Source organism: Macrotis lagotis, chromosome 6, assembly GCF_037893015.1.
Source record: "Macrotis lagotis isolate mMagLag1 chromosome 6, bilby.v1.9.chrom.fasta, whole genome shotgun sequence".
Classification (NCBI taxonomy): domain Eukaryota; kingdom Metazoa; phylum Chordata; class Mammalia; order Peramelemorphia; family Peramelidae; genus Macrotis; species Macrotis lagotis.
Window position 1 is genome coordinate 222,239,180 of NC_133663.1, and position 288,358 is coordinate 222,527,537.

General features: G+C 36.7%; 1 protein-coding gene across 6 annotated transcripts; it reads right to left on the minus strand.

Moving 5' to 3' along the window:
* Positions 1-15,103: 15,103 nt before the first annotated feature.
* On the minus strand, positions 15,104-138,332 carry RAI2 (retinoic acid induced 2). 6 transcript variants are annotated; one of them, XM_074192338.1, is made up of 3 exons: positions 138,210-138,332; positions 89,377-97,973; positions 15,104-18,177 (listed from the first exon to the last, which is right to left on the minus strand). In XM_074192338.1, exons 2-3 carry the CDS (start codon positions 89,437-89,439, stop codon positions 16,381-16,383), a joined length of 1,860 nt encoding a protein of 619 aa, XP_074048439.1. In that variant the 5' UTR covers positions 89,440-97,973; positions 138,210-138,332; the 3' UTR covers positions 15,104-16,380. The 6 variants fall into 6 exon arrangements, with proteins under 6 accessions (XP_074048439.1, XP_074048442.1, XP_074048440.1 ...); XM_074192341.1 differs by lacking the exon at positions 89,377-97,973; XM_074192339.1 differs by lacking the exon at positions 89,377-97,973 and having other exon boundaries at positions 15,104-21,482.
* Between the last annotated feature and the right edge of the window lie 150,026 nt (positions 138,333-288,358).

Consider the following 288,358-nt stretch of genomic DNA (forward strand, 5'->3'; position numbering starts at 1 on the left):
AGTTTGCTCCATACACATACATTCAACAGTCGTCTTTGTTCTAAGAGTACCCAGCATCTGGCTTAAAAATAAAACAATTTTAACCTTTGCTCTCATTACAGTCATGACTCAAACATCCTTAACCAAAATGAATTTTTTCCCCAAATATTCCCATATTTTCCTTTTCCTGGCATACTTATCTAACACACTCGTTTCCTTAAATTAGAACTTGAAACTGTAAATATCCTAAGAATTTCCCATTCTTCTTACCTAAATATCCCCTCTAATACAAAAACTAAGGAAACTTAATTCACTATCTTAGCATGTGGCTGATAGCAGGTGTCAGAGCCAGACACCTAACCCATCTCTGGCTATTAGATCTAATTTACCGAAAACTTTCCAGGACATTAAAGGAAATTTCCTTTATGAGTATTGAATGTCAGTGTCCAGGCAGAGCCCACATGGGTAAGTCAAATGTCTTAGGCCAGATTTATTCTTCCAGGTGAGATATTATCCAAATGTCATTTTGGGGGAAATCAAGTCAAAGGGATCCAACCTCAGCCATACTGAGAAGCTGCCTCTTCAGCTGCCTATCCCTGTCACCTGACATCCTTGGCCCACTGGCTTCCTTGGCTCCAAGAACATGACATTTACCCAGTAGCATTTCTTTTTGTTGACCATCAGGGTATCTTGACATAAGAGAAAATTAAAAGTCCTGTGATCTAAAATAGTTGTTTTACCTAATTAAAACTTCCAGTGAATACAATTCACTAAATTCCAATTATAATCTTAATGGAGCCCCAATTAATGAAACCTCTACCTCAATTATCCTTCCTGGGTCTTTGCCTAAAACCTGGTATTTAACTATGACTGGCCCTACAGGCCTGTCTCCTACCTCTTACTGGAGACATCCCTTTGTCTGAAATCATATCTACTCCATCTCTATGTAAAGATGACATATCAGATTCCGCTTGGCTAGAAAAACCTCCTTCTAGTCTGTTGTATCTTACAACAAATAAATGCCTCCTTTGTCCAGAAGAATGCACAGAGAAATATCAAATTATCTTGTGTTTATCTTTCCTATGTTATATAGTGCTTTTACTTAAAAGCAAACAACCCCTGCTTTGGAATATACATATACAGATCCAAAATAGTCCCAATTCACATACGTAGCTAGAATCTTCTATCCATAAACCTGTTTACCTACTATCCATCCTCAACATACAAATGGGTATTTTTCCCAAGGCAATTGGGTTAAGTGACCTGTCCAAGGTCACACAGCTAAGCAATCACTAAATATCTGAGGCCTGACCTGAACCCAGGTCTCCTGACTCTGGGGCCGGTGTTCTATCCATTGAGCAACCTAGCTGCCCCCTAACATACAAAATTCTTTAAAACCATTAAAACATCTTAGGTAGCCTTAAATTTCCAACATGTGTTATTCATTTCATTATAACAAAACAGCAATAAAAGTAATAGAGTAACACACAAATTACTAGATTGTACAAAGCAATCCTTCCATTATTATATTATTCATGAACCCACAGATCTATCCCAGAAAGGGTCATACTTTTTCATATTTTCCTTATTGCCCTTCAAAGCAATCACCTTAATCCCAGGCTTTAACATTACAGTATTTAACATTCACAATAGATAGCTAAATACTGCAAATATAATCTCCTTGCGGTTACAAAAGAATATCACATAACTGACAAAAACATCTTAATCATCAATAAGTTACTTTACAGTAGGGCCCACAATTGCAATTTGTTTAGAGCCCCACCATAAGCTGCCTGTAGTTACCAAGAGAAGTCCACATTCTTGATTGACTTCTTCAAAATTAAAAAATCTCATTTCCCTTAGAACAAGAGCAAAATGAATATCCCATGTTCTTTACACTTTTGTCTCTTTACCCAAATTCTCAGAATCTAATCTCATACATGACACATTTAAAACCCCAATGTAATTATAATTCAACTAACTTCCCAACAGTTTAGTTTGATAAAAACTTTAGAGTACCTTATACAGAGAATCCAGCACTCACATTCCAAAAGCTCTATCCAAAATAAAAACATAATTGTTAGTATTATTAAACTTAACATTGAAACCAATTAGAGCTTTCCCCCAAAAGAAATCAGTAAACATCCCTGATAACCTAGGTATTTCTCTTCTTAGTAACACAATACCACTTTTCTTTAACCCAAAGGTGTTACAATAGAGTTTAAAATCCCAAACCATATAACTCCTTGCAAAAGTTACATTAGTGTTAAAATAGTTTAATCCCAAACTAATTTAACAATCTAGGTAACTTAATTCCTCCCATTCTGTACAAACTTTGTCAGAATGTTACAACACTAGTATCCCTGTTTTTAAAACCCTCAGCTTGCTTTCTAAAACTCTAAAAACTTTAAAAACAATGCGAATCATCACTCAGGCCACATGGCCAGCAGATATTCATTAAATGTGATTTCCTTTCAATAAAGGAGTCTCTTAACCCCTGGATATTAGATTTTTTTCCCCCAATGACATATCCCACCTGTGGAGGGATCTTTCCCTTTAAGGCTTAAGCACTTGAGCTCTCCTGTCTCTCCCCCCCTCCCTCCACAGGTGGGTGGGGCACTTAGGTAGACTCAGTCTAGGGTTCAATTCTTAACAATATGGTGGATGGGATCAAGACCACCACGTGTCCGACCCACCACCCCTTCCCCCAACCCAGGGAGAAAGCATGGGATCTTTCCCAGATGCTCGTAAGGATGAAAAAAAAAATCTTCCCTCCTAGAACTTCTCAATTCTTTCCTTCTCTTAAACTCTTCTAAACTCTCCCCAAACCACAGCTTTTTCTCTTTACGAATCCCCCTCCCTTCTCTTCACTCTGCACACCTTGCACAGCCACTAGTGGCTCAGTGAGGGAAGGGCTGATTTCCACGTGGGGGCCACTGCACACTACTTCCTTCTCCCCCACCTTCTAAAACTCCTGAGCCCAACTCCCAGCTAACCCTCTTTTAAAACTTCAGCTGGGTCCTCAGACCCTAAAAGAGACACTTACACAAGACAAAACATAGAAAAAATATACACACTCCCGCGGGAACATCAAACTCACTCACATAGCATTGGATTCAATCGGCTTCCTTAATTTAGAAAGCATTTCTTTTTCTCCCCTCTCCAGACTTTCCCTTTCCCCTTGGGCCCCCACTGTTGGCCTCCTCTCTAGGAGCAGCCAGAAGATACCACCTATGTTTTTTTAAAAATCTTTTTCTAACTTGTTTAGAAATAATTAGCATCCCCAATTATCCAGCATGCTGCATATTCCACCTCCTCTTTATTTAAAGGTACTTTATGGTTCACTGTTCATCAGACTCAAACCTTGGCCCCCCGACAGACTGTCTTTGGATGCGGATTTGTGGTCATTCAGAATAGTATCTGATGAACTTACTTTTTCTTTATCCTGGACAGCATCCTCGCTGTCCCAGCTAGCTCATTTCCTACCCAAAGACCTTTCCTTGGGTATTGGATGGGGTGGGGGGTCTCTTCCTTCCCTCCCTGAGGTGCCTTTTCAACCCTTGGCCTCCCATCTAGGTCTTCCTTTCTTGGAATTGTCTAGAATCAGCCTTGAAAGATAAAAACCAAAGTTTCCCTTCCTTTCTGGGTCGTTTCCACAATTTTCCATCACTCTTCCTGTCAATGGCAGGGTTTCAGGTCCATTCAGAGATCCACCTGAAGGAACCCCAGAAATGAACCGAGGATCTGTCTTGAAATCAAGCTTTGAGCACTCCTTCCCCCAGTCTCTTCTTGGGCTTCCTTGAGGAGTTCTGAAGATCCTGGCATGAACCCCCAAATTGTTATAAATGAATGAAAAGAAAAACCTGCTAGAGTGAGAGAAAATTGTACTTTATACATCTTACAAGATACAGGTACCTCACTCCTAGGTGTGAAGCACGAATTTGTCTTCAAAGTCAGGTAATTTATGGTCTTCAGAAACTCTTTCCCCTCCCTCTTGGATGTTCATAGGTCTCAGAGTTTGAGTTACAATCTAAGAGGTCCACCCATTTCATGGCATGCCCCTAATTTGATCCCCCACATCATCTGAGGCATGATATGCTAATGAACCCAAATCATCACAGGGGGTGTGTGGGTTAATATTCAATTACCTAATTGCACAAACTCAATAGCATTAGGTCAAGATCTCTAGGTCACTCTTGACAGGTTGAGACCTGGTTTGGGGTTTGGTATCCCTGGAATGGGATTAGGAAGACTCTTCCAGTCTGGTGATTCCCTAAAGGCTCCCCTCCACACCCTGTGAAGACCAAAACCCTACATTTCTCCCACTTGCTTTACCCCTGATCTTATTGGAAGGATTCCTAGCTTATCCCCATTACAAATAATGTTTGTACTTGGTTATCATTTTAAGAAAAGTTCTATTTATTTCTGTGCCATTTTTTAAAGCAGGAATAGGTTTTGAAGTTTGTCAAAAACTTTTTATACATCTAATAAAATAATATACATCTAATAAAATAATCATCTGAATTTTATTGTTTTTTATTTATATGGTCAATTATGCTTATTGTTTTCCTAAAATTGAATCAACTCTGCATTCCTGATAAAAATCCAGCCTGGTAATAGGGTATGATCCTTGTGACATATTGCTTTAATTTCCTTGCTAATGTTCTATTTAATATTTTGCATCAGCATTCATTAGGGAAATTGAGCTATTGTTTTCTTCCTCTGCTTGACTTTCTTGATTTAGTTTCCAAGCCCATGTTTGTGTCTAAAAAGGAATTTGCTAGGACTCTTTCCTTTTCAAATAAAGTTTATTTTTTCAAAAAGTTTATTAATTTTTTTCTTAATGTTTAGTAGAATTCGTATCTGTCCTGGTTTTATTTTTCCTTAGGGAATTCATTTAGAACTTATTTGATTTCTTTTTAAGATAGGTTTATTTATATATTCTATTTCTGTTTCTGTTACCCTGGACAACTTATATTTTTATAAATATTCATCCATTTTATTTAAATTGTCAGTTTTATTGACAGAAAATGGAGCAAAAGGGCTCCTAATAACTGTTTTTTTTCTTTTCATTGTTGTGAATTAACATGCTTCATTTTTGATATTGGTAATTTAGTTTACTTATTTTTTAAAAATCAAAATAGTCAGTTTTTAAGCTAGTTTGATGTTTCACATTCCCCACAAAAACCCTATCACCTTCAAGTTTTACTTAGTAGTGCATTGGTTTCTTACTTTTTTTTTTAACTTTCAATTTCACTAACTTCTCCTTTGATTTGCAGAATTTCTATTTTGATGTTTGGAGTTTTTCTGTTTATTTAGCTTCTTAAGTTTTTTTCAGATTCATACGCAGTTTGCTGATCTGTTCTTTCTCTCTTTTATTGATGTAGGCATTTAGAAATATAAATATCCCCCTAAGTACAGCTTTAGTTGTGTCTCACAGATTTTAGAATGTTGTCTTATTGTTATTCTAAGTTTTAAGACATTGCTTTGTTAATGTTTAATACCTCCTTTATAAAGCTATTGATTCTATTTTCATAACTTCCTTGCATAACTCCCATTTCTTTTCCCATTTTTCCTTTAACATCTTATTTTGCTTAAAAAGGTGGTTTTTTAAAAGTTCTTCAACCTCTTCTAATAATTTTTGTTGGGCTTGTATACAATTTTTTTTCTTTGAGGTTTTGCTTAGAAATATTTTCAAGTGGGTGTGTTTGTGTCTTTCACTTCCCTTCTCACTATAATAACTCCTTATGGTGAGGGTTTTTGTTTGTTGCTATTGTTGTTTGCTTTTTCTTATAGCCTACTTCTTGACTTTAGATTTTATATTTGGATTTGCCTCTGCTCAGTTCTGAAGGAGATGATTGGCTTGAGCTTCTCTTTTTTTATGTCCTTTTGCTATTTTCACAGCTCACTGTCTGTGGTCAGCAAGTTTTTAGTGCTTCCTATATGATATGATTTGGGGAGAGATTTGTTCACTATCCTTCTGGTTTGAGCTCAGCAAAATCCTGAATCCAGGTTTGTGTTGACTTGTATGTGGCAGAATATCAGTAGCAGATGCTATACTAAATTACTATTACTCTTTCTGGGAAATTCTGTAGGTTCAGAGGGACCGAACAACTTGACTCCTTTTTGTCTTGACATCTTGCCCTGGGTGTTCCAGTGCAGCCTCTGTGTAGTGCTAATGTTTAAAATCAAGTCCTCCCTCTGCTTGGGCTTATAGTCAACTTGCCCAGAACATGTAACAAATACAATGAATGACAAAAGTAAACTTAAAGAGTCCAGAACAAGAAAAGCTATTAAGATGAATCATTTCGCCTACTAAAATCCTAACCTGATGCTTCATCTTGTCATGGAAATGACCCGGAGTTCTCAAGAGGAGTATAAACCATTGAATGCTCTACCCATTTATAATAGGCCTGGAGATAAGCTGTATTTAAGGTTAGATTTGGAGAGGGTCATTACCAGTAGGAGGATAGATGGTTTGGCCAAAAACTGTCTATTGACTAAATTATATTCAATTAAAAAAATCTGTTAAGTGCTAGATTTTGGGCATACAAACACCAACAAAAAATCCCTCTCTTTAAAGAGTTTACATTTTATCAAGAAAATTCAATATTGCACAGATAAGTTGATTCATCTCAGAGAAGGTAGGAAAGTATTAATGTTCAGGCTTCACAGAGAAGGTATGAGTATAATAATGTTCTATATATCTTTTGTACACTTGAGGGAGTTCCCTATATCAATAAAATGATGGGTCTAGATGTTATTCCTTGTCACCAACTTACCTAAGTGTGATAAGTCTTCATACTAATTATTGCTGAAAATATTGAATTATATGTCACATTCTCCAATGATAAAAGAGATTAGCTAGTTTTGAAATGTGTTGGATTACCTAAGAATCACCTGTTTATTTATAAAGGCTTGATGTGTACTTTTTATAAGTAATCCAGTTCTATTTTAAACTAATTCCCTTAAATATCACTACTAGGTAACAGATTGTTGGTCTGATTCCAAGTTATAGATGTCCAAATGTTAATTTAAATTCTATTCCTTGAAAAATGTTCAGCAATCTAGACTTCTTATTCTTTAGTCAATCCATCAGACTTTCCTTTAGTCTGATTTACTGACAGTGAACTGTATACTTCATTATATTTATTGTGTCTGTTGTCAAGAGAGAAAGTTTTTCTTCACTCAAACTCTCAGTAATGGCACATTGGTTCCTCTTTGACTGTTTGAAGTACGAAGTTAGTTGTGGGTGATAGTTTATGTCTCAGAGACTGTTGTTGACTATTTAGGGATAATGTCACTAATTCCCTTTGCTCTTATTTTCATTGCCCTCACTAATTCTGGAGATGAAGCTTGGTGTTGTTCGATCTTGTCCAACTCTTCATGACCATCTTCCTTATCTGATCAGAACTGGTGGTGAGAAAATAGGAGACTCAGGAAAAAAAAAAGAAAATAGAAGACTCAGGATATAAGGATCAACATCCTGCTTCCTACTTGAGAATTCCCATTATTAGCGGATTCCTTTAAAATGGCAAAAAAATCCATGATTTTGTCATTGTAAGTTAGTCAACAAGCATTTATTAAGCGCTTATGCTTTGCCAGACATTGTGCTAAGCACTGGAGATACAAAGAAAGGCAATAACATGGTCCCTGCTCTCAGGGAGCTCACACTCTAATAGGGGAGACAACATGCAAACAGCTATGTAAATACAAGATATATACAGTATAAGTGGGAGGTAATCCTAGAGGAAAGGCACTAGCAGTGGAGAGGACCGAGAAAGGCCTCTTGCAGAAAGTAGGTTTGAGTTAAGTCCTGAAAGATAAGCTAGGAGGCAAAAGAGAGAAGGGAGAATATCCCAGCCAAAAGGGACAACCAGTGAAAAGGCATGGAATTGGCAATGGAGTAATGCACATCTTAGTGCATGTTTAACTATCATCTATCTATCTATCTATCTATCTATCTATCTATCTATCTATCTATCTATCTATCTAATTATTCAGTTATTTATTATTTTGTTTATCTTGGTGTCTATTTATTTACAATACTATAGTAGGAAAAAAACCACCTTGTAACCAAACACCTATTTATAAAACTTAGCAGATTTAGTTTGATTGGCATAGCCCATATGAAACATCTATCCAATTCAATGAACTTGCCAAGTTTGTATTCCACTGGACAAGCTTCAAGAAATCAGGGTCATCTTTCCTTGAAGAGGAAACATTGGAGTAGGGGTTTCATCTCTCCATGTGACCAAAAAAACCCTCAAAAGAACTCAGGTCCCAACTTATAATAATATTCCTTCTGCCCTGTTTCAAGCAATTGTTGATGTTTTCCATATAAAATGAATTGGTTACAAGGCTAGGTACAAAATCAGTGTTCATTATAATCTAGGTTTGTTGATAACTTCTTAGAGTTTCTAGAACAAAATATGACTGTACTCAGTTCTCTGCAGATGTCTTTTCCTCCACAGATACTATGTCTCATCTTAATTAATTCTAAATCTTCAGAGAAATTCAGAAGAGTTGAAGTTGTTTTCAATAGGGAAGGAAAGGAAGATGCTCTCTTATAAGACAATGAAGTGCCAATAGCAGTGCCTGAAAACTGGCATCATGCACAAGGTTTAAATTCTCTTGAGAAATTATAATATTGACTGCTATTTTGTTTGGCGTCAAGCACAGTCTCATTTCCCTAACAACATCACCAGCCTTTCTGCCTGAAGTGTAGTGCTAGGAGCTGGCTTGCCAGTTTTGCTGAATATACCTCTAATATCTTCAAAGACAAGAGAATTATTTAATATTCCCTGATCCTTTGTCCCAGCAGCTGTGAGCCCTTCCCCTTCTTTTGTTTTTATAACAATTTCCATTTTAGATTTTCTTTCTGGTAAGAAAATAAATGCTTTTTGAATGACCCAGACAGTCTGCCCTCTTCCTTCTTTTTAAAAAGCCAAAGACAACATGAAAATATTTTTGCTATTGCTTTTATTCTTAAAACTTTTTTTTGAGAGAGGAAAGAGTTATTTCTAAAGCAGATCTTCATCTGCTTTTGACAAAAGAGTAAGTCTGAGATCATATCTGGGTATATAGTACATAGCTGTGTTGAAATAGCCTCAAGTTTTGGCTTATGTAGTGAAACCTCAATAATTTGACTTCATTAATTTGTAATCAGGGACAATCTGAACAGGGACTTGGCTCAAGATTCCTTTGCTAAGCAAACTCTTTCTTCACAGTGTAAACAGACTGAAAGGGGGAATGCTTAAAATGCTTAAGAACAAACTTTTAAGCTTTAAATAAATCACTTACATTTAAACAATTGGTTTGCTAGCTTAAATAATTTTTGAAATTTTATTTATAGATCTTTGAAGCTGAAAGAATTAAAAATGAGTTTCACCCAGTGGGCAATGGAGAAAGAGGGACATGGTATGGATGAGTAGGCTGCAGACATTTTGCCAACAAAGAATTAGGATGGAGAAGTAGGATTGAGGAAATTGTCTAAGAAATGTTTAAGGGATATAGACAAGCTGTCTGTATTCTCCATTGACATTTTCTTGGTTTCATGAGAAAGTAAGGAAGGCCCCTAACTGATGAGTCCCCTGTGACAAACTTATGGTAGAACATGAACAAACACTGAACCTGGGCAGGTCACAATCTGTATCACCGGAAAAAATACTCATGTCATTGAGTTGGGAGAGTCACTGGAGCACTGGAGAGGGCCAAAAGGAACCTGAGAACTCAGTCTAATCCTATTCATTTTAATGGTTAGGAAACTGATGCCCAGAGATGTAAAGAAAATGTCCAAGGTGATATGGATTGTGGGAGAAGGGCATTTCAAATACTGAACACCATGTTATTTCATGGTGTATCATGCTGGCCCTTTATTAGTTAATGCTTGGAATGAAACCTCTGGTGTGGTGGTGGAGACATCTGTGGAAGGCTGTATTTGGACCTAGAAGACTTTAGTTTGAACTGTGGTTCTGTCACTGGGCAAGTATGTACCTCTCTGATTCAGTTTACTCATCTGTAATGAGGGGATTGGTCTAATTTAAGTTAACCTGGGTTCCACAGAAATGGTCTATAGATAGATTTCAAAAAGTCTATGAATGTGAATGAGGGAAACATTACATCTTTATTTCATTCTAATAGCTTTCTTTTATAATCCTGTATATTTTATTTTATGCAACATTACTCAGAGAAGGTGTCCATAGGCTTCACTAGACTGCCCAAAGGGTTCATAATACAAAATAAAAAGTAAGAGCTTGTAGTCTAAATGATTTCTAAAGTCCTTTTCAGTGTTAAAATTCATTAAAGGTGATTCTGGTTAACTGAATTTTCCTAACTTATTGAGGGCAGATTTATGTTAAAACTTCTGTCCTCTGAGACTTTTTTCTTTGATTTTTTTTGATTCCTAGTTCTAGAAAGGATCTTAGTCCAATTCCCTTATTTTTCCATATGCAGAAACTGAGGCCCAGAGAGGTAAAGATATTATTGTTCAGTCATTTCAGACATGTCTGACTCTTTGTGACCCCATTTGGAGTTTTCTTGGCAAAGATACTGGAGTAGTTTGCCATTTCCTTCTCCAGCTCATTTTCCAGATGAAGAACCTAGGCAAACAAGGTTAAATGACTAGCTCAGGGTTATACAAGCTAATGATTGTCTCAGGCCTAATTCGAATTCACAAAGAAGTCTTTCTTATTTCAAGCCAAGTGTTTTATCTATTGGGCCACCTAGTATTGTCCCTAGGTCATCCTATAGATAGCAGAGCTGGGATTCAGACCCAAATACCAAAATCCAATTCTTTGTCCACTACAACAGTCTAAACTTGGGCATTGCAGGCCTTTTAGTTTTATGTCTTCAATACCATCAAATTAGTTGTTTTAAGGGTATTAATAAATGGTATAGACTGGTAAGTGATAAAAATTAATTTATTTACAATTACTCTACAATGCAGACTTTTCACTATTAAACTGGCCTTTCATACCATGAACTCAAATGAACAAGGCTTTACTGTAATAACCACCATAGTCCCTTAGTTTTGGGGCAGCATAGACTGCTATAGAGTCATGAAGACTTGAGTTCAAATTTGACCTCATACTCGTATTAACTGTGTGAATGTAAGTCACTTAACCCTATTTGCCTCATAAATAGCAAACTACCGTAGTACCTTTGCCAAGAAATCCCTCAAAAGAGGCAGAGTCAAACAAGACAAAAAAACAACTAAACAACATAACCCTTTAAGTTTGCAAACTTGTTTTTTAACAGTTGGACAAAGCACATATTCCCATTCCCTAGAAAGCTCTGGGTCTCAGTTTTCTTTGTAAAGCATGGGTCATTTAATTTAATGTTGACTAAGAACCCTTCCAGAATTATAAGTCTATGATATCCTGAGCTAGTAAGAGAGGAAATTGTCTTCCTAGGATAGAAATAGATTCTCTTACCCTTAACTATTTGATCTATTATTTTTTCTGCTATGGATTACAATTGACAAGGGAGTTTTTTCCACCAGATGTCTGCTAGAGATGTATCTTTCCAATTCCGTAAGTGATAATAATTTTGTCTTGAAGTGAAGGGTAAGGAGAAAGAGTGGGAGGGGGCATTTTTAACTTCATTATTTAAGAACAAAAGCTAGTATTTATATAGTGATTTAAGGTTCAAAGCATTTGACATTTTCTTATTTCATGATCATTAATAACCTGTATTTAATATCTTTTTAATATAAAAGTTTTCTTTAGTAATCCCATGTTTTTTATGTTATGCATTTAAAACATTAGTCAAAGACAACATCCACAGGCTTCACTAGATTGCCAAAAGATATTACAGAAAATTTTTTTTTAAGAAATCTTAGGTGATCAAGGTGATTTCTAAGGCCCCTTTCAATGCTGAAATCCTTCTAAAGATGATTTTAATTAATTTAATTTTCCTATTTTATTGAGGGCAGGTTGAAATAGGGACTATTATTATTCCAATTTTACATATAGAGAAATTCAGGCAGAGTTAAGTAGTGTCACACAGCTGATAAATATCTTTGGCAATATTTGAATTCATGTCTCTCTTGACTTTAGGTATCTCTATCAGTCTTTAGAAATATTGTGAATGAATGATCATCATCATTCAATTGTCCCAATGTGATCAAGATCTCTCCAATTTTTTTTTCTTTTTTTTTTCCATAGTCCATCTAGGTTTTACTATATGTGGTTCAAATCCTGCCTATCAAAATGTATGCTGCCAATTAATCATTTTCCTTCTTCACAATTTCAGAATAAAAGTTAATATCATCCACTGTGCATTAATTGGGGGAGGCAATGCTTGAATTTTCCAGAGACTAATTCCATCTCTCAAAAAAACTGGTGAGGTGATGAAAGTCATGTCAGAGAAGGATGGGTAGAAGTTGACTAGAGTTGAAAAGTCTAAGAAGAAAAGATGTGGAACTTGATTGGGACCTTCAAATTATCAGAAGGTTTTTATGTTGTAGGAAGTATTAGACTTGACCCCAGCAGATAGAATTAGGTGTAATAAGTATAGGTCATCAGGTGACAGGTTTTGTCTCAGAAGAAAAAAAACCACAACAGAACTTAATTTGACCTGTTCAAAAGTGGAATGAACTACTTCAAAAAGTTCCTTATAACTGAAGCTCTTCAAGAAGAAACACCACTCACAATTAAATAGAAATGATTTTTGAAATATATATATATGGTTTGACCCAACTGAATTTTGAATTTTTGAATTTTCCTTTAATGGCTAATTTCTAATGGCTTGGAAATTTTAATTGTGTTGCAGGTCAATTTTTTCAAAGTTTTTTTTGGGGGGGGCAGGATGTGTGAAAAAGGGAATAATTCACAAAGCACAAAGAAAAACTACAAAAACAAATATAAAACTCCAACTGTGCCATTTCACATTCTGAAGGAGGATGGAATGCTGAGGACTCATTGAACTAAAAAGTCAAATGGAATCATTAAGTGGAGAGTGGAGAGTTTGTGGGTCAGTCTCCTACAAAGAACTTGAAATTCAAAACTCAGTAGTCTGATTAGTGAATCTGTCCAGATTTCAATTTTATGTATGCTTTGATAGTACCTTAATCCTCTCCCAAACCTTGTAAGTATTTAAAGAACAAAATTGTTAATTGAAATAATTTTATTTTGAGTTACTTTTGGACCCAAGCAAGATGAAGGAGGTTGGGGCTCAGCATTATGAGCAAAATGCCAAAGTCAGCTACACTTTGGTCATCAGGAAACTCAAACTGACCACTAGTTTGTACCTTTTCTTTGTTGAAAGAAATTGGTAGTAAGGGAGATTTCTTTTATAATAAGATTAAGGAAAGGAAAAGGTTAGTTAGACCTTGCTGAGACAAGTATTCCTCCTCCCTTCATAGCTTCTTTTTTAGCTTCAATATTGAAACATAGAGGTGACAGATTTATGACTTTTGACAAAGTTTCTGGGTACATCAATTATTTGCAGGCATGAAATGCCTACCAGCTGAAAAAAAATTGTCAATTGTGAAATGACTGGCGGAGTGATGGTAAAGAGGAATGGAAGTTTATAGAACCCCACTATCACTTTAGTGACAGCCAATCCCTCCCACAGAGTCCATTTTCCTAGGAGATTCTAGCCTGCAATTGCAACCTTCAGCAGCAGTATCATGTTTGTATTGGGTACCTTAACAACTAATAATATGCCCAGGGCAGCTAGATGATCTGGGGGCAGGAAGAATCATTTCTCTGAGTTCAAATCTAGTCCCAGTCACTTGCTAACTGTGACCCTAGGCAAGTCATTTAATCCTATTTGCCTCAGTTTCCTTATCTGTAAAGTGAGCTGGAGAAGGAAATGGCAAACCATGTCAGTATCTTTTCCAAGAAAACCTCAAAAAAGATCATGAAGAGTTGCACACAACTAAAACAACTGAACAACAAAAATGTGTTGGACAGCATGCTGAGTACTGAAATCATGAAATCAAGAATAAGGTCAATCTTCAAGGGACTTAGAAGAAATCTTCAAAGGGAGACAGGCTGTGTCAACCTGATAGATCAAGCACCTTACTTTGTATTCCCACAGAGGATCTACCAGGGTCCTTGACAAAGAGAAAGTCTGAAGTAGAGAGAAGAGGGGAGATGGTGACTCTAGCAGTTTGTAACCTGCCTTCCCCACAACTTTCTAGCAAAGATGCCTCCCCTCAAGCTGGTTACTCTTGCTTCCTCCCAGAGGTTGGTAGCCGTCATTGGCCAGTTAAGAGATAGTCTGCCTCTGTCTGTTGGGGTGGGGTTATCTCCATCATTTTTTTAGTGGGGGTGGGTGGGGGATGTGAGGGGGCAACACATCATGTTGCTTCAGGTCTAGTTCTAGTTTGTTTTCCTTTGACCCTGTAATCTGAAGAGAAAGAAGCCTGAACTTTTTTATCTACAGCAAAAGGAAACCCCTGGAGGGAAACCTTGTGACTAATTACTCCTCTAACACTTTTGTATGTACTTATACTCAAAGGGGTCTTTAAACAGTAGCCTGGAGGCTGGATTATTATTATTTTTCCTCTTCCTGAAGCCAGGAGAGCTAAGAACCTTCTCAACACATCAAGAATGCTGAGGGAGGGGGATGGAGGGAGAAGAGCTTTCATAGAGCAGAAACAACCATAAACCCACTCTTCTCTCCAGGAACATGCATTAGGAAATTAAAATCTGTCCCCAAGCACAACATTTTTGTCTCTTTTGGAATCGGAACAAAGACTGGCAGCTCAGAATAAAAACCAAATCAAACCAAAAAAAAAAAAAAACCTTCAAGAAACCTAAGCAGAGTACAGAAATGGGAAACGCTTGCACTTTAAAAGCAGAAAAGATGAAATCTGGCTTCATGATAGCAGATAGGAAGCAGTTATTTAATCATTTTCCATTAAGTTGCTCTTAAAAAAACGGAATGTTTAAAAAAAAGCAAGCAATGCATAAGACTAAAATGATGCAGTTAAAAATGAAACCCTATATGTGGAAGGCCTGGTAATAAAAACCTCTATCTATATCAGTTCCTTTTTTTGCTGTTCCTGTTCATACTAACAGTGGGAAACTCATGAATTACAATAGATGAACACGTTTTAAGCTTAAAAGCAGACATGCAATAAGTAACCCCCCCCCCCCCCCCCCCCCGGCACAGTTTCAGACACAATGTGTCAGTTGCCACCCATCAGGTTTATTTTAAGTTCACATTCCCACTTGCTAGCTAGTGTGGGTGGCTTTTACATTGGCAGGTGACAGTATTTCAATGTTGCTTTTCCTCCTGTGGGCATCCATCAAGTAATAGTTAAACTAACAAAGAACAATGCTTTCTGCCCCATAAATCTTGATACAAGCTAGGGAAAATGAGGAGAATTCTCCTTACCCATTTGGCAACCAACTTATTTCTTGCATGACCTATCTTGTAGGTCATCTTGCATGACCAACCCAAGAAGCCTTTACAACATAAGGGGTTGTATCAGTCAGACCTGTGTAAGTAGCACCTTTGAATGTCTGGTGCTTTTAAAGATTAAGGACCCAGGACCACTGATCTAGAATTAAAGTCCATCTTAATCCAACTGCATTTTAAAAATGAGGAAATGGAGACTCAGGGAGGTGAAATGTTGCCCAAGGTCACAAAGATAGTGCCAGAGGGAGAGTGTAAACCCAGGCTTTTTTACTTTAAAGCCAGGGTTGACTTCCATCATATGACCTTGCCTCCCTAATATTACTTCTTCTCTTTGAAACATTTTCCTCTGTTTGTTTCTAAGGAAAATTCAGCTAGAATCCATAGAATTTTAGGATTTAGAACCCTCTCAATTTACAGATAAGGAAAGAGAGGCCCCAAAGGGGTGAAGGGGCTTGCTTCTGATCATGTGTAGTATGTCTGGTGGTTCCCTTGATGGTGCTATTGGGTAATAGAATTTTTCTCAGTCTCTTGGAACCTAACAGTTTAGACTTATAACCCAGATAAATGCTTCACAGTTTACAGACTTTGGGCCAAACCTACCCAGTTAATCAAAGCAAACTTACAAATGACAGAATGCTGCAACCAATTAGCACATACAAACATTTATTTTGAAATATTCATCCTACCCATTATTAGGAATTACATCATCAAAGCACTTTATGGCAGTGAAAATAGCTTTTACCCCCTCTGATTCATCCGTTATTCCATTAAAGCTGCAAAAATGTGCAATCCATTGGAAAAATAGGTTGCTTTTATTTACTCTTTCAGGAAAAGTTGAAAATTAAAAAAAAAGTCAAACCAGCTTACAGGGAATCAATCTAGAGCTGATCCTCTCCTCCCACCTCCCCACTACCCGGAAAAAATAACTTACAAAGATAGTTTAAGTTTTAAATGCATTTTTAAATCAAGTGCATTTCCCTCCCCCCATAATATTATAATCTTAATTTTTTTTTAAAAAGCCATAATTTACTTTCTTGGAAAAAAGGCAGCCAGCCGTTGCTTTTTGATTGGAAGAATGTGTATTTCCTGGGAGTTCATTTTCTTTAACTTTACACTCCGGTTTTTGATGGGTTTCCTAAGGGATTCTGCATTTTCCCTGGACTCTGCCTGGCCCTTGACATCATAACACTGTAGCACAGAATCCTGGGGAAGGTCTCTCTTGAAGGAAAAGTTTTTGGTGGACACCCCCGAGAGGCCTTTGATCTTGCCACAGAAAATCGTGGGCACTGCATCCTTGACGGAGACGATGACTTTGGCGGTCTGTGACGTGCTCACGATCTCAATGTTGTTCCCAGTCTTGGGCTCGCAGCCCGGGCGGCTGCTCTGGTCCACCAGCCACTTGGGCGGCTGCCTCAGGAGCTCGGAGGAGCCGGAGCAGCCGGAGCCGCCGGAGCCGCCGGAGCCTCCGGAGCCTCCGGAGCCGCCGCGGCTGTCTTTGAGGAGGCTTTCGTGGGGCTTGGGTTGGGAGAAAGGGATGGCGGTGCCTGCCAGTTTCTCCATTAAGGGAAGGGCTGAGCTGTCCATGGCTGAACTGGGACACCCGACTGCCTCCGGGAGAGGTCCAGAAGCTCCTGCCTTCCGCGAGGAAGAGAGGGATAGGTCCAGCGCGCTGTCTTCGGGGTGCGGCGGGGGGCTGGCCTCGCTTGCTTTAAGCAAGGGCATGGACTTCATGGAAAGGTCCAGGGCCTCGTTCTCGTTGCCCATTTTGATCACCGTGTGGCGGCTGAGTTGGGAAAATTCCCTCTGCTGGAGAAAACTGAAAGGCTTGATCTCTTCCTTCTCCAGAGGGGTCTGAGTTCCCTTACAGGAATACATCCCGAAGGAGGGAGGCTTGGGGAAGTCGGGGCTGAGTTTGGATTCAGAACTGTGGGGTACGGCGATAGGAATGGGGATGGGAATAGGAACTGGCACTGGCAAGGGCACAATCACAGGGTATGGCACCAGGAGCGTGGCAGGGGGGACCAGAGGAGACAGCGGCGAGCTAAAAGCCGGGGGAGGTGGCACGGTCGCATAATCTGGAGGGGGCTGACAAGGGGAAGAGCCCAAAGTCCCCTGGGAAGGAAACAAGTCCTGGAGAACAGCAGCAAACCCCGGTGTCTGAAATACTGGGGGCAGTACAGGCTCTTGGGGTTGACTGGGGGGTTTCTGATCTAGCAGCTGGGGCTGTCCCACAGGGGCAGAAGCTCCTTGGAAAAGATTGTTGTGAATGGGATTGGCAGGACAGGGAGCGCTCTGAGGCAAGACCAGCGGAGAATTTAAATGTTGGAACACATGCTGCTCCAGGAGAACAGGCAGAGGCACCGGACCTTGGGTAGTCATGACATAGGGGGTGTTGTTGTTGGGACTGATCTGAGGTGTGGTGCTTCCTGCCACTTGCAGATGTATGGGCAGGACCACTGGGCTGTCCCCTAAGCAAATTGGCTGCAGTACCGTCGCTGCGACTTTCAGGGCTACCCCGCTTTGTGATTCTGCTGGAGGGGTCAGGATGGAAGGGGCTGGAACAGTCACCAGTGGCGAAAGTGCTTTTTTCATCAAGTCTGTTGAGTTGATATTCCATGCCTCAGCAGTGATCAACTGGGCCACCCCATTTTCCAGTTTGTTATTGGCCAAGGAGGGAGGAGAGCTGGTAACATCCATGGGTAGGTTTTGGGGATCCTTGTATAATTCCTCCATTTTATGGGATTCGTGAGGTTTCACAGAATGAGAGTTTACATCGCTGTTTCTAGAATCCCCGTTGTTCTTGGTCCACCAACATAACTTGGCCTGAAACACAGAAATAGATTTTAAGCATGGTATAAATCTCCATTAAAATAATATTCGCGACTGCTTTAAAAATTTCTAACACAACCCCTCCCCCAAACAAAACAAAACCAAAAAACCCAATCACCCATCCTTTTAAATGTTTCCATATTTTAGTTGACTGCAGCCAGATTATCTATATATGTAAACATTACTGATATCTCTTTTAATATATACAAATATACACAATCATCTGTGGGTGGAGGACACTAGTGAATTTAACAGATTATTGAACTATAAACACAGATGATTTAATGACTAAACTACTAAAGTCAAGTCAATGAAAAAATTAGAGCTTGGAATCTTTTGAATTCCCCAGGCTGGGACTCAGCTTCTCTGTTTAACCTCTTCAAGTCAAGTCCAGTCGAGTCAAGAAGAGTCTTCTACTTAGCAGGTATTAGGTTAAGGGCTAGGAATACAAAAACAGGGGAAATAATAAAAAATAATAGCTAACATTCATATAATGCTTACTGTGGGTCAGCCATTGAGCTATACACAGGGGTTCAAAGTAAATCTCTATCCTCAAGGAGTTCACAGTCTAATGGTGGGACAACAAAAGAGATACAGGATAAATGGAAGGTCAGCTCAGAGGTAAGGCATAGCTTTAAAAGGGAGTGGGGGGATGGGACAGCTAGGTGGTGCAGTGGATAGAACACTACTCTGGAGTCAGAAGGGCCTGAGTTCGAATTTGACCTCAGGCAATAATTGCATAGCTGTGTGACCTTGGGCAAGCCACAACCCCATTGCTTTAAATAAATTAAAAAAAAAATTTTAAAGGGATTGGGAAGGGCTTTTTGCAGCAGAAGGTAAGATTTTTAACAACTTAAAAAAAACCTCAACAAACCCTGAAATATAAAACCCCAAAGTTTTATTCTATGTAACTAGATAATCCAGTAACGAGATGTTAAGATCACTCTTATTTATCCTCAGAAAGACAGCAATGTCTAGCTTTTTTGAAAAATCAGGGGGGAAAGTTGATCCAAATCCTCTCTGGAGAGGGAGGGAAGGGGGTCTGGGCATTGAAAAGTATTTAAAAAAATTTTTTTATATCAATGAGTCTAAGCACCTGGGATGGCAATGCCTGAAACAAGTGATTTTGTCATTGTGTGCGTGTGTGTGTGTGTGTCTGTGTGTGTGTGTGTGTGTGTGTGTAATGGCATATTTCATCAGTTTTTCTTCCCAAGAATAAGAAATCTTTCCCCATAGTCTATCAGGCCAATAATGAGAAACAGATCTCTTATAAAGATGTAAAGAATATAAATCATAGCTGGCTTACATTTTCTCTAATTAGCTAATCTGTCACCTGATTTTTCTCAAATTTTAACCTGACCTGAGAAGGCAGAGAAGAAGGAAGAAGAACTTTTCCAGAGGAAGTGATTTTAAGGCTTGCAGAATTGTGGCACTTTTTGAAAACATGTGTCCCTAATTCACTAGGAGTTCTCAGGACCAGGATGACCCTGTGCTAATGTGTCTTTGAATTTTACTTTGTATACAAGGAAACAAGCACATATAGTTCCTAAAGTAAGGACTGTAGCCTGTGATACCAATTGCTATGGCAACTTGTCCATATTTAGCATTGTTACCATGGAGAAGGCAGGGACCATGTCTAACTCTGGGATCTGTACAGTGCCTAGAGCCCTTGTTGATACTTAATAAAAGTTAAATAGTGACAGCATCAGTCTACATCTTCATCTGGAGAAATCCATATAAGACTTCTCCAATTCAAATTCTCTGCCTATCTGTCATGATTCTCACATGCAAAGAAATTATCTTGCCCCATTTCCACTGAAATTAGCAGCATCAGTTCCCAGCAAAATATGCATTGATCTTACAAATAAACCAACCCAAGTCTAGAGACAGAGAAGGAAATTAAAAAAGGTATTCTCTAAGGAAGAAACTTTTTTTAAATCTCTTTAGTGGAAGAACCCACAGGGAAGGGGAGTGGGGCTCAAGGGTACTGTCTAACTGTTTCTGGAGAGAAACAGGCAATTTTGGCACCCGGCAGCTGTCCATGCACATAACCAGGATTCCTGAGAAGACAATAGGGCCTGCCTAAATTGATGATCTCTCCAGGAGGAAGCAAGATTAGCTAGTGGAAGTAGTAATAATAATAATAACAACAATGACAATAGTCAGGAAGATAATAACAAAACCAACAATAATAGTATTTAATAAAGTACTTTGAGGTGTGCAAAGCACTTTACATAGGTTATCTCATTTTATGCTCAAAATAGCCCTATGAGGTGGATGTTAACATTGATTCCATTTTACAGGTGAGGAACTGATAAAGCTTAAGTCTGAGGTAAGATTTTAATTTAGGTTTTCCTAAATTCAAGTCCAATATTTTAACCACGGTCTAGCAATTGGTTTATCTCTGTCCAGGAGTGTTAGATTATTTTGTTTACCTGTCTCATTTCTTCTGCAAGATTATAATCTTGAGAATAGAAAATTTATAATTTAGTAAGGGAGAAAGAAAATACTAACAATTCTTATTTAATGCCTTTCACACAAGGATCTAATAGGTTTTCAACTAGGCTATTGATCTAGACCAATGGTTCCAATGTGCAGGGTCTATAGCCTAACCATTTTCAAATTTGGTGGTCCAGGCCCAACTAAGGGAGGGGTGTGTGTGTGTGTGTGTGTGTGTTGGGAGTTGATAGAACTAATGGTTATTTATTAAATGCCTTTTCAGTGCTGATAAATTTGCATGAAACATAGTTTATAGTCTAGGGTGGCTATGAGAACACAGGTTTCCTTTATCAACTCAAAAATTTAGTACTGGGTTTCATTTTCCTAACTTGCCTCCTCTGCTGTCTTCACCACCCTGTACCTTAGCTTTAAAGTAAATTTTCTTAAAGGGGTAAGTGGTGATGAGAGTGACATGTAAGCTCAAATGTAGGTGACTTGGACAGTCATCTACAGCTGGAAGGGATGAGGAAAGATCAGAAGTAAAGAGGACAGGGAGCAACATATAGGAAGATTCATTCAGGTAGACAACTATAGTTTTTCATCTAGGAAACAGGAATAATATTTATAATACCTCCCTCCTAAGTTCCTGACCTGGTTAGATGGTACATAAGATGGAGTGCCCTGAGTTCAATATTGATCACAGGTCCTTACTGGCAGGTTACTTATCCTGAGACTCATTCCCTCATCTGTTGTTGTTCAGTCACTTCAGTAGTATACAACAATCCACTTGAGATTTTCTTGGCAAAGACAATGGAGTCGTTTGGTATTTTCTTCTCTAAATCATCTTACAGATGAAGAATCTGAGGCAAACAAAGTTAAATGACTTGCTGAGTAACATAGCTAGAAAGTGTCTGAGGCTGGATTTTAACTCATATCTTCCTGACACTAGGGCTTAGACTCTATCCACTAAGTCTAAAAGTATACTATTTTTTAATTGTATTATTCCCCCAAAAAGTCCTATTCTAACTCAATCTTTCCTACAGCACCTATGAAGGAAGAATAGTTTCACTGGTTTGGTTAAGTAAAGATTCTAATAATAATTCTAAATCTATAAAAAGATTCTAATAATTCTAAAATCTTGCCTTGAGAGCCCTCCTCTCCCTTCCATGAGCTCCTCTTCCCCACTTTTTTGTCCTAAATCCTGGCCTTCAACCTACTACTTCATCATTCCCTAGCCCAGGTCACCTGCCCAATAAAAGGCAGAAAAACAGTCTTCTACCAAGCTGGGTGCATTGGAACCTCCTAGTCCACAGGCTAAGATGGTCCCTCTAGGAGACGGCACGGGCAGTCATAAAGCTACAGTGACAGCGACAGAATAAAACTTAGCAAATGAAATTAGGGTTAAAAGGGCAAGTCGGGCTGTCCCTGGAGGATGAGCTAAGACTGCTAAGTAATGATTGGGGAGGAGGCTGGGGCTCATTCCCAAGAGCTCTGAAGCAAAGCTATTCATTAACTCTAGGCAGAGGCCCTGCAAAACCTCTTCAAATCAAATAGGCGTCAAAAGAGAACCATTAACTAATGAACAGTTGCACCTTGTCAAGAAAAGGAGGTGCTAATTTGTTTCCTTGGTGGCAGAGAGTGGGTTATTTTGAGAGTATTTTTTTCCTTTTTTGAAATGGGATTAAATGAGGTCATCCCTCAACTCTCTCTCTCTCTCTCTCTCTCTCTCTCTCTCTCTCTCTCTCTCTCTCCCCCCCCCCCCTTCTGCTTTTAAAGTTACAACTAGGTAGATGAAGTCAATAATGTGTCAATCGAGATAGGAAGTTCTACCTTTATCTCTGATTTATTTGTTTGGAAATAATCTCAGGTTGACCTTGATCGTCTATAGCCATTACCCAGTCTGCCCTTTTCATCATCATTCCTCACTTGCTTCCCCCCCGCCACATCTATTCCCTTTCTTCTTGCTCCCATCATCTACAACTCTTCCTGCAGAGCAAAGATATCTGGGGTGGTTGATGTTTATGGAGTTCGTTGTGAATATTATGTAGTGTCTAGAGCCAGGCCTCTGGTTCCTATTCTCCCAATCCTGAATTCACATCTGGTCAGTTTTGGCTACTTCTCCCCTGATGGTTCCTAGGGATAATCCTGAATCAATTAATCAATCAGTAAACATTTATTGAACACTTATTTTGTACCAGATACTTTGTTAAATTCTGGGAGTACAAAAGAGAGGCAAGGGTGGGGGGGGCAAACAGGCAAGAGGGACAAACAAGAGATTGAGTGTCCCATTACTGGAACAGTCAGTGTCATTGGATTTAAGAGTATGTGTTGGGGATTAAGGGTTAAGAAGACTGAGAAGGGGGCCACTAGGGGGTGCAGTGGATAGAGCACTGGCCCTTGAGTCAGGAGTACCTGAGTTCAAATTTGAACTCAGACACTTGATAATTACCCTAGTTGTGTGGCCTTTGGGCAAGCCACTCGATTCCATTGCCTTGCAAAAACTTAAAAAAAAAGACTGGGAAGGTAAAAGGGGCAGGGTCATTATAAAGGGATCTGAATGACAAACAGTAATTTTTTATTTGCTCCTGGAGGGCAATAGGAAGCTGCATTCAGGTACTAAAGTGATCTTCTTAATAGGCAAATGAGATAATGTCACACACTCTGTCTCCCTTTTCTTCCAATCCTCAAAGCCTTCTAAATAACTAGGGGAAGAATAGTTGCAGTTGCCTTCATGATATTTAAAGCCATTTCCTAAGAAAGGGAGATAGAGAATTAGGTTAAGGAACCATAATATGTAAAGATGGAAATCTTTTGAGTGAATCAGAACATTAATAATACTAAAAACCAGAAAATATAGTATAATGCTGAATTTGAACTCAGGAAGATAACTCTTCCTGACATCAAGCTAGCATTCTATAAAGAATTGATAGATTGTTTGTCCTTCATTTTTTTATATTTAATTTATTTGCTTTTGAATTTTAAATTTTCCCCCAATCTCACTCCCCCCCCACTCCCCCCCCCACAGAAGGCAGTTTGATAGTCTTTATTTTGTTTCTATGCTATACACTGATCAAAATTTGAATGGGTTGAGAGGGAAATTATATGCTTAAGGAAAAAATAAAGTAGAGGAGATAGCAAAATTACATAATAACTTTTTTAAAAAATTTAAGGTAATAGTCTTTGTGAATATTATGTTGTTCAAACTCTGCAATTCTTTCTCTGGATACAGATGGTATTCTCCATTGCAGATATCCCAATATTGTCCCTGATTGTTTCACTGATGAAATGAGAAAGTCCATTAAACCCACATTGCTGTTATGGTACACAATGTTCTTCTGGTTCTGTTCATCTTGCTCAGCATCAGTTCATGCAACTCCTTCCAGGTTTCTCTGAATTACCATCCCTCCTGGTTTTATAATAGACCAATAGTGTTCTATAATGTACATTTACCACATTTTGTTCAGCCATTCTTCAACTGATGGACATTTACTCAATTTCCAATTCTTTGCCAAAACATATTTTTATCTTTTTTTCATGATCTCTTCAGGGTATAGACCCAGTCCAGTAGTGGTATTGCTGGATCAAAGCATATGCACATTTTTATTGCCCATTGGAAATAATTCCAAATTGCTCTCCAGAAAGGTTGGATCAATTCACACAGCTCCACTAACAATGCATTAGTGTGCCAGATTTCCCACATCCCTTCCAACACTGTCCTTTCTGGTCATATTGGCTAGTCTGAGAAGTGTGAGGTGGTTCCTCAGAGATGCTTTAATTTGTATTTCTCTAATCAGTAAAGATTCAGAGCAATTTTTCATATGACTATGGATTACTTTGATTTCCTCATCTGTAAATTGCCTCTGTAAATTGCCTCCTTTGTCCTTCATTTTTGAAGAAGACCATGACATCCGGGAGGTGAAGAATAGATAGAATACTGGATCTGGAGTCATGAAGACTTGAGTTGCTACCAGTTATTTGGTAGCTGGTGACCCTGGGCAAGTTATTTAACTTCTGTCTGTTATGACTTTCTTAAGTCTAAAATGGGAATAATAATAATAATAATGATAATAATAATAACAATAACAATAATGAAAGTAATATCTACCTTCCAGGGTTGTTATGTGATTGAAATGAGCTAATATTTTCAAAATCACTTTTCAAACCTTAAAGTACTATTCAAATGATAACTATTCTTAAGTTTATGATTATATAAATTGTCATAGATGGAAAACTTCTTGACTGTATTCACAGTTTTTAGTATAGTGCCTGGCACATTGTGAATGCTTTAATAAATATTTGCTATACTGAATTTATGAAGTTAATTTTTACACAATTTGTATCAGTGTACCCACATCTTTCTGAGTTTTCCATTTTGTCCTAGGTTGTTTTCTCATATAGATCTATCTATATTTCTGCATGACTCCCTTGGTTGCCATTTCTAATGGTCATATAAAGCTCCATTTAGCCACAGCATAATTCTGACGTGATTCTCCTGGGAAACTTTCAGAGTTTTCAAGTATTTGATTTTGGCCCCATGAATAAGGTCTGTCATTGAAGGGAGTAAAATGTTGTCTGAGGTTTTAGCTCTCAGGGAGTTGCAGGGAAAGTAGAAGGGGGTTTGTGTTTAGAATTTTTTCAGTGAGATTTACAAATTTGATACCTGGGCAATCAATCATTCAAGATTTTATTAAAAACTTAGCATGTGCTAGATACTGGAGATTCAAAGAATTATCAAAAAAGAGTTCCTACCTGCAAGGAACTCATTTTTCTATTGTGTAAATAACTAGGTACATACTAGATATATAACAGAGTAGGTAGAAGGTAACCTAAGAAAGGAAGGTATAAGTATCTGGTATAGGGGGAACCTGAAAAGATATCCTTTTTTAGAAAATGGGACCTGAATTGAATCCCAAAGGAAGCCAGGAAAACTGAGAGGCAGAGATGAAGAGGGAGAACATTATAGCTGGTGCAAAAGACAGAGAAAAGAGAAGGAATATAATGTCCAAAAAAACCAGCAAAAGAAGCCCCAAATTCTTTCAAATGAAAGGGTTGGACTGGATGAATTCTGAGGTCCTTTTCTAAGCTAGATCTCTGATCTTAATATTAGCCACTATCATTTAGTCTTGATTACTCCCATGATTTTTGGTTTTTTGCTTTTTTTAGTGTTAAATCAATAATACCAGGCTGATTGGATAAATCCAATAGAAATACTTGAATCATAAGGGGGGCAGGTGGGTGACAAGGCAGATAGTGATGGGAAGAAAGACCTAAGTTCAAATCCAGCCTTAAACAATTACTAGTTTTATGACCCTGGGAAAGTCATTTACCCTCTGACTTTAATTTTCCTCATCTATAAAGTAGGGAAAATAGTAGCACCTACCTCCTGGAGTTGTTGTAAGAATCAAATGAAATAGTATTAGTATAGCACTTAACACAGTACTGAACATAGTAGGCACTTAATAAATGCTTATTCCTTCCCTACACCCCCCCTCCATTTTTTTGTGCATTTAAAAAAGAGTACTACATGAAATAATGACTCTTAGTTTCTTTCTTAGAGATACACTGAATATTTTGAAAACAAATTCTATTTAGGTAAAAATGTTTTCTTTTTCTCCTTCTAAAGACTATAATAACAATTGATTACTTACCCAGCAATTACATTTTCTGAGCTTTTACCATCAGCACAACATCTTGTATTGAAGTTTAGAACATTATTATGCCATTAAAAAATTCCTAACTTGGTTAGAATCCATAGACTAAATAAAGAACATCTTGGGATTGGAAGGGTGTGCCCAGGGTCACACAGCTAGTAAATAACTGGTGGCAAAGTTTCAACTCAGGTCTTCATGACTCCAGATCCGCTATTCTATCTATTCGTCACCTCCCTGATATCATGGTCTTCTTCAACACCTGTAATTCTGTACTTCATTAAGAAGAAACAAGGCAGCCAAATCTATTATGAGAAATAATTCCTCAAAATTCTATCTATTGGTGTTTACAAATATAATTTAACCTTTTTGATGATAAACAATAAATCAATTGTTAAAAATGTTTTAAGCTACTTGTCAGGCAAGGTTCTAAGGGCTGGAAATACAAAAAGGATAAACAATAATCCTTGCCCTCAAGGAGCTTACAATGTAATGAAGAAGACAGCATACAAACAAATATATAGAAATTAAGGCATATTAAAGGACAAATAGGAAATAATTACCAGATAGAAGAGATTAGAATTAAGAGGAATTAGGGAAGACTTCCTGTATAAATTGGGATTTAAATTTTACCAAATATTGGTTCCAATTCTATATGAAGTATTTGAAAAAATAGGTAAAGAAGAAGGTCTGCCAAAACCAGGATACCAAAACCAGGAAGAGTCAAAACAGAGAAAGAAAATTATAGACCAATTTCCCTAATAAATGTGGATGCAAAAATTTAAAATAAAATTTTAGCAAAGAGATTACAGCAAGTTATCACTGGGGTAATAAAGTTATGATCAAGCAGAATTTATACCAGGAAAATTATCAACATAATTGACCATATCAATAACAAACCTAATAGAGATCACATGATTAACTCAATAGATGATGAAAAAGCTTTTGATAAAATACAGAATCCATTCCTACTAAAAACAGCAGGATAGCCCAACTCATCAACCTGATTTGGACCTAACAGACAGTTGAAAACCTTTGTTTGTACCATGGAGACTTAACATTAATGCTCTATTTTTTAATTTTTAATTTTTTCAATTAAATGAACAGATAATTTTCAACATTCATATTTTTGTAAATTTTTGAGTTCCACATTTTCCTCCTTATCTCCCTTCCCTTCCCCTCCCACAAGGGCAAGTAATCTTATATAGGTTATACATGTATAATCATGTTTAATATATTTCCATATTTTCAAAATGGACTTGTGAAAGAAAAATTAGAACTAAAGGGGAAAAACCATGAGAAAAAACATCAAATAAGTTTTAAAAAGTGAAAAATAGTATGCTTTGGTCTGCATTCAGATATTATAGTTTTTTCTCTGGATGTGGATAACATTTTCCATTACAAATTTTTTTAGTATTGTCCTTGATCACAATGAACTGCCTAGAGAAGCTAAATCCATCGTGGTTGAACATCACCCAATGTTGCTTTTATAAAGTAAAAAAAAATATGCTTCAATTTATATTCAGACACCATCAGTTCTTTTCTCTGGGGCTAAACAGCACTCTTTATTCTAAGTCCTTTGTTGTTGCCTAGGGTAACAACACTGTTGAGAAAAGCTAAGTCATTCACAGGTGATCATCCTACAATATTGCTATTACTTTGCACACAGTATATTTAGCATTGCATCTGCTCATGTGACTCTTTCCAGGTTTTACTGAGAACACCCTGCTAATTATTTCTTATAGCAGAATAGTAGTCCATCATAATCACATTCCACAACTGGTTCAGTCATTCTGCAACTGATGGTTATCCCCTCAATTTCCAATTTCTTGTCACCAGAAAAAGAGCTGCTATAAATATCTTTAATACATAGAGGTCCTTTTCCATTCTGTTTTTCATCTGTTTGGGAAAAATAGACCTAAAGGCAATACTAGGTCAAAGGTATAATGCTCCATTTCTTGAAAGGAGAAGGGAGGATGGGTGGAGGATATGATGATACATAAGGTCCTTAATTCATTAACCTATTTGTGTTCACTTCCCAACAAAGCTATATTCAACTTGATGAAGGTCTTAATCAGGTAAGCTCCATACTCTGGACCAGAAAAAAAAACAAAAGATCTTATCCTCAGTTTTTAGAATCTTGGCTTAATTCAATTCAATTCACAGGAATCTACTGAACCTACACCTACTTACTTGAGGTTTAGTATTGTTCTTAGCTTCCCAATGGAATATGGGTTAACTGTAAAATTGTTCAGTCTGATTTCTTATGACCCCTTTTTGGGTTTTCTTGGAAAAGATTTTGGAAGGGTTTACCATTTCTTTCTCAAGCTTATTTTACAGATGAAGAAACTGAGGCAAACAGGGTTAAGTGATTTTCCCAGGGTCACACTACTAGTGTCTGAACTCAGCAGGATGAGTCTTCCTGACTCCAGGCCAGGCACTCTAACTATGGAACCACTTACCTGTCCACCTGCAAGATTATATTTATTATATATATGATATAATGATAACAATAATATATTATATGATAATAATAGCCAGAGTACTGCTCTCTCATTTGAGAAAATGTTGTGTTTACTTATTTATTAAGTATTTAAGTTAATTATTTTTACTTATTTATTTTACTTACATTTATTTAATACAAGGATGAAAGGCAGTCTCTTTTTTCAAGAAACATACATTTATGAGAGAACAGACTCAAAGGGGAGCTAGAAGAGGGTGGGGCACAATGGCATGGTATGGCCATAGACAAGAATGGTGTGGAGGCCTTCTTTCTGGCAAAATAAGGAAAACACTCATCTATCCAAGGTAGGGTCCCAGGGCTTCCTGTGGGGAGGGTGGGGAAAGGATGATGACTAAGTAGAGCTGATGAAAGGATAGTGGTCCCTGATTCAGGATCCAGGTTTTGCTCCTCCCATTTCACCCTATCTCCATTCTCCTCCACACCCAGTCCTACCCAGCTTCTTGGTCATCATTATAACTCAGCAATGGAGAATTTAACATATGCAAGTCAATGGATGAGAGATGCTGAGAGCATTTCCACTTACTTACAAGTAACTAAAATCCAAGCTGGACCTTAATGAGAACCTGTGTGAGAACAGTGAGTTTAAACAGACTGCAACATTTGGAACTATACTTCAAAAATACAAACTGTACATGCCTTTTGACTCAAGAATAACCAGAGATCAGAATAAGAGGAAAACAAACCCCATTCACAAAAGTATTTATCTTAATTATTTGTGGTGGCAAAAAGGGAAACTAAAGGGGATGCCACTTAATTTGGGAACTGCTGAACAGAATATGGTATATACAAATATTAAGGAATGCTTTTTAAGGCATACCTTCAAAGAAACTTGTCTGAACTGATACAAGATAAAGTGAGGAAAAGAATAATTTATGTAAAAACAATAGCATTGTAAAAATGTACACGTGTAAAATGACTTAAGACTCTAATTCTGTCCATTGTTTCACTTAGTTGAAGGTAACATCTTCAAGAAAAGGGGAAATTCTCCCCATCCCTTCCCTACCCCACCCCTCCCAATCCCATTGATAGCTCAGTCAACTCTGTTTTCCAGGTAAATCCTTTCTGTTGCTCACATAAATCCAAAGTTCAATACAGTGCCATATATAATGCATCGTGACATTATTGAGATCGGGAGCAACATCAAAAATGGCAGGAAGAGGATGTCAAATTGCATACTACTGGTTTTGAAGGAACCATGGCAAGACAAGGAAGGGCAGGGGAATAAAGTAAAGTAAAAATTCACTCCTCTGGATTTAAAAAAATATACTCTCTTCCTTTCTCTATTGAATCATATTATACAACACAAAACACAAGGATGTGCTGCTACATTTCATGACCCAATCCAGTTTTTTCACATTCCTACTTCATGAGAGAACCAACATATCTGATACTATTCTAAGGAGAACAAGGAAGTTAAGGGATCCCCAATACATTGACAATTTAGAATTTTCCCAAAGTTTCTATACACATTTCAATTTCAATAATTATGTTTGTAGATATGCTTCAAACAATTTGTAAAGGGCACTTAAATACATATTTATTAAGGTCAATAGCTGTTCACAATAACAGGGTAGACAAGACCTTGTGGTATGGTTAACAGGATCAAAAATCCTCTTCAATGTGAGAAGATGCAACTTGTTCTTAAATGCTATTTACAGATCTTAATTACTTTCTGGAGATCCTGAGAGTAAAGAATACTTTGTACAGAATGAGTGGTCACTGAATATTCATGAAGAAATGCATGAATGAAAGGGGGGTAATTTATAATTTACTATCCACAGCCTGATATTTAATATGAACTTTAAAAACATGTTAACTTAATGAAAACACTCCCTATGTACATATGAAGTCATGCAGCCAAATTAACACAATTCATTCCCTGGACCATAAAGTCAATTTTTTTCTCACTTTCAACCAGGATTGAATTATCTAGTAGAACCTAGATAATTTGTACCCCACTCATTCCTTTATAACTTGTATTCATAACAGTATTCTTCTGATAAATATGTCACATATATAATTCTGATATATGTATATATGTATATAATATATAATATTTCTCAAGACATAATGAAGATGATTGAGACTGACCTCTGTTTGTAGACAGAAAGGATAGGAATTTTTTAGGGGGTCTGGTGAGGGAAACGTTGTTTCTTGTGATTTTATTATTTGCCTAGTTCTTTTGATTAATATTTTATTTGTTTTCCAATTATATACAATAGTATTTTCTACCTATCATTTTTGTAAGGTTTTGAATTTTACAATTTCCCCCTCCCCTCCCTTCTCTCCCCCCATTACCCACAGAAGGCAATCTGATAATCTTTACATTGTTTCCATGCTATATGTTGATCAAAACTGAATGAATTGAGAGAGAAATCAAACCCCTGAGGAGAAAATAAAATATTAGAGATAGCAAAATTATGTAGTACATAAGACACTTTAAAAAACCCTGGAGGTAATAGCTTTGGTCTTTGTTTAAACTCCACAGTTCTTTCTCTGAATACAGATGGTATTCTCTGTCGAAGGTACTCTAAAATTGTCCCTGATTATTGCATTGATGGAATGAGCAAGTCCATTAAGGTTGATCATCACCCCCATGTTGCTCTTAGGGTATATAGTGTTCTTCTGGTTCTACTCATCTCACTCAACATCAGTTCATATAAGTCTTTCCAGACTTGCCTGGTTCTTATCTCAGATAAGTCAACCTTCCCTTGAAAGCCCTTTCCCTGTTATACTCCTCTCTTGGGATCCACCTTCTCTCCTTACTCTACAGGCCCAATTGGGGTGACTGTCCACAATACATCAAGGGTACTGGGAATCTGTTCCACATGAAACACTTGAGATTGCCTGCCAATCTTCCCATAAGCAGTTTCTCCTCATACCTCCTACCCCCATCAAATAAATTTAGTTAGTTTTATTTCTGATATTGCCAAAGTGTTAAGTCTATAGATAACTCTTACCTATTCATTTAGACAGGTGTAGCAAGGTCAAGGCAGGTTGCATAATAAATAGAGGCCTGGAATCAGGAAGACTCATTTTCCTGAGTCTCAGACACTTATTGGCTGTGTGATTCTGGGCAAGTCATTTAATCCTGTTTGTCTCAGTTTTCTCATCTGTAAAAATGAGTTGAGAAGGAAATGGCAAACTACTCTAGAATCTTTGACAAGAAAACCCCAAATGGAGTCATGAAGAGTTGGTCATGACTGAACAATATCAGCAAGATCTCTACTGAAGTTATAAAACATGGTTTCTTTAAAAATTATTTAATCAAAATTAAAAAAAATAAACAACCAAATTCTAACAAGCCACTCAGATTGTACTTCCCTTACCCTATGTCATGCTGGATAGTGTTATTCTTTTTTTTTTTTAAACTTAGAGTGTTGTTCTTTGAGTCGAGAAGATCTCAACTTAAATTTTGTCTTTAATTTTAACTAGCTGTGGGTCCCTCAGGCAAATCACCTCATCTCCCTAGACCTCAGTTTCCTTTTCCAAAAGTGAGTGGGGTAGACTCAATGAATGGTCCAATTTAGTGCTACAGCTATGAATGCTTTCCCCATTTACATTGTTATTGAGGTGTGAGTGTAGAAAGATTTCAGTTTATAAAATAAAGGTGACTGAATTATTAGAACAAAATCAAACCTGAAAAGACATGTATGCCTTGAAGTCTGAAAGGGCATACAGGAATATTTGTGAACAATAACCATATTGGTTTACCCACATGGAAAAAAAATCACTTGCATATTTAATAACTTAGCATTACACACAAATACTTCTGGTACATTAACCATCCATTTTTAAAATTTAATTAAAATTAAATAATAAACATATATATGTAAAGTACATAGGGTATGGCCTTTGACCCAATTTATTTGGAAACTAAGATGATATCATAGATAATAATAACAGCTAATGTTTTAAGGTTTGTGAAGAGTTTTATATATCCTCTTTTGAGCCTTTAACAACCATGGGAGGTAAGTTTTATTATCATCATTTTATAGATGAATTGAGTTAAAAATGACTTGTCCAGGGTCACATATCTAGTAGAATCTGAAACAGAATTCAAACTCAAGGTCTGAATAGTATTGAATAGTATTCTATTACACCATTTAGTTACTTATAGTTGTTCAGTTGTTTAGTTGTGTTTGACTCTCCTGACCTATGGATTTGTCCATGAGATTTTCTTGGCAAAAATATTAAAGTGGTTTGCCATTTCCTTTTTCTGTGTGTCCCCATTTTACAGATGAAGAACTAAGACAAATAAAAGTTAAGTGACTTGGCCAAAGTCACACAGATAGTAAATGTCTGAGGTCGGATTTGAACTTAGGTCATCCTGATTCCAGGCCTCCTTCTCTATCCAGTGACTACCAAGCTGCATATATGCACACCCTTAAAATTTACCCAACAAATGGGGGATACAGAATGTATCAGAGTGCGTGCTAGAGGGGTAGAGATTACTCTGTTCTGAAGTAGTCAGAACAAAAAAAATGACTCATCTGTAGAGCTGAAAACCTTAATTTGAGCTTTTAAGAGTTTCTTGTGTCATTACTTGGAAGCTTGTTCCTTCTTCCTCCTTTATACCCACATAAAAGAGATCTAGGCCTTTCCTAAAACATTTTGTTCTTAAACACTAATCACTGAGAACTTGGAAATACCCTTTGTGTTTTGTGTTGGCCAAAAATGTCAGCAGAAACAGTCTGCAGAATTACTGATATTGAAATTTAAATTTACTAAGACTATACTGGAAATTAAAGGAAGCATAATAAACAAAAGAAAGACTGAGCTTATAATGAAAATAAGTGAATAAAACAGATTTTTTTTGATTTGGGGTCTAACAAGTGAAATGAAGCAGAAAGATTCTGTTTATATTAAGGATTTGGAAATTTGGGAGAATTCGCCTCTAGATACTGTTGTTTTTCAAGTTAATATTACTCACCATCATTTTGTATTTTGGCATAAAAAATCAATATATGATTTTGTTTGAAGACTTTTGGTTTGCTTGCAAGTTAAATATTAGAACAGTTGCTCATGTTTAGAAAATGAATTGGGGATGCTTATTTTGCTCATAGACTATTTCCTGCCAAGGAGGGACAATGAGTGCTATCCAGTGGACAATGGAGAAACCTGGAAGCCAGGAGACCCTGGGTTCAGTCCTTTCTGGTCAATTAACAGCTGTACCTCAGGTACAAATAATAGGACAAATGTGTCCGACTTTTTCACTCAAGTAAATCTGTCCCTATCTGAACCTTAAGAAAGGCATTTAATTTTCTTAGGAATTCAATATAACAATAATAATAGCAAAATAATAGACATTGTATGGCCCTTTAAAATGTGCAAAGCACCTTAATTGAAACTCAACCTTAGATTTTTCCTCTGCAAAATGAAATTGTCTGACCTCTCTCCTTTACCAAGTTGTCATGTAAACCTAAGAACAGGAGTGTACTTGGAAAAATATGGAACAGATCAAAATGTAGGCTTATATAGGAGAAAAGAGGTGAACTTTTAGCAAGAAAGCAACCCAGAGGTACCCGCCAGCAATCAAACCCTGGACTTTTGTTCAGTATCTTGACCATGTTCAACTCATGTCAACAAGAATGTATTAAGCACCTACTATATGTACTAAGCCCCCCCCCCAAGTTCCCTGCTCTCAAGTTTTTACAGTTGTTTGCACATTGTTTCCTGTGAAATATAAATATATATTATATATATAATATATTTTAAATATCTAAATACAATTAAATTCATACAACTATATAATTCATTATAAAATAAGTAAAAGATAATCAAATTACTCAATGTTGGAGGGGTAGAAGAGGAGAGAGAAAAATGTGGAACTCAAAAGTTTCCAAAAAATAATGTTGAAAATTCTTTACATGTAATTGAAAAAAAAGAAAAATAGAATACAAATACTATAAATATGACATAAAAGCATACAAAATAAATACATATACTATATGAATTTATAACAGATAAAATATAAAAATATACCTACACGTAATGATGCATATATGCATATGTATATATGTGTATACATAGGTAACACATATATATGTAAAACAAAATAATAATTTCAATGGGTACTAGGCACTAGGTTTAAGGAGGAGTGGAAAAACCTTCTTCCATAGGGTGAGATGGGCAAGCAAATGGTACAGTAGATAGAGTGCCAAATCTGGAGTCAGGAAGACCTGAGTTCAAATCCAACTTCAACACTTGTTAGCTGGGTGACCCTAGGCAAGTCACTTCAGCCTGTTTGCTTCAGTTCCTTCATTTGTAAAATGAGTTGAAGAAGGAAATGGCAAACTATCTGGCATCTATGCAAAGAAAACCCAAATGGGATCTTGAAGAGTTGAACATGACTGAACTACAACAAGGTGAGACTTCACTGTCTCCCCTGATATGATAACTAAAATTTAGGAGGGAGTCTATTACAGTGGAAAGACCACATCTCTAGGGGTGGAGGAGCTGGGTTCAGATACCTCCTCTGACAACTGTTACCTGTCTGACCTGCTTAACTCCCCAAAGCTTCGATTTCCTCTTCTTAAAAAATGGGCAGACAATTAGTCTCAGATTACTTCTAGTTCCAGATTTATAACTTTCTTTATCTCTTCAAATTGCCTCTTGTCACCTATCTATTCATGCTCCAGGGTTGCTTCCCTCTGTTGGGAAAAATTATTCAATACCTAAATTAATCTTTAGCCTTTAGAGAACTTCATATTAATGAAAAATTTGCCTCTGAATGTGCATCTCTCAGATAGGAAGACAATGCTCCAATGCAGCACCAGCGGGGTGTGCATAATTAAGCTGCTTTCACTGTGGGGATGATGGGAGACAGCATGGGGGCTGAGCCCAGACAGAGGCTTTGGGGAGTCAGGAGAAGCAGGCTGCAGCCCCAGCCCTGCCACTGTGCAGACCTCCAGCAAGCCAGTCACTCCACTTTGAGTGTCTGCCTCCTCATCTGTGAAATGAATAGCAGCAGACTGGATCTCGGTTTGCCCCTATCTGAATGAAGCAAATTTCCTCCCAGCTGCAGAGTATGGCAGAATGGAAAGAAATCTTGAAAAGAAAACAACGATATCGGAAGTGCTGAGGAGGGCACAAACACATAGGGCAGTTTTGTTATGATCTTGTGAAATAATATTGAATACATGTACAGTAACAACAGTTAGCATTTATGTAGAGATTTCAGATTTGTTTAGTGTTTTACAAATATTTTTTCATTTGATCTTCACAACAACTCTGGGAAGTAGGTAATGTTATTATCCCCATTTTAGAGAGAGAGAAGGAAACTGAGGTAAATAGTAGTTAAGTGACTTGCCCAGGGTCACACTCTAAGAATCAAGGCTCCAATTGAAAGGAATATCCAGGTTTTTACAAGAGTGGGTTTATACAGGGGCGACTAGGTGGCAAAGTGGATAGAGCACCAACCCTGGAGTCAGGAGTACCTGAGTTCAAATCTGACCTCAGACACTTAATAATTGCCTAGCTGTGTGACCCTGGGCAAGTCACTTCATGCCTTGCAAAAACTAAAAAAAAAAAGAGTGGGTTATACAATCAAAAATGTCTATGTGTATGTGGGCTGTGTGACTATTTCATTGATGACTATTAGACTAGATACAGTCTGTTTATTTCTTTAAATGGGATTTTTAAGTACTTATATCAAAGCAATCTAAAAATGTTTAACTTCATTCAGACAAAAAAATATACCCATAATCTACTGGTCTTATTGGTTTACATGTCTTTTTTCAAAACAATTAATTTATTTATTTTTGAATTTTACAAATTTTCCTCTAATCTCACTTCCCTCCCTTATCCCCATAGAAAGCAGTCATGTACTCTTTATGGCATGTTTCCATGCCATACTTGATCTAAGTTGAATGCATTGAGAGAGATATCATATCCTTAAGGGAAAAAAATAAAATATAAGAGACAGCAAAATTAAATACAAACTTTTTTAAAATTAAAGGTAATAGTCTTTGTTCAAGGTTTACATGTCTTAATTGAACATCTTTTTTTTAATTTTCTAGAAACCTTGTTGTTTCTACCATTAGAACTTAAACTTCATTAATGCAGGGAATGCTTCACTTTTTGCCTTAGTATTCTGGGTACCTAGTATACAGTGTTTAATACTGCCTGTGGACTGATCACTCACTTTATGGGCTTGATATGGGGATCCTTTTTGTAAACCTTAAAGTGCTATATAAATTGAATTGTAATTATTATCTCATCTTCATGAAGAACAAATACCCATAAAGTTGTCAAGTAAAAGCCTTAAACCAAACTATATTGCTTAGAAGAACAAACATTAAGGGGTCACAGGCACCAAACAGATTTTTTTTAACTGCAGAAGATAACTAGTTAATCCTAACTGCATTGAAGAATTGTTTTTCATTTCACAGAGAGTTCAACTAGTGGACCTCAAGGTTACAAAATGTTTGAAAGAAGAGGGAATCCTTTCTATGATCAGGTTTCTAGCCTGAACAGAAGATTGGGTTTTGTTTGTTTGGTTTTGTTTTGTTAACCTTCATAGAATGGTATCATTAAAAAGGAGGGCATCTGTTTCATTCCTATCAATTTAGAGAAGTTACTTCTCTGTGGTTCAAGGTTACATAGCTAGTTACTCCCTGAGTGGAGATTAGAACCTGTGTTTCTTGATCACCGATCCTCTAGTCTCTTCAAATATTCAGCAATTCCTTCTTTACTTCCTTTGTTTCAAATGACATCAAAGTAAAATCCTTTCCTAACAAAATAGAGAGATAGCTTCAGTTTCTAATTTCTAGGTTTTAGAACATTCAATAAGGGAAAATATTAACTGTGGAAAATCTGAATCTCCTTTTTTTGTGAAACTAATAAATTCATAGAAAATTAATAACCAAATCCTCTCTCTGATGGTAATCTCCTTTCCACGGTCTTTCCATCTCCTTCTCTACTTCATTCCTCCTAAACCTATTCTCCCTCCTCAATGGGACTCTAATCTTTCCATACCTCCCTTCTTTCCTTTCTTCAGTTTGGATCCCATTGTTGCTAGGTTTAACTATGTGCCCTTACTTTGGAGCCCTTAACCCTGCTCTTCACACCCCACTGACCTTCAACTTGAACCCACTTTCTTTGCTTACACTCCTGAGCTACTGAATGTTCTTGAAAGAAGACATGCAATTCTGTCAGTTGGGTTTACAGATTCATGTCATCTAATCCCATTTGGGTCTTCAGTGATCCTTTTAGTCTTCTCCGATTGAGTCACATGTCTGCTTCTTTGCAATGACTGGTCTAAAGCTTCTGCTCTCTCCTTAAGCACTCAGTGCCATTCCACTGATGACCTTGAAGATGATCTTGCCTCTGATTTTTCCTAAGAAAAGTAAGGTCACTCATTGAGAGTTCCCTCATTTCCCTTTGTCTGCACCTTAAATCCTTTTTATATCTTCACTGGTTCTTTCTTTTTTCATTCCAATCTCTGAACAAGAGTCTGTCCTCTACCTGTGCCCTTACCCACCTTTCCTCCTCTGCTCCATTAATTGCTTTCACCTTTTGTCTCATTTTCAATCTCTGACTTTCTACTAATCTTTCCCTGATGCCAACAAACAAGCTGAGATCTCTCTTACATTAGAAAAATCATTTGCCTTCTCTTCAAAATATCACTCTACATCACTCCTCCCTCTCATTGCCAAATGCCTACAAAGATTCCTTTTTAATTCTCTTTCCTTCCCAACCGCACATTGCTCAGCCTCTTTGCAGTGCACTTCTTGACAATAACCACTAGATTGGAACATCCCTTGGAGCTCTCTTAAATACTTAATAGAATGACCTTTTCTCAGGTCCTGCCTCTTCTTGACCTTAATGGAGCTTAGGATATCAGTGACTAACCTCTCTTCCAGATACTCTCTCTTCATTCGGTTTTCATGACATTGTTCTTTCCTGGTTCTCCCATCCATCTTCTCACAGGCCCCCAACCCTACTATTTCCATCTTCTGTTATCTTTGCCATTTTCACAGCTTCTTTCTGATAACTGACTGAAGCGCTGTGTATTTACCTTCATAATTACTATCACTCAACTGACAAAACCCTTGGGTGTCACAAAAAAGAGGTGGTCCCTGTGAGATTTGACATGCCATTCTCAGATCCACCACTTTCTAAGTGGGTAATGGGCAAGTTTTCTTCTTTGAAATACCTATACTGTCACGTTAGTCAAATCTGACATTCTCTAGCACATTTGCCAACTCACATACAAACATACAGCTTGGCGGGCTCTTTTTTGTTTCAAGTATGCTACTACCTGGGTGATAAATAGGAGACAGTGTAGCCTACTGTGAGACAGCATATTTGATCTCAAGTTGAAGTATGGAAATTTGACTTATTAAACATGACATACAAACCAAGAAAATAAGCCCAGGAATGTAATTATGGAAGAAAAGTGCTCAAGCCTGTCTTTGCCAGCTTCCCTCCATCTCATATAGAGCCTAGTGGCAACCTGCTTCTTCAGGCTTTGTAATTCAAAGTGAGAAGTTTTGAAAATCTACACAATTATCACCAAACTTCTTACAAGTGCCTGGCTTAGATGTCTCAATACATGCTTTGCAGCTCTTGATAGGACACAGCTCTTTTATTTTTGAATCAAGATAGAAAAAAATATGTTTTGTTTCCCCTTGTGTGTGTGGTTTTTTTGGTTAAGGTCTTGTACTTCAGGCCTTAACTCCCAAGGTCGTCAGAAAATTTATTTTTGCAAATTTAATCTTGGATTTGCATCAAAGATGCTACATGTAAAATAGAGTTATCAATCCCAAGTGACTTCCTAAAAGTTCCTGTTAACATAATTACCTCATATAGTGAGAGGCTTCTATATCTGGCATCACTGGAGACCAAGGGGCCATGGGAGAAGGGAGGGGTCATGCACAGATGCTCTATTCTCATCAGTTCCATGAAGCAGTTATTCCCTTATTTTATAAATCCCTGAGACCCTGCAAGTTCACTTGAGTCACAATCCCAGATCCTGAAGAAAATTAAATTGTGATGTTTGAATGTGTGAAATTCAGAGCAGTAGCTAAGAAAGTGGTGCCTAATCCACAGTCTTCTAGGATAGAAGGGAGGCAAAGGGGAGAATGCTGGTTTTATAATTGGAGGACTTGAGTTCAAACCTCAGCTGCATTATTAGATCACCTCATCTCAATTTTCTCATATGTAAAATGAGATTAGGTTATTTGACCTCTGAAGTCCTTTCTAGACCTAAATAATAATAGTAATAATAAAAATAACAATATTTATATAGTACTTTAATGTTTACAAAACACTTTTCATTTATTATCTCAGTTAATCCTCTCAACAACTCAACAAGATGGATTCTATTCTCATCTCCATTTAGGGATAAGAAAACTGAGGCACAGAGATATGTCTATGGACATACAGCTAATAAGTGTCTGAGGCAGAATTAAGACACAGGTCTTCCTGACTCTTATGTCCAACATTCTCTTCTATAACCATCTATCTGTGTCTTAATATCTCAATGATCTTATATCTTATTCATCTTTGTTGGTCAGTAATTTTCAGTCATGTAGAACTGCTCTTGACCCCATTTGGGTTTTTTTTTTTTTTTGGCAACGGTACTAGAGTGGTTTGCCATTTCCTTCTTCAGTTCATTTTACAAATGAGGAAACCGAGGCAAACAGGATTAAGTGACTTGTCCAGAATCTTCCAGCTAGTAAATGTTGGAGGCCAGATTTGAACTTGGGAAGAGGAATCTTCCTGACTTCAGATCCAGAACTCAATCCACTGAGTCATCCAATTGCATATGTCTTAAGAAAGGAAAAAACTGGGGTGGCTAGGTGGCACTGTGGATAGAGCACTGGTCCTGGAATCAGGAGTACCTGAGTTCAAATCTGACCTTAGACACTTAGCTGTGTGACCTTGGGCAAGTAACTTAACCCCATTGTCTTGCAAAAAAAACAAAAAAAAAAGGAAAGAAAAAAAGAGTAGTTAGGAAGAAAAAAGAAATCAAAGGAAGGAGATACTTCAGGTTAATTTATTTTTGTCTTCTACAAAAGTTGAAGAAGGACAAAGAGGATAAGAGTGGGAAGAAAAGGTAAAAGAACTCAGGATGTTTTTCTGAGAAGAAAATGACTAAGGGAAGGCTCCATCAGAGGGATGGAGACAGGGAAAATTTGTTGTGAGAATTGGTTTCACATAGAATGAGTCTAGTTGCCCAGTAGGAGATTAAATTTTAGGCATCCCAATTATTCAATTGCAATAGACCCAAGAGACATATTTGCAGTGATTCAAATGCCAGGAAGTAAGGAGTTTAACAAGAACTTCAGATCAGTAAAGAAATTGGATTTATTTTAAAGATTAGATCAGGATGGGGGAAAAAAGATTAGCTCTGAAGAATAGCTTTGTGATAATTTCCTCATTAGCAGGGAAAGGCCAAAGACTTTTTTCATTTGATTCAGGAATGAGATTGTCTATAGGAAACATTCTGACCTGACCTGATGAAAATGATATTGCAATGTACTTCCAATTTCTAGAAAGACAAGAAGTTCAGGAACTGTATTTTGGAACTTGGTAAAATAAGGATGAAGCACAAATGCAGTAAAGGCAGTAATTATCTATATCAATCTTTTCACTTAGGGGCAAAGAAGGGTTATAGTTGGCATGGAGGACAGTTAGAATAGAAAAGGGTTTTAGGTGTGGATAAAAAAAAGAACCTGGGATCATTCCCTATAAAACGGACTTGTGTGTGTATATTTTTTTTTGGTGAAAAAGGGGACATCACTGCACAATGCTCCTCCTTATCCCTCTATCCAGAGCATGCCATAATGATAAAAGAGGCCTTCACAGTTAGACTTGATACCTCTGGCAGAGGAAAGGAGATAGGAAATGCTAACTTTAGAAGAAGCAGTTTTGTCTGAAGTTTAGAGAGAAGTAAAAGAGAGTTATAATGTTCAGAGAAACAAATGGTAGGAAAGACCAAAGAAGATGGAACAACAGTTCCACTTTAGCTGAAACCTGAGTCTCAGGCAGAGGGGGTATTCAAGAAGAGGGAAAGAACATTGAACCTGACATGATAGTGTAAGGCAGATAAAGATACTGAAAAGAGAGATTAGATCCTTGTTTGGTGAATTACCAGAACATTGTTCCAGAAACCCTATTTCTCTATCAATTCCAACCCTTTTTTCTTTTCCTGCAGCAAACTCTGAAATGTTTATAAACAACAAAATTTCAAAATTTATATGATTGCAAAGTTATGATTAGAGAGAGGGATAGAATCTTGAATGTGGAATCAGAAATACAAATTTGGAATTTGAATCCAAACTCAGATACCAGCTCTGAGACCTGGGCACATCACTTACCTGCTTTCAGCCTCAGTTTTTTTTTTTTGTCTGTAAAATGGGGATAATAGCATTTATCTCACTGGGTTGTTTTGAAGATCCAAGGAAATAACAAAGTCTATTGCAAACCTTAAAGCATTATATAAATACTAGTGATGATGATGATGGTTCCATGAGGAAAGGAGAACTCAAAGAGGAAAGAAGAGCCTGGATAGTTTAAGATCAAATACAAAAATGGGAGCGGTATAGCTTAAAACAGAGGAACTTTTTTTTTAATTAAAATACTTCATTCCTGTTTCATTTGATAGCACAGGGTAAAGAGACCTGGAATAAGAAGACCTGGGTTGTGAGAATCAACTACCCAGCAAAACCAAACATCCTCTTTCAGGGGAAAAGATGGACTTTCAATGAAACAGGGGACTTTCAAACTTTCCTACTGAAACATCTGGAGCTGAACAGAAAGTTTCCAAGTACAGGACTCTAGTGAACCATAGAGGGAGTGGAAGAGAAGGACAAACTTTCCTTAATGATACTGAACTGTTTGTATTCCTGCACGGGAAGAAGGTATTGATAACTCATATGAACTTTCTCATTTATAAGAGCTGTTAGAAGGAGCATATATGTGACAGGATATAGGAAGGAGTGGAATATAATGGTATAATATAGTAAAAAGGAGTCAATAGGTGATAAAGGAAAGTAATGGGAGGAAGGAAAAGGAGATGAAGAAGAAGCTAAGGAATTTCACATAAGAGTCAAGAAAAAGCTTTTTCAATGAAGTGGAAAGGGAGAAGGCAAGGGGGAATTGAGTGAGCCTTCATTCTCATCAGAAATGGCTCAGAGCGGAAATAACATACACACTTAATGAGGTGAGGAAATCTATCTTACCATAGATAAAAATAAGAAGAAAGGGACCGGGATAAGGAGGAATGGGGGGAGAGAAGGGTGATAGAATAGCTGATAGAATAGGTACATATTACTATTGTATATAATTGGAAAACAAATAAAGTGTTAAAAATGAAAAAAAGTAAACAAAAATAGAAACTGAAAAAAAAGAAAACATGGGTTTGAAGCTCACCTCTACTTTTTGTCAGCTGTGTGACCCTAGACAAGTTATGTCTTGCTCTGGACTTCAGTTTTCTCATCTGTAAAATGAAGAGGACTAGATGATTTCTATGGTCCCCTCAAGTTCTAAATCCAATATTCTAACATAGCACAAAATGTCATATGTAACACATGGGGCTCTGATAGGAAAGGACATGTCTGTAATTTTGGAATAAAGAAACAAAATTTTAAGGGAAACTTGTTGCACATGAAGGTTCTGGGCTTTTTTCACTGATCAATAGGGAATAAAATATGAATTGTTTTAGGATCACACACTTCTTATTTCTAATTATAGGATTTATTGACAACATATCAACAGAAGAAAAGAATACAAAGATACATGAACAGAAGAATGTATTGACAAATGTTTAACAACCAGTTCTTGGGGTGAGGTGGGTTGGCGGTGTGGGGGGACTATACCAATGACACACTTTAAAGTTTAATCTGAATTATTCACATTTTCTGCATCACTTTCTTAAGTCTAGACAATCAGTTAGCAAAGGATTAAATCAAAACCTGATTTGTAGAATTAACAGATTTTGGAGGGGTAAATGCTCATATCTCTTCTGCTCTGATAAAAACTGAACCCAGAATACCATTGCATCTATTAATACATTCTGCCAGCTGACTGTTCTGGGTCCCTAAGAAGCAAAGTATCATGGAAGCATGATATCTCCAGGAAAACCAGATCCATCTGAACTATAGGCTAGGTCAGGGGGTAAGAATAGTAGTAGCATTGTTTTTGACTCAATGGACAAAGGGCCTGGGAACCTTTCTCACAAGAATAATTTAAAGTAGACCTTAGGAACCTTTAAATACACCAGTCATGAATAAGTACAGTAGATGATATACACAATGGTTGGTAGAGTTCCTGTGGTGTTGGATGGATCTATCAATTATTTTAACTGTTTCTGTTTACCTTTTCTATCTTCCCCAGTATGGTCAGATCACATCACAATCATACTGAGGAAGAACTTTTGCTTCCAATTTATATTCTTCCTATAAATTCCCTGGTTCCAATGTCTTCCATGACTAAAAGGGCAAGGAGGAGAAAGGTATAGGCAGGAGTGTCAGCTGAAACAGTCAAAAAGGAAATAACACAGTTCTCTGTAAGATAGAAGTTAGATGCAAAAGGAGATAGGAGAACTTTAGGGCACAGAGGGACAGTGAAAACAAGATGATAACAGGAAGAAGATATTTTCCATTCATATCTCCCTATTCTATATATTACTATTTCACTAGTAAATAAACAAACCAGGAATCCTTTGAAGTCTGACCCCAAAATAGCATATCACAAGTAGTTGGAAAGGGGGATCAGAAGGTGCTGACTATGACAAAACTACCTGAAAATGTGAAATACTGGCAACACTGGACCAGTATCTCCAGTCCCATTTCTACCCCCAATTTACTGTGATACCTCTGGATGGTAGATGGTATAAGTAGAAAATCAAGGGATGGGACTAGTGTATGTGCATATGAATTTATGTTATTCAGAACCATCCTGGGCGGTAGTTGCTATTATGCTATTATTGTCTCCTTTTACAGTTGAGGGATAAGACAAACAGAGATCTTGACTAGAATAACAAAGTAGTATCTGAAGCCATGCTTGAATTTAGGTCTTCCTGATGCCAAGTTCAGTTCTCTGTCTACTATAGCACACAGCTATCTCTAAAGTTGGGAACTAGTGATATGAAGTTAGACAAATGGAATTGTACTTTCCTATTCACAGAGCAGAAAATCTTTGGAGTATACATATGAATACTTAAAGATTGCCCTAGAATAGGAGAAGATGTATAAAGCTATATTGTTTTAAATATATTTCTTCCTTTTTATTGAGTCTATCTATACATATGAATAAAAATGCTATTTGTGGTTAAAATGTTCATATGACATGGTTATAGGAGTCAGATATATCAAATAGATTTAAGAGTAGGTAGAGTTTCCCCATGGGATAGAGACTGGGGATTTTTCTGATGGAAAAATCTACACTAACCACATCCCTAAGAGATAAATTAATCTAGTCAATAGGAGGTCTATAGGTTCTCCAGGAACAATGTAAAGCATTCCCTGGAGCTCCCTTTGAAGTTGAACTAATCAACAATGTGAACAAGGACTTCTTAAGTGTCTTCCTGATCCTTTTGCTAACCAGAATCAGGTTAGTGGTTAGCAGCGCCATCTGGTGGCTAGATATTTAAGAAATCTGAAAGCTAAGTTTGAAGTATAATTATAAAAGTAAATTGGGGAGGAGAACTAATAAAACGTGTGACTATACTTGCTTTCCCATCCTTCCCTTTGAAAAAGTAAAGGGGGAAAATTCAATAATATGGTTACTTTTCTGAGTATCTTTCTTGAATGTTGTTGGAATGGAATTTGAACTGTTGTCATTTATCCTTTTTTTAAAATTTATTTTATTTAAGGCAATGGGATTAAGTGACTTGCCCAAGGTCACACAGCTAGGTAATTATTAAGTGTCTGAAACTGGCTTTGAACTCAGGTCCTCCTGACTCCAGGGTTGGTTTTTTTTTTATCTACTGTACCACCTAGCTGCCTCCTCATCCTTCTTTGTTGAAGACCAGTGACATCATGGGGTGATTGACCTATATATATAAACTGACACTCCATCTCAAAGAAAGGTGATGGGGCTTTTAGTAACCAATGTGTAACTTATGAGGACTAATCTCTAGAATCAGTCTTGAAGAATGCTTACTTAGAGACACATGCTTACAATCTGGAACAGACTTATTTAAGTAGGAGATGTAGGCCAGTGGAATTGATATATTCTGTGCAAGAAAGAACAGAGTATTCATGAAACAAAGGATACTAGCTTTTCTAAGCATGCTAGGGTGATAGCTGGAATTAATTTCTCAAAAGTCAGGAAATTTGGCAAAGGTATAGTGGGATGAACAGATTTTTGTTAGAACAGGAAGAAATTAAAAATATTATAAGAATGATCAAAGGTAAAGAAAGCCCAGAAAGCCTATTTCCATTTTTAAGATGTCAGAGAGTAGTGGGACATGTTAAAATTTGATATGAAGAAAGTTCCCAAGGGAAGTAGGAAAGTAAAACACTTGGGGGGAAAAAAAGTAAAAATAGATTCCCAGCTGCACAAGTGCTTAATAAAGAACATAAAAAAACACATAAAGGTGAGGACACATAAAGGAGAATGATGAAAATCAGGAAATAAGTCACATTTTATGGATAGGTCAAGTGATTAGAGAAGAGCAGTTAGACACAAATAAAGACATGACCTACAGATGTCTTGGGCTACAAATGAATGGGGAGATGGTGGTGCTGGGCTTCAGAAAATAAAAATGGACAAATTAAGATGTTAAGAAAGAACACTTTAGGTAATGGATATGTTCTTTCTAGAACTTTTTTAGGAATAAGAAAAAGCACATCAAGAGGGGAAAGACAGTGGCAAGGGGTGAAGAGGTCATATTTTGGAGAAAGTTATAGAGTTCCAGTCAAAAGGAGAAGAAATGAATTCTTTACTGGTGACATCACAGCCCAAGAAGAAAGCAACAAAGTAAACCTATAGGAAAAGAAATGTTCCAGGTACTGATGGTCTTACTAACAACTTTTTTAAAAAAAATCTTGAAAGTAGTTTATTTTTTTCCAATTATATGTGGAGATAATTTTCAATATTCAATTTTGTAAAACTTTCTTCTTCCCCATTCCCAAGGCAGCAAGTAATCTGATATAGATTATTACATGCACAATCATGTTAAATGTATTTCCATTTTAGCCATGCTGTGAAAGAAGAATCATAACAAGAAAGAAAAACCATGGGAAAGAAAAAACAAAAAATCAAATTAAAAAAGAAATATGCTTTGATCTGCTTTCAAACTACATAGTTCTTTTTCTCGATGTGCATAGCATTTTCCATCCCAAGTCTTTTAGAATTGTTTTTGATCACTGTATTGTGGAGAAGAGCTAAATCTATCCTAGTTGGTCATCATAAAATGTTGCTGTTATTGTTCACTTCATTTGGCATCAGTTCATGTTGTCATTTCCAGGTTTTTCTAAAATTCGACTGCTTACGTAACTTTGTATCTTAAATAGTTCTTTGTATTATGAAGCATTTACTCACCTTGTGGATAGTGGAAAGAGTGCTGTTTTCAGAATTAGGAAGTCTTGGGTTCAAATTCTATCTCTTTCACATATTACTGGAAACTATGTGACCATAGGGAGAAAACTCAACCTCAGTGAGGCTCAGTTTTCTCCTTTAAAACATAGGGATGATCATTATTTCCGTCTAACTCACTTATCAAGATTGTTTATGAGGCTCAAGCAAAAAAAAATGTATTTAAGACATTTTTCAAACTTCGAAGTCCTATAGAAACACCTGTTACCATGGGCAGTGTGATACAATGAGTAGAGTGTTGGAATGAATAATACTCAGCAGCATTTATGCAGCATTTTAAAATCTGCAAGATATCTTAATAATACTATCTTGCTTCACTCTTACCACAACCCTAGGAGTAGGTGCTATTATTACTTTACAGCTGAGGAATCTGAGGCAGACAGAGACATGACTTGCCCAGGGTCGCAGTACTAGAGTCTGAAGTCAAATTTGACTTCGTTATCTGGTCTTCAGATCCAGTAGTCCATTCATTGTGCCACTTAGCTGCCTTGGAGTACCTTGGTTCAAGTCCTGGTTTTCCTACCTGTGTAATCTTGGTTAAGTCACTTATTCTCAGTGAATTATAGTGTCCTCCTCTTTAAAATGAAGGAACTGGTCTATGATTTCTGAGATCCCTTTCAACTCTCCATTTGTGACTCCAATCTTTATAATCTTATTTTTGTGTATCTGATTTGGTATATTGTTGGCATGCTGAAGTACCAAAACACTTGATCCTGAATTCAAATCTTCCCTCTGCTACTTACTACATATCTGGCATAATAAGTTAATCACACTTTACCTCCTCTAGTTCACCATCTGTTTAAAGAAGGAAGTTGGACAAGCTGAAGTCTGTTCCAATTCTAAACCTATGACCCTATTTTTAAGAAAAGGGAGGGTATTAGAAACCTAAGATTACTGATATTACTAAAGTGCTTATGGATATTTATGAAATTGGCTAAAAAAAGTCAATCAAGATGGCAGAGAACTCAACCTTCATGGCACAGTGATGCCAGAAAGGTAGAGAGGTTGATAGGTAGTTTAGTGTACAACACACCAGGCCTAGGTTCCAGAAAACCTGAGTTCAAATGTGGCCTCAGACTTTTACTAGTTGTAGTACCCTGCGCAAGTGTGTCTCAGTTTCCTCATTTGTAAAATAAGACTAATAATAGCTTTTATCTCCCAGGGTTATTGTGAGGATCAAATGAGATAGTAATTGGAAAGCATGTTGCACAGTGCCTGAAATATTAGGTTAGCTATTTATTATTATTATCATCATCATTATCATAATCATTAGAAAATTGGCCTTAGTCTCTATCCTCAGCTCTGGTCCTACATCATCATTTGCCCACTGGACATTTCTACCTAAATGTCCCATAGAAATCTCAACCTCAATTTCTCATAGTCTTCACCCCTGACTTCAAACCCACCCCTCTTCTGAGATTCCCTATTTACCATTCAGCGTTTCATCAGACTTTCATTCACACAGGTTTGTGAGCTTGATGTTATCATCTACTCTTTGCTCTTCCTCACTCATTATATCCATTCCAATGCCAAGTTGTGTCATTTCTACTTCTACAGCATCTCAGCATACTCCTCCTTCCCTGTACATGTGTAGCCTCCATTCCACTTCAGGTCCTTCAGTCACCAACCCTTTGGTCTCCCTGTCTCAAAGCTTTCCCTACTCCAATCCATCCTTCACACAGCTGGTTTTTTGACTGGGGGAGAAAGGATTGTAATAGGAAGAAGAAGGGTAGTTATAGTTTAATGCAGTCAATATCATTCTGGAAAGAATATTTCTAGGCAGAACAACCAGATACGTGATTTCATCTCTAAGTTCCCCAGTGAGCAGACTCCTTGTACCAAGGCAGATCAACAACAGATCAGAACATATTGAACATATAAAGAAATTTTGCCAGAGAAGCTAGAGGAAGAATCAACAAGACTGACGCAGAGACAGAAAAAAAACAGAGAAAATTGATACTTTTGACTGTTTCAGAAAAGAAGATGGAATCAGTGGAACTACTTTGTGAATACTCTAGAAGAGCAGGAGATACAAAAAGAAATGGAGAAATTGAGTAAGTAATGCTTCCTATTTAACCAGGCACTATGCTATGGGCTTACAAATTACTATCTCATTTGATCCTTACAACACCCTATGAATTATTATTCCTGTTTTATAGATGAGGAAATTGAAGTTATGAAACTTAGCTAGTTACATAGCTAGTAAGTATCTGAAGCCACATTTGAACTCAAGTCTTTATCCACTGAGTGCTTTATCCACTGAATCACCTAAGTTGAGAGAATGGGATCAATCTATCCAATAAGCCACTAGAAGAATGAAGGAACCTGGATTAGAGCAAGGCAAAATTATTTCATGGTTTAAAAGTTTTGTTTCTCAAATTTAAGGAGACATTTAAGAAGATAGCAATTGGGGAAGGGAGAGGGGAAAATTCAACTTATGTTTAAAGACTAAAGGGAGAAATCACTTAGCACTTTAATCTTGCATGTTGTAGACTTTAAAAAGCAAACTAACAAAAGAGAAAGCATGAGGGACAACTAGGTGGTCCAGTGGCTAGGTCCTGGAGGCAGGAGGACCAGACTTCAAATCCAGTCTCATACCTTTAAAAACTGTAACCTTGGGCAAGTTTGCCCAAGATTGCCTCCACACAGTAAAGAAAGCATGAATTCTTAAAGTTTAATTAAATAGCAACAACAACAATTCAGTTGTTTCTATTTAGCATCAAGAACATAAAGAAAGAAACTTTCTATGGATACTTGTCAGGATTGATTATTTCTCACATTATTATACCTGTCTAGGGTTAAGAGAGATATATGTATAAAGATACACATTATATATGTGTGTGTACATATACATATACCAATCCTCCTTCTTACCCTGCTTCCCCCTACATATAACATAAACCTAAAATTATTGCCATGAGTTAAAAGGCATACAGTAGGCTCTTAATAAACTATTTGTTCTTTTGAATTGAATGAAAAGATTTTTAAAAACTGAAAAGGTCAATTTTCTGCCAAAAGAAGATGTCAAAGAAGATGATGAAATGAAGAATAAAGACTGAGAATCCTAAAAGGAAAAAGAAGAGAATGCTACTCAGAGAAATTTCAAAGGAGAACTCTATAAATTAGAAATTGATGGATAGGAAGTTGAAGGCATTAAAAAGATGTTTAACAGACTTCTGAACAAAACAGAAATCCCATGTGGAACCAGGGGTGTGGAGTATTTTATATAACATCAGATTTATTTGATCTGTTGGTTTGCTAAATCTTTCCCTCCCCCTCCCCCTTCTCTTTATAATATTTCTTATAAGAGATAGCTCTTTAGGAGTGGAAGTGGAGGAAATTTAGATGACGTAGGTGAAAAAAAGTTGGAGGGGGAACAAAATTTCATCTCATAATCCACAGAGAACATAGGCCTTCAGAGAACTAAGCTTTGACTGAATCTCCACACAGGAAGGGAAAAAAATGGTGTATCTCAAGAATATTTAGTTATTTAATAATCATTTCTCTTACATATATAATGTCTGATACCTTTATCTTTCCCATTAGAATATTAACTCCTTTAGTGAAGCAGAAAATTTGTTTCATTGTGCTTACCAGTGTTTTGCTACATAATAAGTTCTTTAAAAGCTCCTTGACTGAGAGGGAAAAGAGGCTGTATTTTGTGTATATATATATATATATATATATATATATATATATATATATATATATTATATGTATGTATACATATAATATATATATGTATGTGTATACATATATAGATATATGGATATATATCCATATTTATACACATATATATTTTTCATATGTTACAAAGCAAAAATGTTGCAAGATTCTATGGGCAGGAAAGATAGACAATATTCAAATGAGATGAGTGTGAGGAAGAAGTGATGCTGTACAGTATCCAGGATCTGAGACAACCTCAGAAAATAGCTTTTGTAATAATTTTACAAGTTTATGGAGGTGGGGGAATGAAAAATGTGCTATGATGACAAAGAAACAGTTTATAGGGTCTTATTAAAAGACCAGAGGAAGGAGGAAGAACAAAGAGTCAGGTCTTCAGGGATAAAGACTCTCTGGGGTAGTAGCAAATGTATTCAAATGAATAAAAATGGAGAAGACTCTGACACAACTTGGAAGATATAAAGAAGAGGGTGAAAGTGGTAAAGGGAGGCAATAAACATGTTAGGATATTAAGTTTATAAGAAATTGATGGGCAATATTTTTAGAAATTACATGAATTATTTGTAAATAGGTAGAATAGGCACAATTTTCCAATATAAATCCTATTACTATCTAATGAGAAAATAGTTGTGAAACTGTTTTAACCAAGCAAAAAGCATTGAGCAGAGGTGGTCTGGTCAAATCAGAGGGAAGGCACAGATCTCTTTTCATCTATGAAGATTCTTTTTTTTTAATTAAAGATTTTATTTATTTTGAGTTTTACAATTTTTCCTCTAATCTTACTTCCCTCCCCCATCCCCCACAGAAAGCAATTTGTCAGTCTTTACATTGTTTCCATGTTGTATATTGACACAAATTGAGTGTGATGACAGAGAAATCATATCCTTAAAGGAAGACACAAAAAATATAAGAGATAACAAGATCAGATAATAAGATATCAATGGTTCTGCTCATCTCACTTAGCATCAGTTCATTCAAATCCCTCCAGGCTATGAAGATTCTTGAATCAGGTCTTTTTAAATTCATTTCAATGATGAAGACCAATCAAAAAACCTGAATTCTAGTTACAATTCTTCCATTAACTAGTTATATGATGGTAGGAAAGTTACTTAATTTGTTTAAACCTTAATTTCTTTATAGATAAAACAATACCAGCTGTGAACTAGTTGCTACCTTGTTATCCATAGATAGGTTGCTAACTTAGCTGAAGCAGCAAAGTGCTCTATGGGAGAGATAAATGTGATGGGTGCCATGTGTACAGCACATTGGCATGTATGTAGTACTTTATCCAACCTCTTTGCATCTTAGAAATTTAAACAGCCAAAAGAAGCCAAATTAAGAAGGCAATGCTTATGGAATGTGCAGTGCATATTGGCAGGACAGGTTTCATTATGATTCACCTGCTTGCTTTTCCCTCCTCAATTGTTTCTTTTGAAGTCAATGGGTCTTTCTCTTGTGTTTCTATCTTATTCAAAAAGATCCTAGAAAGGAGCTGTTATTACTCCCATTTTATTGATGGAGAAACTGAGGTAAACAAGTTAAGTGATTTGTTCAGGGTTTTAACTATTCTTATCTAGAGAACACATAGAACTCAGGTTCTTTCCTGGCTCTAAGTCTAGTGCTCTATCTACTACTGTATTATCTACATGTCCCAAATAAGTAGTGCAAACTACCCATTATAGTTTGGTAGAGACAGTCCAAGATCTTGTGCCCAAGGAGCAGAAAATAGCTGCCCCCTGTCGCCTCACCAACTCCTACCCCAGACCAACTCCTACTGCTTTCTACCAACTCCAGGACCATCATTCAATTCCTACAAAAAGACCAGGGGGGAAAAATGAAAAAAAAATTCAACCCCAAAACATTCTTGCTGCTAGAGTCTTTGGCACTGTCAAAATAGTTCCATTTCAGAAATGGATATTAATTTATCTACAGAAATGACACAAAAAATACATTGACATACTAGGTTTTAACATCTATCCTAAACTGAACTCATCCTTTATGTATTGTCTCCCCTCCAAGAATAGGAGCTCTTTGAGAGAAGGCGGAATCTCACTTATCTATCCCTAGTTCTCCTCACAGTGGTTGGCACTGGGCAAGCTATTGCAAGGTATTGGCATGGATAACAAGATATTAATAAAAGGTTTTATCCAAAAAAGATGGTTACTCAGTTACTGGGATGGATGCCATCTGATATATCATTGCATTATGGAATGTTCAAGGTGGAAAGCATCTTTGAAAGACTGAGAGCTCCAAGGGACTACAGAAACTATCTAGTACATCCCAAACATTTCATAGGAGATTGAATGATTTGCTTAAAGTCATGCAGATAATTAAATGTCAAAGGTAGGATTTTAAAGTAGGCACCCTGACTCCTGGATTTCCACTAAACAACTCTGACTTCCCTTTATTATTTTATAATTCTAGAAACTGAGGTCTGGAGAAATGAATTAATTTTCCAAGAGGTTCTTTTCTGTCCCTATTTGAATGGATTGGAAACTCACATTTGATTGGATCCATTGACTTTTATCTAGCACATTTTATGCCTATGAAACACTGTAGTAGGATTGTGCTGGAAGATTAAGACCTCCAGAGACTATGTGAACAGAGGTCAATTAGATGAATATTGGAAAAATCTGAAAATACATTTTGCAGTCTTTTCCCCCCTGAACTATAGTGCTGACCTAGTTCTGTACATCAGAGATATCAAAATGAAATAGAAATGGAGGACCATATATTGACTTAAAAATCCAGAAATTAACATTATTTATGTTAGATTTTATTTATTTTGTTAAATATTTTTCAATTATATTTAATCTGTCTCAGTTTGATACCTCTGCTTTTCACACAGAAGTTGCCCTCTTATTAATGTACAGATAACCAAAATGTCAAATATCAGAATATACTAAAATTAACATTGTTGTTATTATTCAATCATGTCCAAATTTATTGAGTCCATTTGAAATTTTATTATTTTGGAAAAAATCTATAACATTAATTTGCTCACTTTTTATATGATTCCTTTTTATAAAAGTACAGAATATACAAAGTAGAAAAAAACAGAAAGACAATAGAGGTCACAAAGGTCTAACATTAAAAAGAAAATTACCAAACCTAGCACTTTTATGGCTTCTCCTTACTATTCTAATCACAAGATCAGAGATTTAAAGCTGGGAGGATCCTTAAGGTCTTTACTCATTTTGCAGATGAGGAAAGGCATGCCAAGAGAAATTAAGTCATTTGCCCCAAGTCACATAGATGGTAATTGGATTCAGACCCAATGTTTGCTAGAGCTATCTTCTGGTTGTTTGGATCCCTCTTAAGTGGGAGTTCCCTGTTGATAAAGTGCCAATGTCAGCAAGTTGGTAGCCAAACTAGGCATTGGCATCAGCTATCCTAACTCCCTCAATACTCTTCTCCATGCTCAAGATCAAGGTCAAGGCCAAGGCTTGCCATGATCACAATCATCATCATCTGCTTGAGGAAAAGTTCTCTTGGCAATAGTCTTCCACTTGTCTGGGTTTTGGAATGAGTGCAGAGAGTCATTTTTAAAGAGCACACATGTCTCCCTGGAGACTCCCTCCTCTGGAAAGGAAAAGGGAACAAATCATAGAACTACAAATTTTCCTTTTTTTCCCTTTCTTTCTTTTTTTTTTTTTGACAATTGGGGTTAAGCGATTTACTTTGGATCACACAACTAGTTAAGTGACTAAAACCAGATTGGAACACAGGTTCTCTTGACTATCCAGGGCCTATCTCTATCCAGTGTGACACCTAGTCATGCCTGCCCTCCCTCCTCCCTGCTCCCCCTTTCCATTCTAATTCTTGGAGTGGTGCAAAACTTGATGGTTTGACTTTGAATTCTCTACCCTGTCTTCATTATCTTTGTGTCTCTGGCCATGCCTCTATCATTCTAAAGTTCAGCCTTCTCATCTGTAAAATGGGGTTCCTGATCTTGTTGGATTGTGAATAAAATAGTTAAAAAACCTAATATACTATTGAATTGTAAGACAACATGTGAATTAGAGTATGTCCTGACCCTTGATTTAATTAATGTAGGTAACATCTGGCATAGAATTTCCCTCTACTAAGGCAGATTTGCAATGCATTTTAACTTATAGTCTTTATAGAGTTGCTTGGGGAAGAGAAAAATTAGATTTCAAATTTAAAATATGTTGTCCATGCCCCTTTCCTATAAGGGCAAGAGAAATTTTGGAGAAGAGAAAATAGGAAAGAATTTGGAGTCAAAGGACATGGGTTTAAAGTCCAACTCTTTCAGTTACTACCTGTGTGACCTTGGTTAAGCTACTTAAACTTGCTGGTTATCAGGATTTTCATCTGTAAAAATGAAGATTTTCAATTAAATAATCTCTGATGTTCCTTCCAACTTAATTAGATGGCTAATATCTGAATAACACACATGTGCCTCCCCCCCCAACAGACATCCTATTTTGTTGTGATTGTTTAGTACTGTCTGACTTTTCATGATCCAATTTGGAGTTTTCTTGTTAAAGATATTGGATTGATTTGCCTTTTTCCTTCCCCAACTCATTTTGCAGAAGAGGAAACTGAGGCAAACAGGCAAACAGGATTAAGTGACCTGCCCTGGATCTCACAGTTAGGAAGTGTCTGAGGCCAGATTTGAACTCAGGGAGATGAGTCTTCCTGACTCCAGGTCTGATCCTATATCTCCTATTCTACCTGGCTGTTTTCCTACATTATATACAACCAATGCTTGTATAGATTTTGTTTGAAGAGCTCCAATCCATTACTTTCAGAGGCAACCATTTCCACTTTGGATAGCTCTCATTGCTAGGAAGTTTTCCTTAGTCAAGCCTAAAATTGTTTCATTTTAATTTCTACTAATTATTCCTAGTTCTGCCTTCTGGGGTCAATCAGAATTAAATCTATTCTCTCTTCCAAAAGACATTCATTCATTCATTCACTCACTCACTCACTCACTCACTCATTCATTCAACAGCATTTATTGCTCATACTTTGGCTGAACTACATGAGAAAATAGTACCCCGGATAATATATAGCAAATGTCTCCCTTGATGCAGTAAGAGCACCTATATGTTTAAGATTAAAATGTCTGCTCCCCTGGGTAAATGCCTCTTAGCCTCCTGAATCATTCTGACTGACCACAGTGTTTAAAACCAATAAAAATATATGAGATAAATGCTAGTAAATAAAATCTATCAAATTGGATGTATTTACTTGCAGGTGATTTTATAGGGTAGCATTTCAGACCTGATGCTTTAAATCAGGGGTTCTTAATCCTTTTTTGTAGTGAGGCCTACAAACTCTTTCTCAGAATAACCTCCTTTTTAAAAAAATGACAATTTTTCCCAGTTACATGTAAACTCACTTTTTAACATTCATTGAAGAAATTTTTTGAGTTTCAAATTTTCTTCCTCCCTTTCTCATCCCTCCCCTCCCAGGAAAATGGTAAGCAGTTTGATATAGGCTACATACATATGCAATCATGAAAATATATTTCCATATTTGTCAATTTGTCAAAGACTGGACCAAAAGGGGAAAAAATCCCATGAAAAAATAAAACAAAAAGTAGTTAGCTTGAATTTGAAGAATAATGTTATTAAAGGTTTAAATAATAAAACACATAGGATTACAAAGGAAATCAATCTGATTTAGGTGGTTATTAAAATATAAGAAATAAGATCAGGGACCCCATATTAAGGACCCAGTTTGAAACTATAAATAAACCTTGAAATATTAAAAGATCCTTTCATGCAAATAAAGGAGCATTTCCAACCTATGAAAGAATATTGATTTCTCCTACTCTCCCTTCCTCACAGAATCCTTGTATTCTCAAGTGTTGACAACTTGAGGCTGGTTAAATACAAATCAACACGCATTGTCTCAGTCTGTCTCCAAAAGATCCTAAATGACTTGTTTTACAATATAATAATGTTTTATTTTCATATACTAGACAAAGTTAAAACTCAAAGGAAAATCTTGCATCAGATAGTTTCCAACAGGGAAGCTGGAAATAGAAGTGGTAGTACTCAGAAGAGATTCATTAAAGTAGGAAGTGTCCAGGCATAAGATCTAGGTTGCTAGGAACCAATATGAGAAAAGCAACCCTACAATTTCCTATAGAGTGCTTCCTAACTTTGTGTGTCTCTTTATGCTTTACCTTTTACTAGAATTCCCTTCTCATCTACTAATTCCTACTTTCTGGCTACATAATTCCTTCTATTCATTCAAGTTACAGGTCAAATGTCTTCTCTGGGAAACTTTGCAATCTTTTCCTCTCCACTTCAACCCTCTAATCCCTGACCAGTCCTTCCTCTGAAACTCCCATATCACTTTGGACCCTATTCACATACAAACTCATATTAGAGTTCTCTCTATGTATATTTTATCTCTGCTACTAAGATACTAATTTCTTTTTTTTTAGTTTTTTTCAAGGCAAATGGGGTTAAGTGGCTTGCCCAAGGCCACACAGCTAGGTAATTATTAAGTGTCTAAGGCTGGATTTGAACTCAGGTGCTCCTGACTCCAGGGTCTGTGCTCTATCCACTGCACCACCTAGCCACCCTGATACTAATTTATTGAGATCAAGGGTCATCATTTTTTTTATCTAGTACTTTGATTTTGTTCAACAGAGAACTTCTATATTGATTCAGATTTGCAACCTGTTTTTAACTTCTAATCTTGTTAGAGTGGTTAAGTGACTAGATCATGGTCATACCACTAGAATTTTATATATTAGAGGCATGCTTTTAATCCAAATCTTCCTAATTACCAGGAACTGTGCCACCCTGCCTCCAATGTTCTTATATTCTTATTTTTTATTCTTAGTATTCCTATTCTTCTAAATTCAGTCCCTTGCATACAGTAAATAATTGTTTGTTAAATTGATTTATCTAAATATAAAAAACAGGAAACAACAAAGCAGGCATGGCCTACAAGGGATGGAGTAAATAAAAAAATGCACAATTTCTGGATGAGGTGCAAACCAAGGAAGAGACAGAGTCAGAGACACTTACTATGTCTGGTACACAGTAAGTGCTTAATACATGTTTGTTCATTGATTGTTGGTCAATTGATATTAAAGCTATATCTTCCAGGAAAGTAAACAAGTGAAAAAAATCAATTTCTACTCAGAGGAAAAGACTCAGTTACAAAGGTATCCCCCCCCCCAACCAAACAGATTACACTACACACATCTTCTACTTATGAAGCTGACCCTGGAGACTCATTATCCTGGGACTGTAACCCCAGAAACTGAATGAGGAAAAGAAGCTCTCACCACCTTTTAGCCAATCTACATGAAAGTCTCAGGTCATAATTTAGCAGCACAATAGAGAATTATGAGGAACAGATGCTACAGATAGAAAATATACATTTAGTCTAGTACAAGTCAGCTGAGAATCTAAGGGATTATCTCCCACTGAACCCTAGAGACCTTCTGCCCAGATAAATAGGGTCCCTTTCAAAGCTTGTAGGAAGATATCCATTGGAGAAGTGACATTTTTGTTATGGGTTGTGTCCATTTAATACAACAGAACTGCTGTCAGAACCTATAATTTTTTTTAAAAAAACAACAAAACCTGAAAAACAAAAAACCCCAAACCCCAAAACAAAACTACAATCCTCTTGAGTTTGTCCCAGCAGTGAAGAAACATCCAGAGTCTAGTTCAAAGCGGTAAAAATAAAACAGCATTTGGAAGAGAAAATACCTCTAATTAAATTCAGAGGCAAAGGTTCAATTTCTTGAGGAGGGAACTGTTTATGTTCCCAAATCATTAGAAAGATGCTATCCAGAGACTGAAACATTGCAAAAAAAGACAGTCTGAGGATTAACTGCAAGGGGTATGTGTGTGTGGATTTCTATGCTTCCAAGACTGAAATTATGAGTTTATCATTCCCTTGAAACATGTGAATACCATCAGGGTCCCTAGTGGGGAATATTAACTCCATCTTTACAAGTGGTACAAATTAGTCATTTCCCATAGGGGTAGAGAGTTCTCTACTCTTGTCTTGGAAGGTACAAAGACAAAGGTGATAGAGCAAGGGCTGTTACCATATTGTTGTTATTATTTGTCCTTCCTTCTCTAAGAGGACCAGTGACATCAGGAAATTGATGTCTTGACTTAAAAATTCTTAGGATTTGAATGATAGAAGGTTGTGCAAAGTCACCAGCCTTACTCTTTCCTCCAGAGCCACCTGGGTCTTGGGCCAAGAACAGGATGACTGGAGATGGCTCCAGATGCAGTGGGGGTGGGGGTGGGTTGTTTCCTGTGTATCTGAGGTGAGACCTTAGAGCAGGAAAGGACCTAAGAGGCCACTTAATCCAGTACCCTCAGGCTACAGGATGAAGAAACTGAGGCCCAGAGAGGGTAACCATATGACTTGCCCAAGGTCAGTGGCAGATCTGAGATCTGAAACCAGATCAAAAGCTCATAGATTTAGAGACAAAAGGGAACTCAGAGGTAATTTATTTCAGTATTTTTCATTCAAAATGTGAGGAAACTAAGGACCACAGTGGTTAATTACCCAAAGTCACATGAAAGTAAGTGTTGGAATTAGGACTCAAACCCACATCCTCTGAAGCTGAGTCCAGAACTCTTTCTACTACACTGGAATGCTCTAGGCAAAGATCAAATAATTTTTAAAAAACTAAAAGGGATTTTAGAAAAGATATAATTCAACTTCTTCATTTGCAAGCAAGGAAACTGAGGTACCAAAAAAGAGAAATGACTAACCCAGGGAGCAGAGATAAAAAGAACAATCCAGGTTTCCTGATTTCCTTGTAGTTTATACTCTTTACTTTTACTATACAAATGACCAAGAACTTCTGAATATGGTTAAAAGATCATTTCTGGGAAAGTTACAATTAAGGAAAATTTTATTCAGCAGCAACAAAAACAAACTCTAGATTAATTTGGCAAAAATATGAGAACACAACACAGAAACAAAGGTTTTTAAACATTTTGGCTGTAGATAATGCCAATAAACACTTATTTATGAGTCTGTATTTATTTGTACAGGCAGTCCCTGACTTATGAATAGTTATGATCCAAAATTTCATTTGTAAGTCTGTTGTTTGGAAAGCATAATGCATTTTCCCATAGAAACAGTGTTATAAATGGTGGTTAGCTTACCAGGCCAGACCACAAAAACCTATTTAACCCATAACGTAGTATAAATACAACAGAAATAATCATCTCTTATGTAATCACAACCTCCTCTCCTCTCCTTTTCATCTCCTCCTCTGCCATATCTTCTCCTGAACCTATTCTTTCTATCTTCTCATGAGGTTTCTAATCTCTCCTCTCCCTGATACTTCCTTAGTCAACATTATCTTCCTTGGCTTTCACTTTTCTCCAATTTCTTTTCTTTTTCTTTTTCTGCAAGGCAATGGAGCTAAGGGACTTGCCCAATATCACACAGGTAACTATTAAGTGTCTGAGGTCATATTTGAACTTAGATCCTCTTGACTCCAGAGCTGGTGCTTTATTCACTGCACCACCTAGCTTCCCCACTTTTCTCCAATTTCAATCTTAACAAGATAGCTATTTCACATTTATTCTTTGCATTTTATGTTGTAATTGCAATGGAAAAATAGTAGAAAATAGTTATCTAGCAAAACAAAATGATATGAAAATTTTTTTTAAAGTTTTCTGTTAACATTTACTTTGAAAGCAGGTGGTTTAGGAAAAGCAAATTTAATTACAAAAGAGTGAAGTAGAGTTTTGAGGATATTCCGAAGAAGACTTAAATATTGCCTTCTGTTGCCTGGCCTTACCCTTTCCTTTCATTTTCCTTCTTTTCCCTTCCCTTCACTTCTCTCACCTTCCCAAACCTTCTTTACAAGCAAGGAAAGTGAGGTACATAGAAAGAGAAATTACTAATCCAAGGAGCAGAGTTAAAGACAAGAACCCAGGCTTCCTGATTTTCTAGTGGTTTATTCTCTTTACCTCCCTTCTCTTCCCTTACCTTGTCTTCCGTTTCCTCCCTTTGTCTTCCTTCCCTTCCCTCACTTTGTCTTTTCTGATACTTGGTCTTTCTATCTTAACCATGCTGAGAGACAAGGGCTACTCCTGGTCTAATTCCCCTGCTGATCAGCATGAGAGCTTTGACCTCAATGACTTAGACCAACTTGTCCCCTCTTAGACTGTTTGGTGGAAGCTGTCTCTATACTGCTCCTTAATGCTAAGGCTCCCATCTTGATGCTGGACTTAGTAAGGACATCCTTAAGGTTGATGGGGAACAAAAATTTTTCTTTTATGAAAGAAACTCAAGACAGATGTTCATAATTTGGGTATTGCCTAAATTGTTCTTTAAAAGAAACAATGTTTGGCTGCTAGAACCAGTGAAATGAGATGGATGAGATAGCACACCTAATCTTTCCTTTCTGGACTCATTCCCCTTTTAAAGATAATCTTTCTTTGCCCATTGGCAAGCACCCCTGAGAATACTCCCAAAATGAATCTAATAAACTATGATCTAAATAATAGATATGGCTTTAAAGCCATGAGCATATCTCCCTCTAAGATACTGTACTTATTGTTCAGTCATTCTTCTGTCATGTTGGACTCCTCTTGACCCCATTTGAGGTTTTCTTGACAAAGCTACTTGCCATTTCTTTCTCCAGTTTATTTTTACATATGAGGAAACTGAGGTAAACAGAATTAAGTAACTTGCTCAGGGGCTAGCCTGCTTCACTTCAGGTCTATCTCCTGTACCATCTAACTGCCTATAAGATGGATACTTTTGTGGGTATTTTTATCAATGGTGACTCTCTCTTCCTTCCAAAATGATTAGGTGAATTCAGCTCTCCATCTCTCAAGAAAACCCAGATCGACAGAAACTTCACTCAAGAAATTTACCATCTGGGAAAATATCAAGACAAGACATTGCTCCTAGGATTGAAACTTGAGTTGGATAAATGCTGTAAGGACAACATCAATTCAGCAAATTAATAGGGACTTAATCTTCCATTACTCCAAACCTGCAGGATCCTGAAAAACTCAGTCCTAGGAAGACTTCTGGGGAGGATTCCTTTATATTCAATAATGTATTCCTAAGGGGCAAATGAGAGGCTGGATCAGATTAATAACAATGAGCTTCAGTCTGACCTTTTTAATGGTTGCCAGTTCAACCTCAGTGAGAAGTTGCTGACTAATTACTACCATAAGCCTGTTGCTACTGTCCTCTCAGAAGCACCTTTGTTTTCCAAATTATTATATTTATGTTATACTGAGCCTTCAAGTCATTCTCTCTCCTTTCTCAAGGGGGTTAGCTTTTCGATTCACTACCTTCCTCTCCTCCCCAACTTCTTCCCTTAAAATAGAAGTCTTTAATCTGTAGACTAAATGCTCCTTAAAACTCGCTGCCATCCTAATTCTTCAGTTTATTGAAATTCTATGAGCTACTCCATGCCATCACAGTCAAACACAGGTGTTCCTGTTTCTTAATTAGAAACGTAACGTTCTCTTTGCTGACCACAAATATTCTCCCCTTTGGTCATTCTCTCTTTACTGATGCCTCAACATTCCAAAGCCTATTTGCTCCTACAGAGACCTCCAAGTCCTTTATCTAGTACTTTCTCAGTCTGTCCTCACCTTTGACTTCACTTTTTTCCTCTCCCAGTCTCAACTCTTTAACTCTCCATTTCAACTCCCCACTGTTCTTTGCCCTTGAATACTTTGTCTCCTTTTCCTATCATCACTCATTTTTTTGCCAGACATCTGTCTTAGAATGAACACTTCCTCCTATTCATAAACTGATAATCAAAATTAAAGAGCATAAGGAGAACTGGGAAAGGGCAGCTAGATGGTGCAGTGGATAGAGCATCGGGTCTGGAGTCAGGAAGACTCATCTTCATGAATTCAAATCTGGTTCTGACACTTAGTAGTTGTGCGATCCCGGGCAAGTCACTAAGCCCTGTTTTGCCTCAATTTTTTCACCTGTAAAATGAGCTAGAGATGGAAATGGCAAACCACTCTGGTATCTTATTAAGCCAACCCCAATGGAGTCATGATGAGTCAGATTTCTGAAACAACTGAATGACAACAGTGACCTTCCATCTGCTTCCCACAGCCTAGGAGAAAAGGAATGAAAGGATGAAGGAAGGAAAGAGGGGGAAGGGAGGGAGGGAAAAAGGGACAGGGAAGAGAAAGAAAAAAGGCATCGAGGGAGAGGAGGTGGGAAGAAGGAGCACTTTGTGCAATTAATTATGCAAAGCATTCTACATATATTATCTCACTTGATCCACACAACAACCTTGGGGACTATTATTGGGTACTAGACATTAATTACCTCTATTTTGTAGTTTATCCCTATTTTAACCCCCCCTTTAAGGAAACTGAGGCAGACAGAGGTTAAGTGATTTGATTAAGATCCCAAAGTTAGTATGGGTCTAAGCATAAATTTGAATTCAAGGCTTTTTGATATCAGACTCAGAGCTCTAACCATCTTGCACCATCTAGCTACCTCCAGAGCTTCCTCAATAATTACTAATTCATGTTATCCAACCTCCTGAAGGACTGAGGACCAGAAAGGTTAAAGTGCCTTTCTAAGGTCACATAGGTAATAAGTAGCAGTCAGGATCTGAATTCAAGGCTTTTGACTCCAAGTCTAATTCTTTCCATTGTATCATGATGCCTCTCAAAGTATTGTGCCTCTTGTGAGTATCATTTCACAGGGGGGAGTTGGTGATGATATCTCCCAGATGCTTATAGTTTCATCTCAGGGACTGGGAACGGAGAGATTTAGCATCTATCTCCTTCCCATAAAATGAGTTATTCCCTGATTATCCTTAATAAAAAAAATACCAAAGAGTAAAATTCCCAACATTAGCATATGCTAGTGATTTAATTTTTTTTTGGGGGGGGTGATGAGGCCTTCCTTAGTAGGCACTGAAGTCCCATTACAGAGGCAGTCACCTGTCTGACTATGGTTAAGACTGTATTAATCCCATTGGCAACACTGTTGGCTGTAGAAAAATGTGCCAGATCAAAAAATAATCCATCCTCAGTTGTTTCATAATGAAAAGGGAGAGTGACTAGACAGCTCATGTTTGTGTTCCCTTGGAAGAGTGTCTCTGAGAGTGCCAGATGTGATGCAGAACAATCACGTATGGGGTTTTGCCATGGCTCCCAATGCCTCCAGTAAAACCCTAACAAATTAAAATGTAATTAGGAAATTTTTGATATAATAAATAAAAACACAATAGAACATTGATAATATTAATATGTGGTTTTCTAAGTCAATATATGCTTGCATATGTCGTGTTTCCCATCCCCCTCCTCCCAAACCCTTTTTATTTGAGTTTGACACCACTGATGTGGTGGATAGAGCACTAGACCTGGATTCAGGAAGACCCAAGTTCAAATCTGGATGTATGTTTCTGGGAAAGTCACTTAACCATTACCTGTCTCAGTTTCCTTTTCAATAAAATAGGAATAATAAAAATACTACCTCCCTCCAAAGGTTATTGGGAAGATCAAATAAGATAATATTTGTAAAGTACTTCAATGCCTGAGTCATAGTAGATACTCAATAAATCCTTCCTTCCTTCTTTCCTCATTTCTTTCCCTCTCCCCTTCCCTTCTTTCTTCCCTCCTTTACTTTCTCCCTTCCTTTTCCCTTCTTCTCTTTCCCTCTTTTATTCCTTTCTTCTTCCTTCCGTTTCTCTTTTCCTTCCTTCTTCCTTTCCTTCCTTCCTCATTTCTTCCCTCTCTCCTTTCCTTCCTTCCTCATTTCTTCCATCCCTCCCTCCCTTCTTCCTTTTCCCCTCCTTTTCTTTCTACTTCTCTCCATTCCTCTTTCCTTCTCTTCTATCCCTCTTTTCCTTTTCCCCCTCCCTCCTTCCCTTCCTTCCTTCCTTCCTTCCTTCCTTCCTTCCTTCCTTCCTCCTCCCTTCCTCCTTTCTCCCTCTCTTCCTTTCCTCCTAGACTGTGGGAGCAAAAATTAATTCTCCCCTCTGGTAGTATAATTTCTGAAGTAGTATAAATTTTGAGGAAGAATCTAGTGCTTAAATAAATTGCCTCTAGCTATTTCTCTAAAACATCTAGGACATTCTTCCAGTCCAAAAACAGTTCCTGTAACTGTATCAGAGAACCTGTCCTCTGAAACAAGTCACGATGAGTAGAACACATTTAGAGTACTGATTTTTGTTTGAGGTTTTTCTTTTACTCCAAATGATTCCCCCTTATTCCATGAAGGCTTCTCTGATCACTCATTTTTTTAAAAAAAATTTATGGCAATGGAGTTAAGTGACTTGCCCAAGGTCACCTAGCTAGGCAATTATTAAGTATCTGAGGCCAGATTTGAACTCAGGTACTCCTGACTCCAGGGCTGGTGCCCCATCCATTGAGCCACCTAGCTGCCCCTGATCACTCTTTAACCCCCTAAACTGAAAATAATCTTTCCCCAAATTTGCCTAGAATATCCCCATCTGGGTCTCTTCTTTGCCCTTATCAGATGCTTTGTATCATAATTATTTTTTGTACACAAAATATCCTGCCTATTAGGTCATAAGCTTCATAAGGTTAGGAGCTGTGTGATTTTTCATCTCTCTTTTCCCAAGGCCAGTGCCTTGTAATACAGTCAGTATTTAAAGAAAGTTTATTGAATTGAATAAGGAAACTTATTATCATATGCATCTTGTCGGAGAAACAGTGTTGTTTGGTCCAACAGGACTAGCAGCTTCCAAAAAAGCAGAATGACAAGAGATGGTCAGGTTGGGCAAATCTTCCATTTGCCAAATTCTAACTGTGACCCCAAGGAATGTTCTTTGAATATTATTTACATCATCTGGAATCTGATCCAGTACTGTGCTGAATCACGGCAGGGGTTTCTTTATGGTGATCTCCTGTTCCAACTCAGAGACAAATCAAAACAAACACTTCAGTTCATCAGGCTAGAAAAAATAAACCCCCAACCTGAGAAATACGCAGGAGACACAGAAAGCCTAGGCTTAGGAAGATTCAGGTTTTAGGTGGTGCATCTTCTTTCTGGCATTTTGTTTTGTTCAAAGAGCCCTCTGGCCGCAGGCGAGCAGACTACAGAGAGCAGCCCCATTAGGAGGGGGCCTAGAGCTAAGCACGCCTTTTGAAGTTCTCACTAATTCACTATATTTATCTTACATCAGACATCTTGTCAGAGCTAATATAATATAAACAATACAAAAATCAGTCTGGTAAATCTGGGAAAGGGGTGGGGAGAAAGAATGAAGGCTGCACTATATTTGGCTTTATCCCAAAGAAGATTCTGGATCTTATTTACTAAATAGTTTTGGGTGGACTTCCTCTAGCAGTCATGGGGTATTTACATATCCACATGTTCACATCATGAAAAGGTGCGGTAAAGTGGAAAGAACACTGAAGTTACAAAACCTGGGTTCAAATGCTTTCCTGGGTATTTATTTTCCAGGTAACACTGGGCAAGTCCCCTTTGACCTCTCTAGGTCTGTTTCTTCATATATAAAAAGAAAGGGAGGGAGTTTAGAAGAGTTTTCAAAGACTCCTAGCTCTTACATATATGTTCTCATTATATGCCTGTTGTTTGGTGGTTTTTCAGTTGTGTCTTACTCTGTGACACCATTTGAGATTTTTTTTTGGAAAAAAGATACTGGAGTGGTTTGGTATTTCCTTCTCCAGCTCATTTTACAGATGAGGAAACTGAGGCAAACAAGGTTAAGTGACTTGTCCAAGATTTACATAGTTAATAAGTTTCTGAGGTCAGATTTGAATTCAGGAAGATGTTTTCCTGACTTCAGGTCTAGTACTCTATCCACTGCCTACCAGTCTGCCAATATCCCTGAATGATCTTCTATTTAGTGTCTGGGCTGATGCTTTGCCAGCCAATGACTTTCCTTAATTTTCTGTAGGCTGCTGGTAATGATAAGGGTTATTTACATGGTCACATATATTGACCACAAAACACTGTAGACATAATATCTCATTGCATTTTATTAATGTTCTATGAGGTCAGAACTTTAGGTGAAATAATACTTCCATTTTGTTGCTAAGATGAAAAAGGTGACTTGTCCAAGGTTACACAGTTTTGGACATTAGATTTGAACCCAGAATTCTCTTGACTCCAAGTCTGAGCCTCTTTCTTCAGTTGTCCTCAGATTATCTGAGAACACTAGCCTCTGTTCTCAGTTATATAACACTTTTCTCATTACAAACCTTGTGAGGGAGGAGATGCAAATATCATTATCCCATTTTCTAGATGAGGGAATTGAGGTGGAAAGACATAAGGGCTATAAGATTTAGAACAGGGGGGAATTTTGGAGAATATTTGGTCCAATCCCTCATTTCAATCTATTGTCAGACCTTTACTGGCTATGTGATCCTGAGCAAATTACCTCTATCTGCCTCAGTTGAGAAAATTGTAAAATGGGAGTAATTACAGTCCCCAGTACTCAATAATAGTACCCATAGTTGTGAGGATCAAGTGAGAGAATATTTGTAGAGTTCTTAGCATAATATATTTCACTTAGTGTTTCATTTCTCTATGTTATGTCATTCAGTCATTCCAGTCATATCTGATTCTTCATAACCCCATTTGGGGTTTACTTGGCAAAGAGAATTAGGTAACTGGCCCATAGTCAAACTAAGTAGAGTGTGGATTTGCCTGACCTTAAATCTCCTGCTCTTTCCATTATACTCCTTCTAGAGGCACATGGTAACTAGTAGAAGTAGGACTCAAACTTGCATCTTCCAATTTGAAAAGTAGTACTTTTCCTTATTCTATTAAAATACATCTAGGTCATCAAAAGAGTATCAAGATGCTCAATAACTGAGAATAAAAGAGTCACCAGTAAGTCAACTAGGATTTATAAAGTATTTACTATACATCAGACATTGTGCTAAGTGCTGAGGATGCAGAAGAGCAAAAGATCCTTAAGGAGATCACAATCTAGTAGAGGGGCAACATGCAAACAGCTGCTTACAAATAAGATATATACAGGATAAATTGGTGGGGGTAATCTCAGAGTGAAGGCAGATTAAGAATGATTGAGAAAATGTTCTTGTAATAGGTGAGATTTTAGCTGAGCCTTAAAGGAAGCCAGAACAGATAGGGGTGGAATCCACTCCAAGCACAGAGGACATCCAGTAGAAACTCTTGGAGGTGAGATTGTCATATGCAGCAATGTGTAATAGTCAATGTCACTAGATCAAAAAGTAGGTTAGGGGAAAGGGAGAGAGTTATCTGTTTGAAAGGCTTTGAACGCTGAACAAAATTTTGTATTTGATCTTGGAGGTGATAAGGAACCCAGTGGAGGTTATTAAATAGTTTGTTTATCAGACCTGTGTTTTAGGAAGATCACTGTCAGCTGGATGAAGGATGGACCAGAGTTTGGGGAGACTTCAGTTGGGGATAGACCCACAATAATTCAGGCATGAGAGCTTGCAGTGTCAAGATGACAGAAGGGGTGAATGGGGAGATGTTATGAAGGTAGAGACAGCAGGACTTGAATTGTGGGAGTGGTTGGGAAAGGATGACACAACACTTGAGTTGTGAGGTTGGGTGACTCTGAAGATGATGGTACCCTCAACAGAAATAGAGAAGTTTGGAAGATGGGAGTGTTTGGGCAATGATAATGGTGTCAGTTTTGCATCTGTTGAGTTTAAGATGCCTCTAGAATATCTAGTTTTAGAAAGGGAGAGGAAAAGAAGGGAGGGAAAGAATTTGGAACAAAATTTAAAAACATAAAAATTATTTTACATGCAATTAGAAAATAATAAAATATTATTAAAAATAACTTGATATGCTAACATCCTCTGATTGTTTGCTTGAACAGCTGCTTATGTTGATCACCAGGTCACGACAGTTTGGTTGTTCAGAGCAATAGGGATGAGAGTTGAGAGAAAGACTGAAATGGTTCAAAGGGAGTAGATGAACCCTGGAAGTTGACTGGTTTGGTATAATTGGTATTATGAATGGGAATGATGAAGGAAGCTCAGGAAGATGTTGGTCTGAGAATAGAAGTGCACTCCAATTGTCTTCTGGGAAGAAATTAGAACTTTAGATTCTCAATTAAACCCATAGAGGGAGCTAGTATAACCTCATAGACAAACAAAGAACATTCCTCTCTCTTTTTTTCTCTTCCAAAGATCCACCTTGAGAGGCAATATAGGGAAATTCTTGGTACTTTTCTTACCTATGCTGAGAATTGCCAGAGATGGTACAGAGATGGAGTATGTCATAGACATAACATGATGCAATTTGAAGGATGCTAGGAAGGCAAATCTGCTTGGGTGGATGTGAAGGAGACCAAAATTACCTACCCCACTATCTGAGAATAACTTTTTGGATCTAAATTATTACTACTACTTTTTATAATTAAATTATTGCTACTACAAGTATCCTCTTTTAAAACTTAAGTGCTCTTTGAGAAGGGTATTTCAATCTTTTTAATCCTTAGTACAAGATAAAATGAGATCAGGACACAGAAGGAACAGGATTTTGGAGCAGTAAGAGAGAATTTTGGAATACAGTATGACCGATCAGGTGAAGAGCTGTCATAGCTATCCTGAGGATTCAGGAGACATTGTTGATTAAAAGACACAAAAAAGGCACAAGAGACTAACTTCACCTACTTCAGAGCCCTCCTGGAAAGGAAGCAAGAGGCTTGCTCTTGTCAGAGATTGTTTGAGGCATTCTCCACATGGAAACAGAACTGTTTAGTGTTCCATCCTGGTCATGCCCATGAGGCTGTGAAAGTCTGGCAGCTTCAAACTCTCTGTGGCTGGCAGGTGGGACTTGTACTTTATATTGGGAATGAGAGTAGATCAAGGCAGATTCATTACCTTGAGGGCAAAAGCAGACAGTGGCAGAACCCTTCAAAGCAGGAAGAGTCTGAGCTCCAAGGAAACTATGTCTGCAGGTAAGGAACTAAAAATTTGGCGTCAGGTCAACACTTTGATCCATCTGAATTTTAGCTCCCTGGGATGTCTAGTTATCCTAGAACTGGATTTGCTGCTTTCCCCCACTGTTTATTTCCCCTCTTTTTATTGTTATTTTGTTGATGCTTTTCGGTGTTCTGTAGTTTCAGTCATGACCCCTTTTGGCAAAGATATTGGAGTGGTTTGCCATTTCCTTATCCAGCTCATTTTACAAATGAGTAAACTGAGGCAAACAGGGTGAAGCAACTTGCCCAGAGGCTGAACCTGAATTCAGATCAATGTGTCTTCTTGACTTCAGGTTCAGCATGCTGTACATGATGCACTACCTAGCTGCCCTATTGTTTTTGCCTTCACAACAATTTCCAAATCATAATTTTTCCCCTATCCAGCTAGTCTCTTCTTATAAAAAAACAACAAAAATCAAGACAATGAACTTGAAAAAGTTCAGCAAAAATTGACTCTGAATATGAAATATTTTATTGTTCTCCTACCCCTCTCCAATGAATGGAAGGTGATGCATTTTCTTTACTTTTCTCTTGGGGCAAGATTGGTCATTATAATTATATGATGCTCAATTATATGTATATGCATGTACACATACACATATAGGTATACACTCATATGTGTATATTTGTATATATGTATGTATATATAGATAGGTAGTATAGATATAGTCACATGGATGTCTATGTAGATATCTATATGAATGGGTATTTATGTACTTTTGTTGGTCATTTACTTTCCTTAGCACTAGTTTATGTCTTTCAAAGATACTCTGTAGACTGCATCAATCAAGCATTGTATAGTCAATTTCCAACTAATGGGTACCCATTTTGTTTCCAATACTTTGCTACCGCCAAAATAAATGTTTTTAAATAAAAAAGACTAATTAAATAGTTCCACAATGAAAATTTTGTTATAAACAACCTTTCTTTCTCTCTTTAATCTCCATGGAGTATATACTCTGCAGGGGCATCTTTGGGTAGAGTGGTATGGGCAATTCAGTGCCATTTCTCCTAGTGGGATGCAGCTAGCTCTGGCCTCTCTCAGAATTATGTGATTACATCCTCAAAGAAGACTAGTTCCTGGCAAAGTCCAGAGCTGCCAGACCCTAGTCATTGTGCCATATCTCTTTATCTTGTTTCCCTTGGCTCACCTTCTAGTCCCAAAGACTGACCTTCCAGTTAAGAGCAAGATCAGAGACACAATGACTAAAAATGATATATGAAGAACCATCTCAACTACTGAAAATCAAATTTCTGGATTGGAGTGGCCCTCTTTCCCTAGGGAATGAATTGATCCAGCTTTCTACCTCAAATAGAACTATTAACAGAATTTGTTCTTGCATCTGAATTGCATACATATCTACTGACTTGTCTTTGACTCATTCCCAACACAGGGTAGTGTGTGCTGCCATATGAATGAAGAAGAAGACGACTTCACCACTCTGCACGAGGTCAACCTAATTCAGGAGGAATACCTAGTCTCTTGTGGCAGCCCTACCCTATGGGGAGGTATGGGAGAGTGAGGAAGAAACTTATCTCTCACACTTCATAGGGAAGCAAAGAATTAGCAATCTTGCATCAGCAAAACCTCATATATCATTCATTCCTTTAAACATTTATTCAGCATTTACTATACATTGTGAATTGTGCTACGTACTAGGAGAGAGAAAGAGCAAAGTTCTCTCCTGCCTTAAGAAGTCTGTAACTTGAAGTAAAACACTGAAAGTGAAGAGCTCAAGTGTTAGAAGGATCCTTTGCCTTTGTCAAATGGCCATTATAATAATAATGATGATGATGATGATGATGATGACGACAAGCTTTTCACTTATTATCCTATGCTATGGACTTGAAGTTAGAACTCCTGAAGCCAAGTACTACGTCTAATTTTATGATTATGGGTAAGTTACTTTATTTTTCTTGGTTCACATTTTTTAAAAATTATAACAAAGCCTAGACCAGATGACTTCTAAGGCCCTAAGTTCTACCTTATTCCCCTACTCCAAAGGTTTGATCTGAGATTCTTGAATAGTGGGGAGGGGGGATTCAAAACTATTCCATATATGAGGAGAGATAGGAGTTGAGACAATTTAATTGGAAGTAGGGAAAATTTATAGGACTTCAATGGCTCTCTTCAAATATTTGACAGGTTGGTCAATGTAGAATAGGGATTAGATTTATTCTACTCAGCCCCAGAGGACAATACTGGAATTGACAGGGAGAAGTTACAGGGAAACAGAATTTGGTTGACCATAAGGAAAAATTTCCTTCCAACTATAAAGAGCTGTCCAAAAATGAAATGAGGTCACTTGGGGCCGAGTTTCCTCTAACCAGAGGTTTTTAATTGGAAGGTATGTGACCACTTGTCAAGGTAATGTTGTGGGCAGGATTTGTAGTTCAGGTAGAGGTTGGACTAGATGACCTTATTGGTTTCTGTATACTTGGAGATATATGTTATTTCTTTCAGAAGTCATAGACAAAAGCAATTGATGGAACATGAACAGTAGAGAAGGCGGGGAATAGAAGATTTGATTCCTTTCCTCAAGGATTGAGCAGGTTTGATTTTTATACTGTTAGAAAGGATTTATTCACCAATTATTTCAGAGGCCTATCTTGACAACTCACAGATTGCAGAATCTGGAACTTGGAGGTCATCTAGTCTAAGTCACAGTCAAAACACAAATCCCAACTATATCCCCACAAGTACTTATCCAACCCCTTTTTGAATACTTCCAATAATAAGGATACCACTTTTCCATAATAAAGTCATGAGATTTACAGCTGTTGAGAGATCTTATGGATTATTTGACCTAACCCCTTCATTATTACATAAGCAAAAACTCACAGGGTCATAGATTTAGAGTTGGATGGGACCTAAGAGGTCAACAATTTGGTGTGCAATCTATACTTGCCTAATTGGCTATCATGAAAGTGTGATATTCAAAAAGGACCAAAGAACAAAGGTGTCAAAAATATTGAAGTCTATGTGCCCAAAGGGGATCCTTATGTGTAATTCAATGGTTCCTTCCTATTTAAGTTTGTCAGTACTGTCTGAGAACATTTATAGTGTAATCTCCAATAATATACATGCAGCATGCGTTTATATATAAATATTTTATAGTGAAATCTATAAAAATACATGCTACACATACAAACACACACATATATGTATATACATATATGTGTGTGAAATGCAAGTCAATGATGCTGAGGAGACAAAGAAAAGAACTCATTTAAATAGGTCTTTTTAGCAAAGCCTGCAGGAGACCTAACCTAGTCTTACTGTGTCCATTGGTTTCATCTGCTCTGATTAGACACTGAATCAAATTTAAGCTCCCAGCCTTGAAGTTGTTCGAACAAAGAACATGTGTCAGTTCTTCCTTAGAGGAAAGTTCCTGCTTTTAATTACTCTTTCTATCCTATGCAATTTGCATCATCATTACAAAAATGGCCTGAAAAATCTTCTTTCTACCACATCAAATGGATTTTTTTGGCTGACCGGCCCAGTAGCAGCAATTCTAGAATACAAAATCATGGCACTTGAACATTTTACTGTAATTTGGGTAGTCGTGTTCCTTTGCTGTTTGGTTTTGAAAGTTTGAGGGAGTCAGTGAGTCAGAGATGTTGACCCGATTGGAAACTATGTCAAGTGTACTAGTCACACAAAGTTCTTTTTAGAAATGTTAGCATATGATATGAATCTAGCTTCACTGTGTGTGTGTGTGTGTGTGTGTGTGTGTGTGTGTGTGTGTGTGGTAAAGTAACCTAGTAACCTATTGTCCAGATGCTCAGGGCTAGTTTTGTGTATAAACATTAAAGGGACTATAGGAATGGGCCACCCTTCTGCATACATTATCCCTATTTGACCATCTCCTTTGAGTAAAGCAATAATCTCTGTGGAGTGGGTACTAATTGTATATCCCTATGGTAAGAGCCAACTGCTCCAAGCAATAGATCTGCGAATATCAGGTTGTGAGGTTGGATATGGTTGTGGTTGTGGATATGTTTGTGTGTTTGTGGGAAGGATGAGGAAAGATCCAGAAAAGTGAAATGGGAGATATTCCATTCTACTCCATTCAGCAAACATTTACCAAAGGTCTATTGTGTTAAAGATTTCTGTATTGCTTGCATGATCCCTCCTATCATGGAATTCATGGAGATTTGTAAAGGATAATGCAGAAATACCTCTATCTATAATATGTATATCTATAAGACATGTTAAAAAGTTATACACCAAAGCAATAAGAGATATTTGGGAAAAGATTGTTAAAAGGAAAAAAAAGAATGCATAGGAAGAATTTCAGAAATCAAAGAGGGTGAGAGAACCTTCTAGATATAGAGAGTAATGTGAACAAAGGCAAACTCAAATTGTAGGGTGTTTGGGAGAAAAGATAGCACATTTTGAATGGAGGGTTAGGCTCATGAAGGGGAATAATAGGAATAATATTCCTCTTCTTGTTGGCACCAGTGAATTTCTGCAGAGGAATTTTATTTACACACAGGTTATTATTCTCTTGGATGTATCTTTTCTTTTTTCTTTCTTTTTTTCTATCTCTCTTCCTTCATTCCATTTCCCCCCTTCTGCTCGTTTTTAGAAGTTTTCCCATTTATGCTTTAGACTTGCCTAGTGTAGGCAGACATGGTTTAATGGAAAGTAGTACTTGAGATGACTAAAGAACAGAATTTTGAGTCTAATGAACTGGTCTGGTTTGTTTCCTACTACCTAAATGACAGTGGAAAAGTTACTTAACTTCTGTGGGCCTAAATTTTCTTCTCTATGAAATAAGGGGATCAGATAGATGACCTCTGAGTTTTCTTCTAGCTTTGGATTTTGAAACAATGCTAGAAGCTGCCTTCTGATTCTTTTAATATTGAAACACCACTGCAAATCTGTCATACTAAAATAGACTGTAAAGATAAGTTGTGAATAGTAGTGGAGAATTTTGGTAAGAAGTGGGTCTTTGAATGGAAGCTAGCAGCCTAACTTCCATGTACCTTTACCATGAAGAGCTAAAAATAAAACTAGAGCAAACAATGGTTAAGAGATCCAATGAGAAACTGCAGTGAATGACTTTGTCCCCTTCAGAATTATACAAAAGACAGCCAGAAACTCATGGACAAAAGGAAAAAGGACTTCCAGAAGAGCCCCCACTAACATAGGTAAATAAGCTTGACTGCACTGGGAAGGGTGTGTCTGCAGAGGCAGTAAGATCTTAGGGTGACCATAAGAAAAGCCTGGGGTGACCCAAAATCCACAGCATGGACCTTATAAATCACTTGCAGAAGAAGCAGTAGTAGTGACTCAACCCAGTGTGGCAGCACTCAGGCTAGGTCACCCCCAGGCACAAGACATCATTGAGGGTCCTGGAGATACAGCTTCTGAACCTCAGAGTCAGAGGGACTTGACACCTCCCAGCACCCTTTGCATAAACATACTCTGAGAGGCTGAGAGTAACACAAGAATCCAATCAATCCAGTCTGAGAACAAACAGGACCAATTGACTCTGACAAAAAATATGACAGAGGGCAGATCCTAGCCCTGGAGCAAAGTCCTAATTTAGGAACTAAAGATGGAGAGAGAGAGAGAGAGAGAGAGAGAGAGAGAGAGAGAGAGAGAGAGAGAGAGAGAACAAGAGCTAGAGCAAGAGAGAGAGAGGGAAAGAGGGGAATTAACTAGAAGAAAATACTAAATACTATAAATAATTATTATAGATGCAGGAATACAAAAAATATTCATTCTAAAAGAAAAGACTCCACAACAACATAAAGCAGAGACACAAAGTAAAAAAAAAAAGCAAAACAAACAAAAATGAATTTTTCCACAAAAGACTATGTGAATACTTTGAAGAAATAACAAGAAATTTAAAAAAATGAAATAAAATCTCTGGAGCAAGAAGTTGGAAGGAGAATAATTAACTTAAAGCAGCAACTTGGAAAATCATACAGAAATAATAGACTCCATGAAAAATAGAAAAGACCAAACAGAAATAAATTACACCTTGAGGCAAGATTGAAAAAAATAGAAGAAAAAGACAAGGTATCTGTTACTAAAATAACTTACCTGAAAAACAGGTCAGAGTAATAATTTAAGAAAATTATATTCCTTGAAAAACTTGATAGAAAATTTAGACACTATATTTCAATGAATCATCAATGAAAATTACCCAAAAAGGATTAGAACTAGATGATCTGGAAATACAAATGATCCATCACATACCTCCTGGAAAATGACCCAAAGTAAAAACACCAAAAATAAGAGCTCCCATGTCAAACAAAAATACTACAAGTAGGCAGAAAGAAAGCGTTCAAGTCCCAAGAAGTTACAGGACCACATAAGATTTGACAGCTTCAATAATAATTGAGAAAGGATTTTGGTATACAATATTCCTTAGACTTACAATCAGGAATAATTTATCTTTTGGACCTATAGAGGGGAAAAATTAATCTTTAATGTAGAATGTAGTAGAATTTCAAGCATTTCTGATAAAAAGACGAGTTGAATAGAAACTCTGAAACACAAATACAAAAGCCAAAAGAAACAGAAAGACAAATATACTTGAGCATCTGAAGGGGAACTATTAAATGATGACATACTAACATTTCAGAAAAATATGTCCCTTCAAAACTTGACTGTCTTTAAGGGAATATTGAAGGAATTAGATAAGTATTTTTTATGATGGCTTTATTGTAGAAAGGAGGCAAAAAGAGGTACAGCCATTTCTCATGTTGGGGTACATGAGAAGAAAAGCATCCAAATAGAAGGAGAGTATATAGTAGGCCATAAGATCAACTTTACTTTTAATTGAAGTGGAAAAAGGAGAAAAGAATGGTCATACTTATACATGCATTGAATATAAATTTGCTCTTCTGGTATTTCCATCTATTGCTCCTAGATTTGCCCTCTGGAGATAACCAGAACATTTCTAATCACTCTTTCCAATAAAAACCCTTCATCGCTTGAATAATTATGATAGCCTACCTTAAATTTTCTCTAAGTTAAACATCTCTAGTTCTTCTAGCCATTTCTCATAATGCTGTGTGACCTTCTCTGGAAACTTTATAGCTTTATCAATGATCTTCCTAAAGCTTTTATCAATGATCTTCCTAAATCTTCCTAAAATGCTGTGCCCCAAATTGAACAATATGGTCTGGATGTTGTCAGTTCAGGCACCATACAATGAGAGTATCATGTCTCTTATGCTTCAATACTATGAGTATCTAAATTAGATCTGTGGTCATATTCATTCTTTGAATGCTACATAACACTGTTGACCCATGTTAAGCTTGTGGTTCACTAAAACCCCAAGATCCTAGATGAACTCCAATCTAATCATGTCTTCTCTCTTGTTTTTAAGATATAGATTTTTTTAACCCAAGTATGTAAGATTTTATATATTTTTCCACATATATATGTATATATATATATATATATATATATTTTTTTTTTTTTACTAGGTTCAGTCTAATGTCATAACCTGTCAACCTCTCTTTGGAGTGTTTGGAGAAAAATGCTAGCTTGCTGTTCCTGTTTTGTTTTATCTGAGAAGCTAATAAACATGCCATCTTTGCTTTCATGATAAAATGTGAGACAGCAATGGTTGATTTCCATCTTGTGTTCTCCTTTCCTTGGTTTCTTAGCACATTTCTCTCTCCCCTCTATAAAGAAACCAGGAACACATGACATATCAGAGGTCTTTTGATTTTAATTTTAAATTATCCTAGTTTGGAATATTATTATTCAAACCCTATTTCCTGATCATGCTGTAGAGAAGGGTAATCTATAGCATTATTTTTTTTTCTTAGTTGTTTACCTATGGGCACTGTCCTAAATTTGTGTCAGAAGGCAGTCTCTTCCTAAATGACTTGCATTAGCTTCTTTTTTCCATTAATTTTTTTTTATTTAAAGTTTTGAGTTCCACATTGTATTCCTCCTTCTTTCACTCCCCTAACTACTCTCTGAGATGGTAAGCAGATATTGGTTATACATGTGCCGTTAGGCAAAACATTTCCTTATTAGTCATTTTGTGCAAGAAGACCAGAATAAAAGAAAAAAAATGAAAGAGTGAAAAAAATAGCATGCTTCTGTCTGTATTAAATCAATATAATTTGTTTCTCTGAGACAGATAACTTGCTTCATCATGAGTCCTTTGGGATTGTCTTTGATCATTGTATTGCTGAGAATACACATACCAGCTCTTTATCAAACAATATTGCTGTTACTGTGCACAACGTTCTCTTGGTTCTGTTCACTTCACAATTCATCAGTTCGTGTAAATCTCTCTAGATTTTTCTGAAATCATCCTGCTTGTCATTTCTTATAGCCCAATAACATTCCATCACAATCATATTTTGACTTGTTTAGACATTCTCCAATTGATGGATGATCCTTTGCTTTCCAATTCTTAGCCATCAAAAAAAGTGCTGCTATAATATAGGTTCTTTCCCTTTTTTCGGATGTCTTTGAGATTAACTTGTATTAATTTCTTTTATTAATAGGTACATCATCAGTGTACGAATTATCAAAGATTAGCAGCACAGCATCACTAGAGAAGGACTGCCAGCTGTCTAAATGTTAGACCACAGGCTGAGGGCCTGAATGGTAGGAAAAATATTGGACAGGATATCAATGGAGTATGGGGTAGGGAGGACAAAGGATCATTAGAAAAATTAAAGAGAATTCAGATAGCATTTTGTCAGTCATTCATTTTATAGATGAGGAAACTGAGGACTATAGAAGTTAACTTGCACAGTTACACAGTGAATAAATGATAGAGTAAGGTCTTAAACCTAAATTGATTCCATCAATGAAATCTCATTGATTGACTCGCAAATATATCTGTAAGACAGAGTTTAGGATGCCTACATGAACCCAGAATTTTAGGAAATTGTCAAGGACTACATAAAAAAATTATAGCTAGTAAAAACTTCGGACTGGTAAAAACTTCTGAGGATCAACAGTTGGGAAACACTGGCATCTAGAGAAATGAATGGGGTATATCAGATATGTCCAATACCTCACCTCCTGGCAATACCACAACACTTCCATGTACTTGGGAAATGTTTAACAAAATAAATGAAAATATAGTAAAAGCAGATAATATTACATTTTAAAACTAAGTCAGTATGTGGCCCACAGGGATCCTTATGTATGGTTTGACATCATTGGGCCAGATGATCTATTCTACTCCATGTGATTCTAAGAAGCAGTCAGGAAAAATTCACATAGGGCCAGCAAAATCACCCATGGTATTAAAATCTGTCCAAGTAAAAATCTTTTTCTTCCCTATATTTAGTACCTACATACCTTTATTTTTCCATTTAATAATAAAACACTCAAGATTTGTTTTTCCTACAAAAATATTTAGCCTCATTACAATCAATTTAAAAATTCTACTGAAGAGCTCTGAATCCACACTTGTAAAAATGCTCCCTTTTTAATGTCTAAATTTCATTGCTAAATTTCTATTATTAAAGGTGACTGCTGTAATGTTCTGTTTATTATTTTTGCCCCTGTGAATATAAATTGAAAGTTGTAACAATTTATATGGTTGAGATAACCAAGACCTTTGGTTTTAATAATAATTGAACATATATAAAAATGTATGGTGAGCAGCATTCAGATTACTGTCAGTGTTGGAGATTTTTGGGAAAAAGGGCATCCCTTAAACCCATTAAAATTTATATAATACATATTTACATGTATACATGTAATGTATACATATACATATTTATATATATACATACATGTATTATATATATATATACACATACACATATATTTGTTATGATTTGTAATTTCATTAGTTTAGAGAACTAGTGATGAAAAAAATTATAATGAGAAACCCTCTGCTAATTCAAGCGGTAATCTTTTTTACAGTTTATACAATGGGGCAGCTAGGGAGTCAAGATTTTGTTTTGGGCCTGGAGTCAGGAAGATCAAATTTAGCTTCAGTCACTTAATAGCTGTGTGACTCAGGCAAGTCACTTCACCTGCTTGCCTCAGTTTTTTCATCTGTAAAACGGGAATAATTTTATTATCCCCACTTTTATCCCAAGGTTGTTGGGAGTATCAAATGGGATAATTATAAAGTGCTTAGTAGAGTGCCTGGTATATATTAAGCATTATAGATATAGAAATAGCTACAGACATCTCCCCTCCTGATCCACTGTCTTCTTGTGGTGGAGGGTCTTACTTAGCGAAATGAAAGTATGAGTTATGCCACACAGGGTTACCCAAGTTGGACTGGTCATAGTGGAGAGTTGGGAAATCACTCAGTATCTCTGCCAAGAAAATGCCAGGGACAGTACTAAAATGATTAAAGCAATTTTGCAAGCCAGGATTCAGTTATATGTGAATCAAGAATTAGCAGAACAGACTGGTTTTCAAAGAGGCAGAGGAACTAGAGACCATATTACCAATATTCATTGAATTATGGTGAAAGCAAAGGATGTTCCAGAAAAAAAAAACATCATTTCTGCTTCAATGACAACACAAAACTGTGTAGATCATAGAAAATGGATAATTTCTTAATAAAAGATGAGAGTATTATATCATCTTACTTGCTCTGAGCAACCTGCATCTGACCAAAAAGCAAAGGTTAGAACTGATCATGGAACAAGTGATTGGTTTAAGATTGGAAAAGGAGTCCAAGTAATGTTACCTTATTTATTTATTTACTTTATATTCAGAGTACAGCATGTGAAATGCCAGGTTGGATGAATCAAAATCTGAAATTAACCTTGTCAGAAGAAATATCAATGATCTCAGATATACAGAAAGAAAAGAGAAATTAAGAAGCCCCTTGGTAAGGGTGAAAGAAGAGAGTATAAAAGCTATTCTGAAGCTTAACATGAAAAACAAAACCAAACCCTAAGATCTTGGTAAATAGTCTCATCACTTCCTGGCAAATAGAAGAAGAAAAGGAAGCAGTGCTCAACAATCACTGCAGACAGTGCCTTCAGTCATGAAATTAAAAGATGCATCCCTTGGAAGGAAAGCTATGGCAAATCTGGACAGCACACTAAAAAGTCAGCAGAGAAATCACCTTGCCAAAAAAGGAATGTAGAGTCGAAGCTATTTTCTAGTGGTAATCAAAGTATGGTTGTGGAGATGGATTATAAGGAAAGTTGAATACCAAAGAATCAATGCTTTTTAATTGTGGCACTGGAGAAGACTTTTGAGAGTCCCTTGGACAGCAGTGAGATCAAATAAGTCAATTTTTTTAGTTGTTTTTCAAGGCAATGGGGTTTAGTGACTTACCCAAGGCCACACAGCTAGGTAATTATTAAGTGTCTGAGGCCAGATTTGAACTCAGGTACTCCTGACTCCAGGGCCAGTGCTCTATCCACTGTACCACATAGCTGCCCCAAATAAGTCAATTTTAAAAGAAATTAATTCACTGAAAGTTCAAATACTGAATCTGAAGCTTAAATTCTTTGGCCACATAATGAGAAGTTGGGAAAAGATTGTGGTTGGGAAAAATTAAGGCAAAATGAGGAGATGACAGAGGATGGGACAGTTAGTGTCATGGAAGCAATGAATATGAACTTGGACAGACTTTGAGAGATGGCAGAAGATAGAATAGCCTGGCATGCTATGGTCTATGAGGTCAAAAAGAGTTGGACATGACTGAATGACTGAACAACAAGAACAAAAATAGATAGAGATGTATATTATCTTTTATTGTTACTAATAATCTTAATGAATTGCTTGGGTCATGGAATGGATTAGGGACAAGCCTAGAGGCACAGAATCAGTATGTATTGGAGGCAGGGCTTGGATCCAGGTTTTATGGTTTCCAGGGCTGGCTTTCCATCCCCCACGCTTGTCTGACTCTCTTATGCAGCTTTGAATAGGGTTTATTAAGCTTTAACCTAAGCTTTAAACAATACTTTAAAAGTTCAAAGTAACTTCTGATTCTAGTTAAAATTAAATTGGAAAATGTTCTATATTACAAATATATCCCAGATGATTTAATGAGACCTGATCATTTCTATTAAAAAAATATCCAAGTAAGAATTTTGTGATTATCAATGCTATTTATTTCTGTGAATATGACCTAAATAAGAAAAAATATTTTTAGTTATTTAAATTAACAAAAATAATTTTTAACATATTTAAAATTCCCTTTTACCCCTAACCATATCAAAGGGTTGATTTTGATTAATTTTAATTGGAATTTCAAAAAACTGAATTATTAAAGATGGCTACAAAAAATGAAAATATTTAAACAATATAGACAACAACAAAAACAAAGCCAGAAGGAAGACCCCATAAATCAGTTTATGCTTAGTTGAATGAAACAGAGGTAGTTGCTTTTCGATTGAAGAAGGAAGAACCCAAGACAGACATTTCTCCCACACACTAATCTTTGCCATCATTTCTTTATAGAGCCAAATCTGGGGACTATCCAAGGAGCCTGATCATCACTCTAAACTGTCATCATGTATATTAGAGAGACCCATGCCCTATCTAGGGACATGAAGAAAATGAACTTTATCAATCAATATCAATGGTAGGGACTACTGGGCTGTTTCTCTCAGAATAAGGGGGAAAATGACTTGATTTGAGAGTTTCTTTGTTTTAATAGTCATTTAGCAGAGCAGTAAAAATACAACCCAATACATTTATCCATGATGTTTCTAAATAACAAACAACTTGAAATTTGTGACAGAAAGCTCCTCTATTCCTATTTTGTCTATTGGCAAAGTATCAGAAGAACTGTTTGCTGAATAAATGTTGCTAGGATTGAAATATGATTGTGGAATCTTATGAAAGAAACCTTACACATTATTTAATCCAAACTTCTCTTTTAAGATAGGGGTGGCTAGGTGGTGCAGTGGATAGAGCACCGGCCCTGGAGTTAGGAGGACCTGGGTTCAAATCTGGCCTCAGACACTTAATAATTACCTAGCTGTGTGGTCTTGGGCAAGCCACTTAACCCCATTTGCCTTGCAAAATCCTAAAAAGATAGGGGTCCCAAGGTCCCTGAGACAAAGTTGAAATGAATCTTTCTTGTCAAAAAAAAGTCCCAAAAGCACCTTAACTGACTGTTAAAATAAGTCTTAAATGGGAAAAGAGAGCACCAATCTGGGAAAAATTTATTTTTCCACTTGTCACTTGTTTCCTCTATAGCTTCTGTTTCCTATTCTCCATGTTTCTCAGTTTCCTAGTTGCTGAGAACCTCTTGGAAATATTCACCTAGCCTTACTAACCTATCTTTCAAGGGCCATCTGAAGGGCTGGTTTATCATTTTCTTTCATCTGTCAGTGACTTATGAGACTGAACCCTACCTAACAAAAGGATCACCTGGTGCAATATTACACTTAGTTTAAAATCATATCATTTGGTCGCTTTTCTCTGTTTAGATCTGTGAAAGATCAACTTTTATGTAAAATAAGGGAATTGGACTAGATGCTCTATAAGTTTCTTCTAAGCCTAAAGTTGTCATTCTATGAAAATGGGCAGCAAAGACTTATTTTATAAACACACTATCTATTATATTGAACAAAAGGACATTTATTTTTATTTATATTGGAAACAAGGGGTCCTGAAAATGCAAATATTTGCTTTAGGACTGACTTCTTTTTCCTTTTGACCACAATGCCTTCATCAGCTCTTATTCCTGTAAGGATTAGTACTGTGTCTTTTCACTTCAGATCTGCTCCAAGGTTTTGGACTCTCCTCTATCATCTGTATTTACTAAACCAATAGGAGCTTCCTTCAGTGTTTAACAGCAAAGGTATCACTGGTGTATGTACTGTGTTATAAGGTTGGAGGGTGGGGGAAAGGCTACCTTCTACTCACCTGAATCTTCTATTCAATTGAATCTTCTTTCCTTGTCTCTGTGCGTCTAACCTAAAGATCAACATACCTTTTTTTGTTTTTCAAACCTAGCTTAGATCATTGAATGGGCAGTGCCTCAGTCAAATTGAAACCTGTTAAGGACATTAGCTTAAAAAAATAAGGACTCTCTCCAGTCTTCCTGCCCCTATCTGGCCACTGGCCCCAGATGGCTCTGGAGGAAAAAGTGAGGCTGGTGACTTTGTACTACTCTCCCTCACTTAAATCCAATTCACCTGCATGTCATGGCATCACCTCCCTGGTCCTCTTCGGGGATGAAAGACATGCAACAACATGCCTAGGCGGAAGGCTCAATATTCTGTGTACTTTTTGTACCTAATATACATCATTGAGACTGCTTCAAAATAGCTTTCCTTTGACTTCATGACAGCTGCCATTTATTTCTAAATAAAAATATAAATTTACAAAATATCTACCACAATGTTGAACTGGGACCCAAAGGCAAGAGATTAGCTTATTATTAGTTTTAGTAATGCAGAATCATATTCTGTTCTGTTGTTAATCCAGCATGCTGAGTTTTGGTCTCTCTCTATAAAGGTCAAATATATCCAATGAGACTTTAGATATTATTTGCCCCTAGGCATCTTTCCATCCTCTCTCTTCTACCCAAAAAGCAGGATAAGAAAACAAATATCACATTCTACCTTGTAATAAAGTTGCGTATCTTTATCCCTATTAGATTGTTAGCTTCTGGAGGATAGTATTATTTAATTTTTGTATTCCCAACATCCTGTTTCAGGACTACTCATCTACATTTGGCTTCCACTTTTTGCTCAACTCTCACCTTTGACTCCAAGAAGCTTTTCGTGTTCAGTGGCTCTACCCTGGTAAAAACCGTCTCAGGAGATAGGCTAAACCAGCTTGAGGATATACAAAAGACCTCAAACTGTCAGTGAATTATGGAGATGATTACCCCAGGCTTTCCTAGAGATTTCCCAAGAGAAATGAGTGAATAAAAATATTTTATTCTAGTAACCATGAAGTCTGAAGAAGGTGCTGAGGAACCCTTAGAGACTGGTAAAACAGCAAAGATGCCAAGGTCATCCACTGCATCCTGGACCATTGACAGTCCTACTGACTGTATCCTGCCACTGGACTTCTATGACTGAAAAAGGATGAGGCTTTGGGCAACTCTGACTCACTTAAATCCAATTCATTGGGCAAGACAAGATATCACTTCAAGATGTGGTCTTCAAGAGGTCCTCTTCAAAATGAAGGATGAATAATAACATTCTCAACATCCATTTCACTGTTTTTATATCATAGTGTTTGTTGAATTGACCTGAATAGAAAGTAATAATAATAGTAATAGGTAGCATTTATATTTTAAGTTTTAGGCTTGACCATTCCCCAATTGACAAATGGTCAAAGGATATGCAAAGGCAATTTACAGATGAGATCAAAGTAATCCATAGCCATATGAAAAATTGCTCTAAATCATTAATTATTAGAGAAATGAAAATCAAAGCTTCTCTGAGGTACCACCTCACACCTCTCAGATTGGCCAGTATGAGCAGGAAGGATAATGATCATTGTTGGAAGGGAGGTGAGAAATCTGGAACACTATTACACTGTTGGTGGAGCTGTGAACTCATCCAGCCTTTCTGGAGAGAAATTTGGAACTACAACCAAAGGGCAACAAAAATGAGTATACCCTTTGATCCAGCAATACCACTACTGGGTCTATACTGTGAAGAGATAATGAAAAAAGATAAAAACATCACTTGTACAAAAATATTCATAGCAGCCCTGTTTGTAGTGGCAAAGAATTGGGAATCAAGTAAATGTCCTTCAATTGGGGAATGGCTTAGCAAACTGTGGTATATGTATGTCATGGAACACTTGTTCTATTAGAAACAAGGAGGGATGGGAATTCAGGGAAGCCTGGAGGGATTGGTATGAACTGATGCTGAGTGAGATGAGCAGAACCAGAAAAACACTGTACACCCTAACAACAACATGGGGGTGATGTTCAACCTTGATGGACTTGCTCATTCCATCAGTGCAACAATCGGGAACAATTTTGGGCTGTCTGCAATAGAGAATACTATCTGTATCCAGATAAAGAGCCATGGAGGTTGAACAAATTTCAAGGACTATTCCCTTTAATTTAGAAAAAACTCACAGATATCTTATTGTCTGATCTTGTTATCTCTTATACTTTTTGTTTCTTCCTTAAGGATGTGATTTCTCTCTCATCACACTCAATTTGGATCAATGTACAACATGGAAACAAAATAAAGACTGACATATTGCTTTCTGTGGGGGTGGGGGGTGGAGGGAGGGAAGTAAGATTGGAAGAAAAATTGTAAAACTCAAAACTCAAATAAAATCTTAAAAAAAAGTTTAAGGCTTGAAAAGTACTTTGCATATCATCCTCAATATAGCCTTGCACAGTAGGTGTTATTATCCCCATGTTACAAATGAGGAAATTGAGGAAAGAAGATATTAAATGATTTTCCCAGGACCAGAGAGATTTTCCAGGGTCTGGGAGGGAGGATTTGAATTTAGATCTTCCAGGATTCAAGTCCATTGCTCTGGCGACTCAGCTGCTTAGAAAAGGGTCTTCAGCAGGGGAGTCTTAGTAACAGACAATTTAAAACCAAGAATTAGTCAGTCGTCTAGGATTTTATAGAGGGCCCACAAGATCCTTGTTCTTAAAAGAGTTTATAATTAGATAGGAACTTGTGACTCCCATTACAGAATGAGCTCAGTATGGACAGGGATAGTATTTTTTTCCTTTTTTTTTTGTAAATTTCCAGCCTTTAGCACAGTATCTGAAATATAGTAATAAATACTTGTTAGAAGAATAGTGTATATAGGTAAAACATCTGCTGTAATACTGCTTTAAATTTTAAAGGGCTAGTGAGTCAAAGTAATTTTGTTTCTAAACTCCTAGAAGGTCATAGGATTTGAATCTGGAAGAGATTTTAGGGATAATATTCAAATTCTTTATTTTGTAATTTTTCCAATTAGGGTCTATAAGTGTTTCATCCAAGGTCACATTAAGGTGCTGTTGGGTCATTTCAGTTATGAATGATTCTTTATGACCCCATTTGGGGTTTTCTTGGCCAAGATACTGGAGTGGTTTGCCATTCCTTCTCTAGTTCATTTTACAAATGGAGAAACTAAGGCAAGCAGGGTTAAGTGATTTGCCTAGGGTTTCTCAGCTAGGAAGTGTCTGAGTCTTCCTGACTCCAGGCCTTGGGCTCTGTCCAGTGTCACTGCACTATCAAGATAGTGTTGATCTTTCATGTATTTCCAAATCTGACTTTCTGATTTGGGAAGAGCATGGGGAAATTTTAACTGAGGTCCAAAGAGGTACATTATTCTGTGGAAAGAGTAGTGTATTTGGTTTCAGAGGATCTGGGTTCAAGTCCTGTATGCTACTTGGTTAAGTAGTTTTGTAAAATGAAAGGGTTTGGGAAAATGTAGGTTCTAACTCGTTCTAAAACAAAGATATCAAATTATAAGATCTATAGGTGGCATGTGACCCCATAACTTTTCTAAATGTGGCCAGGTTAAAATGTCATTGGGAAATATTTAATAAAACAAAAATAAATTAAACAGATAATAAGACATTTTAAAACTAATTCAATATGTCTGAAGGGATCTTTATGTACCATTTAGTGGCCCTGTTTCTATTTAAATTTGACACCACTGCTTTAAATCAATACTGTTATGAGGCTGTCTATGCAACATCATGTAAAGGACAGAGCTGACAATTTTCTGGTTAATTTGAGTGATGAAGATGGCCAAATTACATAATACAGGCCTTAAATTGAATTGGGGAGGGGGAGAGAGTAGCTTAATTATCTAGCTTTGCTGCCTATGCCTGCAACTAACTGAACACTCCTTCACTTTGGGGAGATAATTCAATTTAACAAGCATTTATTAAGTGCCTACAATGTTCTGGAGATACAAATACAAAAACAAAGTCTTTTTTTAGGAACTTATATTGGGAAAAATAATATGTAAATAGAAAGCTAAATACAGTAAGTAATTTCTGGGGTGAGGACTTAGCATTCTGAAGAGCAGTTTGTAAGAGTATAACAGGGGTTCCAGAAAGTACAATGGAAGGATAGGATCTAATGGGAGAGTAATAGGGTTGATGTGGATGAATGTGAAAGAATTGAAAATGATGACCAGGGAAGAGAACTCTGGCCTAGGAAGGTCATACAATCATGGAATCAAAGCAATTATGAGGAGAGTCAAGGGGAAACTTGATCATCATGGGCTTGACAGAAGGTACCTCAACATTTATTTGATTAACAGTTCTTGAATAAGTGGGCTTAGGGGCAAGGAGAAGGAATGCTTGGGGGCAAGGAGAAGGAATACTTGGTATTGCAACAGGGCAGATGGGAAGTTCTTGTTCTTGCCTGATAGTAAAGATAAGTGTAGGGAGGATTCCAGAATCCAATTGGTTATTGAGGAGTGATATACTTTGACATACTCATCCTTCAATTAACATAGAGATATGATCTGCAAGCTAAATGGTAGACAGATGACTCATATTGTATTGGCTTTTATTTTAGGAAGAAATAAATAAATACATACACATATAAAAACAAAATTCTACATACAATTACATACACTTATAGTGTATATAAATTATATATTTAAATATCATTCAAGTCAGCTCCTATCATAGCGCAAATAACCAGAAAGTTGCAGCTATCAGAATTTCTTTCCTAGTGCTGAATGAAAAATGATTTTCATAATGATGACTCTGAGGCATTTTAAGATCTCCATGTGGTTTTTAGATAATAAAAGAGAAAGCATATTCCATTGCATTTCTCTGAAAATGGTTAATTTATGTATATGACAATTTTCAGTTGGGCAGGATATTCAGCTAATGAGAACAGACCATCCCCCCAATCAGTCTGAGTAAATGAAAATTGGCTGCAGCTCCAGAGTGCAGCAAAGAATGTCCTTAAGGGCAGAGCTCATTGTTAAATTTTCAGTGTGAGTAGTCACATCACTGAAAACAGCAAATGATACAAATCAGGGCTTGATTTACTGTTTTGTTGATAGTCTAGACTTAAGAAAGTGATGGAAAAAATGTTAATAATTCAGATTAAAAGTGTGCAGCTGGCAATATTCACTCCTTCCCTTCAGTCAGTTGTTAAATATTTACCAACACACCCCCATGGACTATTTTTTGGTCTATATATTCTTAGAACCTTGTATAGTGTATTACAGGTATTTAATACTTAAAATTTTTTTTTTTTTTGCAAGGGTTACGTGATTTTCCCTAGGTCACACAGCTAAGTGTCTGAGGATGAATTTGAATTCAGATCCTTTTGACTCCAGGGAGGTACTCTATCCACTGTGCCACCTAGCTGCCCCTGTTCAATACTTTTTAATTTGTTGTTAGTGCCAATGTACAGAAACAGGACATGTTTCAGATGAAAACATCTCTTTGAATTTCCTTCAGTTATCAGAATCATTTCCTATTTGTTGAACTGGGATTCATAGGTGATAAAAAGATAATAGATTTTAAGATCAAAGAGGATAATAGATGTAGTAATGGATGTCATATAGTCTAATAAGGCCACTAAATGGAACAGTGTAATATACTGACCTGGAAGGAAGACAAGAGTTCTTTAATGGGCAGGGATGGTTTTATTTTTATCTTTGCATCCATTACACTTAGAAGATATTGTTGTTCAGTTTTTCAGTCATGTCCGAATTGTCATGATCTCATCTGGGGTTTTCTGGGCAAGATACTGGAGTGTTTTTTTCCCATTTCCTTTTCCAGCTCATTTTACAAATGAGGAAACTGAGGCAAACAGAGTTAAATGCACAGTTAGGAAGTAACCGAGATTTAATTTGAACTCAGATCTTCCTAACTCTAGGATTGCATAAACAATCTATCCACTGTGACATTTAGCAAAGTATCTAGTAACTAATAGATATTTAGTAGATGCCTGTTAATTGATTGATCAATACCCAGCTAAAAGAGGACAAAGAGTCATCAAATTCTATTATTCATTAAAAGTAATGTGAGAACATCTGAAGGTGAGTATAAGCTCTTAGGGAAGATACTCTAGGGATAACAGTTATGCTAAGAACTACTCATATGTCCAGAGTTTGGGGTATATTACCCCAGCTTTTGGGGGGAATTTATCACATTCATATTCATAGTGAAATGGATGTTTACATGTCTGTTTTTCCATGGTGACTGTCATAGCTCCATTTGTCTGAGGTACATCCAGAGATAAAGGATTAAAGTCAAAGGTAAAGGAAGCTGTGTCCCTCAGAACCCATCCTGGGCCATGACTCCTGCCAAGCTGTACATGGAAAGCATATATGCCACCTTCAGAGAAAGGTAGCTATTTGTAATGTATAAAGCATTATTATACCTACCTGGTTTGGCTGTCAAATTGAATTAGATGAAATTGCATGAGACGGTTGTTCAATCTCATTTGTTAAATGGACTCATGTGAAATGCAGCCCTGTCAATTCCAGTGAAATTAGACTTTGTCAAACAAAGGCGTTGATTTAAAAAAAAAAGACAGCTCTCTGAATTTAGGACTCATTTCAAAATGTCTTTCTAGTGGCTGCATCTTGCATCACATCAGTCAATGACAGGCAGCAGCTTAGATGTTTGCTGAATTCTGTTTCCTGGTACATGTTCATTTCAAAGGCATGTATGTGTTTATTTATTACCTGACTGTTATTTTAGAGAATTTTAACGGTATGATTTTAGGATGATATATCCTTTCTTCATTTCTAAGAAGTTGTGTAGTCTCAATCAATGGTAAGGAAGCGTTTGGTTCATGCAGAACTTCAAAGGAATTTGCTGAAGTTGTTTTTCAAATTAAGTATGAAAACACATGAAACATCCTATGTTGGGTTGAGGGTTTGCCTTTCATTGCTAGGAGCAAGAAAAAGGAATTTTTTGTGGTTTAAGAAAATTGTTGTAGATGGATGACGTTTTGATAATATCACCTAATAAGAAAGAACGTTCTTTTACTACAATATCTAGACTTTGTCACAACTATTTCCTTCCTTCCTAATGGTAACTGTAAGTCTTTTCTTGTCCTTATAATCAGAACTGCAACAAACAATTTTAGTTAATCCAGAAGAAGCTTCACAAAACATACCTTCAAATAAACTTTTATCAACTTTTGGTTGATAGTGGAGGGAGAATCCTAAAATACCATTAATTGTTAGTAGGGAGGTAACCACAATGATAGATGAGAAGAATAAGTTAGCCTTGGACCCTTTTCAAGTTGCTAGTTACTTGTTATCTGACCTTGGACAATTCATTTACACCTTAACAAGTCTTGATTTATTTACCTGTGAAAATTAGAGAGTTGATCTACTAAATCTTTTCCAGTTATGGAACTATGATCCTAGAATGGAACTAATTATTCTTTTAATTACCACGTGCTAAATTCAGTTGCTTTGTTGGCACATTCTAAATTTTTAGTGACCTGGAACAAAACTCCAGTCATCCCAACCTAGTTTTGGATTTGCTTAGAATGTACTCTATCCCACCCAGAGAAAGTCCCATCCTCTGGATGTTAAAATTTCACTCAGCCTTCAAGCTTTGGCTAATCCCAATCTCCTCCCTGAACCCTACAACCTGGAGTTATCCAACTCTTCCAGTCTTAGTACTTTGTTTTTCTTTTTCTTAGACACTGAGATCTTTGGGGGAAGGACCCTATATTTTTCTTCTTTGCATCTCTTCCAGAAATTAGAAGAATGCCTCATATCCAGTATACTCCCAGTAAATATCTATTCAATTGGACTGAATTAATTTCATTATATTGTGACACAGTTTTACTTTCCACAGATTTTACCAAACAAGAAGCATTCTAAAACGTTCTCTTGAGTTACTGTAAATAATTTGACTACAGAAAACAAACACTAAGAGGAGTGGGCAGGAGAAGGGGGAGGTAGAGACAAGGAGGAAAGAAGGAACTATTTCTAAGGCAGCTAAATGGGGAGATGAGGAGGAGTTGAGATGCAACAAGGTTTATGAGGCTGTTCCAGATAGGAGAGAAGAGGTGAACGGTGGTTTTTTTTTTTTGTATGAAATAGAAAGTAATGTGGTGAATAACAATCTCAGGAGCAGGGACAAGGACCGCTCAGAGACAAATGCCAGACTAAAAGCGAGAACATCCAGCATTTGTTCACATTTAAATCACATTTTCAGTACTTTGCATTCACCAATCTTTATTTGGCAAAATCTCCGTATGTTGAAGAAATGAAGAACTCTTGCTTCAGATCATTAGTGGGTAATCCCCTTTGTTCTTCTGTACAAATGTCACATTCAGAGGCACTGACTGTGCCATTCAGACATCTATTAATGGCAAAGTGAAGTCATGAACCTCTCTGACCTACTTTTTACTAGGCAGTTTCTGCAATCAGTGAAACAGCAAAACGATTAGAAGATGTGCGTGGTATGTTGTCCCAGATCAGTCCAGGCAAACAGCAAATCCAGAAAGGTTAATGGGATGTCATTTCACAGTTTGCACACTTACAAATATGCCTGTGCAGTGAGGTGCCAAGGACAAAATGGGATTCTTTAATCACTACCACTACTCCCGCTCAAATCTCAACAACAACCATCAAAACAACTACCTTGTTCTTTTCTTGACTAATAGGAAAAAGCATTCTTTTTCCCTTGGTTACAGTTGAATAATATCCTCTGGTCAAGTCAAGATAGCTTCCATTTTCTCAATAAAGGTACACTGTGTTTATCATAAACTCCAGTATGAAAAAAACATATTTTTTTCCATTGGAATCTTCTTGATGGAATTTTCCTCTATAAAAATTTTGTTACACAATTTCTTTAAAACAATAGCAGCAACAATAAATCCCTTATGACAGCTTAAATGTTTCATTTTTTCAACTACTGTCACTGGGACTAACACTGAAGGATAATAGGGAGGTGATCAAATTTCCTTGTGGTCACAGGATCTTCAAATTTTGACTCCTAGAGATTAGTCTAAAGAGCCTCATTTTACAGTTGAAGAAACCAGGTCCCAGCAGGTGGATGTGATTTACTCAAGATCACAAGTACAGTAAATAGTTAATACATCCAGACTCTCTAACTTCACAGGTTGAAATCAAAGTGGAACAGGGTGGTTTAGAAAATTGGGAGAAAATCTGGTGAAACAATTATGATTTTCAAGATGGAAGCTCATGGAATTACTTAGATGAATCAATCCTATTTTTCTCTTCTCCTTCCTTCCTTCCCTACTTCCTTTCTCCCTTCCTCCCTTCCTTTTCCCTTTCTTTCCTTCCTTTCTCCCTCCCTCCCTTCCTTTCTTCCTCCTATTTTTCTTTCTTTCTTTCTTTCTTTCTTCTTTCTTTCTTTCTCTTTTTTTCTTCATAGTGACAGGAGTTACACTTAGCTGAGGGGAAAAAATGGAATGAAGTTTAGAGGAAGTTGTGGCTAGAACACTAATCCTACTGTCAGGATGACTTCAGTTCAAATCCAAACTCGGACACTTACTGTGTGAACTAGGCAATTCTCATAATCTCTCTATTTACATCAGTTTCCTCAACTGTAAAATGGAGATGATAATAACATCTACCTCCCAGGGTTATTGTGAAGACCTAATGATGTAATACTTGTAAAGCTGTCCTGGGATGCCCACAGAGGACAAAGAATGTCTATTCACATAAGTTTGTGAGTTTGTGAGGACAAGGAAGGAACTTGGGTCAGATTATTCATTAGCAGCCCTCTCAGGGGCTGAAACTTGGGGAATTGGTCCAACGAGGTTTTTGGCCCTAGCCCTGGGGTTGGAAGGAGCGCCAAGCTCCAGGTTAATGTGGGACCACTGTAGTGGTACTCAACTCCAACAAGAATGGATACGAGAGGATCACAGAATCCCCTAGGTGGTAAAGACTTAAGAAACCAAACAGGCCAACTTTAATCTCCTTATTACAGTGTAAAAAAGAGTGGTTATCAGCCTCTGTTCAAAGATTTATTTGTTTTAGTTTTTTGCAAGGCAATGAGGTTAAGTGGCTTGCCCAAGGCCACACAGCTAGGTAATTAAGTGTCTGAGGTCAGATTTGAACTTAGGTACTCCTGTCTCCAGGGCCAGTGCTCCATCCACTGTGCCACCTAGCCACTCCATGCTCAAGGATTTCTAATAATGGGACATACACAAGACCTTCCAAGGCAGGCACCCCCTTCTACTTTTGTATGGTTATAATCACTAGGGAATTTTCCTTTTAGTTCAACTGAAATCTGTTAATTTCCACTTGTTCTTCTTAATTCTACCCTCTGGAGCTAAGAATCAACTGTAAACTCTTATCATGTCTTCCTACCTTTACCTGCGCCCTCTTTGAGGATCTCAAGAACTGAAATGAACTTAATTCATGCAACATTTTAGCAGACTAATTTCCCTTAGATTTTGATCCAACTACAGCCTTTCTGTGCTTAAGACCCTCCAATGGTTCCCTATTGCCACTCTATAAAGTTAAAATGTTTTAGATTCACCAGATGATACCATCCTACCTTTCTATTCTTCCCTCATATTATTCTGCTCCACTGAATGTCTAATCTAGCCAAACAATACCCCAAACTTTTCTGTCTCTGAGTGACCTCATGCTGTTCTTTATGATAGTCTTCCTATCACAATTCCCTCTAACTGTCCCTTCTCCCTCTCTTATATATCTTATGCTATTTAGGAAGAAGAAAACAAGCTTTTATTAAACTCTACCATGTGCCAGACACTGTCTTAAGTGCTTTACAAATATCTCATTTGATTCTCACAATTATGGCAAGTAAGCACTATTATTATTATCTCCATTTTATACTTGAGGAAATTGAGGTAGATAAGAGGATAAGTGCCTTGCTCAGGTGAGGGTCATAGATATAGTATGTGTTAGTGCCTGAGATTTGAACTCAGGACTTCCTAACTGCAGGGTCTGAATGCTAACCATTATACCATCTAGTACCTTAGAAATATATTGAGTATAGGGGGAAGATACTGCAGAGAAGCAGATTTAGATCAGGTGGAAGGGAAAAATTCCTAAGAATTAGAAGTATACAAGGGTATGGGTTGTATCAGGAAACTATTGTTTTCACATCACTAGAAGACTTCAGGAGGAGGCTGGATGATTTATTTTTTGAGAGTTATCCTAGCAGTGGCTCCTACTCAGATACAAGTTGGACTAGGTAATCCCTGAAATCCTTCCTAACTTGTTAAATATTATGAATTCTGTGATTCTAATAATGCCTTCCATTGCCTGAATACAGTTATCATGTCTCTCCATAAGTCTTTTCTTCTCCAGGTCAGGTATCTTGAGGGTCTTTAACTAATTTCCAACTGGCATCTGGGTATGTATCATGCAGGAACGGTGGCCATGAAGTTGGCCAGATTCTTCCAGGATACACATGACTCCCTTTGAATAAGTAAAGCATCTGTGGAATCTACCTGAATGCTTCCAACCCATTTCACTCAGAGGAGGGGAAGGCAAAGAATAGGAGAAAGAAATTTTTTAACTGACCTAAGGATATGACTGAAGAGTTCAAAAGAGCCCAATTTCCATACAGGAAGTTATGCAAAATATAAAGTCAATGCGAAAATAATAATATATTACAGAGCACAGATCTGCCAATAAGTTTGCTGCTCTCATGTGTTTGACTCACCATTCATTAAAACTTTCAAGTGAGATACAGGAGATGCACTATTTTATTTTTCCTTTCTTCTTACTTGATTTAAAAAAAATCTTTTTTTTCCCGACCTTCCTAGGCAAAAATAGCAAAGTTCAGAAGAGAGTGAATTTTGGGAATGATAATGAATTCCTTTATGGTCATGTAAGAGTTGGGATATCTCTGGGGTAATCAGTTCAAAATGCCCTATAGGCTGTTGGAGAGTAAAGAATAGAACTCAAAAAAGGATGAATATGTATATGTGTATGTATGTATGTATATATATATATATGTGTATATTTATATATAGGAGAGATATAGAGATAGTTTAGATCAGTAGTAGGGGATGTCTGACCTATAGGCCATATAAAGTCTGCAGAAACATTTGGTCTGATGCTGCCATGGCAAGCACAGGTGGGATGTGAAATTTAATAAATCTAGGAACTTTTTAAGGGGTAAATTAATTAAATATTTGGCCAAATATGCAGGCTATTTTTAAGTTGTTAAGTCTGTATGACCTATGAATAATGTTATATCCAAATGATCCTTGGAAGAAAAAAGGTTCCCCACCCCTGGTTTAGATAGATATTTCATTAATATATGCAAAATATTATAAGTATACATTAGATATTTAATATTAATCATATATAATTAGATATAGAGATGGAGATATTATATAGAATGAATATATATATATTATACAGAAAAAATGAAATAACAGTATACATACAATATCTGCATAGAGATGGCAACTAAACCTATAGGAGTCAATGATATTATTCAGTAAAAGAATGTAGATAGAAAAGGAAAGAAGTTCAACAGAGCCCTGGGAAACAACCAATTAAGATAATTTCTGAAGAATGTTATGGTAGGTATTCTTTTTCAGATTTTTGTTGGAATAGATGGCTTCTGATATCTTTTCTGATTCTACAATTGTTTACCCCCCCCCCCCCCGTAAAATGGGAGGGGGAACTGGATTGGATGGCTTGGAGGTCTCTACTAGATAAATTTTGTTTAAACCATATTTGTGATGTTTGCTTTTTTGACTCTCTGTGATGTCTTCTCATGATATTAAAAAAATAGATAAAATACACAGGACAACAAAATAAACTAATTATATTAACAACAAAACCAGATCTCCTTTAGTCTATCTACAGAACCTTGGGACGTCAGTGGACCTCAGGTTAAGCACCCTTGTTCTAAGCTCTAAGACCCTATGACTTTTATCCCCATTCCAAGACCTTTATTGCATGTAAAACACTCAGCAAAAATTATAATCTACCCCTAGAGTTTAATTCTTTGATCTGAGAGAGAGGAAACATTGTGCCTCACAACCAACTGGCCCATTCTGGGAGAGATGTCAACCAGCTTTGGAAGGATTGAAGGGTAGCATTTCTGCAGGAGAAAAAAAGAAATGAGAAGCAGTCTAAAAATCCATGGGGAGGACAGGGTAGAAGAACATTTTGGAGGCAACAAAAATGGCCCCAGGAGATCTAGCCTACCTATTGGGCAATGGGGAGAGTTAAGTCTTTTTTCTATAATTTAAGTGCTAGCAATGAGCTCCAGGGGTATGATGGTTAATCATTTGCTTCTGCCATCAATCATCATCGTCATCATCAGTGGCAGCAGCTGAAGCAGCAGCAGCATCACCACTAATGCTAAAATCCCTTTCTGACAGTGACATATCAGAAAGCAAACAATTGTGCAAGTAAACAAAGACATCAGCCTATGTTCTTTTCCTCCCCTTAAAAATTGTCAAGAAATATTTTTTCACATGCTTTTGAACAGGATACCCAACATGTTTTAGCGAATTCTCCTGTGAATGTCTTTTGATGAAATGTTTTGCCTCCTCTCCTCCCTCCTTCTCCTCATCCACCCCCCCCCCCGGCCAAATGTCCTATTTTCTTTAAGTTCTGCTCCACACTTTTATATGTTGCAGACAATTTCCTTTGGGACTCCAATTTGTAATGACCTCTCTGAAAACAGTGTTCTCATTTTCTACACAGCAGGTGTCTGTGTAGCATTGCCAGCTGAGTTTCTAGATGAGGTAGACTGTATTGGCATTGGGCTAGTCTTTTGCTTTCTCTTTATTCATAGTTTGTTAGATCTGGAAGTATCCTTAACTTACTTAACAGTTATAGAAATTGAGACCTATAGATATTAAATGTTTTGTCTAAGGCTGCCCAGAAAATTTGTGGGGAGTCGAACTCAAGCCTCCTGATTCCTAAACTGTGATTGTTTCCATTGGACCACATTACGTCCCTACACATATCACAACCGCCATGAGCATACTCACAATTGCTTCTTTTTTCTTTCTCATTATTGTCTCCTATGGGGTTATAAGATATGGAACACAAGCAATCACGATGAGAGTCTATTATTATTCAGTATATCAAGCTCATTCTTCTAGAACTAATTTTCTTCCATCACCCTTTGACTCTTCAAGTACAAGTGGGTTGGTTTATGCATTGGGTTGTACATTTTGTTGTCCTCCTAGACTGTGGCTCCATGGAAACAGGCACCAGGGAGAAAAAGTACAGTTCTAGCCTTTTCTGTTTCTGAGGAACAAGGAAATAAGATGAGAGCAATACATCTCTGAGAAAGAGATCTCATGGGCACAGGAATTTTCAAAGATGGCCTGCTACCTTTGGCCAATGGTCAAAAAGCCCACCCAAAGCAAAACAAAACAAAAATATTTCTCTTGGGTATTTCAGCAGGAATTGGTATCTGTCCTAATTTGAATCCTTTCAAACAACTTTAAGAGAAAAAACAATTTGACATCTTTGTTTTATTTTTCATTTTTCTCCAACCAACATTTGGATTTTACCTGCTTTTTAAAATCTCCCCCAAGTCAGACCATGAATACACCCAGGTGGTACAATGAATAGAGCCCAAAGTCAAGAAGTCATATATGGCCTTGTGTTCTCATTGGTTGTGTAACCTAGAGCAAGTCAACCTTTTTCAGCCAGTTTCCTTATCTTTAAGATGACAATAATAGTGCTCACCCCATAGTGATGTTGTTGTACAGGTCAAATGAGAACATATTTGTAAAACACTTTGCAAACCTTAAAGCACTAAGTATATAAATAATACTTTATATTATATATATGTAAATATATGTATAAATCTATCTATCTATCTATCTATCTATCTATCTATCTATCTATCTATGAACCCACATATAGATGACTAGGTAGAGAAGTGAATAAAGTGTGGGATTTGCAGGAAGGAAGACTTAAGTTCAAATGTTACCTCAGACATCTACTATCTGTGTCACCCTGGTAAGTCACTTAACTCTGTTTACATTCATTTCCTTATCTGTAAAGTGAACTGGAAAAGGAAATAGCAGACCACAGTATTTTCGCCAAGAAAACCCACCAAAAAGGATCATGAAGCGTCAGACACAACTAATGACTGAAAAAGAAAATTTCTCTCTCCCTATTTGTATATGTATAATTCTAGCTATTATTACATAGATTATTATTACAGAAATGTAATAATCAGTAATTTTAAAAATCAAAATAAAACATGAAGACTGAAAAATTGTTAACTTCATTAGGAAACTCAAATTAATTATTGCTATTGTTTTAAAATCTCCATCATTTTAAAAACTGAAACTAAAGTAAATAATTTTTTTCATACTGGCTAGAACTAAAAAAAAATTATCTCTTCCAATTTTTGTCAGCAATGTGTCTGTGGCACTATTGAATTACCATATTTTATGCTGCAGCTCCAAATTTTTATTTATTTTTTCAAGTTAGCATCTTACAGAGATAGTCTTTTCTTTTGTTTTTGCATTGCAATGGGGTTAAGTGACTTGCCCAAGGTCACACATCTAGGTAATTATTAAGGGTCTCAGGTCACATTTGAACTCAGGTCCTCCTAACTCCAGGGCCAGTGCTCTATCCATTTAGCTGACCCTAAGAGACGGTCTTTTCATTAGCAGAAGAGAAAGAGCTACACAATGGTAAAAAGGCAGGTCTTGTATTTGCTCTTGGGTTTTTTAAACATACATTTATATGGCATTTCAGGTTTGAAAAACATTTTACAAATATATTATCTCATCTTTATCCTCACAATAACCCTAAAAAGTAGATTCTATTGTGGACCAATTTTCCAGGTGAAGAAATTGAAGCATAGAGAGGACAAACTTTCCCAGGGACACACAATCAGGAAGTATCTGAATCAGGATTTGAACTCAAGTTTTCATGATATAAAAGTTTTGAGTCCTTAATATGAAGAAGAGATAAATGTTTTTAGGAGAGTGAATATAGTGACAAGTTGTTGCCAGTCAGCATGGGTATTCAGTCCATGATATATAGCTTGCTCATTTGACTTCTTATTACAGGAGTTTCCCTATTCAATGCTGCCCAAAAACAGTTTCAGAGAAACATGGAGTTCGATAAAAAGAGAAGTAAGCAGAAGCAGGTGAACAATTTATACTAAAACAATGTTGTAATGAGAAACAACTTTGAAAGACTTAAGAACTCTAATCAACCAACATCTAGTCACAATTCCAGAGGACTGATGATGAAACACTCTATCTACCTCTTGACAAGGAGGTGATAGACTTAGGGGACAGATGCAGATCAAGATAGATTTTTTTTGGCTATGTGCAATAGGGAATTGTACATATACAAAAAAATCTGTGGAGATATATAGCATGTTTCATCCTTGGGTCCTTGGGAATTGTGGTTGGTAAATGAAGAAATAGCAAACCAAGCAAGCCAAGCAAAACCCCCAAATGGGGACATGAAGAGTCAGGACATTTCTGTGAACAACTGAAAAGCAATGACAACGTAACCTTTGACACTTAGGTTTAATAAATCTGTAGTTAAGGTAAATCAATTAATCTCCCTGAGCCTCAGTTTCTTGAACTATAAAAAAAAGGGGAGGGTCTACGGGCCTTTTAGGTTCTTTCCAACTCTAGATCCGTGATTATATTTATGAGGCATCATGATCTAGTAGATAGCAATCCAGCCTTGTATTCAGGACACATTCTAGTTGAGTGACCATGAGGAAATCAGTTCATATCTGGCCTTAAAAGTTGCCCCAACAACTCTTTCTTGGGGTGGCTAGGTGGCCTAGTGGATAAAGCACCGGCCTTGGAATCAGGGGTACCTGGGTTCAAATCCAGTCTCAGACACTTAATAATAATTACCTAGCTGTGTGGCCTTGGGCAAGCCACTTAACCCCATTTGCCTTGCAAAAATCTAAAAACAAAACAAAACAAAAACCCCAACTCTTTCTAAAACTACAAGTTAAAAAGCAAACAACAAAGAAATGAAGCTGAACATTGTGTTATAATGACCTTGGAGAAGAGATGAGAAAAAAAAATCTCCCTTCCTTCTTTGCAGAGATGGGGGACTAGAACTGAGAGGGCATTGTCAGAATCAGCTGATATATTGGATAGTTTTGCTGACCTGATTTTTTTTTCCCTTCTTTTTTTAAATTCTTTGTTACATGGAATGACTTCCTGGATAGAGGAGAGGAAGGGGATATATTCTAGAATAATGGTGGTGTAAAAGCCAAAGATATTGATAACTTTTAAAATTTACTATAAATTACAGATAATTTGGTGGTCCGAATTGTTTGTAGGGGTTTCAATAGCAGAATCTCCTCACAGATGAAATGGCATAACTATATTGCCTCTCTTCTCTCTAAAATGAAATTTCAGAGCATTTTCCAAGGTTCTAGGGACAAAGAAACAAACCAAATAGTCTCCATACTCTAGGAGTTTTCATTCTACTGGGCATATATAGAATGTAAACAGATATGTGAATATATATATATATATACATATATATATGTATATATATATATATGTATACATATATATATATAATACTTGAAAGGAGGGGAATTGCTGTTCAGTTGTTTCAAATGTCTCCAGTTCTTCATGACCTCATTTAAGGTTTTCTTGGCAAAGATACTGGAGTGGTTTTTACCATTTTCTTCTCCATCTTATTTTACAGATGAAGAAATTGAGGCAAATAAGGTTAAATGACTTGCCTAGGGTCACATAGTATCTGAGGCTGGATCTGGACTCAGTTCTTTTTGATTTGAAGTCTGATACTTTAACCAAATAATTATTTGGGGAGAAGGGAGAGAGTATTAATCAGTAAAGAACCCCCCTAGAGGGTGGTACAGGATCTTTTCTTTTTTTTTTTTTTTGTTCTTCTTTGACCAAGATAATCTAATAGTTCATTTCTTTTTCTATACAATGTCTATACTCAGTTTATATTGTTTGCTTTATTGCTAAATAAACATATTTTTCAGTTAATGTATGTATATCTTCCCAACCATAATGTAAGCTCCTTCAGAATAGAAATCACATTTCTACCTCATGAGTGAGATGTCTCATTTTTCTTTCTCTCCATATAGAAAGTAATAGTTAATTATGGTGGAAGTTCTTGACCTTTTGTTAATTTCACTTCCTTTGCGAGAAGTAAACAGGCTTGGATTTGTCAACTTTCTGATGTTTATTCAAACAGCTGAGAAATTCAGACTTCTCTGCTAGACAAGAAGGTAGCAGCTTGTCCTCTTGCTGTATTACTGAAATTTTTTCTAGAGTGTCTGCCTTAAGAGGAAGTGTGAGAGGCTTGGGAGAAAGGATTGAGCATTAATTAAGAGCCTACAATGTGTCAGACATGATGATAATCACCATTATTAACATTTAATTATATTGTGATCCTCATCATATAAACCTGGGAGGTAGATGCTTTTTTATCTCAATTTCACAGTAAAGTAAACTGAGGCAAATTAGTGAAATGACTTGCCCAGGTTCACAGAACTGAGTTGAATTTGAACTCAGGTCTTCCTAGTTCCAGGTCCAGCTCTCTGTCTACTGTGCCACCTAAGTGTTTGCCCTACTCAGGTGCCAGCTATCACTTTCAAGGAGCTTTGAGATCTACTTAGATCCGTATTATGCTCAAGAAAGCAAAGCTGGGCATCACAAGGTAATCAGTATGTAATGGAGAATGGAAAGGACCTGGAATCTTCATTAAAATCCCCCTTCTTCCATTTTGCGGTTCAGTCAAACAGATCTTCTGATTGTTCCGCCCAATAGAGTATCATTTCTCTGATTTCTAGGCATTTGCCCTCACACCCAGAATGCACCCATTCCTCAAAATCTCCCCTTATAATTACTAGTTTTCAAGCTCTTAGGCCTATGTCTTCTATGAGGTGCTTCCTGACCTCTCCATTTATTAATGGACTTATCATAATGGACTTATCCCCCTCACCCACATATAAATTACCTTTTACTTGGTGTTTCTGAGAAGAACACGACATTAAAAATGGATGCCTATACTAGTCTGGGCAGAAAACACACCAATTTCCCTCCTAGGATGTCACCTTGACCTGTGGCTGACAATCAGTCTTTGACTGATTAACAGTTATCTCTCATCCTAAGGAATTTGGAGTAATGAACCCTTAAAAGAACCCATAAGAGAGGGCTGAAAGAGATCTGAGAAGCAGGAGATCAATGAAGCTATGTGGACTGGGAGGGAAGCAGTCACCAACTGAGATATCTACTCTGGATGACAGAATCAGGACCATGTGTGGGGATCATGTATGAGGAGCATTGGGAAGGACAATGCTGCCAGATGATGACATCTGTCTCACTTTCTGTCTCTGTTTCTCCCTCCCTTTCCCCCATACCTCTTTCTCCTAACCTGTTTCTTAAAACGTGATTTGCCCTTCTATTTGTTTTGACTTTAAGTCAGTCATTATAATAAACCTGATTAATCGTTGCACTGTTAATCCATCTCTGTCCTTACTCAAATGCAGAACAGAAGGGCCATAAGAGAAAATGGGAGAGGAGATAGAGATAGGTTTACAACTGTAGTATATTTTTGTCAGAATTGTTCTCTGACTGGGGTCTCTGGGTTGAAAAAGGAGAATTATTGATTCATTTTTACAACTTCCCAGCTCGGAGAGATAAATTGTACCCAGATACCTCCAGGCAATGACTGAATGAGGCAGCAGTAGCTGGAGAGTGCTGTGACTAGTTGAACTGGTATATGAGATGGAATTTTCAACATTTTTATTCCCTTTTTTCCTAGTCTAAGTTTCAGAAGAAAATCCCTCCCAGATGGAAAGAGACACTGTGTGACTGGAAAGAGAATCATGCCCCCCCCCAGGAAAATATATTTATACATTGAAGGGCAGAAACAAGTAAAAGGAAATAATTCTGCTTATTTGCATAGGAAGTAAGCATTTATGAAGCAATCTTTTATGAGCTAGACACTATTCTAAACACTTTGCAAACATCTCATTTGATCCTCACAACAACAAACCATCAACTCACCACTATACATATATATATATATATATATATATATATATATATGTATATATATATACACACACACTTTTCTATAAATATACAAATTATTTTTCCTTTTGATATGAACATTGTTACTTTTTAAAAGAGGCAAAAAAGGGGCACATATAAGAATAAGCATTGTCTCAGAAAAAAGCACTTAGAAGCATGGACAGTTCTGAGAGGTATTGAAAGAAAGAACACATTCTAAAAAATGATGGCATTGTGAGAACCTAAGAGAAAGCAGCTTTTCAGAGAAAAGAGGACTTACTAAAGGAAAATATGACTGAAGTGCCCTCCACCCTTAAGAGTGAGGATGTCAATTCCCCTTGCTTATGTCTCTCTCCCAAGAGCTTTGTTGCCCAGCAGTTCATTTACACAGGATGGTTTTATAGACTTTGGGCCCAATTGCTGAGAAATGTAGATAACTATTTTTTTCATAGGTATGGGCCAATTGTATGTTACTTTTCTGTGGCATTTATAGCAGTTCGAATTTTGACTTTCCATTATAAGGTTGAGTGAGACACTTAACTCCCTACTTTGGAGGCAGATAGCAACTGACTGGAAGGAGAGAGAAAACAAAATGAAGAAGCAAAAGTGGAGGAGTAATTTGAAGGAAGAAGTGAAGAGGAGCTACTTTGTGCTGAAAACATTTGAGAAAAGTTGGACAGAGAAAAGCAGAATTTTCAGTCGCTTCTGGGAATTGATTCGATTGGAGTTCCAGACAGCTCTACTATTTGAAGTCGATTGGAGGAAAGAACATTCTCAGTTGAAGGCTGGGAAGGGAAAGTTAGACTACCTTATATTTTTGCTGCTTCTGGCTAACTCACAAGGTGGAAACAGTTCAGAGATTTGTCTGTTTTGCTCTTTATTACTGTGTATGGCTTGAGAAGGAGATACACTTCCAAAGATAAATGATTAAACTTGAATATAGATTTCAGGATCAGGGAAACTATTCTGCTGAGAAAGCTAATGTTGCCTCAGAGCACAGACAACAGATCTGAATATTTCTAAAGACCCCCTAAGCCTAGGGTCTCTGCTTTCACCAAAAGAACTTAACTCAGAGGCTTGAGATTAGTATTCAATGAAGAGGAAACTGAACTGTGGGAGAATAGAGATGCTCAGAAGAGCTGAGATCTCATTCAGCAGGTGATGTATGGCACAGACTGTTCCTTCCATTAGGTTATCAAGATCTATAGTTCAGTGTTATAAGTTGTCCTGGGCATGTGGGCTTCCCTATTCCTGTCTCATTCTGTTAAATTCTCTGTAAATTTGTGCCCACTTTCTCACATGGACACACTGTACATTGGTGAAAGAGTATACCCATATTTATGGGTAAACTGTTATAATTATTTTTACTTTGGTATTCTAGTTTGGTAAAATATTTCATGATCAGTGGTTAATGATGTTATTTTAACTTATTTGTTTAAATGGGAAGCACACTGTCAATTGTGAGTAAAAGAAGTAATGTTTCCCCATATGCTGGTTATCATTAGGACTCCAAAAATGAGTTGTAATAATGCAGCCACTAATCCAGGAAATCTTTATCTGACAGCATGGGTACAGGTCATGTTACAGAACCAGCCCCAATCCAGCAAGAGGGAAGAATTGGGAGTTTAGGCTACATCCATATTATACTTTTATGTATATATGTTGTTTTCCTCAAAATAATGTAAACTCCAGAACCAGAAGAACATTGTACACCATAACAGCAACATGGGGTTGATGATCAATCTTAATTGACTTGCTCATTTCATCAGTACTACAGTCAGGGACAATTTTGGGGTGTCTGTGATGGAGAATACAATTATATCCAAAGAAAGAATTGTGGAGTTTAAACAAAGACCAAAGACTATTACCTTTAATTTAAAAAAAGTTATCTTATTTTTTAAATTTTGCTATCTTTTATTTTTTCCTTAAGGATATGATTTTTCTCTCAACACATTCAATTTTGATCAATGTATAGCATGGAAACAATGTCAAGATTTACAGACTGCCTTTTGTGGGGGGGTGTGAGGAGGGAAGCAAGATTGGGTTAAAACAATTTGAAAAAATAAATTAAATTAAAAAAAAGAATGTAAGTTCCTAGAAGACAAGCATTATCCCATTTTTTTATTTTGTATCCCTAGTAATAGGTACATTGTTTGATCAATAGAAGAATCAATAAATGCTTATTAATTAATTCTCCTTCTGTTCTAGTCTTCTTTTTTGCCCAAGGCAATAGGGTTAAGTGATTTCCCCAAGGGCACACAGCTAGGTTATGATGAAGTGTCTGAGGATGGATTTGAACTCAGATCCTCCTGACTCCAGTGCCAGTGTTCTATCCACCGCACTACCTAGCTGCCCCTCTTCTAATTACTCTTTAGAGGTTGAAGGTATCTTAGCGATTGTCTATGACAATCTCCTCTTTTTACAGATGAAGAAATCAAGACCTAGAGAAGTTAAGTGACTTGTCAGAAATTACACAGAGAGCTCTTAGCACCAAGGTGGTAACCCTAAGTCTCACATATTGCTCAGAGTGATGCCAAGGGTAACTTTAGTTATAGTATATTAAATATATGATAAATATGGACAGCTAGGTGACACAGTGAATACAGTATCTATCTTGGAATCAGGAAGACCTGAATTCAAATCCAGCCTCAGACACAAGCTGGGAGATACTGGGCAGGTTGTTTAATCCTGTTTGCCCCAGTTTCCTTTTCTGTAAAATGACCTGGAGAAGGAAATGGTAAACCACTCTAGTGTCTTTGCCAAGAAAACCTCAAATGGGGTCACAAAAAGCCAGACACAATCGAAGGGACTGAAAAAAAAAACAAAGATGATAAATATTTGTTGAAGAAATTTCCAACTAAGAATTACAAGTCACTTTCTGGAGTCCCACAGCTAATGATGAGAAAGGACCATTCGATCTGTGCAGAAGGACTTTTATTTAACATTCCCCGTTAGAGAGTTTCATTCATGTCCAAAGAACACCAGGTGCTTCATTCCTCCCCAGTGCAGTTTCTCCCAAGAGTGTTAGAACTCTGAGTACATTCAGTGTTCTTGGTAACCACAGGCAGCATCAAAACTCATTTACCGGTTTGGACATAAATTCCATTAAAAAGGATCCAGTTTGCTCAGCCCCTGGCATTGAAGCTCTTAGAGTAGTGTCAGCCAGACAGGATGGTGCCATGGCCCTTCAAATGATACAGAGTGATTTCTTATTTCAACATACTGCCCTATTATTTCAAAATTCCCTGACAGTAACCACTAGTGAAGAAAAAATATGCATTCATCACTGAGATATTAGGAACCAATTCCCAAATCTTAATTTTTCATAAGGGCTTCATGCCATTTTTCAATTAAGGCAGGATCATCATAAAAAAAATATTGCTGATGTGTAAAACCACGTTTCCTTCCTTTGGTGTACTCTTCTCTGGTTTATATTTTTAATTTCTTTCCGAGTGCTAAGAGAAGGGTCACAGAAGTCAAACTGGAAAAAGGGTCAAGCTGCCTCCTCTATCAGAACAATGCTTAGGGAGGTTTGTAAAAACAGACAGAGAGCACCACCAGGTGTGTGCCAAAGGGCAGACATCATTTACCGTGTTTCCTGTGAAAATGATGCCAGTGAGCCTGTAGCACGTCAATCACTAAAGCAGTTTAGACAAATGGGTCTCCAAATGTACTAGGTACCAAGATAAAACATTCTAATAATTTCTCAATCTTGGATTTATTTATAAGTGACAGAATATATAATTTGGGTTTGTTTTTTAAAAATGCCCTCACACTCTTAACAAAAAAGCAAACCAGACCAAATAAAACCAGTCTAGAAATAAATAGATTTTGTGAAGGGCTTAAGTTGATAGAATGAGATTTTGTTTTCAGTTGGACATGTTATTTTAGAAAAAACTTTAAGCAATGATAGAAAGTCCACAGGAAACATCTGTGTATACAAATAGTTCATTTCAATAGAAACAAAAATGCATTATGCATAGCTAAATATAAATATTTTTATTAATCTTTTAGATCCAGGAACACAGCTTTTGGATTTAAGATTGAGAAAACAAGTTTCCTATAAGTTCCATCATCTACAGTCTTGTGTATTTTATTTTGTTCATTAAGGAAGTACCAGCTGTGAAATCTTATCTTCAATTTTAGCAACGCGTTTCCTATTAGAAGTTATTTCTTTCCCAGAGAGCGGCTCTGGGCAAGGGAGGATTAGGGAATTTCAGTTTCATGGTTCTGACAGCCTGGCGAGTATTCAATCAGTTGGAGCTCCGTGGACAGAGACACAGAATGAGCTCATTTCTCATACCATTCCAAATGTGTTACAATATGTGTTCCATAGTTAGCAGTACCCTCAATGCAGAAAAAAAAGAGAAGAAAAAAAACCCAAAGGCCAGTGTGGTGGATGTTAGTGGATGGTGGGGGAGAAACAGCTAAAAAGCCAATGCAACCTATTAGGGAGCTGTATTAATCAGCCTGGCAAGACCACGCTGTGGGAAGTGCAAGAAAAAAAATGTTCCCATTTGATGTGATGTTTTAATGAATCTACTTGGCTCTGGCTTACCAGAAACACCAATGGACTCAAAGTTGCATTGTTCCTATCTCATTCCATAAAGTTTCCAGCTCCATTTCTCTGCTTGCATCAGCAGAGACTTTACTATGAGAGATAAGGTCAGATCTCCCCTGCCTTTTATAAAGGTGATGCCCTCGGCACTTTATTGCCTCTGAGGACAAGGGCAGTCAAATACTTGATAACAGACCTGCTTTCAAGCCATGTTCTTGAAAGGAAATAGGCATGAGCTCCTTCTTCTGGTCAGTTATAGCTGCTGCAGGGTCTCAAAACCGAAACAAAGAAAGAAAAAGAATACGTTAAATGCCCACTATTTCTTCCCATTCTCTCAGTTCCAACAGAACTAAGGAAATAAATTTTCAATATCTATAATAAAAAATACCAGGGCAGCTAGGTGGCACAGTGAATAAAGCACCAGCCCTGGAGTCAGGAGGACCTGAGTTCAAATCCAGCCTTAGATATTTACTAATTACCTAGCTGTGTGACCTTGAGGCAAGTCACTAAACCCTGTTGCCTTGCAAAAACCTAAAAAAGAAAGTACATATAATAAAAAAATACCATATAAGTTATTTTAAAAAACAGGGACTTTTTTTTGAGTGTGTCTTCATCTAGTTCTATTTTGGGTTTTTCCAGATGAAACAGATAATTAAGACAAGACTAAGCCATAAACCATATCCTACTATTACTTTAAGGAAAAAAAAATTCTGCTGGAAGATATCCTGACTTTAAGATATATTAGCAAAACAGCAGGTATGGAGGAAGGGTACTACTGCAATGGGAGTTAAAGCACCTAGATTTGAATTCCACCATTGCCACTTAATTACTACCTGTGTAAAATTAGGAAAATTTGTTTGCCCCAGTGAGACTCAGTTTCCTTATTGTAATAGATTAGATAAACTTCTCACATATCTTCCAGTTCTAAATCTGGGTTCTTACAATCCTGTTTGTACTTCAATGAGGTGTTATGATATAGAGGGACAGATCCCTGAATTTGGAGTCAGTAAAACTCAAAGTAAACTCGATTCAACTTTAACAAAGTCAATTACTGGCTCACCACTTCTATCCTGTAATTAGGGAAATCCCTTCATCTTTTCTGAGTCTCAGTTTCCTCACCTAAGGTCCCCCTCTGGCCCTAAATACTATGTTCTTATGATCTACCATTCCTTTAAAGTAGATGTTCCCTCTACCAATATAGATATTATCCTCTCCTAGAGATGAGCATTTCCAAGTATAGCTGTGCTGGTACTTGAATGATAGACATAGGTAAGGGATCAGTGATAGTTGAAAGTCTAGGACCAGACTATAGAGACCCATGCTTACAAAAAAAGAGTTCCGAGATCTGTAAATTTGTGTTTTTTCTAACCTATTTTTTTGAATTATAAGGATTTTATTTATTTTGAGTTTTACAATTTTTTCCCCTAATCTTACTTCCCTCCCCCACCCCAATTTGCTAGTCTACATTGTTTCCATGGTATACATTAATCCAAATTGAATGTGATGAGAGAGAAATCATATCCTTAATGAAGAAACAAAGTATTAGAGATAGTAATATCAGACAATAAGATATCAGTTTTTTTTTCTAAATTAAAGTTAATAGGGGCGGCTAGGTGGCGCAGTGGATAAAGCACCGGCCCTGGAGTCAGGAGTACCTGGGTTCAAATCCGGTCTCAGACACTTAATAATTACCTAGCTGTGTGGCCTTGGGCAAGCCACTTAACCCCATTTGCCTTGCAAAAACCTAAAAAAAATTAAAGTTAATAGTCCTTGATCTTTGTTCAAACTCCACAGTTCTTTCTGTAGTATACAGATTATATTCTCCATTGCAGATAGCCCCAAATTGTCCCTGGTTGCTGCACTGATGGAATGAGCAAGTCCATCAAGGTTGATCATCACCCCCATGTTGCTGTTAGGGTATACAGTGCTTTTCTGGTTCTGCTCATCTCACTCAGCATCAGTTCATGCAAATCCCTCCAGGCTTCCCTGAATTCCCATCACTCCTGGTTTCTAATAGAACAATAGTGTTCCATGACATACATATACCACAGTTTGCTAAGCCATTCCCCAACTGAAAGACATTTACTTGATTTTCAATTCTTTGCCAGCACAAACAGGGCTGCTATGAATATTTTTTTGTACAAGTGATATTTTTACCCTTTTTCATCATCTCTTCAGGGTACAGACCCAGCAGTGGTATTGCTGGATCAAAGGGTATGCACATTTTTGTTGCCCTTTGGGCATAGTTCCAAATTACTCTCCAGAAAGGTTGGATGAATTCACAGCTCCACCAACAATGTAATAGTCCCCAGATTTCCCACAATCCTTCCAACAATGATAATTGTCCTTTCTGGTCATATTGGCCAGTCTGAGAGGTGTGAGGTAGTACCTCAGAGAAGCTTTAATTTGCATTTCTCTAATAAGTAATGATTTAGAGCAATTTTTCATATGACTGTGGATTGCATTGATCTCCTCATCTGCAATTTGCCTTTGCATATCCTTTGACCATTTATCAATTGGGGAATGACTTTTTTTAAAAAAAAGATTTGACTCAGTTCTCTATATATTTTAGAAAGGAGTCCTTTGTGAGAAACATTAGTTGTAAAGATTGTTTCCCATCTTACTACATTTCTTTTGATCTTGGTTACAATGGTTTTACCCGTGCAAAAGCTTTTTAATTTAATGTAATCAAAATCATCTAGTTTGTTTTTAGTGATGTTCTCCATCTCTTCCTTAGTCATAAACTGCTTCCATAGATCTGACAGGTAAACTACTCCTTGTTCTTCTAGTTTGCTTATAGTATTGTTTTTTTATGACTAAATCCTGTATCCATTTGGATCTTATCTTGATATAGGGTGTGAGGTGTTGGTCTAATCTAAGTTTCTTCCATACTAACTTCCAATTTTCCCAGCAGTTTTTATCAAAGAGAGAGTTAAAAAAAACTATTTTAATAAACATTATTTTAACATAATTTGTTTTCTTTGCAATTTTATATATCTAAAAACTATATTCTGAGAAGATGCTTGTACTTCACCAGATTGCCAAAAGGGATTCATGATAGAAAAAAGGTAAAAAAATATTTTCAGTCTAAAAGATGGCACCAGGAGATCTCTTTATAAGGAGCAAAGTGGTCCCTCTGGGGCTTTAGCTTTTAACAGTTGGGTTAACACTATCTTGTCTGGTCCTTTTTCTTTGATTGAGTTCTAGGCTTTCCAGCACAACTCCCTTCAACATATCCTCATTGTTAGCCTGGTGACTAATATATAGTCTATTCCCAAATCCATACTTGAAGGCCTCCCATTGGTCATTGTATGATGGTTCATACCAACATGAAACATTAGCATATGATTTGGGTAAAGTAAGAAATAGCTAGTGATGAGTTAGGGGGATGGGGACCAGACTTATGATTTCACTGTTGAAGAAACTCCCTCTATCTAGGTCAGAAACTTTGGTGGTCTTTATGGCTTTAGGGCCAGTTCTCTATCTACTAGGGCATGCTTCCTCTCATTTTCCTTGTGAAATCTCTTTTAATTCTGAGGCAAACAATCTTCTTAGAACTAAATTAGCCATTCCTGGGGAGAAGAGATGGCGTCAGCAAAACAGCCAGTCTTTTTTTCACTTCTGAGAACATACTGGGAGGCAGAGGTATAGGGAGCAGTGTTTTGATGACCAAAGACTCATTGTAGGCTCTACTATATCTTTCATGACAGTCATAGGCCACACTGTCTGCAGAATGTCATCAGGACTCCACACAGTTTCTTAAATCTTTTGTCTCAAAATGATGTAGGCCACTCCTTCCTCCTCCCTCCCCCACCCCCTATCTTTTCTTCTCTTTTCCTGAGCTTTGTCTAAACTACCATCTTTATACAGGAAATAAGTTTGGAGGCCTCCACAAGACATTTTTTTTCTCATGCTATTTTTATTCTTAGATATAGGAATGGTGTTATTAAATTTCCCTGGGTAGTTTTTTAAAACAAAAAATTCAAAACATGGGTTTGGTATTTATTTTTAATTTTAAAGATATCACCAGGACCTAACAAGAAAAATGTTTTATCAACCTTATCTTTTAAGAGTTGTTCTGCCCTTAGTTTTATGTCACATTGTTGATTTAGTTATTGTTTTGTAAGAAAATCCAGAGAAAAAAGGAAAACTGAAATTGAGTTTGAAAACAGTTATGAAGAAGAGACTGCTGCCATTTTGTAATTTTGAGTCCTTGTTGCAAATTATTCTGTATTTTGTTGTACTTTAAAAACAAAAAAAAATTAGATAGGCTTTGTTGATTATATTGAAGATTATGATTATGAAGAATTGTTTCTTTAGATTAGGAAGAGAGCTTAAAGATCAGCTTTTCCAGTCTCCTCATTTTATAGATGAATAAAACAAGGCTTTCAAAGGTTAAATAATATGTCCAAAATCATGCTGGTACTAAATAACAGCAGTAAAATTCATTTTCAAATTCTAAATTAATTTTCCAAATTTTTTCTACCAGGTTGTTGTAGCTGTTTCATTTGTTCTTCAGTCTTAGTCAACTTTTCATGATTCCATTGGTGTTTTCTTGGCCAAGATACTGAAGTGGTTTACCATTTCCTTTTCCAGCTTATTTTTCAGATGAGGAAACTGAGGCAAGCTGATTTAAGTGATTCACCCAGGATTATACAACTGATAACTTAGATTTGAACTCTTCCTGACTTTATCCATTGCAGCACCTATCTGTGTGACTGTGGGCAAGTTATTTAATTCCTGTTTGATTCAATTTCTTGACTATAAAATGAGGATAATAATAGCAACTACCTTGCAAGATTATTATGAGGATCACATAAGATAATAATTTAAAAAAACAGTAACACCAATCTCTCCACCTACCCTCCCCCCAAAAAACCCCTAAAATCAAACAAGCAACAAACTATTAAGCACTTGGTAGGTACAGCATAAATACCTATTCTCTCCTCTGTTTTGAGGGAACTTCTATATTCCAGATCAGTGGTGTCAAATTCAAATAAAAATGAATATTGACTTTAAAAACAACAAAATTAACATTATCTATGTCATATTGTCTTTTTTAATTTATTAAGCTAAACATTTCTCAATTATATTTTCATCTGGTTAAGTTCTAGGAATTTGGGGGGGTTTCGTGAAGCCAGGGGTCCCAAATTTTAACCCTTTGTTGTAAAGTAATTGTACATTTGGGTTGCAAAGAATCTAATAAGTCATCTGGTCTATCACCCTCACTTTATAGGTGCAGAAATAGACGTGAAAAGTTGAAAATGCCAGTTGTTTAAGGACTTGCAGCAATTAAGTACTACAACTTGAATCTGAATCCCTGTCTTGACTCTTGGTCATAATTCTTCCATAGCTGGTGACTTTGTACAACTCTGTCTCTCAAGTCCCATTCAAGGCATCACCCTGAGATGCCATTGTTCTTCTCTGAAAATGGTTGAACAATAAACTCCATTGCCAGAATTTCTTCTTTTTCCATTGGGTCAACCAAAGCCTCCATCTTGCTGTTGGTCTGTTAATCAACAGGGATAGCAGTCAAACATATTTTCAAACAATCTAGACCGAGTCAAGTCCAGTGTCTCTCTGAAACCAAGGCAGCCTTGGATCTATTCCAATTTGGCAACATGAAACTGAACATGGAGAGTAGGGGGCAAAAATGCCCAGACTACATGATATCTTTTGGTTCATTTAATAGCCTGCTGGAATAGTATGTTCTTCACCCCCCCCCTTTTTCCTTAGAACAGTATTGGTTTGAATCCAGAATCCAACCCTTCACTTAGCATTTACCCAGGCTGCCCCTCATGTCCAGTACGCTCCCTCTTTACTTCCATCTTAGAATTCTTTGCTTCCTTTGTTGCTCATGCCTCCTATAGGAATCCTTTCCTCAATCCCTGATTTCTCCCTTCTTGTACTATTATATATACTTAACTGTTTTCACAATGTAGCTCCCCATTAAACTATAAAATTCTTGAAGGTAAAGACTTTTTCATTTTATCTTTGTATCCCAATATCTGTCACAGTACATTTATTAAGCAGGCAGTTAATAAATGCTTATGGGAATCACATGCACAAGTACAGTAGTAAAGGTTTCTATATTCTCCAGAATATATATTTATTTATATTTATAATTTAATATAATATAATATAAATTTAATATTTAACCAATATTTAGCACATTACAGTCACCTAATAAATGTTTGTTGATTGATTGCTTTGTTATATATGAAACCTGAGGGCAAAGAGTAGACATGACAACAGTGGCTTAAATAGATCAATTAGTCAAAAATGTTCAATGAAGGTTTATAGGTTTGGGGACTGCCCAGTTGTACCCCCAATGCTCAGCTGCACCACTGAAAGATGTTTCACAGTATCAGAAACATCAACTGGGGCATTCCAGCACACTGGCAGAACTGTGTCTAGTTCCTAGCCACTGGGTTAGGCTAGATGCCATATTTCATTAGCACATTATATGTCAAATGAGTTCCTCTACCAAGTTTGTTCAGTAGATTTTGAAGATAACAGCCCCTTAGGTCAGAATATGATTTAAAATGTCATTGTCCATTAGTCTAGTTTGAATGTTTTTCTTCTTCATTATAAGAATTTGTATCAGCATCTGTATCAAGGTCCTCTTTCTTCTTACAAAAATCTAGATCTTGCCTATATACAATTAATAAATCCTTTTAGATGATGATGGTGGTAGTAGTGGTAGTGATAATGGGAGACTTTGATGGTGATGATAAAATGGATTACAAATATAATTGCAATGGTGACAAGGATGAAAGTGATGGTGATGACAGATACCATAAAGGTGTTGATGACAGATATCTCACGAGTTACATTACAAAGTATGGAATAGTAGGAAAAAGTATATATGGGGAGTCTAGATTCTTTAAATAATTAACTATGGTTAAGTTACTTTTCCTCTCTGGGCCTTGGTTTACCTGTAAAGTTTATATTATTGGGCACAAACCCCCAAAGGAGTCAGTGGAAGAAGCAAAGGTCCAATATATCCAAATATTTATGGAGGCATTTTTTTGTAATAAAGATAATATGTGTGCTCATAAAATTAGTAAATAGCTTTAAAAACCCATGGTATATGAATGTAATGATGTATTATTATACAGCAAAAAATAATGAATATGAGAGAAAAACCAGGAGAAATGTAGGAACATTTGTATGAACTGACACAGAACAAAATTAACAGAACAAGAATATTATATATACATATATATATATACATATATACATATATATGTGTATATATATACATATTACAACAAAGAAGTCAAAGTATGAGTGATTGAAAAACCAGCGAAGGTCCCAACTAACATGATAAAATATACCTTCTCTCTCATGGTAGGAGGTGGAAGACCTCTTTGGATAGAAGAGTTGTTTGTTTTTTGGTTTTTGGAGGTTTTTTTGTGGGGTTACACAAAGATAGTAAGTTTGTTTTTTGTGAGAATCACACACAGTTATTAAATATCAAGTGATTTGAACTTAATCTTCTTGACTCCACTATTGGTGCTCTAAAATACTGTTTGTATGGAACAGAATATTGTTTATGTTGTCAGATTCAGGTTTTTTTGTTTGTTGTAGAAAAGTTTCAGTTTGGGGATGTGGCTAGGATTAGGACGAAAATACAAAAGCTATCAATAAAACTTATAGACTGGTTAAATTACAAACTTTTGGCTCTAACATTCTATAATTATACTGATTTTTTAAAAAGAATAAAATTTCATTGCTACTTTTTTTGTTTTCACATCACCTACATTTCCCATTATATTTTTTCCTGAATTCCTTTTTCAGAGATTTTACATTATAATAAAGGGGGAAAAATCAGCAAAAACTAATCAACAAATAAAAAATGATTTTATATGCAGGTTTCTTCATCTATAGTCTCTACCCTCTGAAAAGGAGCTGGGGAAATATTTTCTCATATGCTTTTTTAAGGTCAAAGCTTTTTTAATTTTGAAGTACTTAGCAAGGTGCCTCAGTGGATAGAGTGTTTGCAGTCAGATAGACCTGAGCTCAAATTCAGCCTCAGACATTTACTACACTTATTCAGACACACACACACACACCATTGTGTGACCCTAGACAAATTACCAAACCCTCTTTGCCTCCAAACTGGAGAAGGAAAAGGCAAACTACTCCAATATCTTTGCCAAGAAAACTCCAAATGGGGTCATGAAGGGTTGGAGACAACTAAATAACAACTTAGTTTATATTGTTTTGTTGTTGTACTTTCCATTTATATTTTGTATATTATTTCCCAATTCTGCTTTATTTCATTTGACATCAGTACACATAAATCTTTCCACTCTTCTCTGTGTTCATTATATTATTTATTATATCATAGTAATATTTCATTGCATCCATTAATTTAGACATTCTTTTATCAATGGTTCTCAGCTACCAAAGCAAGTGATGCTATAAGTATTTTGATGCTTTTCTCTTTGTTTCTGACCTTTTTAGTCAATGGCTAATTAGAGGGATCATGGACATTTTATATACCTTTTTACATAATTCCAAATTTCTTTCCAGAATGATTGGATCAATTCACAGCTCTACCAACAATGTTTCTGTCTTTCACAAATCCTCCACACTAACTGTTCCCATTTTTTATTTTTTTGCCAATTTGCTCAATGTGAGGTGAAATCTCAGGATCTATTAGATATTACAGAGTAACCTAGTAGAGTCTGAGATTTTACCTCCAGAGTATGTGAGGGAGTGTGGCTGGATGGAAGTGGTAATAGAAATAATAATAATTCAGATGATAGTACAGGAAGAGCTCCCTCTAAAATGAGATGGTTAGGATTGTTTTACATAGGTTTTTTTCTTTGCCATGGAGATGTGGCATATGACTTATATTCAAAAACCTTAAGAACCAATAAAATATAATGAAAGAAATATTAGCCAGAGAGGATTGTGGCCTTGTCATCATCAAAATTAATTGTATTGAACAAAATTCAATTCAATTCAAGAATGTGCAAAGTACCAAAGTAACAATGGAAAACTACCAGTTATTTATTGTTCCCATGGAACTCAAGTGTTATGAAAACAATATGGATTTGTAAATGAATATAGTGAGATGACTTCCAGACTATTTTTAAAATTATTTTTTCAAAGAAGATATTCTCAGTTATAGAGGCCACATGCTATGGTGACTAGATTGTGGAGTTAATCAGATCTGGTTGAAGATCATCATCTCTGATCCTTACTAGCTCTGTGAGCTCATGCAAGTCATTTTACTATTATGCTGCTGCCTCAAACAACTCTCTAGGATTTGAATTTTGGTGAAAGAAATTTTCACACGTAGTCCCTCACACGAATACAATCACAGCCTCTTATATTCATGACTACTCAAAGTCAGAAACTAGAGTTTCTGTTGCATTAGTATTAGAGTATTAGTGCTAGGTATAAAGAAATTTTTAGATAAACACCACAGACAACATCATTTTAGAATAGGATCAGCTTCAAATTCCTAGAGAATAAACCTATTATTCTCATGTATATATCCAATCGCCCTGATTTTCAAACAATAACAAGGAGCAGTTAGTTTCACAGTCCTCCATCCTCTATTCCACAAATGCTCTTAAAATTGCTGTGTCTAATAATAAATGTATCCTTTTCTGTGACTCACTACAGTTACTCTCTCGAAATGTCAGAGAAAGAACTTTATTTTTTTTTTTATTTTTTGGAGTAAAATCAGGGTTAAGTGACATGCTCAGGGTCACACAACTAGTAAGTATTTGAACTCAGATTCTCCTGATTTCAGGGTTGGGGTGCTATCATCTGTGCTGCATAGCTGTCCCAGAGCAAGAGCTTTAAAGATAGTCCAGGCCAATTCATTCATTCTCACTTTCACTTTCACTTTCACTTTCACTCTCACTCTCACTCTCACTCTCACTCTCACTCTCACTCTCACTCTCTCTCTCTCTCTCTCTCTCTCTCTCTCTCTCTCTCTCTCTCTCTCTCTCTCTCTCTCTCTCTCTCCAAATAAAGAAACTGAGACCCAGAGAGATGCACTCAAATATACTACAGAAGAAGCTATAGATTGGGAATCAGAGGTCCCAAAATCAAATCCTGCCTCTGCTGTTTCTACCTTTACCTTTGAGACATTGGGTAGTATCTCTGGACCTCAGCTTCCTTTTCTGTAAAATAATGTATTTGGACAGGGGAAACTCTGAGGTCCCTTTCAGCTCTAAACTTATTATACTGAGTGACTTATTCAAGGTCATGTAATCAGTTACTGTCCTAGCCAGAACTGGAAATTATGTTTCCTGACTTCCATTTTGGGTGCTGGTCTACAACACTACAGCCACTTTTTAAACAACAGACAAAAGATGTTCAATATTGTTCTTTGAGCTAAGGTACCAAAAATCAAATTCCTCTCTTGCTCCCCATCCTGTTCTCGCCTCACCTCATCCACCCTTGCACATCTATCCTTTTTCCTATCCCACTACACACCTAAAGAGGAAGATACTAACATGTCCTTGGAACATAATGAATAAAAAGAAACGAACTATAGGTACATTATCCATTTCCTTGCTAATTTCATGTTTTCTTCCCAGCTGTATTTCTTGCTCATTTTTCATCTTATTGGATATAGTAGATGCAGAAGGGGAAAGGTTGTTTCTATTCAAGCTTTCATAAATCATCATGCATGTCCAACCAGTGGCTGGGAATAGTGCCTTTTCCTTCAAACAACCTAACTCTACATCTTCTCTCCAAGGACCTGATAATTACAATTAACGCATTAAGAAACAACTGCCAAGGGAGTGACCAGATATAAATTGCTGCTTGAATAACCGTTCTGATTGGGACAGGGATGTCTCCAGGGATAAGGAGTGTGGAAATGAGTCTGAACACATCACAATTTCACTTTAGTGAATTGAACTCTTTAGCTGGGCTGGGTAAATATTGGTGACTGGCTGACTAACAGGAGGCAATAGCTTAGCATTGAACCATATCACTTAAAAAAAATTAAAATCTTTCCTTAAACCTAAATCCAAGAACATTGAGACAAAGATTTACAATATTCTGTCTTCTGTGAGGATTTTTTCTATGTGATGGATGGGGATCAGGAAATCAGGATACATATATATATATGGGTAGTTAAATCATGGAATTAACTTTATCCTCTTGGTTTAGGGTCTTTCCTCACAGCTTGCATGGGTCACTACATCCCAGTTTGCAACTAGTATTTACACAACTGGTCATACCCTTGTAAAAACAGAATGATCAGCCCATTCACTTTTATCATCTAAGGTGGCAACTTGACATAACTGGAGTTCTCAGGCAAAATTTGAATTTAAGAAACTGAAAGGAAGGTTGGAATTCTTTAAACCCAAGGTCCAGTAAATCTCATTTATTTCTGAATATGTGAATATGTAGACTTTTTTTCCTGTCTTTTCTTTAACCTCAATTCTAATGTTATCACCCCAGGGAAAGATCATTATATTACACTGGCAGGTCTTGAATTGTTTTTCACCAGAAAGTCCCTCAAGGGATTATATAACTCTATGCCCACATGATCCTTCCAAGCGCATGCGTGCGTGTGCACACACAGACACACACACATCCATACTCATATACACTCCAAAACAAAACAGTACATAGCAACTATGTAGAACAATAAAAGAGGCTCTTATTATTTTCACATGATCCTAATAGTGTTGAAAAAACACTTTTGAGATGTCCAATCTTGCCATTGTCCGACTGTGAGATCCCTATGGACTATTTTGGCTCTGGCTTGTCTGTTTGTTTTTAGTGTTTTTTCTTCAGAAATTAGGTGGCAAAATGTTTTCACATAATTTAAGAAGCCTGTTCATCATCAGGTGTCTCATAAAAATGAAGATTTCAGGCTACTTGCTGAAATTTTCCTTAGTTTATTTAGCATATTGATATGGGACTTTCCTGTAGTTTGGTAGAAATTAGGTTTAGACCAGTAACTTAAACCATATAACACATTAAGCTCCAAATGTTTACAAGGCCTAAACAGAAAAGATCATACCCTAAAAAATTTAAGATGAGAATAGAAAAAGTTACATTTTAGGGAGAGATATGAGGATGCAGAGGAGAGAGAGAGAGAGAGAGAGAGAGAGAGAGAGACAGACAGACAGACAGACAGAGAGACAATTGTTTCACTACAGAGGGGGCATATCCTTTAAGTTTTCTTCTATTTTTTTGCTAGGTAATGGGGTTAAGTGGCTTGCCCAAGGCCACACAGCTAGGTAATCATTAAGTGTCTGAGGCTGAATTTGAACTCAGGTACTCCTTACTCCAGGGCTGGTGCACTATCCACTACGTCACCTAGCCGCCACAATTTTTAATGAAGTATTTGCTCTAATCAATTCACTTATTAGCTTTGTGACCCTTGACAAGTCACTTAACCTCTATTTACCTTAGTTTCTTCAAGTGTAAAATGGGGATAATAATAAAATCTACTTCCCAGGACTGTTGTGAGGATCAAATGAGATATTATTTGTAAAAAGTGCTTAGTACATAGTAGGCACTTAATAAATAAAGGTTTACTCCCCCCCATCCCTACTCCTCATTTATTATCTTTTCCTCTAAATCTATTCCTTCTTCCAATATTCCTATTCCTGTCATCATTCACTTCATCTGATATGTTCAAAACCTTGGTGTTATCTTTTATCTCTTCTTCACCAATTGTCAATTCCTCTCAAGGCAACCAGGGCATTCTCCTGCCTCTCTGCCCCTTTCTGCTCTATTCTTAATACTAACAATGTAGAAAGGGCTCTCATTACTACTTGCCAGAATTATTACAAGGGTCTCACAGATCTTCTCACTTCACTCCATTATCTCTACCACAGTCAAGTCTAGATTGTTTTCTAATACCCTTCCGCTCACAAGGCTTTAAAGTAGACCTAGTGTCTACTGAACAAAGTTCAAACTTTATTATTTTATTCCTGATTCTTCACCATCTGATGCCATTTTTAAATGAGGTATTGTAATGTATTCCCAAAGTCCTCTTAGTTCAGTCAAAGTTTAAAACTACTCTAAGACTTTGGGATATGATGTGTATATTTATACATAAAGAACTTTGCAAACCTTGAAGTGCTATATAAAAATGAGCTATTAAATGATTATCATTAATATTATTACTTTTTTAAACCCTCATCTCATATTATACTCCCCTATAATCTGTGTTATAGACAAATTGTACTGCTCTTGAATTTGGTGATTAAGAAACCACTGGTGATCTTAGAGAGAATAACTTTTTTACAAAAATGGTGGGTACAGAAGCTAGATGGTAAGGAAATTGAAGCACGTGACTGAACATACTATATATTTTTTGACCTTTATGTCCTTTCTTATACCATGTCTAAGATGCTGTCCCTTCCCCCTTCCCCCTGCTTAATTTCTAATCTACTTTTAAAACCCAACTCACAAGTTACTCCATCTATTTTTACAACTCATCTGTTAATCCATCTATACTGTTTTCCCCAACTCACACATTACTCCATCTAATCAGTTTTTCCTGACCATGGGTAGCAACCCCCCCCCCCCATCTCTCACCACACATTTTTTTTTCACCACTTTAATGCACTTATCATGTATTATAGTTATCTGTGAATGTGCCTTATCCTCCTACTAGCCTGCAAGTTTCAAGGGCACAGAATGTGTCTTATCAAAACTTTCCATTGCCCTTGGTCCCTAAGCTCTACATAGAGGCACTTGGTACATATTTACTTGAATGAAATCAAACTTATATCATAATCATGTAAATAAGGCTTAAGGTTTCTGATCTGAATATAAATAACAAGGACAAACATTGGTCTACTGGCATTACTAATTGTAGGTATGTGGCAACATTCTTAAAATGCAAATGATGAAATTTAAAAAAAATCCTTAAGCAAACTCTCAGATATGAATATTTTAAAATTTAAATATATTAAAGTAAGTAGATTTTGAAGAAATCTGCTCCTATAGTCAATACAACATTATCTTTTTTAAAAATAGAATCATTTCAGAACTCTAGCAAACAGGGGGATTCTTTCAATAACAATTTCTTAATCTTTTCAAAATTAAAAAATCAATTTTTGCATATTATTTTTTCATTTTTTATGTTAAAATTTTAAATGCTCAGGAGAAAAATGTTTAAAATAAACTGAGTATGCCTCTATTTCAAATTTTCTTCACTTACCTATCCTCTATGCAAAATATTTTATATAATATAACATAAAATTCATCATATGGGCTACCACTATTCCGAACCATCAATTTGATAACCAATCAATGACCATTTTAATCTGAAAAATAAATCCAGGATTATCTCTAGTCACCATGAACTGTTCAAAATCAGGGTAGGTTCAGCCAAGCTTAATAATGGCACCCATAGTAAGCACCATCTGGGAAACATGCTTCCAGAACTGTGAAAGATAGTGGCAGACTTTGTCCAACCTGCTATAAATAAGCATCTAAAAATTTTTTTTAAAAAAGGTCCAAATTCAAATCTGTTTTTACTTGATACAGCTGCAAGAGAGTTTATTTAGCTTATCCCTATTGCAGGAAGACTGTTTGCATTTTTATGACAAAGGCCTAAATGTTTTTCACAGTCATTCTCACTGCCATTATTTTGACTAATAACACACCATTCTAATATGACTAGATGCACCAACAGCAGCAGCAATGGAACATAGCACCAGTTATGGAACTGGTCTTTAGGCTTCAGATTTATGGTCGTGTTTCCTTTAGCAGTGTCGCATTCATCACATACACCCTGTCTTGAGATCTGCTAGCAATTGAACCCTAAGAATTACCAAATGTCATATGCTTTTAATCAATTATTTATCTTCCTGGACTAAATATACTGCAAATATTTTTTCCTTTAAAAAAATCTCTAAACCTTCCTTTTATCTGTGACATTAGAGACTAAAACTGCTTCTTCTGACACTCAGATGAGAGGTATTAATTTCTGTGTATCTGTTTTGTGTGTGTGTGTGTGTGTGTGTGTGTGTGTGTGTCTGTGTTTCTTACTTTAGTTTCTTTGCACATACAAGTTAAGCCTAGGAAAGTACTACTTTTAAATTTAGATTCTAGGAAAAATTTTGGGTACAAATCTGAAACTGAACTTATTTAATTATAATTAATTGTTTAATTATAATGGCCAAGCTTGACCATCACCAAAGAGAACTAAGGGGGAAAAATGCATTTTCCTCTTCATAGAGGTAGGAGTTTATGGATATGAAATATTGTATTTACTGTTTGTCATAGTTGATATATTGTTTTTCTGAACTTTTTTTTTCTGTTTTCTTAAATCTTTGCTGCAAAGTTGTATCACTGATGGAAGTAAGAAGTTAGGAAAGCAGTGGAGAAGGATAATGGTGTGCTGAACTCAGCACTGACTAGTTCAAGTTTGTTAAATTTTCAGTGAGCATTTACTCCTTGGAAACTGGCAAATCCAGGCTTGGTTTTTTATTTTGTTGATTGCCCAGACTGAAGAAAATGATGAAGAAAATTTTAATAATGTAGGTTAAACTTAAGAGTTAAAAGTTTGTCATGGGTATGTTTTTCAGAGAGTAGGCTTTTAAATAATTCCCAGCATACCCTTGGCATAGTCTCAAAAGAAGGTGGTATTAACAACAAGAAAGATGCAAATATAATTTTTAGAAATTAAATTAAAGGACAATTTTAGAAAGGATATCTATCTTTTGGTTTATTTGAAAAATAAACAGACATCTCCAAGAGACCACCTCCCAGGCCTCAAGCTGTCATTTCCCTGAAATTAAGGACTTGGCTGCTAGGGCCATATTGACATGGATGATATTTTTCTATATTAATCATTCTTTCTTGTTAGCCCTGGAAGACTTAGAAAAAGGAGCCCTAAAGTTTCATGTAGTAAACAAAGTTAAATTTGTAGGTAACTATTGGTGTATAATAATTGCATTTTCCTGTTAACATTTTTTAATCAAATAATTATTGAGTATGAGTTGGTAGATCTGAGAATCTCTACTGATATTGAATATCCCAGAAAGTTATGACCTAAAGAGGATTAGGGAGTGGAAACAAATTTTTAAAAAAGAAAAGTCTACTTAGAAAAAAAAGTTTCCATTTCTAGCAATTTTGCAAAATATCTCTATTTTCCTGGTACTGACTCATACTCTCAACAGAACAGTAAAATTTAGAAATTAGTGGAGGGGTAAAAGAGATGATAAATCTGAAGCAAGGATATTACTGTCTTATGATCAGGTCTCTCCCAAATATACTAAAGGGTTAATTGGTTCAAGCTTAGAGAACATTATACTAGAAATTATGGTATGGGGAGAAGGGGAAACTGAAGAAGAATATCATGTGATTTGAATGTAAGGATTTGAATCAAGCACAAGAACTGAGAAAGGAAAAGTCTCTTCTATATGACAAAACTGAAGAAACTTGTTGGCAGACTATTCCTAGATATTACCAATTATTTATGCAATTATTTGCTTAAAAAAAAACAAAAAAAAGAGCCAACAACCACTCTGATAATATGATCCTCTAGTAATATTTGCCAACATTTTAAGATTGCTAGGTACAAGTATAGAAATACAACAGGATAATATGATGGGATAAATATTGAAGCTGGACTCAGAATGTTTGGGTCTGATATTACATTGGCCAGTTACTAAGTGGGTGATCTATTTAACTAATCTGGATCTTTCTTTCCAGTCCCTGTAAAATGAGAGATTTGGACTGGAGGATTTCTAAGAATTATTCTAATTCTAAAGTTTTATGTTTCTAGTAAAAATAATATAAAATTATAACCAAGGTATATTAAACATATATATATATATATATACATCTTTAAATTCAATTTATAAAATTACAAATCAAATGCCAACTATTGCTCTGAATAAAGTCCAAATATTTGACCTTCCTCAGTGTGATCCTTAACAGCACTCACTAAGTGAAGACCCTATTTCCTTTGAAATCAATGGCTGGGCTAATGAGAAACTAATAAATAATAATTACCTCCTTTCTACTGAAGTGAGTTGGGTTCTCACTGGGTAATCAGTACCTCTGAGAAAGTATCACTGTGGCCAAGGAAGGATTAATTAAAAAAATAAAGTTTTCCCTTCCATGGTTCATAGGTTGGAAGTTAATATATGGCAAAATAAAATGTTTCTATATTCATTTCTGCATAAGACCAAGAGCAATACACTATTTTATCCTGCTTAGTCTACAATTATAGAAAAACACTGGCCCTGGGAAATGTCATCTTTTTCCACTCTGGCCAGCTGGGCACTCATCTCCCAGTATTCAAAGAATATCATTTTAAAGGGGACCCTCCAAAACAAGAAGGCCTTGCGAACCAGAAGGTTCACCATGTGCCCTCAGGCTGATCCATCTTTGGGCTGCAATACATGAAGCCCATTCTTCTGGTTTTGCCTTTCCAACTTTTCAAATGTCCTTGACACTGAGACAATGGCTTGCATACTTTGCCTCCCTTGTTTCATTTAATAAAGGGCAAAAAGAATTCTGAGCAGTAAGGTTAGGCACTCGATTGGGTCGGAGGGGTTTTGTTGTTGTTTTGTCTTCTTCAATAAACTGTTTTCCAAGCTTCTTTGCAGCGGTCATTATTAACGTTTTCTTAAAAGCTCTCCCTTTAGCTCTAGAATGTTGCACCAGAATGAATTGACAGTGTTCTCTGTGCCGAGAGGTGCCAGAGGAATGCAAGGTTGGCAGCCAATGAACGCCCAGGGTGCGCCATCATCTTACAACTTGGCCTTTGAAAATACAAAGGATTCTGAAAGGCAGGGCCTGACGGCTATGCTACAAAACTGCCAAAAGACTTTCGAGATCACCACTCTTTTCTCTGAATTTCGAAGGAAAGTAGTCAGATACATAAAGGCTGAAGGGGGTGGAAGAGAGCCCCCCTTCCCTAAAGCCAGAACCACCACCACCACCACCACCACCATCACTACCACTACCAATAATAAAAGAGCCCTTCCTGCCACCCAGGGTTGATTTGGATGCTGAAAATGAACAGTTGAGGGAGGGCAGCTGGAGAAGCTTTTCAGAGCTCTGGCTGTTAATTAATTATTTTTCCCCTGGAATGCAACATTCTTCGTATGCTCCTGTAAACAATCTGTCTTTGCCATGGGAAAGAAAATGACCTCCTTCCAACAAGCCTGGGCGAGGTCAGCCAAAGTTCCCGTTTCGGGGAAGCTCCCTATGTGATCTGTGAGCCCTAGGACTCACCGAGTCTTATCAATCATCATCTTTGATCTCAATTTCATTATGCCATCTATTCATATAATGGAGCTCTACACTGAATAAAGGCCCCAGGAATTTTCTATTTATACTACATATAAAATGACCCAGTAGAAAAGTCTTTCATGGAAGTGATCTCCAAATTCTAAGTTTGCCTTTTGCCAAATCTTGTACGTAATATAGCAGGATGGAAATAGTTCAGAAAAAGGAAAGGCACAGATGATCCTGAAATCATATATGGTACATAAGTTTCAGCATCCTTCCCTAGAATAAACAATAGAGTGTGGGAATGAAGGATGAACCTAGAGTAAGGAGATGTCTGTGATCCAATTCTGTCTTTGACAAAGACTTAAGTTATATGACCCTGGGCAAGTCACTTACTGTTTCTAAGATGCTGCCTGCTAATTCATGTAATGCTATTGTGAGGATCAAATGATATCTGTATGTAAAGCTCTATTTTAACATTTAAGAGCAGGTTTCCAGTGGGGTGAAGGGCAGGAGGGCAATAATGGGCTCTAGGGGAAGAAGTGGTTTCTACCCTAGTCATTATCTCACAATTTGCTGTGGGTCAACTCTTCCTTGGCCTACTCTTTGGAAAGCACCCCAGCTCAGAGGAAACAGCCCTGGATTTAGAACCACAGGCTTTGGGTTCAAATCTTGCCTCTCACTACCTTCATCTCTTTGGGCTATAGGCTCTTCACTCATAAAATGAGGAAGTTGTTCTAGAGGAACTCTAAAGTTCTTTCCAATTTTAAATATTAAGGTCCCTTCCAGATTTAAATTATGAATCACCAGAAGTTATGAAATGATCAGAAGCTGACTAGCTGAGAGAAGTTTAGGAAACCATAACTTTTATGATAGATCATGGGGAAATGAAAAGTTACACTGAATTAAATTCAATAAATATTTATTAAATACCCTGGGAAATTAAAGATAAAAAAACAAATACAGTTATCCCTTTCACATTTCTAGAGTTAGGGGTGTACTGCCTGGTGATCTTGGAAAAATTTGCATAAATTTTTTTGACTCTACCATAGAAGTCAAATATTATGGTATTAAAATATAAAATAGGTTGATGTTATTTAACACTGTATGTACATTTTATGCATTTCTAAGTTTCTAAACTTTTTCTGTGTATTCCAATGACTTTTGCAAATCATCTGTGGCTTCCTTAAAAGTCTCCCAAAATTTTCATTTAATTTCTTATACTGACCTGTGATGTATTCAAATCACAATGGGAAAAGTTGTGGTGGAATGGATATCTGTAGTCACTTCAATGAACTTACATTCAAAGGGAAAATTTCAATATGGACAAAGATAGATAAATGCAAAATATTTTGAGGAAGAAGCACTAACAACTGGGGATAGGGAGGAGGATGGAATTAGCTTACTTCATGGGTGCCACCTGAACTGGATCTCAAAGAAAACTGGAGCTTCTAAGAGGCAGGACATGAAGACAGAGTATATTAAAGGTATGGGAGATAGATTCTGCTAGGCAATAGTGAGTTGTAAATAAGCTAATAGATAAGTTTTCTTTTTTTAAAATGTATGAAAAGGAATAATATAACATTAATGAGAGTGTTAGAGACAATAAGGTTCACAGATCATAGGATGATAATATTAGAGTTAGGAAGAGCTTTAAGATGTCATCTAGTTCAATCCATTCATTTTACAGATAAAGAAACTGAAGCAATGGATGGTAAGGTGATAAAGATAGTAAGTAGATGGCAAAATTTGAATTTGAACCCAGACCCAAAGATAGGGTCTTTTCTACTAGATCATCTTGCTCATAAGATTATCAAGCTACTAAAGATTTTTGAGTAACATGGTCACTCTTATTTGGAAGCATAGTTTGACATTTGGTGCATAAGGGAAATTAGCAAGGGGAGACATTGGAAAAAGGAGGTCTAATTGGGATGTTATTTGCCTTAGTTGCAGTGAAAACTGATTAGGATCTGACTAATGTTAGAAGTCATATAAATAGAGAATCAAATAAAACCTGAATTGAGTCTTAAAGGAAGATAAGAATTCTGAAACTGAAATGAGGAAAAAATTCATTTCAGGCAAGGAGAATTGTTTGTACATATATCTGGAGGTAGGAGATTGAATAATGCATTGGGGGAAAAGTTAATAGTCCAAATTTGACTGTTATATAGAATGCATGAAGGAAAGTAGTAAGAACTTTGAAACGGTAGATTGAAGCCATAATGAGGAGAGATGAAAGGATAAGCTGAAGAGTTTATATTTTATCCTAGACACCAGAAAACTACTGAAGGTTTTTGAGAGAGGAATGATATGGTTAGAATTGGACCTTAGAAGAAATCTCTTTTAAGTTTTATCAGTCAATCCCTAAATATAGAGACTTTCAAAATACCATGTGGATACTTTACATGAGCTATATATAATACCTCCTTCCCCTTTGTCTCTTGGAAAAGGCCTTCTCTGCATTTCATCATCCTTTTGAATCATTGTTATCTCCAACAGAAGTGGAAGTAGATGTATTTTGTTCATACTTAAGTCAGGTCACCTCACCCCTCCCCTTTCACCCACCAACAACCAACAGGCCTTAGGCTGCTGTAGTTCCTGGAAACAACCTTATATTGTTTCTTATGCTAAGAAAATAAGTAATACACCTAGGTAAGATACAGACTGCAAATTTGTTAGCTAAATTTCATACCAAAGGACAGAGAAAGCAATGGGAAGATGGGAAGAGAGGAATGTGACAGTCAGAATTTTGTACTGTCCAAAATTCACTTACTGAATCCTAAAAAGGAATAACTCTAAACCGGGGTCTCAGTCTCTCTCTCTCTCTCTCTCTCTCTCTCTCTCTCTCTCTCTCTCTCTCTCTCTCAATAACTTGATATAAACTATGTATATACTTATTTTTGTACATGTTATTTACCCTCAGTAGAATGCAATCTATTTGAAAGTAGAGACTTTTTTATCTTTGCACTCCCAGAACCTAACAGAGTACTTTGAATATTAAACAGTATTTAATAAATGTGTGTAGATTTTCTAGATTTTGAATGAAATGAGTGGGTTTTCCAAAAGATCCTATGTCAGGGAATATTGTGACATGGAGTTTTTTGAGAAGTTGTATGTTTAGAGAACTATTCCTGAGATGGTAGACAGAGTCAGGATCCTGATCCACAACCACCCTAGTTGTTCTGACAATGACCTGTGACAGATAATCACCAAATTCATTCAAGTTCTTTCAATGACAATTACAGAATTGCAATCTAATTTAGTGAACCAGATACAGGAAATATTATTAAATTAGGTATATGGATGTGTATGTGTGTGCCTGCCTGAATACACGTTTGTGTTCCTGACCTATTGATATGAAGAAGGATCACGTATGAAGCTCAAAAAATATGATTGTTGCCGCTAAATTAATTTCTTTATTAGTTATTATTATTATCCTGCCTTGGGTACCTGGAAGTTATGTGATAAAGAAGTATTCTAGGTAAGTTAAATTAAGAATTTCAAATCACATAATCAGGGATCTTGGGTCATTCATTCATTCAATCATTCAATAAACATTTATTAAGTATCTACTGTACAGAGTGCCTTACCAGTTAAATACAAAGATAAATAAGGCATGACTTCACCTGATACCCCATTTTATAATCTAGTAAAGGCACTTGAAATCAAGTCTTGTTCAGGTTAAAATTAAATCCACAGAAAATTTTAAAGCACAAATATATATATATATATATATATATATATATGTGTGTGTGTGTGTGTGTGTGTGTCTGTGTGTGTGTGTGTGTGTGTGTGTGTGTGTGTACATGCAAAGATAAAATGAGGCACAGATCCTATTCTCAAGGAGCTTCCACTCTAGAGGGACAGACTTTCTTTCTCTCTCTCTCTCGATAGATAGATATATAGATATAGATATAAAATTTGCATAGGTTTATATAATGCATATACACATATATATCGACACGTATGCATATATTTATATATATGTTATATATATATATATATATATATATATATATATATATATATATATAACATATATATATAGGCAGTTAGGTGGCCCAGTGGAGAGGGTCTGGAGTTCAAATCTGGTCAATTCCTAACTAAGTTACTTAACCCTGTTTGCCTTACTTCCTCATCTGTAAAGTGAGATGGAGAAGGAAATAGCAAACTACTCCAGAATCTTTGCCAAGAAAATCTAAAAGGGGTCATGAAGAGAGGACAGAACTGAAACAACTGAATAATACACAAATATGTGTAAACTATGACACAAAGCAGCATGCGATAAGGAGCAGTTCAAGGTGAGGAGATATTCCTTTCACTGGGGTAGGGTTGGGAAAGGAGAAGCTATGGGAAAACTTTATGGAGATGGTTGGGATTTTCAAAGATAGAAATGTGGAAGTAAGGAATTCACATTGGGTCTGAGATAGGAGTGAGGTGGTTAAGAATAAGGAGTAATCAGCAGTTCAGTTAGCTGGAATTAAATAGCACAACTTGGAAGTAGTGTGAAAAGACTTTCAGTGGTAGATGGAAGCCAAATTGTGGAGACCTTGAAATTCCAGACTATGGGATTTCCATTTTGTTTGATAGCTACTGAAGAGTTACTGAAAAGCTTGAGTAGAGATTTACAAATTTTATAGGAATATTATGGAAATAACAGTTTAAGAGGATAGACTGTAGAAGGAAGAGACTAGAGACAGGAAAACCAGTTAGGGGGCTATTAAAATAATCCAGAAGTGACAAGGTTTTGAAATGGAAACAGGAAAAAAGGAACAGATGTAAGAGAAACTCAGTAGATTTGGATACGGGGAAATTGAGTTCAAAAACAGCAGAGAACCAAAGATGATATTTTTTGGCACATGGAAGACTGGGAGGATGATGGTAACATCAATGAAAAGATTTGGTATATAAGATGTGTTCAGTTTTTGATAGATTGGGTTTGAGAACATCTAGTTGGGAATCACAGGATTAGAGAGCAAGGGCTGGAAAGGAGAGCAGGGTCATTCTAGTACAGCTCCCTCTGAAAAGATGAGATCCAGAAAGAGTAAGTAACTTTCCCAATGTCAAACAGGTTATCAGAGGTGGAGAATGGAACCCAGATTCTGATTCCAGAACCAGTGTTTTTCCACTATACTTGCTGCCTCTCAAGTATCCTGAAGGCAGATGGAAGTATGAAATTGCCAATCAAGGGAAAAAATTGAATTGGAGATACTGATCTTCCAGACATTCACCTAGAAGTGATAGCAAGATCATGATGGGTGAGAGCTATAGTTGTCCAACAAGCATTTGAAAATGGCAGACTGATATTGTGTTGAGAGAGGTGGTGAGTGGTGGCTACATAGCCACAGATACATCGGTAAGATGACAGGAGTTTAGGGAGTTTAGGAAGATAGGCAAGGTAACAAGATTTAAAGTAGACCCTGAGGATTAGACACTTTTAGGGGGGTTGTCCAAAGATTAATTACCAGTTTTACCCATGGGCATTCTTTGGAAAACACCTTAGTTCAATGGAAAGAACACTGGATTAGGGGGAGATATGAGTTCTGTTACCTAATAATTGTGTCATCTGGGGCAAACCTCTCCATCTCCCTGGCTTTCAATCTCCTCATTTATAAGATGACAGGGCTGGAGTGAAGCTTGGAATATGAAATCTATCACTGACCTTAATGTTTGCCAATCCAGTCATCAAGCAAGTCATTTTTAATCTGTAATCTGACCTAGCACGAACTTTTCTTCATGAGGAAGGCACCACTTAGCATTTCTCCCCTACCTTTAGTTTCTCCTGTCATCTTGCCATCATAATTTCTCAACTAGTCTCTGCCAGCTCCCATTTTGTTGTCCACATTTTTCTGCTCCTTTTGAAGGTTTCAGGGCCTCAAAAGCTCTCGGGTATAAATACAATGATTTGTCATTTAAGTACCTTGGGGCATTGAGTCTATCTGGGATTCCAGAAAATTCTATCTTCCAACTTGCAATGTGAACAACCAAGAGTTTTGAATATCCAAACATTAAACTGGGAGCTAAAGATCTGGCTCTAATGCTTACTAATGTGTAAATTTAAGTAGATCATTTCCCCTCTCTATGCCTCAGTGTTCTTATTTGTAAAGAAGAGGGATTAAACCAGATCTACATTTCCCAGAGCAATCTGATCAAAGAACATTTTTCTTTTTTGTCTTGAAATATATTGACAGACCTAGTAATTGCTGTCTCAAAAAGGGGGGAGCTATGAATCAGGTATGTTCTAAAACAAAAGGGAGGGAATTAAATCTAATAAAACTGATGTCACAATAAGAACCTTTGATAAATATGTAATTTCATGTTTAATGTTTTTTCTTAAGGGAAGAATGGTATGAAGACAGACATTTTTCTCATGGAAATTATATTAACATTGTGCAGAACACCAGAAACCCTGGAAATACAATTTGGAAAATAGTGATCTAGATAATTTCTAAGACACTTTCCAACTTAAAGATCCTATGAAAGTAATTCACAATCCTCTGACATACTAATACTCCAAAAACATATTTGGATTTTAATCAAAATAAGAATAATTGAATAGAACATATATCCTTAACACTTCCATGTGGGAAAAGTATCTAAGATCAGCTTGATGAAATTTTAATTTATATCAAGTACCCTCCTTTTGCTGCGGGACCAGAAACTGTGGAGGGGAAAGTGGGAGCTAAAGAATGTAGAAAGGTAAAGTCACCTCTTTAAACTATTTCCAGAACAACTAGGATTTGGACAGGTTATCTACCATGTTAAAATCTACATATTTGGTCAGATCCTGCAGACGTGGGAGGAGCTGGAAAGCAAAAGCCTACTTAAGGCATCTTCCCTTTCGCATTTCTCCCCTACCTTTAGTTTCTCCTGTCATCTTGCCATCATAATTTCTCAACTAGTCTCTGCCAGCTCCCATTTTGTTGTCCACATTTTTCTGCTCCTTTTGAAGGTTTCAGGGCCTCAAAAGCTCTCGGGTATAAATACAATGATTTGTCATTTAAGTACCTTGGGGCATTGAGTCTATCTGGGATTCCAGAAAATTCTATCTTCCAACTTGCAATGTGAACAACCAAGAGTTTTGAATATCCAAACATTAAACTGGGAGCTAAAGATCTGGCTCTAATGCTTACTAATGTGTAAATTTAAGTAGATCATTTCCCCTCTCTATGCCTCAGTGTTCTTATTTGTAAAGAAGAGGGATTAAACCAGATCTACATTTCCCAGAGCAATCTGATCAAAGAACATTTTTCTTTTTGTCTTAAAATATATTGACAGACCTAGTAATTGCTGTCTCAAAAAGGGGGGAGCTATGAATCAGGTATGTTCTAAAACAAAAGGGAGGGAATTAAATCTAATAAAACTGATGTCACAATAAGAACCTTTGATAAATATGTAATTTCATGTTTAATGTTTTTTCTTAAGGGAAGAATGGTATGAAGACAGACATTTTTCTCATGGAAATTATATTAACATTGTGCAGAACACCAGAGACCCTGGAAATACAATTTGGAAAATAGTGATCTAGATAATTTCTAAGACACTTTCCAACTTAAAGATCCTATGAAAGTAATTCACAATCCTCTGACATACTAATACTCCAAAAACATATTTGGATTTTAATCAAAATAAGAATAATTGAATAGAACATATATCCTTAACACTTCCATGTGGGAAAAGTATCTAAGATCAGCTTGATGAAATTTTAATTTATATCAAGTACCTCCTTTTGCTGCGGGACCAGAAACTGTGGAGGGGAAAGTGGGAGCTAAAGAATGTAGAAAGGTAAAGTCACCTCTTTAAACTATTTCCAGAACAACTAGGATTTGGACAGGTTATCTACCATGTTAAAATCTACATATTTGGTCAGATCCTGCAGACATGGGAGGAGCTGGAAAGCAAAAGCCTACTTAAGGCATCTTCCCTTTCAGGGAAATATGTCTTTCCTGATAAATCTCCTACCAAAGGAGTGAGGTGGAATTGTTTTTCTACTCTAGCTATTCAGAAGTTATAATTCCCTACTGTTCTTGCTTGACCTCACCTCTTTAATCTCTAGACTAAAGGTAAAAGACCTATTTCCTACTCTAATCTTCTATTTTATAGAGATGGCTAATTTATTTAACTGCTTTGTAGAACAGATATGACATTCCTCTTTTGAGGACCACATTGATTTGAATTCTAATAAATTTAGAGCTAAAAGGAACCTCACTGGTCAACTGGTTCAACCCCCTCATTTATAAATGAAGACACTGATGCCCAGAGAGATGAAACAGAACAGGGATTTATATTTCTGACTTCAACTTCAACCCATTTCCCATCATACCAAGGTAGTCTCTCATCCTGAACTTCAAGGCATTTTTATTGTAGATCCCCATCTCCTGATATTACACTACCAATAATAAAGATAGCTCATACTCACATAGCAGTTTATGATTTACAAAGCAGTTTACAATTACTATCTCATGACGTTACTCTGTCCTCCCCCTTGTCATATAAGGCCATGCAACTTTTTATGCAGTTGGTAAATGGTCAATGTAACTGTTTTCAGAAGCTACATGTGAGTATAAATACAAACTGTATTTTTCAGTCTCTCATTCTCTTATGGGCAAATATCAAGCCTTAGAAAGTTATCATCTTTGTTCCTGTTCCTGAGTTTTCCAAGCTAACAGAACTCTTGGGAATATGTGGCTTCTTTGCATAAATAAGGATCCCAAGTTTAGGGCAAAATGGCACCTTGAGTCAGTTTAATTGCTGCCCTTCCCCTTGTATTCCAGTCTGCCTTTGGTCACATGCAAGATGGGACCTAACTCTCTCAATGAAGCCCCTAGTGGACATTGGCCTTTACTGCAAAGCAACCAAACAACTGCCAACCTGCTCTAAAGCACTTTCCCAGGCTACAGCAGGAGGGGACTGGAGGAAGTTCATTGTTACAATGGGGTATGGTAATTGGCATTTAATATGCCTTATTCTGTGATTTCAGGAACATCTCCAGTTCCCTACAGTGGCAGAATTCCATATATTCCTACTGGAAAGGAAAATGGAGAATGAGACAAGATAGAGGGGCTCTGGCAAATTCTTCCCTCCTTTTCCTCCTCCTCTCTCTCTCTCTCTCTCTCTCTCTCTCTCTCTCTCTCTCTCTCTCTCTGTCTTTCTTCTCTTTAGTGCACAAGCTATAAAAGATGGATTTCATCTGATGTAAGAAAGATACATTTATTACTCTATTTTTAAATTTATCAAAGTCACTTAACTGAAAAGGAAGTATGCTCTAATTGAAGGAGCAAAGAACCAGGAGTGAGAAGACCTGAGACTTGGAACAAGTCCTTATAACCTCTTGAGTCTCAGTTTAGTTATTTGTAAAACTGGGATAATAACCTGTTCTGCCTGGGATTGTTAAAGAGGTCATATGAGATAATGAATACAAAGACACTTAAATTGCTCTTCCAGTAAAGGAAGTATATGAGATATAAAAGGCCAAGAATGATTTTCTTCCTGCTGGCTATTTTTTCACTGTACTCCAAAGATAAGCTTTCAAGCATCAGCTAAATAAAGGGATAATACCAGAGGATATGAGATAATGTTAAACCAACAAAAACAAAGAAAAAATGAAATAGAAGGGGTCATGAGAATAAGTAGTTATCAAAACTTTGCTTGGTCATATCTATTTACCATCACTGCACACTCAGTCTCTACAGGGTATCTTTTTGTTGATGCAGCTTATCTTCAGCAAAATATTTACACATACTTTAAAATGCCAGATAATGTGAGCTCAGGATGCTGAACACTGACGCAGCAGCCCATAAGCCATGATTGCCTGGTTCAGAGCAAACAATCATTGGGTCCATTACAAAGAGGAGAGGTGAGAATTCCATTCGCAGAAATCTTTGCCTCGAAGCCAACAAATTCCTAGGTTTTGCTGCAAAATCTTATTTCTGTATGTGTTTCTTCTATCTGAATTTGGAAGAAACAGCTAAATACAGTAGGGGCTGATAGTGATTAATAAAGAAAAATTAAAAGCAATTAACCATGGTGTTTTTCACCACTCTTCCTTTTGTGATTGAAGTTCTTAAGCCATTGTTAATGCAAAGATGCTTGCTCACTTGGAAAGGGTACTGAATCAATTAAGCTTTTTCATTCCTACAAAAGGAATATTCATAAAAGTTTGGCAGGCTGCAGAGGGAGACCAAATGTGTGCCATTTACAGGGTGACAATCCTTTCCACCACAGTCACCTTTCTCTCTCTCTCTTTCTCTCTCTCTCTCTCTCTCTCTCTCTCTCTCTCTCTCTCTATCTATCTCTGTATCTCTTTCCAAAATCTACTCCAGGGAGGCTACAATTGAAACACAAAGCAGCAGCTGTTTGGCAACATTTCTAACCCTAAACAGCAACTGTGATGGGATTTTATTTCACTAACCATGCAAACCTCTTTCAGCACCGGTGGAACAATAGTCATGGTTTTAAAGAAAAACAGGCACATACACATACATACATACACACACACACACACAACAAAACAGAACAACCTTCTCCCTCTTCCTCCCCCTCAAACCAACCCTCTCCACAAACGAAATTCACTCCTTCGGCTGGAAAAGACAGGACTGAAATGCAGCCGAATGCAAGGAAGCAGAGAGCCCTGCCGGCGGCCCAGGTTGGAAAACCCGGTTACCCCCCCACAATTCCCCATGACTCAGAGACACAGAGGATCCTGGGGATGTCTGGGGACGAGGCAGGGGGATGATGATCATGGACCGGGCGATTTGGCCTACGGCGCAGGATGCGATTTGGTGTTAGCAAAAAAGTCACAAAGAGAGATTTGGCCAGATCCAAGTTTCAGGCAGGCTTTCCGGCAAGGCATGACAGACGTCAATAGAATCCATTTTTGCAGTAGCCTGGAAGGCATGGGTTTTCTTCCGGCTGGGGCAAAAAAAAAAAAAAAAAAGGGACAAGAGCAGAAGCCGCAGCTCCGCAGCTGCCTCCCAAGCGCAGCCTTATTTCTAAGCAGACCCTCCCGAGGCGGCTGCCTCTGCCCCACCAACCGCCTCCTGCTCCGGGGCTCCGGCTCAGCCTCTGCCCAAAATGACTGCACAAAAAACCACTCTCCTACCCCCGCCCCGCCCCGCCCCGCCCGCCTGCAGCCCCCCACAAAGGCGCCTCTGCTCCCCCGAGGGTGGGCTCTTCCCCAGTGCCCCCGAGCATCTCTGCTCCGGAGGGGCCGCCCTGCCTGGGGGACAGCCTGCGGGGTCCCCCACCCCCCTTCTGCCCGTCGGTCTTTTCGGGTCGCCTTCTAGGAGATGACAGCGCAGCCCACCGCCCACCTCCCTCGGCTCCCCTTGCCCCCCCCCCCCCAGACCGCCGCCTGGTCTTCCCCAGGAGCGCCGGCGTACCCCATCTTGCCTGGCGCCCCTCGCCGAGATCCGCACCACGCACGCCCCTCGAAGCCCGCCTCCTCTGCCCCCTCCCCCAGGCCCGGTCCCGGAGCCCTCCCTTCCCCTTCCAGTCCCCCCCGGCCCCCTCCTCCCGGCCCTGGACCCCTACCTGCCTGCCTGCGCGCTACCCCGGGAAGGGCATCGCCGCCGCGAGCTAGCCGTGCCAGCCGCACAACGCCTCCGCGCCCCGCCGCTGCGTGGGGGGCGGGCACGGGCGCGGGCGGCTCCCGCACGGCGCCGCGCCTCTCCCTCCCCGCGGGCTCCGCTCCCCGCAGCTCGGGGCCCGCGCCCTTACCTCGCGCCGCTGGCTCCGGCCCCGCAGAGACGCCGCCGCCGCCGCCGCCGGCTCGCGGGGGAGCTGCTGCCATGGACCGCGCTGTCACCGCGCCGCCGCCGCCCGGGGCTCGGGGGCCCGAGGCCGCCCCCGCCCCGCCCGCACCGCGCCCCCGCCCCCCGCCGCCCGCTCGGGGTCCGGCCCCGCCGCGGCGCCCCCCGCTCCCTCTGGCCTCCTGGCTCCGCCGCCCGCCGCCGCCCGCCTGGCGGGGTGCGCAGCTGCGGGAGCCGCGGGCGCTGGTGCCGCCGCCGGGCGTCCGGCTGTGCTTGTGTGTGCGTGTGTGCGCGTGTCTGTGTGTGTGTGCGTGTGTGTGTGCGCGTGTGCGCGCGCGTGAGGGAGTGTGCCTGTGTCTGTGCGTCTATCCAGCTCTCTCTCTGCTGGAGCCAAGTGGGAGGGAGGAGGCGGGGAAGGGGAGGGGGCGGGAGAGGGGGAGAGGAGGGGAGGAGGAGGGAGAGGAGAGGAAGAGGAGGGAGAGGAGGGGAGGAGGAGGGAGAGGAGGAGAGGAAGAGGAGGAGAGGAGGGGAGGAGGAGGGAGAGGAGGAGGGAGAGGAGGGGAGGAGGAGGAGGGAGAGGAGGGGAGGAGGAGGGAGAGGAGGAGAGGAAGAGGGAGAGGAGGAGGGAGAGGAGGGGAGGAGGAGGGAGAGGAGGGGAGGAGGAGGGAGAGGGAGAGGAGGAGAGGAGGGGAGGAGGAGGAGGGAGAGGAGGAGAGGAAGAGGAGAGGAAGAGGAGGAGGGAGAGGAGGGAGAGGAGGGGAGGAGGAGGGAGAGGAGGAGGAGGGAGAGGAGGGGAGGAGGAGGGAGAGGAGAGGAAGAGGAGGGAGAGGAGGAGGGAGAGGAGGAGGGAGAGGAGGAGGAGGGAGAGGAGGGGAGGAGGAGGAGGAGGGAGAGGAGGGGAGGAGGGAGCAGAGGGAGAGGAGGAGAGGAGGAGGGAGAGGAGGAGAGGAAGAGGAGGAGGAGGGAGAGGAGGGGAGGAGGAGGGAGAGGAGGGGAGGAGGAGGGAGAGGAGGAGAGGAAGAGGAGGAGGAGGGAGAGGAGGGGAGGAGGAGGGAGAGGGAGAGGAGGAGAGGAGGAGGAGGGAGAGGAGGAGGAGGAGGGAGAGGAGGGAGAGGAGGAGGAGGGAGAGGAGGAGAGGAGGAGGAGGGAGAGGAGGAGAGGAGGAGGAGGAGGGAGAGGAGGGAGAGGAGGAGGAGGGAGAGGAGGAGATGAAGAGGAGGAGGAGGAGGGAGAGAAGGAGGGAGAGGAGGGGAGGAGGGAGAGGAGGAGAGGAGGAGGAGGGAGAGGAGGACAGGAGGAGGGAGAGGAGGGAGAGGAGGAGAGGAAGAGGACGAGGAGGGAGAGGAGGGGAGGAGGAGGGAGAGGGAGAGGAGGGGAGGAGGAGGAGGGAGAGGAGGAGAGGAGGAGGAGGAGGGAGAGGAGGGAGAGGAGGAGAGGAAGAGGAGGAGGAGGAGGGAGAGAAGGAGGGAGAGGAGGGGAGAAGGGAGAGGAGGAGAGGAGGAGGAGGGAGAGGAGGAGAGGAGGAGGAGGGAGAGGAGGAGAGGAAGAGGAGGAGGAGGAGGGAGAGAAGGAGGGAGAGGAGGGGAGGAGGGAGAGGAGGAGCGGAGAGGAAGAGGAGGGAGAGGAGGGAGAGGAGGAGAAGAGGAGGAGGGAGAGGAGGAGAGGAAGAGGAGGAGGAGGGAGAGGAGGAGAGGAGGAGGAGGGAGAGAAGGAGGGAGAGGAGGAGAGGAAGAGGAGGGAGAGGAGGAGAGGAGGAGGAGGGAGAGAAGGAGGGAGAGGAGGAGAGGAAGAGGAGAGGAAGAGGAGGAGGGAGAGGAGGGAGAGGAGGAGGGAGAGGAAGGAGAGGAGGAGAAGAGGAGGAGGGAGAGAAGGAGAGAGAGGAAGAGGAGGAGGAGGAGGAGAGGAGGAGGAGGGAGAGGAGGAGAGGAAGAGGAGGGAGAGGAGGAGACAAAGAGGAGGAGGAGGGAGAGGAGAAGAGGAGGAGGGAGAGGAGGAGGGAGAGGAGGAGGGAGATGAGGAAGAAGAGAAGAGAAGGAGGGAGAGGAGCAAGAGGAGGAGGGGAGGAGGAGGAGGGAGAGGAGGAGGAGGGAGAGGAGGAGGAGAGGAGGAGGAGAGGAGGAGGGGAAGGAGGTGGGGGAGGAGGAGGGGAGGAAAGGGCAAAGGGGAAAAAGGGGAAAGTAGTAGAAGCTGGGACAGGTGTCCTGACTTCCCCTGAGGGCCAAGCTGGAGAGTAAAAAGAGAAGGAGGAGCTGACCAAACCTGGGCTGCAAGGAGAGCAGTGAAGGAGTTGCCTGGGTTATTGCCTTGAGAAAACTTGAAGACAGATGAAACAGCAGCAAAAGGAAGCTGTGGATTTGGGGGACAGAAGGGTGAGGAAGAGAGAAGACTGGGAATCAAATCCAGACATGAGAATGATGACAACTATAGACAGGATAAGAGGAAAAGGTGATGATGTCTGAGAAGAAAGGAAAGAACAGGATGGAAGGAAGACCACAGGAACGTGGAAAGAGAGATAGACAAAGAGAATTTCAAATGTAGATTGAGTTTTTTTTTTTAAAGATCTCTCAACACCCAAAAGTAGAATTACATCTCCAAAACAGTGTCTTAGAATTCTAGATGAATCAAATAATGGTAGTTTTAAGGGCCATTAAAAAAAAAGCCCCCCACACAAAAAAAAAATTAGAAAAGCAGAGGATACATCTACATTAATATTAAAATCTGTCACAATTTTGCTTATTTTTAAAACTACAACCTAAGAAATACTTTTAAGAGAAAAAGATCAAATAGGACATTTTTTGAGGCAGAGAGTAGTCTGAAATCCATTTGCCTCTTCATGATTTTGAGCCTACACAAGTCGCAATATGTAAAGTAGCAACTGTAATTGTCTTTGACCAGTGTTGCCACATAAAGTGCTTGTCCTTATCCTTGGAGATAAATTGGAGACAGGTCCCATTATAATCCTTGTGAGAATGCAAATTTCCACTTTAAAAGGGTCCATTTCTAACTGATTTGTCTTTTGAGCCCAATGTGAAATTTTTCTAGGGAAGGAGAGGAACTTAATTTTCTTTTCTGAAAGGAGAAAAAGATAAAATTTTATTTTATAGTATATATATATATATATATATATATCAGGACAGAAAAGAAAAATAGTTATGAAATAAAAATCAATAGGAAACATGTTTCAATGTATAATGGAAGTTTTAATTCTCCCTTATCCACTGAATATCACCTTTAGAAGGAACTATGTTCTTACATAATTAGGAAGTCATAGGAAGACTTACTGCAAAGAGGTCTGGATTTGGAATCCAAGTATCTACTGGCTCTCTGCCCCTCAATATTTGGGTGACCTTGGCTAAATCAAAACCTCTCTGTGCCTCAATTTCCCGTTAGACTGAGTTCTTTGAGAGTAGGGCTGATTGTTTGCTTTTTTGTTCCTCCATTGCTTAAAAAATGCTTATTGACTGATTGACTAATCTGTAAAATAAATGAAGGACCAGTGGATCTCTGAAGTCCTTTTTAAGTCTAAATCAACTATCCAAATGACTTAATTAAAAATACTTTCTTTATGAGATACTTTATTCTGAGAACACTTGTCAAATATTAAAATTCAATTTAATTCAAATTCAACAAGTATTTATTAATCACCTACTTATACGTGAGGCACCATACCCTGCTCTCAGGTCAATTAATTATATTCTACTAGAGTGGTGGTGGTGATGACAGTGATAATTGTATTAGTATGGTCTTCTAGGTGCCAAAGACCATGCAAAGTTTAACTAATAGCAAATTAATTCACATATATAAAGTGTTTTAAAATTTGCAGAGCATTTTTTTTTCACAATCACCTTATGTAATAGTGAAGATACCATTTTCCCCTTTTACAGATGAAACAACTAAAGTTATGTGAGGCTAAAAGACTTGCTGTTGTCACCACACTAGTAGCTAAAAGTCCATTTAGTTGAATAGCTATACAAGTTCTTGGGTCATTAAAAATAGTATTATTGGGAGGGGGAGTGTACATGTTGACAAAACCTCTACAAAGGGTTATAAAAGGTGACCAGTGTTCTTTGATTCCACTTTCAGAGACAGAACATAGGACAGATGGTTTATTAAGTTGATTTAATTATCTGATTACAGTATATTAACATAGATTCCTACCTATAAATAAGAAGAAAAATTAAGTCAAGATTTATATAGGACTTTACAATTAAAAAACAAATATTCCCCTTCTTAAAACCTCAGTGACTCTCCATTTCCTGCAGGATGAAAAACAAGCCCCATAGCTTGACATTTAAGGTCATCCCCACACAGCCTGACAGCCCCCCAACACCACCTACCTTCCTATCCTTATTTCAGACAGGACTCTTTCAGCACTCTATGTTCCAGTCTGAGTTCAGAAACAGCTGTTCCAGGATCTCGTCCTTCTGTCTCCTGCCTTTGTGCAGTCACCTGGAATGCACTCCCTCTTGTTTTCTAGCTAGTAAAATCCTTCTCTTCTTTCAAGACTGAGCTCAGGTGCCACATCCTCAATGATTCCTTCCCTGATCTCAGCCACTGAAAGTGATCTCTTCCTCCCTAGTTTTTCCTAGAGCACTTAGGTTGGATCTCTCTGTTTCCACTATCATGTTTTACTTTACATCATGGCATGTCTCACTGAGTAATCCATAAGCTCCTTGAGGTTAGAAACTGCATCCTTTTCTGCTTTGTGCCCCCAGAACTTGCCCAGGGATGTACACCCGATATATTTTGAGTTTAATTAAATCTTATTTGATTCACACATTTTCTCCAAATCAACTATACAAGGTTAAGTGACATCTAATATCAAATAGCTAGTAAACAATGTTGCTGGTACCCAGGTCTTCTAAAAGCTACATTGTGCTGCAGACATCAGGGTCCCATACAGGGGTGAATTGGAGCCCATTAGACCTTTTCCCAAGAGCAGATTGTTCAGTTTTCACTGTGAGCATTTATACCTCAGTAATTGGCAATTAATCATAGCTTGATTTATTGTTTTGTTAATTGTCTAGACTTAAGTAAGTGTTGATAATGGAAATTAAATTTAAGTGTCTTGAATATCCCATCCCACTTCTAAACATTGTTAAACATTTACCAGCACATCCCTGATCCCAGACCCAAAAGGTGTTTGTTAATGACAAATGTCCTCTAATTAATGAAAGCTTCTATGAAAACACAGATTTAGGTGAGGCAATGTTACAAGGGAAATATTGTCCTATACCCTCCCATCCTCCTACCAGTCTAGGATATACTAATAAGGCTCTTAAGAAAACTATACATTTGGGGTATTTTTCCCCAATTAAGGTAGTTTTCAACATTCTTTTTTTGTAAAATTTTGAGTTCCCTTCTCTCCCCACCTCCAATCAATGTGCTTTCTTATACATATGAGAAGCTATACTTTTTCCATGGGTTGTGGTTATTTATATGAAGCAAAGGAAGGAAGGGGGAATAAAGTATGATAGAGAGAAGCTGGTAGGAGTCAGTTTAGGTGGGTGGTGAGTGTGATAGTTTTAGGGCACTCAAATGGAAGAATTCTGTCTTTACAGGTGATGGTGTGGCTGAATGACAGGGAATGAAGCAAATCCAAAATGCAGCCTTATCTGCCTACTGTTGCCATTATGGGTAAAATCTGGCATAGGGTAAAATTGGTATTTAAAAAAAAAGCAAACCAAAACGAAACCCAAAAGGATCCCAAAAGTATAATCTCTAAAGTCCCTGACAGCTCTAAAGTTCTCGGATTATTGTAAGAAAGAAAACTGGTAGGCTGTCAGGTGTGTTTGCTTTGTTCTCGTTCTGTTCCCAGGGCTGACAGAAGCAGATCTGATAAAGGTTGGAAAAAGAAATCTACAAAATGCCCCTAACTGTAATTATTTTAAGATTAATCAAGTAGACAATGATGATAAAGCACTGCCCTCCAAGGCAATTTATAGATATTATCTAATTTCATTACACATACTTGCCAGGTAGGTGATTATAATTGTTCATATTTTATAGTGGAAAAAACCAGGGGGTCGATCAGAAACATAGTTCCCCCACACTTGCAGAGGGACTTCATGGCAGGGCAGAGATTAGAATGTAGAGTTCCTGACTTCTTAGCCTGATAGAAATACATAGTGTTTCATAAACATTTAAAAAACCCAAGAACCATATTCTGCTATAAAAATGATATGGAATACATTTGTAATTTATCTGGTAAATGAGCAAATGTGACAAACAGGTGGTATGACCCCTGGACTTGGAGTCTGACAAATCTGAATTCAAATCTTGTTTTCAAAACATGCAAGTCATATTACCCTGCATAACAAGAAAAGCTATTATTATATAAAGTTTTATTTTTATATTTATAACTATATAAAGTTTTCAGATTTGCAAAACACTTTATGCTCATTACATATCATTACATATCTGGGAGGTAAGCATTATTATTATTTATATTTTACAGATAAGGAAATTGAAGGAGATAGAAGTTAAGTGACTTAAGGTCACACAGCTACTTAAGTGTTTGAAGCTATTTTGAACTCAGGTCTTGTTGACTCCATTTTTCTTTCTGCTGTGCCATCCAAACTTCATCACCTCCCTCTTAATCTCTCGGAGCCTCAATTTCCATATCTGTAATGTCTGCAAAGTCTGTGTGTCTTGGGGCTGTTTGAAGTTCAAATAAGACATTATACAAAGCAAATATTGCAAATATTAACTATCAATAAATAGATTTTTATAAAGTCACTGCTATGTGTCATGTATATAACCACAGAAAACGAATCAACCCTCACTTTCAAGGAGAGTACATTCTAGGCATTATATAAAGGCCAGTTATTACTACATTATTATTAATAAATGATATTAATCTCTGATTTTCTATCATTGGCACTTACCACATAGGAGGGGTGCTTAATAAATCACAATCTAGCACTTTTCCTAGCTCTGCTTTGTAAGATGATTAGTGCAGGTTTGAGTGTTCCCTTTTGGAGATGAAAAAACTGAAGTTCTGGAAGGATAATTGATGAATATTTGAGATAACATTTGAGCCAAGGAACTTCTGTCTCCAATGCACTTTCAACACTGAATCATGCTGTTTCTCTAAATAAATATTAATTACTAGGCAGTGATTACCAAATGAAAGGAGTTTTTTTTTTCCTTTTGGAAGTGATAGGTTGAATAGAGGAGGGTTGGCTGAGGATGAATTCTAATATTGTTTTGAAGATCTAACTTTTGTCCTCCCAAATAGAATCAATTTCATATTTTATCCAGTTTATGTCTTAAAGTATCACATTTACCCAAGTTTCATCTATCCATAGTCACTTTCATATCAGTTAAGATATTATAGCCAATGCATACATAGCAAATTAGATGGATTACTATTGTCTGATAATTTGTGCTTATGTTTCTATTTTTGCATATTGAGATTTTTCCTGAACTTTTTATTTATATCATTGGTACTTGTCAGGTTAGTAGAAGAGAGGCCTGAACTGAATATCTGGAGAGCTAGAACTGAATGCTGGCTCTGCTCTTTTTTTCCTGGCTCTTCCTTCCTCACTCCCTTCCTTCCTCCCTTCCTCCCTTCCTCCCTCTCTTCCTCTCTTCCTCCCTTCCTTCCTTCTTCCCTCCCTCCCTCCCTCCCTCCCTCCCTTCCTTCCTTCCTTCCTTCCTTCCTTCCTTCCTTCCTTCCTTCCTTCCTTCCTTCCTTCCTTCCTTCTTTCCTTCCTTCCTCCCCCCTCCTCGCCTTCCCCACCTCTCTATTTCTGAAACTAGATAAAGATGTTTACCCAATAAAAGCATCAAGGAGTCTGTTGTTGAGTTCAAAACCCTATTTGGGATTTTCTAGGCAAAGATACTGGAGTGGTTTGCCACTTTCTTCTCCAGCTCATTTTACAGATGAAAAAACTGAACTGAACAGGGTTAAGTGACTTGACCAGGATAACAAGTGTCCAAGGCTAGATTTGAACTCAGGAAGATAAATCTTCCTGATTCTAAGCCTAGAACTCTTTCTACTGTGCCAGCTAGCTGCCCCATACTTGAATAGTTTGCCATTTCTTTTTCAAGCTCATTCACAGATGAGGAAACTGAGGTATGATTTGCTCAGGATCACACTGCTAGTAGGTGTCTGTCTGAGACAAGCTTTAAACTCAGGAAGATGAATCTTCCTGACTCCAGGAAGACTGTGACTAATATTAGTTGTGACCTCAGTAATGTTGTTTAATGTCTTTGAACCCCAGCTTCCTCATTTGTAATTTAAAAAAACTTTTGTCAGTTTGAGGAAATTGAGTTCTACAATTGTACAGCAACTTAAAATCATAGAACATTGCCTAGGTCACCCACTTATTTTACTTCACCTCTCTCTCTCTCTCTCTCTCTCTCTCTCTCTCTCTCTCTCTCTCTCCATGGTCATCAGGACTCTGAATTCACCCGCTATTTATTCTACCTCTCTCTGTACAAAAAAGGATAAGAATGTTTCTATTATAACAATATTTCTATTACCCAGAATAACTAGTCACTTTCCATGACCTATTTTAATATTTTATCTGGAAACAATGGAGATACTCATTTATTGGAGAATGGCTAAACAAATGATGGTGCACAACTAAAGGAATATTGCTACTCTGTAAATAATGATAAATTTGAAGATTATAGGTAAGTTTGGGAAAGAATTACATGATGGATACAAGGGGATTATATATATATATATATATATATATACTCATATGTTTAAGAATATGGGTGCATACTCTATTTTATACACATATATACATATTATATGTATATTCAGGGTGCCTCAAAAGTCTAAGTGTATTTTCAAGCTTTAATAAGCTTAATTACTGCCACAATGTAAATGAAAAGTCCTGGAATGCTTTGTAATTGCAATGATCAAATTTAGTATTGAAGAATAGATAAGATATACCTCCCCTTTTCTTTGGAAATATGTAATACTAAGGTTGTGGAACACTGCAAATAGGCAAGATATTTTGGTTAACTTTGTTGAACTTTTTTTTCCTCTTTCATTTTTGTTCTTTGTTGTAAGGGAAGTTTCTCTAGACAGAAGAGAAGGAAGGAATAGATTTAGTAATAAGACCAAAAATTGTCAATCTCTTTTTTAAGTCACATTCATATAGCTTTAAATTGTCCATAACTTTCTTGATAAAACTCTGAAATACCAGAAATGCAAGTATTATTTGTGCTAATTTCTTTTGGTTCCAGATCTTTGCTATCATTGAAATAGGGAATTCCCTATGTGGAATCTTCCTCTACATTGGTTTTTTTTAAATCACTTAAAATATTAGAGAGTTACTTTGGGTAATGAAAAGTTAAGTTACTTGGAAACTAGCTCATGGTATTGCAACGAATATATGCTAGAGTCAGAATTACTAGAACCCAAATGTTCTTGATTCTAAGACTAGTACCCCAGTTATACTTCTTCCTACGCTTTTCATTTTACAGATGAAGATCCTAAGACTCAGAAACATTAAATCATTTGTTCGGCATAACATAGCTAGTAAATTTTTGAGAGGGTATGTAAAGTGCTTTGCAAATCACAAAACATTGTTTAAGTTCAATTGCTATAATTATTATACCAGAGTACTTCCCAATCTGGCTTCCTGATGGGTAAACACTTTAAAAAATGTAGATTATGTGGGTTATGGGCTAAATTTTCTTTTTTTATTTAAATGGAAACTCCTTTTCTAAAAGACAGCTCTTAAAACAAACCACACAAACATATAAACCAAACCAGTGACCTTACATGGGGTGATTATCATACTTTAGATCTAAAAAGGGCATTAGAGTTCATTTTCATTGTATATTCTTCATGTAAGTTTCATTTTATTTGACTTTTTCAATTAAATAAAATTTACTTTCTCTTTTTTCTCATCTCTTTTTCTCTCGCCTTACAAAAAAAAAGAAAACCTTTGTTAAAAATAACTTGCAAGCAAGCAAAACAAATTCCTCTGTTAGCCATGTCCGAAAATGTCTCCTTCTCTGTATCTTGAGTTTATCATCTTTCTGTTTTGAAGTCAGGCAATATACTTTCTCACTTATCCTAAGGATTGTACTCATTAGACCTCTTTACATCTTTCAAAGGTGTTTGTCTTTACCTTTGTTGTTGCTATTGTACGGAAAAATTCTGATCTCCTGATTCTGTTCACTTTACTATTTATCAGTTCATATAAGATTTCACAAGCTTCTCTGAAACTTCATCATAGTACTTCATTATTAATTGTTCAATCATTCCCCATTTGATGAACACTCCCTTAGTTTCTAGTTCTTTGCCACTACAAAAAGAGTTGCTAATAGTATTTTTGTACACATGAATTCCTTTCCTGACTCTTTCATCTTGCTGAACTTTCTTCCTAGTATTGAGTCAAAGGATATGCTCAGTTTAATAACTTTTGGGTATAGTTCCAAATTGCTTTCCAGAATGACTGAACTAATTTACAGTTCTACAAATAGTACATTAATGTACCTGCTTCCAAAATTCCTTCCAACATTTGTTATTTTCTGCTTTTGTCATCTTTTCCAATCTGATGGGTATGAAATGGAACCTATGAAGGAAGGGGAAGAGAATAAGCATTTATATAATTATATGATTTATCTAATGCCTCTGTATGTTAGATTCTCTGCCAGGCAAATATTAGCTCTTTAAATCCTTTAAATTGTCACACCAATCCTAAGACATGAGTGCACTGAGCAGTTTTAATTTGCATTTTTTCTAATTATTCCATTAGTTTTTGTTGGTTTGTTCTTAAGATGGCTATTGATAACTTGAGGCAACCGGTGGATAGAGTGTTGGACCTGGAGTTAAAAGGACCTTAGTTCAAATGTGACTTTAGTCATTTGTGATCCTGGAAAATCATTTGACTTCTGTTAACTCACTCTAGTATCTTTTCCCCAAAAAAACCCTATGGAAAATACTGCCATGATATGGTCCATAGGGTCATGAAGAATTGGACACAACTAAACCATTGAACAGCAATAGCGATTGATAACTTGGTTATCTTCTTTTAAAAATTGCTTGTTTGTGCTCTTGGACTCATTGATGACCAGATCTTATTCTTATAAATTTTAATGAATTCCTTATTTATCTTGGGTTTTCTCCTTTATCAGATGAACTTACTGCAAAGATTTTAGAGATCATTTGGTCCAACCCTCTCATCTAACAGATGAGGAAACTAAAAGAATACTGAAGTCAGATATCTGGTCCAAGGTATGTAGAACAAAAATCTGGACTGACTGTTTCACCATTCAACATAAAATGTCTATGTATTTTGGTAAATAAATTTTAGAAATCATTTTTCTATAGTTATTTATATGCTCTCAATTCCAACAAAAGCTTTCCAAGTACTTTACTATGTGCAAAGTACTAGCTTAGATGCTGATATACAGAGGTGTGAAATAGTTATCCCTGAAGAATTTATATTTTGTTAAGAGGATAGCCAGAGTAGAAAATACAAAGTTTGGTCCTTTTTTGGAAAAGAAAGAGACACTTGGGATTTCATTAATATAATGATGAAGGTTCTACAGTTTATTGGATTAGAGAATTGCTTGGAGCAAACAGTTTGGGATGCCTCTAGGGATCTCCAAATGAATTTGAACACAGGTCTTCCAGACTACCAGGTTAACTTTCTATCCATTAAACTTTATTAACCTTCACATTGGAGTGGGGGGAGGGGAGCAGGTAGGTGGTGCAGTGGAGAGAGTACTGGTCCTGGAATCAGGAGGACCCGAGTTCATACTCAGCCACAGACATTTAATAATTACCTAGTTGTGTGTCCTTGAGCAAGTAACTTAATCCCATTGCCTTTCGAAGAAGAAAGAAAGAAAGAAAAAAAAGAAAGGAAGGAAGGAAGAAAGAAAGAAAGAAGGTGAGGGGGAAGCCACCAGCTTGGTTTTTTTTAATTGGATTTACAGGTGTATGGGGTATAAGGGGTGCTTAGGTAGGACCTGTAGTGTGAGGGCTTACTGTTTCCTTTTTAGGACGGCTTATCTACCTTTGTGACCACTTTCACCCCACTCTCACTTGTGGCTCCAAGGAGCTATAGCATACACAACAGTCACATCCCAGGTTAAACCAGGGTAACCAATGGGCCTACATTTCTTTCAAGCATGTAAAGACTTTGCTCAGAGGGATAGTAGATGAGAACAGTTTGTTCCAATAGGCATGAAAGCAACTGAAGCAGGAGTAGTGGAACACTTGAAACTTGGTTAGACATCAAAAATGTCAAGGTCACCCACTGTGTTCTGGGTCATTGCCTGTTGTCTTGACCTTTGCTTGCCACTGGACTTCTAAGCGAGAATGAGGCTGATGACTTTGAGCAACTCTGCTTCACTTAAAGCTGATTCACAAGCAAGTCAAGATATCATCCATCATCACCCACTATTTTACCATTGTTCCTCTTTAAAAATAAGTACCTGCATTCAAATTCAGCTTCAGACACTAGCTATGTGACCCTGGTGAGTCACTTAACAGGTTTGTCTGTTTCTTCATCTATAAAAAGGGTATAATAATAGCATCTTAACTCACTGTGAAGATCAGATGAACATTAAATAAATTTTAGTATTATTTTTACATACACAGTTATATAAAATAATTTCAAAAGGGAGAGAGAATTTTTCTGTAGGAGAAGGAGTCATATTGTGGGAGACCTTTAAATGTCCTATTTTATCCTAGAATCAATAGGGATACAATTTCGGAATACAAAGGAAATGGGCAGATCTCAATCTTAGGAATATGGTGGATGAATCCCAGAAGAAAAAGACTAGAAGGAGAGAGACCAATTGTTAGGATGGTAATATCTCTGGCTAAATTTTTCTAGAAATTAAGGTACTTTGGAAATATTATGGTACCATTAAGAAAAATATTGCTCTAGTAATCCATCAATCAACCAGAGTTTATTATTCTTGATATTATGTAATTATTTGCCAATGTGATAGGTACCAGGAAAACAAAGACAAAAATGAATCATTCCAAGCTCCTAAGTAAGTTCTACTTTACTGGAGAAAATAGTATGTGTGCATACATGTAAATACAAAATAAATACAAAGAAAATTCAAAGTACAGACAGTTATTATTTTATGTAAATCCACATTAGGCAAAGTTTACAAGAATTCTGAAAGATATCCTTATTTTTAAAAGCACAAAAAATCCACCTAAACTTTATTGTACATACTGTATTCTCTCTTTCCACTTCTGTTCTAGTCTTGGAAATCCCTGACCTCTTTTTCTCCCCAACTTCCCCCCAAAAACCCTAAAAAAATCCTTCTAATTGAAAGCAGAAGATTTGACACACATAGAAACCACAGGAAAAGGGCTTGCTTGAGATCTCCAGTGCCAAGGGAGACTTTTGCTTGCCCACCTGCCATGTGTCATCTTCTCCCCATGCCCATGTCTGCTTCCATTAATTCCTCCCCAAGTTCTTCCTCTTGATTCTGGCCAAGCTGTCAGTGTGGCTGGACCCAGTCAGAGTATTCCTCTTTTTGTTCTGGCTTCTCTGAACTTGATCCCCCATGCCCTTGAATGGCATAGCAGCCCCATCCATCCACTGTCACAGGAAACTTCCTTCCTGCCTCTTTTTCTCTTAATATTTCTTCCTTCTTCAAGTTCTAAGGGAAAAACTATTGAAATGTGAGGTTCTACATTTGAGTCCTACTCTCTGTATGACCTTAGGAAAGCCATTTGCTTTTTTAGGGGCTGATTTTCCTTAGATTGTAAATGAAAGGTTGCACTCAGATGTCACTTACATTTCTAAACTCTATAAGAATCCCCAGCATACTGAAAGAACTAATGGAGTACATCCAGATACCTAACCTACTAGCAGGAGCATTGCTTCCTGTCTTAAAAAATGTGTGAAGAAGTTATGATGCTTTAATAATGTGAGCCTTCACCTCAGAGTCTAGCTATTAAATCACAAGTGTGAGAGAAGGTGAGATGCCAAAGATTTCTGAAAGGAGATCGGGTTTATAAATGACTGGTGTGAGAATTAGTAAGTTTATATAAATTATTTCTCAGCATGAAAGAATCTAGGTTCATGTCCACAAAATATCATTCATGTGATGCAGAGATGATTTGCTGAGAAGAATGATCGGTTCACTTTTCTTGCAGGGCAAGGTGCTGGCATCAATAATACGACAATTCTGCAGAAGAGGAGGCAGCCCTAACTTTGCAAAGCTCTTTAGGAAAATACAACCATTCCAAACTACTTCTTTAGACACATTTTCTGCTGACATTCTTGGGCATCCTCCTCTAACCCTAAGACATCCATTAGTGTAGAGATGATACAATTATTATTTTACTTATTATAGATACTGCCAGTGCTGCAATTCTTAAACAGAACAGGGAGATAATTATTCTGATAATTTAGGTTTATTAACCACCTAAATGATAATCTTCTAGCAGTAATCTTTCACTTTATCCCACCGAGCCTAGGGGCTCAGAGAAACACTTGAAAAGATATAAGAATCACAGAGGAGCCTATATTGTTCAATTGTAATTATGTCAATAATAATATTGTGACTCTACATATTCATCCATGGTTTCTTGAGTTCAAATTTGGCTTCAGACACTTACTAGTTGTATGGCCCTGGGTTAATCATTTCACTTATTTAGCCCAGTTTCCTCATTCGTAAAATAAGGTAGAGAAGAAAATGTCAAACCACTGTTGTAGATATACCAAAAACAAAACCAAAACCAAAACAAAACCCTGAAGGGTAGGATACCACTGAGACTTTATCTACTACTGAAGTTAAAGTTCAGGTAATCTGTGAACTGAATTGGAAAACAAACTACATGCTTATTTCAATATTATTGATTTCTTTTGTAATTATTCATATTTTATTTTATTCATTTAAAAACATTATCCTAGGAAGGATATTAGACTTTCCTAGACTGACAAAAGTGATCATGACAAAACTCTGCCATAGTGATGAAAGTTATCTCCATCTCAAGTGTCATTTAATTCAATACAAACCCAAATCATAAATCCTATTCACAATGTCACCAACAAATGGTTTTGCAGCTTCTTTTTTTGAAAATCTCCAGGGATAGGGAACTCCCTACCCCAGAAAGCAGCCCAGGCCAATTTGGGACAGGTCTAATTATTAGGAAGTTTTCTCCATACTTATATTGAATTTGAAAGCTATATACTTGTAACTTCTATCCTTTGGTCTGAGCTCTGCTCTTTAGGGCTAAGTAGGAAAACTCTGAATATTAGGAGACAGTTATCCTGTCCCCTCTATGTCTTTTTCAGACTAAATATCACCAGGTCCTTCAATTTGTTCTCAAAGGACTCAAAGGTTTCAAATATCCTCACAATCTTCTTACCTTCTCCTTTGGTTACTTTTCATCTTATAAATAACTTTCCCAAAAATGGCACCTATAACTGAACAACTTATATAAGAAGTAGTCTGACCAATAGGACTTATAATTTGCCTTGGTTTGAACACTTTGTGGTTATTAATGAAGCCTAAGTAAAACCAAATTAGCTTCTGGGGTTTTATGACATACTACTGACTGGTATGAAACATAATCCATTGTTACAGTTCATATTTCCATAATCTTATTAATGTACAGTTGACTTTTTAAACCTAAATACAGGATTTGCACTTTATTCATATTAAATTTCATTGGCTATTGGAACTGTATTTCATTTATGTTTTGATTCTAGCAAAACTACCTATAAAGTATAGTTATTGACATTATTTGAATCATAGATTTGAACAAGATCTCACATATCGTGTGATGACAGCAGCTAGCAGTCATGGCCTTCTCTTTGCTCAAAAAATCCATAGATTTTTAGGAAGGGAGTGTGGCAGAACATTACCTTATATCTGTGGAGATTAACAAATGTAACTGCTGCTCCATAATGGGTTTCCTGCAGAGTCTTGCTCAATTTTCTTCAATATTTTTCCCTTAGTTAATATTAACTGTATTTCTCTTCATTCTATTCCTTCCCTGTCCCCTTTATTCTATGCTCTCTCTCTCCTTTCAATCTGTCCCTCCTCAAAAGTGTGTTGTATCTGACTACCCTCTCCCAAAATCTTCCCTCTCTTCTATCACCTACATCCCTCCCCCTCCCCCATCCTCTTTCTCCCATTCCTTTCCTCTCCTTTTTCCTTTAAGGTAGGATAGATTTCTATGCTCTATTGAGTGTGTATCTTATTTCCTCTCTGAGTCACTTACAATGAGAATGAAGGCTCTCTCATTCCCCCTCAGTTCCCTTCTTCCACTCCACTGCAAAACCTTCTTCTTGACTATATTTTAGCCCATTCTAAAACTCCTTTCCCTTTCTCCCAGTACATTCTTTTTTCACCATTGATTCCATCTTTATAATAATATATTATATCTTTATATTGAACTCCCTCCTTTGCCTTTTCCATATATGCTTGTTCTAACTGATCTAATAAATGAGAGCTTTCATATAATTTAACAGTAGCTTTGTTCCATGCAGGAATACACACAGTTCAACATCATTAAATTCCTCATGATTTGCCCTTACTGTTCACCCTTTCTGTTTCACCTGGGTCCTGTACTTGAAGATCAAACTTTCTGTTCAGTTTTGATTATTTCATCAGGAAAGTTTGAAAGTCCTCTATTTCATTGAATGGCCATCTGTTCCTTTGAAAGAGGATGTTCAGTTTTGCTGGGTGGTTGATTCACAGTTGAAATCCAAGCTCTTTTGCCTTCTGGAATATCATATTTACAAGTCCTATGAGCTCTTAATGTAGACATTATCAAATCCTGTGTAATCTTGACTGTAGTGCCACAATAAATGAATTGTTTCTTTCTGGCTGCTTGTAATATTTTCTCTTTGACTTGGGAATTCTGGAATTTAGCTATAATATTCCTGAGAGTTTTAATTTTGATATCTCTTTCAGGAGGCAATCGGTGTATTCCCTCAATTTCTAGTTTATCCTCTTTTTCTAGGATATTAGGAAATTTTGCTGGATTGTTTCTTGAAAAATGAAGTCTGTGCTCTTTTCCAGGTAGCCAATAATTTTTAAATTATCTCTCTTGAATCTCTTTTTTCCAATGAGATATTTCACATGTTCTTCTAGTTTTTCATTCCTTTGCTTTTGTTTTAGTTTTTTGATTTTTCAAAAAGTCATCAGCTTCCCTTAGCTCCATTCTAAATTTGAAGGGGTTATTTTCTTCAGAAAGCTTTTTTATCTTCTTTTCCACTGGCTAGTTCTGCTTTTTAAGATATTCTCCTCATTGATCTTTTGGATTGCTTTTTTTCCATTTGATCTCAATTGGTTTTTAGCATGTTATTTTCTTCGGTATTTTTTGTATCTCTTTCTCCAAGCTGCTATCTTGGTTTTCATGATTTTCCTGCATTGTTCTCACTTCCCTTCCCAATTTTTCCTCTACCTCCCTAACTTGCTTTTCAAATTCTTTTTTTGAGCTCTTCCATAACATGGGCCCAATTCCTATTTTCTTGGATGCTCTGGATAAAGAAACTTTGTCTTTGTCATCTTCTGAGTGTATATTTTCATCCTCCATGGGACCAAAGTAATTGTCTATGGTCAGATTATTTTTCTCCTGTTTTTTGCTCATTTCCCCTGCCTATGACCTGATTTTAATGTACTTCCAAAGCTTTTGGAGGTTTTTGGGACACCTCCACCCCACCCAGGGACCTTCATTCCTTCAAGGTCTTGGGAGGCTCTCATTGCTCTCCTGGACTGTGAAATGACCACAAGCATTCCTCTCTGCCCTGGAGCTGTGAGGAAGGTCCATATTCTGCTATGGCGGTATGGGGTCCTAGACTGTGACCTGGATCTGACTATGGGCAAAGCAGTGGAGTATTCCTCCAGGGATAGCAGAGAGATTCTTCAATTCCTCCCGACCTGTCTGTGGGCCTCAGCCCCTCTGTGAAAACAGCTTCTGGGTGGCTCCACAGGCTTCCAGTTCTTAGGACTGGATATGCATAGACCAGGGTTCTACTCTCACTCTGCAGCAGAGTTTTCCTAGTAACCTTCCAAGTTGTCCTTGGTGATTCCTGGGATGAGAAAACTTCTTTCAATGCCAAGGACCCAGGTACCTCCAGTGACCCAGGAACACAGTGGGCTGTTCCTGGAAGGCTGGAGCTGGTTTGCTCTGGCACAGTGCAGTTGAGGTCTGGGTTGCACTGTAGCTCTATACAATCCTGGTGGAATAGATCTTTCCCAGGAATCTTCCACATTGTTTTGGGTTGGAAAATTGTTTCATTCAGTCTTTTTGTGGGTTCTACCACTCTAGAATTTGGTTAGAATCAATTTTATGGCTTTTGGAATGTTCTGGAGAAAGCATTTTGGAATTCCTGCCTTCAGCTCCACCCCCTCGGTGTGCTCAATTTTCAATGTATTTACTACTCAGAAATTGGCAACTACTACAAATCAGGGATTGATTTATTGTTTTGTTGATTGTTTAGAGTTAAGAAACTAATGGCGACAGTGATAGTAAGGCAATTTAAACTTAAAAGTGTGTCATACAGATTTCTTTTTTGAGAAAATTGTTAAACATTTAGCAGCATATTTATGGCTTCCTGATTCTAATGGCTAGGAATCCCTCACTATAGAATAATTTGAATTATCTTAAAAATGTTTCTTTATAGAGGCCTTTCTGAGACCTGTCTTAATTGCCAAGTTTTAATTAGTTTATCAAAAAAATTAATCAAATACTTAGTGCTTCTAAAGAGTGTAAAAATTGCTTTTGACATACTAGTATCTGACTGATGATCTAGTAAGTCTAGTAGTTTGACTCTCTCAGAGGTACTAAGGGGCATGTTATAAAAGGGTGTCTTCTTGAGGTCAATCTTAAAGGTTAGCTATTCCCTAGGTGTTCCTTAAATGTACTAAATTCCCTCAGTAACCCATTGTCATCTGACAAATATTGACTGAGAAGTTGTGCTGGATAGGAATTGTGGTCAATATAAAGCAATATAAGATATAGTTTATGTCAGCACATTAAGAGGAGAGGGAGAGAAGGAAATATACTAAAATATATTCTTGATCGGTGACTTCTTCAGTGTATGGAGCTCCTGGTGAGGAATTTCCTTTGTCAATGGGAGATTCTTACCTGTTTTGTGAGATAAATTATTATTAATAAAAAATTAGGAGAGTTCCAGAATTAAACCCTTTCCCCCCCTAAAGTCCTCATTTCAAAACTTTGCCTCTGAAAGTTGAATTAACTTTATCCTCAATTGTGATCAGAAGGTAAAGAAATAATTGTGCTCTTACTTAGGTTTGGGTGGGAATAAATTCTTTGAATAGATTACCCAAGACTAGGGTCAATTTAGAAGCAAATAGCAATCAAAGTTCATTAGAATAGGTACAGCCCCTCATACTATTCATTCTCTCTCTTTGCCTGTTTACCAATCAGAGTTTATTACTACCCTCTTGGAACAGCCACTTGTCTAAGGATATATGAACCTGCTGTCATCAGGATCTTTGGCATTCAAGAGTTACACTAGTCTCTCTATTACTATGCTAAAATTATTAATAAAATTATTAATTACCCAGAAATTATGTCTCTTGACCCTTTCAGAGATACAGAACCAAAGTCAGGGAAAGTCAGAAACCAGGATAGAATTAGAGAGAGTTAAGAAAAGAAAATCAATAACACAAAAAACTATAATAAGAGATTATTTCTGATTGGGATACTCAGGGAGAAGTGGGCACGTGAATTGTGCCTTGAAGGAAGACTAGGATTTGTATAGGTAGAGAGAGGAGAAAGGGCATCTGAGGCAAGAAGAATGGTGCAAGTAAAGAATCAAGGGTGTCTTCTACTGTCCTATGAGGCAGTGAATAATTCAGATTGTTTGTCTGGGAGGGGAGAAGGCAGTAATGAAAAAGCTGGAGTGGTGATTTGAAGTTATATTTTGAAGGGTCTTGGATATAGGATCTAGGGATATTTATTTTGCTTTCTCCTTTCAAGAAAAGCCATTCAAGGTCCCTTTTCTATCCTTGTTTCTGTATTGTATTTATCTGGCAATACACTAGGGCTCTAGGCAGGAATGGACAGAAGAGAATGGATCTGTGAGAATTTATAAAAAAAGTCAACAGGTTGGATGTAGGAGATGAAAGACAAAGGAGGAATCAATGAAATTAAGTTTTTAGATGGCAAATGGAAGAATAATGATATCCTTTAAAGTAGGAATTCTTAACCTTCAGCCTATGAAATTTTTAAACAATTTGTTAACAGGATTCCAATATAACTGGTCAATCCTTTATATATTTGATGCATTTAGAAACTTTTTTTCTTTGAAGGGGTCTATAGACTTCACTAAGACTGCCAAAGAAAGAATGCAGCCCAGGAAGTCTTTTTGGTGAGTTCAAGGTGATGGTTTCAGACACTGGAATATTGAATTTGGAGTGACTGTAGGCCCTTTGTGGGGAAATATCCAGGGGGCAGTTAGATGTATTAGACTGGAGGAAGAAGGAGGAGAGAGAGCCAAAGGGAGAGGGAGGGAGGGAGGGAGGGAGGGAGGGAGGGAGGGAGAGAGAGAGAGAGAGAGAGAGAGAGAGAGAGAGAGAGAGAGAAGAAGAAGAAGAAGAAGAAGAAGAAGAAGAAGAAGAAGAAGAAGAAGAAGAAGAAGAAGAAGAAGAAAAAGAAAGAAGAAGGAAGAAGGAAGAAGAAAGAAAAAGGAAGAGGAGGAGAAGGAGAAGGAAAAGGAGGAGGAGGAGAGAGAAAGAGAGAGAGGTCAGGGTTAAGTCATTATTACTTACCAGCCTCTAATTTTTCTAAATCATTTTGCATGGTATTTATACACCATTCTTCTTTAATAAGAATTGAAAAGAGACTACTTATTGGGAGGATGAAGTTTTGGTGGGACATTCCTGAGCCTTGGCACTCTCAATAAACCAAGAATCCACATAGGGAAGAAGACTGAGCTGTGAAGTTTGAACTGTCTGCCATTATTAAAGTTTTCCTAAAAAGTGATGTAATGGAAATCCTCTGAGGAACAGGGGGAAAGTTCAAGCCTGCTCAGTGTCTGCTTCAATTCATTGGGAGAATCTGCAGATTTGTGAGCCGTAAGCTGATCCATGACTGTCTTGAACCCCAGAGTGAGAAATTTTCTGTTTATGCTTTTTGACTAAAAAGATCCAAACTGCCCCACCCTTAAAGTACATCACCAAGGGGGGAATTTCATTGTTTAAAAGTGCTTTCCAGTAAGGAAACCATTTCTACTCCTCTTCTGTCTCTGCCCCCCTGCCCCACTTTAATTTGTGAAGACAAATGCAATCTGTTTGACAACATTGATTCCGTATCAGGCAGCCACAGTGTGCTGGGATTCTGCACGTACTATCTAGCCTTGCTGAGGGTCTGGCTGCTACAAGTGAGGAGACTCAGGAAGCTTTCTGTGTGAAGCCAAATCAATATGGTTGACCCTGAAGAAGACATGTGTTGGAAAATTTTGGAACGGGGTGGGGGGAGGCAGGCGGGGAGATGGAGGACAAGGCTGAAGAATTGGGAGACATTCATTCCATGGAGGCTTTTTAACCAACTCAGAACTGTTATTATTTAGCATTGATATAGCAATTTGCACAGCATGGAGACAGGCTGGGGAGTATTGCTGGCAAGAGACTGTAGTGTGTGTGTGTAGGGAAGGGGTGGGAAATAGGAGACAGACCACTGAGTTCCCTCAAGAATTTCAGTTGGGGAAAAGATAGAGGCCAGGAACATTTATTTCAGTGGAATTTTGTTTCTTCTTTGTTCCAGTCTGCCATATTGACCCCTCTCTTTCTTTGTTCTTCCTTTTTCCTATCGACTACCTTTTGCTTTTTCTAGCTTTGTGCCTACCTTCTTTTTTTTCTCCTTTGTCTATCACCTATCTACTGAGAAGAGTTTTTTTAAAAGAATGAAAGTCTATAAAGTACTTTGCAATCATTTCTGTTACTCTTCCTTAGAGTCATGGAAGAGACTGTATTATGAGGAATGATGAGGAAAAGAGAGGTGGCAAATTCTTAATAACTTCCCTGAGTTACCATGAAAGTAACATCAGTTCCCCTCATTGTAAAATCAGTGGCTGAAAAAAGACAAAAAGTAAATGATAGGGGCGGCTAGGTGGTACAGTGGATAAAGCACTGGCCCTGGAATCAGGAGTACCTGGGTTCAAATCTGGCCTCAGACACTTAACAATTACCTAGCTGTGTGGCCTTGGGCAAGCCACTTAACCCCATCTGCCTTGCCAAAACCTAAAAAAAAGTAAATGACAGAGTTTTGAAAATGATATTGGAAATATTTTTGTTTTTAATTTTTCATATACTGGACATGATAAATGAGGAGAGGGTTATATCACTATAGTCCCAGCCTTAGTGGAGACTGTTAGCATCCCATAATGTCCACCTCCCCACTTCATTAGAATTTATTCCCAGAATTAAGTCTATCAATTAAAATTATAACTCTCATTTTAAGGTAGAAACTCCCATTTCTGTTACAGTGGATAGGCCATAAATGCAAAGGATATCATAAAGGTCTCCCAATCCTGAATTAGAGCATACATACTGTCTCTATGAATTGTTGGAGAGAAAGAACCCTTTGATAATGAAGTCCTTCTTTGGTATGTATTGTTATCAGGACTAACTTTGCTTATAGGCAGAATCCCTATGGTTTGAGATAAAGGATTGGGGAAAATTCCTTTTGTCATTTAAGAAACTTCCAATTGTCTGAAATTTTCATTCCACTGAGGCACTTTGACTATGTCTCACAATTTAGAAATTTATTTGAATTAAGAAGTATTTTCCTTCAAAATACAAATTACTCTTTAAGGGGTAAATCATTTATACCTCAGTATGATTTAGTTTAATCAAGTGAATATTAACTTTAACAATAGCTGAGTTTAACAGTTGGGGATGGAATGGAAGTTGTGTTGGGGAGAGAGAAAGGATTTTGGAGTAAGGGAAATTTTTTTTTTTAGGTTTTGGCAAGGCAGATGGGGTTAAGTGGCTTACCCAAGGCCACACAGCTAGGAAATTGTTAAGTGTCTGAGGCCAGATTTGAACCCAGGTACTCCTGACTCCACGGCCGGTGCTCTATCTATTGTGCCACCTAGCCACCCCTGGAGTAAGGGAAATTTTTAAAGGAGGATAAAACTGCATGGAGTTCTTCATTTAGGTGCTGGGTAGAAGGAGAATCACAGAAAATGGACACTAGAGAGAAGGTCAAAAGATGAGATGCAAGAACATTCAAGACTGCCTTTCCTTTGCCTAAAACCAATCTTACAGGTCATGTATGTACTACTAGTCATATGGTAGAGAAGAATCCAAGAAGAAGAAGAAGGATGAGGTTGTCCTTGGCACAAGTAACCAAGAAAGACCAATTAGCAGCCCTACAACTAATCACAGATGATTCAGTTGATGCACTATCAGGATGAGAGGCAGCAACTCGTAAAGGACTAGTGGCAGAGTAAAAACAAATGAATTTGACATTGAGTTTAAATTCTAATCCTTCTACTCACAATTTATATGTAATGTTTTACCCACTCTGAACCTGAGTTTCCTCTTCAGTGAAATGAAGGGGTTGAGCTTAATGATCCTTAAGGTTCTTTTCTAGCTTTAGATTCTAGGAAACTGAATTTCTTTGACTAGAAATCCTTGGTGTTAGTTAGTCTTACATGATGCCCATTTGCCTATAGAAAGCCCACAGTCCTGCAGCTGTGAAACTGTTTGCTGTAGTGCACGAGTAGGACAAGTGTCCAAGGAGAACAAGATGTGATTGGCACCAATCCCATATAGTAGCCTACCAGCCAATGGGAGTGGATCCAACCCAGAGGCTGAGCCAACAGGCCCCAGCAACCATCTATGAGCTAGACTAGGCAGCCCCCTGGAATGGTACCCATTCTTGTATGCTGAGCCACAGCTTGCCAAAGATGAGCCACCAGCTGAGTGGCTGATTATAATCTTCTTTGAATATAATAGATAATGAAAGCTAATCCACATTAAACTAAGAATTCTTTAAAGGGACAGTCCCCAAAATGCTGCCTTTTCAAAGACCTCTTAGCAAGTATCATTTCTTTTTTCCTCCCCTCCCCACTATGAATGCTATAGAAATAGAAACTGTCTTCTGCTATAGTACATCTGGCTTCACCAAGGAACATGCTGTGATTTCAAGCTTACTGCCTTTGAGTGGCTTTATGGGTGAATTCTCCAGACTTTGGTAGAACAATCAAATACAAATAATGTTTCCTTTTTAGAACATCTTGATCCTGGAAATTAACTTCAACCCACCATTGTTCTCTGTTTTGCTTATTTCATTTTTCTCTTGAAAAATAAATCTTTCCCCACCATGATCAAATTATCGTTTTGTCTCTTCATTACTGAAATGTTTGATTGTTCTCTGAGTGCATTGGTAGAAGGTCATGGGATCATAAGTGGGAAACTCAAGAGACTTCAGAGGTCACTGATTCCAATCTCCTCATTTTACAGAAGAGGAATTTGAGGCTCGGGCCTAGGATCATTTAGCCAGTAAGTGTCTGAAGAGTATTTAGAACTCAGGTATTCTGTATCTCTTTTTCTAAAGAAAAAAAAAGGAAAAATAGTATGCTTCAGTCTGTATTAATCAATATCAGTTCTTTCTCTGGAGGCAGTTAATATGCTTTATCGTTATTCCTTTAGGATTATCTTGAATCATTGTATTGCTGAGAATAGTTAAGTCATTCATAGTTCTTCATTGAACAATATTACTGTCACTGCATACAACTTTCTCTTGGTTCTGTTCAGTTTACTATGCATCAGTTCGTATGAGTCCAGGTTGTTCTGACATCATTCTGCTTTCATTTCTTACAGAACAATAGTATTTCACTAGTATAAACCACATCTTATTTAGCTATTCCCCAATTGATGGGCATCCCTTTGATTTCCAATAATTAGTCACCATAAAAAGAGCTGCTATAAATATTTTTAATCAAATAGGTTCTTTTCCATTTTTTCTCCATCTTTTTAAGAATAGACAATGAACACAGCGATAAATAAAAATCCAATTTGTGATGTTTGTTGATTTCAGAGGTGTAAATATTCTCACTGGAAATTTAGCAATCAGCTCTCCAAGCTGTTATGGTTCCCACAGTCCTTTGTATCTAGTCCAATACCCTCATATTTTATAGATAAGGAAAGTAACTCCTTAGGAAGTTAAGTGACTTGACCAAGATTACACAGGAAGTAATCTTTCAAAAACATTTAAGCACTGTTTTAGTTGCCTAGGAAATAATAACAAAGGGTCCCTACCCTTGAGGAATCTGTAAGCTAGAAAGAGTATTCAAAATATACCTGTATAGGACTCTGGGGGAAGGGCACTTGCATCTTAGAGCATTAGGGAGTGACATACATAGACTTGTACTTTAGCAAAATCATTTTGGAAGCTGTGTGGAGGGTATTCAGAGAAGAAAGACTCTTGAGGTCCATCATTTTCCCATGACAAGTGATGAAGACTTCTTGGGTCATAGAATGAAAAATCAGAAGCTTGTTTCAAAAACTGGGCAAATCGTACAATCAGGGCTCGGTTTAATCTTCAGTTGATTGTCTAATCTTAAGAAAGTAATGTAGAAATTATTAATGATATAGATTAAATTGAAGAGTGTGTTGTGTGAACATATTTTATTTCTGTGGAGGGATGGTTGTGTAAACATTTATAAGTACATCCCTGCATTCAACACAGAGCTCTGCTTAGTCTCAAGCTCCCCCCAGCACAATTAAAATGGGGTTCAATTTATAAATGTGTGCTTTACATTTGATTGAAGCCTTTTCTGATAACCCAAGTTTTTGGATTTTTAAAAAAAAAATATCCTCTCCTTCCTCACATTACCTAAAATTTCCCTTAGCAGAATGTAAGTTCCTCACCAAGGACAGGGACTTTTCATTTTTGTTCTTGCATTACCAGGACCCAGCATAGCTTCTTACATTACTAAATTGAATTGATGTGATTTAGATAATGTCTAAAGCCCCTTCCAAGATCTAACATTCCAAGATATCCTATTAACAGTAGGCATAGGCATACCTAGAAGGATGTTCTGAGTGGATCAGCAGATTCTGCATCACATATTACCTTTGGTAATGGGGAGGCAATGGTACCAATTATAATAGTAAGAAGAAATACCCTGTACATTTTTTAAGTATGCTCATGATAGAGGTCAGTAGCAACTTTTCTGGATGCTTCCTACCGATAAAATAAAGTACAACTGTCTTAGGGGTCCAGGATAAGCTCTTAATTCTAGTATAAAGGCACTTTTCTAGAGTTGCTTACTCTAGGTGCCAATAAGAGGCACCTTATAAAGTTCTAAAGCAAGGATATTTAACTTGGAGTCTACCATGGGGATCCTTAAATAGATTTCAGTACATCTGTGAACTTAGGTGGAAAAAAATCGCATACTTATTTTCACTAACTTCTAAATAAAATTTAACATTTTCTTCAATTATGAATTAAGTAAAAAATCATAACTGAGAAATGATCATAGGCTTAAGAGTTTAAGAACTCATGGTTAGTGTAAAAATCTAGTAGGCAACACTAAAGTCTACTTCAAAGATATAATATACTTTTGAATAAAAGGCCATGCACTTAGGAATCTCCTCATTACTAGGAAGTGGCAATAATATGAATTTCATTTTGTATCAACATCATGCCATTTCACTTTCAGACAGGTTATTTGAGAAGAAAACTGTCCTTGTAGGGTGGGTTGGGGGAATTACAGATATAGTGCAACCTGATTTCAGAAAGGCATTTTGTGGATATACTATGAACAATATGGAGAAATCTGGTCTGTGAGATAGACTCAAGGCTAGATTAGATACTGTATCCAAAGAATGTTGATAAAAGGATAAAAGCCAGTTTGTAGAAAGGTCTCTATTGGTATATTTTAGAGCTTTGTTGTTGACCTTGTTTTGTTCAACATTTTTATAAGTAAGTTGGATAAAGAAGTGCCAATCCTGGAGTCAAGAAGTCATAGATTCAAATCTGACTTTAGATACTAACTAGCTGTGTGACCCCTGGGTGAGTCACTTAATCCCAATTGCCTCAGTTTTCTCTTATATAAAATGAACTGGAAAAAAAATGGTAAACTCTCCAATATCTTTGCTAAGAAAATCTCATATGGGATTACAAAGAGTCAGTCATCACTGAATTGATGCAACAATAATAATAACAACAATAAAAACCTTTCTTAGGAAATTTGCAGATAACACAATGCTTATTAATACACAGAATGACAGAATCAGGGTTCACAAAAATCTCAATAAGTCAGAATGATGAGTTTAAAGGTGAAATTTAATGAATATAATGTACATTCCTGCACTTGGGTTTAAAAGCTTAACTGCCTAAGTCCTGGCTAGAGAAGACTTGTATTAATTCATTTATTAGTTCAGAGAAAAAAACAACAACATAGGGGTTTTAATTGACTCTGTGTTGGCTTAATACAGGCCAACAATGTGATTGCTTAAAAAATAAAAAGCTAATGTGAACTTAATCTTTGTAATTATCATCATCTAATTTTACATATAAAGAAATTGAGGTTCAGATAATTTAAATGATGTACATAATCACAAAGTTAGGAAGTATCAGAGCTAAGATTTGAACACATCTATCGAACTTTGAATATAGGCAATTATACCATACAGTTCCTTTTTGATCTGTGACCTAGGAAAACTTTCTCTGCAAAGATCTCTGTTTCTGGACTCATACAGAAGCCAGATTTTATCCTGAGGATATCCTGATTATGAAGAAAAGGATAAGATTTTTTCTCTGACTCTGGTTCATTATACCCTTATACTGGGGCAACTAGGTGAGCAGTGGTTAGTGCACTTAGCCTTGGAGTTAGGAGGATGGGAGTTTGAATCCATTCTCAGACACTTGACCCTTACTAGCTGTATGACCTTGGGAAAGTTACTTAACTCTGATTGCCTCACCATCTCCAGTAGTCCTGATTCATATCTGGCCACTGGACCCAGATGGCTCTGGAGGACAAAGTGGAACTAGTGACTTAGCACAGCCTCCCTCATTCAAATCCAATTCATGTGCTTGACATGGTATCACCTCTCTGATGTTGTTTTCTTTGAGAATGTATGACAAACATCATGACCCTATCCTGGAGAAGTCCAGAGAACATTTATAAAATGAAGCTTAGGAATAGCATATACAGGAAAAATACTCAATATACAAAGGAGATATTGGGTATAGGGCAACTATTAATTTTCTCCACTACAAAAGAATTTCCTTATTTTAAAAAAAGATTTTATTTATTTATTTTCCAAGTTCATGCAGTTTTCAACAATCTTTTTTATTTTTAAAGATTTTATTTATTTTGAGTTTTACAATTTTTCCCAATGCTTGCTTCCCTCCCCCCACCCTCACAGAAGGCAATTTGCCATTCTTTACATTGTTTCCATGGTATACATTGATCCAAATTGAATGTGATGAGATAGCAAGATTACATAATAAGATATCAGTTTTTTTTCTCTAAATTAAGAGTAATAATCCTTGGTCTTTGTTCAAACTCCACAATTCTTTAAATTGTCCCTGGTTGTTGCACTGATGGAATGAGCAAGTCCATCAAGGTTGTTCATCACCTCCATGTTCCTGTTAGGGTGTACAATGTTTTTCTGGTTCTGTTCATCTTGTTCAGGATCAGTTCATGCAAATTCCTCCAGGCTTCCCTGAATTCCCATCCTTCCTGGTTTCTAATAGAACAATAGTTTTCCATGACATACATATACCACAGTTTGTTAAGCTATTCCCCAACTTAAGGACATTTAATTGATTTCCAATTCTTTGCCATCACAAACAGGGCTGTTATGAATATTTTTGTACAAGTATGCACATTTTTGTTGCCCTTTGGGCATAATTCCAAATTGCTCTCCAGAAAGGGTGGATGAGTTCACAGCTCCACCAATACATTAGTGTCCCAGATTTCCCACATCCTTCCACCATTGATCATTGTCCTTTCTGGTCCTATTGGCTAGTCTGAGAGGTGTGAGGTGGTACCTCAGAGATGCTTTAATTTGCATTTTTCTAATAAGTAATTATTTAGAGCAATTTTTTCATATGACTATGGATTGCTTTGATTTCCTCATCTGTAAATTGCCTTTGCATATCCTTTGACCATTTGTCAGTTGGGGAATTTTTTTTAATATTTGACTCAGTTCTCTATATATTTTAGAAATGAGTCTTTTGTCAGAAATATTAGTTGGAAAGATTGTTTCCCAGTTTACTACATTTCTTTTGATCTTGGTTACAGTGGTTTGTCTGTGCAAAAGCTTTTTAGTTTAATGTAATCAAAATCATCTAGTTTGTTTTTAGTGATGTTCTCCAGCTCTTCCTTGGTTATAAACTGCTTCTTTCCATAGATCTGACAGGGAAACTACTCCTTGATCTTCTAATATGCTTATAATATTGTTTATGTCTAAATCCTTTATCCATTGTGATCTTATCTTGGTATGGGGTGTGAAGTGTTGGTCTAATCTAAGTTTCTTCCATACTAACTTCCAATTTTTCCAGCAGTTTTTTTTCAAAAATAGAGTTTTTATCCCAATAGCTGGACTCTTTGGATTTATCAAACAGCAGATTACTATAATCATTTCCTGCTATTGCACCTCATCTATTCCACTGGTCCACCACTCTATTTCTTAGCCAATACCAGACAGTTTTGATGACTGATGCTTTATAATATAACTTTAGATCTGGTAAGGCTAAGCCACCTTCTTTGCCATTTTTTCCATTGAATCCCTGGAAATTCTTGACTTTTTATTTCTCCATATGAATTTACTTACAACTTTTTCTAACTCATTAATTTTTTTGGAATTTTGATTGGCAGGTCACTAAACAGGTATTTTAGTTTTGGTAGAATTGTCATTTTTATTATATTAGCTTGGCCTATCCATGAGCAGTTGATGTTTGCCCAGTTATTTAAATTTGATTTTACTTGTGTGAGAAGTGTTTCGTAATTGTTTTCAAAAAGTTTTTGAGTCTGCCTTAGCAAAAGGATTGCCAGGTATTTTATAATGTCTGCGGTTACTTTGAATGGGATTTCTCTTTCTAGCTCTTCTTGCTGTATCTTACTAGGCATATATAGAAACAGTGAGGATTTCTGAGGGTTTATTTTATGTCCTCCAACTTTGCTAAAGTTGCTAATTGTTACCAGTATCTGCAAAGAGTGAGAGTTTTGTCTCTTCCTTCCCAATTCTAATTCCTTCAATTTCTTTTTTTCTTCTTTTATTGCTGAAGCAAACTTTTCTAATACAATATTGAATAGTAGTGGTGATAATGAGCATCCTTGTTTCACCCCTGATCTTATCGGGTATGCCTCTAGCCTATCACCATTGAATATAATGCTTGTTGATGGTTTCAGATAGATACTGCTAATTTTTCTAAGGAATAGTCCATTTATTCCTACACTCTCAAGTGTTTTTAGTAGGAATGGATGCTGTATTTTGTCAAAAACTTTTTCAGTATATATTGATATAATCATATGATTTCTGATAGGTTTGTTGTTGATATAATTAATTATACTAAGAGTTTTCCTAATATTGAATCAACCCTGCATTCCTGGGATAAATCCTACTAACAATCATTTTTTACAAGGTTTTGAGTTTCACATTTTTCTGCCTCTCCCCTTCCCCTGATAGAAAGCAATCTAATATAGGTTATACATGAATAACTATGTTAAATATACATATATATATATATCCATTTTTTATTAAAGATTTTATTTATTTTGAGTTTTACAATTTCCCCCAATCTCATTTCCCTCCCCCATCCCCACAGAATGCAATTTGTCAGTCTTTACATTGTTTCCATGTTGTACATTGATCTAAAATGAGTGTGATGAGAGAGAAATCATATCCTTAAAGAAGAAACATAAAGTATAAGGGATAACAAGATCAGACAATAAGATAGCAGTTTTTCCCCCTAAATTAATGGGAATAGTCCTTGAACTTTGTTCAAACTTCATGGTTATCTGGATACAGAGGGTAGGTATTCTCCATTGCAGACAGCCCAAAATTGTCCCTGATTATTGCACTAATGAAATAAGCCATCCATCAAGTTTAGTCATCACCCCCAAGTTGCTGTTAGGGTGTACAGTGTTTTTCTGGTTCTGCTCATCTCACTCAGCATCAGTTCATGCAAATCCCTCCAGGCTTCCCTAAATTCCTGTCCCTCCTGGTTTCTAATAGAACAATAGTGTTCCATGACATACATATCCCACAGTTTGCTAAGCCATTCCCCAATTGAAGGATATTTACTTGATTTCCAATTCTTTGCCACCACAAACAGGGCTGCTATGAATATCATATATCCATTTTTAAAATTTTTGTTTTTGTTTTTGCAAGGCAATGGGATTAAGTGACTTGCCCAAGATCACACAGCTAGGTAATTATTAAGTTTCTCAGATCTCCTGACTGCAGGGCTGGTGTTCTATCCATTGTGTCACCTAGCTGCTCCCAATATACATTAATCATGTTGTGAAAGAAGAACTGAATCAAAACAGGGAAAAAATTAGAGAGAGAGAAAAAAGTAATATATATAAGACAACTTTAAAAAATTGAAGATAGTAAGCTTTGGTCTGCATCCTTCTCTGGATATGGATGGCAACTTCCATCACAGGTCTTTTAGAATTTTCTTCGATTATTGTACTACTGAAATGAAGAGTGTGTACAGTGTTCTTTTATTTCTGCTCACTTCACTCAACATCAATTCATGCAAATCTTTCCAGGTTATTCTGAAGTTCCATCCTTCATGATTTTTTATAGAACAATAGTTTTCTTCATATTCATATACTACAACTTGTTCAGTTATTCCCCAGTTTGTGAGCAAACCCTCAATTTCCAATTCTTTGCCACTATGAAAAGCACTGCTTAATTAAATATTTTTGTACATGTGAGTTTTTTGCCCTTTTTTTGATCTCTCCCAAAATAAATTCTTAAAACAAAAAAGCACATGGTCAAAAATTGAAAGAAACATGTCTACTTGTTTTTTTTTCCTGGCTGTTGTTGTTCAGTTGTGTCTGAATCTGTGTTGTGTTTGGTTGTGTCTAAATCCACTTTGGGATTTTCTTGACAAAGATGCTGCAGAGGTTTGCCATTTCCTTCTCCAGCTCATTTGTGTAGGTGAGGAAACTAAGACAAGTGACTTGCCCAGGGTAGTCAATGTCTGAGGTGAGAGTTGAATCTAGGAACGTGAGTCTTCCTCACTCCAAGTCCCGTGCTCTATCTCCTATAACACTTAGCTGCCTTATAGTCTACTGGGTGTGGTGGTAAAGATAAGTTTGTGGGACCACTGAATGTATATTTGACTTTATCTTCAGACCTGCCCTGTTTAAAGATTCACAATGACTACAGAAAGAACCTTTCTTTGGGTGGATATTATTGTCTTAGGAAATTTCAGATTTATATGATTGCTGGCAAGGCTACTAATATCCAGTGTTTAGGATGTATATTTAGTGACCTGTGTCCAGGATTTAGTATCCAGGAAAGAAATGTAAAACAGAAGAGGCACTAAAAATATGAGATTCATTTATAGGTTTATAGATTTTTAATCAAGGGAATATCTTACTTCTATGAGCTTATAACCATTTTTTCCTTGAAAAGTAGAATGGATGAAAAATTTCCTACCTTGGTAAAAGTTGAAGGGAGACTTGTCACAGATTTATCCCAAAGTGACATATTCAAAAGAAGCATAATGTTCAAAAATATAATGTTAAAAGTTTTATTTTTTCCTCCCAAAAGGAAAAGATGATTTATTATACAAAAGCTACATATTTAGTAAGCCACAAAGAAAACAATTAAACTTCATTACATGAAGATCCACGGTGGATAATCAAATAGATTGATTTCAGCTAGGTAGGTCATGCATTAAAAGATGGAAAGTTGACTTCCAGGGTGGAGCCAAGATGGTGGCAGGAAGCTAACCTGCTACTGGAGCCTTTCCCTACCAAAGATAAATGAAGCCTCTACTCTGACATTCACATTACAGATACCACCCAGAAAAAGAAAAGATTCAAAGAAATTTTCAACTGTAGATAACATGGAGGATCTTTAGTGAAATTCTGTCTCTTTGGGGGGAAAGGGGAAGTAAAGTCCAGGAGGCAGGTGAGCCAGGAAAGCCAGCAGGAGTCTTTTAGCCACAGTGCAATACAGGTCCTGACAGCTCAATAATAACAGAAGTCCTGGCAACTAGATAGCAAGCCAGCAGGAGCATACCAACCCCTAACAAAGTCTGAACCCTGAGAGCATGGGGTAAAAGACAGGACTGTGTTGGGAACAATCCTCTGTTAAGTCAGAACCTGGATATAAAGGAGGAAACAAACTTCAGCAAAGGCAAGGTCTGGACTGCATGGGCAACATCTTGGCCAACAACAAGCCAGGGATCAGACACCCCAGTCCCAGCAAAAAATAAAAATAAAAAGCTTGGATCTATACTCCCTATACCCCAGGAGCAGAACTAAAACACATATATGAATGAAAAACCTAAAAGAGTTCTCACTATAGAAAACTACCTTACAGACAAAGATGACATATCTGAATAAGAAAGCAATGAAAACTCACTCATAGAAAAGCTTAGAAAAGAATTTAAAAACCAAAGAAAAGAGGAAGAAGAAAAATGGAAAAAAGAAATGAAAGTCATGCAGGAAAAACAACCATCTGGAAAAGGAAACACTTCCTAAAAATTGGAATTGAACAGTTAGAAACTAATGAATCTACAAGACCACAAGATTCCATCAAACAAAATGAAAAGGCTGAAAATTTTGAAGAAAAGGTGAAATACTTTCTAGGGAAAATGAATGACATGGAAAACAGATCTAGAAGAGGCAATCTACGAATCATTGGACTACTAGAAAGCCTGGACCAACAAGACGAACCTGGAAAACAGCATGCAGGAAATTATAAGGGAATATTGCCCCAACTTACTAGAACAAAACAACAATATAATAATTGAAAGAATCCACAGAACCCCTCCAAAAAGAGACCCCAGAATATAAACTCCAAGGGTTGTAATAGCCAAATTCCAGAACCCTCAAATAAAAGAGACAATATTGCAAACAGCAAAAAGAAAGCCATTCAAATACAAAGAGAATACAATAAGCCTAACACAAGACCTATCAGCCTCAACAGTGAAGAATTGGAAGAACTGGAATAACATATTTTAGAGAACTAAGAATCTGGAATTATAACCCAGAATGTACTGCCCTGCAAAATTCAGCATATATTTGTCAGGGCAAAAGATAGATGTTCAGTGAAATACAGGACTTCCAGAACTTCCTGACACAAAGACCAGAACTGAACAGAGAATTCAATTACCAAATGTACAACTGAAGAATTACATAAGGAAAAAAAAAGGTAAATGAAAAAGGGGACTGAAAAACAAAATTGTTTTAAACAAATGTTGGTCCCTAAAAGGAAAGATATAACAATTGTAATTATTTAGAACTTTACTTCTCTAAGGAAAATTAGAGAGTAGAGTATAATTGAAGAGAAGGAACCTAAAGGATAGGGGTATAGTTGGGTCTTGCCTCTCAAATGAAGAGGTGCAAGATCACATCACTATGAGACAAAGGGTAAAATATGAAAGCAAACAGGCCTGGGGGTGGAGGGGGAGAGGGACACAAATAATTCAAGAAATGAAATGGCTTTGCATAATACTTTGGCTCATGAAGAGGATTGTGTGTACTTGAAAGACACTTGAAAAGGGGGTAAGGTAAAAAATGATTATAATTACAATTGGATGCAATTTGAGTCAATGCTGCTAATTAAGAAATCAAGTAAACTATCTGTGATGATATCTTCATAACAACAGGAGCTTATCAAGCAATCAAATATTTGAACTGTGTTTGATGATACCTGATTGATAATATTAGAGTCCCAAGGAAAGAGGCACAAAGATTTATAATTTTAGAGGGAAAGAAGGGAGAATGTGAATACTGAGTAAATTCTATTCAATAGATTTAGCCTGATGAGGGAATAAGATACATTTCCACTTGGGTTTAAAAGTTGAATTTAAGGGGCGGCTAGGTGGCGCAGTGGATAGAGCACCAGCCCTGGAGTCAGGAGTACCTGGGTCCAATCCAGCCTCAGACACTTAATAATTACCTAGCTGTGTGGCCTTGGGCAAGCCACTTAACCCTATTTGCCTTGAAAAAACCTAAAAGAAAAATTGAACTTAATCTCCAGGGAAGGGGAGGACAGGGAACAAGAAAGATAAGGAAAGAAGGGACTGATAAGAGGGAAAAGAAGGTATAAGTGAAAATAAACTGAACATTAAATTCCTAAAAGTCAAATAGTAAAATTTTGGTGAGGAAGAATAAGAAAAAAGAAAAGAGATAAATATCAGTGGAGAAAGATAGCATGGAGGGAAGTACAGAATTAGTAATCTAAACAGTAAATATGAATGGAATGCAGGGGCTGTTAGATGGCACAGTGGTGAGAGCACAAGCTCTGGAGTCAGGAAGACCTGAGTTCAGATGTGGCCTCAGACACTTAATAATTGCCTACCTGTGTGACCTTGGGCAAGTCACTTAACCCCATTGCCTTAAATAAAAATAAATAAAATTTAAAAAATGTGAATGGGATGAACTGTCCCATAAAATATGAAATGAATAGCAGAATGGATTAAAAACCAGAATCCACATTGTGTTGTTTATAAGAAACACATTTGAAGCAGAGAGATACACACAGGGTAAAAGTAAAAGGTTGGAGAAAAATATACTATACCTCAGTGGAAGTAAAAAATCTGGGGTAGCAATCCTAATCTCAGGCAAAGTAAAACAAAAATCAATCTCATTAAAAAGGATAAAGAAGGAAACTACATCTTCTTAAAAGGCACCATTGGTAATGAAGCTATATCATTACTAAACATGTATGCATATAGTGGTATAGCATCTAGATCCCTAGAAGAAAAGCTGAGTGAATTACAAGGAGACATAGACAGTAAAACTTTAATAAAGGAAAGCCTCCATCTCCCCTCTCTCAAAAATAGATAAATCTAACAACAAAATAAACAAGAAGGAAGCTAAGAAGGTGAATAAAATCTTAGAAAACTTAGATATAAAAGACCTCTGGAGAAAAATTAATGTGGATAGAAAAGAATATACCTTTTTCTCAAGAGTACATGGCACCTTCACTAAAATTGACCATGTACTGGGGCACAAAAAACTTAAAATCAAATACAGAAAAGCAGAAATAATAAATACACACTTCTCAGAACATGATACAATAAAAATTACATGTAATAAAGGGTCAAGGAAAGATAAATCAAGAACTAATTGGAAATTAAATAACTTTATCTTAAATAATGGGTGGGTCAAATGGCAAATAATAGAAATAATAATTATATCCAAGAAAATGATAATAATGAGACATCATACCAAAATTTATGGGATGCAGCAAAAGTAGTTTTGAGGGGAAACTTTTTATCTCTAAATGCCTATGTGAATAAAACAGAGAAAGAGGAGTTCAATGAATTGGGTATTCAACTAAAAAAGTTAGAAAAAGAACAAATCAAACAACCCCAATTAAATATCGAATTAGAAATTCTGAAAAATCAAGGGAGAGATTAATAAAAGTGAAAGCAAGACCACCATTGATCTCATAAATAAACCAAGAGTTGGTTTTATGAAAAAAGCCAATAAAATAGACAAACTTCTGGTTAATCTGATTTAAAAAAAAGAAAGAATAACCAAATTACCAGTATCAAAAATGAAAAGGTTGAACTAAACACCAATGAGGAGGAAATTAAAGAGATAATTTGGAGCTACTTTGTTGAACTCTATGCCAATAAATTGAATAACTTGAGTGAAATGGATGAATATTTACAAAACTACAACCTGCCCAGATTAACAGAAGAGGAAATAAATTACTTAAATAACCCCATTTCAGAAAAAGAAATTGAAGAAACCATCAATTAACTCCCTAAGAAAAAGTCTTCAAGTCCAGATGGATTTACTAGTGAATCCTACCAGACATTTAAGAAACAATTAATTCCTATGCTACATAAACTATTTTTAAAAATAGGAGAGGAATGAGTTCTGTCAAACTCCTTTTATGAAACTGACATGGTGCTGATACCTAAACCAGGAAGAACCAAAACAGACAAAGAAAATTATAGACCAATCTCCCTAATGAATATTGATGCAAAAATCCTAAATAAAATTTTAGCATAATACACCATGATCAGGTTGGACTTATACCAGGCAGGCAGGAATGGTTCAACATTAGGAAAACACTCAACATAATTAAGCATATCAATAGTAAAACCAACAGAAACCATATGATTATTTCAATAGATGCTGAAAATACAACACACAACAAAATAGAACAGATGCTGATAAAATAAAACATCCATTCCTATTAAATACATTAGAAAGTTTAGGGATAAATGGAGTTTTCCTTAAATTAATAAATAATATCTATCTAAAACCATCAACAAATAATATATTTAATGGGAATAAATCCAGAGCATTTCCAATAAATTCAGGGGTGAAACAAAAAAGATGTACATTATCACCATATATTGGAAATGCTAGCAGTAACAATAAGAGAAGAAAAAGAAATTGAAGGAATCAGAATTGGCAATGAAGAAGCAAAACTTTCAGTCTTTGCAGATTATATGGTATACTTAGAGAACTTGAGAAAATCATCTAAAAACCTCCTTGAAACAATTAACAAATTCAGCAAAGTAGAAGGATATAAAAGAAACCCATATAAATCATCATTTCTATATATGAACAAAACCCCAAGAACAAGAGACAGAGAAATTCCATTTAAAATAACTGTACATAACATTAACTACTTGGGAATCTACCTCCCAAGACAAATCCAGAAACTGTATGAACACAATTATAAAGCTCCCCTAACCCAAATAAAGTCATATCTAAATAATTGGAAAAATGTTAAATGCTCATGGTTATGTTGAGCTAATATAATAAAAATGACAATTCTACCCAAATTAAATTACTTTTCCAGTGCCATATGGGTCAAACTACCAAATAACTACTTTACCGAGACAGAAAAAATAGTAAGAAAATTCATCTGGAGCAACAAAAGGGCAAGAATATCAAGGGAACTGGTGAAAAAAAAATGTAAAGGAAGGTGGCCTAGTTCTACCAGATCTCAAACTATACCAAAAAGCAGCGGTCATCAAAACTGCCTGCTACTGGTTAAGAAATAGAGTAATGGATCAGTGAATTAGGATAGGTTCAAAAGAAACTGCAGTAAAGAACTACAGCAATCTACTCTTTGACAAACCCAAAGACATCAGCCTCCAGGATAAGAACTCACTATTTGACAAAAATTGTTGGGAAAACTGGAAAATAGTATGGCAAAAACTAGGCATAGATCCACATCTCACACCCTATATAAAAATAAGGTCAAAATGGGTACGGGATTTAGATATAAAGCATGATACCATAGTTCAATTAACAGAACAAAAATCCTCTATTTAGCTGATCTATTGGAAAGGGATAAACTTATGACCAAACAAGAATTAGAGCACCCTACAAACTGCAAAATGAATGATTTTGACTATATTAAATTAAAAAGGTTTTGCACTAATAAAATCAATGCTGCCAAAATTAGAAGAAAAACAGAATGATGGGAAACAATCTTCACAACCAGGAGTTGTGACAAAGGTCTCATTTCTAAAATATATAGAGAATTTCATCAAATTTATGAGGTCAAAAGTCATTCCCCAATTGATAAATGGTCAAAGGATATAAACGGACAGTTTTCAAATGAAGAAATTAAAGCCATATATAATCATATGAAAAAATGCTTCAAATCACTATTGATTAGAGAAATGCAAGTTAAAACAACAATGAAGTATCATCTCACACCTATTAGATTAGCCCATATGAGAAAAAGGAAGATGATCAATGTTGGAGAGGTTGTGGGAAGATTGGGACGTTGATGCATTACTGGTGGAGTTGTGAATGGATCCCACCTTTCTGGAGAGCAATATGGAACTATGCCCAAAGAGCAATAAAACTTCATACCATTTAACCCAGCAATTCCAATTCTAGGATTATACCAGAAGAAAAATGTAAAAAATGGGAAAAGTCCTACATGTTCCAAATTATATATAGCAGCACTTTTTGCAGTGGCAAAGAATTGGAAATTGAAGGGATGTCCAAGTTACAGTACATGAATACTATGGAATATTATTGATCCATAAGAAACCATGAATTGGGGGGGTAGAGCCAAGATGGTGGTGGGAAGGCAGGAATTCCTGGAAACTTGATCTCCAAAAAACTCTAAAAGTTGTCAAATTATGGCTCTAGTCAAAAATTTAGAGGGGCAGAACCCACAGAAAGACTGAGTGATACAATTTCCCAGTCCAAGACAACTTAGAAGTTCTGTGGGAAAGTTTCCTAGATTGGGGGGGGGGGTTTGAATAAGCTGCTGAGAGTGTAGCCGCAGCGCAACTATGCCAAGTGTCTAGATTCCTGGGGGGTGCTTGGGTCCATGGCAGAGAGGTTGGTTTCCAGACCTCTTGGCCCAGTGATCCCTGGGAACAGCTTGAAGGGATAGTGAGAGAACTCTGCTACACCAGAGTGAGAGCTGAGCATACACCAACTTCAGAGCAGCCCTGCAGTGAGAACCTGCAGTGGGAATGGGGAAAGCCAGCCTGTACCTCCAGAGTGCAGCCCACAGATGGTAGGGGGTTCAGGGGAAACTACAGAGCTTTCTCTCCTCTTCCTGGGGCAGGACTCAGGTGTTCGCTCACACCCAAATCCAGGTTGCAGTTTGGGCTCCCATACCACCATAGTTGAGCAGGGACTCTCCTCACAGCTCCAGGGCAGGGGGAGGGCTGGTGGGCATCCACATACTAAAGCACAGGCAAGAGAGCAGTCAAAGCCTCTCATAAAACCTTGGAGGAATTAAGGTCCCTGTGGGTTGTCCCAAAACCCCCCAAAGCCTTGGAAATGTGATAAATCAGTCACGGGTTGAGGAAATGAGCAAACAAAAGAAAAAGAAGAATCTTACCATAGAAAACTATCTTGGTCCCATGGAAGATTCCAAAGATGACAAGATCAGAGCTTCTGTACCCAGAACCTCCAAGAGAAATAGAAAATGAGCTCAGGCTATGGATCAACTCAAAAAACCCTGAAAAGCAATTAAGGGAAATAGAGGGAAAAATTGGGATGAGAAATAAGATCAATGCAGGCAAATCATGAAAGCTAAGTCAGCAGCTTGGTGAAAGATATTAAAAAATACTGAAGAAAATAATATGTCAAAAACCAATTAAGGACAAATGGAAAAAGCAACACAAAAGGCTAATGAGAAGAAGAATGCCTTCAAAAGCAGAATGGGCCACCTGGAAAAGGAGATTCAAACCTCTCTGAAAATAACTCCTTCAAAAGCAGAAGGAAACTAAAAGAAGCTGATGACTTTATGAGAAATCAGGAAGAAATAAAACTCTTCCAAAAAACCAAAAGTTAGAAGAAAATGTGAAATTTCTCATTGGAAAAACAAACAACCTCAAAAACAGATGCAGAAGAGGTAATTTAAAAATTATTGGGCTACCTGAAAGTCACACCCAGGAAAAGAGCCTAGACTTCATTTTCCAAGAAATAACACAGCAAAATTGCCCTGAGATCCTAGAAGCAGAGAGTAAAATAGAAATTGAGGGAATTCACTGGTCACCTCCTGAAAAAAAACCCCAAAGAAAACTTCCAGGAATATTATAGCCAAATTCCAAAACCCCCCAAGGCAAAGAGAAAATACTAAAAGCTGCCAAGAAAAAAACAATTCAACTACCAATGGCTCCATAGTCAGGATTACACAGCATCTGTTAGCATCGACATTAAGGGCTCATAGGGCTTGGAATATGATATTCCGGAAGGCAAAAGACCTTGGTTTACAACTGAGAATCAACTACCCAACAAAACTGAACATCCTCTTTCAGGGGAAAAGATGGACTTTCAGTGAAGAAGGGGACTTTCAAACTTTCCTATTGAAACAACCAGAGCTGAGCAGAAAGTTTGATCTCCAAATACAGGACACAGGTGAACCATAGAGAGGGTGGATGAGAAGGACTAACTATGAGCAACTTAATGATGTTGAACTGCTTATATTCCTGCATAGGAAGAAGATGCTGATAACTCATATGAACTTTTTTATTTATAAGAGCAGTTAGAAGGAGCATATATAGACAAGGCCCAGAAAGGAGCTGAATATAATGGTATAATATAGTAAAAAGATGGAGTCAATGGATGATAAAGGAAAGTACTGGGAGGAAGAGGAGAGGAAGAAGGGGCTAAGATATTTCACAAGAATCAAAAATGTTTTTTCAATGGAGTGGAATGGGGGAAGATGAATGGAAATGAGTGAACCTTTGCTCTCATCAGAAATGACCCAGAGATGAAATAACATACACATTTAATAGGATATAGAAATCTATCTTACCTTAGAGAAAATGAGAGGAAATGGATGGGATAAGGGGGGAATGAGGGGAGGGAAAGGGAGAATAGGTGATAGAAGAGATGGGAGAGGGTACTCAGATACAACACACTTTTGAATAGTGACATTCTGAAAGGAGAGAGAGAGAGAGAGAGAGAATAGAATAAATGACAGTGAGAATGAATAGAGTGGAGGGCAATACAGCTAGTAATAGCAATTGTGGGAAACATATTGAAGCAACTTGTTTGGTGGACTTATGATAAAGAAGGCAACTCATCCCAGAGACAGGGTCATTGGAATCTGAATACAGACTGAAGTACATTTTTTATCTCTCTCACTAATCTTGGGTTTTGTCATCTTTTTTTTGGTGGGGGGGATAGGAGGGTTATGTTTACTCTCACAACAAGATTATTATAATAATATAAAATAAATAACCCCCCCAAAAGAAACCATGAATTGTTGGGCTCTAGAGAAACATGGAATGACTTTTGGGATCTGATGCTGAGTAAAGGGAGTAGAATCAAGAGAACAATGTACACATCAACAACATTATGAGATGAATTATCATTTTTGTCATTTTTTATTGTTTTTTGAATTTTACAATTTTTTCCCTAATCTTGTTCCCCCCCACCCTCCACAGAAGGCAGTCTGATAATCTTTACATTGTTTCTATGCTGTAGATTAATCAAAATTGAATGTGTTGAAAGAAAAATCGTATCCTTAAGGAAAAAAACAAAATAAAAGAGATAACAAAATTACATAATAAGATATATTTAAAAAATTAAATATCAGAGTCTATGTTCAAACTCCATAATTTCCTCTTTGGTTACAGACGTATTTTTCATCACAGATAGCCCAAAACTGTCCCTGATTGTTGTCCTGATGAAATGAGCAAGTTCATCAAGATTATCATCAACCCCATGTTGCTATTAGGGTGTACAACGTTCTTCTAGCTCTGCTCATCTCACGCAGCATCAGTTCATGCATATCCTTCCAGGCTTTTCTGAATTCCCATCCCTTCTGGTTTCTAATAGAACAATAGTGTTCCATAATGTACATATACCATAATTTGTATAGACATTCCTCAATTGATGTACATTCACTCAGTCTCAAATTCTTTGCCACTGCAAACAGGGCTGCTATGAATGTTTTTGTACAAGTGATGTTTTTTTACCGTTTTTCATAATCTCTTCAGGGTATAGACCCAGTAGTGGTATTGCTGGATCAAAGGGTATGCACATTTTTGTTGCCCTTTGGGCGTAGTTCCAAATTGCTCTCCAGAAACGTTGGATGAGTTCACAGCTCCACCCACAATGCATTAATGTCCTAGATTTCCCACATCCCTTCCGACACTGATCATTTTCTTTTCTGGTAATATTGGCCAATCTGAGAGGTGTGAGGTGGTACCTCAGAGATTTTTTAATTTGCATTTCTCTAATTAATAATGATTTAGGACAATTTTTCATATGATTATGGATTGCTTTGATTACCTCATCTGTAAATTACCTCTGTATATTCTTTGACCATCTGTTAATTGGGGAATGCCTTGTTTTTTTTTTAATAAATTTGATTCAGTTCTCTATATATTTTAGAAATGATTCCTTTGTCAGAAGTACTAGTTGTAAAAGTTGTTTCCCAATTTACCACATTTCTTTTGATCTTGATTTGAGATGAACAGTCTTGATGGACCCAACTCCTCTTGACATTCCAGAGAGCTAGGACAACTTTATTAGACTGGATATGGACTATATTATCCCCAACTAGAGGTAGAAAAACAAAACAAAACAAAACATACAGAAAAGAAAAACACACCCCTACCAAGTCTGATGAACACTTTATAAAAAGTATCTCTTATGTATCTCTTTCTCTTAATCATGCCAAAAATTACTAATTTGTATGCTAACCTGACTGTTCCCTCCTGAGAGGAGGAGGTTAGGAAGGAAGGGTGGTGGGAATGTTTGTAAACTAGAAACATGCATGTACAAATGGATGAAAATAAAATTTAAAAAGAGATGGAAAGTTTTTTGATTTGGTAAGAGTCAAATGATGGTAAAATTCCTTTATCAGATAGTAGAGTAAGAGGTCTGGATTTGATGGAAAAGTTGATAGAGTCTTCCAATGGGAGATGTCTTTCCAAGGTTTCTCTAACATGTAACCAGAAGACTAGGCTTCCATCTAAACTTCTGCATAATTTCTGTGGTTATCACAGTCAGATTACATGGATGTCTAATTCATCTTTCTCCTATTATGTTTCAGCCCCTGCATTTGCCTCTTTCTCTATTTGGTAGGAACCTCCGGTCCATGGGCCATATTGGTCTGGTGCTACCAAGGCAACCACAGGTGGGACTAGGATTTCAATAAATCTTGCAGTGAAGTAATTAAATGTTGGATGAAATATAACACACGAATGATGTTATAAAAATCCAAATGGCCCTTGGCTGAAGAAAGGTTCCTCATCACCGTTTTGGGGAAATGTAAGTTGACAAGATGGTGCAAAGACTGATAAAGCAGCATCTGTCTTTTAGTAAGTGTCCAGGACACAAACACCACTGAAAGAGGTTGAAATGCATATTCTAAGGGAAGATATTCCAAGGGAAGTGCTTGAATCCATCTCCACTACACTTTAATAAAAATAGAAGGTAACACCTTGAAGGTAAAGTATGTTTTGTTTTATCTGTGTATCCCTAGTGCCCACCACAGTTTCGTATATATGGTATTTTAAAAAATTCTGATTTCCTTGTCATATAGGACCTTCCAGGGAGGAGCTTCCTTTACCAGTGCAGATAGGCAGTTTATATGAACATTTTAGAGAGTTATGTTGGGGGCACTGAAAAATTGTCTTTCCTAGTAATGTTTCAGGGGTGGGACTTGAACCCATGTCCCCCAAATCTAAATCCAGCTCTCTATGTCAATGTTTTTAATACATGTTTATATAGTCAAATTTATTAAAGTATATATGGTTCTTGAATCATATATACTGAATTTATTATATCCCTTATATATGAAATATGCTGGTACAGAAATCACAGGAATGATCTTTTCCTCTTCACTTCAAATGTTTAAGATTACCCTAATCCTTTTCCCTTCTTCTTCAACCTGATACTTGGGATTTCTTCCTGAACCACCAAATTATGTGACTCTCTACTCACTCAAACTCAGATCATGTGTCAAATTGCTTAGAGCCAGTCAAGTTTGATGTTCTTACAAAATACAAATGAATCTTCAGTACTTCAGTTATTCTAAGACCCACCATCATAATCTAAATTCACAGCTTTGGATTTGTATGAAATAGGCTCAATTTTAGTGGGTTCTTATAAATTATTTCTTTTGGTTCATGCTTCCATCCAAAATAATCCCTGTGATAACATCATAATATAGTCCATATTTAATTGGGAAAAAATTGAAAGAAATTTCTATGATAAATGTCTGCTATCTGACATATGCAAATATAGAAGAATGAGAGCCATTCCCACAAGAGACAAATAGAGATGAGCAAGTAGTTCTCAAAAAAAAGTTTGATATTAGTAACCATATGTAAAAATGTTCTAAATCACTAGTAATAAGAGAAAAGAAAATTAAAACAAACCTAAAGTTTCACCTCACACCTATCAAATTAGCAAAGAGGACCAAAAGAAGGAATATTATAATTGTTGGAGAGACTAAAGACTAGTACTCCACTTTTGGTGTAGAAGTAAATTACCCAGCCATTCTGGAAAGCAACTTGTAACTATACTCCAAAGGCATTAAATTGTCCATGCCTTTTGGCCTAAAAATAACACTATCTATATATACATATAGATATAGATATACATATACATATACATATGTGTGTATGCATACACACACATATATCCTAAGAAGAACAAATACAAAGAGAAATTCTCCTTTTGTACACAAATATTTAGAGTAGCACATTTTTTTCTAGCAAAAAAATAGAAAAAATGTATCCAACAATTGGAGAGTGACTGAACAAATATGATGCATGAATATAATACAATGTTATTGTGCTAAAAATGACAAAAGGGATTTTTTTTGAGAAACATGAGAAAATAGGAACTGTTTTAGAGTGAAATGAGCAGGACTAGGAGAATAATTTATATAATGAATACAATATTATAAAGAAAACAATTTTGAAAGATTCAAGAATTCTGAACTGTGTGCAATGACTAATCAAAACTCTAAACGTTTGATGTTGAAGGATATTTCCCACTTCCTGAGTCTAGGTTGACATGTTTAACCTTCCACACTTACCATTCTAAAGGAGGATAAGGATTTGCTCCTCCACATTGTGGTTCTATCCCTTGCAGCTCTTTAGACATAGCTCCAGAATACTGGGCCAGGAACCAGGAAACTTCAGACATTCATTAACCATGAGACAAATTACTCATCTTCAATTTGTTCCTCTTTCCTATCTGTAAAATGGGGATATTAAAGCTCCTTCTTTCTCAGGTTGTTGTGAGGATAAAATAATATTTGCAAAGCACTTTAGAAATTTTAAAGAATTTTTTTTAATTTGTCCAACTCTTTGTAACCCCACTTGGAGTTTTCTTGGTAAAGACATTGGAGTTGTTTACCATTTCTTTCTTCAGTTCATTACAGAGGTGAGGAAACTGAGACAAATAGGGTTAAATGAATTGCCCAGGATTATACCTATTAAGAATCTGAGGTCATATTTGAACTCAGGACCTCCTGACTATAGGGCTAGCACTCTATCTACTGTGCCACCTAGCTGCCCCAAAGTGTATATATCTATATTATCAAGGTAGATATAGATATATAGATAGATCTCTCTATATGCATATTTGTATATAAACACATATACATATACTTGCATGTTATTATAATTGTATAATTATAATTATTTATTATAATTATCATCATCATCATTATTGTTATTATTATTATTATTTGGTCTTAATCTTTGGCCTTGTTCCAGGCCTCCTTTTTTATTCTACAGAAGGTTTGATCCCAGACTTTATTAAGGAGATAGAAAACTGAAGAAGCTCTGAGATTGTTTCTGCAGTGAGCCAAGAAATAAATGAAATCCTTTTGAAAGGCAATAGATGGCAACAGTGAGGATTTAAGAAGGTACTTTTTTTCCTGGACCGCTTTGGCAAAGAAGGGAGTCAATGGGGAATTATTTGGAAGAGTCCTTAAGGATTTCCTCTGATACTTGCTTTTTTCCTCCAGAACTTCAATCTCTTGTGGTGTCCTGGAGTTCCTGTCTCCACCTTTTCTCAGCACCTTAAATCATTTTTTCTAAGGTTTCTTTTTTTTTTTTTTGGCAAGGCAATGGGGTTAAGTGGCTTGCCCAAGGTCACACAGCTAGGTAATTATTAAGTGTCTGAGGTTGGATTTGAACTCAGGTACTCCTGACTCCAGGGCCGGTGCTCTATTCACTGCACCACCTAACCACCCCTTCAGCACTTTAAATCTTATCCATAGTGCCACAACCAGTGAGTTGGAAATGGAAGTCTCTCTATTCCCAGTTCTACAGGATGGGCATGGTGGTGGGAAGGGGGTAATCCTTGATCTCAGAAGTGGGAAATGTGTTGCTGGTTTCCTATTTCAGAATTTTGGTAATTTATTTCCCATTTAAATATTGCCTTGTTGTGGTAAAGATAGTACCTCCAATAAGAACAAGAGGAATATAACAGAATCAAATATCAAATTCTCTATTTTCAGCCTTCCTCCTTCTTCCATTGACCATCTCTGGAACTTCTACCTCCACATCAGGCTTCTAGTCTGAGTCCCTAGCTCTTTGATTGGGTGGCTACCCAAATTAGATCACCAGATATAAAGTTGTGTGTATTTATGTTTGTTTTCGTGTGTTCATGTGTTCGTGTGTGTGTGTGTGTGTGTGTGTGTGTGTACGACTGTACCAAATAGTACTGGAAAAGATAAAATAAAGCAATTCAAAAGCACAGGATTGACATGTTTACAGAACACAGGAACCTTATGTTAAGATAACTATAATCTAGGCGGTAGCTGGCACCACTTCAGAGAAAGTAATATATTTCTGCTCTCCTCTGTTTGAACCTGGACCTTGTTGCGTCTATCTAGCTCCTATGACCTATTTCGAAGTCTGGATGAATATCCTAAGGTTGCTTTCTCTTTTTTTGGTTGTTGCTATTGTTATAATTGAAACCTAGAGTCTAGACAGCAATTGCCCCAGGGGAGGGACTTGAGCCATTAGTCTGCAATGAGAACACAGCAGTACAAATGGAGGGGTCAAGAAAAGGTGGGCAAACCTGACTAGCCCCAGGGTGTGTCTGTTATTACCACTCAACCAATAAGTTGGGAGTTAGCAAAGGCTTAAGAAAAAGAATGTGATGAAAGGGCTATAGGAGGGTATGAATTAGAGAGGCTATGCCCAAAGGAGGGGATGCTGGTAAACCATATTTTACGAATCTAGGTCAGCCTAATTTTCAAGGAGAAGTTCTTGATGGTAGGAAGGTTTATAATTTCCTTTACAAACAGGAAACAGGTCATTACAAATAGTTGATGAATTTGCTTCATTAAAAACATAAAATCAAATCAGTTTAAGACAGTCAAGTCAAAGATGGAAGACATTTCATAAGGTTAGAGATTTGAGATCTCTCAGACACAGGGGTTATTAACCTGGAGTCTCTGAACTTTTAAAAAAATTTAATATCTGTATTTTATTTTTGCATTTAAACTATATTCAGAGGAGTCTGTAGGCTTCACCAGACCGTTAAAAATGCCCATGACAACAAAAATGCTTAGAACCCTTAAGACAAAAGAGAAAACAGAAGTTTCTTGCTTCTTGAAGACCAGAAAAAAAAGTTTGGGGGCCTTCAAAAGAGGGAAGGATCTTTTTCTTCCAGGGAACTAGAAAGCAAGGATAGTGATTTCTCCTAGATTCGTGGAGACCCACAGTCAATAGATTTATGCTGATGGAGGCACTTATAAATTCTTCATAGATCAGAAACTCAAGAGAGACTGTTCTAGAGTGAGAGGAAAGAATTGAAGAGAGTGAGGAGATGGTGCTTGTCAAGACTTTGGTTTCCCATATACAGAGCTGAAGGTTAGGGAAAACTGATTTTAGAATCCTTGGACAAATGTAACCTTGGGAAACAACCCATTGGCAAGAAAATATTGACTATCCTAATTTATTACATAAATTTAATTTATCTTTTATTTATCATTAATTTATCTTTTTGTTCCCTTTAGAACCAAGAACAATGCTTTTCACAAGTGCTTACTAGTCATTTGTTGAATTGAGCTGATGAGAGGCATGAGGGAACATAGGAGAGATTATAAACAGGCAGAGGAGATCTAAGTTTGAGTCTTTGCTACTTTGAGGATTTGTTCCTTAATGCTAAATTTGTTGTAGTAGTTACATGGACTTATACCACTTATAACATAAAATTCCAATAATTAGCTTGTTTTTTTGTGTTTTTTGAAAAGGGGCAATATAATGGCACCTCAGTTTCATATTATTCCTTGCTCTGCTGCTTCAGGGAGTTTATATTAAACAAAAAGATTAGAAATGAAACCACAAACACTCTGAACCCTCAGAAAAGTTCCTAATATTTAGGCAGAGGTTTGGCTCTTTGCCTTAATTTACATTTACATTTATCTCTATCTAGCCCCTGGTCTCTTTGTAGTTGAGATTTAATTCAGGTTACTGGAAAAATTTGGGCAAAGAAATAGCAGAGAGCATTACAGTATCTTTTAATAGACAGGGCCTGGGAGGAAAAACTAGAAGAAAATAGATCTTTTCTTGGAATTTCCTTCAGTCCTTATGGAGGTGGGGTCAGCCCAAATCTTCCGCTCCAAGAGACTGGTGGCTCATCTTTATCTCTCCCTTCTCTCCCACAGCTCAGTCTTACTTTTCTTTTTTCTTTTTTGCTGATTGACACTGCTCTGCAGATTCTTTCCATTTCAGCTTTTGATATCCCTACTCTTTTCTCTCTGTTGTTAGACCTTATATCTCTGGGCAGTTACATAGTATAGTGGATAGTGTTGAAATTGGAGTTGGGAGATCCTGAGTTCAAATGCTTTCTCGGACACTAACTAGCAGTATGACTGTAAGCAAGTCACTTAACCTGCCTGCCTCTAGTTTCCTTATCTGTAAATAGGGCTAATGATACCTACCTTTCAGGGCTACTATGAGAATCAAACATCACAAATAGTCATTATATTTATGTGTATTAATATTAATGTATTTATTCATTATATAGTAACTATAAAATTTAATGTGATAGCTATAGATAAGTATAAAATGAATCAATAATGTAGTAAAATATTATATATTCATATACCATAATTTTCCATATAAATATATATATGTATTTGCAAACCTTAAAGTGGTATATAAATGGTAGTTATTGTTATCATCATGATCATCATCATCCTTTGGCAAATCATTTCACCTTTATGAGCACAATTTCCTTTAACTTATTGTAATGGTAGTAATTGGGAGAGCCCAACATATTTTCTCTGGTTAGAGTACACTCCATGTACGATGTGAGGAACTGAGATGGGCTCCTTTGCCACTTCTGGTGACACAAGTGTTTCAGCTCTGAAGTATTTAGATACTGGAATGATTAGGAAATATCATATTCTTTCTTGGTCACTATGACAATGATAGTGGTGGTGGTGGAGGAGGATCTTATTCCAAAGAGGACTAGCCATTGCTCAGCAAGAACTCTCCCTTTAGTAAGAATTTAAAGGAAGGGACAGCTACTCTCACTCTCTTTTGAACATATGGCTTGTGCCTCTGAGACCTTTCTTTCTTGTTTGCCCTCAGGTGGAGAAGTTCTTTCCTTTCTCTCCCTCTCTCCACAACCTCCCCATCACAAATAGCAATAGCAACAACTCATACATTACAGTGAACCCAGAATGCTGAGCTATATGGTCAGAGTCAAGACCTCAAACCTCTGGTTGCCTCTTCTTCTCTGTCTCTATTTTAAATGCACCCTTCTCAGGGAAGAAGACTATTGGCAGAAAGATGAACCCAAGTTATGTGCTAGCTAGCTAGAAAATAGAGACGTTGAGGAAATGAACTACAGGAAGCTCATATTAAGATGAAATAATTCCTAGGTAGTCCTACAAAGAACTAGTCTTTCATGTTTTCCAGTATTATCCTTTTAGTATAGTATAGTAATAGTTAAGGGTGATTTTATAACATTCTAAGTCTTTGTCAATAAGTCTTTTGGGTTTTAAAGATTTCTTTTGTTTGCAGGAAATATTTATCCTATTTCTGATCTAGCTTGAGTAATTTCTATGATTCTAGATTCTACCTTTCTAGAAGACAACCTGCTGATCCTTTTCAGGGAGACCTCAAACTTGAAACAAAAGTTTTAAATGATTTACCCTGGGGCACCAGGGTGAGAGTATCCAGAACCAGAATGTGAGAAGATTCTGAATCTCCTCTTTGCAGTCAGGCTTCTTGGGGACTCTATCTCATCTTCATGATCCCAGAGTTTGGTCCCCTAATTAGGAGAGGGTACCTCAGCCTCCTGGGCCAGTGGATCTTTACATGAATTTAAATGAGGTTCACATGAATATAAAAATAAAGAAAATATAGCTTAAAGATGGAGTATGAAGAGAGGAAATGCAATAGAAGAGGATCAAGAAAAGCTTTCTGTAGAAGATTGCACTTGTATTGAATATTTAAAGAAGTAAGAGATTTTATAAGGCAGAGGTGAGTAGGAAGCACATTCTAGGCACAAGGAATAATAAGTCATAAAGTCATAAAGACAAGAGACAGATTATCATTTATGAGATACAGCAAGAAAACCAGTTTGACTACACTGTAGTTTACAAGAGGGAGAGTAAATGTTTCATTGGGGAGAGATAGAGAGATGGGAGGCTAGGGAGAGGGAAGAATGGATGGACAGATAGATAAACAGGCATCAGAGACAGGGAGAGAGCAAGAAGAGAGAAGGAAAAGAGAGGAGACAGAGAGAGAGAGACAGAGAGAGACAGAGAGAGACAGAGAGAGACAGAGAGAGAGACAGAGAAACTGAGAGACAGAGAAACTGAGAGACAGACCGAGAAAGATGGGGCGGAAGGAAGGAGAAGGAAGTAGGAAGGAATGATAATGAAATCTATAAGTTCTGGACTAGTGAACTTATCTAATTCCTAGCAGGTTTTTTGTATTTATGTATTATTTAAGAGGCATATTATTTTAAAGAGGGAAGTATTGACCTTTAAGAGTCAATGAAAAACAAAGGGGGCTGCTAGGTAGTGTAGTGGATAAAGCACTGGCCCTGGAGTCAGGAGTACCTGCGTTCAAATCCGGTCTCAGACACTTAATAATTACCTAGCTATGTGGCCTTGGGCAAGCCACTTAACCCTGTTTGCCTTGCAAAAACCTAAAAAAATAAAAAAAGAGTCAATGACAGGACTTCCGGCCAAGATGGCAGAGAGAAGACAGGCACAGTTCTAAAGTCTCCTGATTTTCCCCCCATCTATCATATGAAACAAACCTCTTAAAAGAAATCCGACCCACAAAACCCAGAAAGAAAAGCCAGGAGAGAGAACATCTACCTCAGGATTTGTCTCCCTCAGCAGCACTGGACGAATTCAGGCAGCGCGGAGGATGGATCAGCCCTGCATCAGTCAGATTAGCAGCTGAATTGGAGTCAGGGACTCTGAGGGCCCAAGAGCCACACCTGCTGGATCAGCGGCGGGGTTAGATGGCGGGAGCTGGAGTCAGCTGGGGAGCAGGGGCACACTGACCCTCTGGAGCTTGCCAGTAGGGCTGGGGGGAGAGCTCTGGTGCAGAATAGCTGCGGACACACCATCCCTGGGCTACTCTGGTCTGAGGAACTCTGAGTCCATGCCTTCACTGCTGCAGAGGCCTCAGTCCGGAACAAACAATAGCAGAGTACTTCCTGCCTCAAGCCCAGGTGAGTGAGCAGAAGAATCAGCCCAGCTGACAATCAAGAGAGGAATGACCTCAGGCCAGGGTAAAGCCCACCATTGATTGAAGGCAAAAGGAGTCATTAGCTCCAACTTCTCCCTTCAAGCTAAGGGAGTAGGCCTCAATCAAGGTCAGCAGAGTTCTCTCACTGCCCCTTCAGGCTGTTGCCAGTGATCTCTTAGCTGTGCTGTGCTGTGCTGCTCTGTGGCCACAGCTTTTTTTCCAACCCCCTGGTCCTGGTGAAACACGCATTTCCCTCAGAACTTCTAAGTTATCTTGGACTGGGAAAATGTATCACTCAGTCTTGGTGTGGGTTCTGCCCCCTCTAAATTTTGACTAGAGTCATCATTTGTTGGCTTTTGGAGTTTTGGGGGGAAGGAGTTCCTGGAAAATGCTGCCTTCACATGGCCATCTTGGCTCTGCCGTGCTGAAGCACTATATTTTAGAAAGGATTTGGCAAATTGCTGGAAGTCCATATGATGATCAAAATTGTGAGACTATACTATATTAGAAACACTTTAAGGATCAAAAAATGTAGAAAAAAATAAAAAAATTATAGAAATAAAAATAATCTTTGAAATAGTAGATATTTTTGCTTTAAAAATAAAAAACCCTAACAAAAAGAGGCATTAAATAGTTATTTTATTTTATTTAAAATTTTGGCCAATCATATTATTACAAGATAAATTTTTAGCATTCATCCTTTTGCAAGTTCTTGAGTTCCACATTTTTCTACCACCCTTTCTTCCTTCCCCCCTTGCTATGGCAGCAAGCAATCTGATATAAGTAGTATACCTACAATTGTATTTATTTCCATATTAGTCATATTGTGAAAGAAGAATTTGAACAGGGGGGAACAGGAGAAAGAAATAAAAGGTTTTGAATAAATTTTTAAAAGTGAGCATATTATGTTTTGGTCTGCATTCAGACTTCATTGTTTTTTTCCTCTGGATGTGTATGGCGTTTTCTGTAACAGGTCTCTCAGGATTGTCCTTGATCACTGAACTGCAATCCATCATAGTTGATCTTTATTTTTTTTTAGTTTTTTTGCAAGGCAGTGGGTTTAAGTGACTTGCCCAAGGCTACATGGCTAGGTAATTATTAAGTGTAGGAGGCTGTATTTGAACTCAGGTACTCCTGACTCCAGGGCTGGTGCTCTATCAACTGCACCACCTAGTTGCCCCCTATAGTTGATCTTCTTTTTGTAGTTAATGTGTGCAGTGTTCTCCTGGTTCTGTTCACTTCACTCAAGTATCAGTTCTTGCAAATCTTTCAAGGCTTTTCTGAAGTCCTTCTGTACATACAATCATTTCTTTTTTTTTTTTTTAGGTTTTTTTTTTTTGCAAGGCAAATGGGGTTAAGTGGCTTGCCCAAGACCACACAGCTAGGTAATTATTTTCTGAGACCGGATTTGAACCCAGGTACTCTTGACTCCAGGACTGATGCTTTATCCACTGCGTCACCTAGCCACCCCCATAAAATCATTTCTAACAGAGCAATGGTAATTCTGTCACATTCATATACCAAAACTTGTTCAGCCATTCCCCAACTGATGGGCATCCCCTCAATTTTCAATTCTTTGCCACTAAAAAAAAAGCTAATATAAATATTTTTGTTTATGTGGATCTTTTTCCCCTTTCTTATTTTCTCTTTGGGATATAGACTAGTGGTGATATTGATGGATCAAAGGGTGTGTAAAGTTTTATTGCCCTTTGGGCATAGTTCCAAATTATTCTCCAGAGTGGTTGAATCAGTTCACAATTCCATCAACAGTGCATTAGTGTCCCAGTTTCCCCACATCCTCTTGAACATTGATCATTTTACTTTTTGTCATTTTAGTCAACCTAATAGATGTGAGGTGATTGATACCTTTTTCATTTTCATTTCTCTAAACAATGATTTGGAGCACTTTTTTTATATGATTATAGGTAATGTTAATTTCCTCACCTGAAAACTGCCTGTTCATATCCTTTTATTATTTCTCAGTTGAAAATGATGTGTATTCTTATAAATTTCATTCAATTCTACATATTTTAGAAATGAATCCTTTATCAGAAACACTAGCTGTGAGAATTGTTTCTCAGCTTCGTTCCTTCTAATCTTGGTTGCCTTAGTTCTATTTGTGCAGACCCCTTTTAATTTAATGTAATTGACTGTTTGCATGTAATGTAATGTAATTATATTTTATATAGTTATTTATAAATAAATATATTTGTATTTAATGTATTATTATACATATATAATGTAATTATAAAATTTGCAATTTATAATGTTCTCTATCTAATCTAGTTTGTCATAAACTCTTCCCCTCTCCATAGATTTGACTGATGAGGCTATTCCTTGTTCTCCTAATTGGCTTATGATATCACCTTTTATGTCTACATTCTGTACCCATTTGACTTTATCTTCATATAGGGTGTGAGATATTACTCTATGCCATATTATTTTGAAGTTTTCCCAGCGTTTTTGTCATATGATGAGTTCTTATACCAGAAGCCAGAGTCTTTGTGTTTATCAAATAGTAGATTACTATAGTTTTTTATGACTTTCTTTTATATTCAATCTATTGGACTAATGTGCTTCTCTCTTTCTTAGCCAGTAACAGACAGTTTTGATGACTGCTGCTTTATAATATAATTTTAGATCTGGTATGGTGAGATCACCTTCCTTTGTATTTTTTTCATTAATTCCCTTGATATTCTTGACCTTTTGCCTCCAGATTAATTTTGTTACTATTTATCTAGCTCTGCAAAATGATTTATTTGGTAGTTTGATTGGCATGGCACTGAATAAGTATTTTAATTTAGATAGAATTGTCATTTTTATTATATTACCTTGGTTTACAATTGACATTTTCCCAGTAGTTTAGATCTGAATTTATTTGTATGAAGTATTTTGTAATTATGTTCATATAGTTTTTGGGTAGGAATGATAATTTTAAAAATGTGATTAAAAGTATTACCAAAAAATAAAAGGTAACAATAAATGCAAAAGGAAACACTAGAAATACATTTCCATTAAATTCAGATTGAATCAAGATTCCACGTTTTGCTGTTGTTATTTGACATTGTTCTAGAAATGTTAAACAATAGTATTAAGGCATTTCCTGAGCCCCTCTTTGAAGAGGTAGAAGATGATGAGAAAAAAATTGAAAGCATAAAAATAGGCAAAGAAGTAACAAAACTGTATTTACTGATGACATGGTTTATTCAGAAAATCTCAGTGAAACAACAAAAAATTGGGTCAATAGTTTTAGTTAAGTAATATTACAAAGTAAACTCACAAAAATAATGGCATTGTTATAAAACAATAATAAAATGTAGGAAAGAAAAAAGAAAAGAAGTCCCATTCAAAATAATTATAAAATGTCCAAAGTATCTGACAGTCAATCTACCAAAGCACCCTGATTTCCTATATGTGTATATATATATATATATATATATATATATATATATAGTTAAAATGTTGCCTAAAGAAATAAAAAAAAAATTAAATATTTGAACTAGTTTTAAAATAGAAAAGTAAATCAATGGAATACAGACTAGACAAGGAAGAATCAGAAATAATTATTTAATGTGTTTAATAAGACCTCAAGCATAAAATACCAAGTGAAGAATTCCATTTCTGAAGTGAATTTCTAGGAAAATTGAAAACAATTTGACAGAAATTAGGTTATAGAGCAACATACTATACCACAAATCATAAAAAATTAAAATTGATATTGATATTTAAAATAAATATATTAAAGGTTATACCATTTAAAATTAGAACATTTCATATACAATTAGTACATTTCACCATTATTGCTAGAAGGTGAATTCTTAAACAAAGCATAGAGATGGTTACAAAATGAAAGAAAGAATTTTGGTTAAAGGAAACAAAAAAGCTTTTGCAATAACAAGTTAATGAAATTAAGATGAGAAAGTCAGTGGTTGACTGGAAAAATCTTTGTATTAAATATCTTTGATAAGGGGTCCAAGAAATATAATTAGCAACTAATAGAGATAGATAGAACCTAGACAATAGGTTAAATAATTGAAGAATATAAGCAAAAAATTTTCAAAAGAAGAATTTAAAACTACTACTGACTAATAATGAGAATGTTCCAGATTGCTATCATTGAGGGAAAGAGAAATCAGAACAAATCTAAGTTTGCATCTCTTACCAAAAAATTATCAGAGATGTTAAAAGATATCAGTGTTGGAGAAGTTGTGATATTGTTGGTGCAACTGTAGTTTGATCCAACAATTCTAGAAAATAATTGGTAATTATATGAACAAAATGAATAAAATGTCTATAACATTTGATCCAGAGAATCAATTGCTGGAATTTTATCAATCAATCACTCAATCTATAAGTTCTTTATTAATAACTTCTAATTCCTAAGTGTTAAGATATCCCAAGAAGATCCATGACTAAAAAGAAAATCTTCATATTCTCTAAAATATAGCAACACTTTTTTTGTAGGAACAAAGTAGATGCCCATTCATTAGGGAATGGGCAAACAAATTAGGATACATGAATATAATGGAATATTTTGGGGTTGTTAGAAATTTGGAATATGGGACTTCCGGCCAAGATGGTGGAGAGAAGACAGGCACAGTTCTAAAGTCTCCTGATCTCTTCCCCATCTATCACATGAAACAAACCTCTTAAAATAATTCTGAACCAGGAAACCCAGAAAGAAAAGCCAGGAGAGGAAAATCTATCTCAGGATTTGTCTCCCCCAGCAGCCTTGGCTGAGTACCGGCAGGTGAGTCAGGGCTCCTAGGGAAGATCAGCCCGGGATCAGCCAGATTGACAGCTGAATTGGAACCAGGAGTCCTAGGGCCCGAGAGTCAGACCTGTTGGATCAGCGTTGGGGCTGTATGAGGGGGGCTTGGGTCCACGGGGAAGCAGAGGCACTGGTGTTGGTGCTGTCCCCCTGGAGCTTGGGGAAGGGGCTGCGGGGAGAGGTCTGGTTCAGGAGAGCTGAGGACACCATCCCTGGACTCCTCAGGTCTGAGAAACACTGAGTCCATGACTCCATTGCACAGAGGCCTCCTCCCAAAAAAATGCAAACTAATTCTGCCTCAGGCCCAGGTGTGTGAGCAGAAGAACCAGCCCAGCTGAGGAATGACCTCAGGCCAGGATAAAGCCCACCATTGATTGAAGGCAAAAGAATTCAATAGTTCCAAATCCTCTCTTTGGGCAAAGGGAGAAGGCCTCTCAACCAAGGTCACAGACACTCCAGAGAGGGCAACCAGCAACTCCTACTGGCCAACCAGAGAAACTGCACTCAGTAAAGCCTTTAGCAATCCCAAGCCCAGGTAAACCAGCCCCCACCCCCCAACTCGAGGTCTTAGCATAATGAAGAAGGGTCAGCAGAAAGGTGGATCTATAGAAAAATTCCTGGAAGGGAAAGACCCAAACTCAGAGAGACCTGGAACCTCTAAGGAGAAAATAATCTGGTCTCCAGCACAGAAAGACTTCCTTGAAGAAATAAGGAAGGAGCTTAAAAATTTGGGAGAGACAATTAATGCCTTGCAACAAGAAAATGAAACCTTAGAAAGTACAATTGGACAAACACAAAAGGAGAATAAATCTCTCAGATCCTCAAATGAGCAAATGCAAAAAGAAATTAATTCTCTCAAAACCTCAATTGGTCAAACGGAAAGCTCTTTCAAAAGTAGAATTGACCAATTGGAAAAGGAGTTGCAAAAGGTTAATGAAAAAAACTCCTCCCCCCCAAAAAAGAACAGAGTCTACAGAAACTAATGACTCCATGAGACAGCAAGAGTAAGTTAAACAAAATCAAAAAATAGAAAAAATAGAAGCAAATATAAAATACCTCGTCAACAAAACTACTGACCTCGAGAATAGATCGAGGAAGGGCAACCTGAAAATTATAGGACTTCCTGAAAACATTGAAGAGAAAAAAAGCCTGGACTTAATATTACAGGATCTAGTGATGGAAAACTTCCCTGATATCATGGAATCGGAGGACAAAGTAGTTATTGAAAGAGTACATCAATCCCCACCAGAAAAAGATCCTAAAATGAAAACACCAAGGAATGTTGTGGCCAAACTGCAGAACTATCAGATAAAAGAGAAAATCCTGCAAGCAGCCAGAAAGAAGCAATTTAAATATCAAGGAGCCACAGTAAGGATCATGCAGGACCTGGCTGCATCAACTTTAAGGAATCGAAGGGCCTGGAACGAGATACTTCGAAGAGCACGGGAGCTTGGAATGCAGCCAAGAATCTGCTTTCCTGCAAAGCTGAGCCTTCTCTTCCAGGGAAAAAGATGGACATTTAACGAAATGGAAGAGTTCCAAAAATTTCTGATGAAAAGACCAGAGCTAAAAAGAAAATTTGGATATCAAAAGGAGGTTCAAGAGACACATGAAAAGGTAAAAAAGAAAAGTGGGGGGTGGTAAAAGGGAAAAAATGCAATCCAGTAAATTGAAACTGGCTATATTCCAGCATGGGGTGGGGAAGAGACTCTCATAAATCCTGAGAAATGTAACTCTAACAGAGAGAATACACCTAGTCAGAAATGATGGACATCCATGACCTATCCATGAGACTGCTATCTAATGGGATGTAACTGGCTTTATCCCCACTTGGGAGAAAGACTCTAATAATTCTCAGGAATTTTGACTCTATCCAATAGAATATACTGAACTAGAAGGGACAGACACTCAGAATTTTCTATGACCTAGATAGAATGATCTAAAAAAATACACTACATCCCTGAAAAGGGGGACAGGAAAGAGACGGGAGGAGGGAGGGGATTGAATGGGACAAATCTCATTACACTAAGAGGTACAAAAAACCTATGGTAATAGAGGTGAAGAAGGGAGCAGAGGAGAAACACCTGAATCTTCTTCTCATCAGACTTGGCTTAAAGTCAACCTACACATACTCAGTTAACTTATAAAACATCTAACCTTTCAAGTATTAAAAGGGGAAAAGGGGGGGGAGGAGAAGGGGAAGGGGAGTGGTGGAAATAAGGGGAAATAACAAAAGGAAGGGAAGGGAAAAGGGAAAAAGTGAAAGGGGAATGAAAGGGGAGGGTGTGATATAGGAGGACAAACATACTGAAGGGGGTGGTATTCAAAAACAAAATACTGGGGAATATGGATAAAAGGGGGGGAAAGGGGGAAAAATACAAACAGAGGGAAGATAGCACAGAGGGCAATAAAGAATTAGTAATTATAACCTTGAATGTGAATGGGATGAACTCTCACATAAAATGTAAGCAAATAGCAGAGTGGGTTAAAAACCAGAATCCTACAATATGCTGCTTACGAGAAACTCATTTGAAGCAGGGAGATACAAATAGAATAAAGGTAAATGGTTGGAGCAAAATATATTTTGCTTCAGCTGAAGTAAAAAAAGCAGGGGTAGCAATCCTTATCTCACACAAAGCAGCAGCAAAAATAGATAGCATTAAAAGAAATAAGGAAGGAAACTTTATCCTCCTAAAAGGTACCACAGACAAGAAATCCATTTCAATATTGAATGTATATGCACCCAGTGGGACAGCACCCAAATTCTTAGAGGAGAAGCTGAAAGAATTCCAGGAAGACATAGACAGCAAAACTCTACTAGCAGGAGACCTCAACCTCCCGCTATCAGATCTAGATAAATCAAATCATAAAACAAACAAGAAAGAAATTAGGGAGGTAAATAGATTGTTAGAAAAATTAGATATGGTAGACTTATGGAGGAAACTGAATGGGGATAGAAAGGAATATAACTTTTTCTCTGCAGTACATGGAACTTGTACAAAAACTGACCATGTACTAGGACATAAAAACCTAATGATCAACTGCAGAAAGGCAGAAATAGTGAATACATCTTTCTCAGATCACAATGCAATAAAAGTCATATGCAATACTGGGCCAAGGAGATATAGACCCAGAGCAAATTGGAAACTGAATAACCTCATTTTAAAAAATGAGTGGGCCAAAAAACATATTATAGAAAGAATTAACCATTTTATCCTAGATAATGATAATAATGAAACAACATACCAAAACCTATGGGATTCATTCAAAGCAACTCTCAGGGGATATATTATAGTTCTAAATGCTTATATGAATAATTTGGAGAAAGAGGAAATCAATGAACTATACACGCAACTAAAAAAATTAGAGAAAGAACAAATCAAAAATCCCCAATTAAATACTAATTTAGAAATTTTAAAAATTAAAGGAGAAATTAATAAAACTGAAACCAAAAAAACTATTGCATTAATAAAGAAAACCAAAAGTTGGTATTATGAAAAAACCAATAAAATTGATAAACCTCTTGTTAATTTGATTAAAAAAAAGAAAGAAGAAAACCAAATTGCTAGTATTATAAATGAAAAAGGTGAACTCCACCAATGAGGAGGAAATTAAAGTAATATTTCAAAATTATTTTGCCCAACTCTATTGCCAATAAATTTGATACTCTAAGTGAAATGGATGAATATTTACAAAAATATAAGTTGCCCAAGTTAAATGAAGAAGAGATTAAATACCTAAACAACCCTATCTCAGAAAAATAAATTCAACAAGCCATTATTGAACTCCCTAAAAAAAAAATCTCCAGGGCCTGATGGATTCACAAGTGAATTCTACTAAACATATAAGGAACAGTTGGTTCCAATCCTATATAAACTCTTTGGAAAAATAGGGAAAGATGGAACTCTGCTAACTCTTTCTATGAAACCAATATGGTACTGTTACATAAACCAGGAAGAGTTAAAACAGAGAAAGAAAATTATAGACCTATTTCCCTGATGAATATAGATGCAAAAATCCTAAATAAAATCTTAGCAAAACGACCACAACAAGTCATCACTAGGATAGTACATTATGATCAAGTAGGATTTATTCCAGGAATGCAGGGTTGGTTCAATATTAGGAAAACTGTTAGTATACTCAATTATATCAATAACAAACCTATCAGAAATCATATGATCATATCAATAGATGCTAAAAAAGCTTTTGACAAAATACAGCATCCATTCCTATTAAAAACACTAGAGCGTAGGAATAAATGGACTGTTCCTTAAAATAATTAGCAGTATCTATCTGAAACCATCAACAAGCATTATATTCAATGGGGAAAGGCTAGAGGCATTCCCAATAAGATCAGGGGTCAAACAAGGGTGCCCATTATCACCATTACTATTCAATATTGTATTAGAAATGTTAGCATCAGCAATTAGAGAAGAAAAAGAAATTGAAGGAATTAGAATTGGGAAGGAAGAGACAAAACTCTCACTCTTTGCAGATGACATGATGGTCTACCTAGAGAATCCCAAGAAATCATCTAAAAAACTACTGGAAACAATTAGCAATTTTAGCAAAGTTGGAGGTTATAAAATAAACCCCCATAAATCCTCAACTTTTCTATATATGTCTAGCAAGAAACAGCAGGAAGAGCTAGAAAGAGAAATCCCATTCAAAGTAACCTCAGACAGTGTAAAATATTTGGGAGTCTATTTGCCAAGACAGACTCAGAATCTTTTTGAAAACAATTATAAAACACTTCTCACACAAATTAAATCAGATTTAAATAACTGGGCAAATATCAACTGCTCATGGATAGGGAGAGCTAATATAACAAAAATGACAATTCTACCAAAACTAAACTATCTGTTTAGTGCCCTACCAATCAAAATTCCAAAAAATTACTTTAATGAGTTAGAAAAAATTGTAAGTAAATTCCTATGGAGAAATAAAAAGTCAAGAATTGCCAGGAGCTTAATGAAAAAAAATGCAAACGAAGGTGGCTTAGCACTACCTGATCTAAAATTATATTATAAAGCATCAGTCATCAAAACTGTTTGGTACTGGCTAAGAAATAGAGTGGTGGACCAGTGGAATAGACTAGGTGTAAAAGCAGGAGAGTAGTATAGTAATCTGCTGTTTGATAAACCCAAAGAGTCCGGCCACTGGGATAAAAACTCCCTCTTTGATAAAAACTGCTGGGATAATTGGAAGTTAGTATGGAAGAAACTTAGATTAGACCAACACCTCACACCCTTTACCAAGATAAGATCCAAATGGTTACAGGACATAGACATAAAAAACAATACTATAAGCAAATTAGAAGATCAAGGACTAGTGTACCTGTCAGATCTATGGAAAGGGGAACAGTTTATGACTAAGGAAGAGTTGGAGAACATCACTAAAAACCAATTAGATGATTTTGATTACATTAAATTAAAAAACTTTTGCACAGATAAAACCAATGTAATCAAGATCAAAAGAAAAGTAGTAAATTGGGAAACAATCTTTACAATTAATGATTCTGACAAAGGACTTATTTCTAAAATATATAGAGAACTGAGTCATATTTTTCAAACAAAAAGCCATTCCCCAATTGACAAATGGTCAAAGCTTATGCAAAGGCAATTTACAGATGAGGAGATCAAAGCAATCTATAGCCATATGAAAAAATGCTCTAAATCATTAATTATTAGAGAAATGCAAATTAAAGCTTCTCTGAGGTACCACCTCACACCTCTCAGATTGGCCAGTATGAACAGGAAGGATAATGATCGTTGTTGGAAGGGATGTGGGAAATCTGGCACAGTATTACACTGTTGGTGGAGCTGTGAACTCATCCAACCCTTCTGGAGAGCTATTTGGAACTGTGCCCAAAGGGCAACAAAAATGTGCATACCCTTTGACCTAGCAATACCACTATTGGGTCTATACCCTGAAGAGATGAGGAAAAAGGGTAAAAACATTACTTGTAGAAAAATATTTATAGCAGCCCTGTATGTGGTGGCAAAGAATTGGAAATCCAGTAAATGTCCTTCAATTGGGGAATGGCTTAGCAAACTGTGGTATATGTATGTCATGGAGCACTATTGTTCTATTAGAAACCAGGAGGGACGGGATTTCAGGGAAACCTGGAGGGATTTGCACGAACTGGTGCTGAGTGAGACGAGCAGAACCAGAAAAACAGTGTTACACCCTAACAGCAACATGGGAGTGATGTTCAACCTTGAAGGACTTGCTCATTCCATCAGTGCAACAATTGGGAACAAGTTTGGGCTGTCTGCAAAAGAGAGTACCATCTGTATCCAGATAAGGAGCTGTGGAGTTTGAACAAAGTACAAGGACTATTACCTTTAATTTGGAAAATAAACCAGATATCTTATTGTCTGATCTGGTTACCTCTGAGAATTCTGTTCTCTTTAAGGATATGATTTCTCTCTCTTCACACCCAATTTGGATCAAGGTACAACATGGAAACAATCTAAAGACTGACGGAGTGCTATCTGTGGGGTGAGGGAAGCAAGATTGGTAGAAAATTGTAAAACTCAAATAATATCTTTAATAAAAAAATTAAAAAAAAGAAATTTGCAATATGTTGATTACAGAGAAACACAGGAAGAGTTACATGAACCAAACAAAATGAAGTAAACAGGACCAGAAAAACATTATACGAAGTGACCACATATGTAAGATAAGTGGTATAGCAAGATAAAAGGGAATGGAAGGAAATTTTGATTGAGAAAGCAAAGCCTGAAAAGAAGAGCTATAGGAAAGCATTTCCCTGACCCTCTTTGAAGAGATAGAAGATGATGAGTATGGAACATTGCTTACACAATGCAAAGCTTTTTGGATGTAGTGATTTAGTTTTATTGAGCTGTTTCTCCCCCCCCCCCCTTTCCTTTTTATTTTTGTTAAAAAAAAAAGATGATTCTCTAGGAGGGGGAGGAGGGAAGATATACATTGGAAAAATGCTGGTGATATAAAAAGACAAGATATGAATTTTTAAAAAAAATTCTTTAAAGGGATGAGCAAAGTTTATCATGGAGAAGATATTTAGGAGAACATATGGTAAGAATTTGAAGATCAATCAAGTGAAGAAGGATCTGGTTTCTGCTTGTCCTTGGATCAGAACTTAAGAATAATTTATGAAAGTTGCAAAAAAGGCAGATCTGTATCAGTTGAAGTAAAAACTTCCTCACAGTTAGATCTGAGACTTGAATCAAGATGCCCAGGATCTCAAATCCACTGTCGCCACCCCTCCCACTCCCAAAAAACTTCCAGTAGCTTTAGATGATGAGTTCAGTTTATGATCTTTTACCAAGAGTGCTGAACTTGAAATACAAAGCCTGGGTAGAAATCCCAGATCTGCCATTAGTTAGCTCTGCAATATGGGACAAATCACTCAATTTCTCTGCTTCAGAGAGGTTGGGCTTGGTTATCTGTAAAATTACTCTTCCCATTCTAAATCCTACGAGGGAGTAGAGGCATATTTCAATGCATGAAGAAAACACTTATAGAACATGTGTGGGAACAAATACTATCTTCTATCAATTAGGCTAGTTGGCTTACTTTTCTAAATGGACCAGAGAGAAAAAAATTCCCAATTGATATTGTACCCATTGAAGTATTTCTGATGTTATTCAGTCTTCAAATGCTAGCTTCTGTTTCTGATGAAACAAATTGGGGGGCGGGTTATAAGGGCTGACATTTTTATAGTACTTTTTTTAGTTTTTGCAAGGCAATGGGGTTAATTGGCTTGCCCAAGGCCACACAGCTAGGTAATTATTAAGTGTCTGAGGTCACATTTGAACTCAGGTCCTCCTGACTCTAGGTCTGGTGCTCTATCCACTGTGCCACCTAGCTGCCCCTTTTTAGTGCTTTAGATAGTTCTGAGGCAGTTCTCTTCCATGTTGCCATTTGATTCTCACAATGATCCTTTGAGGTATAGTATGATTCTAAACTCATATTAGTCCTAATATATATATATATATATATATATATATATATATATATATGTATATGTGTGTGTGTCTTTGTGTGTGTGTGTGTGTGTGTGTGATGATACTGAGATTCAGAGATATTATATTTCTTGATGAGGATATTGGAACTTAGAGAACCATAGGAAGGGGGTTGGGTGGGAATATTGGATATCACCTGGTTCTTTCCCTTCAGTTTGATCTGTTCTTTTTAGATCATCACCCTCCCCATCCCAACCATGAAGTTCCATTCCCCTTCCCATGAAGTTGGAGAGATGTCATGATGGGCCATCCTGCATGGAGGTAAACTGTCTAATTTTTATATTTGTGTCCAGTAAAGTGCCTTACATAATAGGTGTTTCATAAGTACTGATTGATTGGTTCATTAAGTGATTATATCCAGTCTTAGAGGTAGCACTTCCAATGACAGAGCAACCATTCCTATTACTTCTTTGTTCTGTGCTCCAAGATCTATACCCCACTGTACAAAGGGAATCTCTTTCTGCGAGCACTCTCTAAACCTGCAGTGGATTCTCTGGGCACTTGAACTAATATTTTCATTCCATGGAAAAGAAAAAAGGTCATTTAGGGCAGCTAGGTGGAGCAGTGGATAGAGTACCAATCCTGGAGTCAGGAGGACCTGAGTTCAAATCTGATCTCAGATACTTAGTAATTACCTAGCTGTGTGACCTTGGGCAAGTCACTCAACCCCATTGCCTTATAAAACAGAACAAAATCAAACAAACAACAAAAAAAAGAAGTCATTTACTTTTTCACCTTTTTGTCCATAGGCAAATTACTCAATTTCTCTCTGCCCTAAGTAACTCCAGAAGTTAGAATTGGTTTGCTGATTTGTCAAAAGAAGGTGTTCTTACAATGACTGTCATGGGGAAAATTGAGATGACAAGGGTTTTTCCAAGGTCACAATCATTATGTCAGACATAGAAGTTGGAAGACACAGGATCTCTACATCTATGATCTCATTGAATCATATAAATGTTTTGCTTAACAAAGCATAGAAGGGACCACAGATATCTTTTTTTGTCATGAAGAACCCCAGAGCGCGGCTAGGTGGTGCAGTGGATAAAGCACTGGCCCTGAAGTCAGGAATACCTGGGTTCAAATCTGGTCTCAGACATTTAATAATTACCTAGCTGTGTGGTCTTGGGCAAGCCACTTAACCCCATTTGCCTTGCTAAAAACCTATAAAAAAGAACCCTAGAGAGAAAAAAATAACCTTTACAAGGGGAAATAGTTAGAGCGTCCCTTCTTGCCCTAGATCTGACTAACTGGAGAACTCCTTATACAGGAGGGGGAAAGACAAAGATTACTTGATAATTTTTTGGAAGCTCACCTAGTGTGTGTATAATGTCATATCTTATTCTTGCAATAGGTATAGAGCATATAGAATAGCAGATTCATACAATATAGGGTAGCTGCTTTTTCATTTTTAAAGTTGTTTATTAAAACTTTGTGTAAAAGTTATTTCTTGAAACTCACTCCCTTTGTGAGGCTTTTATATGCTCCATAAATTAGAGGGAGTGCTGGAGGAGAAAAAACTTCTAAACTTGATGTAAAAAGTAGGATTAGTGTCACTGGAGATAAAAGGAAAAGTTGTTCTGGATGACTACAGAATATAGGAATGAAACTGGCTCTAAAGTCATAGCAGACTGTGGGTGCTATTCAACATTGTGCCATATTCAATCTTCCTCCAGGGGCAAAATTTATTATCTCCTTTTAATCCATTTAGTCCATGTCAGGCAACCACTGTTTTGTGGGTACAATGTATTTGTATCTAGATATATTTGTATCTAGATAGCCATCTTTAGGGCATTGGAGGGGGTAGGAAAGAACAAAATAAATTTACATGATAATTTTATTGTATATTTGAAGAAATTACAAGTTGTATTTAGTAGTTTGCAGTTTCATGTGCAATCATCTTTTTTATTGTACTATGTTATGGAAATGCTTATTTTAATCCATAAATTAAAAATAAAATAAGTTATATCAGGAATATTTTATGTGATTTTGTATGTGATGGGAGAATGAATACTGGGGGCTAGAAGAAAGAAGTGGAACTTAATTCCATTAAAAGAAAAACTGAACTAGAAGAGCCTGAGATGACCCAAATCTGCAATTAAAGAATCCAGGACTATCTCTATTTGCCTTATGTAAGCAACTGAGACGCAGGGTGGTAGTACAGTAGAGTAGAAAGTGTTAAGGATTTGAATTCAAAGAACCTAGGTTCAAATCCTGGTTTGGTTACTTGTTCCTTATGTGAACTTTGGGTCTCTCTGGGTCTTAGTTTTCTCATTTCATTGAATGGATTAGATTAGACCATCTTTGAAGTCCTGATTCTATTGAAAGCATCTGAGGTTGTATGAAGTATCACAGAGGAAAAAGTGATTGATTCTCTAATGACAAAATCTCATGAAATAAGGGAAGGTACAGGTATGGAGAAAGTCAGGGTATGGGGATGGGAAATAATAAAAAAATCCAGAGACTGAAGAACTTTCTGGAAGATATTTTTTGGGGAAACTCTTTACAAAGAAATCTATAGTGAAAATAATTTTCAATATCTTAGGCTAGAAAATGATACAAGTTTCTCTGAAGGAAGAATTTATTATTGTTGGCATAGTCCTTCTCATTGTTTAGCTCTTGAGTCCAATTCCCCAAACATCCCCAAAGCCTGTTTTTCAAATGGAGTGGAACTTGGTTGATTGTCTCATGGCAATACTCTAGAATAGCCTCCAAGACCCTCTCTGTCTGATGAACCTCCACTGTCATGGTGATGGGGAAAATCTATGTGACTTCACATTATAATGCAAATATAATGGGATCTAAGTAAGTCATAATATAGAAACTGTGCAATTTATGTAAAATCAGTTCAACTCACACATGACATAAATGTGCTTTGACCTTAATGATATACAATGTAAATGTCAGACTGTGCCTCAGAAATTAGGGCCTGAAGATTGTGATTGTGCCCAATTTGTCCTGGGGATAAATTACATTTTTATTGCATTATGTTATATTACATCATTCTGATAATATGAGAATTTTGTTGGGGTTTTGAATGCTTATCTTTTATAATTTTAAACATGTATATGCATATTCTATATTGCATATAACTCAAGCCTGGTATGATGCTATATAAACAAAATATATTGTATGAAATTAAACTGAAATATGGGCTAATTCAATAATGCATAGAAATACCTCACCAAATGAGAGCTGTGATATAAAAGAAGATCTATGGTTTTTAAAGGAATAGTATTTAAAACATATCAGGCTCCCATATTATTCCTGGAACAAAGAAACATTTCCACCAAATATAACAGAACATTCCAGGAAAAAAAGGAAATTCACTGAAACAAAAAAATGCATTTTGATGTGTTTTTATCAAACAATTATAGCAGGTTCCTGAAATCATGGAATGAAACTCCTTGAAGCTTCTGCAAGCAATTAAGATGTAAGAGGCAACATTTTCATGTAGGACATTTCTGGAAAAGTGGTAAAAATGATCAGTTTGGCTTTCTTCCATTCCCTTGAGGAAAATGTTGATAAGGGAGGAAAAAAAGCTCAAGTATTCAAACAAAAATAAGGCATACGATCCATTTCCCAAACTTCTTACTGTTCAGTGAAGTGACAAAACAGCAGTTTGCAGCAAGATGGTCTGTTTTTAAAAATATGGAATATAGCCCATTCATATGTGTACCCCAGGCACTTTGACCAAGCCAACAGAAAGGGAAAACAATAATGTGTAAATTAAAATAGCAACCATCTCCATACTGTACATCCATCAGTGGCCCTGACATGCTGCAAAAAAAAGGGATGCCAGGGCCTGGATGGAATAAATCTTGAATCTGAAGCCTGTTGTGAGTTCGGTAAAAAACTTGACTTTTCAAGTATAGAGGGTTTCTTTGTTGGTGACATGACATTTAGAGCAGGAGATGGAAATGTACCATTTGGTCTCTGTAAAGGCAGTTCTGCAAAGCAGACGGGTGTTCTGTTCCTGGTCTGCTTTCACAAAATGTTCAAGATCAGCATGTGCTTTGTGCTCCAACACGTAAGTGACATGTAAACAAACCTGTTTGATTTCCATGAAAAAACCAATCACCATCTTAGGAGAATTACATCTTCTAGGACACAAAAGAATTTATGAAATGAATGAATCCATCATAGGTTTTTTAAAACTAATTTTTATTGATCTATACTATCTTTTACATCATTACAGTTATCTTTAGTTTCCCTCCTCCACTCCTTTCCAGAGATACATTACATATAACAAACAGTATTTTTTTAAGCATGAAAACAAAAGAAAAAAAGATGAGAAAAAAATCTGCACAAGTGATTACTGAATTCAAAAAGTCCAAAAATATGTGCAAAGTGTAACATCTGTTGACCTACCACTTTCATGAAAGGTTGAGTTGGGATGTCATCTCATGCTTGATTTTTACAATTTTGTTATATTTACTTTTTTTGATGAATATATGATTGTGCTTTCTCTTTATATTGCCAAATTCAATGTACATATATTATATATATATATATATATATATATATATATATATATATATATATATATATATATATTGTTTTCCTATCTCTGCTTATTTTACTATGCTTCTATTTTTTTTCAAGGCCCAAAATCACACACAGCCAAGTAACTATTTAATGTTTGAGGCTAGATTTGAATTCAGGTACTCCTGACTCCAGGGCTAGTACTCTAGCCATTGTGCCACCTATCTGCCCCTTTGCTTCAATTTCTATAGCTCTATTAATACTTTTCTGTTTTTATTATTTCTTATGTCACAGTAATATTACATTAATGTTTAGTCATTCCCTAATGGATAGGCATTTATTTTATTTCCAATTCTCTAATATCACGAAAAATGCTGTTTTAAATATTTTGGAGCTTATTGAGTCTTTCTTCTTTTTAATAGCTTCATTGAGGTACAAATTCATTAATGGAATATCTGGTTCAAAGGGTATGGACATTTTAGTCAGTTTATTTGTATGATTCCAAAGTGCTTTCTAAAAATGGTTGTATTAGTTCACCAACAATGTATTAGAATGTCTATCATTCTATAGCCTTTCCCTCCTTCCAAATTCCCCCACTTCTACCCCAAAAGATTGACTATTGCCATTATTGTCATTTTTGCCCTTTTCAGAGTATGAAATAAAAATGGTTGCTCTGATGTGCATTTCTTTTATTATTTGAAGCATTCTTTCATGTGGTATAATACTTTGCAATTTTTTCTTTTGAAAACTATTCAAATTCTTCGATTATTTATTTATTAAGGAATGTTTATTGGTCACACACACACACACACACACACACATATATATATACATACATACATATATATATATGTATATGAAAATTGTTTATTTGTTCTGTACACCAAACCTTTATCAGATAAACAGACAGTGTTTTCCCAATTCAACTTCTTATCTTCTTATTTGAGGTACATTAATTTTGTTGTGGTGAAACTATTTAGTTTCATATAAAGTTATTTATCTTTTGGAATTGTTTCTATCTCTGGACTCATAAGCCATAGCTATGGGAGGTATGATCTGTTTCTCTTCTAATTTTTTAATAGTATGATCCTTAACACTAAGATCAAGCATTCATTTAGACCAAATTGTAGAAAATTGTATAAGGTGCTGGCTTAATAATTTTTACTAGATCAATTTTCTAATTTCCTAGTACTTTAAAAAATTAACGAAGGAGTTTTTTCTTGGGTAATTTATGTTTTTCATTTTATCAAATACTAGGTTATTGAATTACATTTTTAATTTTTTTTCCTGTATAGTCTATTCCATTGATCTATCTATATGTTTTTAGGTTTTTGCAAGGCAAATGGGGTTCAGTGGTTTGCCCAAGGCCACACAGCTAGGTAATTATTAAGTGTCTGAGGCTGGATTTGAACTCAGGTCTTCCTGACTCCAGGGCTGGTGCTCTATTCACTGTACCACCTAGCCACCCCATCTATCTATATTTTTTAACCAGTATCAGATAGTTCTGATGACTGCTGCTTTATAATATTGCTTGAGGTCTGGAAATGCTATTTCCTTTTTGTTCCTACCTTTTTTTTTGTCATTTCCTTTTTATATTCTATATTTTTATACTTTTTTCAATGAATTTTGTTATTATTTTATTAAGTTCTGAAAAATATCTCCTTGTTCTTTTGAATGGTAAAACATTGAGAGTGTAAATTAACTTTGGAACTATTATAATTTTTATGATAATGAGCATGGGATGGCCACTGCATTTTTCCAGCTTTTTGAATTGTCTTTTATTTCTTTAAGGAATACTTTGTACTTGAATCTAGATAGTTAAAAATGTTTTGTTGGTCAAATCCCAGGTAGTTCATTCATTTTGAATTATTTGGAATGGGCTTTTTGCATTTTGTTTATTATTATATAGAAATGCTAGTGATTTTTTAAGGTTTATTTTGTAACCTTCAACTTTATTGAAACTATTAATTTTCTCAATGAATATCTTTGGTGATTCCCTAGAATTTCAAGTATATCATATCATTAGCAAATAGGGATAGTTTTATTTCCTCTTTACTTATCTGCATGATTTTTAATTTCTTTCTCTTGTATTGTTGTTACTAGCATTTCCAGAAGTATATCAATTAATAGTCAGAGAGAGTGAGCATCCTTGCCTTATTCCCATATGTATTAAAAATGACTCAAGGGGTAGCTAGGTGGCAGAGCACCGGCCCTGGAGTCAGGAGGACATGAGTTCAAATCCAACCTCAGACACTTAATAATTTCCTAGCTGTATGACCTTGGGCGAGTCATTTAACTCAATTGCCTTAAATAAATAAAAACAAATTTTAAATGCCTCTGGTGTATCTTTATTCTCTATAATACTTTTGATTTTGAAGAAATGCTTTTTGTGATAGTCAAACAAGTACACCTTTGCCTATAATTCATAGTTTTTATTATAAATGAGTTTTGTAGTTTGTCAAAATTTTTTCTGCATCTATTGAGATATTCATAATGATTTGGGATTATTTAGTCTTTAACTTGATCAATTGGATTGTTTCCCTAATGTTGAAACATCTTTACAAGACTGGTATAAATCTAACTTGGTCATAATGGATGATTTCTTTGATAAATTACTGCAGTCTGTTTTTATAGACAGAATTATGTTTAAAACTTTTGAGCCATGGGGGCAATTAGGTGGCATGAGTGGATGGAGCACTGATCCTGGAGTCAGGAGTACCTGAGTTCAAATCTGGTCTCAGTCACTTAATTATTACCTAGCTGAGTGACTTTAACCCTGCCAAAAAAAACCCCAAAACCCTAAAAAAAATTTTTGAGTCATTATTCATTAATGATGGTCTATACTTTTGTGTTTTAGTTTTTCACAGTTTAAGTATTAGGACTATATTTGTTTCATAAAAGGATTTTGATAAGGTCCTTTTGTTCCCTCTATTTTTTGAGAATAATTTTTGAAGTTGAGTACTAATTATTCCTTAAAAGTTTGATAAAATTCTCCTTCAAATACAATAGAACCAGGAGTTTTTTATTCAGTACTTCCTTTATAATTTCTTCAATTTCCTTTTCTGAGATTTTTAGAAGATTTTTTATATAATCTCATAGTTTGAGTATCTTCTATTTTTGAATGTATTTATTTTTGTGCTCTGTTTTGTGCTCTGTTTTGTGGCTGTTTATAATATATTTTCCTTATTCTTTTCATTTCTTCTGGTTTTATTTTGATTTCTTCTTTCTCATTTGCTATTTTATTAATTTGATTTTTGTACCCTCTTCTTTAAAATAAGCTGATCAGTTTTGTTAGTCTTTTAAAATTATAGCTTTTAGTTTTAATGATCATTTTTATGTGTATTTTTTGGTTTCTAATTCATCTATTTCTCTTCTAATTTTCAATATGTTCTTTCTTATGCTTATTTTAAGTTCATTTGTTGTCTTTCTAATGTTTAAAAATACATTTTCAATTCTTTTTTTAAAAAATTGTTAATGAGGGGCGGCTAGGTGGCACAGTGGATAAAGCACCGGCCTTGGAGTCAGGAGAACCTGGGTTCAAATCCGGTCTCAAACACTTAATAATTACCCAGCTGTGTGACCTTGGGCAAGCCACTTAACCCCATTTGCCTTACAAAAAAAAAAATCTAAAAAAAATTTGTTAATGAATGTTTGTAGGAATAAGATTTTTCCCTTGATGACTTTTAGTTGCATTTAAAAACTGTTTGATACTTAGATAAATAGAGTAAAGGATCAGTAGATTAGATTAGGTACAAAAGAAACAGTAGTAAATGATTTGCTGTTTGATAAACCCAAAGATACTAGCTTCTGGGATAAGAACTCACTATTTGACAAAAACTGCTGGGAAAACTGGAAAATAGTATGGCAAAAACCAGACATAGTCTCACATGTCAAAATAAGATCAAAATGAATACAGGATTTAGACATAAAAGGTGATACTATAGACTAATTAAGAGAACAAAAAATATTTTATCTATCAGATCTGTGGAGAAGGGAGAAGTGTATGACCAAACAAGAATAGAGAACATTATAAATTACAAAATGGATGATTTTGACTATATTAATTTTGTTTATAGGATTTTGCAAGGCAATGGGGTTAAGTGGCTTGCCCAAGGTCACACAGCTGGGTAATTATTAAGTCTTTGAGACCGGATTTGAACCCAGGTACTCCTGACTCCAAGGCCGGTGCTTTATCTACTACGCCACCTAGCCGCCCTTGACTATATTAAATTTAAAAATTTTGCACAAATGAAAACAATGCAGCCAAGATTAGAAGGAATTGGATGATAAAGCATTTGGAGCATATAAATTTATTATTGATATTGGTTTGTTGCCTGTTTCCTTTTGACACAATATTGTTTCCTTGCTTATAATGTTTTACTTTTTAGATATCTCTTTGTTTTATTAGAAATCAAGATTGATTGTTTGGGTTCATTTGATTTGGTGTAAAATTTTTCCCATCCCCTTTAGTCTTATGTTGTATATCTTTTTTTAAAAAATATGCTTCTTGTTTACAATAAATTGTAGGTTTTTTTAAAGCCAGTCTATCACTTTTTTCATTTTATTAGGTTGTTTAATACTTAAAGTTATGCAGGATTTATAGTTTCCTTCTTTTGTCTCTAATATTGGGTTTTTACAATTTATGAGTTTTCTTTATCTTCCACTGCAACCACAGTACTGTGTTTCTTCAGTTATTTTAGCTTAATCTTTTAAAAGGTGCCCCTTTTCTCATTGGATTTCTTCTCCTTACCTCTGATCTTCCATTTCATTTGTTTCTTGTTTACTTTTGGAGTTTTTGTTATCATTTCCTTTTATCTGGTTGTTTAATTCCTCTCCCCCCTCCCCCAGCAAGTAGATTCTCCCTTTCTTCCCTTTCCTTAAATGAGTCATGTTAATTTATTTTTTAAATTTTATTTTTTTTGCCCTTACTCCCTTCATTATCCTTCCTCTGTTTTTGTATACTCTAAGACCTTATTTTTTGGTTCAAACATCTCTATATATTTAGTCCCTCTCTATTTTTTGCATCCTTTATAGGATTAAAATTGCCATCACTTCTTTACAGAGCTTGGCCCACAGATTCCCGTTTTCTCTTGTGCTTCATTTTCAGAAAAAAATTTCAATCCTGTCAGCTGATAGAAAGGGAATCTCAAGACTGGACTCCTCTCCAAATACCTGATGATGCAGACCCTTATTTATTCATCTTCTCTTTTAACATATTTGTTTTCATTTGGTAACTTTCCTGATTTGCCTCAAAATCTTCTACCTAAGTCTATGCTTCCCTACTTTAAGTGCCCTGAGAATTCTAATTCCCCCCAGTCCCAAGGCAGAACATCTTTTCAAGCATGAAATCCCTGTAGACAACATACCCATCTCCCCTTACAGAACTCCTTTCTATTCATCAATGGACCACAATTCCATTACTTAAAAAGTCTCCCCCCCACCCCCTCCACCCTCTTTGTAAACTGCTCTACATGCTTTTCTTTCTCTGAAGGATCACAGGATGATCTTTCCCTCATTGCTAACCCTTAGTTTGATCTGGATGCATCACACTTTCCTTTCTAACCTTATCCTCCCCATTTCCACACACCCTCCTGTTTTATAGTGTGTCCCACAAAAAAATTGAATTACTTGTGCTAGAATCCAAGAAAATATCTAGTCCTCCATCATATTAGTCTTCATAGTTTTTAAGGTCACATCAGATTCCCTTGTTTTGTGGTCTGTGATGGAGAAAAATGAAGCCTACCAGTACGCTTCTCTGAGCAGTTTAAGCAATTTTTCCAAATCTGGTGGGAGGATAGTTTCTAGGAGATCAAGGATAGGAAAGGGAGACCAGGGAACAGAGTATCATGTGGACTGTGCATAAGCTTTTTTTCCCTGAATAAGTTTTAGAAATGGTTTGCAACTTTAAAAATCATTGATTTCTTGATGATTACACACACACACACACACACACACACACACACACACACACACACACACACACATATATCCTGAGTTTTCATTGTTGTTCCTCTGCCTTGTAGAAAGATGTTAGGAACTTTTGGCTTGTTTCGAGATTCACTTCTATCCTAATAATAGGCCCACTCCAATCATAGTTAGAGGTTTAAATGGGCAGAAGAGAGAACTCTGGCTTAGATGTGAAACTACTCATGCCTTGAGAAAACATATTATTGACAGGGACGGTCCCATTACAGTTCAGCAGGGGCCTAGTGAAAAAATCAAGAAGACTATAGAAAAGATGATTCTGTTCTGTTCCCAATTCCTTTCTCTTTTGGTCTCATTTGTATGGAAATTTATTTTGATAGGAAACTAAGTATCTTTGAAGCAGGCAATTCCCATGTTATGCCCATGCCCTCTTGGTCTAAGAGGTAAGGGGAGGCAAGGCAATAGGCAGCAAGCATTCATTAGGCATTGTGCTACGTTTGACTGTGCAAATATAAACAAAAAAGAAAGACTGTTCTTCCCCTCAAGGAGCTTACTTTCTAATTGAGAAATAAAAGGGGGCAAGGTACTTAAGAGGGGGTAGAGTATCAAAGTCTGAAAATTCTGAAGCAAAGTCAGGAGGGGAAAGAAGACTGGCAAGCCTAGGTCCCTCATCAAAAAGGAGGAACTCAGCAATGGCAAAAATAGGCCAGGATATCAGAGGTATAGTAGATATAGTAGCAAAGTGAGGAAAGTCTGAAGTAGAACCAGGAGGGAGCAAGAGAGGGAAGCACCAAGGAAAGAGTGAGGGTTGGTAAATGTGTTTGGGGTCAGTGCAAACCTTGTGATCTAAAAAGAATTTCTCTGGCCCTGAATTTTGGGAAACTATTTTCAGGGCTCTAGTTTAAAAAAGGTAGATTTTTTTAAGGAATCTCTAAAAATATCCCTTGCTTTAAAAAAATCATAGAAACATAGATTTGGAAGAGAATTTAAAGATCTTGTTCAATTCCCTTATTTCACAGTCTCAAAGAGGTGAACATATTTATTATCAAAGTTAGAGCCAGAACTTATCAAGTCCTCTGACTGTCAAACCTAATACATTTTTACAATGGCACATTGCCTTTCATATATTTAGAATCTGCTAGAGGCAAATCATCTCACTTCCTTATTTCTAATATACACCATCTTGTTTTCCCATCTCTACTCACTCAATTCTAGAATGAACAGATCTATATGGGACCATCATTTTCTTTCAGGATCTCTAGGCTATTGCTCTTGGGATGTAAATGTATCATCTCTCATTTGAACACACAAAGAATGTGGATAGGTGATGTGTGAGAGTGGAGAGATTTAGAATAGTGTTCCTTATGAGCCACATAATGTCTACCATGGACCTGCTAAGCTTCCATTAATGTCATGGGAAATTGAGAGCCTGGTCCCTTGCAACTAATTTGGAATGAAGGTGGGAGAGAGAATCAATGCTCCATCAGCAATACTTCTTGATTATAACATTCTCAGAGACTATTTTTCAGCATGTCAGCTTTTTTCAACTTTCAAATGCTGTTTCAGCCATGGGAGGGGAAGGTCTAGAATGGAATCAAACTCAAATAGAAACAGAGCTCACCCATACATTTGGATCCCTGTGGGCCACATCTTATGCTAGTTTTAAAATGCAATGTCATCTATACTTTTTTCTATTTTATTTATTGTATTGAATATTTTCCAATTACATTTTAATTTGGTTTGGAGGAGGCCAGTCATGTTTGACACCTCCTTTCTGGACATGAAGGAAAAAAACAGAATAAAAGTGGTTAGTAATTTAGTATTCTTGGATAAGCAGCTAGATGGTACCTGTATAGTAGGAAACACCTTTAAATCTACTTTTGTTTATATTATTTTTAAATAATATAAAATAATATAAGGAATAATTTAAGAAAAATTTAGTTGATAATGAGGGGAAATTTACTATGATTTCTTTTAATTGTTGAAGGAGTGCAAATGTTAAATTTTGGTGCCCTCTAAAGTTTAATTGTTCAGTCATTTCTGACTCTTTGTGATCCCATTTGGGGTCTTCTTGATAAAGATACTGGGGTAGTTTACCATTTCCTTCTCCAACTCATTTTACAGATAAGGAAACTAAGACAAACAGGGTTAAGTGATTTGTCCAGAGTCACACAGCTAGCAAGAATCTCAGGCTGGTTTTGAACTCAGGAAGATGAGTCTTCCTGACTTCAGGTCTATGGCTTTATTCATAAAGACCTAAATTTTACTACCTTAAGACAAAACCTTAGACACTCATCTTTAATTATAATTCTACACAAAATTGTTTACAAGATGGTCATCTTTGTATATGATCAACCAGTCAATCAGTAAGAATTTATTAAGTATCTATTAAGTGCCCACACTATGCTATGCAATGGGGCTACAAAAGGAAGCCCTCAAAGAACTCACAATTTAATGGGAAAGACAGTAAGCTATATATATATATATATATATATATATATATACAAACAAGTTATATACAAAATAAATAGGGAATTATTAACAGAGGGAAGTCACTAGAATTAAAAGCAGATAAGAAAGGTTTCCTGTAGAAGATGAAATTTTAGTTGAGACTTAAAGGGAGACAGTGAAGCTAAGAGGTGAAGATGAAGAGGATAAATATGTATGTTTCTTTCAATCATATTAGTATTAATTGTTCATGTAATGTTGGAAGGAAGAGCAAACCTCACTGTGTAGTTCCATATTTTTTAACTATGTAGTTAGAGTTAATTGTAAGGAATTTTTCCCCCTTAAACTGAATCTAAATTTGTTTCTTTGCAGATTCCATTGACTGTCCCTAATTTGCCCTCTGTGACCGAAATGTGACAATTCTTTCAATAATTGTCTATGACTATCATGTCCTCTGGGCTAAACCTCTCCACTTTCTTTCATTGTTCCTTAATTGCATGATCTTGAAGTTCCTCACTACTGTGTGTACCATCCTTTGGACACTCCAATTTGTCAATTTACTTCCTAAAATATGGTTTCCAGAATAGAACAAAATACTTCAGATGTGGTCCGAACAAGGCAAAAGATAGTGGGATTATTACCTCCTAGATTGTTCTCTATGCTTCAAGCATTGAATAACTCTAGTTAATTTAGTCAGGATAGCTCACATGATACTATGTTTAGTCATACATCTTACATGTTTCTTGTGAGGTTGGTTTTTTTGAACTCCAATGAAAGATTTTATATTTATATTTCATTGATTTCCCTGCTTCAGTTCTCTCCCCACTACAATTGCTCCTTCACACAATTACTAGGTGATTTTCTGAAAACACAGATTAGATCATGTCAGACAGCTTAGGGCAGCTAATTGGTGGCGTGGACATGGTGCAGAGCCTGAAGTCAGGAAGATCCATGTACAAATATAGCCTCAGATGCTTTCTAGCTATATGACCCTGAGCAAGTCACTTAACCCTGCTTGCCTCAGTTTCCTCATCTAGAAAATGAGCTGGAAAAGGAAATGGCAAACTATCCCAGTATCTCTGCCATGAAAACACCAAATGGGATCATGAATAGGTGAATACACCTGAAATGACTGAATAATAACAACCAAGTCCATTACATTGTTTTTCACCTCCTTCCCTCCAATCAGTGAAAACCAATACTTCCCTAATATATCTAAGATCAAATATTTTTTTTTTCTTTTTGGCATTTAAAGCTCTTTCCATCCTAAGTGCTTCTATATTTTTGTTCTTTTTTTCCTTTTGATTTCCCTCCCACATGTTCTAGGGTGCAGGATTCCTGGAACAGACGACACTCTATCTCCTCCTTTGCCTTCCATCAGTCTGTCTCTCTTTCCTCCATCCCTCCTACCACCCCCCACAATGCCAGATTTCCTTTCTCTGAGATTGTAAACATGCTACCTTCAGCAGGAAACCTTTCCTTTGTCCCTCTGCTGCAAAGGTCTTCTTCTCCAAGGCTATTTTGAAAATGTTTTGTTCACACCTGCATATGTATATATTGTCTTGCCAATTAGAATGTAATTTTCTTGAAGTCTGGGATCAAGTTTTTGTCTTTCTTTTTATTCCCAGAGTTGAATATAGTACACAAAATAAGTACTTAACAGATATATTTGTTGACTGATTGATGGACTGATTGATTTTATGCTAGATTCAATATCTCTTTCTTCTTGTAGAGAACTTTTGAGCTCTTGACTCTACCATCCAATATGTACTATCTGGCAATTTCACAACCATGGCATCTCTATTTTAATTCAAGTAATTGATTAAAATGTTGAGCAGAACAAAGTGAAGGAATAAATTCTAAAGTATTTGACTATAAATCTTCTTCCCTATTGCAATCAAATCACTAATTATGAGATATTAGTGATTAACTTTGGGTCATTAATTATACTGTCATTTCACCATGCTGCCTCTACTCAGAAAATCACATCACATCAACCTCCTACACTTTGGTAATTTGGACTATCCTTAGGTCTGATAGATCAGCTTTTGAATTTAGTTAGGATTTGAGAATCCACAATACCTCTTTTACTACTCCACACTGTTCCCACCCTGAAACACATCATCTTTATGTATTTTTTCCTCTCACTAGAATGTAAATTTCTTGAAGGCAGATATTCTCTTGTTTATATTTTTTCTTTTCAGTGACCTCAGACACTTACTAGATGTGTGACCCTGGGCAAATCATTTGACTCTGTCTGTGTCAGTTTTCTCATCTGTAAAATAAACTGGAAAAAGAAATGGCAAATCCCTCCAATGAAAGTGCCAAGAAAACCCCAGATGGGGCCACAAAGAGGTAGACACAACTGATTGACTGCATAATCATAAGCATGTCAGGTACATTGTTTCCCACCTCCTTATTCCAAATAGTGAATACAAATGCTTTCCTAATAATTTAAGAAATCTCTCTTTCTTTCTTTCTCTTTCTTCTCTCTCTCTCTCTCTCTCTCTCTCTCTCTCTCTCTCTCTCTCTCTCTCTCTCTCTCTCTCTCTCCCTCCCTCCCTCTCTCTCTAATCCATCCATCTATTCATCCATCCAGCTATCTATCTACCTATCTGCCTGTCTACTCTGGCATCTATTCCTTGGGTTTAATCATCCAGTCACGTCAGAATTTAATTTGTTGTGTTATCATGAATCTACATCTTTCCATCTTGTCGACCTTAACAAAATCTGCATGAACAGATTTATAGAATTTCCCCGATATGATAGTTATTTCACCAATCCATTTTCAGTACTCTTAGACTTTGCCATTTGTTCTATAGCTTCATCCTTAGGACCTCTGAGCCCTTTGCTCCATCATGTAGCTGAATTCACCTATATGTGTTGTCTTTTCAAAATGGAATGTGAGCATCTTCTTGAGATCATGGTTTGTTCTTTTTTGGTACACCACAACCAGCACTTAGTATAGAGTTTGGCAGCTAGTAAGTGCTTAATAGATACTTTCCCATCCATTCATTCCTCAATAACTCTTATATCTATCCAGTGCTGTGTGATGCATATTTAGCAAGTGATTCTCCAAAAAAAAAAATTAAAGTATGCATGATCCACTTTTAACCTTCTTCTGCATTAGTAACATTCTTAGGTCTAGACAGTTAAGAAAATAATAAATCAATCTCTGATTTGTAGAATTAGCCAATTTTTGAGGTGTACTTGCTTGCACTGAAAATATAACAATCTGTTCTTTCAAGCTCATAGGAACTGACTCCAGCATCCTTTTGCATCTCTCCTCCCCCATTGATACCTATTGCCACAAGTCTCCTACTTGACTTGGTTTATTGTAACACCTCCAATGAGGTCTCTTTGCAAATAATTTTTTCTCTTCTAATCCATCCTTCATACCATTTATTTTTCTTCTGATATAGTCACGATACTTCTCTTCTCAAAACTTTTCATTGGCTCCCTCCTGTTATAAAGTCAAGCATTCATTTTCTGGCATTCAAGTCTTGACAATCTGGTGCTGCTCAAGTCAAACTGGACTACTCTTTGCCACTCCTCCTCCCCCAATTCTCTACCTTTCTGCCTCTCTATCTTTGATCATAGCAACCTCTATCCCTAGTGCCATCTCTTTTTTTTACTTGATGCATTCCTACCCATCCTTTCAAACTATACTCGTTTCATAATTTCCATTCTTTGCGGCAATTTCTCCTTTTGGACTTCATAGAGCGGTTCCTTTTAATGCTATTTCATGAAAGATTTTATATTCTATCTTTGTTATGTATCTGGGCCCCTTAGTAGAAGTTAAGTTCTGTGGATAGCTACACAATTCTATTTAAATTTTGTGTCTCCTTAAGTACCAGAGTGCTTTTTAGACAGTAGACATTGAATAAATATTTATTGAATAAATAAATATATTTTGATCATATTATTTTTTTTGAATTTTCTTTCCTTATTAAAGATCTTAGTGCTTTCATTTATCCTCATATGACAATAATCTTATTTCATTTTCATAGTCCCTGTCTAGACTTTTTTCAGTGTCATTCTGCATTTCTTGGGGTATGGTGACAAGAGTTTTAAATTTGATCCAAATTGCAATTTCAGGACATTTATAAAGGGATCTAGATATATTTTATACACTCAGTGTGCCAAAAATGGATGAAGAACCATCCTCAGAACTTGATGGACTTGGGTTTAAACTTACCTTTGACACATACTGACTGTGTGGACCTGAGCAAGACATTTAACTTCTCATCTCAAACAACTTATCTAAGACTCATCTCAGAGAAGGTTCCATTCTGTTTTGGTAAAGAAGATGAAATTATGTACAGTTTCTATATTTGAACCTTGCCCCCCACCCAAGGATGCCAACTTAGAATCCCCAAATCCTTTTTTGAGTTCATCTTTTCCTTGGACATATGGAAAACCCTTTCCCTCTCTACTTTCAGCATCTTATCCCCAAGAAATAGGGCCTGGAGGAAAAAAGAATAAATAAATCATCTGGGTTACTCTCATTAATGTCATAGCAAATTATGTCCCTTAGAGATCTTCATTCTTGCTAATGTCAAACAGTCCAATGACTGACACTTCTTCCTTTCCCATCAAAAAATGACCAATACATAATTTTTGAATGCCAGGGAGCACAATCTGGAGAATATGCCCTAGAGCAGGGATGTGGAATTTTTTTTCTGCCAAGGGCCATTTATTTATTTATAAGATCATTCAGGGGCCATACAAAATTATTAACTTAAAAATTAGTTTGTTATTTGGTCAAATATTTAAATAATTCACCTCTAAATAACTCCTACATTTATTCCATTTCCAGTTCTGTCTGCAAGTTGCTGTGACAGCACCAGACGAAATGATTTCTTGGACCTTATACAGACTAGAGGGCCCTGAAGTTCCTGTCCTTGCCCTAGAGAGTTGTAAACTCTCACTGTAAAGTTAAGTGAGACTAGGGTAATAAGAACTCACCATTGTGTAGTCCTTTACAAAGTTCTTTCTGTGCAACCTATCCTATCAGAGAGGCAATTTGGTGGGTTGGTGGATAAAGTTCTGAATCTAAAAACAGGAAGCCCTCAGTTCAAATCCAGCTACAGATATTTTCCTAGTAGTGGGCAAGTCATTTCAATTCTGCCTGCCTACCTAAAGAACAGGGATAAAAATAGCATCTATTTCTCAGGGTTTTTGTAAATGTGAAAAGAGATAATATTTGTATAAATACTTTGAAAATCTTAATACACTATTATAATTATTACAGAAGTACAAGTACTTATTTTACAGATGAATAAAATGAGGCACAGGGATTTTATTTTCTTATTTCTCATAGGACCTATACACATTAGGAACTTAAAAAATATCTATTGATTAAGTAAATGACTTGTTTCTCTTTCAAGTTTTCTTAGAGCAAGTTGGGTCTCTCCTTCTTTATGACATTTAAACTTATTTCACTTGCTTATGAACGTGTCACAATTTCCCCTATTGAATTTTAAACTTCTTGAAGACAGGGGCTAAGGTATTTTGCAGATGAATAAATTTAAGTTTAGAAAGATGTTCTCAGGTCAGTGCACTAGTCCTGGAGTCAGAAACACCTGAATTCAAATCCAGCCTTGGACACTTGCTAGTTATGTGATCCTGGATAGGCCACTTAACCCAAATTGCTTTCTAAAAAATTTAATTAAAAAGAAAATAAAAAATAAGGGTGTGTTTGAGGTAATATAATTATATTCCTAAATAAGAGATAAGACCAGAACTCCAGGGTTTCTTAGATTCATCATATCCTTTTTCCACTACATTCTTATTCCTTTTACTTTGAATTCCCACCTCATACTTCCATTTTGGTCAGAAAAGTCCTTACTATCTTGGTGGGTAAAAATTTTTATTCCTACATTCAGAGACACTGGAGTTTCATAAGAACTTGTTGAATATCTATGAGACCCTTGAATAAAATCCCCTTTAGCTTATTTTTATAAACTTTTTCTTATCTTTCCAGTAACCTCTAAAAAATATCCCACACTAGTAATTAATTCAAGCTACCTTAATAGCATAAAGTAGAATTTCTAGATTCAAGATCCTATTAGAATATTGAACTGTGTCTTTTTTCTAGAGACTGTTTCTGTGTCACTGCCTTTTTTTTTCTTAACACCTGATTTCCACAGGAATCAAGAAATAGATCTGAACTGATCTGAAGCTTTTCAGTCAATTTCAGTTGGACAGGATGCCATTTTAAAGACAAGACCCAACCATGTAACTATGAAAATATGAGTTGAGTAAAAATCAATGGAAATAGAGATGCTTTAGTTCCCCTTGCAGATTTAAGTAAAAGATGTAGGGCTTAGGATAATTGTGTGAGAGCCTGCCTTGCAATGTATAAGGTTCAAAGTGAGAGAAACATGTCTGAAATTAGTTTTATTTTGATTTTTAAATAGTCTGGCAAGAAATATATGAATTTATATATATATTTATCCATTATACATGGTATAGATATCTGTATTTGCACAGTTGTAATACATATTATAATTATCTGGTTTGTGTATTATTCTTTTACTAAGCTATAAATTCCAAGAGGGTAGAGACTATTTCTCTTCTTAACTTCTCCTTTTTCCCAATACTTTCCCAATGTTCTGCATGCAATAGGGGCTTAATCAATGTTTATTGAATGAATAAATGTAGGGATAGATAGAAGTGAAGAGTAGTGGGTATTTAATCAGAAATAAATTCACAATTAAGAAAATCAGAATGAATTGATGGATGCTGAATTAAAAGGGCATCTTGGAGTTTTAAGAAGCAAAACAAGATATAGATAAGCCCCAAAGGCAGAGAACTCTGAAAATTTGTTGACCCTTGAGGGACTTATCTTTTTCATTGAAGTTGATTGATCCTTAAAAAAAAAAGAAATGTCTATTATCCTGGCCTATTTTGGGAATAAATTATAGGCTCCTGCATTTCATGGTACCTTTTGAAAAATTCATGTCTAACCATTGTCATGATGCTCCATCAAGTAAAGTCTGTACCATATCTTCCAAACTCAGTGACATTGTTCAGGGACCAATGGTACTGATCCCTGGACTGGAATTTTAGTAAATCAATGTGCTATCAAATCTGTCCCAAGTAATTCTGTGTGCTCCATGATCCTTGTCAGGTCTTTATCCAACTTATGCTTTATCATCCTCAAAGCCTTGTGTCACTGCCTACATAATTAAATACAAACCATTAGCTATTCTCCACTGCACTTGCATTCATTATACCAATTGATATAACAGTCTCAGAAATGCAGACTGCCAGTTCATCTTTGGGTGCCACTAGTCATTCCTGCACTCATCGAGGACACCAGAATTGATTGCACAGTCAGGTTTGAACTGGTTTTAAGCTACAACTAGATCTTAGCAAAGACAACAAGACAGGATGGGTCAGAACCTTGTTGGTCCTGGCAGCAGCTCAAATATTTTTACAAAGAAACAGAAGCTCATGGGACTATATAGATTTAGAGCTATAAGGGACTTTTTATCTGACCTTCTCTTTACACAGTTGACAGAACTGAGGCCTAGAAAGAAGCTTTTGACTTTTTTCTTCTCAAAGTCACATAGGTAATGTATATTGTATTACAGAACCAAACTGGAACCCCTATTTACTATTCACAAATCAACTACCTAGTCCTATTTAGTTCTTGAAAGATTAGAAGCAGTTAAAAGTTGACTATAATCATCTTGAAAAGATTCTCTACCATCATGACAGACTGCATCAATTAGAAATCTGCTCTACAGTTTTATAAACCAGCCCTCTGTCCCTATTTATGTAAATCCATCTTCACAAGATGGCATAGCCTTCAGGCTGAATTTGATGGCATTCCTCACCCTCTGCTCCTCACCAGTACAGCCTGCACAGGCTGTTTGATTGTATCTGAGATAATAGAATTACAGGATCTTAGATATGTAAGGGAACTGAATAAGAACTTTTTCTGAAGCATCATTAGTAAGTGGTTGCCCAATCTGTGCTTTAAAGTGAAAAGTCCATTATCAATTGAGGTGATACATTCCACTTTGGAGTAGCTCCAGTCATTATGATATACTTTGTACCAAATCTAAATCTTAAACACTTAACCTCTGCCTACCTTAGTTTCCCCATCTGTAAAAAAGCACCTACCTCTCATAGTTGTTGTGAGATTAAAATAAGATAATCTTTTAAAATACTTTGCAAACCTTAATGCACTATATAAATATTTGTTATTGTTATTGTAATTACATCTACAACAACTACTATTACTAATCTCTACCCTTTTTAGGCTTCCATTTATGTATTGCTTTAACCCATTACAATATAAACGAGAGTTCTCTTTCTTTTTTCATGTGCCTCTGGTGTTTAATAGAATTCCTGGTTCCTGGCTGATTGACTCTATAGGTTCCTCCTTCCCCCCTCCCCCAAATAGTTAATAGTATTTTATTTTTCCAATTACATGTAAAGATAGTTTTCAGCATTCACTTTTATAAGATTTCATTTCCAATTTTTCCCCTTCCATCCTCTTCCAAGACAGCAAGCAATCTGATAAAGGTTATACATGTATAAACATGTTAAGCATAGTTCCCCATTAATTATGTTGTGAAAGAAGAGTGGAAACAAAAGGGAAAAACTGTAGAAAGGAAAAATTTAAAAATGTGAAAATAAGTATGCTTCAATCTGCATTCAGACTCTAATTCTTTTTCTGAATGTAGTTAGCCTTTCTGGATGCATATCTTTTGGAATTTTCTTGGGTCGTTGTATTACTGAGAAGAGCTAAGTCTGTCATAGTTGATCATTGCACAATGTTGCTGTTGTACAATGTTCTCCTGGTTCTCACTTCACTCAGCATCAATTTTTCCAGGTTTTTCTGCTTTTCTATATACTTTTAAGTTCATCTATGACTTTTAACATGTGAAGCCCAATACCAAAGAAAATATGGCAGACCTGGGCTAAACAAGGTATAGTAGAACCATTATCTCCCTGTTTCTCAATGTGATTACTCTCTGAATACAGCCAAGGATAATATTAGATTATTTTTTTGACCCCATGTCAACCAATCAATATATATTTCTTAACCAGGAAAATCAGTCCCTTTCTAAGCACTAGAAATACAAAGACAAAGGTGGGGGAGACAGCGGTATATGTATGAGTATATACATGTAACCTGAGCAGATGTGGGTATAAGGAGGCACTTTTGATGGGTCTTTGGGGCATGCCTAGATTGCCTAACATGGAGCTATTACATTCCCTACCTAATGGGTAGAAGTAGCCTATTTGGTTGACTACCTGCCTCTTTAAAACAGGTAAACGGAACTGTTTTCCACCATGCTCTCTTTCTGTTTTGAATTTTTTGACCCCTCTCATCTGTTGCATCTGTAGAGTGAAGATCCCAGTTCACCCATAGGTAGAATGCTAAGAACTAGACCAGTGAGAGGGGAAGGATTTTCCTTCTCCTGCTCTTCTCTTTTATCCCTGGCTCCAGTTTCATGTACAATAGGTGATCCCCATTAGGATTAGGAGTTTGAACTGTGGTGACCTTGGAGTAAGGATTAAGGGAAGGATGCTATAACCAATCAGCCTAATATGGAAACCCTAAGAAGCTAAGGTGCCAGGTGCTTGAGTCTGAGGGGAGTTTTGGATTTGAAACTGGGATTGTGTGCTCTATAGGAACCAAACTAATGAACCTCATTCTCTTTCCCTCCCCAGAGGCTGAAGTGGTATAAGCGGGAGGAGGATCATGCCTCCTTTGTGTTGATCGAGTAAGTTAGTATATTTATGATTACAGGGAACCCATCTCCACTTGGAGAATACTATTAGTGGGCATTAGAGCCATGTGTACAAAGCCTAGATATCCCTTAATCCCCTTATGGGTAATGGAGCACCCTGTAGAAAGAATAAAATGGTGAAAATATAGTCTTCAGGGCTTCAGGCACTGGGGTCTAGGATAACCAGTGTTGCATTTATGATATTTATTAAAAAGAATACAAGGTGGTTAGTTGTAGGAGAGAGGGTACTACTTGACTCATGTTGTGCTCATTGGACACTGAAATTTTCAAAAGAACTATTCACTAACCCCATTTCCCCTAATATTTGTGGAATTGATTTTTGGATGCTAATTTTATCTTACTTGATTTCGTCCATCTTTCTTACCTATCTTTTTGAATTCGGATTCTGTTACATTATATGCTTAGTTTCCCTTTAAATGATTGCTCACAAATTGGTTGCTATTCCTTGGCTAGTCATTCAGATGTGTCCTACTCTTCATGACCGTATTTGAGGTTTTCTTGGCAAAGATACTGAAGTGGTTTGCCATTTTCTTTTCCTGCTCATTTTACAGATGAGGAGACTAAGACAAATAGGGTTAAGTGACTTGCTCAGGATCACACAGCTGGTAAGTATTTGAGGCTAGATTTGAATTCCAGATGATAAATCTTTCTGACTTCAGACCCAGCACTCTATCCTCTGAGTCACCTAGCTGCCCCCCCCCCCAAATTGGACCAGTGTACTATTTTACCTTCATCCAAGCTACTGATGAAAATCTTGAACTCATAGGGTCAGGGCCAGATCTCAGATATATAAGGAGCACTCCACTAAGGATATATTCCATAAATGACTACTCCCTGGGTCAAGTAATTCAACTAAGTTCTAAATCCACCAATTATAGTATTGCCTAGCTCTTGTCTAGAGGTTGCGTCTATAACTTAATCTACAAGTTATAAAATGAGAGATTTTAAATAGTTATGCTGCAATCTATGTATATTATATAGACACCATTCCTTTGATCAACCAGTCTTGTTATCGTATTAGAAAAAAGAAATGTGGTTAATCTTTCATGGCCTGTTCTTGATGAACCCATATTGGTTTTTAGTGATCTTTGCTTTGCTTCCCAATGTACTGGACTTGATTAGATTAAGAATGGCATTTGTAGTAATCTCAGTAATGCTGGTTACCTATCACTGAAAGGACCTCTGTTATTTGCTTTCTTGAATACGTTTCACTACAAAGTTAATGGAATTTGTACTCAACTCCACAGCAAAGCCTCACTTCTGTATAATCAAAGATAAAACTCACAGAAATAGACTCACAGAATGTGAGAGCTCAAAGAGACTCAGTAGGTCATAGGATAATATGATCATGGATTTAGTGCTGGAAGGAAATTTAGAATCCTTTGAGGCCAACCTCATTCTATGCATGAGAAAAATGAGGCTGAGAGATATTAAGTGATTTGCTCAAGGTCACACAGCCCCCCCCCCCCCCAGGTCTGGAGGAGAATTTGAACTTTGGTCTTCCTGATTCCAAGGGTGGGGAAGCTATACTAAGGAGTGACCTTATGGAGGAATTTGACCTGAATTTTGAAGAAAGCCAGGGATTCTAAGAGGAACATGTGAGGAAGGCATGGAGTTCAGTGAGTTCAAAGGCATGGAAGTGGGAGAATGCATGTGTACCTGACTGATTTGGGTAGAATGATAACCTTGAAACAGGAAGACAATTAAAATTCTGCCATTTAATTATGAAACTGGCATCTCTATTGTGCTTCCATTTATGGTGAAATAAAGTGCCTAAGAGTCCGAGAGTATGAATATTGTTGAATTGTTTCAGGTCTGTCTGACTCTCCATGACTCCATTTAGGGTTTTCTTGGCTTTTTTCTTCTCCAGCTCATTTTGCAAAGGAGGAACTGAGGCAAACAGGGTTAAATGTCTAGCTTAGGGTCACAGAGCTAGTACCATATTTCCCCATGTATAAGATGTTCCTATATATAAGGAGCACCTTAATTTTGGGACACGAAATTTGAAAAAAAATGTATTACCTAAAGTTATTGAACTCAAGTTTTATTCATCATAAAATTCATACTATTCCTCATCACTGTCAAATTATCATCCATTAGTTTGTCTTTATCTGTGTATGATGACGAATCACACTGTCTTAGGAGAGACTCTGACTGTTATCCTGCCTATGCTCTGGTCTATGGTTGACCACAAGCACTCCCTGGGCAAGTTGCATGCTCAGTCCATTCTGTTTCATGAATCTGAAGCACCAATTGTGTCTTCCTTTGAAATCAGTCACTTCTTTTTCATCAACAATTCTTGCCTCATGCTGAACTATCTTTGTGAATTCCAATGACTCTTTGCTCTTCAATCCATATCTTCAATTCTGACTCTAACTCAGGCCATTTTACTGACTTGCCTCTCATGGCCTTCTTCTAAAGAGGCATTTCAGTTGGGTTCCTTCTTCCCATGGCCAGTCTTGGATTGTTTTCTCAGTTGGAGGAGGACCAGACTGACATCCAGCAGCACTGGATGAAAATCTTTCCTGAACCATTTCTGGGCAGAATGTGGCAGAACATGGCAGAATGTGTCAAAACGTGGCAAAACATAACCTAAAATACTAGTAACAAATGTGAAACAATGAGCTCAAAGACAAGCGGGAAAAAGTGGGAAATGAAAGTAAAAAAATCTATAACCACTGTATAAAACTCTCCCAGTTTTGAGACCCCATTTTTTTTTGAAAAAATGTGCATTTTATACATGGGGAAATATGGTAAGTATCTGAGGTCAGATTTAGACTCAGGTCCTGATGAATCCAGTCTGGACTCTCTATCCACTATGCAAGTCCAAGGCCTTGGCTAGACCCTTTCTTTAATAAAAACATATTCAAATATTTCCAGGCAAAACCAGTGCCCCAGGTGGATAAAAAGCAGTTGTAAAGAAAAGATAAATAAAAGTTGCTGTTAAGTAGGTTAAAAGTTAAAGATAAGGGAGTCCTCTGGGGTTTCAGCCAGACTCTTTCAAGCTGACTTTATATTCTGTTTGCCCAAAGGGCCAGTAGTTGGGTTCTAGTTCAGTCCACCTGGAGGCAAACTTAATTCAAACTGGCATGCAGCTTCAGTCCAGGTTGGTGTTATGGAAGGATGGTGAAGTGAACTCAGATCTTTCTGGGTCCACTAGTCTCCTGACCCCAAAACCTGGGTAAGTCTCTTAGCCTTACTCAACCTTGATTTTCTCATTAGAAAATGACAATAATAAGAGATCTTCCTTCCTTTAGTGGTTTAGAGGATAGAATGGGATAATCTATGTACACCTTATTCAGGTCTGTCCTTATTCTACATTTATTAAATGTAAACCTTAAAGCACTTTATAACTATTAACTATACTGATGATGATTAGGAAAGTGGATTCTCTTGGGGGTGTAGATTTGACAAGATGGCTGATGAGTTATTTCTCTTAAAACTCTAATAATGCTACATTTCCATGAAGTCAGTAGTATTCTGGACTATTTATGTGTACCTTCCATTTCAGATACAGAATTTTCAAGCATGAGTTTTCAGCACTCAGATAATGCTTTGCTTGGCCCAGTGTTCCTCTAAGGATACAGCTACAGTAGAAGATGAGTCTTTCTCTGCATTTGGCTGTCAACCACCTTCAAGGAATGCAACAGAACAGTGAGGGCTGGCTGCCCACATCATTCTGGCAACTTTGCCATGGAATAAATCACATACATATTAAAGCTTTATATAGTCAGAGACATAGGTACCTAGAAGCCATCTTACCCAAAGTCTCTCATCTTAGTGAAGAGGACACTAATAACTAGGCTGATTAAGAGATTTCTTCAAGGTCTCAGAGATAGTTGTTAAAGGCTAGATTTGAACCCAAATCCTCTAACTTTAGAGATGGTATTTTGTCCATGGTACTTACTGCACAGTAAGCTATTCTGTGTTATTCCCAGGATCATAGAGCTCTAGAGTTGGAAAAGTTCTAGGACACTATTTATTTTAATGTCCCCATTTTACATATGAGGAGATGGAAGCACTGAGAGGTTGAATTACTTGTCTGATGTCACACATAAGTAAGTATCTGTCAAGGACTTGAACCCCTGGTCTTCCTGACTCCATTATCCAGTGTCTTATCCTCTACACCAACCCACTTCATGATTGACAGTTTCTTTCACAGAAGACCTCAGATAAAATTTTGAAGTAGGACAAATTGTTCTCCAGTAGTCCTTGATATTTGCTTTAGGTCTTCCCCATTTCCTTCTTGTCCCCTGCCCACGAATCTATTCTTTTAATTCAGAGTTCTTCTTTTGCCACATCTAGACAGGTCATCCTAAGTAGTCCAAACTCTATTTTCTTATGCTTCATCACCCTATGTATCATTATTTACCAGCCTAAATTTTTTCTTTCAGTCTCTGAGTCTCAGTTAATTAATCTAATAATCAAATCTATTATCCAGATCATTTGCTATATTAGTTGATATGACATAATAAATAGTTGATATAACAACTAGTAGGTTACTAGTAGTCTATATTCTAATTGTCTGCTTCTTGCGCCCTGCTCCCAATTTGCTTCCCCCCCCCCTTCTTTTTTTTAGAATTTTTTTATCCATTTTACATTTTGGTTGTTGTTGATCAGCTATTTTAATCATGTCTGACTCTTTGTAATACTATTTTGGAAGGTTTTTTGGACAAAGGTTTGCCATCTCCTTCTCTAGCTCATTTTACAGATGAAGAAACTGAGGCAAACAGGATTACATGACTTGTCCAATAATGTGTGATGCCAGATTTGAAATCATGAGGATTTCATGAATTCAGGTCTGTCCTTACTCTACATTTATTAAGCACGCATTATGTGTGAAGACAAAATACAAACACAAAAATGAAACAATTCCTACTTTCCAGGAGTTTACCTATTTTTAGAGGGAAAACCACACATGTACAGCATTAATACAATACCTTTTCCCAAAGGATGACACTAGCAACTGGGAGATATGAGAACATGCTCCCTGTATTTGTCAGAGTTCACAACCTCTGTGTCATCCTCTGCTTCTCATGATCACTCATTGCCAAATCTAGTTGTTTTTATTTCTTTATTTCTTGCATCTTTCCCTTCTCTTGGCCACCTCCTTTGCACAAACCCTGATCATCTCTTGTTTGCATTAGTTCAACAGTCTTTTAATTTTCCTAGCCTCAAGTTCCTACTCGCTCCAACTGATTCCCCATAAAACTGCCAAAGTAATTTTTATACAGTGCAAGTCTGACCATGTCATTTCATTACTCAAAAAACACCATAGATTCCCTTTTCCCTCCATATTTGTTTCCCCCATTAGATTATGATATTGTTGAGAGGAGGAACTATCTCTTACCTTTATATCCCAGCATTTAGCATAATGCTAAATGATTAACTTGAATTTAGAGTTCTTTACAACTTTTCCCTATCCTACCATAGAGATTTATTATATATTATATACACCCCAACCAAACTGGTTTTCCTACTGTTTCTCACATGTGATGTTTCAATTTCTGTCTCCGATGCATTTGCCTGGCCATCTCCCAGACCTAGAATGATTTCACTCCTTATTTTTGCCTCTAAGAAACTGTAGGTTTCTTTAAGGCTCAACCAAAGTTCAATCAGGTTCTTTAGTGAGACTCTCTTGTGCAAAGAGCATTGTATTGGGAGATGTAATGTTGTGTATGGAAAGACAATAGCAAATGGACGGATTTGACTAGAACGGAGAAGGGTGTGAGGGAGAGTAATGTGAAGGATTTCTGAAAAGGAAGTTGGAGCCAGATTGTGTCTCAAATTAAAAATCAAATAGAAGAGTTTCGTAAGAGGTGGATATCAGTGCTTTTAGAGCAGAAAAATGAGTTTGTTAATTCCTACTTTAGATATATTGATTTAGTAGCTATGTGAAGGATGGATTGGAGACTGGAGAGGCTGAATAGAAGACCAGGAAACAAGTTTTTACCTAGTAGAAAGAGTTTTCCTATAGAAAGATAATGAAGTCCTAAACTATTGAGGTGGTTGTACTTTGAGAAAAAGGGAGGCAGATGTGAAAAGAAGAATCTTAAAACCTTAAAAATTTATCACTTAAAATCTTAAAAACGTATCACACTCTGTCCTGTTCTACCTCCTTCTGTTCTTGTTCTCCTGATTGGTAGAATCCTTGGCTGGGATCACCTTATCTCAATTAGGCCTAGTCAGGATCATTTCATTCTCAATTCAATAAAGAGATTCAATAAAGTTAAATTGCTTATATTCCTATATGGGAAGATGATACATGTAACTCCAAAGAACTTTATCATTATTAGGTCAATTAGGAATTCTACATAGATGGGGACATGAGTGTGAGCCAATTATGCTGGAATGATCTCAAAAAACATGATGTGAGAGAGATGCTCTGAAAAGAGGGGAAGGGAGAGATAGAATGAGGAAAATTTTCTCACATTAAGGAGGCTTGCAAGGAAAAGCTTTTAAAGTGGAGGGGAGGGATACCTAGGGGTACAGTGGATAGAGCATTAGCCCTAGAATAAGGAGGACTTGAGTTCAAATATGGTCTTAGTCACTTAATAATTATCTAGCTGTGTGACCTTAGGCAAGTCACTGAACCCCACTGCCTTGCAAAAACAAACAAAAAAAGTGCAGGGGAAAATGAAGGGGGGGAGAGGGAATGGCAGGCAATGATTGAAATTCATTCTCATCAGAATTGGTTCAAAAAGCAAAGACTATGAATATATATGCGCACACACGCACACACAACTTGATATAAATAAATCTATCCCACAGGAATGAGATAAGATAGAAGAGTGAGATGATCAAAGGGAGGATGGGTTAAGGGAGTCAGTGGTCAGGGAGTAGGAACTGTCTTGTTCTCTTCTGTTTATATCCCCAACACTTAGCATAATACCAGACACTTAATTGCTTCCTCTTTACTATCCTTTATCTATCTATCTATCTATCTATCTATCTATCTGTCTGTCTGTCTGTCTGTCTGTCTGTCTATCTATCTATCTATCCATCTATCTATCTATCTATCTATGTAGTCTGACATCTGTCTGTCTGACTGTCATCTGAATGTCTGATTGTCTTGTCTGTCATTTATTTGTTGATTCAACTATATCTATCTGGAAGCAAACTAAAACTGTCTAATCCAACCCACTTATTTTATAAGTTAGGAAATCAGAACCCAGAGAGGTTAGATTTTTTACCCTTTTTGAAGTTGCTTGATTATTTAGAAACAGAGTAAAGACTCCAAGTCTCTTAATTCCTATTTTTGTCCTCTCTCCAGTATACCAGATCTCCCTAAAAATGTGTGTATAAGTCAATGGAAAGATAAGTCTTACACAGTCATGGAGTATCTTCAGTTGTGAGAATTTCTGGTGCCAGACCAACTTAATAAAGGAGATTTTTTTAAGGTTCAGAGAGATTCAGTTTTCTTCAGAAATTCAAAATAAATGTTCCCTCAAATTAATATCACAAGTAGTGTAGAGAATTAGGTGACCAGGTAGCCAGCTAAGCTTGACTTTGCAGTGAGGCACCTTAAATAAGCAGGTCAGGGATATTTATTCTTATTTCTGTTTGCTATACATAGTGGTTGACAATCCAGTCTCCTCCCTCTTTGCACCCATTGCATCTTTTCCAACCTCAGCTCTTACAGAACTCAGGGGAGGAGCTCAGAGAAAAGTCACAGGGAAGTGGCGGGTGGGAGGGCGAGAAGTAGTACCAGGACACAAAACTCCTTCTATAACCTACTCCAACACCAAATACCAGCCATGATTGGGCCATATTAATGTTTCATATTTAATTGGAAGGGACAAATTGTGCAAAATCTTCAAACTTGGGTTTCAGAGCCCTGCCAAAATCAATTTCATGCTCCCTTGGTGTGTCTGTAGCAATTATTTTATAGTTTTTCATATATAAGACCCCTTTAAAGTGCAATGATATTTTTAAATGAATTTTCACCCGTGTTATTTCTTAAACTGAAAAAATACCCCAGTTAGAGAACATTATATTTGTAGTTCACACTGAAATTGTTTTATATTTAAGAAACATAAATGCTTTCTAAAAGAAACCAGTTACTTTGATAATAGATTTTTACATATTCTATTATCTAATTCCTGGCACCTAGTGGAAGTTTAATAAATGCCTTTTAATTGAACTAGCACTTGAGCTGAGTTGAGCTTTGAAGAGAGAGTGCTTTTATTAGGAAGAGGTGAAGGAGGAATATTTCAGGCAGGGGGCAATTCTATGAAAAAAATGGTAACTCTTATGAATATTAGTAGAGACCAATGTAATATGGGGGAATAGTATTCTGAAAAAAAAGCTGATATGCTCACTGGTATAGAGATGCTTCCATTTTTGATTGGCATGGAAGAGAGCAAAGAAGAAAGCAAAGAAAAGAAGAAAGTCTGAGAAGGGGGTGAGCTGTGACATCTGTAAGACTCTGGACAAGAATTTCAATCCCCCCCGCCCCTTGCATGAAGGTGAGCTGTGGTTGTGTTTTATATGGAAGTTATCATTGTGGTGATCTGTCTCTGAGGGCAACTTGTAGGGAAGCATGGTAGGGGAAATTGGGAAGAAGCTTAGGGTGAAGGTGGCTTTTAAGTTAAGCATATTTTTACTGTATCAAACACTTTAGTGTGTAGTCATAGAAAGCACACAGAACTTGTAATCAGGACTCCTACATTTGAATACCAACTTTGGTGCTTGCTGTGTGAATATGGGGAAGTCAATCAAATTTTCTGAGCCTTACTTTACTTATCTGTAAAATACTTATCTGTATATATCTACTCTGATTGCTACTAAGAAAGTACAAATAACAATGATAGTTTTAAATCTGACAATTAGTTATTATTGTTCAGTTATTCAGTGGTGTTTAACTGTTCATGACTCATGAACTTGTCTATGGGGGTTTCTTGGCAAAGATATTGAAGTGGTTTGCCATTGTCTTCTCCACTATGTCCCCATTTTACAGAAGAGTAACTGAGGCAAAGAGGGATTAAGTGACTTGCCTAGGATCACACAGCTAGTAAGTGTCATAGAATTTGAAATAAGTTTTTATCAACAGCAGGTCTGGTTAGTTAAAATTTTCTTAATATGATAATTTTTTTGTAATTTGTCTCAGAAAGTTGCTCTTAAATTAGAAATCTTACAACTTGATTCATTAGGTAAAGAGAATTGGCCATTTTAGTTTTATGCAGTATACATCATTCCCCTCCACATATTCTATGGTGCATTCAAATTGAACTATTTGTTCCTGGATCTCATCCTGTTCTCCCTCCTTTTCCGAAGGTAAGTTTGATGTTATTTCCCATATAAAGCTTTTCCTTAAACCCACCTAAGCAGAAAGTCTCTTCATTTCCCCCTCCTTAATTTTTCCCAGAATACTTGTCTGGATCTCTCTTTTGTCTGTGACTGATAAATGTATCACACTTACCTATGTTCACATGATAACTCCTGTCACCCATTATATTATAACCTCCTTACCAGGAACTACTGTTTTTCTTCTCTGCATCCTTAGCACATAGCATGATGCTTTGCCTGTAGTTGGCACATATTGAATTTTTTAATGGAATTGGCTATATGCCTATTGATGGCTCATCTGTGAAAGCTCCTAGACTGAAATTGGGTAGTGTCCCATAGAATCTCATTGCTTTTAGGTGAAATCAAGAGGAAGATTCTGGAAACCTATTAAGTTAGACAGCTGCAGAAGACATTCATGCATTAAATTTTTTTCAACTAACAAATATTTATTTTCTATCTCTTCCACCCAATCAAATGAAACCAAACCAAACCATTGGGACAAATATTCATAATTATGCAAAGCCAAGTATCACATTGGTCAATTCCAAAACATATTTCTCATTCTGCATCTTGTATCACCTCTGTCAAGAGGAGGGTAGTGGTAACCTGCATCATTGGTCTTCTGGAATTGTGGTGAATCAGATTTCTTAAGCCTTTGAAAGTCATTTTTCTTTGCAATATCAATTATTATTTACAAATCTGGCATATTTCTGCTGTATCAAATATTTTAGCATGTGATCGAAGAAAGAGAACAGAACTTGTATTTTCCTGGTTCTGCTCCCTTCTCTCTGCATCAGTTCATATAAGTCTTCCCAGATTTCTCATATTCCAGTACTTGTTCTGCACCTTGTGGATTTTTCTTAGCAGCTTCAGTTTCCTGCTCCATTCATAAATAAGAAAAATAAGAGAACTATTTTTCATTCCATGATTTTTTAATTTGTAAAATGTAGTCAACACACCTGTTGGAATTTGGAACCAAGGATGCATTTGACAAAACAGCTCAGCCTTTGTCCCCCAACAATCTTTGTTCCTCAAGTGACATCACTTAATACATTCCTGGTCCCCCCCCACTCATTACCATCCCATACTCAAGCTGGGGGGGGTCTGACTTTATGAATTGCTGGATAGAAACTATCTAGTCCTGGAACTGTAGCCTTAGCTGGGATTCAGGCAAGAAATTGGAGTGGGGAGACAGAGAGAGAGAAGAAGAAGGAAGAAGGAAGAAGGAGAAGGAGGAGGAGGAGGAGGAGGAGGAGGAAAGAGAGACACAGAGACAGAGACAGAGAAACATAGAGAAAGAGAATCTGTTAGATATTTCTCTTTTAAATCCCCTGGAGAGGATGAGTTTGAAAGCAACATTTTTAGCAGATCAGATTAACTACCCCCATGGAGTTTAGCAGTGTAAGCTTTTTCTCAGAGCAATGTTTAAAATAAAGCCAAACCCTAAACAAATGGCACTAATAGCAGAGGGCACGAACATTAAACAGAATATTTCTGTCATATGAACACGTGCTGCCAGTTGGACCCAGGTCCTTAAGAGCCTGCATTTTTCCAAGATAATCGAATAAAAGCTGAAATGAAAAATTTTAAGCACAATTATAATATTGGGGGGAAATGTCACAAAGGATAGCATCAGCTGTTTTAGATTTTCATTGTGGTCTGCTCTGAATAGTGCTGCTTCATTCAATTTCAGTTTTAAAAGTCACTATTTCCCAAAAAGTTTAGGAAGGGCCTTGGTTACTTTTTTTAAATCTAAAAGCCCTGGAAGCAAAAGAAATAACTTGGACTTTTGGTCTCACTAGGTAATTTCCCAGGTTCTACATAAGAACTTAGGAGATTTATTTACACAGCATTATTTTCTCTTATGGAGTGGATTGGGGTTATTGTGAGGTTCACCATGAAATCCTCAGTAATTTCCGTGTTATCTGTGAAATTGCTGTGTCTCACTGTTTCACTGATTGTGCCTTGTCACAAACAAGAGAGTGACAAATGATAGCCATGTTCCTTGCAGAAATGTAGGGAGAAAATGAAAACGTGTCACATGAAAAGTAAAGTTCTTGCTTCTTAACAGGGATGACAGTTAAAGGTAAAATTTAAATTTAAATATTCTCAATAAAAGGTCTGGAGCTTATGAGATGGGTCATCTTCATGGAATGGTATAGTGGGATTAGAGTAAGGACGATTTGCTCTATGATCCTATGGCAAATCATTTAATCTGTCAAGATCTCATCTGTAAAATGGGGATGGTAAGAATTTCTAGTATGTATCTTGCAGGTCTGTTGTGAGGCTCAAGAGTTAATTTAAATGTGTGTGTGTCATTATCTATTTTTGATCAGTGCCACTGAGGCACATAATAGATGTCACTAAGCCATCTGACTGGGGTCACACAAGACCCTCAAAGAGCAGCAATTGCTGCTTGCTTTCTAAAGTAAGGATTGAATTTATCTTATAATTTGGTTTTACTTGTTCAAAGACTAAGTTTCTGTCTGTGATTTTTTTTTCTTTTCTCTCCTTATGTTTTATCTAACCCTCCTTCTTCATTCCTCCTCTCAGTCTTTTGACCCTTCTCCCTTAAAAAAAATAACATCTTTGTCTGGGATTCAAATCCTGCTTTTGTCATTTTTCTATTCTGGAGATCCATAGACATGAAGTAGAATAGGTCTTAAGGGATAGTGACAAAAATTAGTTGCTAGGGATTTGTACTTGTAGGTCTACCACTTCTGGGCTGAATTTCCTAGGGAAGGGAATGGGCTCCTGCATAGGTAACAATCCAATATTCTGATGAGTTTTCTTTAACAGCTCCTCTTCTCCCAAGAGATTCATTAGGGGCTCAGCCTTCCCTGAAGGGAAGGAAACATACTTGTTGCTGTTAGCTACTCCCTTCCCCTTGCATTTATCAACTTGAAATAACTTGATGTAATTGCAAAATTCAAATTCGAGGTCCCTTGATTCTTCATCATCTGATACTGTTCTGCCTGCATGTAGATCTTCTTTTAACCTCAAAGAGGCCCACTGTCTTAATCTGGAAACTGGGAATTTAAAATTTTGGGGGGATAATACTTTAATGTAATTAATCCTATGTATTTTATTTTATGAATTTAAAACCTTATTCTAAGAAGTGATTCATAAGTTTATGAACTTGGGTTTAACTGCCCAAAGGGTCTCTAACATAATTAAAGCTTGATAACACTTGTCTTAATAGAAAGAGACAAGGAAGAAACTAATTTGATATTTGCACTCAGATAACCGACATAGATTCCCCTCCTGTAGCAGTGAGATGGGAACATCTGATGTGCAAATTTCTCTCATTTCTCTGCCAAAATAGGAATACTTTTCATTTTCATGAAAAAAAAAACTACTTGTATTTTAGCCATAAGAGCATCAGACTAACTAGCAGAAATGTTTAGTTTCTTTTCTGGAGCTCAGCCCCTATGAGCTCTGTGAATCTGATCAAGCCATTTGACATTTCTATGCTTCAGTTTCTCCATCAATTGTTGTTGATGTTTGTTGTCCTTCCTTTTCAAAGAGGACCAATGACATCACAGTAAGTGATATCTTGATTTGCTTGTGAACTGAATTTAAGCAAGGCAGAGTTGCCTAAAGTCATCAGTCCCCTTTTCTCTTCCAGAGACATTGAAGTGCAGTGGCAGGACAAAAAGTCAGGACAATTGTCATTGACCTGAAATGTAGTGGACATCCTTGGTGTCTTTGATGTTTGATCAAACTCTCAGCACTACACAAAACCTCCTTCAGCTGCCTACATGATTATTAGAACAAATTATTCATGTCTGCCCATTCTACCGGGAGAAGCAAAATTAAATGAATTAAAAGGACAAGTCAGCTAGTATAGGCAAATAAAAAAAAAAAAGAATAGGGAGCGCCCAGTGTTAAAGAGACACAGTAGATAGATATATTTATAAACCTTCTTGGTTAATGTACAGTTTGATTTTTGTTAATGTGGCAATTTGAGAAATATGAGAATTTTAAAGAATAAAGAAATAATATTTGGAAGGAATGGATGTTGAATTAAAAAACAGGATTTATGTTGTTATAGAGAAAGAAATACTTTGAAATAAAAATATAGCTAAAATTTATATAGCACTTTAAAATTTGCACAATGCTTTACACATACTATTATTTTGTCCTCACATCTTTGGAGGTGGGCACAATTATTATAATCCTCATTTTGCAGATGAGGAAACTGAGGTATACAGAGTTTAAATGACTTGCCCAGGGTCATGAAGCTAACAAGTGTCTGGAGACTGGATTCAAACTCAGGTCTTTCTGATTCCAAGTCTAGTGCTGTATCTCCTGCCCTACCTAGCTGTTTTGGCACACAACACCTTTGGGAAGTGTTTTGAATAAAAAAATAACAAAAATCATGAAGATAAAAATGTGTTAAATACAATTGTGCTTTAGCAATAAAAGAGCTATATGCTTAAAGGTGTTAATTTCAGTTGCAAGTGTCTGTTTATTGTCTGAATTCAAGTATAATAAGTCTTTGGTGTGTATACATTTCAGAAAAACCCTTTTCAATAGTTTTCATTTATTATTATGAGAGAAATACATTATGTATATGTAACAATAACATCTGTGATAGCACTCCTATATATGGTATATGCCATAGATATTATTAGTCCCCACTTCATAGAAAGGGAATTGAGATCCTGAGAGGTGAAGGAATTTATTTGCTCAACATCCTACAACTCAGAAGTGTCAAGACTGGGGTGCAAATCCAGATCTTTCTGATCCAGCATTCTTTCCATTATTCCATACCACCTCATTAACTATGAAATAGTTTGAATTGGGAGGTATGTTAGAAAAACAATTGGATTAGACTAATTTAAACTTCTAAATATTTGAAAATTCCATTTCAAGAATCTTATAATGGAAACATATTAGGTAATTCTCTTCCTCCTCTCCTCTTCCTCCTCCTCCTCCTTCTCCTCCTCCCCTTTTCTTCTTCTTCATCCTGCTTCTTTCTTATACTTCTCCTCTCCTTCCTTCTTTCTCCTTCTTCTCCTTCTCTCCTTCCTTCTTTCTCTTCCTCCTCCTCTTCCTTCTCTCCTCCTCTCCTCCTCCTCCTCCTCCTCCTCCTCTTCCTTCTTCTTATTCTTCTGCTTCTTCTACTTCCTTCTTTCTTCTACCTCAATCTTGCCATTGCTAGAAGCATATGGACTATTCAAAGACCCTGTTGTTCCCTGATCCTAATAGCAAGCTATGATCTTATCCGTTTTTTACCTCTTAAGACCATCATTTTGATTCTGACTTAGCTCTGACTGACAACTCAAGTGATCAATCTCAGCTTCTCTGATAGCAGAGATTAAAAGTATGCAGTGCCACACCCAGCTGAAAAAATATTGGTACAAAGTGTGTACCTATTAATTAAATCATCTCATAGAGATGGGGAGTGTGAATTATGTAGAAGTAATTTTTACATGGATAAGCTATAAATAATTCATTCTAGATAGGAAGTTAGAACCAACATCTTGCACACAAGTTTTATTTCTTACCAGATATTTCTGTCTTTTCCAAAATTCCTCAAATTCTGTTCTGAAAAAAGGTCAAGGTCTCCCATATGAGGTCATCTCTAGTCTTCCTGACCTATGTCTTGCTACTGGATTTAGATGAACTTGGAGGAAAGAGTGGGGCTGATGACTGCACATCCCTGCTTCACTTAAATCTAATTCACTTGCAAGTCAAGACATCATCCTCCTGATATTGTTGGTCCTCTTCCAGAACTATTGATGAACAGCGATCTGTGAGTAGTAGTAACTGCCCCACTGTGGGACTCAAGTGATCAGTTTCAGTTGGGCACTGCTCCTTCTTTCTCCCCTCCCCTCCCTTTCTTCCCCTCCCCTTTCCTCCCCTCTTGAACTCAAACAAAGTCTGAACCCTGGGAACACTGGGGCAAGAGATGGGGCTGGATTGGGAAAAAAACCACTGCATGGGCAGAACTTGGACATAAAGGAAGAAATAAACCTCTGTAAAGGCAAGACCTGGGCTGCATAGGCAAAATCTTGACCAACAACAAGTCAGGGATCAGACCCCAGCCCCAGTATAAAAAACTTGGATCTATAATCCATATACCCCAGTAGCAGAGCTAAAAACAACAAAGATGAACAAAAAAGCTAAAAGAACACTCACTACAGAAACCTACTTTTCAGATAAAGATGATAACAATGCTATATTGGAAAAAGAAATAAGTGAAAAATTACTCACAGGGAAGTCTCAAAAGATTCTATGAATTGTACTCAAATCCAAAAGCTCATAGAGGAGCTTTAAAAAGAATTTAAAAACCAAAGAAGAGAGGAAGAATAAAAATGGAAAAAAGAAATGAGAATCATGTAGAAAAATTATGAAAAATTGACCAAAGAAATCAACTCCATTAAAGTAAAAATAACCAACAGGAAAAGGAAACGGGAAAGTTAATTGAAGAAAATAAAATCCTAAAAATTAGAATTAAACAAATAGAAATCAATAAATCTATGAGTCTACAAGATTCCATCAAACAAAATAAGTGTCTCAGTTTCCTTTGATCTACTTTAATTCTATTGCACTCACAAAGTTTAGCAATTTCTCTGATGAGGGCATCATAAGTTAGGCAGTCCTGAGTCAGTGTCTCTTATAACTTACAATCAATTATAAAGTTCTTAAGTGAGACCTTCAGAGCATCCCAGTACTTAGAGTACTTTGAGATTCTTATAATTAGTTAAATCAGGGTTAAACTTAATTCATACTTTACTTAACAATGGGTTAAGTACCATGGGTGGGGAGGGGGAGGGAAGTATGAGAGAAAGGTACAAATAGTTCATGAAATAATTTGACTTTGACCATAATACTTTGGCTCATGAAGATGTGTGCTCTTGGAGGCTATTTAAAAGGAAGGGTAAGGGAAAAAATGCCTATAATTTGATGTAATTCAAGACTCTTGAAAAGTATATTTTTAATAAGACAGAAGAGGGGAAGGTATTTAGTGACTTTGAGGCAATGCTGCTTATCAAAAATCAAGCAATCTTTGATGTACTTTGATAACACTTTGAGTTTATCAAACAATTAAGCTGTGATTGATGATATTTGATTAATAGTTCTTGATTGACAGATAACACCAGGTAAAGAGGCACAAAGATTTATAATTTTAGAGGCAAAGAAGGAAGGCTATGAACACTGAGTAAATTCTATTCAATAGATTAGTCCACAGAGGGAATAAGATACATTCCCTCTTGGGAATCTATTCTACTCTACAGGGAAGGAGGGGGCAGGGAAAGGGAAAGATAAGGGAAGAAGAGACTGTTAAAAAGTAGGGCAAAGGTATAACAAACTAAAAGTTAAATTTGAAAGAAAAGTTAAAGGGGAAAGGGAGTAAAATTTTGGTGAGGAGGAATAAGAGGAAAGGAAAGAGAAAAATATAAATGGGGAAAGAAAGCATGGGGAAGAAACACAGAATTAATAAACTTAACTGTAAATATGAATAGAATGAACTGACTCATAAAACAGAAGCAGATAGCAGAATGGATTAAAAACCAGAATCCTACAATATATTTTTTACAAGAAACATATTTGAATCAGAGAGATATACATAGGGTAAAGGTAAAAGGATGGAGCAAAATATATTAATCTTCAGCTGAAGTAAAAAAATCAAGGGTAGTGAACCTGATCTCAGATAAAGCAAAAGCAAAAACTGACATCATTAAAAGGGATAAGGAAGGAAACTACATCTTCTTTTTTTAATAATTTATTTTTTTAATTTTAGAAAGGTTTTATTTATTTTCATTTTTACAATTTTTGCCCCAATCCTGCTTCCCTCCCCCCACCTCCCACAGAAGGAAATTTGTTAGTCTTTACATGATTCCCATAGTATGCATCGATCTAAGTTGAATGTGATGAGAGAGAAATCATATCCTTAAGGAAGAAGTATATAGTATGAGATATAGCAGAATTGCATAATTAGACAAGTTTTTTTAAAAAATTAAATTAAAGGTACATAGAAAGTGTTTGGTCTTTTTTCAAACTCCACAATTCTTTCTCTGGATACAAATGGTATTCTCCATTGCAGATATCCCAAAATTGTGCCTGATTATTGCCCTGTTGGTATGACAAGTCCATTAAGGTTGATCATCACTCCTATGTTGCTGTTTGGGTGTACAATGTTTTTCTGGTTCTGCTCATCTCACTCAACATCAGTTCATGCAAATCCTTCCAGGCTTCCCTGAATTCCCATCCCTCCTGGTTTCTAATAGAACAATAGTTTTCCATCACATACATATACCACAGTTTTTTCAGCCATTCCCCAATTGATGGACATTCCCTCAGTTTCCATTTCTTTGCCACCACAAAGAGAGCTGCTATGAACATTTTTGTACAGGTGATGTTTTTAGCCCTTTTCATAATCTCTTCAGGGTATAGACCCAGTAGTGGTATTGATGGATCAAAGGGTATGCACATTTTTGTTGCCTTTGGGTATAATTCCAAATTGCTCTCCAGAAAGTTTGGATGAGTACACAGCTCCACCAACAATGTGTCCAGATTTCCCACATAACCTTCCAACATTGATCATTGTCCTATCTGGTCATATTTGCCAGTTTGAGAGGTGTGAGATGGTACCTCAGAGATGTTTTAATTTGCTTTTCCTCTAATAATTAGTGATTTAGAGCAACTTTTCATATGACTATGGATTGCTTTGATTTCCTCATCTGTAAATTGCCTTTGCATATCTTGTCAACTGGGGAGTGGCTTGTCTTTTTTTTTTAAAATTTGACTCAGTTCTCTGTATATTTTATAGATGAGTCCTTTGTCAGAAACACTAGTTGTAAAAATTGTTTCCCAATTTACTACATTTTTTTATCTTGGTTACAGAAACTACATCTTCTTAAAAGGCAACATAGGTAATGAAGCTATATCATTATTAGAGATGTATGCACAAAATGATAAAAAAAGAATATACTTTTTTTCTTGGCAGTGCATGGCACCTATAACAAAACTGAGTACTAGGTAAAAACCTTATAATCAAATGCAGAAAGTCAGAAATAATAAATGCATACTTCTGAAATCATGATGCAATAAAAAATTACATGTAATAAAAGGTCACAGAAAAATAAACAAAACACTAATTAGAGACTAAATAACTTAATTTTAAATGAGTGTATCAAATAGCAAATCATAGAAATAATATTTATATTCAAGAAAATCATAATAATGGGACATCATACCAAAATTTATGGGATGCAGCCAAGGCAGTTTTGAGGGGAAACTTTATAGCTGTAAATGAATAAAATAAAGAGAGGAGATCGATGAATTGGTTATGCAACTAAAAAAGCTAGTAAAAGAACAAATTAAAGATCTTCAAATAAATACCAAATTAGAAATTCTGAAAATCAAGGGAGAGATTAATAAAATTGAAAGCAAGAAAACCATTGATCTAATAAGTAAAACTAAGAGTTGGTTTAATGAAACATTTGGTCAATCTGATTAAAAAAGGAAAGAAGATAACCAAATTACCAGTATCAAAAATGAAAAAGGGTGAACTAACCACCAGTGAGGAGGAAATTAAAGAGATAATTTGAAACTACTTTGTCAAACTATACCAATAAATTTGATAAACTGAATGAAATGGATGAATATTTATAAAATACAAACTGCCCAGATTAGCAGAAGAGGAAATAACATACTTAAATAACCCCATTTCAGAAAATGAAATTGAAAAAACAATTGATACATTCCCTAAGAAAAAGTCTCCAGGTCCAGATGGATTTACAAGTGAATTCTACCAAATATTTAAGGAATAATCAATTCCTATTCTTCATAAACTATTTAAAAAATAGGAGAAGTGGCAACTAGGTGGTGCAGTGGAAAGAGCCTGGTCTTGGAGTCAGGAGGACTTGACACAATTGTATTAGACAATTAGGCACTTTAATTGTCTAGATGTTGACCTGGGCAAGTCATTCAAACCCCATTGCCTTAAATAAATAAAAATAAAAATAAATTAAAAATATGAGAAGGAGTTCTACCAAATTTCTTTTATGGGACTAGCATGGTGCTGATATGTAAATCCGGAAGAACCAAAACAGACAACTTATAGATCAATCTCCCTAATGAACATTGAGGCAAAAACTTTAAATAAAATTTTAGCAATGAGATTACAACAAGTTATTACTATGATACTACACCATGATCAGGGAGAATTTATATCAGGTAGGTAGGGATGGCTCAATATTAGGATAACACTCAATATAATTGAACATATCATTAGTAAAACCAACAGAAATCTTATGATCATCTTAATAGATGCTAAAAAATTCCTTTGATAAAATACAACACCTATTCCTATTAAAAACACTAGAAAGTTTAGGAATAAATGGAGTTTTTCCTTAAAATAATAAATAGCATCTATCTAAAAGTTATATGTAATGGGGATAAACTAGGAGCATTTACAGTAAAGTCAGGGGTGAAACCAAGATGCCCATTATCACCATTACCATTCAATATCGTATTAAAAAGTTAGTTTTAGCAATAAGAGGAAAAAAAGAAATTGAAGGAATCATAATTGGCAATGAGGAAGCAAAACTTTCACTCTTTGCAGATGATATGAAGGCATACTTAGAGAATCCGAGAAAATCATCTAAAAAAACTCCTTGAAACAATTAACAAATTCAGAAAAGAAGCAGGATATAAAACAAACCCACATAAATTATAAGTATTTCTATATATGAATAACAAAGCCCAAGAACAAGAGATAGAAAGAGAAATTTCATTTAAAATACTGTAGAAAACATTAAATTCTTAAGAATCTATCTCCTGGGGTGACTAGGTAGCACAATGGATAAAGCACTGGCCCTGGAGTCAGGAGTAACTGGGTTCAAATCTGGTCTCAGACATTTAAGAATTACCTAGCTGTGTGGCCTTGGGCAAGCCACTTAACCCCATTTGCCTTGCAAAAACTTAAAAAAAAAACTATCTCCCAAGACAAATCTAGAAACTTTATTAATACAATTATAAAGTATTTCTTGTCCAAATAAAGTCATATTTAAACAAATGGGAAAATGTCAAATGCTCATGGTTAGGTTGAGCTAATATAATAAAATTATTTGTGTAAATTAAATTACTTATTCAGTGCCATATCAATCAAACTACCAAATAATTATTTTACTGAGCTAGAAATGATTGTAACAAAATTCATCTGAAACAACAAAAAGTGACAAATAGCAAGGGAGCTGAGGGAAAAAAGGTAAAGGAAGATGGTCTAGCTCTGCCAAATTTAAAACTATTCTATAAAGTAGCAATCATCAACACTGCCTGGTACTGGTGGAGAAATAGAGTAATCGATCAGTGGATTAAGATAGGTTCAAAAGAAACAGTACTAAATGATCACAGTCATGCACTGTTTGACAAATTCAAAGACAGTAGCTTCTGGGTTAAGAACTCACTGTTTGACAAAAATTGCTGGGAAAATTGGAAAAGAGTATGGCAATAACTAGGCATAGATATACATCTCACGTCCTATTCCAAAATAAGGTCAAAATGGGTACAGGATTTAGACATAAAATGTGACATCATAGATAAATGAACAGACCGAGAAATTATCTATCAGATATATGGAAAGGGGATAAATTTATGATAAAACAATAAATAGAGTACCTTATAAACTGCAAAATGAATGATTTTGACTACATCAAATTAAAAAGATTTTACACTAATATAATCAATTCTGCCAAAATTAGAAGGAAAGCAGAAAGATGGGAAACAATCTTCACAACCAGGAATTCTGTTAGAGGTCTCATTTCTAAAATATTGCATCAAATTTATAAGGTTACAAGTCATTCCCCAGTTGATAAATGGTCAAAGGATATGAATAGACAGTTTTCAAATGAAGAAATTAAAGCTATATACAATCATATGAAAAAAGAAATGTAAATTAAAACAAATATGATGTATCATGTTCATACCTATCAGATTGACTAAGATGACTAAAAGGGAAAATGATTAATGTTGGAGAGGTTGTTGGAGAATAGGGACATTAATGCATTGCTGTGGAGTTGTGAACTGATCCAACCATTCTGGAGAGCAATATGGAGCTTTGCCCAAAGAGCAATAAAACTTTTCAAACTCTTTGACTTAGCAATTCCAATGCTAGGCCTGTATACAGATGAAATCATTAAAAAATGGGAAAAGTCCCTCATGTTCCAAAATATTCATAGCTGCCCTTTATGTAGTGGCAAAGAATTGGAAATCAAGGGGATTCACATCAATTGTGGAATGGTTAAGCAAGTTATGCTATATGAACATTAGGGAATATTATAAGAAATCATAAATGGTTAGACTCTTGAGAAGCATGGCATGACTTGCAGGATCTCAGCCACTCTAATGGATGAGTTCCAACTCCTTCAAGAGTTGGTCTTTTCCATTAATACTTGCTCATTTTTCTATAAAAATCTATAAATGGTTGGGCTGTCGAGAAACATGGAATGAGTCACAGGAACTGATGCTGAGAGAAAGAAACAGAACCAAGAGAACAATGTACACATTAACAACAACATTGTGAGATGATCAACCTTGATGGAAGTAGCTCTTCTCAGCAGTTCACAGAGCTAGGACAACTATATTAGACTGGCTATGGACAATGCTATCCCCCATCCAGAGGAAGAAAAATAAAATAAAACACAATACAACCTTCAGAATCTGATGAACACTTTATAAATATTATCTCTTATGTATCTCTTTCCCTTAATCCTAATTCCTCAAGCCGAAAATGATTAGTCTGTAAACATGTTCATCACAAATATATATGTACAATGTTAACCTGACTGTTTGCCTCTGTGGGGAGGGGGTGGGAAGGGAGGATGGAAGGAAATTTTGTAACTTAAAATTATACTTATGCTTATTTTGAATGTTGGAAAAAAAACCTTTTGCACAAACAAACTTAAAATACTTACTTATTCACCAAGTTTGCTTGGGCTGTATGGGTGCTCTGGGAGGACTAACATCTCTGGTGAGTGGGCTTTCTGAGCCCTTGTCAGGGCTGTTCATCTACCTGTCACCCAACTCTCATCTGTGACTCCAAGAAGCTGTTAACACATGTATCAATCACACCCTAATAAAACCAGGCTGGCAGGTGGGCTAAACCAGATAAGGGTAGACTGATAGGTCTCAAGGCCATCAGTGAATTTTGGGAATGCCTAACCCAAGTATGTAAAGATTTTTCCTCGAAGAATGAACAGATGAGAAAAATTTGTTTTTTCAATCATTCAGAAGGTGGATGAAGCAGACACTGTAGAGCATGGAAAGACAATGAAGATGCCAAGGTCATCCACTGCCAGGCATAGTGATTTTGTCTTGCCACTGGACCTTTTGATGATTCTGGACAAAAGAGTGAGGTTGAGGACTTTGTGCAATTCTGCCTCACTTAGATCCAGTTCATAAGTAAGTCAAGACATCACTGGTTTGTGATAACATTTGTCTTCTCCTTCAAAAAGACAAATGATTCTCACCAAGCTTTGTCCTCTACTCTGTTTGTTAATAAGTTAACGTTTTTGATATTTAGCTCAATCAGATATTTGATCGATGTAGTTTTTTGAATGATTTCTTTTGCCTGCAAAGCAAAGGGCATACAATGAGCAGTTTCTGTAGAATAACTCACTTCTCCTCCCCCACATTTAAAAAGTTGTGTACAGCACTGTCTGAAGTCTTATTTCCCATGATGAATTGGACACAGTGTTTTCATTAGCAGCTTAGTTACTCCTTTTCTCTGGTTCCTTTAGAATTCCTGGACAAATGCCATGATGTTTTTGGTGATTTATAGCCTTCTTAATTTCCCAAGTTGTTCGGGTGCTCTTTTTCAGTCCTCCCAGTGCTTCACCTTCACTGTCCTGAAAAGAAGTGGGAGGGACAGTTGAGCCATCAATTGCCTAGTGAAGACAGGGTCAAAGGAATCATTTACAGTAGCTTTTCTGTAATCTCTTTATCTCTCTTTGATTGTACCTGTTTCCTCCCCACGGAGCAGACAACTTATCTTCTTTCCCACTGCTTTCTTTGTTAAAGGTTAACAAAAATGTTTTCTTTCACCTTCAGGTTCAGCCCTCTTGGAATAGGCAGCCTTCCTCTGTTGCCACTTCATTTGCTTCTCTGTACTTTTCTAGATGGTACAAAGGATAGAGCACCTTTCCTGGAGACAAGAGGACTGGAGTTCAAATTTGACCTCAGACTTGACCTTCTCTGAGATCTTAGGCAAGTCACTTAACCCTGATTACCTCACATCCAGGGCCATTTCCAGTGTCTTGATCCATATCTGACTATTAAACTCTTTCCTCCAGAGGAGAAAGTAAAGCTGGTGACATAGCACAACACCCCCTCATTCAAATCCAATTCACTTGCTTTTCATGGAAACATCTACCTGATGTTATGGTTTCTTCTCAAATGTTCAAGCATCTCAAGACACTTTTTTTGTTGTGTTTGTTGATTTTCAGGCTATGTTTCATGCAATTGGGAGGCAGCACAGACCTAGTAGAGACTAGAGAGCTGAACTTGGAACCAAAAGTCAAGATTGGCTTCTAGGTCTCATTTTTCAGTTGAACAAACATAGGGAAAATTTTTCCTATGACTCATTTTCCCAATTTGTAAAATGCAGGGAAAAAATGTTACTAGCTATATCCTAGACTCTATAAGCCTTAAATTTCTTTGTGAGTTATTTTAGACTTTATCTTCCTGACTGTCACTAAGCATGTGATCCTGGTTAAGTCACTTAACCCTGTTTGTCTCAGTTTCCTTATCTGTAAAATGACCTCCAGTATCTTTGCCAAGAAAACCCCCCCAAATCACATGATTTTTAAAAAACCTTGACTGAAACAAATACCTTCCTGAAACCTTTTACTTTAGGTTTTCAAGGTGTTGTCTTTTCTGTTTGTCTTAAATTCCTTTAATGTAGTTTTCCTTTTCCAAGGAGAAAAGAAGAAATTTCCAGGTCTTGCACTTTTTTCTTTTACAATTGTTCCCTCAGGTTTCCCTTCCTCCTTTATAGTTTCAGCTATCAACTATATACAAATGATTCTAGAAACTACCTCCGACTTCCTATTACCTGAAAATTATTTCCTACTTAATCTCTTTATTTTTATAAATGGCACCAGGTAGTATAATAATAATTACCAGGTAATTTTGCCAGGTAATAATAATGGTTTTTTCCCCTCCATTTTCAAAGAAGACCATCACATCAGGGTCTTCTAGATGACATGACAAGCATGTGAATTGGATTTGACTGAAGGGGATATTATACTAAGTCACCAGCCTCACTTTCTCCTCCAGAGCCATCTGGGTCCAGTGACCTGATATAAATAAGGATGATTAGAGATGCCCTGGATGTGGGGCAACCAGAGTTAAGTGATTTGCCCAAGGTCACACAGTTAAGTAAGTGGCAAAGGTCTGAGGCTGAATTCTAATTTCCCTCCTTCTGAATGTGTTTAAAACGCAAATCTAGTTTGAAGAGGCAGATGAATAGGTGGCAAGGTGAAAGGTACTGAATTTTTAATGAAGGCTGTTTTTCAAATGCTAGCATAAGAGGAAACTGCCCCCCAAATAGTCTGGCTTTCTGGTAGCAGAACCAATGCATAACCTTGGAGGAAGCCCCCCTTCTATAAAACTCATCTTCCTGGAAGCACAAAGAACTGGCTCTAAAGAGAGAATTTTGAGGTTAGCTAGAGGGGACCAATTGATTGCAGTGAAGGCAGATTATGTAAGAGTATTGAGGGGCATCAGATGATGGGAATGGAGCTGACATATTGATTATAGACATGTTTATTTCAGGGACTTTATAAACTATTTGTGTTGACCACAGCACTTAGTATAATAGCAAAGTATGGTAGCCAGGTGACCCAGTTGATAAAGGACTGAGCCCAAAATCAGAAAGGCTTGAGTTCACATCTGACCTTAGCCATTTATTATCCGCATGATCCTGGGTAAGTCACTTACCCTCTGTCTGTCTCAGTTTCCTCACCTGTAAAGAGGGAATAAAAATAGAACCTACTTCCCATGGTTGTTGTGAGAATCAAATGAGAATTTTTAAAATTAAATTGCTTAATGCAATGTCTAGCAATTAGTTCCTCCTAGTTTAGAGGACTTTCAATAAATATTTGTTTATTGATTAGTAAACATCCTTGCACTAAAATATCTTGCTGATACTTCAGATTCAATGCAGCAGAGTAAGGAAATGCCTTGAATTTATTTCCTCTACCTTACTTCAGTCTTTCATTTCCTTTTTGGATAAAGTTTTTAGATTGATTTAATTTGTCAGCACTTCTATAAGAATGTGTTTTCATAATCACAGATGACTAAATGACCAAATGATCACATTTGGACACTAGTAACTTAGTCCTTGATGGATTCCAAGAGGAAGTTGAAATAGTACTTTACAAGAAGTTGGGAAGGGGGAACTATTTTTGTTTGGTCATTTTAATCATGTCTTCATGACTTCATTTGGGGATTACTTGGCAAAGATACTGGGGGGGGGTTCCATTTCCTTCTTTAACTAATTTTACAGATGAGGAAACTGAGGTAAACAGGATTAAATTACACATCTAGTAAGTGTCTGAGGACAGATTTGAATTTAGGAAGATGAGTTTTCCTGACTCCAGGCTGGGCACTGTATTCACTTTGCCATCTAGCAGCCCTAAGTGCTAGAGATAAAAAGACAAAAATGAAATAGTCTTTGACCTGTGGGAGGAATAGAATATAAAGTCAAGTATATAGAAAAGATATACAAGATAAAGGGGTTGAGGTGGAGATCAAGAAAGTTTTTGTGAAGAAAATATTACTTGAATGTTTTGATAAAAAAAAGGAATTCTAAGAAACAGAAGTGAGGAGAAAGTATGTTCTAGGCATGGAGGATGATAATCAGTGCATAGGGATGAGATGAAAAATGAAGCATCATGTATGAGGAACAGCAGGAAGACTAGTCTGTATAGACTAGAGTGCTGGAGGGAGAGTAACACATAACAACACTGGAAAAGTTGGAGCTTGACTGTTAAGGCTCTAAAAGTCAATTTATATTTGATCCTAGAAGTTATAGGCAATCATTGGATGTTGAGTAGGGTTAGAAATATGGTCTTTAGGAAAGTGATTTTAGCTATTTTGTTGAGGATGAATTGGAGTAAGGGAAAGTCCCTGATTAGAGATCAGAGAGACTGATTAGGAGATTAATTGGAGAGACTCATTAGGAGGTTATTGCAATAGAACAGGTAAAAAGGGATGAGCACAGTCTAATATTCAGCATAGTCAGCAATATTAAGAGCTTTAAAGGAGACAAGAAGAATGAAGACATTAGATTCAACATTAGATTCAAGTAACAAGTCATTGATGTAGAAAACAGACTGTGGAGGTATGTATCGAATTGTGTGAGCGGAATTTAAGACTGAATTTATACTTCGTTATTTAGTCATGTCCAACTCTTCATGACCCCATCTCTTTTATACTCCACTACCTCTCAAAGTCTGTTCAAGTTCATGTTCATTGTTTCCAGAACATTAGCTATCTCATCCTTTGCTGTCCCATTTTTCCTTTGTCTTAAATCTTTTCCAACATTAGGGTATTTTTCAATAAGTGTCACCTTCTCATTATGTGACCCAAGTATTTAAGTTTCAGCTTCAGTATTTGACATTTTGGTAAATAGCCTGAATTAATTTCTCTAGGTAATGACTGATTTGTTCTTCTTTCTGTCCAAGAGACTCAAATTTTTTTTTCCAGCACTGTAATTCAGAAGTGTTAATTCCATAGTGCTCAGCTTTTCTTATAGTTCAACTCTCACAAACATATATTGTTACTAGAAAAATCAAAACTTTGTTGATATAGACCTTGGTTGGCAAGGTGCTGTCTCTGTTTTTTATTATGCTGTCTAGATTTGCCATAAGCTTTCCATTTCTGCAGTCACTATCTGCAATGATCTTTGAACCCAAGAATATAAAATCTGATACTACTTCCATTTCTTTTTCTTTTATTTGCCAGGAAGTCATGAGATCAGTTGCCAAGATCTTAGTTTTTTATATATTACTCTTCAGGCCAGCTTTTATACTCTCCTCTTCTACCCTCATCACATATCTGAGTATGTTGATATTCTTCTGACAACCCTAGTTCTTATTTTTGATACATCCAATATGGTATATCACATCAAAGTTAAATAAAGTGAAAATATACTTTTTCTTCAATCTTAAACCAATTAGTTGTTCCATGTTCAGTTCTAACTTTTGCTTCTGGGTCTAAATATAGGTTCTTCAGGAGAGAAAATGATATGGTATTCCAGTCTCTTTGGGGACTTGCCACATTTTGTTGTGGTTCACACAATTAAAGGCTTTGGTGTAGTCAGTGAAGCAGATGAAGATGTTTTTCTGAAATTACCTTGTTTTCTGGATAATTCAGTGAATGTTGGCAATTTGGTCTCTAGTTCTTCTGCCTCTTTGAAAACTAGCCTGTTCTTCATAATTCTTAGTTCACATTTTGTTGAAGTCTAAAAAAAGTATCTTAAGAATAACTCTAGCTAATAACTCTTCTGCTTCTGTTTAGTCCATACCCTTTTGTATTTTATCATGACCATTTCTGCTTTGAAATTTTTCTTTGATATCTAGAATTTACCTGGAGAGTTTTTTCCTTTCTATTGTTTTCTTCTATTCCTCTGTATAACTCATTTAAGAAAACCTTTTTATCTCTCCTTGCTGTTTTCTGAAATTCTAGTGATTGTACAAAACCAACATAACTAGGTATGTTGGTGAAAAAGTTGAACAACAGTTACAAAAACTTGAATCTAAAGGGATTCAGTTATGGATTGAGGAAAAAAATTCACTGAACATTTATGACAAAAGTATGATAGAAAATCTATAGAAAACTGGCAAAATTAGATAGGACTGAGAGATCAAAAATTTGTCACAAGATATTTCAAAAATAGAATTACAAATAGTTATTTGTAGCAATGTTCGTAGCCTAGCCCACTACTACCTTTCCAGTCTTTGTACACCTTAATCCCCACTCCTCTTCCATCTAATGACATTGGCCCTTTGACTGTTCTGTGAAAAAGATACTCCATCTCTTTATCTGTGAGTTTTCTTTCTAGTTTTTTCTCTGTGCCTGACTGCTCTTTCTGACTACTATTCTTCTTGATTTCTTTTAGTTCCCACCTAAAATTCCACTTTCTACAGGAAACTTTCTCTAACCTTCTCTTAATTTTAATGCTTTCACCCTTTTATTTGTTTCCTATTTATTCTGTATATAGCTTTCTTTGTATATATCTGCTTATATGCTGTCTCCCCCATTAGACTATAATCTCCTTGAGGTAGGGACTGTTTTTTCCATCTTATGGCATATAGAAGGCACATAAATGTTTATTGATTGATAATAAACAGAGAAATGAAAATTAAAGCAATTCTGAATGATTTTGTATTAGCACCCCCTCACTTCCATTTAGCTAGGTAAAGATAATAAACATGAATAACCTCAATGTTGGTGAGGCTGTGAGAAAAAAGGCATATTAATTCATTGCTTAGTGGAACTTGGAATTGGCATTACTGTTTTGGAAAACAATATGGAATCATACATTCAAACATCAAAAAGGTTCATTCCCTTACACTCTATTGTCTCACTATTCTAGAAAAATTGTTGAGAGGAAGAAAAGTTATCCTAACAAAATTTTCATACCACTATTATTTGTATAAATAAAAAGTTGGAAAAAAGTTATTTATCTAACAATGTATGTAGGGAATGACTGAATAAAACTGAGGTATGACAAGAACAAATAATTCAAAGAAATAGGGAAAATTGGTTGTGAAAATAATTGGAGTGGAGGAAGAATAATCATATGAAAGAAGACAACAACAAAACTCAAGGGAAATTCACTATACAATGTTAGTATCATCTTAAAATTAAATCACTTCTTTTATTATATGTCACCATCTTTTATTATTATTCTGCTAAAGTGTTCTTGAGGATTTTATACATATATATGTATAATATATATACATACACACACATACACACACACACACACACACACACACACACACACACACATATATATATATATGACAAAATCCATCAAAAAGAAAGAAAAAGGCAGAGAAGAGGTTTTGTTTGACTGGATATTATAAACTCAATATTTGTCAATAATAGAATTTAACTCCTCCCAAAGCTAATTTTGATATTAGTTTGCCTTGGTAGAAATACAATGTTCATGGGGGAAATAGTCTTTAGCATTGTTTCATTGTACTTTTGAGATTTTCAGAATACATCTCGAGTGGACCAGTGAACACAAAGGCAGATAAGCAGTCATTTATTGAGTACCGACTATATGCTAGCACTGTGCTTAGTGCTTTATAAATTACTTTCTCATTTGATCTTCACAAGAGCTCAGGGAGGTATTATTATCTCCTGTAATGAAGGAACATGATGCAAAATAAGGTTAAATGACTTGCCCAGAATCATACACCTAATTAGTATCTGAGGTTAGATTTAAATATAGATCTTCTTGACTTTGGACTCCAAGCTCTATCTACTATGCCACCTAGATGCCCTAGGGAAGATATGTTAGATTAGTTTTAATATTCAAAGGGCAGCTATCTGGGAGAAGGATTTGACATATTCTGTATGATTCTAAAAGGAATGGCATGAATCAGTTAATTTCTGTCCATTAAATTTTATCTGTCTCTTCTTTGGCAGCTCACATCTTTACCAGTTATTGTTGGGTTCATGAGTTGGTGGTGGGATGAAATATAGCTTGGGATGGTTTGGAGCTCAAGTATAAGAGAATTCTATTCAAGATACCCAAGAGTTCTCTTTCCAGGCTTATCCTAGTCTAAATCCTAAATCCCCTTTGTGAAAAACAACACTGCACTATAGATTTTTTTTCCACTGTGTCAAAGCCTTTGATTGTGGCTAAATACTCCTCCTGCTTAGGCTTGAACTTTTCAAGTTAATTTATAAGCATTATGGGAAATTATCTTATATTTGTCTTTCTTGAAAGTTGGATTATTCCCATAGGTAAATATGTATCTGGTAGGAAAACACTCAAATTCAAGGCCAAACACAAGGTAAGCAAGAACTGATTGTTTGAGTGATGAATGGATGCATGGATGAAAGTGATTCAAAGGAAAAAAATAATTTTGTAAATTTGCTTCTAACCTGTCTTGATATCCATATCATCATACTCATATGACTTTATTTAGGAAAGACTTCCTCTGTGTATAAAAATGCTTTGTTCAGCCTAATAAAGGAAAATTCTTTTCATTTTAGTCATATGGACTTTTTGTGGTTCTTTTATTCCAGAGTATATATACAAGCAATGAATCTACAAGAGGTTCAAAGGCAGCTTCCAGATGGATTATGCAAATTAAAATTCTCCAACTTTACCTCTTTGGGATCTTTCTAATTAATTAATTAATTAACTTAAACATTTGGAGAGAGGAGGCAGGGCATAATTCCTCTTGTAAGGATTTAGAAAATATAATAGTATGGTATAATGAATAGAATTCTGGACTTGAAATCATAATGATCTTGATTCAAATCAATTTTTGTGGGCAAAATACTTTATCTCTTTGTGACTCACTTTCCTTATCTGTAAAATAGAATAAAAATGACAGTAGTATCTACCTCATATTGTTACAAAGTCCAAATGAAATTCATCTCATGGAAAGTGCTTTTCAGTCTTTAAGATGCTACATAAATATTAACTGTTATTATAATTATTGGTTTAGCTAGATTGGGGCTCAAACAAGCAAATCTTGAAAGTATTCCTATGAATTTCTTTCAGTTTGATTACAAAAAATATATATTCTTATAGAGTCTTGTGGTTACAAAGAGATTTACAACTATTGTCTTAAGAAATCTGAGAGAGAAGTGGTATCCATCCCATTTTACAGATGAGGAAGCTGAAATCACAGATGGTAGGTGAATTGTCCAAGATCTTAGGAATTTTATGATCTGAGATACTGCTAGTAGTAGTTTCCTCCAATCCTATTCAAACATTTATTAATTTCCTACTATGGTAGGTGATATAGTAGATAGAGTACCAGATCTGGAATCAGGAAGACTCATCTTTCAGAATTCAAAACTGACCTCAGACATATAATAGCTATATGACTGGACAAGTCACTCAACCCTGTTTGCCTCATTTTTCTCATCTGCAAATTAAGTTAAAGAAAGAAATAGCAAACCATTCTAGTATCTTTGCCAAGAAATCCCCAAATGGGGTCATGAAGAAGGGGACATAACTAAAACTAAAACTTAATGGAAAAAAAAAACTGAACTGGTACAAAGTCAGACAAAGTTGGGAATAGAAAGATGGAATGAAAAAAACAGTCCCTGCCCTCATGGAACTTATATTCTGTCACTTGCAATTCTCTCTGCTATTCTTTTAAATAGGAAGGTTTCCAGAAACAAATTGGTTCAATAAGGGCTTCTCCCTTTTGTTTCCCCTGTTCTAGGTAATAAGCAGCTCACTTTTATTTACTTATATTTATTTGTTTATATATAAAAATATATAAAATATAAATGGTTATATGTAAATTTATATACTTATATTATTTTGTTCTCTTAGACTTTTAGAAGGAAGGGAAAGGGCAGGGAATAAGCATTTATTAAATTCCTAAAATTTACCAAACACTATGCTGAAGATGTTACAAATACTCTCATTTACTTCTCATAATAACCCTTTCAGTTAGGTGGAAGTCATCTTACTCTTGATACTATTTGTGTGACTTTGGATAAATCATTTAATTGTTCTCATTTGTAATATGAGGAAATTGGACTAGATGGCTTCTGAAATACCTCCCTGTTTTAAAGTAATGATCCCATTAGCTGTGGGCTTTAAATTGCTTCTCTTCTGTAGGCTACTGTGGGATTTAAATGTATAGCTATCAGATATATGTGTTCTGCAGAGCACATACAATTGGATCTGGGAAGAAAGCTGTTGATTCCTGCCTGTCAGCTCTTCCCATTCTTCTTGGCTTAATCACACATGGAAAGTGTTAATACTGAAAGACTGTAGGAAACCATTATTTAGCATTTATAGTATGCCATATATTTGCCAAGGATTTTACAATCACTTTTTTATTTTGTTCTGTTATTTCTCAGAGAAAAGCAGGTGGTACAAACTACAAATCCAGTTCCCCTTCTCCCACTATTTTTCTTTGTGGGGATGATTCAACTCTAGACTCTTCATACTCTTCAACATATCGTATTCTATACTTATTGAATCAATGAAATAATTGAAAAAAGACAAAAGAACCACCAACCAAACAACAAAAATTCAACTCGCTGTTGTCTCTTCCTTTTTAGCACTAAAGTTCTTGTTTTGGGGATAGTCAGAAGATTGAGGGGAAAGAGAGAGCTGAGCAAAGGAATGTTGATACATAGTCTGGTGTTGCCAGCACTGGGGAAGAGGGTGGGGAAACAAACTGAGAGTTGGGTGCCAATGCCTCTGGTTTACTCCTTGGGGAACATGCACTATAACAAAACTGTACATTATTAGGCAAAGCTGTTCCAGCTGTTTCAAAGGGACCACAAAGACCTTGAAGGCTGAGAGAGAAATTTCAACTATGAACACAATTGGGCATCTATATGAAAGTTGTGAAACAATGAATACTAAAACTGTAGAGAAATCTTGCCAGAGTGCCCCACACACATGGCATGAACTTAATAAATTTTTGTTGAATAGGCTTGAATTGTATAGAGTGGAACTGTTGTGAAGGAACGTCCTACTAATTATACTTTGTTGAAGTATCCGTGGGGCTAAGTGTTGTGAAAGGTAAAAGAGGCCACTTAAATTAACAACAACAGCAACAACATAATAATAATAAAATGGAGAAGGAAATGGCAAATTACTTCAGTATCTTTTCCAAGAAAACCCTGAATGGGGTCATAATGTGTTGGACACAACTGAAATGACTGAACAATAAACAACAATAAGAACTAACATTTATAAAACACTATGTCCTAGGAACTATGCTAAGTATTATGAATTTTATCATATGTTGGTTTTAATAATGATATTTATTTTTCTTTTGAGTTTGGTGAGCAAGAGTAGACTGACTTTCTTAAAAATCTAAAACTAGTTTGCTTGTAACACACTAGACTGATGGGGAAAGCAGTGCACAGTCTCCCTTTGTCTTACTGGTAGCTATTTTTTCTTACTGTTTCCTCTTCCTTGTTTCTGTAAATTTCTAAACTAGACTATAAATACTTTGAGAGCTAGGCCTTTTATTTCTTTCCTCAGGAAGCTAGGTGGTGCAAAGGATACAATAATGCTGAACTTAAATAAGTCAGGAAGATGTGAATTCAATTCCTGCTTCAGATATTAGCTGTGGGATGCTGGTAAGGCAACGTCTCTCTAGCTTCTCTCCTCTCTTTTGTAAACTGAAATAATAACAGCACCCACTTCATAAAGTACTGTGAAGATCAAAGGACATGGTATATAAGTCTCTTTGCAAACCTTAACGTACTGTATAAATGTGAACTATAAGTGAACATAATGTCCAAGTGTTAGTGACTATTCCTTAAACTGATTCAATATTTCAGAGGTATAAGCAAGAAAAAGGAGATGGGACAGGAGTCAATTGAGAAGCTAAATCATTATTCTTTTTGACCCCCCCCCCCAATCCCACCAAGCTCCTGTGAATTCCAGCTGTCTCTTATTTTTGCTAGAGACTCAGGACTGACAAAACTTAGCTTTTTGTCTTTGCTTGAAGTCTTAGGCATGGATTCTTAAAAATAAATGACAATTTCTGTATCTCTAAAATTTGTATATAAGAATCTTTAAGGTGAGAGTATTTGGGGTAAAAAACACTCTATCTTAATCAGGGTCCATAGATTCCTTAGCTCCACTATTTTGTTTTGGTTACATTAGGAAGACTAGTAGGATATAGGGGAATCACAATTTCCTAAGACATTAGGAGTTCTTTGAAGGAAAAATTCTAGATAGTATTTTAACTTGTTTATAATTGTTAGCAAATTAATTCATTTAATAGGTAATCACTAATTGAAAGCTGGAAATATCATAGTGTCCAAATGGTATCCTAATTTCCATAATTTTTTTTTTAGGATTTTGCAAGGCAAATGGGGTTAAGTGGCTCGCCCAAGGCCACACAGCTAGGTAATTATTAAGTGTCTGAGGTCAGATTTGAACCCAGGTACTCCTGACTCCAGGGCAGGTGCTCTATCCACTGCGCCACCTAGCTGCCCACTGTGCCACCTAGCAGCCCTCCATATTTCTTTGGCAGTACCTTTTCCCTTCTCTGTTGTTGGACTCTTGAAAATGGCTAGAGCTGATGTTTCTGATGTTTCCACCACTGTCATTTAAAATATAGTCAGGTACAAATGACAAGTAACTCAAGACATGCTGGCAATTCGTAATAGTTTCATTTAATTTATGGTGCATTTTGAGCAAAAGGTATAATCTTTTAAAAAGCAGAAGACACTTACCTAGTACAAACCCAGTGGACATTGAAAAAACCCAAACAAGAACAAGAAAACTTTATAGCTGTCTACCAGATGTTCCCAAGAATTTTTCTGAAGAGAAAAAAATTGGCCCAATGTTGGTTTAATGCCCAGTTATTTTACCCATTGGAGTTGCCGCTGCACACGATTTAAACAGTAGTTTTATCTCTCTCTTGATCTGGGTTATTTTGGTCCTAGTAGTTGAAATAACTTAAAATAACTGCAATGAAAACTGCTCAGTCAGGTCTGCTCTTTGTTTTATGTCACAGATCTCAACTGAAAATATTACAATGACTTCATTAGTGACTAGAAAAGGCACACCTCAGGAATGCCTAGGAACCAGAAAGACATAGAGGGCAGCAGCCAGCCAGAATGGAAGGAAATAACTATATTCCAAAGGATCAGTTAAGAATGCTCATCCTTCTTTGGTAGTCTGAGGGAACTTCTAAGTAGTACCACTGAAGGGTCTCATAATCATGCAATGGCTTTCATTTGACTTACCCCCACGAAGAAGTCAGCTGCCCATGTTGTGGGGTAGCATTTGTCAGTGTTTCATTTAAGCCACACTGGGGGATGTGTATCCTTTCTAAGTTTCCTTAAAGGAAAATTTTAAATTGAAACCAACTCCACTGCCAATACTCTAGCATAAAAGGAACTGAGAGCCATTAAAAGTACTATTGTTGCCCTCTGTTTTTTTGCCAGAATATTCTGTTTGCTTGGCAAGATTCAGAATTTTGTTGAGATCCTGGAGCAAAATTCTATAATCCTCCCCTGGTCTGCACCAAAGAAGAGGCTGGTATAGATTAGGCTACAGGTTGGGTCCTTTAGTAATGGAGGATTAATAGGGAAAAATGGAGGTATACGGATGTATGTTATGGATTGGGTTAACAGGAGAAAAAAGGGGACTCAGAAAAACAGACCTGCCCTAGAACATCTAGGTTATTGTCCCACTTAACCGGTATACATTTTATTTCATTAGATTTACCATTAGAAGTATAGAAATATCAGAGCCAGAAAAGGACTTTGAGATCATTTGGATGAATCTCTTAGATTTATAGATGAGGAAACTGGAACATGCTTCACAATTCCCAATCCCATGAATTGTCCACTATATCATGTTGCCTCAATTATGGTAAAAATAATTGTATTTAATTCAACTAACAATTATTAAGTGCCTTCTGTGTGCTAGGAACTGCATTAGGACTTTATACTAAAGTCAAAAGACATCATTCATGGAGTTTATGATTGCTCATGGCAGACTAGCACCTCTTGAGTGAGAGCTTGACAAGGCTTTTTCAGGGCAACTCATACACCTTTGGTGTCTGCCTTCATCCAACTTTCACCTGTGGCTCCAAGAAATCCTAGTATTCCCAGTGACCACACTCAGGTAAACCGTTTTAGCAGACAGCATAAACTGGATTAAGGGTAACAGACAGGCCTCAAATCTTAGGATGTTTACCCTAAATAACTGGTGGAATGGGAAGATGAGGACACTTTGTCCCCATGTGCCATGAAAGCATCATTTAGAACTTGCTTAGATATTAAAGACCAAGGTCATCCACTGCATCCTGGTCCATTGCCATTTGTCTTGACTTGTCTTGCTACTAGATTTTGTTGACTCTGGAAGAAAGTGAGGCCAATGATGGGCAATTCTGCCTCACTTAAATTCAATTTATGCTAGAGGTCAAAAAAAGTTGGGGGGGGGAGGTCCCAGGCAGTGAAGAATCAAAAATGAGATAGTCCCTTACTTCAAGAAGCTTACAGTCTCTTGGAGTGATACATGTACGTATATTAGTAGATAAATGTCTTCTTCAAAACAAATAATAGTAACAGTTAGCATTTATATGGCATTTTAAAGTTTTTAAAGTGCTTGGGGATGACACTATTAACTACCATGGAATCAAGAAATGCCTCTTGTAGAAAGAGATATGAACTGAACTTTCTAATGAGTTCCAAGAGGCAGATGTGAACTGAGAGAGCATTACTAGGTCTGGAAACCAACTTATGCCAAGGCAAAAAGTCATAGATAGAATATCATGTACTGAAAACAATAAGTATACCAATTGTGCTAGAATGCAAAGTGAGGGGAGGAAACATGCAGTCAACCTGGAAAGTGAGGTTGGACCCAGATTTCAGTACCAAACAGTGGAGTTATTTTAGGTTAGAGGTAATAATAAGTTCTTTAAGCTTCTTGAGCAGGGATAAGAAATGATCAGACTTATATTTTAGGAATATCAATTTGTCAAGTTATCTAAGTAGTATAAAATCATTCAATAAATTTAAAAAACCATATAAAATTGAGATTTCAAGAAAATTGATTCTGAGCAACCTTAACTAATGTATTGATTAACTTTTTGGGGGGTCCAGAAATCTGATTCCAGTAAAGTGGGGAACCTTTAGTATAGGGAGTCTTTTTAATAAAGAAGATTTTAAAGTCTTAAAGAATTGCCTGACCTACTGAGAGATTAAATGGCTTATTTGTGATCATTTTGCTAGTATATGTCAGAGGCAGAATTTAAAACCATTTTTTCTGACTCCAAGTCTAGTTCTTTATTCACTATGCCATGTCGCTATATTGAGTTATATAGCTCAATGTATACATTTACAACGTATAGCCAACTAATACAATGGAATTTCTTTTAAAGCATATTCTTCAGAATAACCTCATCCTTGGATCATAGCTAGGTAATGAAGTATCGGATAGGGTGTTGGCCTGGAGTCATGAAGATTTATCTTACGGCTTCAGTTATTTGCTGGCTGTTTGATCCTGGGTAAATCACTTAACCCTGTTTGTCTCAGTTCCTTCATCTATAAAATGAACTGGAGAAGGAAATGGAAAATCACTCCTGTGTCTTTGCCAAGAAAATCCCAAATGAAGTCACAAGATTTAGATTTAACTGAAATGAATAAAACAAAGACAACAAAGAACAAAAAGAACAAAAAATAACAAAATGATACAAATGGGCAGAACCAGTATTTGAACACAGGTCCTGTTATTCTGTATTCAAGGCTTTTCCATTTCCCTTCACCCATCATGAGGATCATAAGAATATATCATTTCATTTAAACAGAATATCATGTCAAAGGAGGAAAATATCTGTGTTCATTTCAAATTATTTTGGGCTTATTATCTTCAAAGCTGATTTTTTTCCCCTATAGCAAGGGTTTTCAATCTGGGATACATGAATTTATTTAAGAAAAAAATATTTTGATAATTGCATTTCAATGCAATTGGTTTTGTTTTGTTTTGTTGTAATCCCATGTTAATGAATTTTATGCATTTAAGCATATTATTCTGAGAGTCCATTCCTGGGTTTCAGTCCATAACATAAAAAAGGTTAAGAACCCCTGATCTATGGTAGCAAATGGCTATTTAGGCTTAGAAAGATACACATTAGGTGGTACTCCATAATCATGGGTTGGGAATGGAATGATGGAAACTGCTAGTGCTAGGGAAAAGAGTAATGAAATGTAGGGTGAGTGGAATTCTGGACTCAGGCAAGAAGCAGAAATGCTTTCAGTTTTAGAAAGGTCAGGGAAGACTGTGATAAAAAACAGAAAGTCGTTTGGGTCTTCTGATAGTCTACCCCCAAAAGGGCGGGGGGTTGTCTACGGAGTACAGGAAGAAGATGTTGTGAAAAAATCATAGACTCTTGGAGTTCAGTCTTTTTAGTTGTGTAAAACTTTTCATGACCCCAGTTAGGGTTTTCTTGGTATAGATACTAGAGTGGTTTACCATTTCCTTCTTTAACTCATTTGACAGATGAGGAAACTGAAGCAAATAGGATTAAGTGACTTGCCTAGGGTCACACAATTAGTGTTTGCTACAGAACACACAAAAAATTTCTTACTGAGCCCAGTGCTCTATCCCCCTGAGCAGCGCTGGGAGATCTCACTTTCAGTTCTGCCTGTGACACTACCTTTATGATCTTGGATAAGTCACTTCCCGAAACTTCGCCTGAAACTGAGTCTTGAAAGTTCTTAGGGGTTGTGAAAAATTAGAGGGCTGGACTAGTTGACTTCTGAGGACCCTTCCAGCTCTGTTCCTATGACTGTCCATTAAAACATGATTTTACATTGCAAGAAAGCAGTGTCCTGTGGCAGCTCTCTCCTCCCCAAGTCTCCAATCACCATTCTCTGCCCTGTTTGAACAAGTTGGATCTGGTGGTTGAATGTACTTCTGAAGGGGGAAAAAAAAAGAACAATGGAGAAAAATTTGTTCTTTTACATATTTGCCTCAAGCTCATAGGATGCTTAAAAAAAAATCACCCAAAGAGACAGACGACTGCCCTAAAAAGCAGATTCTAATTCCACTTTTTTCACCTTTATTATCAACTACCTACCTCAACTTCTATGCAAAGTCCCCATGGGTGGGGGACACATGGGGTGGGAGAGTGGGATTACGGGGAAATGGGGAAGGGATAAAGGTCAAAGGATGGGGAATTAGGTGGAGGGGGGGAGGACTCCTCCGTGCAAGGTTATTTTTGCCTAATTTGCTTTAAGCCAATTAACTAAAGAGCCCTGGGAGGGCTCAGAACCCCTCCTCCACCCCACCCCTCTTCACAAACAGCACAGGCGTCAGCTAAAAGCATCTGCAGCAGTAAACCAAATGACAATCTTTAAATGTAAACAAAAGGGAAAGCTGGGTTTCATTTATTGGTCTTTTCAATCCCACCTGCACACGAAGATAGTGATTGGCATCAGCAGTAGCGGGAAGGAGGAGAGAGAATTTTATAAGCAGCAGGAACAAGGGGGGAAAAAAAAGGTCCTAGCCTGAAGCTTCACCCCCCCCCCTTTACCCCCTCCGCCTTTGGGTTCGGGTGCCGGGTGGCAGTAAATTATGTTATCAGCTGCGCAGCAGGAGCCCAGCAAGCACTAAATATGAACAATATATAAATTACAGGGGTCATCAAACTGGAAGATCAAATGCAATTAAAATGCAAACACTTCTTTTTCACCTGAGTCAGAAAGAAAAAAAAAGTCCTCCAAGTCCTCTTTCATCCCAGCATCCTTCCCTGAATCCCTGATTGCAACTCTCTCTCCACCTCTCCCTGTAGCCTTCCTCTGCATCCCTCTCTTCCTCTCTTGCTTCTTCCTTCTGGGCTTGCTTTGACCAGGATGACATAAGGTAAACTGAAAAACTGATTTCTAGACTCAAAAAGGCTAACGTGCAGTTTCTGTTCTTTTTATGTAGATTAAGTGGATTCACTGCAGCTTGTACAGTTTAGATACGCAGCAGGGAGTCAAAAGCTTGGGTATCAGTCAACCGCAGCCAACAGCTAAACCACAGGGCAAAATCTGTTGTGTGTGTTAGTCACTTAATCGAGTCTAATGGGAGCGAACCCCACTGGACAAACAAATGGACATTAAAATCAGCAAGTTAGTTGTAATGTTTGAGAAAGTGGTGATAACCTAATTAATGACTTCTCCATCCTTCTCACATTTCTCAGCATTTGGGGCATTTAAAGTGCTGGTTTCCATCAGCCAACCCTCTTTAGGGAGTTGGGGACTGGAAGGGAACTTGAAGGTTATCCAGTTTCAATCCATTTTAGAGATAAAGAAACTGAGACCCAGAGAGATAAAATGAGTGAGGTGATATAGAAACATAACTATTGTTTGAGTCAGAAAACTTGCTGAGTGATCCTGGGCAAGTGAACTCAACTTCTCTGCACCTCATATTCTTGAATTAAACAAATTTTAAATCCCTTCCAGATGAATCTGTGAGCCTATGATTTTTCAAAGTTATATTACTTAGCAGCTAGGGGCAGTTAGGTGATGCTGTGAATAGAGTGCTGGACCTAGAGTTGAGAAGATTTGAGTTCAATAAAAATAGTTGTATGATGCTGGCAAAGTCACTTAACTCTATTTGCTTCAGTTTCCGCATATGTAAAATGAGATGGAGAAGGAAGTGTGGAACCATTATGGTACTCTTACCAAGAAAACTTTAAATGGGGTCATGAAGAGTCAAACATGACCGAATAGCAACAATATCAACATATTACTTTAGCTAGATCTTGACTAGTTAGAACGTCTCAGTTGTGGGTCTAGTATTCTTTCCCTATGTTAAGAGATCTCTTTCCAAAATCTAGGAAAATTATATTTTCTATTTCAAATAGACCCATATCCCCAATAGGTATGCCTATTCAGAGGAGAAGACTGAACTTCCAAAGATATTAAGAAAACTTTTTCCTTATCTCAGGCAGAAAAAAAAGATGAGCATCAATTAATGTTCCTTTTTTTCATCAAAATAAAATAGAAGTTGAGAAAATAAGTCTGAGCTCAGAGGTATGGAAGTAGGTTGGAATCATGATGCTGAGCCTAGGGTCACAGAATTTCAGAGAAGAAAGAAACCATCTAATCCAACTTTTTGAACTGTGAAAAACAAAACAAAAAATCTTTTTTCTGGTATCCCTGCATAGTGACCATTTAGCCACTGCTCATACATGTAGAGGAGCCAAACACCAATTGACGTGTCCTAAGACTTTGCACCTGGACTCCAATGATTTTGGAGCAGAGTAGGATTGATGATCTTGCACAACTCTTAAAGTCAATTCCTTGCAAGACAAGAAATCATCCTCCTGATGTCATTGGTCCTCTGCAAGAATGAAAAATGATAATTGGAAACTAAAGAACCTAATTTTAAAGAATATCAAATTATAAGAATCATTAATATTCATCCAAGAAAATGACAATAATGAGGCAACATACCAAAACTTGTGGGATACAGCCAAAGTAGTTATTAGGGGAAATTTTATGTTTTTAAATGCCTATAGGAATAAAAGAGAGAAAGAGGAAATCAGTGTATTGGGAATACAACTAAAAAAAGCTAGAAAAAGAACAAATTAAAAATCTCCAATTAAATACCAAATTAGAAATTCTTAAAACCAAAGAAGAAATTAATAAAACCAAAAGTAAGAAAACTATTGAGCTAATAAATAAAACTAAGAGTTGTTTTATGGAAAAAAATAAACAAATCTTTGGTTAAATTTGATTTAAAAAAAGAAAGAAAATCAAATTACCAGTATCAAAAATGAAAACGGTGAATTTACCACCAATGAAGAGGAAATTAAAGTAATAATTCAGTTATCTCACCAATAAATTTGTCAATCTAAGTGAAATGGATGAATATTTACAAAAATATATTGTCCAGATTAACAGAAGAGAATATTAAGTACTAAATAACTCCAAATAAGAAAAAGAAATTAGACAAACTATCACTGAACTCCCTGAGAAAAAATCTCCATTCAGATGGATTCACAAATGAATTCTAGCAAACATTTAAAGAACAATTAATTCCAATTCTAAATAAACCATAAGAAAAAAATAGGTGAAGAATGAGTTCTGCCAAATTTCTTCTATGACACCAATATAGTACTGATACCTAAACCAGGAAGAGTCAAAATGGAAGAAAGAAAATTAGGGATCAGCTCCCCTAATGAATGTTGACACAAAAATTATAAATAAAATATTAGCAAAGTTATTTCAACATGTTATCAGTAGAAGAATACATATGATCAAGTGGAATTTATACAGGAATCCAGGGTTGGTTCAACATTAGGAAAACTATTGCATAATTGACCAAATCAATAAGAGAACTAACTGAAAGCGTTTGATTATTTCAACAGATGCTGAAAAAAGCTTTTGACAAAATATAGCACCATTTCTACATTAGAGAACACAGGAATAAATGGAGTTTTCCTAAAAAAAGATGAGCAGTATCTATCTAGCAAGTATTGTATGTAATAGGGATAAGTTAGAGGCATTCCCATGAAAGTCAAGAGTAAAGTAAGGATGCCTGTTATTACCACTATTATTCAATATTGTATTAGAAATGTTAGCTTTTAGCAATGAGGGAAGAAAAAGAAATTGAAGGAAATAGATTTGGCAGAATAGGCAGCGAGAAAAACAACATTCTCAAACTTTTCAGATGATATGATCATATACTTAAAGAATCCTAGAAAATCAACCAAAAAAACTGCTTGAAACAATTACCAGCTTTAGCAAAGTTGCAGGATATAAAACAAACCCACATAAATCATCAACATTTCTATATATTAGCAACAAAGCACAGCAACCAGAGATAAAGGAATTCCATTTAAATTAACTGTAGATAGCATAAAATACTTTGGAGATTACCTGTCAAGACAAATTAAGAAACTATATGAAAAAATTATAAAACACTTCACAAAAATAAAATCTGATCTAAATAACTGAACAAATGTCAACTGTTCATGGGTAGGCCAAAGTAGTAAAATAAAAATGACAATTCTATCAAAATTAAATTACTTACTAATCAAACTACCAAAATTACTTTATTGAGTTAGAAACAACAGTAATAAAATTCATATGGAAGAGTAAAATGTCAAGAATATCAAAGGAAGGTTATCTAGCTGTATCAGATCTAACAATTATATAATATAGTATCAGTCATCAAAACTGTTTGGAACTGGCTAAGAAACAGAGTGATAACTCAGCAGGACAGATTAGGTGCAAAAAGAAAAAGTAGTAAATTATTAATGTAATCTATTGTTTGGTAAACCCAAAGATTCTAACTTATGGTATAAAGGCTCATTCTTTAACAAAAACTGCTGGGAAAAGTGGAAAATAGTATGACAAAAACTAGGGAGAGACTAATATCATAGCCCCATTCCAAGATAAGGTCAAAATTGGTATGGGATTTAGACATAAGTGATACCATAAGCCAGTTGGGAGAGAGAGAAAACTTTGTAAAATGCAAAAAAGAATAATTTTGATTACATTAAATTAAAAAGTTTTGCACAAATGAAATGAATGAAACCAAGATTAAAAGCAATTGGGAAACAATTTTTACAACTAGTGCTCCTGATAAAGGACTCATTTCTAAAATATGAAGAAAACTCAGTCAAATTTACAAGAATACAAGTCATTGCCCAGTTGATAAATGGTCAAAAGATAAGAACAGACAGTTCTCAAATGAAGAAATTAAAGCTATCTATAGCCAAATGAAAAAATGCTCTAAATCATCATTTAGAGCATTTGATTAGAGAAATACAAATTAATTAATTAATACAAATAAAATACAAATTAAAACAACTCTGAGGTACTACTTCATACCTTTCAATTTCACCAATATGACAAAAAGGGAAAATGATCAATGTTGGAGGGGATGTGGGAAAACTGAGACACTAGTTGGTGGAGTTATGAAATGATTCAACTGTTTTGGAAAGTAATTTGGAACTTTGCTCAAAGGGCAATAAAATTGTGCAGCATACTCTTTTGATACAAAAATTCCACTACCAGGTCTATATCCCAAAGAAAGCATAAGAAGGGTAAAAAACTCACATATTTATAGCAGCTCTTTTCATAGTGACAAATAATTGTAAATTGAAATGATGCCCATCAATTGGGGAATGGATGAACAAATAAAGGACAGTACTTCAGAAAAACCTGGAAAGACTTGCAAGGATTGATGCTGTGTAAAGTGAGTAGGAACAGAAGAACATTATACCCATTAATAGCAACATTGTACTCCTCAGTCCTTTTTGTCTATTCTAAGATCTTGTATGATTCTCTCTTTCCTACTTATCTTCAATATCTCCTTTTGTCATTGATGCTCTCTGAGAATGAAGACTAAGAACCACAAACAAATGACATGAAAGATAATGCAAAAGTCTTTGCTTCACAATGGCCTTCTCCATTTAAGAATGGACATGGATTGTACTTTCATAGTTTGTAGGTCATGATAAAACAAATGGTTTCAAAATATAGATCACTGACCATAGGGTGGAAGTGTCCTACAACACCATTAGTATAATCTCCCTGTTTTTCAGAGGAAGGAATGAAGGATTAGAGAGGATTGATAATTTACTTAAGATCACCTGAGTAGTAGTAAAGAGCTTTACTATCTGGCTTTCTTTCCAAAGATACAGATTGTCAGCATGCTTTACATTGGCCACTCCTGATGCAAATGGACCTGTAGTCAGCACTGATAGAGATTCAAAACTCATGCTTTAGATACTAATTACGACAATTTCTCTACACAAAAGAACATTATGTGACTTAGGTGGAGGAAAGGAGAGAAATAGCCCAATATGGAAATCATGTGATACCTTTTTCTTCAAAAGTAAGAAAACTAGATTAAAACAGCAAATTATTTTCTTACATATATCTCATTTGATATTTGCTAACTTTTCTCTGTTCATCAGAGTGATTCTTTAGAGAATGGTAGATGGATGCCATTACCATATCCCCTGAGCTTTATGTTTTCTTTATTACAAAAAAAAATTTGAACTTACACAACCAAAAAAAAAAAAAAAGAAGGGAATATTTTCATATACACAATAGAACATGAAATTTTGTCCCCATTTCATGACATGCGCTTAATAAATTCTACAATGTTACTTTAAAAATAATAGAAGGAATAAAGAAAATCCAAACAACTATTCTGCTTGTCTGGATTTCCTTTCCCTTCTATTATTTTTTGGGAACTTAAAAAAATGTTGCAATGGCCTCTTTTTGGTGGAGGTGGGGGGTTGGGAAGGAAGGTGCTACTACTGGTAAACTCCTACCCTGAATGAGAAAGAAAAAACAAGATTGTAGCAAGTAAGAGTCATGTAAAATGTATCTACACTGTAACATTTTCCAAAAATATAGTCCACTGAATCTTGTCTCTATCCTATTTGTTTGATATTGTTTAAAAATACTTCCTCACAGTACCTTCTGGAGACATGTTTGGTCCCTGCATTGATCAGAGTTCTTAGGTCTTTCAAAGATTCTGTCGTTGCTGTTATTTTAACAATGTTTCTATTCTTGTAAAAATTATTTACTTTAGGGGGTGGAGCCAAGATAGTGTCATGAAGGCAGCATTTCCTGGAAACCTCTTATCTCCAAAACTCCAAAAGCCGTCAAATGATGACTCTAGCCAAAATTTAGAGGGGAAGAACCTACAGAAACACTGAGTAATACATTTTACCAGTCCAAGATAACCTAGAAGTTCTGAGGGAAAGGTGTGTTTCACCAGGACTGGGAGTTGGACAAAAGCCCAGGCCTTAGTGCAGCCCAGCCCAGCCCAGTCCAGCCCAGCTCAGCCCAGCCCAGCCAAGCCCAGCCCAAGGATCACCAGGAACAGCTTGAAGGGGTGGTGAGAGAACTCTGCTACACCAGAATGAATGTGGAGTGAGGAGCACCAGCTGGAGAACCTGCATCGAAAATCAGGAGAAACCAGCCTGCATACACCTCCAGAGCATAGCCCACAGATGGTAAAAGGGTTGTAGAGACTGCAGAAATCTCTCTCCTCTCCCTGGGGCAGGACTCTGCTGTTTGTCCACACTCAGATCCAGGTTGCAATTTGGCCTTCCATACTAAGATAGCAGGGATCCTCCTCACAGCTCTAGGGCAGAGCGGATGGCCTGAGGTCATCTACATATCAAAGCACAGGCAAGAGAGCATAAAACCTTGGAGGAAGAAAGGTCCCAGTGGGGTGTCCCCAAAAAACCCCAAGGCATTGGAAGTGCTGTAAATTAGTCTTGGACTGAGGAAATGAGTAAACAACAGAAAAAGAAGAATCTGACCATACAAAATTACTTTGGTTTCATGGAAGATCAAAACACATACTCAGATGACAACAAAATCAAAGCTTCTGTATCCAAAACCTGCAAGAGAAATACAAAATGGGCTCAGACTATGGATGAGCTCAAAAAAGACTTTAAAAAGCAATTAAGGGAGGTAGAGGAAAAATTGGGACAAGATATGAGAGCAATGCAGAAAAATCATGCAAACCAAATCAGCAGCTTAGTGAAAGAAATACAAAAAAAAAATACTAAAGAAAATAATATGTTAAAAAGCAGTTTAGGCCAAATGGGAAAAGCAACACAGAAGGCAAACGAGGAGAAGAATGCCTTATAAAGCAGAATTTGCCAGCTGGAAAAGGAGATAAAAAAGCTCTCTGAAGAAAATTATTCCTTCAAATGCAGAATGGAAATAAAAGAAGCTTATGACTTTGCAAGAAATCAGGAAGAAATAAAATTCTTCCACAAAACCCAAAAATTATAAGAAAATTTGAAATATCTCATTGGAAAAACAACAGACCTCAAAAACAGATCCAGAAGAAATAATTTAAAAATTATTGGGCTACCTGAAAGTCATGACCAGGAAAAGAGCCTAGAATTCATTCTTCAAGAAATAATAAAGCAAATTGTCCTGAGATCCTAGAAGCAGAGGGTCAAATAGAAATTGGAGGAATTTACTGGTCACCTCCTGAAAGAGATTCCAAAACAAAACTTCCAGGAATATTATAGCCAAATTCCAAAACTCCCAAGTCAAAGAGAAAATACTAAAAGCTGCCAGAAACAAACAATTCAACTACCATGACTCTATAGTCAGGATTACTCAGGATCTGGTAGCATCTACATTAAGGGCTCATGGGGATTGGAATATGATATACCAGAAGGCAAAAAGATATTGGTTTACAACCGAGAATCAACTACCCAGCAAAACTGAACATCCTCTTTCAGGGGTAAAGATGGACTTTCAATGAAACAGGGGACTTTGAAACTTTCCTATTGAAACAACCAGAGTTGAACAGAAAGTTAGATCTTCAAGTACAGGACTCTGGTGAAGCATAGAAGGGGTGGATGAGAAGGACTAACTATGAGGAACTTAATGATATTACACTGTTTGTATTCCTGAATGAGAAGAAGATACTGATAACTCATATGAACTTTCTCATTTATAAGAGCTGTTAGAAGGAGCATATATAGACAGGATGTGGGAAGGAGCAAAATATAATGGTATAATATAGTAAAAAGATGGAGTCAATGGGTGGTTAAAGGGAGTACTGAGAGGAAAAGAAAGGAGAGGAAGAAGGAGCTAAGATATTTCACATAAGAGTTAAGTAAAAGGTTTTACAATGGAGTGGAATGGGGGAAGGCAAGGGTTGGGAAATGAATGAGCCTTCATTCTCATCAGAAATGACTCAGAGAAGAAATAACATACACACTTAGTAGGGTTACAAATCTATCTTGCTCTAGAGAAAGATGAGAACAAAGGAATGGGATAAGGGGGAATGGGGGAAGGGAAGGGGGAATAGGTGATAGAAGAGATTGTGGGAGAGGATACTCAGATACAATGCATTTTGGACAGTGACAGCATGAAATCAGAGAGTGAATAGATTAAATGAAAGTGGGGAGGAATAGGGTGGAGGTACCGCTGTTAATAGCAACTGTGGGACAAATATTGAAGCAACTTCTCTGGTGGACTTATGATAAATAAGGCAACTCATTCCAGAGACAGAGCCATTGGGCTCTGAATATAGACTGAAGTATACTTTTTCATCTCTTTCACTATTCATTAGGTTTCTCATCTTCTTGGGGGGGGGGGGTTATGTTTACTCATAACAAAATTATTCTGATAATATAAAATAAATAAACCAAAAAAAGAGGATGTGATGGGAAATAAATGGGTTGAGATGATTTTAATGTAAAAACAAAAGACATAAATAAACAAAAAGTTAAAAATAATTTCTACTTTATTCTGTATCATTTCATACTACTCAGGATTCTCTGAAATCATTTCTTTTCTAATTTTCATAGCATAATAACATTTCATTACATCCATATATCACAGTTTGTTCAGCCATTTCCTAATTGTTTGAGGCAAGCTGAAGTATTCCCTTAGAGTGTATATTCCCTTTTCTTTTTTCCTCTTAGATCAGAAAGTTTATTTTGTGAGTATTCCTTTCCCAAAGTTAAACTCTTTTAATATTACTTTCTCTTGTTTCCCTGTTGAATTTGGTTGGTATACTCTTAATCTGATTTATTCTAATTAAGAGAATAATTTTTCTTTCTAAGTTTCTCTGGACTTGTGTTCATCTTCTAAAATTCCTACTCAACTCTGATCTTTTAGTTAGAAATGTTTGAAAGTCTTCTGTTCCCTTAAAGGTACATTTCCTTTCCCTGTAGGTTTTTACTCAAAAAAGTATTCTTGGTTGCAATTCTTTTTTTTTAGGTTTTTGCAAGTCAAATGGGGTTAAGTGGCTTGCCCAAGGCCACACAGCTAGGTAATTATTAAGTGTCTGAGGCCAGATTTGAACCCAGGTACTCCTGACTCCAGGGCCAGCGCTCTATCCACTGTGCCACCTAGCTGCCCATTGGTTGCAATTCTTAGTGAATTTATTTTTCCTTATTTTGTTCTGGTTCAAACTTTAAATTTTGGGAGATGAATAGTTTGCCTTGAATTTAGAAAGCCATTTTAGAAGAAAGTCCACCTTTGGGCAATGGATAGAGAACTGGGTTTGAAATCAGGAAGACTCATCTTCTTGACTTCAACTCTGGACTCAGACATTAATTAGTTCTGTGACCCTGGGCAAATCACTTAACTCTGTTTATATCAGTTCTTCATCTATAAAGTTAATTGGAGGAGAAAAGACAAGCCATTTCAGTATTTGCAAAGAAAAGGCCAAATGGGTCATGGAAGAGTCAGACACAACTGAAAAACAAACAAAATATTCAATTTCCTTATAGAGTTAGCTAGATGGAATAGTTGATAGACATGGAAAGGAAAACTTGAGATTCAAGCAATCTTATAATAATAATGTTTGTCCTTCATTTTTCAAGAAGACCTGACATCAGGGAGGTGATGTTATAGCAAGCACATGACTTGGATTTGAATTAGGGGCTGCTGTTCTAAGTCACCAACCTCATCTTCTCTTCCAGAGCCATCTGGGTCCAGTACCCAGATATGAATCAAAATGACTGGAGCTGGCCTTGGATGCAATCTTATCTAACCATTAACAATGTCCTTCATTTCAATGTAATTCAGTAATTGATCGCTATTAGGCAAGAGATAAATAATCATTTCTCCCAGATAAAAATATAAAAGAGACAAAAGACAGTCCCTGCTCTCAAAGAGTTCACAATCTAATTGCAGAAGTTATATAAGAGAGGGATGGTACTAAAATAAAGAAGGGTTGGAAAAGGTTTCCTGTAGAAGTTGATATTTTTTTTTTTAGATTTTTGCAAGGCAAATGGAGTTAAGTGGCTTGCCCAAGGCCACACAGCTAGGTAATTATTAAGTGTTTGAGACCGGATTTGAACCCAGGTACTCCTGACTCCAAGGCCAGTGCTTTATCCATTATGCTACCTAGCCGCCCCAGAAGTTGATATTTTATATGGAACTTAAAGGAAGCCCTAAAGGCAGGAATGGGGAGGGACAGCATGGGACGTAGACAAAGGAAATGCCCAGAGTGAAGGGGAAAGGTCCCAAGCAGTTGTTTAGTCCTCTTCTCCAGGACAATTGTCCAGTTTGGTCACCAATCCAAATAAGGCACATGTGATGAGAGAGATTTAGTTTTTGCAAGATTTATATTTCCATACACCATGAAATGCATTTCATTGAGCAGTTTATCACCAGCCCTTACTGTTCCTGAGATTTCTCTGGGATGCCAATTTTTCTCTGCATTGTAATGTGTCGGTTGCCCTGCTGGGTATACATAATCTATCTTAACTTTATCCAGTTGTCCAACTCAACCTTCATTGTTTTGTGTATGGCATTGGGTAGATTGCCCTTCTCCAAATTACTCCCCCCTTCTGCTCCATTGATAATCTCACATTTTAATGTTTTCTTTGGAAGAGAAGCAAACTTTTCTAATAATTTGAGCTTTAAAGGTATTCTTTACTCTAGTGAGATGGTGCCGGAGTCTGTCTTATGCATGGTACAGTGTCAGGAAGATGGGGTATGTTCTGTTCAAAAGATGTTATCTAAATATAAACTTGGATCTCCTCTATCTTTGGGTGGGAAGTAAATTGACATGAGCCATGTGTAGTATTCTGAAAATAGGAAAGTGGTTAGAACAAAGAGGTGAGTTAGGGACAGTGATTGCTTTCTTTTTTTCCCTGATTTTTATCTTCCTGTTTTTTTTTTCCTCCCCCTTTCCTTTTTCATTTTCTTGGTGGTAACTTTTGCCCTTTTTTGTGTGATATGTAAATTGTTCAAGAGTTATAATTTCTGAGTAATTAATTCTATTAGTCATGCAAACACTAATTAATAAAAGAATCAGTGGCACTCTTGAATGCCAAAGACCCCTCCTGAAACCCATTCAATGCTTACATGCTCTTGGAAAGTGGACATTCCTGAAGGTGGCAATCAACTCTGACTGGCTAAGAAAAAATGAGAAAATGAATATTATGAAAGGTGGGCTTATTCTAATGAGGTTTTGAGGGACATGATTTATCACTCAATCTTGGTCAAAGAGACTAATTTATACCCATATCACTCTACCAATGATATTCTAGACAAAAGTAAGACTCCCAGAACAAAACACAATGGACTGGAATCCATCAATTCACTTTAATGAAAATTTCTTTACTTTTTTAACTTATCTCAGGTTTCTCCTCTTATAATCAGCCCATCACTTCAAAGGCTGCCTGAATAACTTATACACAGCAACTGATTTCTGAATGAGTAACAAAGGGGAAAAACCTTAATGCTAATTCAATAACTGATTACTAATATGAGAGAAATAATTATTTCTCTCATTTGACACGGTATTCTTTATCTCCATTGAAGGTTCAGCTCTGCCCATGAGTGGAGAATTCATAGGAAGTCATGTTTAAAGGGTGGGAGATGGTGGTAGGGTAAGTAAATAGAGTTTTGGATCAGTTTTGTGCTAAACTGCACTGGAAGGACAGAATACAGTAAGGGGTGGGAAGGGGGAAAGTTTGGATCACGGTGGCTTCATCTTTCAATTCCTGAACCCAATTATGGGAATTGGGCAAACCTCAAGTTGTTCAGATTTGAAGTGCTCATGGTGAGACTGGATGCTTCCTTAAATGGATTTCCGGAGAAATTCACCAACTAGAGACAAATGAACTGAAGACATTGCCAGTATGAGAAGAAGGCAGATGGAGTGGAGGTGTAGCAGTGATTGGACTCATCTGGGTTGTTTAGCTCTATGGAGATAAAAAAAAATTTGTAGTAAGTATACATGCATTCTTAAGAAAGAAAATCTGCCATGGCATGTTATGACCCCAAGTCCCCAATATATCATTTTTACCTAGAGAAATGCCTCAAGGGGAAACCAATAAAAAATTTCCTTGGCATCAGATCAAGAAGGAGAAGGAAAGATCAAACCTGGAGTGGCATAGGTGGGGCCATCAGTCTTAAAGAGTGTCCCTGATTCCCTTGGGGAATTGGAAGAAGTTCAAAAGAATTGAGTATCTGTTGACCTAGAATAACAAACCAAGTTTCCCTTCTCAATTCTAAACCCCTGCCATCTGACTCTGTTACTATGTAGGGCTCACAGATTCTTAATCTTTGTTTGTATATGTGTGTATGTGTAACCTGGATCTCTTTGGCAACCTATATATTATATACAGACAGACAGACACAAAACACACACACACACACACAGACACACACACACACACACAGACACACATAGACACACTGACACACAGACACATACCACAGACACACACACACCCTAACCAAGTTTGCCTGAGCCCTTTGAGAATCTTAAGCCCCAGGTTAAGGACGACTGTTCTTTGCATTGCTGGTCAAAACATCTGCTAGTTTCAAGTATTTGTATCATCTTGAACAAAAAAATATTAGATTTGAAAGGACCTGGCAGGTAGGAAAGTCCAGTGTCAGTTCTATCTTGACAGCTAAAAGTATGATCTTTCATAAATCACTGCACAGTTCTGTGCCTCAGTTTTCTCATCTGTAAAACAAAAGGAGAGAGAATTGAACTTCAGAATCTCAAAAGTCTCTGCTAGCTCTAAAATTCATTATTCTAAGATAAAATCTTTTTCTTTAATTTATTACTTTATGAAAAACAGAGAAATAAATGACATATTTCTGAATTACAATTTAAGGAGGGTCTTTAGATGACATTTGTAGACCATTTAACAAGTTTCCTAGAGGGTACCAGGTATTTTCCATCATTAGTTTCCAAAAATTTTAGAGTATGCTAGATAATTCAGTTTGGATCTGGAGATGGAAATGGCAAATGACTCCAATATCTTTGCCAAGAAAGTTCTTAAATTAGGTCACAAAGAGTCAGACACAAATGAAATGACTGAACAATAAAAACTGTTTGAATAATGTTAGTAGACTAGAAGAATCTTTTCTCTACACTGATAATTCAGAATGAGTCAGAATAGTAACAGTTTTGATCCAATCATCTATATTCACCATACAATTTTAGGCTCTTAGTTAACAGAGAAAAGATTGTACCATCTAAGGAGAATCAAGAGAACTGGGTTCCAAACACACACACACACACACACACACACACACACACACACACACACACGTGTGTGTTTTTGTAGTAAGTAGCACAGTGGATAGGGCACACACTTAGAGTCAGGATGACAGGAGTTCTAATATGGTCTCAGACATTAAGCACTAACTAGCTGTGTGACTTCATTTAACCCCGATTCCCTTGCATCCAAGGTCATCTCTGGTTATCCTTACTCATGTCTAGCCATTGGATCCAGATGGTTCTGGATGAGAGCTCAAGATTGGTGACCTGGCACAGTACCCCTTCACTCAATGCTCATATGTCAAATGGGGACTGGAGCTGGTGATCTCTAAACTTCTATGATTCTTGTAGAACTTTCCCAAATTAAACTGGGTTATCTCAGGGGACAGTGAGTTCACCTTCACCAAATATTTTTAAGTACAGTTTAGAAAGATACTTGAACACATTGCAGAATACATTGCAGTTTTTCCTGATACATTTTGGACTAGGTAATATCTTACTTTGTTATGCTATGATTCATGGCCCTCAAACTTTTTTTTTGCTAGTAATTAGAGTTTTGATGGTCCTAGTGTTTTTCACCAAATTAACTAATATTATGTTTGAATTTTCATATATTTGACAGGATTGTAAAATCATATCCTGGAGAGTGTGACAGTTAGTAATGATGAATGTCATAGAGATGCTATAGGAAAGATGCTATTGATATAGGACAGAAAAGTTGATGTGATTGTATTTGAAAATAAAGGAAATAACTGTGGTCAGCCTTGAATAATTAAACTTATGATTGCATCATATCAATATTATTGTAAGGAGATGGATTTTGGTCTAGTATATATTTAAAAAACCCAGCAACTTCACAGCAATTTTTCCCCCCTAATAGAATGGACTTTCTCAAAAAAAACAGCAAGTTACCCATCAATGGAGATCTTCAAGCAGAATGGCCACTTTGAGGATAAAATTTAGGGGGAATTCAAATATTAGGTAGGGAGTTAATATCTTAATAATATCTTAAGTTATTTTTAATTCTGGGAGCAGTCTGTCATTCTTATTCTAGTAATTTGAAATTATTCTAAAAATCTCAGCTTCTTCCTGAAATCTTTCTTGATCAATGAAAAGAAAGATGGGTAAGTCACTTAATCTCTGAGATTCAGTTTCCCTATCTATAAAAAGAAGTTATTAATAGTATCTGCCTCACAGGAGTAGTGTGAGGACAAAATGAGATAAATTTTTACAAAGCATTTTGAAAATCCTAAAAGGTTCTGTATATATCATCATCATTATTATTACCTTCTAATCCTGCCCACATGAAGTATCCAACTTTGATAACTCCTCAATCTGTTCCTTCACTTAACAAAATACATTCATTTCCAACACAACAGAACTATCTCCATGCCTTTTATGTTACTTATTTGTCTATATAGACTTGATATCTTTCAGAAGGAAAAAAAAAGTTTCTATTTCTTTTTTATATTAAAGATATTGAGTTTTACAATTTTCTCCCAATCTTGCTTCCCTCCCTCCACCCCCACCCCACAGATAGCACTCCGTCAGTCTTTACTTTGTTTCCATGTTGTACCTTGATCCAAATTAGGTGTGATGAGAGAGAAATCATATCCTTAAACAAAACAGAATTCTCAGAGGTAACCAGATCAGACAATAAGCTATCTGGTTTTTTTTTTCCAAATTAAAGGGAATAGTCCTTGTACTTTGCTCAAACTCCACAGCTCCTTATCTGGATACAGATGGTACTCTCCTCTGCAGACAGCCAAAAATTGTTCCCAATTGTTGCACTGATGGAATGAGCAAGTCCTTCAAGGTTGACCATCATTCACATGTTGCTGTTAGGGTGTACAGTGTTTTTCTGGTTCTGCCCATCTCACTCAGCATCAGGTCATGCAAATCCCTCCAGGTTTCCCTGAAATCCCGTCCCTCCTGGTTTCTAATAGAACAATAGTGTTCCATGACATACATATACCACATTTTGCTAAGCCATTCCCCAATTGAAGGACATTTACTGGATTTCTAATTCGTTGCCACCACAAACAGGGCTGCTATAAATATTTTTGTACAAGTAATGTTTTTACCCTTTTCACTCATCTCTTCAGGGTATAGACCCAGTAGTGGTATTGCTGGGTCAAAGGGTATGCACATTTTTGTTGCCCTTTGGGCATAGTTCCAAATAGCTCTCCAGAAGGGTTGGATGAGTTCACAGCTCCACCAACAGTGTAATAGTGTCCCAGATTTCCCACATCCCTTCCAACAATGATCATTATCCTTCCTGGTCATACTGGCCAATCTGAGAGGTGTGAGATGGTACCTCAGAGAAGCTTTAATTTGCATTTCTCTAATAATTAATGATTTAGAGCATTTTTTCATATGGCTAAGGATTGCTTTGATCTCCTCATCTGTAAATTGCCTTTGTATATCCTTTGACCATTTGTCAATTGGGGAATGACTTTTTGTTTGAAAAATATGACTCAGTTCTCTGTATATTTTAGAAATGAGTCCTTTGTCAGAATCATTAATTGTAAAGATTGTTTCCCAATTTACTACTTTTCTTTTGATCTTGATTACATTGGTTTTATCTGTGCAAAAGCTTTTTAATTTAATGTAATCAAAATCATCTAATTGGTTTTTAGTGATGTTCTCCAACTCTTCCTTAGTCATAAACTGTTCCCCTTTCTATAGATCTGACAGGTGGACTAGTCCTTGATCTTGTAATTTGCTTATAGTATTGTTTTTTCTGCAGTTGATCATTAGGTTTTTATGTCCTAGTACATGGTCAATTTTTGTATAAGTTCCATGTACTGCAGAAAAAAAGGTATATTCCTTTCTATCCCCATTCAGTTTCCTCTATAAGTCTACCATATCTAATTTTTCTAACAATCTATTTACCTCCCTAATTTCTTTCTTGTTTGTTTTATGATTTGATTTATCTAGATCTGATAAGGGGAGGTTGAGGTCTCCTACCAGTAGAGTTTTGCTGTCTATGTCTTCCTGTAATTCTTTCAGCTTCTCCTCTAAGAATTTGGGTGCCGTCCCACTGGGTGCATATAAATTCAACATTGAAATGACTTTATTGTCTATGGTACCTTTTAGGAGGATAACGTTTCCTTCCTTATCTCTTTTAACACTATCTATTTTTGCTGCTGCTTTGTGTGAGATAAGTATTGCTACCCCTCCTTTTTTTACTTCAGCTGAAGCAAAATATATTCTGCTCCAACCTTTTACCTTTACTCTATATGTATCTCTCTGCTTCAAATGAGTTTCTTGTAAGCAGCATATTGTAAGATTCTGTTTTTTAATCCACTCTGCTATTTTCTTACGTTTTAAGGGAGAGTTCATCCCATTCACATTCAAGGTTATAATTACTAATTCTTTATTGCCCTCTGTGCTATCTTCCCTCTGTTTGTACTTTTCCCCCTTTCCACCCTTTTATCCATATTCCCCAGTATTTTGTTTTTGAATACCACCCCCTTCAGTGTGTTTGCCCATCTATATCACACCCTCCCTTTTCTTTCCCATTTCCCTTTTTCCCTTTTCCCTTCCCTTCCTTTTGTTATTTCCCCTTATTTTCCACACTCCCCTTCCCTTTATCCGTCCCCCCCTTTTCCCCTTTTAATACTTGAAAGGTTACATGTTTTATAAGTTAACTTAGTATGTGTAGGTTGACTTTAAGCCAAGTCTGATGAGAAGAAGATGCAGGTGTTTCTCCTCTGCTCCCTTCTTCCCCTCTATTACCATAGGGTTTTTTTTTTGTATCTCTTAGTGTAATGAGATTTGACCCATTCAATCCCCTCCCTCCTCCCATCTCTTTCCTGTCCCCCTTTTTAGGGAGGTAGTGTATTTTTTTAGATCATTCTATCTAGGTCATAGAAAATTCTGAGTGTCTGTCCCTTCTAGTTCAGTGTATTCTATTGAATAGAGTCAAAATTCTTGACAGTTATTAGAGTCTTTCTCCCAAGTGGGGTTAAAGCCAGTTATATCCCATTAGATATCAGTCTCATGGATAGGTCATGGATGTCCATCATTTCTGGCTAGGTATATTCTCTCTGTTAGAGTTACATTTCTCAGGATTTATGAGAGTCTCTTCCCCCCCCCCCCATGCTGGAATATAGCCAGTTTCAATTTACTGGATTGCATTTTTTTCCTTTTCCCGCCCCCTTTTCTTTTTTTACCTTTCCATGTGTCTCTTGAACCTCCTGTTTGATATCCAAATTTTCTGTTTAGCTCTGGTCTTTTCATCAGAAATTTTTGGAATTCTTCCATTTCGTTAAATGTCCATCTTTTTCCCTGGAAGAGAAGGCTCAGCTTTGCAGGAAAGTAGATTCTTGGCTGCATTCCAAGCTCCCGTGCTCTTCAAAATATCTCGTTCCTGGCCCTTCGATCCCTTAAAGTTGATGCAGCCAGGTCCTGTGTGATCCTTACTGTGGCTCCTTGATATTTAAATTGTTTCTTTCTGGCTGCTTGCAGGATTTTCTCTTTTATCTGATAGTTCTGCAGTTTAGCAACAACATTCCTTGGTGTTTTCATTTTAGGATCTTTTTCTGGTGGGCATCGATGTACTCTTTCAATAACTACTTTACCCTCTGATTCCATGATGTCGGGGCAGTTTTCCATCACTAGATCCTGTAATATTAAGTCCAGGCTTTTTTTCTCTTCAATGTTTTCAGGAAGTCCTATAATTTTCAGGTTGCCCCTCCTCGATCTATTCTCGAGGTTAGTGGTTTTGTTGATGAGGTATTTTACATTTGCTACTATTTTTTCTATTTTTTGATTTTGTTTAACTGACTCTTGCTATCTCATGGAGTCATTGGTTTCTGTAGATTCCGTTCTTTTTTGGGGGGGGAGGAGTTTTCTTCATTAGCTTTTTGTAACTCCTTTTCCAATTGGTCAATTCTACTTTTGAAAGAGCTTTCCATTTGACCAATTGAGGTTTTGAGAGAATTAATTTCTTTTTGCATTTGCTCATTTGAGGATCTGAGAGATTTATTCTCCTTTTGTGTTTGTCCAATTGTACTTTCTAAGGTTTCGTTTTCTTGTTGCAAGGCATTAATTGTCTCTCCCAAATTTTTAAGCTCCTTCCTTATTTCTTCAAGGAAGTCTTTCTGTGCTGGAGACCAGATTATTTTCTCCTTAGAGGTTCCAGGTCTCTCTGAGTTGGGGTCTTTCCCTTCCAGGAATTTTTCTATAGATCCACCTTTCTGCTGACCCTTCTTCATTATGCTAAGACCTCGAGTTGGGGGGTGGGGGCTGGTTTACCTGGGCTTGGGATTGCTAAAGGCTTTACTGAGTGCAGTTTCTCTGGTTGGCCAGTAGGAGTTGCTGGTTGCCCTCTCTGGAGTGTCTGTGACCTTGGTTGAGAGGCCTTCTCCCTTTGCCCAAAGAGAGGATTTGGAACTATTGAATTCTTTTGCCTTCAATCAATGGTGGGCTTTACCCTGGCCTGAGGTCATTCCTCAGCTGGGCTGGTTCTTCTGCTCACACACCTGGGCCTGAGGCAGAAGTAATTTGCATTTGTTTGGGAGGAGGCCTCTGTGCAATGGAGGCGTGGACTCAGAGTTTCTCAGACCTGAGGAGTCCAGGGATGGCGTCTGCAGCTATCCTGCACCAGACCTCTCCCCACAGCCCCTTCCCCAACCTCCAGGGGGATAGCACCAACACCAGCGCCTCTGCTTCCCCCGGACCCAAGCCCCCTTCATACAGCCCTACCGCTGATCCAGCAGATCCCGCTCTCCAGCCCCGGCCCTCAGACTCCTGCTTCCAATTCAGTTGTTAATCTGGCTGATCCCGGGCTGATCTTCCCTCGGAACCCAGATTCACCTGCCTGTACTCAGCCAAGACTGCTGCGGGTGCCAAATCCTGTGGTAGATTTTCCTTTCCTGGCTTTTCTTTCTGGGTTTCCTGGTTCAGATTTCTTTTAAGAGGTTTGTTTCCTGTGATAGATGGGGAAGAAAGCAGGAGACTTTGGAACTGTGCCTGTCTTCTCTCTGCCATCTTGGCCGGAAGTCCTCTCTATCTCTTTATCCTCCTCTTTCCTCAATTTCTTCTATGTTCAAGGCCATCTATTTTCTCAGAGGAGTAAATGCAACTCCAAAATTTTTTCCCACAAATTTAGAAAAGCAGTAGAATGAAATTATAATTATTATAAACAAAGAAACAAGCAAATTTGTAAGGTGTGCTTTTTAATTTTAATTTTATTTATTTGATTTGTAAGAATATTCCTTGCATCTCATCTTGTCTATTATTTATTATTCATGTCTTTCAGAATCTCTTTTTTTGGACCTAGTTTACTTACCTGTAAAATGAGATGGCTGGACTTAATCTCTAGATCTTTTATAATTTAATTTCACAATTGGAAGAGAATTTAAAGATCCATCTACTTCAAATTCCTCATTTTGAAGAGGAGAAAACAATTTCAAAGACGTTAAAAGCTCAAGGTCATGCGGGGCGTAATTAGATTAATGACTAGAACCCAGGTATGTTATGCTTTCTACTGCATCATTCCATCTGTCAAAAAGAATATAAGGATTTTATTTAAAGTAATAGCTTGACAAAGTCTGGTTTTAGTTGGAGTCAAGTCTTCTTGATTCCAGACCCAGATTCTATTTCACACTCTATCCACTGAGCCACCTAGCTGCTTCCATAAAGCTTATGAGGCATTCCATTCAATTCAATAAACATTTATTAAGTGCTTGCTGTGTAGTAGGTACTATACTGAGCCCTTCAGGGATGCAAAAAAGAGGCAAATACAGTACCTGCTCTCAAGAAGCTTACAATCTAATGGCATATAGAATCGAAAAGCATGAATCTAGAGCTGGTAACAATTTCAGAAGTTCTCATTTTTCATATGAGAAAACTGAGTCAGGGAAGACTCAGTTCAAATAAGGCCTCAGACACTTGCTATCTGTGTGACCCTGGGCAAGTCAATTACCTTGCTTCAATTTCCTCCTCTGTAAAATGTAAAATATCTTTGCCAAGAAAATTCCAAATGAGGTCATAAAGAGTCAGACATGTCTTAAATAAGAATTCCTAAAGTTGTATTAGTTCAGGAAATTTAAAGGCTCAAATGGTCATCTTTTAAGATGGTAATTAAAAAAAAGTGACTTCCCTAAGTTCATACAAATAATTAGCATCAAATATGGGATTCAAATTCAAGTTCTCTAACTTTCTGTAGCATGATAGCTAGCCTTATGAAGCACAGCTACTAGAGGGCAAGAATCACCTTTAAAATGCTTCATACAAAATCCTTATTATGATGAGAGTAATAATAATGCTTATAGGCTCATTGATCTATAGTTGTAAACACTTTAAAGGCCATTTAGACAAAGCTTTTCATTTAAGGAAACTGAATAATATTCAATATATTTAATGAAGAAAATAATCTCTGCTCTTTAATAATAATCTTGATTCACTTTATTTTAGAGGGGTTTTTTAAAATGAGAATTTGACTTATCTAGTTTTTTTTTCTTATTTTGGTTTAATTCAATTTGTTTTTGTATTTCAAAAATCACAACATTTATAGTATACAAATAAAAATTATATTAGCCAGTATTTATGTGATGCTTTTATGTTTACAAAGTGCTTTACAAACATCTCACTTTATTCTCATAATAACCCTGGGACTTCTTACAGCTAAGGAGACCATGAGTGATGGAGAGTAAGTGGTTTACTTATAATTTCATAGGCAGAAAGTGTTTGTTTTTGGACTCATATTTTTATGACTCTAAAATTAACATAGCAAAACATAAAGTTAGAACTTTTAAATTCAAAAGAGAAAGCTTTTGTTTTTTAAAGCATTTTATAGATTTATTCTTACTCAAATTCAACATGAAATTCTGCTTTCCAATCTTTCTAATTGTTTTCAATATTATAATTCCTGGTGCCACAGGGAATATCTTGATTCACTAGCTGAAATCTAAGCCAGTGATTATTTTTTCCAACTCTCTTCTTCCTATTTCTCATCACACAGCTTCCATTCCTCCCTTATATAGATCCCCAACTCTCTCTTGTGGAAAATGAGAGCTGAAAATGACAGTCTAGAGGAGGATCATGGTAGTTGAATTAGGACTTGGAATTCTATTTCATGACTGATCTGGTTTAAGGGATTGAATGGGTTACTAATCTCTTTTGATGGAAACCAGCCTAGACAACCCAAGTATCACAGGGAGAGGCAATTTAGAAAGAATAGTCAGAAAATATGCAAAAAAGGTGAATTTGCCCCTTTCTCATACTATTGGAGCATGGCATTAATTACCATAAGATGAAAGCGCTGTGAGAGATCTTTCAGTTTATATCCCCATCAAGCATCTTCATTTTATAAATGTGAAAGATGAAACTCAGATGGGTCAAGAAATTTACCCAAGGTTAGTGTTTAGACTAAACTCAAAAACCATAATTGGGCAGACTTTGGAACTCAGCCAAAAATTCTATGACTCAAATAGACTCATATCAGTCAAAGTTTGTTGAATTAAATTGAATTGGATAAAATAAAATTGATTTCTTACAGAGGGATTTCAGAAAAGAATATTGTAGATTATAAGAGGGAGGGGGAAAGGTTACTTTGGGAAAATAGAGAAAATCAACTGCTTATGGTCATTCCTGGAGTTAAAGCAGAAGAAAATGAATTTATAATAATGAAGGTTTGGATTTTTTTTTAAAAAAAGAAGATATTCTGAGCTATACCACACTGGGAAGTCTGTCCCTGACAGGGTCTAAAATAAGTAGTTGTCCATTGTTAAAGGACAGTGCTACCTGGAGGATTACACTTTTTGACTCTGAGTCCAAAATTTGATACCTGAAAAAAAGGATCCTGTTAGGAAATTTTCTCAGATTCCTGAGTACCAATACCGCTTCTTCTGAGTTTTAATTCTCTTGCAGTGGTTTTCAGAATGTGGTCTGGGATTCCTATTGGATTCCTGAAACCCATCAAGGGGATCCATGAGGTCAAAACTATCTTTACCATAATACTAAGTTATTTTAACTTCTAGTAAAGTATCAATAGATATAACTCATGTAAACAGAAGTTCTTTGTGAGGTACTAAGTAATTTTTAAGAGAGTAAATAGGTCCCAAGACTAAAAAAATTGAGAAATGTTGTATCTAGTGACTCTCCATAGCTTGCTTTTTCAGTTTCTTACTTCAATAATTCTATGAATTCATCAGTATAGGAATTACCTCCAATTGTGCGAATTGCAAATTATCCTAGTGTTCTTACCTCATATGATTTTTGTCTATGTCCTCCAATAAATCCTTTACAGGGGATCCACAGAATATCCTAGAAGCCTTCTGCTACATATTTTGTCATTATGTAGGGACGCCAATGTTCAAATATGTACTTCAGGCATGCACTTGTAATCCTGGTCAAGTTATATAACCTCTATTTGCTTTAATCCATTTGAAAAGGAAATGGTGGGCAGCCAAGATGGTGGCATGAAGGTAGGAATTCCTAGAAGCTTGTTCCCCCCAAAATGC

Bases quoted from the DNA above. Each gene is read 5' to 3' on its own strand.
- RAI2 (XM_074192338.1), bottom strand. From the start codon at position 89,439: ATGGATGCAAAGATAAAAATAAAACCATCCCTGCCCATTAAAGAACTC. The intron at 18,178-89,376 runs GTCAGTATATTA...TCTGTGTTTCAG, and splicing joins AACTCTTGTCTTCCTTCCAG to GCCAAGTTATGTTGGTGGAC.